General features: G+C 41.8%; 1 protein-coding gene, 1 non-coding gene and 1 pseudogene across 2 annotated transcripts; 1 reads left to right on the top strand and 2 right to left on the bottom strand.

Annotated features, from left to right (window-relative positions):
• Window positions 1-60,913: 60,913 nt before the first annotated feature.
• Window positions 60,914-168,048, bottom strand: LOC124805609 (dipeptidase 1-like; the record flags this gene model as incomplete). The annotated part of the gene is made up of 10 exons (XM_047266176.1): window positions 60,914-61,015; window positions 67,400-67,538; window positions 79,359-79,434; window positions 83,225-83,309; window positions 94,818-94,994; window positions 114,530-114,599; window positions 132,774-132,924; window positions 137,419-137,551; window positions 145,305-145,461; window positions 167,966-168,048. Coding segments are annotated over 10 exons (1,173 nt in total), but the record flags the coding sequence as incomplete, so codon positions are not given.
• Window positions 140,307-140,424, top strand: LOC124709439 (annotated as a pseudogene).
• A 27,474-nt stretch (window positions 168,049-195,522) lies between the features above and the next one.
• Trnat-ugu lies at window positions 195,523-195,597 on the bottom strand. Its single transcript has one exon. It is a non-coding gene; the product is annotated as a tRNA-Thr (tRNA).
• Window positions 195,598-288,358: the final 92,761 nt, after the last annotated feature.

The raw sequence follows: 288,358 nt of genomic DNA, 5'->3' as shown, positions 1-288,358 counted from the left end.
TTTGAAGTTCGTACATATTTTCAACTAGCTGCTAGTGAATAACGTAAATTTTTAATGTCTTTTTGTGTTAAATAACAAGTATGGCATTTTACTTCGAAGAGGAAATCTTGAATACGACGAACTTACTCCGTGCATTACCTGTCTGACGTAATAATGAGAGTGGTAACATTTCAGGTATGTCATATATTGTTATAAATGTGAGCTTACAAGCCTTAAGGACAGTCTTATCTGTGATAAGGTGTTCCCTGATATTTCTAGTATCGTGGTATTACTTGACATCTTGAGTTATTGCGATACAGAGTAGTGTTATCTAGTGGTGACTTGTTGGAACCTTTTTCAATAGTCAAACGACTGAAACTAGGAGCGATTAGAGGACCTGCTAGACAGCTGAGTTATGTGGGTTGCACGCGAATCAGAGGAAATGCAGTTCAGGTCGTTCGGATACTTTTGAGCACGACTGTACATTCACTCATGTAATATGTATGGATACACAGACAAGACTGGTGTGGTGCTTCATAATGTCGGATGTACTGTGTAATATACTTTTAATAAGCAAGTGTTTAAAAACACATGTCAATACATTAAATCTGACGTAAATACACATTCTGTATTACAACTATGAACCCAATAACACAAATGGAGAATAAAATAGACTAACATGCTTATGTTCCTTTTCAAAATAACTGATACCCTAGCTGAAACCAGCTCTAGGGCCCATAATTAATTTATTCTTATAGGGTTATACTATTTTTCCTTTTTAAATAAAACACATCAAAACAAGTTTTGCATTACCTCGATTCCGAGAGTTCTTGAACCTGTAGGAAAATTGGAATAGAGATCAATATAAACATCATTTTCGCCCTTTTTATTGCACACGGAAACAACACATTGCATGATGTACCACCATACAGCGTGACCATCAGAGGTGGTGGACGAGATTGCTGTATACACCGGTACCTCTAATTCCCAGTAGCACGTACTCTAGCATCGATGTATGCCTGTATTCGTCGTGCCATACTATCTACAAGTCCATTACCGCACTGTTGGTCCAGGTTGACCCCACTCCTCAATGGCGATTCGGCGTAGGTCCCTCAGAGTGGTTGGTGGGTCACGTCATCCATAAACAGTCCTTTTCAATCCACCCCAGGCATGTTCGACAGGGTCCATGTCTGGAGAACATGCTGGTCACTCTAATCGACTGGCGTCGTTATCCTGAAATAAGTCATTTACAAGATGTGCATGATGGGGGCGGGAATTTTCGTCCATGAAAACGAATGCCTCGCCAATATGCTGCCGATATGGTTCCACTATCAATCGGAGGACGGCATTCACGCATCGTACAGCCGTTCCGGCGCCTTCCATGACCACCAGCGGTGTACGACTGCCCCACATAATGCCACCCCAAAACACCAGGAAAATCCACCTTGCTTCACTCGCTGGACAGTGTGTCTAAGGCGTTCCGCCTAACCGAGTTGTCTCCAAACTTGACTGTCTGGTTGAAGGCATATATGACACTCATCGGTGAAGAGAACGAGATGCCAATGCTGAGCGGTCCGTTCGGCATGTTGCTAGCCCCTCCTGTACCGCGTTGCATGATGTCGTGGTTGCAAAGATGGACCCCGCCATGGAATCGGGAGTGAAGTTGCGCATCATGCAGCCTATTGAGCACAGTTTGAGTCGTAACAAGACGTCCTTTCGCTGCATGAAAAGCATTATTCAACATGGCGGCGTTGCTGTCAGGGTTCCTCCTAGCCATAATCTGTAGGTAGCGGTCATCTACTGCAGTAGTAGTCCTTAGGCGGCCTGAGCGAGGCATGTCATCGACAGTTCCTGTGTCTCTGTAACTCCTCCATGTCAGAATAACATCGCTTTGGTTCACTCCGAGACGCCTGGACACTTCCGTTGTTGGGAGGCCTTCCTGGCACAAAGCAACAATGCGGACGCGATCGAACCGCTGTATTGACCGTCTGGGCATGGTTGAACTGCAGACAACACGAACCGTGGACCTCGATCCTGGTGGAATGACTAGAATTGATAGACTGTTGGAGCCCCTCCGTCTAATGGGAAGCTGCTCTTGCATGGTTGTTTACATCTTTGGGCGGGTTCAGTGACATCTCTGAACAGATGAAGCGACTGTGTCTGTAGTACAATATCCACAGTCAACGTCTGTCTTCAGGAGTTCTGCGAATCGGAGTGATACAAACCTATTTTTGAAGTATGTATTATTAAATATTTATATTTAATATGGTTCTTGGAAAGCAGGCGACGTCTTACAATGCTTGTTTTCTTCAAACTCTGGACCAAGCGTCGATCCTCTGGAAGTCATCCAAAATTTCGCTACGATCTGACAGCTTTGCCACGACTATACCAACATCAACATCCGCAGTCCGACGTTATATACACTGGGACGTTCATGCATATTGTCAACACTAACAGTCTCGCAACACTCCTTTCAGATAGGCTAGAATTTACGTTTAGGTCCGAAAATTTCTCTCTCTGTTAAGAATGACTACCTTTATTCTATTTGTTAAGGACGTCATCTTATGGTCCGTATGCTCGAATTTTTCTCATTAGGCTGAACTGTACAGAACACCTTCTAGCAACGAAGGAACCCGATAAAAAACTGGTTGATGCTATTAATTGTCATCTGGATCCAGAGGACGAAGATTCTAGCTACGATCCACATGACCGTTGTTTTCGGAATCCATGCTGATTCCTCTTACAGAGGAGATTTTCTATCTTCAACGGAGCAAAAAACGTTTCGTAAAATTGTAAGACGAACTGGAGTGTGAAGTACTGGCCTCTATGTGCAGCTATTGGGCTACCCTTATTGGCAACAGATACGACAGGCTCGTTTTTCCAGTAACTTGCAGCGCTTTCTTCCTCCAGCGACATACGACAGACTCCCACGAGAGGAGTAGAAAGTTATTTCACATTGTGTGTGTAATCTCACAGACACTGCGTCAGGTCCAGTCGCCTTTCCTTGTTGAGCAATTATAAAACTGACTACTTTTTAGGTACCGTTAAGTATAAAACGCAAGTAGTTTCAATGTCAAAGCTGCGTTACTTATGAATATTCTCATGATATCTTAGTTTTCTCCAAAAGAGCCAAACAGTAAACACTCAGCCAGAAAATTGTCTTCTTCTTGAACAGTTTTTCAAATTCCTTATTCATCCTGGAGCGTACTGGAGTTTTGAATGAGTACCTAGTTTCCGAACGACTTACGTGCTAGAAATAGCTACATATTTAATTATAAACAATGTCATGGACGTATAGCTTTACAGCTAACTGATGCCTGAGGTGTACGGTCTATTTAACAATATGGTCAACGAACGAAGTAACGAACATGTATTATAAAGTATGTAAAGGATTTTCCAACTTCAGCACATTAACCACTATAAATATGAAAACGTTCACCGAATTCGGTAAAGGTTGTGTTAATTCTATGCCTTGGCCAACCTTATTTCCCTCATTATCTCTCAAATATTTAAAATTTTGTTTCTGTGAGGATCCGCAGCCTCCAAATACTTTATAAAAGGAAATCTGGTCTTTCGCAGCCTGTTAAGTAAACATTCTTTATTTGAATCGGGCGATTTGCTGATTTCGACCATAACTTATTTGCAAGCACATGCATGATGTCACGTATTACGTAGTGTAATTATCACATTGTTATAGCTTAGACGTGCAAAACCATGCGTCATATTACACTTTTAGATTAGGACCGATCCATTTCTAATGTAATTATGGACTGATTCAGTCCTAATTCAGTTACAGGTTGTGAAGTCTGACTCTGTACGTGTAAGGTAAAAGAACCTAATAATTACACTATGTAGTTCGTGACATCACGCATATGCTTGGAAATGGCTTATTGTCGAAATTCGCCCTTGCATGATTTAAATAAGGAACGTTTATATTACAGACCACTAAGGACTATAACATTTGCTTCATTTCCTCTTAAATGCATATATATAATCTTAGAAAATATCTCGCAAAATGAAATGGAAGTAAATATGCAGACGGTATTATTTTCACATGTCGCATGACGTGAGGACAGGAGACCTCTGGCACACTATCGGTACTATTGACAACGTTTGATAGATAACGGGAAAACAAAAATATGACATTCAGAACTGGAAAGAACTTAGATTTATCGACCACATGTGTACTTGATTACACCTACAGGAACAACAACCAAACTTATTCCGTATATTTACAGCGACAGGTTTGTTACATAACATATCCTGAAAAAATTAGACTTGCTGATGTAGCACGCACAGAATTCAGAAACGTAGCAGAAAGAGTATGTTGTTTGATCTTATAACATCTTACAGCAATCAGGATGATGTTTTACACCTTATTCCGTAATATAAAGACTAGTCAAACGAACATAGATGTAGAAAAGTAAGTACATTATTTGTTGATTGGCAACTCCATGGAGTTTTCCGTGCACCACGACCAGGTAATGGATATAGTTGGAAGGAGAAACAGCGTTGGTCGTATTTTTTTCTTTTATTATCCGCAAAATCGATTTTCGGTCACAACCAACGCTGTTTCTCCTTCCAATTATATCCATTATCTGGTCGTGGTGCACAGAACACTCCATGGAGTTGCCAATCAATTAATTTTTGCGTAGCTGGGTATATGCAGCGTATTTTAAATAAGAAGAAAAAAATCACGCTGGCGATCACAATACTCTCTGATCGTTATGTAAAATTTTTAGCTTCTAGCACTGAGGACGGTCACTAAGTGACCGAAAATCGATTTTTCGGTAAATAAAACAAAAAAATACGACCAACGCTGTTTCTCCTTCCAATTATAAATTATTTGTTATTTCAAAAATAGTTGCCATAATGATTAATACATCTATCCCACTGTGAGGGACGTCTTCGGTCCCGCGTTTGATCCCCGGCCCTGCCCAAATTTTGATAAATAATCAGCATTGGCAGCCAAAGACTTTCGGTATAAGTAGTCAGCCTCATTCTGCCAACGGCCTTGTCAAAGAGGGCGGAGGAGTGGATAGAGGTTCAGGGCACTCTCTTGACCTAGGGGTGGGAAATTGCCCCTAAAGGCGGAAGAATCAGCAATGATCAACGACATGAGGATGTAGAAGGCAATGGAAACCACTGCATTAAAGATACGTAACGTGTATCCACATGACATGTGGTCTGTAATTGAAGAAGTGTCATGATGATCTCTCCATTGGCAAAAGATTCCGGAATAGTCCCCCATTCGGATCTCCGGGAGGGGACTGCCAAGGGGGAGGTTACCATGAGAAAAAGATTGAATAATCAACGAAAGGATAACGTTCTACGAGTCAGGGCGTGGAATGTCAGAAGCTTGAACATGGCAGGGAAACCAGAAAATCTGAAAAGGGAAATGCAAAGGCTCAATCTAGATATAGTAGGGGTCAGTGAAGTGAAGTGGAAGGAAGACAAGGATTTCTGGTCAGATGACTACCTGGTAATATCAGCAGCAGCAGATAATGGTATAACAGGTGTAGGATTCGTTATGAATAGGAAGGTAGGGCAGAGGGTGTGTTACTGGGAACAGTTCAGTGACCGGGTTGTTCTAATCAGAATCGACAGCTGACCAACACCGACAACGATAGTTCGGGTATACATGCCGACGTCGCAAGCTGAAGATGAACAGATAGAGAAAGTGTATGACGATATTGAAAGGGTAATGCAGTAGGTAAAGGGGGACGAAAATCTAATGGTCATGGGCGACTGGAATGCGGTTGTAGGGGAAAGAGTAGAAGAAAAGGTTACAGGAGAATATGGGCTTGGGACAAAGAATGAAAGAGGAGAAAGACTAATTGAGTTCTGTAACAAGTTTCAGCTAGTAACAGCGAATACCCTGTTCAAGAATCACAAGAGGAGGAGGTATACTTGGAAAAGGCCGGGAGACACGGGAAGATTTCAATTAGATTACATCATGGTCAGACAGAGATTCCGAAATCAGATACTGGATTGTATGGCGTACCCAGGAGCAGATATAGACTATGATCACAATATAGTAGTGATGAAGAGTAGGCTGAAGTTCAAGGCATTAGTCAGGAAGAATCAATACGCAAAGAAGTGGGATACGGAAGTACTAAGGAATGAAAAGATACGTTTGAAGTTCTCTAACGCTATAGATACAGCAATAAGGAATAGAGCAGTAGGCAGTACAGTTGAAGAGGAATGGACATCTCTAAAAAGGGCCATCACAGAAGTTGGGAAGGAAAACATAGGTACAAAGAAGGTAGCTGCGAAGAAACCAAGGGTAACAGAAGAAATACTTCAGTTGATTGATGAAAGGAGGAAGTACAAACATGTTCCGCGAAAATCAGGAATACAGAAATACAAGTCGCTGAGGAATGAAATAAATAGGAAGTGCAGGGAAGCTAAGACGAAATGGCTACAGGAAAAATGTGAAGACATCGAAAAAGATATGATTGTCGGAAGGACAGACGCAGCACTTTTAAGTGCAGAGGAGAGAGCAGATAGGTGGAAAGAATACATTGAAAGCCTCTATGAGGGTGAAGATTTGTCTGATGTGATAGAAGAAGAAACAGGAGTCGATTTAGAAGAGATAGGGGATCAAGTATTACAATCGGAATTTAAAAGAGCTTTGGAGGACTTACCGTCAAATAAGGCAGAAGGGATAGATAACATTCCATCAGAATTTCTAAAATCATTGGGGGAAGTGGCAAGAAAACGACTATTCACGTTGGTGTGTAGAATATATGAATCTGGCGATATACCATCTGACTTTCGGAAAAGCATCATCCACACAATTCCGAAGACGGCAAGAGCTGACAAGTGCGAGAATTATCGCACAATCAGCTTAACAGCTCATGCATCGAAGCTGCTTACAAGAATAATATACAGAAGATTGGAAAAGAAAATTCAGAATGCGCTAGGTGACGATCAGTTTGGCTTTAGGAAAAGTAAAGGGACGAGAGAGGCAATTCTGACGTTACGGCTAATAATGGAAGCAAGGCTAAAGAAAAATCAAGACACTTTCATAGGATTTGTCGACCTGGAAAAAGCGCTCGACAATATAAAATTGTGCAAGCTGTTCGAGATTCTGAAAACAGTAGGGGTAAGCTATAGGGAGAGGCGGGTCATATACAACATGTACAACAACCAAGAGGGAATAATAGGAGTGGACGATTGAGAACGAAGTGCTCGTATTAAGAAGGATGTAAGACAAGGCTGTAGCCTTTCGCCCTTACTGTTCAATTTGTACATCAAGGAAGCAATGATGGAAATAAAAGAAAGGTTCAGGGGTGGAATTAAAATACAAGGTGAAAGGATATCAATGATACGATTCGCTGATGAGATTGCTATCCTGAGTGAAAGTGAAGAAGAATTAAATGATCTGCTGAACGGAATGAACAGTCTAATGAGTAAACTGTATGGTTTGAGAGTAAATCGGAGAAAGACGAAGGTAATGAGAAGTTGTAGAAATAAGAACAGCCAGAAACTTAACATCAGGATTGATGGTCACGAAGTCAATGAAGTTAAGGAATTCTGCTACCTAGGCAGTAAAATAACCAATGACGGACGGAGCAAGAAGGACATCAAAAGCAGACTCCCTATGGCAAAAAAGGCATTTCTGGTCAAGAGAACTCTACTAATATCAAAACCGGCCTTAATTTGAGAAAGAAATCTCTGAGGATGTACGTCTGGAGTACAGCATTGTATGGTAGTGAAACATAGACTGTGGGGAAACCGGAACAGAAGAGAATCGAAGCATTTGAGACGCGGTGCTATAGACGAATGTTGAAAATTAGGTGGACCGATAAGGTAAGGAATGAGGAGGTTCTACGCAGAACCGGAGAGGAAAGGAATATGTGGAAAACACTAATAAGGAGAAGGGATAGGATGATAGGAAATCTGCTAAGACATGAGGGAATGACTTCCATGGTACTAGAAGGAGCTGTAGAGGGAAAAAACTGTAGAGGAAGACAGAGATTGGAATACGTCAAGCAAATAATTGAGGACGTAGGTTGCAAGTGCTACTCTGAGATGAAGAGGTTAGCACAGGAAAGGAATTCGCGGCGGGCCGCATCAAACCAATCAGTAGACTGATAACCAAAAAAAAAAAAACAGGGATTACGGGCAATGTCTGCATGGAAAAATTTCTGCGGTTGCCTACGAAACCACGATTGCATCCAGACGTGCACCTCTTCGTTTGAATCAAACATCAAACATCTTTCTTCAGGGCTCAAAAAATATGAAGATAGCATGTGGCGAGATCGGGATTGCGTGGAGGATGCGTAAGGGATTTCCAGTGAAATTTGTGCAGCACCAGTTACGTCATGATTCCCTTCCTCCTTGACTGTAATGACCAGTTGCTCATTGACTTTCAGGAACATAGATCACAATTAACGTACAGCTTGACGTGGACACTTTGCTAAAAGGGGAGCGAGCAGCAAATTCAAACGCCCAGGAATGTTGATGAAAGGCACCAATCTGTTGTAGGATAATGTACGCCAACATGTTGCCAAGGTTGTTTCAAATATGTTGCAGAAGTTTCACTGATATGTCGTTATACATCCCCCATATAGTCCCATATTGCGTACTCCCTAATAACCTTCATAGTAACAAATACCACAAAAAAAGGAAAAAAAAACACTAACAAATCCGCTACTGACGGTCCCAAGCCCGAAAGGAGGAGGGGGAAGAATAACACCTCTCAAAGAAACCTGGGGCCATCTGGCACCGGATGGTGAGGGCCTTGCTTAAGGTCACAGGTGAAACCAGGTCAAAGGTCTCAAAGGCGGAAGAGGAATCCTAACTTCTAACCGCAGAGAGAGCGAAAAAACCTAATGGAGAACACCACGAAAAATAATCATTTCTGATTAATAATCCGATCTTACGATTAAATTTATTTCCTACCATGTACAATGTACAATTTCAATCGCTGAATGGGAAGTCCGCTAGAAGAAAGCACTATCTCAGGTGGTAACTCGAAAGATGAATCCACCACAGCTTTATGCAATGCATCGGGACCTAGGGTTCTAAGTAGTTCCAACATCTGCATTTAGGAAGCATCGGAGCATCCTTGGTATCCTTCCAAACTCAAGTTCAAACGGAAATTCTTTGCAGATACCTTGAACGTAAACTCATTACAAAAATTACTTTAAATTCTCCTAGATAAGCATGAAATGCAAAGTGTAGCAGTTCAACAAACAACAATTTTGGATGAAAATGTTACAGGAACCAAAAACCATAGAATTTTTATGGGTAAACCAGCAATAAAAATCAGGAAAGGCATGCCAATACTTGGTACTGCTTTTTATGTTCATAAAAATTTAGTAGATAACATTACAGAATTTAAATCCATTTCAGAAAGACTATCTCTTCTCATAGCTAAATGCATGAATAAACACTATACTTCGGTTAATTGTCATGCTCCAATCAATGATGACAATAAGAAAAATTCGAGTAAAGTAGAAGCATTCTGGGAACTTCTAGAAGAAGAAATATCAAAAATTCCAAAATCAAATGTTGTTATACTAATGGGCGATTTTAATGCAAAAATAGGGAGGGAAAAATCGTTTCTAAAAACGGTATGATACTATCCAGCCCACAAAATAACAAACAAAAATGGCACAAGACTGATCAGTCTTTGTAGAACATTTCAGTTGGGGGCAATGCCTTCAAAAAAATTATCAAGAAAGGCAAAAACAAGTATCTCTCCTAATCCAATGCTAGGGGAGTTCCATGGCTATTTCTAAATGCAAATTTTAAAGAAATCATGAAGGTAGAAGAAGCAAGAAAGAGGAAATTTGATTCTGATCATTACTGACTAAAATTAAACTGAAACTTCTTCCCAATAAAAACCAAAAGAGAAAGCATAAATCAATTAAATATAGTACAGGCAGGCTTAACAACACCAAAGAGGTAATAAAAAATTTTGAGGAAGATATTGAAGTAACTAAATCAGGGAAATAGGAAGAAATATCGAAATAAACCTACAGGGCAGCGAAAAATTTATTTGCGACATCAAAAATGATGAAGAAAGTCTGGTGGAATGAAATGTGTGAAGAAGCAGTTACAGAAATAACAAAACAGTGGAAGAAATGGAAATGTTCTAGGAAGCCTGAACACCTTGATGAATTTAGAATGCACAGCAAAGAAACAGCAAGAGTAATAAAGAGCGCTAAAAGATCTTTTGAGAAGTCAGAACTTCTTGACATACTAAACAACTTTGTGAAAACTAACTACCGGAATTTCTATCAGATGTTTGAAAGTCATCTAAAGGGGTACCAAGCTCTAAGTATTTTCTTCACAGATGGAAATTGTAAGGTCGGCCAAAGCAACAGCCAGAATAGTGAAATGCTGGGAAAGTAATTTTAAAAATTTTTGAACTTTGAAGAATCAGACTTTAAGCTGGAATTTCCATATCTCCATAAAAATACAGAAGCAGATCCACCACCTTCAGCTGAATTAATTAAAAAAGCAATAAGTACCCTAAAAAACAACAAAGCCAGTGGAGAAGACTCTATTACATCTAAACTTAATACATGGTCTCAACCAAAAATTATAACTAACCTCCAGCTCATGTGTGAAGAAATATGGGAAACTCAAAAGATACCAGAGGATTGGAAAGTGACTCTCATCCATCCCTTGCACAAGAAAGGTGATAAGCAAGATGTAAATAACTACAGAGGTATATCTTTGTTGCCAGTGTGTTATAAAATATTTTCAACAATACTAGTAAACAACGGAGAAGCAACACTTGATTGCCATTTGGGAGCATATCAGAGTGGATTTAGAAAGGGCAGATCTTGCTCAGAACAGTTTTTCAACCTAAAGGCCATAATTCGTCACAGAGTTTCAAACTCCAAAGACATAGTTGTAACATTTATAGATTTTAAAAATGCATTTGACTCGGTTGATAGGGAAACATTAGATAAGGTGATCAGAGAATTTGGCATAAAATCTAAATTAGGAAATCTTATTCGTGAAACGTTCAAAGGCACCAAATCAAAAGTAAAGTTTCGGGGTGAAATATCGAAGGCATTCAACAAAAATCAGGTGTAATGCAAGGTAAGGGCTTGTCTCCAAACCCCCCCCCCCCCTCAGCGGCGTACTAGGAAAAAATAGTAAGAGAATGGAAACAGGAAACATCAGAACTTTATACAAAAGTCTGTAAAAGAGCTAAAGATAAAAATGTAATTAAATATAATAAAAACTCGTGATGACTTCCCAAGTAACCTTGTCTTCCAATTTCCAATATTGTAAATCCACATCATTCGCCCAGTTGGTAAAAAAACCCAATAATGAACAGCATAATTTCGAAAAACCTGCCGTAGCCATGCACAATCGTGAAACTTTGTCGGGAATTGAAGTACCGCAGTTTTGCTTATACGGGATGAGGGTATAAATTTGTATCTGCTGGAGCAGTATGAGGTTACGATACATAGTGCAAAAAATGGAAGTACTTCAAATAAACAGGTTATAGGAGACACAAATAACTTTTCTTGAAAAATTTGTGACTATCTTTGGTTAGCTACTTTAATTACAGTAATAACGTGGACGTTCTGTATGACACGAGATTAGAACCCCCGAACATCTTATTGTGGCTGTGGATTATCTTTGATCATGATGTCTCATTAATTTCTGACCTACCCACCTGAAGTCTGTGTGTCTCTATTCCACGTGTAAATTTTCTAGAGGTATAAGGGCCGTGAACGCGAGTATCTATTGCAGTGTAACAGTCGACAGTCAAGACTGCACGTGCCGATGTGCTTTAGGTTGCTTTATCGATGGGAGGAATGGCATATAAGTACGCTGTAGGAAGCCACACTTACCATGTAAGTGCCCACGATATTTTAATATCTTTGTTAGTGTGTGTATCTTTATTGCTTTTATAGGTTTTGAAACCACGAAGGAATTATTCTAACGGGACGGAAACCGGTAGATGTGATGTACATGTACCCACAAACAAATCAATACAATTTCCGAAAAGTTGCAAAGTTGGATGATTTATTCGAGAGGACGAGAGCCCCAAATTGAGGTAGCCAATAACGTGTTGTTCTACCTCTGGTCATTATGCAAGCAGTTACTCCGCTTTGAGTTGACTGATGAAGTTGTTGGATATCATCCTGAGGGATATTGCGCCAAAATTTGTCCACTTGGCTCCTTGAATTGTCAACATCCCCAGCTGGTTGGAGTGTCCTACCCATAATGCTCCGAACGTCCTAAATGGGGAAGATATCCGGCGACTTTACATTCCAAGGTCGGGTTTGATAAGCACGAAGACAAGCAAGAAACTCCCGCAATGTGTCGTAGGGCATTATCTTACTTAAATCTAAGCCCAGGATTGCTTACAATGGAGGCAACAAAACGAGGTGCAGAATATCGTCGACGTACATCCGTGCTGCAAGGATGCCGTTTGTGACAACAAAAGGAGGTCCTACTATGAAATAAAGTGGCACTCGAGACCACCACCCCTGGCTGTCGGGCCGTATGGCAGGCAACTGTCAAGTAGGTATCTCCCGCTGTCTGGGGCTTCTCTAGATAGGTCTTCGCTGATCGTCGGGGATCAGTTCAAAGCAGGACTCATCACTGAAGAGAATTCTGCTTCAGTCATTGTGGCTCTAGAGCGAATGTGTCCGACACCTCTGTAAACGGGCTTGTTGCTGTATGGAGGTTAACCATAGTCAGCGCAAGGGGCGCCGTAATTTCACCTCCCTTATTGTGAGTCACCTACAAATGATCCAGTTGCATTCCAGATCGGTAATAATGACGAATATAGGGGCTCTGAGAGCCTCTCTAACGATTCTTGTGTCCGCAGGCACTGTCGTCTCACTCTCTCTCTCTAGATCGACCGCTTCCTTCTTAACGCTGTGTTCTGCCGTGGTTCACTCATTCTTGCTAGCATCATCGAGGAGTGACAACGTTCCTGATGAAATGTCGAACGAATGGCCAGTTATTCTAACTGGCTTCCCTGAGTCCTGTCTCAAATGCTCACATCTGCGTATTCACGCGCCTGTTTGCGAGACATAGTCACCGTTCAAGTAAGTACACTGAATGAAATTCGCAAAGACTGTATCTCCTGGCTCTGACATGTCCCCTACATACTATTCTTGCCAGCTGCACGTCGAAATTGTACTGCAAAAAAATGGTTCAAATGGCTCAGAGCACTATGGGACTTAACATCTAAGGTCATCAGTCCCATAGAACTTAGAACTACTTAAACCTAACTAATCTAAGGACATCACACACGTCCATGCCCGAGGCAGGATTCGAAACTGCGACCATAGCAGCCTCGCGGTTCCAGACTGAAGCACCTAACCGCTCGGCCACTCCTGCCGGCCTATTGTGCTGCAGACTCACACATTTATCCGCTACCCGCCAGAGTTCTGCAGGTTTACATCTTCCATCAATACCCATTGTGAAGAATTTGCATAACTGCTTCCTGGTTCGTAGTTTTTTGTCTCTTCATTTTCTTTTCTTTCCATTTTCTGAAGACACCCCTGTGATGGATTTACAATAGTCATTCAAAGTAAAGTAATAGATACAAGCTGCTGTGTCACCCATCCACTGGTGCAGTCAGTTAAGGTACGTGCTACCGCACTGCCGCAAGTTTTTTTTGCTGCAGCTATCGACTAGGAGCAAAAAAAAAAACAGTCCTCTGTTCGGGCGCCAATGCCGACAGGCCGTCGTCAGGTAACGCAGTTAGAAGTGTGGGGTCAACCGCAGAGGCTGAGGCGCTATAACTCGGTTAGGGGGGAGGGGGGCGGCAGCCCGTAATCTCCGCTGTCAGCTTGTTAGCGGGCCGAGAAAAGAGCAGCGAATGTTTGGCCGCCCCACCCGTCTCCTCGCTCACTCCCTCCTCTGCCATTCCTTCCCCTTTGCGATATCGGCTCTAAGGGCTGCCAACACGCAGACGCCGTCTACATGATACGTGTTCCGCCACTCCCTACCCGGAAGCGACGGAAGAGATTGGCAGCACTGAGAACATAGAAAAGGGGGTGCACTAATAACCAGCGGCTGAGTGTGAGGCTGACGTTGGATCCTAAAACTGGGGGTTACTTTGCGTGGGAGAAATAACCACAAGTTCTATGGTGGAAATCAGCTCCTCTGCCCAACCAAATCCGCGCAAAAATTAAACTAAGTACTGTAAACACGAGCCAATTTAAGCTGAAGTGCTGTCAAGAATTCTGTGTAAAGAAGGCTTCAGATATTATGTTTTTATTGTTTTGATCGCGTGTAGGTACGCTGCTTAGCTATCATCAGCAGAGCTAAACTGCCATCTTCATACCTGCAAGATTACAAAAATTATAAAAATTTTACACTGTTTCAGATGTATTCCTGAGTTAACTATTTTATAATTTCACTCTTACATACCTTCAGCGCACAAGTTACGAAATCATGCCGTGTGATAAAACGTACGTTTGTTTTTCTACAAGGGTGAGTCAAATGAAAACCTTAAATCTATAATAACAAATCGGAATTTTTCGCCGTTATCCAGTAAGTTGGTAAGCTTGCCACAAACAGTGTGCAGAATGGTCTGTAGGTGGCAGCATAATGCAGATGCACACATACCGTCGCAGTATCAGTATAAATACGGCCGCCCCACTTGCGACTTGCATCAGGGAAGAAGAGCGTTCTGTTATTCGGTTTTTGCGTAGTGAAGGTGTGAAACCTATTGAAATTCATTGACGAATGAAGGTGAAGTACGGTGATCCATGTTTGTCACAGCAGCAAGTCTACGAATGGAGTAGGAAGTTCGCAAATGGTGTGACTTCAGTGGAAGATGCTCCTCGTCCAGGTCAGGCACAACGAGTTGTGACTCCACAGGACATTGCAAGGAAAACCGCGGGGTAACACTTAATGACATTGCAGCATGTTTACAGATTATTCATGGGTCAGCACACCACATTGTGCATGATGTGCTCCTGTTTCCCAAAGTGTCTGCAAAATGGGTGCCACGGCAGATGACTCCTGAAATGAGAGAACGGCGTGTTGATGCTTGTGAAGAACTTCTTCGGCGTTTTGAACGAGAAGGTGATGGCCTCCTTGCAAGAATAGCTACTGGGGACGAAACCTGGTTTCAATTCCACCAACCGGAAACGAAGAGAGCGAGCATGGAATGGCGCCATTCCTCATCACCAAAACCTAAAGAAATTTCGAACAGGACCATCAGCAGGGAAGGTTATACTGACTCTCCTTAGGGACGAAAAAGGTGTCATTTTGGAGCATTACTTATAGGGACCACTGTTACCAGTGCACCATACACAGGTCTCCTAAACAATCATCTGCAGCAATCAAATCAAAGCGACATGGATTTCTGTCAGCAGCTGTCCTTTTGCAACATGACAATGCAAGGCCCCACACTGCCCGTACAACAGTTTCAACAATCATAGACCTGCATTTTTAGTGTTTTCCTCATCCACCATAATCACCAGAGCTTACCCCATGTGATCTTCATGTGTTTGGACCACTCAAAGACATAATGGGAGGAAAGAAGTTCTGTTCAGATGAGGAGGTACGCCACGTGGTTACGCTTACTACCAAAAGAATTTTTTTTAAAGGAACTTATGTAAGTGCTGGAGGACTTGCATTGAACGTGGGGGAGATTATGTTGAAAAGTGATATAGCTTTGTGCCACTTCTGCACAATAAACAATATTTAAAAAGATATTTAAGATTTTCACTTGACTCACCCTCGTACCATCGTAAAAGACTGTGAATTTCAAATAAAATCGTTACCTTTACATAAGTATTACAGTGCGTAAATGAATTGTAGTATATGCTTAAGATAACATATCCTCATGCTGAAAAGAAAGTAAAGCGATAAAGTCTATGACAGTATCCTCGTAGCAAGACATAGTCGTACTGCAGGAAATCAGTTGGCCTTGTAGAGTTTGTAGGTGGCAGTCAACTCAGACACATAGAGCACTTGCTGAATGTACCACACCTGTAAGATTCTATGTTGCCACGAGGACACAACAATATTTTTTTAATGTTTTCCTCTCTTTTCATCATGAGGTAATGTTATATAGGCAAATATTGGAATTTTGTATATCACACAGCATACTTTCATAACGTGTACTTTGAGGGTATGTCAAAAACAGCTTATGTAAAACCATTAATTCACGATTACAGCTAAAACAGTGTAATACTTTGGTAATTTTTGTAATCTTGAAGATCTGAATGTGGCAGCGTAGCCCTGCCGAAACTACTAATCCACTGCACTTACGTGCGAGTAAAGCAATAACATCTTAGTATCTGAAGTCATCTTTACGTAGAACTAAATGCATTTTAGAGGGGATACTATTTTTAGCAGTTACATGTAAAATTCCGTCAATAGTAAACAAAGTGGAAACACTAACGCATCTTTCATTCTGCAGCAGATACCTTTTCATTTGAATCTTCCTCTCAAGAGACAAACCGTAGAAGACAACGACAACTGATGCCAGAAGAATAAACAATTTCCACTCAGTATTAATTATGGGTTATTTGTGCACAGTGTTATTAGTTACGTACCTCCAGTGACGCACGCCATAGAGCTTGCAACGTGAAGTAATACTGTAAATTTGTAATATCCTCAGTAAATGAATGACATACATAAAACGAGTGAGAAAATTAAATAAAAACAGTAAAAATGTTCAAATGTGTGTGAGATCTTTTGGGACTTAACTGCTAAGGTCATCAGTCCCTAACCTTACACACTACTTAACCTAAATTATCCTAAGGACAAACACACAACTCATGCCTGAGGGAGGACTCGAACCTCCGCCAGGACCATAAAAATAATAAATATTGTATATTTTTGTTATTTGAAATGACAAAGTGAGATGTATAGAAACGTCACTGTGATGTAACAGATTAATACATAATTTGTAAAAATATTAAATAACGCTGTAGCTGGCTACATAGTTGGGAGTCTAGAAGTAAAATAAATACACTTAAGAAGTGGTTCTTTGAAATCTGGGAACTAAAAGGGGGACGGTATTCTTCGAGCTGGTTCCGTGAGGGCATGTTATGGGCTATCTCCAAATGCTCAGTTGGTAAGAATGTGGCCCACATATGACCAGGATCCCTAGAACGAATCGTCTTATGGCACATGATTTAGATCAGTCGGTTTCAAAGATGAGACTGTTTTTGAATGTGAGGGTGACTTCCAAACGACAGAATCCTGGTTAGGATAAATTTTTACAATGCAATAAATAATTCGACAAAGAATTTTAAATAGCATAATATTCTACTCCCTGACTCTAACAAAGTTTTCGATTCTGTAGATAGAAAAAAAATACAAAAAATCTTACAGGAAGTATGGAATTACAGCCTAATTAGCAATATTATCCATGAAACACATCGGCGTATAAGCTGTGAGAAACATCTCGACTTTTTAATATAGACACTTTTTAATTGTGCTTTGGAGGATATCACAGGAAACTACCTGAATCAGCCAGGTAAATGATATGATAGAAATGAATTAAGATAAAATTTCTGGTTTATTCAGATGATGTAGTTACTCCTTCAGAGGATCAAACGGTTACATTGTCTTAAAAAATTTAAGGAACAGAGTAGGATTCTCAGTCTCAGTTGAAAAAAGTTAGTGGTAGATATGAATTATGCATTGTAATTTGTAAAGGTAGACACAGATACGATAGTAAGTTCAGAAAGTTGAGCAGAAGTTTGAATTATACGCAGTAGATGAAATCAGAATTATGTAAATCAGATTGTCTAGCAATCAACTGAAGGGCAAATAGACTGGACAGGCAAGACAGCGAATAATAGGAAAATTTACGGATGCAGTTAAATCACAGTTACATGTTTTGCAATCAAGGCGTGTTTTAGTCCTCATGTACAGGGCTATTCAAAAAGAAAGAAGAGATTTCCAAGATTTATTGCTTCCAAACTACAAAAGATAGAAACACAATTACAGCGGTTCTGGAAAGAGAAAAGTTCAAATCTGTATGCATTCAATGTGAGCACAACGTGTTACACAACAAATATCAAATCGGTGGCTCGTTTCCTGCCACAAACAAATTAGCTGGTCTCTCGTTATCGAATTCACAGCTTTAACGATGCGATGTCACAGACATAGGGAGGATAAGAACGCTGTGTTTTACGTAACCCTACAGATAAGTCACAAGGTATGAAGTCCGAAAACCTGTGAGGCCACCGATGATGAAGGTCAAATTTGGCTCCTTCTCTTCCGGGCCAACGTACTGCAATGGTGTCATTCAGGTAACGTCGGGCGTGCGTTTTCATCTCCCCTATCACTCCCCCTCCCCCCCCCCCCCCATGAACCATGGACCTTGTTGTTGGTGGGGAGGCTTGCGTGCCTCAGCGATACAGATGGCCGTATGCAGGTGCAACCACAATGGAGGGGTATCTGTTGAGAGGCCAGACAAATGTGTGGTTCCTGAAGAGGGGCAGCAGCCTTATCAGTAGTTGCAGGGGCAACAGTCTGGATGATTGACTGATCTGGCCTTGTGACACTAACCAAAACGGCCTTGCTGTTCTGGTACTGCGAACAGTGAAGTTCGGTGGCAGGAGGGACAAGACTTTTGGTCAGGCGAATACAGGGTTATAAATACAAAATCAAATAGGGGTAATGCAGGAGTAGATTTAATAATGAATAAAAAATAGGAGTACAGGTAAGCTACTACAAACAGCATAGTGAACACATTATTGTGGCCAAGATATGCCCGAAGCCCACGCCTACTACAGTAGTACAAGTTTATATGCCAACTAACTCTGCAGATGACGAAGAAATTGAAGAAATGTATGATGAAATGAAAGAAATTATTCAGATAGAGAAGGGAGATGAAAATTTAATAGTCATGGGTCATTGGAATTTGGTAGTAGGAAAAGGGAGAGAATGAAACGTAGTAGGTGAATATGGAATGGGGGTAAGAAATGAAAGAGGAAGCCGCCTTGTAGAATTTTGCACAGAGCACAACTTAATCATAGCTAACACTTGGTTCAAGAATCATGAAAGGAGGTTGTATACATGGAAGAAGCCTGGTTTCTGATAGATTATATAATGGTAAGACAGAGATTTAGGAACCAGGTTTTAAATTGTAAGGCATTTCCAGGGGCAGATGTGGACTCTGACCACAATCTATTGGTTATGAACTGTAGATTAAAACAGAAGAAACTGCAAAAAGGTGGGAATTTAAGGAGATGGGACCTGGATAAACTGACTAAACCAGAGGTTGTACAGAGTTTCAGGGAGAGCATAAGGGAACAATTGACAGGAATGGGGGAAAGAAATACAGTAGAAGAAGAACGGGTAGCTTTGAGGGATGAAGCAGTGAAGGCTCAAAAATGGCTCTGAGCACTATGGGACTTAACATCTGTGGTCATCAGTCCTCTAGAACTTAGAACTACTTAAACCTAACTAACCTAAGGACATCACACACATCCATGCCCGAGGCAGGATTCGAACCTGCGACCGTAGCAGGCGCGCGGTTCCGGACTGCGCGCCTAGAACCGCTAGAGCAGTGAAGGCAGCAGAGGATCAAGTAGGTAAAAAGATGAGGGCTAGTAGAAATCCTTGGGTAACAGAAGAAATATTGAATGTAACTGATGAAAGGAGAAAATATAAAAATGCAGTAAATGAAGCAGGCAAAAAGGAATACAAACGTCTCAAAAATGAGATCGACAGGAAGTGCAAAATGGCTAATCAGGGATGGCTAGAGGACAAATGTAAGGTTGTAGAGGCTTATCTCACTAAGGGTAAGATAGATACTGCCTACAGGAAAATTAATGAGACCTTTGAAGAAAAGAGAACCACTTGTTTGAATATCAAGAGCTCAGATGGAAATCCAGTTCTAAGCAAAGAAGGGAAAGCGGAAAGTTGGAAGGATTATATAGAGGATCTGTACAAGGGCGATGTACTTGAGGACCATATTATGGAAATGGAAGAGGATGTAGATGAGGATGAAATGGGAGATAAGATACTGCGTGAAGAGTTTGACAGAGCACTGAAAGATCTAAGTCGAAACAAGGCCCCACGAGTATATAACATTCCATTAGAACTACTGACAGCTTTGGGAGAGCCAGTCCTGACAAAACTCTACCATTTGGTGAGCAAGATGTACGAGACAGGCGAAATACCCTCACACTTCAAAAAGAATATAATAATTCCTATGCCAAAGAAAGCAGGTGTTGACAGTTGTGAAAATTACTACAGTAGGACAGGTTTATATGTCAACTAGCTCTGCAGATGATAAAGAAATTGATGAAATGTATGATGAGAGAAAAGAAATTATTCAGGTAGTAAAGGCAGATGAAAATTTAATACCTATGGGTATTTAATAGTCATGGGTGACTGGAATTCGAGAGTACGAAAAGGGAGAGAAAGAAACATAGTAGATGAATATGGATTGGGGGTAAGAAATGAAAGAGGTAGCCGTCTGGTAGAATTTTGCACAATCATAAAAGAAGGTTGTATACGTGGAAGAATTCTGGAGATAATAGAAGGTATCAGATAGTTTATATAATGGTAAGACAGAGAATTAGGAACCAGGTTTTAAACTGTAAGATATTTCCAGGGGCAGATGTGGACTCTGACCACAATCTATTGGTTATGAACTGTTGATTAAAACTGAAGAAGCTGCACAAAGGTGGGAATTTAAGGGGATGGGACCTGGATAAACTGAGTAAACCAGAGGTTGTACAGAGTTTCAGGGAGAGCATAAGGGAAATAGTGACATGAATGGGGGAAAGAAATACAGTAGAAGAAGAATGGGTAGCTCTGAGGGATAAATTAATGAAGGCAGCAGAGAATCAAGTAGGTAAATAGACGAGGGCTAGTACAAATCCTTGGGTAAGAGAAGAAATATTGAATTTAATTGATGAAAGGAGAAACTATAAAAATGCAGTAAATGAAGCAAGCAAAAAGGAATACAAACGTCTCAAAAATGGGATCGACAGGAAGTGCAAAATGGCTAAGCAGGGATGGTTAGAGGACAAATGTAATGATGTAGAGGCTTATATCACTAGGAGTAAGATAGACACTGTCTACAAGAAAATTAAAGAAACCTGTGGAGAAAAGAGAGCCACTTGTATGATTATCAAGAGCTCAGATGGAAACCCAATTCTAAGCAAAGAAAGGAAAGCAGAAAGGTTGAAGGATTATATAGAGGGTCTATACAAGGGCGATGTACTTGAGGACAATATTATGGGAATGGAAGAGGATGTAGATGAAGATGAAACGGGAGATACGATACTGCGTGAAGAGTTTGACAGAGCACTGAAAGACCTGAGTCGAAACAAGGCCCCAGGATTGACAATATTCCATTAGAACTACTGACAGCCTTGGGAGAGCCAGTCATGGCAAAACTCTACCATCTGGTGAGCAAGATGTACGAGACAGGCGAAATACTCTCAGACTTCAAGGAAAATCTAATAATTCCAATCCGAAAGAAAGCAGGTGTTGACAGGTGTGAACATTACCGAACTGTCAGTTTAATAAGTCACATCTGCAAAGTACTAACTCGAATTCGTTACAGATGAATGGAAAAACTGGTAGAAGCCGACCTCGGGGAAGATCAGTTTGGATTCCGTAGAAATGTTGGAACACGTCAGGCAGTACTGACCTTACGACTTATCTTAGAAGAAAGATTAAGGAATGGCAAACCTACGTTTCTAGTATTTGTAGACTTAGAGAAAGCTTTTGACAATGCTGACTGGAATACTCTCTTTCAAATTCTAAAGGTGGCAGGGTTAAAATGCATGGAGCGAAAGGCTATTTACAATTTGTACAGAAACCAGATGGCAGTTATAAGAGTCGAGGGCCATGAAAGGGAAGCAGTGGTTGGGAAGGGAGTGATACAGGGTTGTAGCCTCCCCCCGATGTTAGACAATCTGTGTATTGAGCAAGCAGTAAAGGAAACCAAAGAAAAATTCGGAGTAGGTATTAAAATCCATGGAGAAGAAATAAAAACTTTGAGGTTCGCCGATGACATTGTAATTCTGTCACAGACAGTAAAGGACTTTTATGAGCAGTTGAACGGAATGGACAGTGTCTTGAAAGGAGGATATAAGATGAACATCAACAAAAGCAAAACGAGGATAATGGAATGTAGTCGAATTAAGTCGGGTGACGCTGAGGGAATTAGGTTAGGGAATGAGACACATAAAGTAGTAAAGGAGTTTCCTATTTGGGGAGCAAAATAACTGACGATGGTCGAAGTAGAGTTTATATAAAATGTAGACTGGCAATGGCTAGTAAAGCGTTTCTGAAGAAGAGAAATTTGTTAACGTCGATTATAGATTTAAGTATCAGGAAGTCGTTTCTGAAAGTATTTGTATGGAGTGTAGCCATGTATGGAAGTGAAACATGGACGATAAATAGTTTGGACAAGAAGGGAATAGAAGCTTTCGAAATGTGGAGCTACAAAATAATGCTGAAAATTAGATGGGTTGATCACATAACTAATGAGGAGGTGTCGAATAGAATTGGGGAGAAGAGGAGTTTGTGCCACAACTTGACAAGAAGATGTGACCCTTTGGTAGGAGATGTTCTGAGGCATCAAGGGATCAGAAATTTAGCATTGGAGGGCAGCGTGGAGGGTAAAAATCGTAGAGGGTGACCAAGAGATGAATACACTAAGCAGATTCAGAAGGATTTAGGTTGCAGTAAGTACTGGGAGATGAAGCAGCTTGCACAGGATAGAGTAGCATGGAGAGCTGCATCAAACCAGTCTCAGGACTGAAGACCACAACAACAACAACATGCCTGATAGTTTTGTGAAAATCTGGGACATCGCTTTGTTAAAGCTGTGAATTCGATAACGTGTGGCAGGATAGGAGCCACCATTATAATATTTGTCGTGCAACACATGGTGCCCAAATTGAATGAATAAAAATTAATACTTTTTTGGTCCATTAAATTTCGGGCGTGTAGCCGCGCAAATAAAATTTCGTCGACTAATATTTCGGCCGCGTATCGTCCGGCCATCCTCAAAGTGAGTCACAAGACTGACAAGATGCCAAGCCCTGCCTTATTTACCCCACCGTGGCGGTACTGCTCATGCGAGTCACAGATGCTGCTCGGCGTCAAATACGCTTACACACGCGCCGCCTGTGGCGAAGGCGTACAGTCATTCGATTCGCTTATCGATGTATGACGACTTCTCTGCAGTTTAATTACCTCAAGAGCAGGAGTCCATGCTTTGTCCAAATTAAAACCACTATCCCTATTTATTAAATTATTAGATAATCTAATCTCTATAGCTTCCTTGAAGACAGATTCCCAAAAGGAAGTTCAAAAATGGTTCAAATGGCTCTGAGCACTATGGGACTCAACTGCTGAGGGCATTAGTCCCCCAGAACTTAGAACTAGTTAAACCTAACTAACCTAAGGACATCACAAACATCCATGCCCGAGGCAGGATTCGAACCTGCGACCGTAGCGGTCTTGCGGTTCCAGACTGCAGCGCCTTTAACCGCACGGCCACTTCGGCCGGCCCAAAAGGAAGTGGTGGATGTTAAAATCTTCACATCACTGTAATTCATGGAATACCCTGGATCAATGCAATGTTCAGACACAGCTCACTTGTCTGGCTGTAATAAGCGAGTGTATCTTTATTACTCAACACAACTCTCATGAACGGTGCGTGGTGTTTGACCTATGTACGACTTCTCAAACTTTCCGTGAGGTATCTGATACACACCCGCTTTACGAAGTTGTAAATCGTTCTTCACAGAGCCAAGTAAAGCTGCACTCTTTGTGAGGGGCCGAAAGATCGGCTTAACACAATCTTCCTCAAGAATAGGTCTATCTTCGAGGAAAGAGCACCCACAAAAACGCGCTACATCTGAAGGAATTACTGTCATCTTCCCCATCACATACCTGCATTCTAGGTTTCGCATTGAATGTTCTACGAAGTTGTTGCGGAGAAAATCCATATGACTTAAAAATGCTCTTGAAATATGCGAGCTCTACATGAACATTGTCTTTATCGGATATACAGTGCGCCCTATGCACAAAGGTCTTAAGATCACCTATGGTCTGTGAAGGGTGATGGGAGCTACTGGTATGAAGATATAGATTTTTGTGTGTTGGCTTCCGATATACGGCATGTCCTAATCTGTCATCAACTTTACTGCGAACGACAACATCCAAAAAGGGTAAGCAGCGGTCTTTTTCTATTTCCATAGTAAATTTGATGCTATCATGGATGGAATTGAAATGGTCAAGATATCGATGTAATTCATCCATCCCATGCGGCCACACCACAAATGTGTCGTCTACGTACCTCCAGAAGACCGTTGGTTTTAAACTTTCTGAAGGTAAATGTTTGGCAGAAAAATACGTTGGTTATTAAAACCATTGGTAGGAAAATGTAGTCACAACATTAGTAATTCTATGAATGTCATTCAGAGACTTAGCGCTGTCAGGCTAAATAGTACGGATGTGCTTGTTAGCTTCGAAGTTGTATCATTATACACCAAGGTACGTTTAAAGGACTATTTATCTCTTATCGGTCAACATTTTGATAAGAATATTGCGTCCTTATTTGAACATGTGCTTTTATCGCCTTATTTTCAGTTTAATGGTGAATTTGATGAGCAGATTGATGGTGTTGGTATGGGTAGCCCCCTCTCCCCTCTGGTAGCTAATTTATCCATGGAAGACTTCGAGGACGAGGAGCTGGACTCAGTAATTTTCAACTTTCTATGTGATGTTGTCGATGTGTGATAGTCTGCTTCATTTCGTTGACTTTACTGCAATATAAAAAAACACGCGGTTTTCAGTCGGTTGTCTATCTTTTTGTGAAGTTAATGGCGAAATTCAGAAGAATTTGTACTTAGAGTTTCCTTACGGCCCAGTTGTGGAGAGTCTCTCGCGCACACAACTTCTTGTACACTTTTAAACATCAAAAATTTTTTACATAAACAGAACAGTCACACAGATGTTCCTAGAAGTAGTCAACGGAGATGACATTATTGTGTGTGATGTTTAGTGTGTGTGAGACTCTGTACTAATGGACCATAAGGAAACTATAAGTACAAATTGTTCTAAATTTCGCCACTAACTTCACAAAAAGATCGACAACCAACTAAAAATCGCGCGTTTTTCTGTATATTGCAGCAAAGTCAACGAAATGAAGCCGACTCTCACACATCGACAACATCACATAGAAATGGCGTAACAAACACCAAAAAACGCACTTGAAGATGGGAATCATTTCCCGTAACGCGTCGTGCGAAAAATAAAATAAAGAAAATCGTTACTTGTAGCTGGTGACAAATTTATTTACAAACAAATCTATTGTTTTCACTGTCGCAGGCTTTCAGAACCGTTTCTAACGGATCAAATCAGATTAAAAGTTACGATTTGTTTCACAGGAACGCAGGTAGCAGGTGTAGCGTCCGGTTTCGCGCGTAGCTTCTGTGATGCAGAACAGCAACTGCTGAATCTCAGTGTAAGAGTTTTCACCACACTTGGCACATCTAAACGATGTTAATAAAAGAAAAAAAACAGTAATACGACTAACTGTTCGCAAAGTATCAGTCCTGTAATAACTGGTAAGCAAGAAAGTTGATGCGATGCAAACATTTTGTCACCATATAAATGTACGAATTGAATTTACGTAAAATTGTGAGGGATTGGTTGCAAGCTGCACTTGGTGTTGTGCACCAAAATGCGTTTTATAACCCTTGGACTCTCCATTCCGGTTTATAACTGAAACGGTACTACTTTAATAGATATTCGAAAGCTGATTTCTTGTAATGTTCGGATACGGCATTACTGTGTCCTGCATGACACAATCAAGTCGTTTAAATGCGTGAGTGTAACGTAGCAAAGCGATATGAGTTTGAATGATCGTGAGAGAACTGTGTTAGGAAATGCGAATGGTCGACTTCGGTTTACTGGGACAATTTTAGGAAAGAGTGGTTGACCTGTAAAGGAGACCTCATATAGGACCAATTCTTGAGTACTGCCCAAGTCTTCGGGATCCGTAGCAGGTCGGACTGAAGGGAGACATCGAAGCAGTTCAGATACGGGCCGATAGATTTGTTATCGACAGGTTCGAACGGCACATAAGTGTTACGGATATGCTTCAGGAACTCAAATGGTAAACTTTTGATGGAAGGCGACGTTCTTTTCGAGAAACTCTATTCAAAAAATTTAGAGAACCGCCATTTGAAGCTGACTGCCGAACGATCGTACTGCCGCTGACAAACTTTACGCCTGAGGACCACGAAGATAAGATACGAATAATTAGGGCTCATACGGAGGCATATTGATAGTAGTTTTTCCCTCGTTCTATTTGCGAGTGAAACAGGAAAGGAAATAACGAGTAGTGGTACAAGGTGCCCCCGCCACACAGCGTACGGTGATTTGTGGAGTATCTATGAAGATGTAGATGAAGTGCTGTTCAACTACCAGCAGTTGATACCTAGTTAGTTCCGTTAGCTTAAGATGTTAGGTTTCTATTAATTTTTGAAGGTAATAGGTACCTTCATATATACCATAAATATCTGCAGTGGTATTATATCTACCACTTGTATCTTTCAGAATTTGTATCTTGCCTCATTTCTCTCTTTCAAGTGGTGCCATTGTCTCCTCTGTGTCTTAATACAGATTTCATTTAAGCGGAGACCATGAATTAATTCGCTACCTTTGAGTTTCTGCCATGGCGGCACCCTCATATCGGCGCATCTGGCATCTCATTATCTCAGACCTGTTAAATGTTGTACTGAGGACGCTGTCTTCTAAAGATCACGGTTAGCACACTCCATATTATTTTTGGAGATTATGAAACTTCCTTCGTATCACTACATAAGTAAACTTCTTCCCGTATTCACTACACACTAAAGAGCCAAAGAGACTGGTACACATGCCTAATGTCGTGTTGGAATCCTGCAGGCACGCAGATGTGCCGCAACACGTCATGGCATAGAATCGATTAATGTCTGAAGTAGTTCTGGAGGAAAGTGAAACGATGAATCTTGCAGGACCACCCATAATTCCGTAAGAGTACGAAGGGGTTGAGATCTCTTCTGAACAGAACGTCGCATTGCATCCCAGATATGCTCAATAATGTTCACGTCTGGGGAGTTTCATGGACAGCGGAAGTGTTTAAACACAGAAGAGCCACTTTGTGGCAATTCTGGACGTGTGGGGTGTCGCATTGTGCTGCTGGAATTGCCCAAGTCGCAATGCACAATGGACATCAATGAGTGCAGGTGTTCAATTAGGATACTTAAAACGCGAGGCCGCCAATTGTGAAATTCAGATTCGATTCATACTGCGCATAATAAAAGCTCATGGCCAGAGGTGTAATGTGGCAAAGCACCAAGATGCACTTCTCAGCCGTTGTCGAGAAAATCGACAGTTAAAAGAAACTGTTGCGGTGAAATACTCTCTGCGATTAGTAATTTTCTACAGCGTGGTGGTGCAGCGATAAGCGCTCGGGTTCGTAATCCGAAGGTCGCCGGATCGAATCTCGCTCCATGTAACTTTTTTTTAGTATTTGTTTTTTGTAATTCATATATATATATATATATATATATATATATATATATATATATATATATATATATAATTCCCGGCACATCGCTCGTGCGCCGACTATAACATCATGTTCAAACTCACTTAAGTCTTGATAACCTGCCATTGTATCAGCAGTAACAGATCTAACAACCGCATCAGACACTTGTGGTCTATATAGGCGTTGCCGACAGCAGCACCGTGTTTTGCCTGTTTACATATCTCTGTATTTGAATACGTACGCCTATACCAGTTCTTTTGGCGCTTCAATATATAAGAACACTAGCCATCAACTGACGCACATCAATGGGACTTTAGAAAGCTGTCATTTACTGTCCATACAAGTCCTCCAGAGAATTAAAAAGATGGGAGCGGTCAACATCGAGCATTATTTCATTCATGCAACCTTAATTCACCTGGAGTAATGCTATGTCGCCTCATTAGTCAGTCAGTCCACTGGCCCTCAAGACAACGTGATTTGTACCATTTTCGTGATAGGATATTTAAGCCCTTCTTAGTAACCGCTCCATTGTTACGCCGTACTAGGAAACTGTGGGCGCTCTCCCCCACCTCAGCGTGAGCGATGCGCGTACCCAGTCGGCCGCGACGGTTCAGCCTCCGATGCTTACCAACTTGAATTACTCATCAGGAGACTTTGGCTCTAAAACGGCGTTATACCTTTCATTACTCGGGAAACACAGGTTGGTCTATATGAGCAGAAGCTCCCTTCAAAAGAAAACAGGCAGATACAGAGAAATTTAAAGTGGAATGGGATGTGAGGCTAAGTTACGACCATGACAATCCGTTCGGAAGCACCCTCTTGCCTGAAAACAGGAGTTGTAAAATAAAAAGAAAAATGGTTCAAATGGCTCTGAGCACTATGGGACTTAACATTTGTGGTCATCAGTCCCCTAGAAATTAGAACTACTTAAACCTAGCTAACCTAAGGACATCACACACATCCATACCCGAGGCAGGATTCGAACCTGCGACCGTAGTGGTCACGCGGTTCCGGACTGAAGCGCCTAGAACTGCACGGCCACATCGGACGGATTTAAAATACAGATGGAGTCATTATCGTATCAGATAAGAAAAATGTCTTGCGTTTGAGAAAGTGTGCAGTCAACTTCTAGTTATGTCGAATTTGCTTCTGAACATGCCAGATACTGAAGATACCACATAAATGCAGTGGAATGTACTCAACGTCCCGTTCAGCACGTTGAAAGGTTGCTGTTATCTGTTTTATAATTTGTTGTGTACTTCATGTTCCGAATAGTGAGCACAGGCATAAACTGTCAGCTCCTCGTGTGTTTCAGTCTTCACAAATCGTTAGGTCTGAGATCAAGAATAAATGGTGACCAGTCCATCGGACGTCTATGACCTGTCCAACTTGATACCTTGTTGTGTCGGAACCGCCAGTGTGTAATGAGCCTGCGTACCAGTATGTAGGAAGGATGCTGGAAATGTCCCGTCTTCGGCAACTACAACAGCGTGTCTTTGTCTTAAAACTACAGATAACGGCCTGCTGTTACTGTACCTTCCATGAAAAAGGGTTCAACAACATGAGAATCTCGCTGTCGCACAATCCCACATTAAACCATTATTTTTCATGTGGCATATACCTTTGCCGGATCCATTGCGTGAGATTTGATATCAGACCAGTGTCTATGATACAGCTATTTATCTCTCCGTTTAAATGGAAGTCGTCCCTCAGTAAAACATGTATGTTCCCAAGCCTCTTGCTCTTCATAGCGCAAAAATGCAACAATAAATTTCAGGACAGTGGATTACATGCGAGATGGAATGCAGAAGGAACAGGGATAATAAGAAGCCAATTAAAGTGTTAAAGAATCGCGGTGATTATACCTATGGGAAACTGTAAACCCCAATAATAAATAGTGCTTCCGTGTTTAAATAACCAGTGGTCAGACGACGTGCATGGGGTGGGCCGGCCCGAGGCATAGCATGAACTGACAACTCGAGACAAATACTTGGAAATACCACCCTGTCGCAAAAAGATGGGCGCGCCTAAATCAAGCTGTAGCCTCAATAGTCATGAGACGCTGTACAGTGGCCATTTATCTAAATTAAAATTAAAATACCTCTCAGCAAGGAAGGTATGAGGACATCTGTTCAATGAAACACTGATACAGAGGACGTATTAATATAACACGTATCAATTCCCCTAACAGTAAAATTATATTATGAAGACAATTTAATGTTTAGAGTGATGTAACTCTAGACGAAAAGGTAAATTTTAGGGTAATTATTATTAATGAAGACAGGTTGTCTCCTAATAAATGAACATGGATGATCGGTATCCCAATTTGTTCTAAGTTACATCTCGCATGTAGTCCGCTGTCAAATTCTTCGATGGTTCCGGTTTTACACTGTTTTCGGTATGAGGATAGTGAATCTAAGTTTTATTGACGGACGGCTTCCATTTCTAAAGGGATCAGTGGTCTTCCTTTTGTTATTTGCAATTTAATTAACTTTTTTGTCATATGTTTTACCCTTTGAAGGTTAATTTTTTTTGCATCTTCTTCAGGTCAATTGTTTTGCACCTAAGGATGTGGCTTTGTAGTCATGCAACTAGCCGTGAAACAATAAGAGAGCAGTAAATGCTCCCATGCAACCGTTGTGGTTATTTATTTATTCAAACTGCCAGCGGTATTTGGTGGACATTGTTTGCCCCCATTCTTTATGAGTTTGTCCAGTATGTGCCATAATGACTAAGAAATCGACAGTGGTTGCTTGATTTCAGAGCTTTCTTGTAGTGTTAATTCGTTAGTCATGAGTTCCAGAGGGGAATAATGGTGAATGCTGTTCGAGACAGTTTAGAGCATCAATTTGGTATATATTACAATATTCTTACGAAATACTGTAATTTTGAGATCATATTGCGGCACTTCATTTCTCTTTCCTGTTTACTACGTTTTCTGTATACACTAAGCAGGAAGATTAAACATTATCTTTTTAATTTCTTGTAATGTATGTTAAGCAGAAAAGTAAAGAATGTTTTCAATATAAAATAGATAACAAAGTAAAACGTGGTTCTGTCTTCTGTATGTAGCACTTTTTCTTTGTGTGTCCTATCGGAAAAATTACCTGAATCAGACACTTTGCCTTCTGTTTTGTTTGACAATGACTCGCCATCAGATATTTCTCATATGTCGGAATACTAACCACATTTGACTACGAATCTGACCTAGCGCCACAAAGAAGACCGAGAGTTAATTTGAAGTATCTGAAGCCAGTTGACGCAAAAGAGATTATGCTAATGAGCCGTGGAAAAGACGACTGAAGATGACATTGCTGATTTCAAGCCCCTTGAACGACATAATTTAGAAGGGATGGAAGAACCACTTTCAAGAACAAGCAAAGCTAGAACAGAATGAAAACATTCACAACAGTAGGCAATAAATGTTTCCAAAACTAAACGGCTCGCCAGAGAATGCTACAGTTCATCCAGGAAAGTGCAAATTCCTTGTGTATGCACGGAAGATCCATGACAAGACCACTGCAGAAGAAAGTCTTATAAGAAGTTCACAGAAGCAAGACAGCTGAAAATTTTTCAAATTTATTGTAAATTAGAGACGTATGAGCGGAAAAGAGACTATATTCACAGTAACAGAAAAAAGAACTTTAAAATGACTACAACGAGAGAATTCAGATAGAAACATCACTTTTATCTTCTACTTGCCACGAAGAACAGATCAAATCCAAGTTTATAAGAACATGTTTTCGAATCCACCTGAAATCGGTAAAGGTGTTGTGGATATAGTGCTGAAGAAAGTAACATACGAAAACACGTGCGAAGAAAATAAAAGGACCGTAACGTAATAAAAGGCACTTCGCCAGAACTTCAGAGTAGTGTAAGCAACCACAGTGAAAGATTTAAAGTTGCTGACTCCCACTGATGTAGTTCTGGGGCAAAAAGAAAATTCCTAAGCCCACATTCTCGTACTCCATTTACTAGACTGTGTCATTCAGAAAAGTGTTCTTGACGCAACTAAAGCCCATTTTTAGAGGAATATATTTTAGAGGAATATAATTATGGTTTTCATCTTCCCAAAGAAAGACCATTATCGTCTGTACACGGCCTACAATACCGCAGCTAAACCCCATTGTTACGGGAAAACATTTTTAGAGGATTATAATCCCGGTTACCATTACACCAGAAAAAAAGACCTATTACCGTCGATTCATGGCCTAAAATACAGCTGAATCAGTTATAACTCCTACACATTAGCAATAGACAGGTTTCTAGAGGAGATAAAACCAAACAAGAAGTGAGCACAAAACTCAGATGGGACTTTTGTAAGGTGTAACTACACTCTCCGGTAAGTTTTATTAGTACCAACTGATTCCACCAAAAGTTCATTGTTTTACCAGCAACTATTGAAATCTTTTTATTGTACAATGTATGACATAAGATCAAAACAAGTAATTGTTCCATTTGTTCGGAAATTAAGGGAAAGGCGGAAGATGTGAGCGAGCAGGCTCTTTGTGAATACATCAGATTTCTCTCTGCGATGATAAATCATATTCCCTGCTTTAGCCATCCTTGTCAAGAATAGAATCGAAAAAATTGTTTGAGCAACGTGCTTTGCCGCCTTTCTACCGTAAAACCATTTATTTAAATTCTATGCATGTTTGTTGATCATAATGAAATGAAATGCGACTCAACGTATTCGGCAAAGAAAGGGTAGACTGGCAGACTAATTATGAGACTATTGTCAGCGGTGTAAGAAGAAAGCGTGACAAATCTTGTTTGTTCATGAAACAACCCGTGAGAAGATTATCAATAGGACTGCCACGTAACTATTAGGAAAGAAGATTTGAATGGGAAAATAGTCGAATAGTAGAGGATATGTTGGCTACACTTCAAAGAACACTTTCTATTTGTTACACAATTTAAAGAATACTTTCACGAGGAATTCAAAAATCTGGAGTGCAATAACTAAACTTGGAACAAGAAAGAACCTCATTATCAGACATCAAATTCTTGTACACATTAATCCTGCCTAAGACAAAGGAACAGTACAATGACTTGATGTCTGTGTTTCTCACATTAGGTTCGGAATGTCGGCTATCGCACGGAAATCTGTCAGATCAAGGAGTGCCAGTACCATCATATGAGATGAATGGCATCTGAAAATTTGTAGTATATTAGAAGATGAGAGAGTGACTGATTAACAGCATATTTCTGTTCATTCGACAGCATAGTGTTTGATTAAAACAATTTTTTGCATATTTCAAAATTATTTTGTGTTTATTTGCAAACAAATAGGTTTGTGATAGCAATTGCTTGATTTTGCAAATCACAGGTAACTAATTTCCCGTCTAGACAATTTCAATAGATAAACATCTCCTTTTTTACTAAAAAGAATTCGATTTTGCAAAGAAAATCCGAACACATCTAAAGGTACTAAAGTTTTCACACTAAATGATAACATCAGAATTAGTTCAAAAAATTTGTGTGCAGTGAAGCTTTAAAATCCCGGGAAATTTTGAAGTCCGTTTCTTTCAATAACAGCTATTTTAAGTTACCCAGTTACTGTACTGAGGTGACGAAACGATTGACCAAAAAACTGATTAAAAGTAGAAAAGTCGTTTGATTTCGGCTTGTAGCTCCCAACAGTGAAGATGTCTCCTAAGATATGTAATCGCTGATTCTAAGCATAAAGGAATAATTTAATTCTTCCGTTCAGCTCACAAACTACGACTACCACTTTCACCTAATGTCTCAATAAAGCACCTATTACTTCATGGTACACTGAGATAGGAGAGCTCGTCCGTAACAGAAAGCACCAAGGAACCTAATTTCATTGTTTTGCAATTGGAGGCAACTCTGCGTATTTGCTCCGAAGCATCAGAGTCAATACACTGGCTAAGTCTCCAATTGCGTTGGAATATTCACGTAATACAGTTGGCATCAATAAGTAATAGCAGTACAGCGGTGTGGAAGCGTGCCGCCGCATCACGAACAATTAACAGAGAAATGAAATGGCCTGGACAGAAACAATGATTCCAGATAGAGTATTATTACTAAAAAATGCAGTTATTTTACAAGCAAGTTTCAACACATCAGAGAATCTCATTTAAAACCTTGCTGGCTAGGTATGTGTACACGTCTTAGCAAAGTCTCTCGTACATAGTATGCATGTGACTCCCAGTTATAATAATTTAGACCAACTCTCAACTCGTCTGAAAGCTTTCTGACTCAGCATATATGCACATCTAAGCTCAGTCCCACACTTGTTACCCAGATGAAGTGAGGAGGCGAGGGTGGGGAGGGGGGCCAGAGATGGGGGTGGGACTCTGGCATCGTAGATACAATATTCAAATGTCGGAGCCGTCCTCAAAACTTTCTGTTTGTATCACCAGTGGAACATAGTCACAAGCAAGCCTAGACTCAAACTAATGAAAAAGCTAAATTAGCTAGTCAGTAGTACAAATTATACTTTTTGTATATAGAACATGTTGCATCATCCATTGTACGTGTATGTTTGCGTGCTCGCGCGCGCGCGCGTGTGTGTGTGTGTGTGTGTGTGTGTGTGTGTGTGTGTGTGTGTGTGTGTGTGTGTGTGAGCGTGTGTTTGTGTGTGTGTGTGTGTGTGTGTGTGTGTGTGTGTGTGTGTGTGTGTGTGTGTGTGTGAGTTTGGCTTACAAAGCTGTGTTAGGTTTTTGTGACGTCAGCAGAGTCCAAGACAAGATGAGACTTGACAAAGCTGTGTGTGTATTTGGCTAAAAAGCTGTGTCAGGTTTCTGCGATGCCAGCAAGGCCTCACATAAGCCGAGGTTTACCACATGTGTCTATTAATGAGCTTGTGTTCTGTCAATAAACCACAGTCGGTTTTTGGCTCTAAGTGCGGTACGTAGATAGTGGCCCCATAGTACGTACATACTTATCAGCCTTTTTGTTTTAGTGTCGATTAAATACTGTGTTGTAATTGGGCCAGCAAAGTGTGTTTTGGCTTAGAAGCTCTCTGCTTGGCATATTTCTAAGAAACAGGTTTGGCTTAAGAAAAATTTGACGATTGTGGCAGGACTGGGCTGTGACCGGAGCAGAGGCGTAGGAAATGGATGGGAGGGTGAAGGCTATAGGTTATCAGAATGTGGCGAGAAGGGGTGGGGAGGGAGGAGGGAGAGCGTTGGAGTATGATGAAATCATACATTCAAGATCAAGTTGACAGTTCAGGGTCGAACTGTATCCAGAAAGTCCATTACCTTCCTCCTGGTTTGCTTGTTTCTTTAACCTCTACCTGGTCCCGTTTGTTTGGACGTGTAACAGTGAAATACCCTGGTCATACTCGTATATGTACATCATTCGTCTAGGCATATTTCGCTTCTTTGCGCATTACCCATATTTTATTAATTTTATGTGATACCAGTTGTTACTTAGGTCTTACAGAATAGCAGATATTTCTCTTTCTACATGAAACTATGCATCACATTTTTACAATGGGTGTAATAATAGTACCACAGTTGACAGCGATAATAATACTGTTTCCTCATCTTCGTGGAATTATATATCTTATATTAATGATGTTATGTCTGTAAATTCCTAAGAGCCTTAAAGGCGTTATTATCATTATAAATAACGCTCTGTGGACATTCTGTGAAACTTTATTTCTCTAGTTCCGTTACCAAAATGAGAAGTGATGTTCATAAACGTTAATGGTGACACTGGGCTAACATCTATAAAATTAATTGCCACATTTTCATACGAACTGTCATCCTTCTTTCTTGTTGCTTGACACAGTTCGCCGCCATCACGCAAGCTCGCAATCCATCTCTGCCAAGTGATGTTATTTCTAGTTGCTTGTTAACGTCAAGCGGTTCGAAATGTTTTCCGATCTTATCAGGCACTCTACCGCGAATGTGGCTTAATGGCCATCATTTTATCAGATTACACGTCCATCACAGCTCCGGAAATGGTGATGTGCTATGTCTATAGCCAGAAACTTGCTTGTTTCTGTCGCTCGCATCATCTGCTGTCTTATGTATGCTCTTGCATAATGATTTCTAAATGGTCTGAGACATCTACTTGCTCAACAATATAAAAAACTCAACGTTATTTGTGCCTAATTTTGTGTATTTCACTGCACGTTATTTATCAGTGCCTGACTCGTTTTCAAAACGAATCAATAGCCGTTACAGAAGGAATTTTCATATTATCGTTAAACTGAACAGTGGAGCTTGCAAGCTTACGTTAGTAGACTTAAAGTTGAAATCCAGGCCAGTGTTCGGAATTAGTTATTATGTTTCGCGTTTTAATAATGCTGTCTTCACAGCCGTATATTTCACGAACTGTGTTATTACAGTAACTATCGTAAACGTTAGATGATTGTTAGAAGGCTTAGCAAGAGCAAATAAACTCCAAATATTTGCATAGCACTTCCACACGTTAACACTGGCCTTGAAATATCACATATGATGGAACTTCACTTTGCCCGTTACCACAATCCTGCTTCAATATGATGAAATCAGTTGTTCAGTAATTGTACTTAAAATACAAAACATAGTGGCTAGGATAATGTCTTCCTATAAACTACCAAATATATATTTTTTAGTGTTTTGATCCCTAGATCAACCCTTTTGCTTTCAACAACTCGTTCGGTTTTATTACTCTTCTTATTGCCTACAAAATCACAATGGGAAAAATGAATTGTTATATAATTTACAGAAGATTATTGTTATTGGATTTTTTCATATCCTTATACGGTACACTTATGTAATACAATCTTGGAAGTAAAGGGCATAAAGGAGAGGAATTTGCAACGAGAAGTTCCAGCTTATGAATTATTCTCAGTATGTCTGTTAAAATAATTATTTATGTTGAAATGGTTCTTTTTTTACAGCATTAAGTGAGGGATCTCTAAACGACGGTCCTAATTTCTGTTGTATCTCTGCTTTGTTGATGACAGGATGTTATGTAGCTTCCAAGATATAGAAGTTCTTTGGAAATATAGTTCGTTGTTGGTTGACATAAAATATTTTCTAATTGTTCGTGAACATTTTATGGTGCCGCAGCCCGGTAAAAAGTGATACAGACGGGAACTTTTGAAACTTCTGGGTCGTTTAAGATACTTCTACAGGACTTACACATCGAATTCCGAACTATTACATGGCGCAATTTCTTCTCGCGTTACATACAACACGCACTCCCAGCTAAAGCATGTACACATTGTGACCTTCAGCTTATTTTCTTTAATTCCTAAATGTATCAGTTTACTGCCCGTACGTTATCTGTCGGAATAATACTTCAGTAGAGCGCAAAAGAATAATTTCATTACATAACAACTTTATACCGGATTTCTAGCGATAAGGTTTGACATTAACGCCTGTCGAGTGCTGCCACTTGTCATAGCTAGAATTACGATTAAATATGAGTATAGATGTTGAAACAACTGATTGTACTTCTAATGAAGTGTAAATTTGGAACGCAGCGTACCAAAGCTACACGCCTCGTTAATCATTTTCGTTTGACCACTCCACGCTCAAAAATGAGATTGTATACGTAAGCAGTAGACTCCACGATAATTTGGCTAAATTAGTGACGTTTGACGATGCTATCCCAGCTGTCGACGCACAATATGACTCCGCAGAAGCTCTTAACATTTGTTGAACTAAGTGCATTCAAGCTTTGCAGGTATTAGAGGAGAACATAGAAGCTTATGGTCGTATGTCATTCCAAAGATACTTCACGTTTTCCCGGAAAACGTATGTGGGCGCTTCATAATTTGGAAAGGGGTGAACTGTTACAAGGAAACATCCTGAATCTGATGGAATTCATGTCAGAAGAGGTACACGAGGCACTGACGGGACAAACGATTAGTGGAGAATAACTAACATTGTACTGTCTACAGCAGACTTCAACGTTCGATTAAGGCAGGACGTGCAGCACGCAAGTCCGTTCGGAAGGTAAAAGTTTACTACGTGCTCACTGGGCATAGAACGGCGAGAAACTAAAGGATCTTCATGACCGCATCACCATTTTGAGATCTAGCACTTTGTGATTTCAGTGCCTCAACGATGGTCACATAAAATACACAGTATAAATAAAGGAAGCAGAAAAAAGCCATCACATGTCACTCTGCAGCAGTTCGGCATATTTTACTTCATCGGTTACTAATGCCTTTCACAGCTCAGAAGGCCCTCAGGTACAAGCAGACTTACACGTTGTTTTTTTCTTCTTTACTTGCAGCCAGTACAGCTTTGATGATTTATTAATAGCAAAATCGATTTTCGATCACATAATGGCTTGCTGTTCATAAATCATTAAAATTACAGCCTATGCTGACCTTCCTTCTAATTTTATTTACAGTATGGTCGTTGTGCACACAGCACTCTATGGAGTCTCAGATCAATATAGATTTATCAGCAGATTACTAACAGACTATTTAAATCTGGCACATGGGAGGTCGAAGTGGCGAATCGTATTCGACACATCTTCACACGAAAAGGAATCTCTCACCCTTAATGTGGAAACACAGCCTAATCATTTTCACGGAAGAACTGCGGTACGCGTGCCTTTGTGAATGTAACATTTTGTCGTCATCGTGGGTATTACTCAGACATTTTTTGCAGTTCTCCATCGAGACGATAGAGACCGAACGAGACTTCTCTGTTATAGTACGCTTAATTAAGGAGCAAATAAAGCAGGTAACATACGAAGAAGACTTATTTATCTATTCAAACGATTTACCTTTGGGCTTAAATGTAGTCCGCTCATAATTTCATCGGCACCGAGGGAACTGACACCCTTGTACCAATATCAATTTGCTGCTGCAAGGGCCTTAGTAGACCGTAAAATTTGCGTGGATTACTTTGTTACAGGCGCTGAAGTCGAACATATAGCGATTACCCTTCACTGTGGAATGACGTGACTCACGAAACAAGCGAAATTGTGTGGAAATGGCAACGAATTCTCAGCGACTGGTTGGAATATGGAAATCGGAAGGACAGTTCGAACGTGTGGGGGGTTCAGTGGGTTACAGCAGATAATATATTTTGTATGAATCAGCGTGAAGTCATCCAGATAATATAACAGGCAGTAGTGACCAAAAGAAGCTTACTAAAAGCAGTTATTAGTTCTTAAGACCCTTTGGGCTTAGTAATCACAGTACCCATAATAGTAAAAACTTTGTTTCAAGACACTTGTGTACTTAGACTAGGGTGGATCGAACTTCTGCCTCTGCATCTGGCCACTAGGTGGCATTCTTGAATGTCGGTGATTCCACGCCTTTCACTCATTTATGTACCAAGATAGATCAAAAACGCCAAAGATGGAAGCACTTAAACCCATATTTTTTATGATTCAGAGCGAAAGTGTGGTGTAGTCTTGTATATCAGGTGCACTATAAACAGTGGTCACACAGGAAACTGATGTGTAGCAAAAGGAGACTGGCACCCAATGGAGACGAGGCTTCAGCCTACTCTCCATCACTACTGCATTGTGAACTGAATCTGTATTGTCCCCTGGGTACAACTTACAATTCATAACAGATTTCTGAATCATTGCCCACTATGATGTAATCTGTAGTTTTCCCGTATCCCCTGGATTTTTTCATGTATACTTCCTCCTATTGTGAATCTTGAACAGAGTATTCACAATTACTAACTGAAATTAATTCCAGAACTCAATTAGTCTTTCTCCTCTCTCACCGTTGATACGAAGCCCATGTACTCGTATGACCCTTACCTCTATTCCTTCCCCTATTACCACATTCCAATTCCCCATAACAATTAGATTTTCATCCCCCTTTACTTACTGCATTATCCGTTCAATATCCTCATATACTTTCTCTGTCTCTGTATCTTCTGCTTTCGACTTTGACAAGTATGCCTGAAGTTCTGTTGTCGCCTTTGGTTTGCTGCCGATTCTTATGGTAACATCCCGGTCACTGACAGTAGCTCACTCTCTGCACCACCTTCCTGTTCATAATGAATACAATTTCTCTTAATTCAATTTCTGCAGCTGTTGATATTACCTTGTACTCTGCCGACCAGTATTCCTTGTCTTCTTTCCACTTCGTTTCACTGACCCCCCAATATACCTATATTGTACCTTAGCATTTCCCTTTTCAGATTTCCTAGTTTCCATAAAACATTGAAATCTCCCATATTCCACGCTCCGATTCGTAGAACGTTATCGTTTCGTTGGTTCTTCAATCGTTTTCTCATGGTAGTCTACAAATTGGCAGTCACCTCCCAGAGATCCGAATGGAGGACTAGTCCAGAATCTTTAGACAATGGAGATATCAAGAAGATCGTCATTCTCAGGTTGTATATATAAGATATTTTTCAGTCATGTACATGTGGTACATAACATGTTAAGCTTTACGGCCTGCGAATGATGACGGCAGTGGAGATTCCCGCTACTGTTTCATCTCGTGCAGAAATCTCAGAAGTCTTTAGGGGACATAAAATATCACGATGAAGCCGGTATTACAGTGGTGACCAACTTATTACATTGGTATTGACTGGTAATATTTCTGAAATGTGTGCCATTACCATGAAGAAACAAGCTTTGAAGGCGATAATGTGTCCCATGCTTAGTACAGCTAGTTCGTACGAAATCCATATGGACATACTTGGCAAATAACGTTGGTACACTTTACTAGCTCTGCTGTGTATATGTGAAGAGCTACAAGGGAAATGAGACAAAAGTAAACTGGAATTTTTCAAGCATCGATCCAGTAAATAATGAATGATAGAAACCCGATAAAAAACGATTGGGAAAATCTCCTGTAATGCCATATCCTGACATTTTATCTGCTGGTAATAAATAAAAAATTATTTCTTTATGTATTCTTTAAGTTGCATTACAGTGTACAAACAAAAAGAAGCGTCAACATCCGTCTGGGTGAGCATTAAAGGAACTGCCGCCTCGGGCATATTGATAAATCGGCTGTAGCGGACCATGTGTTTCAGGGAGGTGATCATGAAATAAACTTTAGTGAGATTACCGTCATAGCAAAGACGTCGCATTATTATGCACGAATGTACAGTGAGGCCATTGAGATTGCCAAACACTGCAATAATTTTAATAGAAAAGATGAAGGCATTAAACTGGACAAGATATGGGTGTCAACATTGCAGCAAGAGCTTGACAATCGATTAGTTTCAATTGAGTAAGTTGGCAATATCAGAGACCATAGCACAGCCGACGTCACGTGATTGACAGCAGCGCCCTCTGGATGGCTTATATATACGGCCCTCACTAGTGTTCTCGTTGCAGTTCGCTGATTGTCCTCGGAGGCGAAACGTGAGGGGAGAGTCTTATGTAAGGACCACAGCATCTCAGCCCGGAAATGTTAAGTGATGAGTGTACAAGCAACTTATAACTTCGTTTCTGCTTGTGTAGGACATCTGATATTAACTTTGGTTATTAATTCGTTTCAATATAACAAATAGGACATGGCAAAGTACATGCCGAACGATACCATATGAGTCCCAAAAGGTATAACGTAAACGTAACTACCCTCATGGTAGCCTTTAACCTACGACCACCCTAGTACTTACCTTGGGCTGCATAATGACAAGAAAACCAAGCACATTCGCGAAGTTTGGTGTCAGATAGTAAATTACATGAGGAAAGAATTAGAAAGTATTTTAACGTCAAGTAACACAGAACTTTCGTTGTACAGAACGTGTACGTCATGGGATTCTAAGAACATCTGTCATTAGCAAAGCTATACAATTCAGAAACGTCGGTTAGCGATTCGTCACATCCTCCCCACCCTAGTCTACATCCAGAGGTTGGACCAAATGGCAGGTCTGGTGAGGTGTCTTCCACCGACAGTTACAAGGATACCTGTCCATGGAACTCCACCTCTGGTTTCATTCCGCTCTTGCCTTCCTGCCTTCCTCCATACGTGCCGCGGGAGAACTTCTTCTTGGAGGAGGATGACTTCACCACTCTGGTCCTCAAGGATCCCGCATTTGGGCATTTGACTTGTTGGAAGCTGCACAAGGGCGTGGACTACTCTATATCCTATATTACGGAAATCTTCTGCTGCTTATCGACCGACCCTGAGCTCTCTCGCCAAGTTTCTCACGACCTGTGGCTCAGATCCCTCTGCCAATGTCGCTACCAGTGTTCCTTTTCTGGAAGAACGTTGGAGGACACGTACTCCTACATTTTCTGAACGCAAAGTAACTTCTTTGGGATGTCGGAGAATTTAAAAATTTACAAACAATTTATTCCACGGACGTAAATCAGACTTATTTCATTTTTTCATGTTCATAATCGCAATATTAACGATTCCAGTGCGGTCTGTTGTGGGAAAAGCGACACATTTTGATTTTTGGAACGTTTCGCAGCAGTAGGCAACCATTCTCGATAACTAAATCGCTGTCAATCAGTCCATTGAGTCCACATTCCTGTGAGTGAGTCGACAAATGCCACACTTGGATATTCACTTCCTGTTCCCTTCTTGTTGGTCGTACGCTTCTCGTTGCAAGTTATCTTATAGGTTAAGGCAAGATGAGCCGCAAGATAACAAACTATTTTATTGCTGCATCTAAAAAGCTCAAGAGTAAAAACGTAGGAACTTCGACGTTGTCGGTGGTCAATTAATGTGAAACGTAAACCTAAACTCCCATCCTACGTGTGAAACGACAACGAACGAACGTGTGTACAGTACGAAGCCAAATCATCGTCCAGAATTGTGGAGTTAGGATGAAGAGTTCTCATTTTGTGAGCAAAATGACTGGGTAATCGTTTCAAACAAAAGATCTGGTTGCAAAATTTGCAATGAAGTAGGAAATTTGGGCTTCGAAAAATAAAAATAAAAAAAACATTCAAGGCATGAATTTTGCAAAACCTTGGACTAGCGCATCTCTTTCATCTTCAGTTGATTCAAGAAAAGAAAGATGGGTTCTTATTGGGAAAAATTGTTTAAACATAAAGGAAGTTCCGCTTATCAAACTGCTGCCAAAATACTTTGGTGTGCTTAGGAGAATATGTTGGAAAATTCTTACCTTAGGACGTGTGAAACCGAACAGGAAATGGCAGGAAATACGTACATCGTGCAGCTTTTAAAGACTATACTGTACTGATTAACATTCAATCTCTCACTGATCCTGAGACCAAAACTGACCTGCAAGAACTTAACGGAGTTAACATGGGCCGCATGCCGCATTTTACATTCTGGACATGTGTGTACTAACATCATAATGACATTGGCAAGATATGACAGACACAGTGATTAAAGCAATCATTGAGACCAGCCGAAAAATCACGAATTATTTATGAGAGCCAAAAAATGAGGCAATCATTATCTTTCATCATTTATTTTTGAACCAAACTTCCTGATACGAGAGGGCCCATAGATATTTTCATTGCTACAGTTCACCTAACTAACGTTATTGTTGACGCTATTTGTAACATATTGCTGAACTGTTTTGTCTCTATGGAATTTCCTAACAACGTCCTGAAAGGAAATCTGATTTCAGTCGCTACAGATGGAGAAGCAGCGATGATCAGAAGAGAAGAGCGAGAAACTATATTCATGAAACCGCACATCCTACAGATTTGGTTTGCGTTATCAGTTGATGATGTGATAAAAAAAATTGAAGCACTTCAGGTCTTCCTCAGATAGGCTGTATTCACTGTTCCACCAATCACTGAAAAACACTCGAGAGTTAAAGCAACAGGCAAAGCTACTTGAAACTAAAACTGTGAGAATAGGCAGAATATAGGGTACCAAGTACGTAGCAACGTGCTTCAAAAGTGAGTCATGTCTGTGGAAAATTGTAAAGCTGAGGTTGCTTGCTTGATGGTAGCAAACAAAGATGACAACAGGTAGTTAACTGACGAAGGTACGTACGAATGCTTATCAAAGTGCGTCATTAAAGCTGGTTTAATATCTTACTTAGCTCTGACGTGTGGTAGCCTTCAAAAATTATCAATACTATGTTTTCCTCTACAATCACGAGACACCACACACTCTTATGCTCTAAGGAAAATAACAGATCACCTCTTGGTGTTCGAAGAAAGGAAAATATGCAGTGAGGTTCGTTAGTGTGAAGCTCGTAAAACCATAGAAGAGATGAATTTCACATGAATCACACGGAAAGGGGAACAAAAGACAGATATCTTAAGCGCAGTAAATGTTTTTTTTCGTTCCTTAAACAGACGGTAGAGTATCGTCTTGCGCAGACAGAGGATATTGCTATCCCTGAATGTGCAGATGTGTTGACCTGAAAATCCTGGAATAACGTGGTGAACTTCTGTCGTCACAATGGTCTTCAATAGACGGGGAAATGTAGGGGATTTTCGGATAATTTGATAGAGAAGAAAATGCCTGAACCCCTCCTTCCTCTTCTCAATACGGTGTAATGTATGTATCTGACGTCTGTTCACTCGGACATGTTCAGAAGAAGACACCATTATGAACGTCGAGCCAATATGAATCGAGATACAATAGAATTAAATACATTAGCTGCCAGTCGGGTATTGAATTATGTCAACGGGAACTTTGAAAATTTGTGCCCGATCTGAATTCAAACCGGGGCCTCCCGCTTAATGGCACGTGCGTTGATCACTGTGCCATCCAGACGTAGTAGTCATAGTAGGTCTGGGACCGCGTGACTGCTACGGTCGCAGCTTCGAATCCTGCCTCGGGCATGGATGTGTGTGATGTCCTTAGGTTAGTTAGGTTTAAGTAGTTCTAAGTTCTAGGGGACTGATGACCTCAGATGTTAAGTCCCATAGTGCTCAGGTTCCATTTGAACCATCCAGTCATAGTAGTCACCACAACCGAGTGGACTGCCCTAGTGCGCCTCACGTCAGACGCAAATTGCCAACTTATATCACACACTACTGGCGTACTACCCCTGCTCATTAGCCTCATCCCTCATGGCATCTCGTCTGTTTCCGTAAAAGTTCGAGCTTGGTGTGCGTGTGTACTGAAGGGATAATTGGCTGTCTTTGCATTAGTTATATATATATATATATATATATATATATATATATATATATATATATATATGTATGTATGTATGTATTGTTCGAAATAAACGAGAGGTGGGCATCGATTTACATCAATGGAGCATGTTGAAAATTTTTGCCAGACCAGAATCCAGACACTGGTCTCCTGCTTACTGACACATATGCTGACCGCAACGCTCTGGAAACTATGGTCATCATAATCACACATACCACCATAGCAAGCGTCACGTAAGACCCAAATAGTTTGTACCACACTAATGACGTAGTATCCCTGCTCATTACCCTCATTATACGTGGCAACTCACCGATTGTTGTAAGAGTTCGAGCTTCGTGTGCATCTTCACTGGAGGAGGATCATTGGTCTATTGGTCTTAATTAAATGGATCTGGTGTGTGTGTTTTCGGATATGTCTCACACCCACCCACACCCACACACACACACACACCCACACACACACACCCACACACATGTATGTATATGGTGAGTCGCGTAAGACGTAACACCCCCATTATTCCGGTGGCTATTTACGTATCAACAAGCGGTGTTCGGCGAATCATAACCGACTATGAGACACATACTTTGTTACATGCACCATAATCACAACGTTTATATTGATCGAGATAATGAGGCAAGTATATGTTTTTTAAATGGGACGTTATACATTTAATACATTTTTACCATCACCCGAACGCTCTGGAAAATACGCTTATAGTGATGTAACCCATGTTGCTATTGCGATTCAAACTTTGCTTAAAAGACTCCGCGAAATTTTATGCGATTGAAGTTCGAGGCGTTAGGAAGCGCCTGCTGACCCGGAAAGAAGACCTTCGATCATACAATATTTCCCATTGTCTTTTAAGCAAAGTTTGAGTCACAATAAGAACATGCGTTACATCACTATACGTGTCTTTTCCAGATCGTTCGAATGATGGTAAAAAAAGTATAGCGTCCCATTTAAAAAATATGTACTTGCCTCATTATCTCGGTCAATATAAAAGTTGTGATTATTGTACATGTACCAACGTATGTGCCCCGTAGTCCGCTATGATTCGCCGAAAACCGTTTGCCGATACGTGCAGTCGGTGCAATCTCCCGCGGAGTAAAGGGGGTATTTCGTCTTGATCTCCTATTGGAGTCAGGGAAGATAACACGAGTAATAAGGCTAACGAGAAGGGGCGCCACGTTAGTAGTAGCGTAAGTTGAGACTTTATCTCTGACAAGTGTAGTTGAGGTGACTACTGTGTCTGGATGGTATAGTGGTCAACGCATCTGCCTAATAAGCAGGGGACCCAGATTTGAACCCCAGTCCAGCACAGACTTTCAACTTGCCTGGTTAATAAATTTCAATGCCCACTGGCAGCTAATGTCCTTAATTCGTTTGCATGCAATGGAATGCGTTCCCATATCCATTTGTGAATGTGAACCTTGGTTTTCGTAAATATTGCACCTACAATAACATCATTCCATGTTATTAATGTCAGCAATCTGATGTTAGTTAATTCAGGGTACTTGAGCCCAGTTTGTGGGTGTTCTTCGTCCCTACTGGAGAGTGAGTACTTTCCGCAGACATATTCTGTTTGAGGCGACAGTTTTCTCCGAGACCCCTTCACACCTAGCATCACGTGGAGTTATATACTTTCATGTTATGTCTTGTTCAGGGAAGTAATTGTGAGTCTTATCAGCAGAGATACCTACCCGCGGTTCCGTTGTATCGATGTTGGCTGAGTGGAATTTTTGGGCATTGTCATCGTAGATGGTGTATGGAATGCTGCTTTTGCTAATATATCTTTTTCTGTACCGACAAGAATTGGTCTGATCATGCATTGTTTATTAGCTCTGGGAGAACGACTCTAGTCACAGCACAGGCAAACAGTGCAATGTACAGCTGAGTTGCGATATTTTCTACTTTGGCGTACCGCACCAGTCGCTTGGAAGGTCCTATGAGTTATTGCTTGGCCTGCTGATAGTGGAAATTCTATTTCCTGACTGGCGACATTGCGCTCATTTTACGGGAAGGTCAGCGATGAGTGACCATCCTTCTTTACCCCGCGACTTGCGGGTAGTATTCAGGGCGAGGAACGAAGTTCTAAATGCACAGTTCTAACTCCAGCGTTACGTAAGCGGATGTGAGTATGAAGGATTGACCGATTCTTGAAGAGGTGCTCTCCATACAGGGTAAGTGGATGTTCTTCTATCATTAATTCGGAGTAATGTAGACGAACATTTGAGGGAAGGGGTCTAGGGGTTGCGTCTTGCATTTGTAATCAGAACGTTCTGCGTCCCGTGATCTAATCTCGCCACTGCTTGAAGTTTGTATAAAAATCATCAGCAAAAGCAGCTAAACATTTCCGCCATAAGTAGTCACCCTCGTTCTGCTAACAGCCATGTCAATGTAGGCGGAGAAGCGGACACAGGTTCAGGGCACACTCTCGCCCTTGGGGTGCATCTTTTAAATCTGGGGATAGAACGCTTACCAGTACTCAGTTAATAATTTGTCCTAACATTTCATTTGTTTTATCTCTAATGCAATTGATTGTGATATATTTCCAGCAAAGAACACTATTTCTTCTTTATCGCTATAGCAAGGAAGGCAATAAACGTAAAGCAAGAACGAGATTGGGCCCAATAATAAACCTATGAAACTGCAGTAGTATTTTGTTCCCACTTAAAACAATACTCATCATTAATCTATGAAATATCCTCAGTATTACTGACCCGATTTCATGGATAGATTTCATGCCAGCAAACTTCGCTCTCAAAACACAGATTAGAGGTGAACCACTCACTTATTGTGTCTTGAAAGTTTCTCTGCAGAAACGTTGGGAAATATCTTTGTTTACAAAATATAAGCAGAGGTGAAATTTTCTCGGTTAGGTATTTGAAAGAACGCTCTTTATCGTGGCATATGACATTTATAATGATGGTGAGCTTTGGGAGTAAAATCTGAGACTTATTTAGGAACTATTTGCAAATATATTCTACCATTCTTTAGTAGATTATCTTGTTAAGATCTTTTGAGAAGCAAGTTAATAGTGAAGAAAGTCGACTTTAACAATTGCTCTTCTAACGTCTTTCTTAGAGGTGTGTCTAACAGTTTCTCTACCAGGATACGCAATGCAATTAATACGTTACGTGCAAGGAAGAGCGACAGGTACATGAGAGGAATATGCTTTCAAACATTTACTTGCAAATTTAGCAGTGCCTTGAAAAATCTGGCTTTTAAGAAAGCAATTTTGCTTATAAGCCAGTGAGAAATAATAGAAACATGAAGTTCACTGAAGGTTGTGACGTTGATTAGTATCCGATGTATTATAATAGTTTTCCCTTGAGATGATCCTGCTGTGTCCTCTTTTATGTTAAGTGCTTATTTAAAACTCTTGCTATATGTTCGTTGTCTCTGACTGCTTTATCGTTACCTTTAATTAACAGACCTTGTTCCTTCACAGATATCGGAGTTTGACTTATAACTGTTTACTTTTTTTCAGAACTATAAAATTCTGATAAAACACGAAAATTAAGCTTCTGGGCACTGTCCAACAAAAAACAAAACCTTCTACAATAGGAATATAGCTTTACCTTTGTGTTTATTGTGTTCATTCTGTGCAGTATTCTATCCCTCGTACATGCCTTCAATAATAACCAACCCGCTCCATAGGAGGCAAGTAATTGCTGTAGAAGCTAGCAGCTTGTGTGCGCGTGCATAGAAAAATCAGGTGGTAGCTGAGTGAACCGAGCAACCTGCTGGATGCACACCTATGCAGACCCGTGAGCCAGGTCAACCTTACTTATACATGTGAGCCGAAAGCAACGTTAGACTCGATCGAAGGCAGTGTTTCGTGTCACGCCAGTCCCGTGTTATTGACCGACCGTGGCAATGGGCTTCTTATAGGTCATGTCGTGACGAGTCTGCCAATCACGGACGCCTGGAAGAGCTGCAACCGTCAGAATTATAAAACTGGCGCAATTGTAAAACAACAAATTGCCGTCAAGTCCCACGCTCATTTTTATCTGTGTGTTTACAAAACTGCGGATGTAACGCAATCTGCCTCTTCAGCTGTGTTGTAATTGACATCAAAGAAGAATTGATTGAGATAATATCATTGTCACGAACTGCTAAGGGCACAGATATTTGTACGGCTGGTAAAAATCAGGTTACTGAAATAGAATTAGATTTACTCAAAGCGACTGACGGTGCTCCCAACATACTGGCCAAAATGAAATGGTTTTATTAGGTTATTCCAACCGCATAGTTGACATTCTGTTCTTGAATTCTACTGCATCATACATCAACAAGGGGTTGTTCCGCTACCCTTGCTAATATAATTGCCGCAATCACAAAAAAATAAACCATTTCTCACTGCAAGCTTGTAATAAAAGAATGTTCGAGTGCTGTTAGATGACGGCAACTCTGACTACAAAGGCTTACTGATGTACAACAACGTTCTCTGGTTAAGCCGCGGCAACATACTTCAAATATTTGTGTATTGTTCGGAAGAGGTAAGGCTGTCCTTTTTGCCATATTCACAGTTAAGGGATGTCACGAGGCTTACAGAATTTCAGTACTTTTACAGACATATGCCAACATTTTAGTGATATGAACGTAAGTCTTTGAGGCAGAAGCAAAACAGTTATTATTATGACAGATCGTGTTCGCGCCTTTGAGGCTAAACTGCAAGTACCAATAACTATACTGTTTCCAAACACTACAAGTATTTTCCAAATCTGAAAACATTAAACACCGATTTGGATTTAAACGAAATGGCAGACCAAGAGGAAGTCAAACAATATTCGTCGGTATTCCCTCAGTTCAACGCGTTGTCGGGAACTCTAAAATTTATTACGTATCCAGATGTGACTCCACTGGATAAATTAAACTTGTCTACATTGGACTGTTGGAAATTGAAGAAATTGAAGTGCAGATGACTGTTTCCAGTTTTGTTAAACCAGTATTCAGTAATTTATCGAAATAAGAAAAGTACTGGAAGTAAACGAATTCAAAAGACCTTCAGGCCATCAGACAATGTGAGCAAAAATTCAGACAATAAAATTAAGGAAACGTGAAACTGAATTGCTAACACGTATAGTTGTGGAAAGAAGCAGGTGTTTGCCATCTTGACAATACTGTCATCTACCTGTGTCTATGGGTCATTATTTCCTGAAAGGAATAACATTAAAAATTCGCAAAGAAAACCTCGACTCCAGTACAACTTGCATTCTACGTCAAAGTTAAAAAAGTACCGAACATAGATTATTTGGCATCGAAATTGCAACAGCAGAAATAACATTAATTTCTCTTTTGTGTAGATAAACTACAAATATGTATTCAATGATTGGTGTATAAAACCTTTTTTATCCATCAGTAGAGCACCACGCTTTATCGAATCTCAATATATGCATGTATTCATGTACTATCATTCGTTTAAACATGCACAAAATACTAAGAAAAAAGAATAATTTACTGTATCAAAATGTTGTTCAGTGATTAGTTTTATGGCACGTCTGGCCGTATTGAACATTTCTTTGGATAAAATTGCACTTGCATGTACAATAGTTCGCCATTCCTGGCTTAGAGAAATTTATTATTTGGAAATGCACTGAAATAATACTTGCTTCAGGAACGGTTTCATCGGAATAACTCTACAGTATCGGAAAAATACTGTTTGCCGTTAACCACTAATTTTTATGTGTAACGCTATCAAGAAATGGACTCTGCTGCAAATCGTACGCTTTCAGATACTATGAGCAGGAGCTTACTATTCAAAAAGGCGACAGCATTCTGTATGGCAGTACGCACAGCCAACGTCGCAGTTCCTGCCATATCCTGACGTAGTGAAGTTTGTGCCTAGCATCAACTTTGCAACGTCGTGAGGTGCGTTGCGGCGGGATAGATATGTTATTGATTAATAATTGTTTTGTGTTCCTCAAGAGAAGTGAATAATACCCACTACAAACAGAAGTCAGTTAGTGGCCCAGATGAGACACACGGTTCCGTTGGCTTCTCTCCCAGTGAGGGAGTAGTACATGGCATTCCTGACAGCCCATCAGAGACTTCAGTTTGGTATCATTCAACAACATGATTATTGCTGAAAACATGTGAGCTGGAATGAGATTTTCAGTCTGCAGCGGAGTGTGCGCTGATATGAAACTTCCTGGCAGATTAAAACTGTGTGCGGGACCGAGACTCGAAATTGTGACCTTTGTCTTTCGCGGGCAAGTGCTCTACCAACTGAGCTACCCAACCACGACTCACGCCTCGTCCTCACAGCTTCAGTTCTGCCAGTACCTCGTCTCCTACCTTCCAAACTTTACAGAAGCTCTCGTTCGCAGTTTAAATTTGCCAGGAAGTTTAACATGTTGGCTAATTGGACAAAAACTTCATCATCCCGTTGCGCACGCACAGATGAAGCGTTAAGTCCTTAGAGATGGAATTTTATTTAACGGACAGCCACAGCTGAAAACCTCATGTTGTATCAATGCAAGGCTGCATCTCAATGGATGCTTTACTACAAAAGCGCAGAGCACCGACTTTTGGCCGTTTCTACATTAAGTCTCTGTATGTCCATCTTTTTGAAATGGTTGCGGGACTCGGCTGTCCGACAGAGGATGTCAAATACCTTTCAGTCGTCAATTTTCATCTTTATTTTGTTTGGCAACCAGTTTCAGATTTTTACTACGCCATCGTCAGGCCCCTGACCGACGTGTAGGAAGAATCTTCCTTGGTTGTGTTCAAAACAGGGGCCAGATACACTGGTGGCTGGCTCTGAGCACTATGGGACTTAACATCTGTGGTGATCAGTCCCCTAGAACTTAAACCTAACTAACCTAAGGACATCATACAACACCCAGTAATCGCAAGGCAGAGAAAATGATATACTGGTATAAGTAGGTATTTGCTACAGTGACTACTTCAACCATCACCTTCCGACTATTACGTAGACAGGCAGGTCATGGTTGAAGTGGTCACTGTAGCAAATAACTAGTAATGCCAGTATTGCTGGCCCCTGTTCTCAACACAACCGGGGTAGCTTCTTCCTAAACGTCGGTCAGGGGCATGAATATGGCGTAGTAGTAGAACACAACTTGTTTCCAAATAAAATAAGGTTGAAAATTAACGGCTGAAAGGTATTTAATTTGACAGCTTCTACATCATTTTGTAGTGGGACGACATGATTTCTAGAGTAGGTTAAAATTCTAGAAATCGCGGGAAAAAATTAATATCAAATGTACTCCTGCATCATGTTGTGACTGAGATCACATGATGATGTAACTAATGCTACGAAACCGGTCGTGCTTTTGTAATAAAGTACCTACAAATGCAGCGGTGTTTTTGTTCAACGTAAACTTTACAGACGGTGCAGCGGCCGAGTCACGTGCTCAAACGCTATCGTGCTTCCTCCACGTGAGCGTAAGGCCGTAGCGATCAGCGAGACATTTATGTTTCAAGCGGACTTTGTATGCGAGAATGAGTAAATGTAAGGACATGACAGAGTGGCGAAAAGGAGCAATCGTGACTGACATTGCCCAATGCCATACGGTGTGTGAAGTTGGACGATTTTTTGTTGTTTCGCGGCGAACTGTTTGACTTGTCGACATGCAGTGGTTTAACACACTTGGTCGACGTCAGATTTGTGGTCAGGGGAAGATCCTGACTGAGACGGAGCCAACACTAGTTTCATGGATTAGGAATCCTTTTTTTCCTTTTGGAGTCATCAATCTTCTGAATGGTTTGATGCGGCCCGCCACGAATTACTCTCCTCTGCTAACCACTTCACGTCAGGCTAGCACTTGCAACCTACATCCTCAATGATTTGCTGGATGTGTTCCAATCTGTCTTCCTCTGCAGTTTGTTTCCCTCTACATGTCCCTCAAGTACAATGGAGGTCATTCCGTAATGTGTTAACAGATGTCCTATCATCCTGTCCCTTTTTCTTGTCAGTGTGTTCCACATATTCCTACACTCTCAGACTCTGCGCAGAACCTCCTGATTCCCTATCACATCAGAAAACAAAATCTTCAACGTTCGTCCAGTGCCACGTCCCAAATACTCAGATCTCTTTTGTTCTGGTTTTCCCACAGTCCATGTTTCATTGCTATACACTGCTGTGCTCCAAACGTACATTCTCAGAAATTTCTTCCTCAAATGAAGGCCTACGTTTAGTGGTAGCTGACTTCTTTTGGCCAGGAGTGCCCTTTTTGCCAGTACTAGTCTGCTTTTGATGTCCTTCCTGCTCCTTTCGTCATTGATTATTTTAGTGTCTAGGTAGTAGAATTCCTTAAGTTCATCAACTTCGTGGTCATCAATCCTCATGTTGAGTTTCTCGCTGCTCTTATTTCTGCTACCTCTCATTACTTTCGTCTTTCTTCGATTTGTTTTCAATCCATATTCTGTACTCATTACACTGTTCATTCCATTCAGCAGATCACGTAATACTTTTTCACTTTCATTCAGGAAAGCAATGTCATCATTGATACCTTTTCACCTTGAATTTTAACTCCACTTCTCAAAATTTCCTTTATTTCCATCATTGCTTCTGCGATGTACAGAATGAACAGTGGGGGAGAAAGACTACATCCCTGTCTTACACCCTTTATAATCCGAGCACTTCGCTCTTGGTCGTTCACTCTTATTATTCCCTTTGGCTCTTGTATATGTTGTGTATTACCCGTCTTTCCCTACAGCATACCGCTATTGTTCTCAGAATTTCGAACATCTTGCACCATTTTACATTGTCGAACTCTTTTTCCAGGTCGACAGATCCTATTAACGTGTCTGTATTTGTCTTTATGCTTGCTTCCATTATCTACCGCAGTCTCAGAATGCCTCTCTCGTGCCTTTACCTTTCCTGAAGCCAAACTGATCGTGATCTAACACCACCTCAATTTTCCTTACCATTCTTCTGTATAATATTCTTGTAACTCGGACACATGAGCTGTTAAGCTGATTTGGCGATAATTCTCGCACTTGGAAGCTCTTGCAGTCTTCGGAATTGTGTGGCTGCTATTTTTCCGACAGTCAGATGGTATGTTGTTTTGTTGCCATTTCCCCACATGATTTTAGAACTTCTGGTGGAATGTTATCAATGCCTTGTATCTTATTTGATCTTAAGTCCTCCAAAGCTCTCTTAAATTCTGATTCTCATACTGGATCCCCTATCTCTTCTATATCGACTCCAGTTTCTTCTCCTATATCATCAGGCAAATCTTCTCTTCGTAGAGGTCTTCAGTGTATTCATCCCAGCCATCTGCTCTCTTCTTAGTGTTTAACAGTGGAATTTCCGTTGCACTCTCAATGTTACAACCATTTCTTTAAATTTCCGTGAAGACTTTTTTCACTTTCCTGTGTGCTGTGTCAGTCCTTCAGACAAACATTTCTTTTAAGATTTCTTCACATTTTTCTTGCAGCCATTTCGTCTTAGATTCCCTGCACTTTCTGTTTATTTCGTACCTCAGCGATTTGTATTTCCGTATCCCTGGATCTCCCTGAAAACGTTTGTACTTTCTTCTTTCATCGATCAGTGTCCAGGGCCCAGAAATTGCTACAGGTAGTGAGCGAAGGTCAATTTAAACCTTTTAGCGAGAGACCATTGTGATGGGAAATGCAGGCAATGAACATTTCTAATCGGTCACCTCGCAAGAGGCCATTGATCAACACAGACACATAAAGCTGCGCGTTTCAGTGTGCTATAAATCATCGTACGCACATTAGCTGACTGCCGAAACGTAACGTGGCATGACGAATCAGACTTTTTGCTATTTTCAACTGTTTCATGTCGTCCAGTTCTCCAAAGACCAAGTGAAGCATTTGTTCCTGAATATGGGCAAGATTACGTGCAAACCGGAGGTGGGTCTGTGATGTTGTATGGTTATTTTTCTCACAATGAAGTGGGACCACTCACTGAGGTGACCACTAATAGAATCCAGCATGTTTACTTAAACATTCTGAGTGAGCAGGTATTAAGTTTCAGTTAACATCTGCTTGATGAGTATAATACTGAATCTTCTATTTTTCAAGACGACAACAGCAAGGTTCATCGCGCTGGAAGACTATGTGAACAGTTTTCTGAGCAACCCCCCACCCTGTTACATCTCGATTTGCCTGAAAAATCACCTGACGGGAATCCTATAGAAAATATGTGGAACATATTGGAACAGTGGGTAAAACGCCGACATCAGCGTCAGCGCAATTTGGTGGAACAGCGCGATCAGATCCTCAGGGAGTAACTTAACCTGGATGCCACGTACCTGCACAACCTTGTGGACTCACCTCATAAGCGAATCCGGGTAGTTATTAATGCAGAGGTGGAATTACACGGTATTAAATGATGCTTGTAATTTTTTGTCCGTTGTGCTTACCGTAGACGTGTTTTTCTTCTAATAAGCATTAAAGGAGATTAAGAAAGAAGCATAGGGACGTCACAGCAACTGTATTAAATCATTTACAGCAAATGAAATGACAGCATCTTGTTGGGGGCCTTTGGCGTCACCATCTATCTGCCCTTTTGGTGTTTTATTCGCAAATCATCGGTTGCTAGGGAAGAGCCGCTGCCGGTAAGCCGCCGTATGAACTGCCTCTAAATTGTCCGTCATGCTGATTTCGTGCATCATGTTGTCTACCTAACCTCGTGGAACTTAGAGTCCCATCGTTTTAATAGTAATCCTCTCCGTCAAGCATAACGCCTCTCTTTCAACATCTGCCGCTGAAGTTTGGAGTAAACCTCGGCAACGTTCTCCGGCCTCCTAAAAGAACGTTCCGCAAAACACGTCCACTATCTTTGAATATTCTCTGTCACCTCTACAGACAAAACATGTCGATGAAGGACCCCAGACTGGCCAAGTATATATTCAACAATCGGTCGAATGACTGTTTTGCAAATTTGTTCTGTCGTTCGCATTCTTCGAATGGATCTCAACCTCGCATGTACTTTCCCCAAAGATCGCTTTTGTACGGATGCTTCCAGTTGTTAAAGGCTGAAGTGTTTATAGTGATTTTTCGGCAGTACCTTAAATTGTGGGTATTTGCCAGATACCTTCATCAGTCACATCCCCATTGGAATTGGGAAAAGCTCGCCGGCTCTACCACCAGAAGGCCTGGAGGGTAGTGTCAAAATAAAACTCTCGCCCTGGAAAAAATTTTGGACTGGTTCTCACCGCTGGGGTTTGGGCAATGGGCTAACAACCCGTCTCATAAAAGGGAAACTGTTACGAAACGTCATGAACATGCCGCAGATTAAAATGGAAACAAGGAACATCGAAAACGGCATATCAACAAGGACTTACAATTTGAAATCTAGAACATCAGAAATTCTGCAGTAACTACGGCTCTTGACATTCTGGCTGAAGAAATCGACAAATACAAAATATATCTAGTCTCACTACAAGAAAGAAGCTATCCATGAACAGGAAAGTTGAAAATGAACCAACACATACTACACTACAGCGGATCGGAAGGTGGAAAATTCCCAAATGAAGCAGGTTTCATGGTCACTAAAAGAATAGCAGCTGCACTAACTGATTTCCAACAAAATGGGGACACAATATATATTATTAGATGAAGACATTGAGTCTCAAACTTAACAATAATTATTATGATACAAGCCCCTATAGATGCAGTGGAGGATGATGAGGAAGCCAGTTTCTGTGGAATATTTGAAGAGGTAATTAGCAAGACAAGAGTACATGATATGAGGTTCATTCCTGGATACGCTAGCGCTGACGTCGTTAGGGAGATCATCTGGAAGGGAACAGCAACGATAGATATCTTGTACGCTGAGAGCAAAGATAATGGAACGGGAACTCTCACTTTTGCCAACCGAAGAATTACGAGCACGTACTTCCATTCAAAAAGTGACTTGGTTACCACCAGATGGTAGAATAAAAACCGAATCAGACCATGTCCTGGTAGACCAGCAGCACAAATGCAGTGTAATGAACTGAAAACCTTAACTGGAGCTGAGGCAGAAACAGATCAGTATCTGGTGATGACAAAGATATGTCAAAGAGTAGGTGCAGAAAAGGCAAGCAGAGGAAATAGTGTAAACGAATGCAATACTGTCACTAATTGAAAGACAATGAACAGGCATGGGAAGTTATCACTAAATTTCAAATCAGATTTGAGTTTCTAACAATGAAAGACGACTTCGATATTGAAGCCCAGTAGGAATTGATAAAATCAAACATGGTAGCAGCAGCAAAGGTGCACTTAAACGTAAAAGAAACAAGAAAATGCTTGGTTCTCTGAAGAATGTGAGAAAATACGAAACAAGGAAAGGAAAAACACTTACAGGAAATTTCCGATGGAACCAAAGCAGAACATGAAAATATTAATAGGGTAACTTAAAATATTCTTGGAAGGAAAAGAGAGAGAATTCCATAAAGTCTAGCAGAAACAACTGAATGTTAAAGTCCAGGGAATGATGAGATTTTTACAGGCCAGTTAGGTTCTTCAGAAACGGATACGTATTACGGATGCATGACTAAAAATTAAAGTGCCAATGCAGTTTCTTAAAGAATAAAAGATACGGAAATTCATTAAGAATATTTTTAAGGGCTTTTAAATGTTAAAGATGGAAGTACAGAAATGGAATACCAACATAAGTATCCTTAGTTGCACCTTTCTAACAGACAGTAGGCGCAATCAGAATGTTAAGAAACCAACAAAGCTCCAGCTAGAGATGGAATAAAAGATGAACAACTTCATAAGGAAAGAGATGCAATTGTGAAACAAGTACACAAACTCGTGACAAACATTGGAAATGAAGAATGAATGCTGTCTGAGTGAAAGATGAGGCCATATTCCCAAGAAATATATTTAAAAAAGTGTAATAGATTATAAGCGGGATAGGTGAAGAATGACCACTGATCAGCTATTTGTACCGGAAGAAGCCATACAGAGATAATGGGAATACAACAAATCTATGGCAGTACCATTTGTTGATTTTAAGAAAACCTACGATAGCATAAACAGAAAAAGTTGTGGGGTAAAATCCGGAAGTCTGAAAGACCTAAAATGATTATGAATATTGCAGACTTATACTGAAAGGCTCAAAATCGGTAATGAAAATGGATGGCGAATATTCCATGGCTTTTAACATAAAGAAACGAGTAAGACAAGAAGATGAGATATCAGCACATTGTTTCATTGTAATAAGATAGGAAGCGCTGGATGCAACAAGTGAAGCAGTGGAGGGAGATAAGCATGAGAGTAAAATTACATGTGCTGGCCGTTGCGGATGATTTAGCATTAACCGCTGAGAATCTATATGACCTGACAATACTCACAAGAAATCTTCCAAACTGCAAAGGTACTTCGAGTAAAGGTAAATGGCTATGAAACAAAAGCAATTATGGTGGAAAGAAAAAACAAGATAAAAAGTCAGGACACGATACAGTTATATGACCACGTGGCTGAAGAAGTAGTGGAGTGTAAATATCTGGTGGTTGAAGTAAATAACAGAAATGATGGAAAACAAGAAACAGAAGGGAGAATAAAGGTGGAATCCAGAGAATTAAATTTAACTAACAGCTTCAATGTTCAAGGACGATGACTTTTGGCGAATTTCGGCTACTTTCGTGCGAACGTGTATGCTTCTACAACTTTTGTCAGCAGTATCTTATACGGTAGTCTTATCCATGTACACACAAGCATCACATGTGACAACCGACATACGATACCGTAAACAGACACTTGTCAGGCTATAGTGAAAATAATCTTCTCATGATACTTTCCACAGTTCATCGGATCTATAACAACATGTGACAAGCAATTACAATTTTAGCTCCAATGCGTCCTGTGGCGATATTGTTACAAAGTAGGAAACAAATTTGTTTGTATATAGAATCAGTGGAAATAGAAGCATTGTATGTTCACATACTGTGTTACAAAATAATTTATTACAGTCCCTCTTTACAATCAATATATACATTTTCTGATAAAGATAATTTTAAAAAATGGTTCAAATGGCTCTGAGCACTATGGGACTTAACATTTATGGTCATCAGTCCCCTAGAACTTAGAACTACTTAAACCTAACCAACCTAAGGACATCACACAACACCCAGTCATCACGAGGCAGAGAAAATCCCTGACCCCGCCGGGAATCGAACCCGGGAACCCGAACGTGGGAAGCGAGAACGCTCCCGCACGACCACGAGCTGCGGACAAAGATAATTTTACATATATCTCTGTGTCAACTTAAAGACCTTGAGAACAATGACGTTCTCAAAAGCTCAACTGTCTTTATTTTTAACTGAGCACGATAAATGTCTCTATTCACTTCTTCACTTACAACACCGGCAAGTAAACTTGAATTTAATGAAGAAACAGCACTTTATTTTCGAATGCTGGCGGTTATAAATCATTATTGTACAAGAGGAATGATTTAAATTTAGCCAGGAACATTTGTAACGACGTTACAAATTTTAAAAAGGGTGTCCCAATAACTACGTAACTTTTGAGTTTCGGCTAGGTCCGATGAACTTTTTACGATACCACTTACTGCCTCACTTTAAAACCTCACGTTAGGGGCACGATGGTATGGAGAAATGGAGCTGCTTTAGATTAATCAAAATTGGGAGACAATAGCACGGTACGAGCAAAGTCTGTTCAACTTCATGATCCTGACTAAATGCGTTTGGAAATACAGGTTCGAACTGAAACCCAAGATCGTACGGTCATCCACTTGATCTTCGGTTTACTGAGTGTAAAACCGTCGTCAGAATAATTCCTGCTTATATCGGCACAGTTACGTAAATAATCTGTCACAATCAAACGTCCCTAAAAGACGACAGTAACTTATTCTGAAAGAGGATCTGAAACTGCTCCGGTTTAAGACTCAAGTAACTCATTTACTAAAGCGTGTCATACACTTAAACTGACGACAATATCTTATTTGTTTACTGGACATATACAGAGAGGATGAGAAGTGTGCCACGATACACGTTACTTTTAAACTATTTTGCAAAGAGCTTTATAGACGGGTTTGAAATATTAATGAACTTCGTGTGCCTCTCAAATTCGATTGCGCCCGATTTGTGTGATTGGAATGAGAGATAATGGAAGTATAGAATGAACAACGTTTACAAAATAATATCGCAGTATATAAATAGAGATTTGTGAACCCTCTTTCAATGTTAACGGAAAATTTAGCAAATGCTGGGATGATTAAAATCAGAAACAACAGGATGTCGAACTACTCGTATCTTCGACAAGTGATGGCAAACACTGTACTTTAAGATGAGATACATCTAAATCATCATTTCCACGTAAGTTTTTGTAACCAAATTAAGAAGTTGGGCTACTTTTGGGACACCATTGACGACGCAGACAAGGAACAAGTCTCAACAGTCTCTCTAATGATCCCTTAGAAATTTCTATAATTACAATCCAAATTACAACTGCACATTAAGCCTGACGAACGTACGTATGCTATGAATCACTACCAGATTTCCTTGAATGCTGTCTTCGATACTAATCTCAACCACATAATATAAAACGTCAGGGACGTGACAGCGGCAGTGATGTGGCTCAAACAACTCTCTATGTTTGAGAATGGCAGAGCTAGAACGCATTGTATTGTGAGAAACATAGTTTGCTTCATCTGAAGTGTAGTTCATAAGATTTCACCCTCTTTTGCAGTAAATGGTCCCATAGAACAAAAGATTGTTCTTTGTAAAAGTCTCGTTACGTTCACGTATTATGGGACGTAACGAAGTTCGCCGCTGCTAACAAATTTGCGTAAAACAAATTGTATGTATTTCTATGATGCCGGCAGAGTGACGATCCATTCATAAAAATATGAATTGAAAGATTTATTTTTAAATGTGAAAATCAGGGGTAGCCAAATCAACTTTTACTCTTAATGAAAACCTGGAACAGTGCCACAATTTATTACGTAACCGCTTTACCTCACGTTGAAGCGAGAAACAAAACTAAAGAAAGGAAAATCTTGAAATATTACCCCATTGTTTATCAATGGTTAGTACCACAGATTATAGCCAATCAGTCCTTAACTTCGCCAAGAAATGTTTTCTTCCATTTCTTCGTTTTCTTACATTTTACGGATATATATTTTTTGTAACAGCTTAAGCCGTACTAGAATTTTGTTACTTGTGAATATTTCCTAGAATGATTCAATATTGTTTTGTACCGACTGTTCAGTTGCCCAGTTTAACAGATTCACGACAAAATGAAAAACTTTTCGTTCATATAGGTGATTCATCGTGTATATCGTCGTGATGGTTGAATGAGCGTTCTGATAACGCTTCAGTGACGCAAACTCTTTTGAAGTTAACCTGTATGTAATTCTGTATAACATCGAAACAGTTCAACAATATGATCGATCACACGTTTCAGTTGCACACACAACGTCAGACTGACGGCCAGTGGCGCCCCTGCAACATGCTGTCCCGCGCAGCACCGCTCCGCTATACGCCGGGCTCCATGACGTACGTGGACGCCTTGGCCTCGCACCCGCTGTGTCAGGTCGCCGGCATGCGGCAGTAGGTCCGGCCCACTATGTCCTCCTCAGGAATCCGGTCGTCGATTGGCTGCTCGCCTGCTGCTGCCAGCTCGTCCCGCACCTGAAACAGCGGACAGGTGGCACGGTTTCTTACCAACTACAACGTGCAGTATCTGTAATGTGAGTAACAGAAAACAACCTTCTTTAACTACTAATTGTTCATCAGATTTGCTTTAGAAAAGCTATATGCAACAGAGAGGCGGTTCTGAAGGTTAAGAAACGTTTCGAGGAATGTGGACCCATTACGAGAGTAAGTTTACGAATTGCCAATGACATTCGTAAACAAGGCAAGCCATTCACTGGCGGTAATTACGTAAAGAGGTGCATTTTAACTACAGCTGAAGAACTGCTTCCTGAAAAATCCAAACAATGCTAAGCAGTTGCTCCTCCAGCAAATGCAGTGGTTCATTGAATTGAAGATATTGCTGCTTCATAATTTGGTAGGTACTCAATAGTCCTTGGCGAACGTACAGACGTCTCTGATGCTACTAATTACCGGTTGCTTTTAGAGGTTTGGACAAAGTCTTCGAAGTTATTAAGCATCGAAAAGATCTGTTTCCTTACATATTAAAACGACAGATAGGGATACCTTTCAATGGTTAACCTGTGTTGCGGGGGGAGGGGGGGGGGGGAGAGGGGAGGGAGAAGAAATAAGTTCACTTTTAGGTGGTGTACTGGTTTTTCATCAGTTGACAATCTGTGAAAGAATGTAGCCCATACTGCCTGTTTCATTTTCAGCAAATCCTCAGTATTATTTCTAATGGCCGTCCCATAATACTGCTGTAGTTCATCAATCATTTTGTCTGTCAGCCTGCCTCTTATGGTTTTACCATCTCAAACTTTGTTTCAACTTCCTCAACCTGGTGCCCATCCTCTTCTGGACATGAAAACACATTTCAATTTTGTGATAACCTTCTCACTGGCTGAGCGGCTAGTACACTGTTATATGCTTTTGAGTCTCCATCACCTAAGAACTTAGTGTAACATACTCGACTAAAAATTTCAGTAGCTGCAGAGGCCTCCATACCACCACTCGTTCCTTCATAATTTCTATCACAGATATGCCCTTCTTCATTCCCTGGTTTACACTTATAACAATGTTTGCTTAAAATCTGGAAATCTATTACCTTTCCAGTATCCACACTGGTCAGCTCAGCAACAGAATTCTTAGAACTGTAGCCACGCTTCTGCCAAATGCCATCAAAAGCTACTGGTATGTCAGTCATATCATCATTTGTTTCAACAGTTTCGTTTTCAGCGCCCTTAATTGATTCACATGCAACAGATTATGTAGGAGATCCAATAAATCCTGCTTATTTGTCGATTTTACAAGGTGTCCATGGCATATTCAATACGGCACACATCGTTTGTGCTGCAGTGTGTCCTTTGCCAATAGCTCTCAATCCATCAAACCACCTAACATTTACTTCAAAATAATTATCCTTACACTTATCAGAATATCAAAATGAGTGAGTATATTTACTACTGGCAACTTAATGATAAGTTGCCTGGCTAGTCTATTCGAAACTTCACTGTCTTCATGTCAACTAACTGGCCCTCCACATATTTTACAACACATACATTCCCCTAACACCATTACTTGGGTGTGTAAATCTATCAGAATATAACCTAAACTACTGATTACATCACATTCGTATCGAGAAAACTGTGTATCACAACGTTTTATTTTAATCTTCAACGCACTAACGAGTGTTTCTCTACATACTGACGAGTTTGCCTGTATTTCTTTGTCTGTATCTTCACACGCCACATACTTTACTTTTTGAGAGATGTGCCCATCTATTCGTTACATTTCCTCCGAAAAACGTAAGCACTTCAACATTCGACGCGTGTTTATACTATGAAACGATACGATACTGTTTTTGACAGTACTACCAATACAAACACATAATTTAACCTTTATAACACAGCAATCCCCAGCCGTCTACCTAAAAAAATTACCGATTTTATACCTATATATAATCATTTTATTAGAAAATTGCAAATTTTATAATGAGATAAAAATTCGAAAACGTGAAAAAAATTCTGTTCTAACTCCCCTTAACAAAAAAATTCGCCGCACGCTGAGAAAGCAGAGGCTGTTGCACTCTACGTTCAAAACGGGATGCGAAAATAATGAAAGAGAAGGTTTGTAGAGATTGGTGCGTCTGTGAAAAGATATATGCGCGAAGCATACAACAACTACCACCGTCACACCTTAGTACAACATGTGACAGAGATCCCGATAAAATTCTTGTCGTATGTATTATCTCAAATGGTGTCTAAGGCTTCCATTGAGAACCTTATTGCCCTGTCTGATGCTGCAATTGAAGATAGCAAAATGAAAGCCAAAATTTTAAATTTAACGTTCATGAAATCGTTCACACAGGAGAACCGTACAAACATACCATCATTTGACCATCGGACAGCCTCCCGTGGGTACGAGATAGAAATAAGCATGTCTGGCGTAAATAAACAACTGAAATATATGAAAACAAATAAATCAACAGGGCCGAATAGAGCTCCAGTTCGAGAGACCTCTTGTGGCAGAGGACTGCAAATATATATACATGAAGAAGTGCAGAATGTTAATAACCCTCGTTTTATTTCAAAAGCCTTAAAATTTTATATAGAAAAATTCGGAGACATTACTTTACAGTACCTACATTAGATGTGAGGATTCCATACATCTCGCCCGACTTCACATTGTCAGTCGTTTTTTGTACGCTGGCAAATCGTTTGTAAGTGTTCGGACTCTTATTTTTTAAGTCTTGCTGTGCACCATGATTTCTTTCGTAGTGGTGACGAAAGTATTTCTTAAGAAAAAGAATAAATTAGAGATACGACTCATTGGTTTATTGTCTTTCCCCATAACGAAGTAGTTCACGACCCATGCTGTACTGAAGACACGACATTCATTATCCTATTTTCTCTTTTTAGTTTCAGAGGACTTATTACACACATATTTGAAAGAAATAAAACGTGAGTTAAAAACACAGCAAACACAGTCAGGAATCCACGTTGAACTGCTTGTACAGCTCTCCTGGTGGAATCTCTGTTACTTCTGAACTGATTAAGGCACTGTTTCTATCTGCCTTTCAAGAGTTAAGAGAGCAGGGATAATTGCGAGCTAAATTAGAAATATTTCGCTCAAGCGTGGGTCGGATTAAATCCCTCCGCGTGGCCGGCCACGATAACCGAGTGGCTCTAGGCGCTTCAATCCGGAACACGTGACTGCTACGGTCGCAGGTTCGAATCCTGCCTCGTGCATGGATGTGTGTGATGTCCTTAGGTTAGTTAGGTTTAAGTAGTTCTACGTTCGAGGGGACTGATGACCTCAGATGTTAAGTCCCATAGTGTTCAGAGTGATTTGAACCATTTGAACCCTCCGCGGGCCAGACGCGGCCCACGAACTGTATTTTTGACACCTTCCGACTAGAGATATTCTATTATAGCATCCATCAAAACAAAAGTAAATTAGGGAAAATAGCAAGGCAGCTCTCTAAACATTTATAAATTGGTTCATAGGCAAATTAATTGAATATCGAAGCACATAAAACAGTATTTGATAGTGAAATAAACATAATAAACGACGAGAAACCCGAAAACTGGGAATAAGAGAACACCCTGTTAAGAGAAAATAAAAACGCACTAATCCTGTATAAACTTTGACATAAATTAAACTTTAATGGACACGTGGAAAGTGTTTACCATAGAGGCATTAAAATCGCGAACAAAAGATATACTCAATCGACTAAAGAAGCTCTCAACTACTTTAAGTGGGTTAAGAACAATCACAATGCAATCTGAATCCCTGTTATGGTGTATGGGTGGAGCATATGAGCTCATAGAATCATAAAATTAAAGGCTCACAGGCTGTTCGGTGAGCACAGGGGCATATAGAAGAACACCGAATGAGGCGGAACTGGTATCTTAGTCTTTTTCCCAGCCGAAATGTGGGGATGGGATCAGGTAAGGGAGATACTGGGCACAACTGAGACATCACAAAAGGAAACGAAAGCGTGTATTAATAAGAATCGCAATGAATCTGGTACAGGGAAGAAAGAGGAAGGGGAACCTACCAGTTCCTTCCTAGCATAAGTCAAAGATTAGGAATGCCGTGCTTCATTCCGACCATGGGCGCAACACACTACTTATCGGGGCATGGTCCATATTCTAGTTACTTACTGAATGTGAGCCAATGCACGACAGAGTTTCTGAATGAGCGTATACCTACGCGTCAGATGGCAGATGCGTCAAACACGTTAATACCGACTTGTTCAAATTATTTGAAATTTTATGTTAAAATAATATGAGATAGTCATATACACTAATTCATGTATAACATTTCGTCTGTTTTTGAGTCAGATGACTGAATAAAGGAAAATACAACGTAAATAATAACTCATTTTTTTTCTGAAAAAAATATAAAGTCTAGTTCACTTAAGGCAATACTTTCTGCTACCTAAACATTGCTGGCATCGAAATACGTGCATGTGCGTTTTATATCATCCGGTCGAGATGTTAATGGTGAATTGTTTTCCGTTTCTGGTACCGTAGTAGGAGAAAAAATAAATAGATTGTATGTCATCGCTCTTCCGACGGGTTTGATGTGGCCCACCACGAACTCCACTATGTGCCAAACTCTTCCTCCCAGAATAGCACTTGCATCATGCATCCTCAAATATCTGCCGCATGTACACCAATCTCTTTATTCTCCTACAGTTTTTTTCCCTCTACAGCTCCCTCTAGTACCATGGAGGCTACTCCCTGATGTTTAAAGATACAGCCTATCATTTTTGTCAATATTTTCCACATACTCTTTTTTCATCAGTTATGTGGAGAACCTCCTCATTTCTTCTGTTTTCAACATTATTCTGTAACACCTTCTCATTCCTTCTGTTTTAAAGGTTCTTCTGTAGCAAATGCTTCGATTCTCTTCCGTTCCTCTTTGCTCACTATCCTTGTTTCACTACCATACAATTCTATGCTCAAAACGTACATTCTCAGAAATTCCTTCATCAATTTACCGCCCTTGTGTAGCACGTGTAAATTTCTCTTGCCCAGGAATATCCTCTTTGCCTATGCTAGTTTGCTTTTCATGTTCTCCGTCAGGGGTTGTTTTGCTGCGTAGGTAGCAGAATCCCTTAACTACGTCTTGCTCACTATTTCTGATGTTAGGTTTCTCGCTATCCTCATTTCTGTGCTTCTCATTACTTCATCATTTTTTCCATTTACTCGCAATTCATAATAAGTACTCATTCGGCTCTTCATTCCATCTAACAGATACTGTAATTCTTCTTCACTTTCACTGAGGATAGATATGTCGTCAGCGAATTATCATTGATATCTTTTCACCCTGACTTTTAGTCTCCATCTTGAACCCTTTTTTTATAGCCGTCATTGCTTCTTAGATGTAGAGATGTAAGAGCTATCTTAATACTTTTTAAACTGAGCACATCGTTCTTGTCCATCGGTCTTATTGTTTCCTCTTGGTTGTTGCACGTGATGTCTTAGTAATTACTTGTCTTGCCCCATAGCTTCCTCTGATTTTTCTCAGAGTTTCAAACACCTCGCCCCAATTTACATTGGCGAACGATTTTACTAGGTCTACAAATCCTCTGAGCAGATCTTTATTTTTCTTTAGTCTTCTTTCCATTATCAAGAGCAAAGCCAGGAATGCCTGGCTGGTGAATTTACCTTTCCTAAAGCCAAAGTGATCTTCATCTAACACTTCCTCAGTTTCCCTTTGCGTTATTCTGTGTATTATATATAGAAAAGCTGGGTGTTTAGGCGAAATTTGTCACATATTCCTACATGGTTTTCAATGTATCCCCACAAAATGACGGTTGAGGTACTGTCGCGCGATCTTTACGAAATGAAGCAAGGCCCTGTCTAGCTTGAAGTACAGTCTTTGCTTTTCTGCAAGGGTAACACTCTCCCCTGTGTAATTTAACGTGTAGAAATCGCTGATACACAGCATTGTTCCTCTGGTATAGAGAGTGTGTTACCGATGATTCCTGCCCATGAATTGACACTGAAGCGATCCTGATGCCCTACCTTTATGACAACTCAAGGGTTAGTATGTAGCTACACTTGCACTTTGTGGTAACTTACTACTACATTTGTTGTGGTTGCCTATACCATCTATTACGAGGCTTCCACATTACTCATCATAACATATTGGTTTCCGCACGTACAGCTATGGGAAGTTTCCTTCTAGTTTCCACCAATACTACCTCCTGTGGCAATATGCGACACTTTTTGTGAACACCGGGTACACGACACAAATACTTTAGCAGTCTGATTGTAGGTGTCACTCTGGCATACAGAGTTTGGCAGTGGGGAGGGAACGTCGGCTGGCTTCATCAATCCGACCAGAGAACTGATGACAAAAAATAAAGTCCTTGTGTGAGCAGCGTGCAGCCGGCTACTCGCTACTCACGCGCTCCACCTCCCGGAAGACCCTGATGAGGTTCTTGCCGGCCAGCTTCTGGAGGTCGGCCTCGGTCCAGCCGCCCCTCGCCATCAGCTCCGCCAGCAGGTGCGGGTACCGCGACACGTCCTCCAGGCCCTGTGGCGTGCTGCAAAATTGGTGAAGGACTATGAGCTGAAGTGCTGCATTCACGTATGTTAAACGTCGCCAACAAGTCTCCAAACAAAAAAGATTCATTCGAAATGAACACACACACAGCTAAAATCTCGGCATCAGTTCTGTTAGGTATAAATATACTACCTATTTATTCGTGGCTTGTGGAGATTTGTCGCGAGCCGGGACTCGAAAGCGGATTTTCCTCTTATCGCGAGTGGTAGCGTTAACCATTTTGGCTATCTGTTCTCGTCTCCCGACCTGAACAAGACTTCAGTGTCACATCTTTCTATATCCCTGTGCCGCAGAACTGTGCACTCACCTCTTAATGCTCGCAGCTTTAGTCTCTATACGACGACCGGTGAGAAAGAGGCAGTGAAGAATCGAAGCCCATGACGCAAGAAGATAGCATCGTGGCTCTGGTTTCCTCATAACATCGCACTCACTCGTGCTTGAATAAAATGTAAAGTTGCGAGTATTAAGTGATGAATATAGGGGACTATGACAGTGGGATGTCAGGAAATTGAGGCCAATCCTCGAGGTGTGAACAGGTAGCTGAAATGATTTAGGCGACTGCTCGCGATAAGTGGGAAATACTGGTTAGAGTCCCGGTCCAGCAAACATTTTCATGTGACACTAACAGGTGGTGTATCCATACTTAACACAGCTGGTACCAACATATTCACAATCAGCGAATTTATTTGGGTCTAATTTCGGACGGGAGTCAATCGTCATTAATGTCTGTTCTTTCGGTAATCCAAGTAAATACTGATACACATGGTATAACAGTTGAATATGAGAAATTTTCCTTTTTTATTGAGTGTATCACAATTAATAGCGAAGGGTGCCAAGTGTGAAAATGTCTACCACAACAGTAAAAACTTTCCAGTGAACATTGGCCCGAAAAGAAGGCTTTGGCGAGGTACCTACAAGAGTGGTCTTACAAGCCACCACGGATTTTTATATGAAATAGTGCCCTGACGGGTACACATGTATTACAGCTGGTACACAAACATTAGCAATGTAAACCTTTCGATTAATTCGCCATATAAATGGTCTCAAATTTAGACATCAAGTTACCGTGGCTTAACTAAGGTTTCGGGGATCCCCTACAAATAAATTTTGGGGGTGTTACTTATTATCAAACTTACTAAGAACAAGTATGAAAACATTATTCATTCAAACAGCACACTTCTCGTTAAAAGTGAAATTAACTTACTATTCATGTACTTATTAATTTGTCCATCAAGCCACGCATTTTCGCCATCTGCGATTGTCCAGACCGTTAAACAACACACTGCATGTACAGTATGGAAACAGCATTTCAAGTGAGTTAACTCACCTGTAATAGTATGATTATAATAAAAATAGCAGCTATATGGTCATTTGGCCTTAGTGTATGTAGGAAATTGCACGATCTCCTATTTACAATTTTTCATTTAGTCTCTTCACCCAGCTTACCTGCATAATCCTCCATTAGTTCTAAAAGCTGTTTTTTGCCTCGATATTGAGAACGATCTGTTGGTGGTGGTCTGCTTTCAAATCATGAATCACCAGAATTTATACCCGATTCATTTTCACAGTTCCGTGTGCTCTGTGATCTTCAAACCGTCATAAACTCCCCCGTTTACTTCCAGTCCCATCTTTTAAACTGTCAGACTTTTCTCCAGTTTCACTTTTATTACTAATTTTCCATTCCTCATCATAGCCAGGAAATAAAGATTCAGAAACTCTCTTCCAGCTAGGGGGAAAGTACGTTGTAGTCCTACAAATTTGCATTTAGCTTTTTCAGCAGCGCTTCCAAGTACCATCAACGTTGTAACGAAAATCATCCTTGACTACAGTCATTCCGGCTGCGGGTGATGTCCGTGCAGTCGATGGGTTCTCTGTTGCGCCTCTGTCTTTCTTTCCTCACTTTCAACTATTTCATTTCCAAGAGTAGGTGGCAAAATCTCCTGCAGAATAGCAGTGTCATTGTAGAAGTTTCTATAGTTTGAGGTTGACCATCGACTGTGATCCGGCCAGTAGCCGTAGAAGAGTTTTGCTGGTGTAAATTTTTGATTTGCAATTCAGGTAGTACTACTAGATAGTGGCCTGGCTTGAAACTGCTGTCTTCATGTGGGAATAATTTCCACAGCATTACCACTGTCTATAACACTCTTCAAAAAATCAAATTCTGAGAGGACTGGTAGGAAGAAATACCTTACTGTAAATACACTGGTGAACACCCAGAATGCAGCACCCTGAAGCAAGTATCGAAATCAGGTGAAATTCGCAGCATGTACTTTTGGTGATGAGAGGTGCACATGACTAGCATTTCAGCGCAGGCGCACGTCACGGGCACCAGTAGTGCCACCTGCAAGCGCTATATGAAGGTGGAACAGGCAGACGTGTGGACGTACTAGAATTATTCTTTCGTGTTTCTGTTTTGTGTCAGCAGCTTGAGTATGATTCTCAGAAGACAGCGACCGTCTACAGACCAGAACAATAAACTTTTTTATTATATCGCCATGTAAGTGCGATTAAATATTGCCCAAAGCCTTCGTTAACAAGAAATTACATGTAACAATTTGTGTGCCTTTTGTTGTACTCAAACGCCTTTATTATTAGAATACTTCACTCTTGTATCCCACAAGAAATTTTGTTTTCCTTTTCATTTGCATAAATAAAATTTTTGACTGTGTTTATCAAGTTTCAATAAGATTCATGATAATTTTTTCTGAAATTTAACTATTTACTAGTGAATTTTCGTCCTATGTAACATACCACCGTCAATGGTAAACAATGTGTTATATTTAACAAGTCAATACAAAACTAAATTACTCTTCTTCAAATTTCTGTCCAGTTTTTCACATATAAAGTGAAATAATTTGTAAATTACAGATGTAAAAATTTCCAATATTAAACAAACAAACTTCATGTTTTTCCTTTCCACTCACATTAATAAATAATACATGTTTTATTGACGCTAGAGCAACAAAGTACGTTATGCATTCACTATAGCTGTCAGGAATTACCTTACGTGGAAACGTTTTCTTCTTTTTTTATTTATAAATAGTCTTGATCACGCTGAGTACCACATCTGGTAGTAAAATTAATCATTAATTGAAACCACTTCAGCTTTATTATTCAGATTTATTGTGTTACCACCGATTTCGTGCCGACCGCGAAAGTATGGCCAGCAGACGCGACTTGCTGCAGTATACACGGCAGTGAACTATATGCAGCATGCCGTGTCTTCTCGCTATACTTTTGCCAAACGGTCGGCAGAATGCTTACGACAAGTGCTTTTTGGATTCGGTCTTTAACATAACACAAGCACGCCATTTACGTTGTTACCATAGCACAACTCCACAATTTTAAGACGTTCAGCGAACGATACCTACCGTAACACAATAAATATCTAATAGTAAGAGCTGACATGGTTTCCATTAATCATTAACTTTATTATTTAGCCCTGGAATATGATTAAGAAATTTATTTCTATTTCAGGTCAACGTCTACGTAGTACTTACTTTGAAAGAAAGATCAACCCACTTCTACGATCCCTACAGTCACTAACAACAAAAGTTCGAAAAGTAATGGAAAACATTTATTTTGTTGGTCAATTTCGATTGCAAAATCACGGAATTTGATGTGGGACGTCGTGGAATATTCCTGCTGTAGCGCCTGTAGTTTTATGAAGTTCCGATGGGTGGCGGCGCTTTGTGTAGCCTTCAAACTGGAGTCTGTAATGGAGATGCGTTCCAACCAGACAGCTGTCATCGAGTTTCTTTTTGCGGAAATCCAGGGCATTGCAGATATTCATAGGGACTTGCAGAAGGCCCACAGAGACTTGGCAGTTAACAAAAGCACGGTCAGGTGTCTCTCACCACCGCAAAAATGTCGCAAAAGCCTGTCCAGTCGCCCGTCTGCTCGCCGGCCGCACACAGCTGCGACTCCCGCAGTGTTGGAACGTGCCGACGCTTTTACTCGAGGCGATCGATGGATCAAAATCAGACACCTCGATGCCCATCTGGACCTCTCTGTTGTCACTGCTGACTCTTTTTCCCACCAGTTGGGATATGAAAGGTGTGTGCCCGCTGCCTTCGTCGTCGCCTACGCACCTTCCGACTTCCTTCTGTTTGGCCTAATAAAGGATGCACCCCCAGGGGAGTAGCATGTGGATGATGGGGAGGTTACCTTTCAGGAAGACATGGCTCCGACGGCGACCAATAGTACACTACTGGCCATTAAAATTGCTACACCATGGAGAAATGCAGATGATAAACGGGTATTCATTGGACAGATATATTACACTAGAACTGACATGTGATTACATTTTCACACAATTTCGGTGCATAGATCCTGAGAAATCAGTACCCAGAACAATCACCTCTGGCCGTAATAACGGCCTTGATACGCCTGGGCATTGAGTCAGACAGAGCTTGGATGGCGTGCACAGGAATAGCTGCCTATGCAGCTTCAACACGATACCACAGTTCATCAAGAGAAGTGACTGGCGTATTGTGACGAGCCTGTTGGTCGGCCACCATTGACCAGGCGTTTACATTTGGTGAGAGATCTGGAGAATGTGCCGGCCCGGACAGCAGTCGAACATTTTCTATGCCCAGAAAGGCCCGTACAGGACCTGCATGCAACATGCGGTCGTGCATTATCCTGCTGAAAGGTAGGGTTTCGCAGGGATCGAATGAAGGCTAGAGCCACGGGTCGTAACACATCTGAAATGTAACGTACACTGTTCAAAGTGCCGTCAGTGCGAACAAGAGGTGTCCGAGACGTGTAACCAATGGCACCCCATAGCATCACGCCGGGTGATACGCCAGTATGGCGATTACGAATACACGCTTCCAATGTGAGTTCACCACGATATCGCCAAACACGGATGCAACCATCATGTTGCTGTAAACAGAACCTGGATTGATCCAAAAAATGACGTTTTGCCATTCGTGCACACAGGTTCGTCGTTGAGTACACCATCGCAGGCGCTCCTGTCTGCGATGCAGCGTCAAGGGTAACCGCAGCCATGGTCTCCGAGCTGATAGTCCATGCTGCTGCAAACGTCGTCGAACTGTTCGTGCGGATGGTTGTTGTCTTGCAAACGTCCCCATCTGTTGACTCAGGGATCGAGACGTGGCTGCACGATCCGTTACAGCCGTGCGGATAAGATGCCTGTCATCTCGACTGCTAGTGATACGAGGCCGATGGGGTCCAGCACGGCGTTCCGTATTACCCTCCTGAACCCACCGATTCCATATTCTGTTAACAGTCATTGGATCTCGACCAACGCGAGCAGCAATGTCGTGATACGATGAACCGCAATCGCGATAGGTTACAATCCGACCGCCGGCCGGAGTGGCCGTGCGGTTCTATGTGCTACAGTCTGGAGCCGAGCGACCGCTACGGTCGCAGATTCGAATCCTGCTTCGGGCATGGACGTATGTAAAGTCCTTAGGTTAGTTAGGTTTAATTAGTTCTAAGTTCTAGGCGACTAATGACCTCAGAAGTTAAGTCGCATAGTGCTCAGAGCCATTTGAACCATTTTTTTCTTTTTTTAACAATCCGACCTTTATCAAAGTCGGAAACGTGATGGTACGCATTTCTCCTCCTTATACGAGGCATCACAACAACGTTTCACCAGGCAACGCCGGTCAACTGCTGTTTGAATATGAGAAATCGGTTGGAAACTTTCCTCATGTCACCACGTTGTAGGTGTCGCCACCAGCGCCAACCTTCTTTGAATGCTCTGAAAGGCTAATCATTTGCATATCACAGCATCTTCTTCCTGTCGTTTAAATTTCGCGTCTGTAGCACGTCATCTTCGTGGTGTATCAATTTTAATGGCCAGTAGTGTAGTATTAAGTGAGTCTTCCAGTCATGTAGTGTAAGGCCGTGCATTCAAGGAGATTACGTCGAGAAATGGGGTTTCATTGCCAAAAGAGTGGGAAATATTATGGTGTATTGCAATCCTGTATAACACAAACCTGCTGTCAGAAAAAAATGTGTTGCATTACTTATTGAACGCTCCTCGTATCATTTTAAATGTCTTACATACAGCTCAAGGAAAAACTAGTAGTGTCGTCGCAACGGGTGTGGGGGAGGGATGGGGAAAGAGGGGACGCCCAAATGATTCGACTCTTGTGTCTGGAAAACATTATCAACTGCCCCTGGGTAGGACGGTAGTCGTCGGTCTTGTGGGGTGGAACCGGGGTTTTAAAAGTGTTGAGAGTTTGGAGTCGATATTCGGTGATGAGTAGAGATGGTTTTCCGATTTTTGTGAGGTTGGGAGTGACTTCTGCTAAGTCGATAGATGTTCCATGTTAGAACATGGAGAGATATGGTAGTTGGACGTACTGTTCGATAACAACGAGGCTGACGTAGTGAGGTCTAAAGGAGACAATAAATCCGATTTGTTCCAGTACTTGTGTGTGTTGTCTCTCTTTTAACTTTAGACTGCTATCCAGTTCTTCATGAATCATATGTTATAAACCTGTTGCAGACGATGTAGCAACTGTTCGCCGGCGCTAATTTTCCCGTTCAGTGGTCGGATATGAAAATCTTTTGACACTAATTGTTTTGCGACGGGGCATCAATTCAGCCTAATTGTATATGTACAGAGATGAATGCAAATAATTCCGGTCCACCAAGAAACATCAGGGAGCAGTGCGTCGCTTGATATGTCTCACCCAGAACACGGCGCTAGGAGTGCAGTGACGCGAGTGAGACTTCGTCAGGCGCCGCAGAAACTCGGAGACGTTTGAAATAATGTACTCGTCTAAGCAGTGAAATACGAATTATTTCAAATATCCTCTGTACAATTCACGGTCCACGTTCTTCAACCATATTTCTGAGATGACGCCAGGAGGAAGAATCTAGAAGACTGAGATGAGGATCTTGGAGGGCCAGTTGTGAATCCTCGACTAAGTGTTTCTGGATGATATTAGAGTGTTAGGTGTCAGCTTAACACTAGCAGAAAGACGTGTCTGTGTCCCATCACGCCTCTATGTCGTTCTATGGCCATCAGACATGGGTCAAACTTCAGCCCAATTCGGTTAAGACTTCATCTTATACATTTGTAGCATCGAGGATAATAGAGTATTTCGTACCGAAGTCAATGGTGGCTTGATATTATTTCGCAAGTGGCTAGACTGTGGATCTTCCTTTACCGTAACAATTTTGCTTCTACAAACGTATACATTCATCCGTGACAGTTTTCACTAATACAAACGATGCCTTATGTACAAAAAAAAAATGATTTGAAATTTCTGTTTCTCTACAGAACCGAAAACTCTCTTTTCTTGTTAAAAGACCCTTTTATGCGGATGACGTTCTAGATATATAGATAAATGTAAAAATGTGAAAAGAATCGACGGTTTCGAGTATTGGGATGCAAGTATTACAGAAATCACAGAACGAACAAGTTACTCGTCCTCCACGCCCTATGTCTCACCTATGAGGTGTTTGCTCAACGTTATTAAATTTCTGTAGAAGTGGACCTACGCATGTTAGTATCCTTAGACTTTTTCCTGCTTGTTCGTGCTCTTGACCGTTAATTCCGATATCTATCTGTTTGAAACATAAGGGGCGGTAAAATGGCCGTACATCCACAATCAGTAACCTAGTCAGACAAAATCGCTGTGAGCATTGAGGCTATCATCCCGCCGACGCACTAAGTTGAAGATACACGTTCAGTATAGTACCATGTCCTGCTGCCTGAGGAAGTCAGTGACAGCCTGCTAGGCATCCTCGTCCGACAGGAATCGCCGAACATTCAGGACGTTTTTTAAGAGACCGAACACGCCATAATCACACGAGGAGAAATCAGGGCTTAAGGGGGGGGGGGGGGGGGATGCTCGAAAGTCTCGCCGTTAAATTGGCACAACTACTGCGTTATGACATTTGCAAATGGGGACGTGTGTCTCGCGTCGAATCGCGACCAGCACGGAACTTTGAGCACCACTGCACAGCGGTGGTTTTCGACAGACATGCTACCCAACGCATACTATTCAGTCTCTGGTCTATCCGTGTTTGTCCTTTTGCCGCCTAGAATGGAATAACAGCACGTTTGTACTGTTTGGATGCATTCGGTAATAGCGTCGTCGTAGTTCACGTCCGTGCATTCACCGCATGCACGTGCGAAAGACACTAATGTCATCAATCCCTTGCCTACATGTCGGTGCATATACATCGCATCAGAGTCGCGCTAAATTCCACACACACGTTGCAGCAGTGACTCTAAAGGGGAAATTTTGAGTGCCCCACACACTTTTTTATTTATTGTCAAGACGTAATCTTTTGTACCTTGTTGTTGTTGTGGTCTTCAGCCCTAAGGCTGGTTTGATACAGCTCTCCAAGCTACTCTATCGTGTGAGAGCCTCTTCACCTCCGAATGACTACTGCAACCAATATTCTTCTGAATCTGCTCACTGTTTTCATATCTTGGTCCCCCTCTACGATCTTTACGCACCATACTTCCCTCCAATACATCGGCCATCATCAGTTATTTTGCTACCTAAATAGGAAAATTCACCTACCACTTCTAGTGTCTCGTTTCCAAATCGACAACATTCCACTACTCTTGTTTGGCTCCGATTGATGTTCATATTTTATCCTCCTTTCAAGTCACTGTCCATTCCGTTCAACTGCTCTTCCAAGCCCTTTGCTGTTTCTGACAGAATTACTTTGTCATCGGAGAAGCTTAAAGTTTTTGTTTCTTTTCTCTGAACTTTAATAATTCCTGTCCCATATTTTTCTTTGGTTTCTTTTACCGTCTGTTAAATGTCCGGATTGAATAACATCGGGGATAGGCTACAATCTTGTTTCACTCCCTTCTCAACCACTGCTTCCCTTCCATGCCCATTCACTCTTATATCTGCCGTCTGGTTTCTGTACAAATTGTAAATCGTGTTTCATTCCCTGTGTTTTACCCCTGCTACCTTCAGAATCTGAAAAGAGAGTATTCCAGTCAACATTGTCAAAAGTGTTCTCTTGATTCACAAATGCTATAAACGTATTTTTGTCTTTCATTAACCTATCCTCTAAGCCTAGCGTGTTCCTACATTTCTCCGGAATCGAAACTGATCTATCCATTGTTGTGCAAAGAGTTCCTATTAGTATTTGGCAACCATGACTCACTAAACTGGTAGTGCGGTAATAGTAACACCTGTCAGCACCTCTTCTCTTTGGAACTGAACTTATTAATTGTTCTTGAAGACTGAGGCTATTTCACATACATCTTTCACACAAGATGGAAAGGATTATCATGGGTGGCTCTCCCAAGGCTAGTAGTAGTTCTGACAGAATATCGTCTACTCCAGGGATCTTGTTTCTACTTATATCTTACAGAGCTCTCCCATCTCATCTTTATCTATGCCCACTTTCGTTTCTATAATATTGCCTTCATCAGCCTTGTTCTGATCCTCTGTATACTCCTTCCGCCTTTCAGCTTTCCCTTCTTTGCCTAGGACTGGTTTTCCATCCGAGCACTTGATATTCTTACAGCTCCTTCTTTCTCCAAAGACGTCTTTTATCTTCCTATAGGCAGTATCTGTTTTTCACCTACTGAAATATGTTCCGGAATTCTTACATTTGTCCACTGGCCATTCCTGCTTAGTCATTTTGCACTTCCTGTCAGTCTCATTTTATAAACGTTTGTATTCCCTTTCGCCTACTTCGTTTGCTGCATTTTTATATATTTCCAATCATCAGTTAAATTCAATGTCACTTTTGCTATCCAAGGTTTCTGCTAGGCCTCACCTTTTTACATATTTTATACTCTGCCGCCTCCACTATGCAGGCCGGAGTGGCCGAGCGGTTCTAGGCGCTGCAGTCTGGAACCGCGCGACCGCTACGGTCGCAGGTTCGAATCCTGCCTCGGGCATGGATGTGTGTGATGTCATTAGGTTAGTTAGGTTTAAGTAGTTCTAAGTTCTGGGGGACTGATGACCATAGCAGTTAAGTCCCATAGTGCTCAGAGTCATTTGAACCATTTGAACGCTATTCCAGTCACCTGTTACCTAATCCTGTTTCTGAAACACTCAACAACCTTTGGTTCCTTTAACTTATACAAGCCCCGTCTTCTTAATTTCCTACCTTTTTCCAGGTTCATGAGTTTTAATCTACAGCGCATAATCAATAAATTGTGGTCAGATTCCACATTTGCCCTTAGAAATGTCTTACAGTTTAATCTCGTTCCTAAATCTCTGTCTGACCATTACATAATCAATCTGAAACCTTCCGGAGTCTCCAGGTCTCTTCTACGTATACAGTATTGTTTTATAATTCTGAAACCAAGTGTTAATAATGGTTAAAATATGCTCTATGCAAAATTCGACCAGATGTCTTCCTCTTTCATTCTTTTCCGGAAGTCCATATTCACCTACTATTTTTCCTTGTCTTCCTTTTCGAATTCCAGTCCCTCAACACAATTAAATTTTCGTCTTCTTTATCTGAATAATTTTTTATCTCATCACACATTTCTTGAATCTCTTCATCATCTGCGGAGGTATTTGGCATATAAATCTGTACTACTGTGGTAGACCTGGACTTCGTGTCTATCTTTATTATGATGTCCGCCCCAATAGCTGAGTGGTCAGCGTGACGGAGTGCCGTCCTATTGGCCCAGGGTCGATTCTCGGCTGGGTCGGGGATTCTCTCCGCTCAGGGACTGGGTGTTGTGTTGTCTTCATCATCATTTGATCCCCATCCGCAGCACAGGTCGCCCAGTGTGGCGTCGAATGTAATAAGACCTGCACCAAGGCGGCCGGACCTGCCCCGTAAGGGGCCTCCCGACCGACGCCAAACGCTCATTTCCATTTATTCCATTACGATAATGCGTTCACTACACTGTTCAAAGTAGCTTACCCGCATACATATTTTCTTATTCATTATTGAACCCACCTCTGCACTACCCCTACTTGACTTTGTGTTTGTAACCCTGTATTCTCCTGAGCAGAAGTCCTGCTCCTCCTGCCACCGAAATTTACTAATTCCCACTATATCTAACTTCAACCTGCCTATTTTTTTTTAAAATTTTCTAACCCTCCCGTCAGATTAAGGGCTCTAATATTTCACTCTCCGATCCGTAGAATGCCCCTTTTGTTTCTCCCGATGACGACATCATCCTGTTAATTCCCCGTCCTGAGATCTGAATGGGGTACTACTTTACCTCCGGAATATTTAATCCCAAGACGACGTCTATATTATTTAACCATAAGAAAGCTGTATGCCCTCGGGAAAAATTGCAGCTGTAGTTTCCCCTTGCCCCCAGCCGTTCGCAGTACCAGCACAGCAAGGCCTTGTTGGTTCATGTTACAAAATCAGGTCAGTCAATCATCCGGACTGCTGTCCCTGCAACTATTGGAAAGGCTGCTGTCCGTCTTCAGGAACCATATGTTTGTCTGGCCCCTCAACAGGTATCCCCAGTTGCGGCTCCACGTAAGGTAACGCAGTCCAGTAACGCTGAGGCAAGCAAGCCACCCAACCGCTGGCCAGGGGAGGAGGGGAGAGCGAGGGGAGGGGGAGAGGGGAGCGATGTACCTTACAGATAATTAATTCCAAGCCTTATTTTCCACCCAAGGCACTTAACTACCCTCCGCAAGTTATTTGCACTTGGCTGCCATCTATACTAGTCATACAGTAATCACGTACAGGAGTGAAGAGTGGCAGGAAATACGTACGCTCTTTTGTTTTGTGAGATATCTGACAATGTGTTTCATTTGTAATTGTACAGCAGCGCTTAGACATTGTACAAATGATGTAACTAGATATGTGCAAGTGTGTAATGCGAAGGATTTTCCTACATTAGGGTACTCACATGTTAATTCCGTCGAAACCAGCTCCGAGGCCGACGTGGTCCACTCCAGCTACCTCTCGTATATGCACGATGTGAGCTGCACACAGAGGCGGGAAGTGACATTCACACTGGAGCTACTGCGAGTATTATAACAGTTAAGACGATCATTCTTATTAGCTTTCTTTGCAAGGAGTAAAAGAAACAGCAATAAGGCAAAACAAAAGGTATTGAAATCATTGTGACAGGTACTTAATTCCGTCAAGATACAATGCAAGGGCTGCTACCACGACTTTAGGGAAATTTAGCAGAATTTTTGTCATGCTTCATAATGAGTCTTTCCATTGTAGGGAAATGTGGGAAGCAGGCCATATTGTGTATACGAAGAAAGTAAAAAATTCACATGATAGTGTCTGTTTGCTGTTTTGACCAATAGACTAATATGTAAATTCTAACCTGCAAATGATGTGTTACATTTCTTTTACTTCATTTCATTACATATTTACATTCGGTTTTCTACGTAACAGGAGGACATCGATGTAATAACTAAAACTATTCTCCTATTTATCACCTTAAAATGAGTTGAACAAAATTACAAAGCAGATAAAAGTGAAAATTTACGTTTTATGACTTATTCGCAGTGTTCCACAAGAAACTGATATCATTCACACTTCCTATACACAATCTGAAAGTCAGTTTTTAGACCTGTCCTGGCAGTCGCGAGTGCTACCGCGACCGCGTCTGGGACATGGAAGTATACCGGCTTCGGATCAAATCCATCCGGAGGATTAAAGACGTGGTTCGGTATGCCAGCCACCCTGGACCTGCTGTTAAGGTGGCTTTCCGCATCTCAATAGGTGTATACCAGGCTGGTTCCCATGTTCCGCCTCAGACACACGCTACGCAAAGACTTGGAACGCTCCCTCACCCTTTCATACTGAATTTACTCTGCACACAGTCGAGCTGGGTTCTCTGTTTTTTTTCTCCTGGAGGGATGGAGGATTCGGGATGTAGCAGACTGATGACCTTCGCTGTTTGGTTTCCTTGAACACTTAGAATCAGCATGATTTTATAAGAAACATGAATACTTCTAGAATGATATTCATCGTACAAGCTCCATTAACGAAGAAAAGTATAAAGATACGTACAAAAATTACAGAATAAAAGTTTAGACATAATTCTTGAATTTCCTTCTCTCTTTTGTCGTTTCTCTACGTGGTCTGCTTTGTTATTCGTTTCGGCACCGTTGGTAGCATTTGGAGGCCAGATGTTCTTCATTATCTCACCACTCCTCTCTGGAAGGAATTTGTGTGTCTCATCTGTCAGCGTCTAGTGTCAACTCGTATTCACGTAATATAACATTTTATAAATGTTTGCATATTGTGTATCTGACATGGAACGTGGGTAGTAGCCCGGTATTTAGCTATTTAGATACAGAATACCGCTTAAAAACTTTATCCAGGTTGGCCGGCTCACCAGAGCCCACGTCGTTGATCCGCGAGGTGGAGTCCACCCCTGGCTGACTCGCCTCCCCCTGTCCCGGATGCAGAAGTTTCAGCGCTCAGATATTGGAGCAAGTTTATAGTTAAGACACAGTAGCGTAATATTCAATAAAATATGTCTGTTTCTTTCTCGCTCAAGCGTACCATCTGACACCAAACAGGAACTGTTAATGGCATATCATACAAACGTCATGAAGTGATATACTCGCTGTGTTTGCTGGAAAAGAGACCAAATTGAACGATTTACAACGGAACTACTTCCCAACTATAACATTAGACTACAACCCAGAATGAGATTTTCACTCTGCAGCGGAGTGTGCGCTGATATGAAACTTCCTGGCAGATTAAAACTGTGTGCCCGACCGAGACTCGAACTCGGGACCTTTGCCTTTCGCGGGCAAGTGCTCTACCATCTGAGCTACCGAAGCACGACTCACGCCCGGTACTCACAGCTTTACTTCTGCCAGTACCTCGTCTCCTACCTTCCAAACTTTACAGAAGCTCTCCTGCGAACCTTGCAGAACTAGCACTCCTGAAAGAAAGGATATTGCGGAGACATGGCTTAGCCACAGCCTGGGGGATGTTTCCAGAAGAAGTTAGGAGACGAGGTACTGGCAGAAGTAAGGCTGTGAGTACCGGGCGTGAGTCGTGCTTCGGTAGCTCAGATGGTAGAGCACTTGCCCGCGAAAGGCAAAGGTCCCGAGTTCGAGTCTCGGTCGGGCACACAGTTTTAATCTGCCAGGAAGTTTCATATCAGCGCACACTCCGCTGCAGAGTGAAAATCTCATTCTGGAAACATCCCCCAGGCTGTGGCTAAGCCATGTCTCCGCAATATCCTTTCTTTCAGGAGTGCTAGTTCTGCAAGGTTCGCAGGAGAGCTTCTGTAAAGTTTGGAATGTAGGAGACGAGGTACTGGCAGAAGTAAAGCTGTGAGTACCGGGCGTGAGTCGTGCTTCGGTAGCTCAGATGGTAGAGCACTTGCCCGCGAAAGGCAAAGGTCCCGAGTTCGAGTCTCGGTCGGGCACACAGTTTTAATCTGCCAGGAAGTTTCATATCAGCGCACACTCCGCTGCAGAGTGAAAATCTCATTCTGGAAACATCCCCCAGGCTGTGGCTAAGCCATGTCTCCGCAATATCCTTTCTTTCAGGAGTGCTAGTTCTGCAAGGTTCGCAGGAGAGCTTCTGTAAAGTTTGGAAGGTAGGAGACGAGGTACTGGCAGAAGTAAAGCTGTGAGTACCGGGCGTGAGTCGTGCTTCGGTAGCTCAGATGGTAGAGCACTTGCCCGCGAAAGGCAAAGGTCCCGAGTTCGAGTCTCGGTCGGGCACACAGTTTTAATCTGCCAGGAAGTTTCATTAGACTACAATTTTTATGATAGTGTGACTTATTTATCTGAACTGAAGACCAAGGTCAAAAAATGCGTTATCTTGCGTCGAGTGTCATGATCTTCCCGCTATTGCAGGTGTGATACAAACATTTATTACGTACAGGACCTGCATGGAACCTAACCAGTTAAGCTGTATAAGAGTTATTTCACATAAATATTCGTCTTTAATCATAATTTGTACAGTTACTGTAAGCCCATGGCACTCGAGAAATGGACAATAAAGTACAGTGGAGTACAATGGACACATTGTCGTTGCACCGAGCAATGGGCAGTAAAGTGCAATGAAGTAAATGAACGTATTGTTGTTTCCATATTTTAGCACCTGAACTTATAACATGTTTTAGAATCAGTCTCGTTTTCATTTTTCCTTCCACATGCAAATGTGCCAACGGCCTTGTCGCAGTGGTAACAACAGTTCCCATAAAATTACCGAAGTTAAGTGCTGTGGGGCTTGGCTACCACTTACATGGCTGACCGTCAGGGTCTGCCGAACGCTGTAGGCAAGTGGGGTGCACTCAGCCCTTGTGAGGCCAACTGAGGAGCTGCTTGACTGAGAAATACCGCGTACGGTGACGAAAACTGACAACAGCCGACAGAGCGGTGTGCTGACCATATGTCCCTCCACATTCGCATCCACAACTCTTAGGATGACACAGCGGTCAGTCGGTACCGTTGGGCCTTCCGGGGCCTGTTCGGATGGAGTTTAATTTCTTTCAGCACATAAACAATAATTGCAAGAGGCAAACCTTCTGCCTTATTGCCTGCCCAACCTACTGTGTCTCTGGCACCGCTCGATGGCTCTCACTACTGCGGAAAGTTAAGGAACTTAGCTGGCTCTTCACATCAGCGTTTCATTACCGCTGATATCACCCTTCGCTAAGTGCAGTACGTAAGGATCGTCCACAACTTGCATCACTAGTCACACTAGAAAGTGTTTCATGATCGACATGAACATAAGTTTCTTATGTTTGTCGAAAATGAAGTGTCTCTGGGAGAAGCTTACCTGCTACGTCATGCAGCGATGCCGTCTCGCTGCAGCTCACGAAGTGAGGGTAGAAGGCCACCATCACGATACCACCGTTCGCTTTCTGTACAAACATAAGATTAGAGCTTTTGTTGGTAAATAATATTCACGGCAAAATCACAGGAGTCTCAATAAATAAATTTCCTTAGGTTACCATCTAAAGGGAAGTAAACTGGTTAAGAGACGTTAAATAAAAACCGACAATTTCTTGCATGGATACGAAACACCCAGATCTAATGTGTTTCTGTACTTGAGAATGGTTACCAGGAACATTCACATATCTGGGTGTTTGCCTTAGATTCTTTTTGAGCATGAGTTAAGACGACATGACAGTTTATCAGTTTAACTTAATACATGATCAATTATGATACCAAAACTTACAAACTTGGTTCATTTCCACAATAGTTGCATTATTAATTAAATACCGTAGATCATTTGTAGAACATATCGTAAATTGGTCTGTTTGCGGTTGTCAGCATAATACTTTCACATATACGTATGTAATGTGTATTTCTAGATGAGTGTATAGATGTAATGCAAAGGATGGTTACAACACAGAGACAAAACTATCTCTACAGTTATAAAATTAATTCCGCGTGGGTCAAGAGCCGAGTGCAGATCTGTCAATTGGACACCACTTCAATGACTTGCTGGTCTTTAATCTACCCCAGTTATGCAACCGAGAAAAAGGGACTTAGACGTCAACCTAGAGTTGAAGCATGTGTCATTCTTCCCTGTGACTCCTCACATCTTTGAGAGATGAAGAATGTATTAAATACAGACTCAAAATTCCCGTAGTTTCTTTCTGGATTCGATCCCACGACCTCAGTGTTTCCAGGCGCGGGCTTCACCGCCAGATCAACAGACCCGACATTTCTACAATGACAGCAGAGACGCAACATGCGTACAGAATGGGAAGAGACATGTAGGTGTACATGTAAAACCCAGGTCTCAAGGCAGTACTCATTCTGACTATTTAAATCCATCGGAATGATTTCACAGATAACTAATAATTTCTAATAAAATAGAATCATCATACCTTGCACAGCTGCTACCTGGACAACGAAGATGATTTCAGCTTAAGATAGACTCCCAGTAATCTACATGATACGATATTAGATTGGTTGGTTGGTTGTTTCGGGGAAGGAGACCAGACAGCGAGGTCATCGGTCTCATCGGATTAGGGAAGGACGGGGAAGGAAGTCGGCCGTGCCCTTTGAAAGGAACCATCCCGGCATTTGCCTGGAGCGTTTTAGGGATATCACGGAAAACCTAAATCAGGATGGCCGGACGCGGGATGGAACCGTCGTCCTCCCGATTGCGAGTCCAGTGTCTAACCACTGCGCCACCTCGCTCGGTCGATATTAGATACTAAGAGACTTAAATCCATATTACACGAGTCATTGCATCCCTTTTTCAAAACTAAAATTACGTATTTATTTTAAAATTTACCCAAGACATCAAGCAGAAGTGCAGAATGTTCGTCGTAATACTTAGACAAGAGGTCGAGAAATTTTAAAATAATTTAAATGACGCTGTGTAACCATCAATACCCAGTGTGTAACGGAGCAGTGTTAACTTACTTTTCTGAAATGTGTTGTTGCTAAAACAGGTAACTTGCTAACAAAAACACTGCTGCTTCTTTTATTCACGGGTATTGCTTCGGATAATGTTGTAGAAGCTGCACAATATTTCTGCGAGACTGCTGCTCGTCATCGTCAGGTGCTTACTGACGTGCTGCTGCAATGGCTCGCCAATATATACGCTGACTCGCTAGAAATGCGCAGGCGCTAAGGGTTGTGGCTATAATGTCATCGTGGACGAATCATAAAGCTCGGCGAAATCCAGTGCCCCCTGCCGTACAAGGGTGGCGACCGTAAATTGCGACCCAGCGCGCACGCGGGGCAGAGTGTTGGCGACTAGTTCAAGTGTGCGTCAGTTGGATTATTAAGATGTTCAGGAAAGTGGCTGGATTTGAGGAGCGCGGATGTCTTTCATTTTACTGCGTCGCCGTCTCCGGAAGGATCCAACTGAAGCACACTTAAACTAAGCGCCAGCACACTGCCCTGAGTCGGACTGCAATTTGCGTCCGCACTTTTCTCGCGTCGCAAATGAGAAGCCCATGGCCGTGCTCTATGATTCGTCACGATAACGTTAGTGCCGCAGCTCTTGTGGCCGTGCTTTTCTAGCGAGTCAGCATATACACTCCTGGAAATGGAAAAAAGAACACATTGACACCAGTGTGTCAGACCCACCATACTTGCTCCGGACACTGCGAGAGGGCTGTACAAGCAATGATCACACGCACGGCACAGCGGACACACCAGGAACCGCGGTGTTGGCCGTCGAATGGCGCTAGCTGCGCAGCATTTGTGCACCGCCACCGTCAGTGTCAGCCAGTTTGCCGTGGTATACGGAACTCCATCGCAGTCTTTAACACTGGTAGCATGCCGCGACAGCGTGGACGTGAACCGTATGTGCAGTTGGCGGACTTTGAGCGAGGGCGTATAGTGGGCATGCGGGAGGCCGGGTGGACGTACCGCCGAATTGCTCAACACGTGGGGCGTGAGGTCTCCACAGTACATCGATGTTGTCGCCAGTGGTCGGCGGAAGGTGCACGTGCCCGTCGACCTGGGACCGGACCGCAGCGACGCACGGATGCACGCCAAGACCGTAGGATCCTACGCAGTGCCGTAGGGGACCGCACCGCCACTTCCCAGCAAATTAGGGACACTGTTGCTCCTGGGGTATCGACGAGGACCATTCGCAACCGTCTCCATGAAGCTGGGCTACGGTCCCGCACACCGTTAGGCCGTCTTCCGCTCACGCCCCAACATCGTGCAGCCCGCCTCCAGTGGTGTCGCGACAGGCGTGAATGGAGGGACGAATGGAGACGTGTCGTCTTCAGCGATGAGAGTCGCTTCTGCCTTGGTGCCAATGATGGTCGTATGCGTGTTTGGCGCCGTGCAGGTGAGCGCCACAATTAGGACTGCATACGACCGAGGCACACAGGGCCAACACCCGGCATCATGGCGTGGGGAGCGATCTCCTACACTGGCCGTACACCACTGGTGATCGTCTAGGGGACACTGAATAGTGCACGGTACATCCAAACCGTCATCGAACCCATCGTTCTACCATTCCTAGACCGGCAAGGGAACTTGCTGTTCCAACAGGACAATGCACGTCCGCATGTATCCCGTGCCACCCAACGTGCTCTAGAAGGTGTAAGTCAACTACCCTGGCCAGCAAGATCTCCGGATCTGTCCCCCATTGAGCATGTTTGGGACTGGATGAAGCGTCGTCTCACGCGGACTGCACGTCCAGCACGAACGCTGGTCCAACTGAGGCGCCAGGTGGAAATGGCATGGCAAGCCGTTCCACAGGACTACATCCAGCATCTCTACGATCGTCTCCATGGGAGAATAGCAGCCTGCATTGCTGCGAAAGGTGGATATACGCTGTACTAATGCCGACATTGTGCATGTTCTGTTGCCTGTGTCTATGTGCCTGTGGTTCTGTCAGTGTGATCATGTGATGTATCTGACCCCAGGAACGTGTCAATAAGGTTTCCCCTTCCTGGGACAATGAATTCACGGTGTTCTTATTTCAATTTCCAGGAGTGTATATTGGCGAGCTATTGCAGCAACGCGTCAGTAAGCACCTGAAGATGACGAGCAGCTGTCTCGTCGAAATAATGTGCAACTTCCACAACATTATCCGACGCGACGCCCGTGAACAAATGAAGTAGTTACTACGTCGGGAAAGTCTTAAACAGCACAATAACATTGTTTCTTTTGTGTTGTGAGGGAGAGGTCACAAGGTTGATGAATAGGTATTTCACAACTAGCAAGTTACTGTATTATCACATTGTTATACATTTAATTATTATAATGGTTTCTTCCTGAGAAAATAACAATTTACTGTAAAGCAAAGATTGTTATTTAGAACCGACGTAGAGAAGCCTTATGCCTTCAACTGATTAGTTTTTCCCTTGTCATTTCCGTGCCAGTAACATCTTTTCTTTGGGAGAAATGCGCAGTAAGCTAACCACAGCCTGTTCTGTATGCCTTCGGCCTTGCCTTTTCCGTTTTTTGAAACACTTTCCCATGGTCGAGGAGTGCGACTTGATGATAGCGGCGGACGGTAGCTAACAGGCAGTGGACGAGTGAAGCACACATAATAGTGCGCTTTACGAGAATGAGGTCTTTGTGTTTCAAAATTGCGCATGTTGTGACTGATGGCGACGATTAGACCCTTCCGCAGCGCAAGACACTTCATATAAATTAAAGCTTTGAATGCAAGATATTTCCAATAAAAATTGGATGTTGCAAGAATTGTGTCTGAGTTGTATCAAGCATAGATCCCCGACTTATATAGTATGGCATGCTTTGTCTATCTGTATAATACGTGACCTAAGAATACTATGAAAGGACATTCGTACAATACTCTCAACTCTTAGGCACCAAAAATGCTTTATACTTTGTAACTAGTGTTTTTGCATTGATAATGTCATTTTAGAAAGGAGGTGTGTTGATCCTTTTTTGTGGGGAAACTATATAGTGGGAATTTATTGCAAATGGTGTCACACTCTTTCACAAGAACTTGAATCCTATCAAGATACTGTTTGTTACTTAAGAAAGAGGTTTCTGTCAACGTAAACTTTTGTTTGGTACAATTTCATAAGAAAGTGGTGAAGTACAAATTCTATGGGTCCTATTACAGTAGAACTTGAGTAGTTTGACGTACGTAGTTTCTTAAAGCCAGAGTAAATTCAACTAGACAATAATAAGTAACATCATTCGTATTTTGAAAGTTTTGCGGTCGCAGGTTCGAATCCTGCCTCGGGCATGTACGTGTGTGATGTCCTTAGGTTAGATAGGTTTAATTGGTTCTAAGTTCTAGGCGACTGATGACCTCAGATGTTAAGTCGCATAATGCTCAGAGCCATTTTTTTTTAAGTTTCGTGAATCTGATTACTGAAAAGATAAATGCTAAGTGACTTGTGAGATTTCATTCTAGTACTGGAAATGAAAGCTGCAATCATTCATAGATAATTTCAACAACTCTTCAAGTTCAGTTCCTTGCGGACTGGCGAGCGATTTCTGTATGCGGGATTTGTGCCCCCGTCGCCAATGCTGCTACTGTATTTTAGTGGTAAATTATTAGTTATAAAAACGATACCTAAGTTAAGAATGAAGTTAAGTGATAAATGTTGTTTTTACAGAAAACGAATAACCTAAAGTTCCTCTAAATGCTCTAGAATAATTACAATAGCGTTAACAACAGTCAAACCGGCTTATACGCGGATAGCGTTTGCTGAAAAGTGATAAAAGTTCTGTAAGTACAATTTGAATCATCTTTGAGAGTGCGTAGTTTGACGTGTCGACGACCACTCAAGGTTATTCGTAGCACAGTCGCGTAGCTTAGCAAACATGAACAACAACTCGTGAGAGAGACTACAAAATTTCACGATATTTAGAGGAAGCGAAGAGTCTTACAACTGCAAAAAAAGCGTTGTTAAGGTAAACAAGCCAGAAAATTTCCTCATTATTCTCTCTGGCTATGCGACTGCCACACCGGCAGCAGGCTCCACCCACAAGTTTCAACACCGTGCTTTGCCTTTCGTTCCATGAATCTCCTGAGGCGTTTCCTTCACACTTAAAGACTATTTTTCGTGGTATTATTTTCTGCATTTTGCTTTGACTAATTGTATTCTCGATGCTGCAAACTTCATTCGTTGTGTATTTTCGGCAAGATAGGCAGTATCTAACTGAACTGGTACCCTGTTTCATTACTTTCAGACAACATTCAGAAAATAAATTTCACTAAAAGTAAACAAAGAAGATCGAAGATATTAAAACTGAGTAGCAAACCAGTGCTCAAACCCAGAGGCTAGCCTTCCACGATCAGTATTCTTACCAGCTGAGTTGTTCAGATACGACGTAAGGTCCTACCTGAAGAGTTTTACTTATCCACTACAGCTATCCTCCGTTCCGAACTACACTAAAGTTTTCAAAAAATGTTCGAATGTGTGTGAAATCTTTGGGACTTAACTGCTAAGGTCATCAGTCCCTAAGCTTACACACTACTTAACCTAAATTATCCTAAGGACAAACACACCCACCCATGCCCGAGGGAGGACTCGAACCCCCGCCGGGACCAGTTGCGCAGTCCATGACTGCAGCGCCTAAGACCGCTCGGCTAATCCCGCGCAGCTAAAGTTTTCCTCCACACACACTTGGAGTGGTCCTGCTGGAAGAACGTGTAACTGTGGAGGTACGTCTTGGCCAGGGCTTAGAGGGTTGTTTCCAGGATGAATTTTCTGTTTGCTGAGGAGGAGATTAAAACTGTGTGCCAGTCTGGGACTCAAATTTGGAACGTGGCCTTTCACTGCCAGTTCTCTTAACGTGCTTCTGGAACACATTTTCCAGATGTCTTATCCCGTCATACAGATGGCTCTAGGCTGAAAGTCAGAATTCTATATACCACCAAATATAAATTCATATTGTCGTTATTTATTGTGATAGTTGGCGCTGACATGCTACAGCTTCATGTAAAACGTTTCCGCTAGAATGGGATGAGTGGCACTTTCGTAAAAGTCTTTTAAAGCATAAAAATGATCGTTTAACCGATATAGCGAAAATTTTTGGTAATTATCATTCGCTGCTAAATTCATTGAAAAATGTCCAATTGTCAATAATTGTAGTTCCTCACGAAGCTTTGATTGTTTCAAAAACGTCAAATTTTATCTTACTATTTCAGTCGTGTACTCACTATAGCTACTCCATGTTATCGGTAAACAAAGTATAAAACTGAGCTGGAACGAACTTACCATCGACAGCGGTTCAAATTGCAGTAACTGGTGATTTGTTGAAAGTGTTGTGGACGGACAATGTACATCGCTCGAATGTGTTGGTTACCACAAGGTAAAAATAATAACTATATTTCGGACATATTAATTTCGACACGTAATAACTTGGGCGAGACTGGTTCTACACACGAAAACTGGAAGTCTAAAATAAACATTTCAGACACCCTGTTCGTTATACTAGTGTCTGTGAACAAACAGCGAACGCGGAACCAAAACAGTGACTGCTCTAAAAGTTTATTTGTTAAGAGGAACTGTGGACTGCAGTCATATGTTGACTAAATAAATATTGCACGGGCAACTGTTAGCGAAAAAAGAGCAACTTCTTAACAAACAAAAATACAGAGTAGCGATTGGCATAAATGGCCATTGCTACTAGAGTGGTACTGAAATTTCACGAACATGAGAATGATTGACTAGTTTTAACATACTTGTCCATTGAGGAATGCTATTACGTTGCATATGTTATCTGTGATATAATGAATGAATTAAACTTCCTGTCGTAGGATGTTATGATTAGGTTATGGACTGACACCACTTCAGCTTGCGACTTGGAGCTCAGGAGTCACTTCTTCACGCAGTTTCATCGTATTAGAAATGGCAATAGTTTCTTTTATTGTCTGATTGGTTCCTGTAGATTCGTTGTGTATAACGTATAATTATCTTACTCTTGATTTTAATAGGCGACAGAAATCACTACATTTGTATAAAAAGTAGTGAAATGAAAGTTGTATATCAATAAACTGATCTGTATTTTATATTTAGGTGATACGTGTTCCTCCAATAGAAACTTACACATTTCAATAGAATCAATTACAAGGGCATTCTCGTGAATAATCAAGTTCCTCAGAGAACAGACAGCAACAGTGCTACTGCTGCTGTACAGCTTGAAGTAATTAAAATTTTCTATAGGACCGGAACCATTGTCTTTCGCTGCGAGCTCTGCTCGCCAGCTGAACTAACAGCGGATAACTCACCAACTGCGTTGAACATTCGGCTTCTCCATGCTCGTTTAATCCACGTCACTGCGTCCAACGGTACACTACTATTGCTGTATTCGAACGTTACAAGATTGTTTTTACTAGTCATCGACATCAGCTTAAAAGTTTCTACATTTAAAGCTAGCTGCCATTCATCACACGGATAGAAATTCGGTCTAAGTCACCCTGTATACTCCTATAGTCTGCCACTTTTCCGTACACCACAGCGTTATCAGCAAACAGCCGCAAATTTATGCTCATCCCGTCTGTCAGGTCATTGATGTATGCAGAGAACAACTGCGGTCCTGTCACACTTCCCTGGGGCACTCCTCACGATACCCTTGTCTCTGATGAACAGTCGCCGTCAATGACAACGTGGTGTGGGCTCCTATTTTTTAAGAAGTATTCCAGCCATTCATGTATCTGGCATCCAGAGAGATGGCGCAGCGATTAGTACACTGGACTCGCATTCCGGAGGACAACGGTTCAAGTCATCCAGATTTAGGTTCTCTGCGATTTTCCTAAGTAGCTCGAGGAAAATGGTGGGCTGGTTCCTTTGAAAGGGCATGGCCGATTTCCTTCCCCACACTTTCCTAATGCAAGCTTGCAGGCCATTCCTAATTATCTCGTTGTCGATGTGACGTTAAACACTAATTCCTCCTCTTTCTCCTCCTCCTCCTCCTTACCTGGGAACTTATTTCGTACGCTTGCACCTTCGTTAACAGCTGGCTGTGCGGCACCATCTCAAGCGCTCTTCGAAAATGTAGAAAAATGGAATCTGTCTTTTCCATTGTTCGAAGTATATCTTGTGAGAAAAGGGCAAGTTGAGTTTCGCAAGAGCAGCGCTTTCTGAATAAGTGCAGGTTTTCCGACGGAAGCTTTTTTGTCTCAAGCACACTTATTATACCTAAGCTACACACGGAGTACGTGATGCTTTACAAGAAAGTTACATACACATGTAAGATATTAGTATAGTATTGATGTTGTTGACGTGTACAATGTTATGAGAATGCTGTGGTTGACCAAGAAATATTCTTATAACTTCTTGGTTTAAATTTTCTTTAAATAAAGGTTCAAGAGCTGTTAATCTTTACAACTCGTTCTAGTCTTTCAAATTAAATTCGTGCATTTTTAGAATTAAAATTGTTAAATTTCGATATTTTTTGGTTACTTTATGATCAGAAAGGTTTAATAAATGCGTTGCAAGAGAAAGTGTTCATGCTGTTGTAGTTTAGTTAAAGCTGTGAATTATTTTTAAGAAGGGGCTGGTCGCGGGAATACACTAATGTAAATTGTAAATGGAATCCAGCAGCTTCTACCGTGTGTTGCAACGGTTAGAAAATGGTAACAGTTTTTTTCAAATATTGTTATGGCTGAAAATGTACACTCTTATATCATGTGCCTCCTGTTCTCAGAGATCGTCTGCTCTTTAAATCTCGACACCATGCTTTTACATTACACATATCTGACAAATCTGTAGTACATTTCGGCTTATGCTTGAGCCCTTGTTTAGCGTGTTTTACGATCGTAGTTTCTACGAAACGCATACTGGATGAACAATCATAAAACCGATAAACTGCAGGGACGGATTCATGATTGGTAATGGAGGAAAAAAGGCCCTATGAATGTGTGTCCCTAAACGAACGATGGCCGGCATCGCTAACAAATCGTCCCGGAACGCAATACAGAGCTACATCGTACACACGTAACAACAGATGTTAAAAGTGGCCTCCATGGGACGCATTGCACGCGTTCACTCGTCGGATCATGGAACATGGAATGCTGCACTCTTCCGCACGTTCCGGTACAAAAATCATCAATAAAATCTGTAAGTGTGCTGCTTCTGTGTTGGCAGCCCTATTTAGCGCTTAACATTGGATCTCTGACTGTGTTTTCTTTGTAAGAGATTCTGGGGCTAGTCGGACTCGTTGTTGGAAGTTAATGGCCAGTACTGTTGGGCCGTCGGAAGTCAGTCGCCAGGAGTGATGGAACTACTGTTGGGCGGGTGGAGCTGAACAGACAGGAGATGGCTGTTAGAGTTGAGAAGTTAGCATTGATGGAGGGTAGAGGTCTCAAGTGTTAGCGTAGGCTAATGATCTGTACGTGTTAGACTTGGAGATAGAATATTATTCATGATTATAAACTTTTGTACTAGATGTCAATGACAAGTTATATTCGTGTCTGAACTGGATGTCACATGCCTGTTAGTAGTTAGTCGCTTTAGTAGTTAGAATCTTTTATTTAGCTCGCAATATTGACGCTCGCTGTATTGAAGTAGTTCGCATAAAGAAGATTTTTGTGAGGTAAGTGCTTAATGAAGTGTATAGGTTATTGTTAGGATTTCTTTTTAGTCTAGGCCATTCTTATGAATTATTAGAAGTCAGTTTTTTTTTTTTGGGGGGGGGGGGGTAGTCAGATAGCAGTTGCGCTACGATTTTGTGGGTCTCAGTCCTTCAGCAATTTAAATACAGCCACATGCGTTTAAATAAAGAAGTTTCAAATCCTTCCCGTAGAGAGAAATCCACTGCTGATAATCCTTAGTATCGCTGCAGGTGAGAGGTATAATAGTGATTGTAATGCAAGGTACACATACTAGTACTCTGGCCTACACCGTGTTGGCCGGACACTTGCCTAGAGACTCTACCAAGGTTCGTTCCAATACCCTGTTGAATCTGGTCCTCCGAAACTGTTGTAGGCACATTACGGTAGCTCCCTGCACGTTCGTCTGTCTGAAAGGACTCACACAAACGGCCAAAAAGTGCTTAATATTTTGCGCGATGTGCTTACTGTCTGTAAGGGTACTTGTTTTGGTAAGGCCGTGCTGCCTATCGAAAGTTTGCATCTGCTTGGCTGTACACAAACACCACCATAGCTCTTTTCCGACATAAATACCAGATCATACTGCTACTGACAGTAAGCTGCGTCAATCACACAGACTGAAACGCACACAGAACACACGACACTTGGCGAGAGGAACTTTCATCCATCAGCGCCATCTCCCGTGTCAGCGATGTCTTCCCGGACCATGTGCATTGGATTTTTCTGTACTCCATTGCCGGTAAAGAGTCCGTACCTGCAGTTTGTTGCTTTTGTTAATATTCGCCCTAGCTGCAAAAAAAAAAAATGTTCAAATGGCTCTGAGCACTATGGGACTTAACATCTGCGGTCATCAGTCCCCTAGAACTTAGAACTACTTAAATCTAACTAACCTAAGGACAGCACACACATCCACGCCCGAGGCAGGATTCGAACCTGCTACCGGAGCGGTCACGCGATTACGGACTGAAGCGCCTTTAACCACACGGCCACACTGGCCGGCTAACTAGCTGCAGCTGTAGCAAAATCTTTGCTTAGTAGTGGAAAGAATAGTGCACATGCTGGTTAAATCCAGTTGCATAAACGCGAGGGAACAGCAGAGACTCTCTGCAGCAACTGTATGCGACTGTAATCGACAGGGTGCCATTTAACTATACATGGGGACTGCAATGACGGAACAGCAAAGGCGGAGAATACATGGCGCAATGTTCACTCTCGTGTAAAACTTGCGATGAAAATAGTTCAAACAGATGTTGCTACATCGCATGACGATCGAAAGTTACAGCCGTAATCAAGATTTCCCTGGCTATGACGTAGACAGCTCGAACCGCTCGACACTTGTTCACACGCGTCAGTACATGGCTGTACGGTTAATTAAATATTAACAGTAGCGTCGTGTACTCACCAGGAGGCGCAGCGCGTGGTCGGGCACGTTTCTGGAGCTGTTGCACAGCGCATGCGCGGCGGAGTGTGAAAAGATGACCGGCGCCCGGCTCGTCCTGAGGGCGTCGAGCATGGTGGGCACCGACACGTGGGACAGATCCACCATCATGCCCAGCCGGTTCATCTCCCGCACCACCAGCTGACAGCAAGAACAGAGTCATGCCATAAGTCAAGAGGGACTTCTTATACATGTGCTGCATGAAAAACTTGCATTACTTTACCCCGGCAGTTTTTCGTACTGCAGGCAGCACGGGAAAACAGGTGTATGTGCTCAGCGTGTAAGTTGTGAGCAGCAACACGAATTCCGGATTAAAATTCGAGCAACATGTGAAATACATGTCGAGAGGATGAGTCTAACTTAAGCTTGCCAAATGCATCGTTTGCATTTAACTTAGTTTCTCCAAACATTGTAACCGTAACCATGGTTACAATATTTGGAGGAGCGAAGTTAAATACAAAGTTCAACCATTCTACAATATCTGTTATTATTGTTTCACGAGATCATTAGAGGTGATTCCGTGGATGGTATTCGAAACACCTACACCTAGAAATATATTCATATACACCTACAAATATATTCCGTTAGTCACTGTACAGTCTCTGTCAGAGTACATCGGACCAATATTTACTCGTCTGTCTGAGGGAACAGGCATTACCGACGATCGACAGCGTATGAAATTAGTTCAATATACATTCGCTTAATACCAATACCTCCGCATCGGCTGTATTAGGTAAACATATACTACGTATTACTGACATGAATATTTTTGTAGGAAAAATTGTGGGGGATGTACGGGTTCCGGTCCGACACAAATTTAAGTATCTTATTAACAGGTAGTGCCATGTGGTCATAGCTGAAGTGGGTAAGAGGAAAGTAAAGTGAGTTAAATCATAATGCCTATTTTAGTATTTATGACGATTTACTGAAATTATCACTGTTGCGTATAGAAGTCCAAGGCGAAGGATGAGAGATGGTGCTCGGTGAAACAGCTGAAGACGCGTGCAGAGCCTGGCGTCGTTGACGGGGTCCTCCAGCGTGGCCCTCTTGCCCGCGGCGATGGACATCAGACGACTGAACAGCTCGCGACACAACACCGAAATAGCGGGAAATACGGAAGCAGACCATGGAGGAAAACAAGTCTACACCAGCGCCATGAACATAGAAATCGCTCTTTGTTTTCGATCGTACAAAAACGATAATTTTACTGTGTATTACAATTTTGACAAGTACAGATTTTAACCTTGACAACTACAGATCTTAACTAAGTACTTTTAGAGACAAAAGCAAATTAGAAAAATCAAATTAATACAGTTTGTGCATATGTAATGTAACAAATGTATCAGACGCCACGTGTCGGTAAAAGTTTTATAATTATTGTTAAATGACGTGAATTCTGTCAACCAATTTAATGTGACGAAGCATGTGAAGGTTGCTGTGTGTGGACGGGTTATTCCTGTAACCGAAATTGCAGGTAAGTTCTGGTACATTTGATGTTTATCGGAGAGGACGAAATAGGTTTGCATTTTTGAAACAGTAATTTATTATCTTTGTCATTTCAGGTCTGAAGATGGTTCTAGAGGAACCGAAATCAGTCATATTAAAAAACATTTTTGCAGTCAAGACGGATTATAAGTAACATTGTTTAACCAGTGATTGCGGTACCCCTACAGACATTATGTCTGTTTTTGAGAAGTGCACCTACTCAAGGAGATCCAGCATGGCCAGTAATCATCGTATGGCAGCGAAACGCGATACATGTGCTAGTGCGTCAATATGGGACCGATTTAAACTGGAAAAAACTTAGTTCCACTTATGGTCACAAGGTGCAGATCTGGCGCACTGAGTGCAAGAAAACCGTTTAGAATGTTTCTATATATAATGGATTGGGAATGGGACGTGAACAGAAAAGATTAAAAAAGTGAGTAAATCATAATGTGGATTTCATTACTAACCTTCTTGCATGAAAACAATGGCTTGCACACACTTGCGCTCTTCCAAATCAACAATCACATGCTGTTCAAGAAGCGTCTCGATAACGTGCAGACGTCGCAGTACACCTGACGGGCCACCTGGGTGCATTCTCTTTAAACAAGAACGGAACGAGAATAAAGGTGCTTGAGAACTCACACCTTACAGTTACATACGGCGAGCGCAATGGCTCTTCGTGTACAACACATGGTTTGACAGTACCATAAATACGGCTGTTCCGTGTATCCACTGCGCCATGTAATGTAAAATGTACCTTATCATTCCACAGAATATTGCTCGCCCACATGTCATCAACTTCTACTGGTGCCAGAAACTGGAGAGCAAATTCAGAACGTTGGTGTGGATCATGTGGTTTTAGTTGCTCTAACGACTGGATCATGTACGGGTTTCAGAGTAAAACAGAGAGTTGATCATGGGATGCACCATTTCGTGATACTGTACAAGGACTATCCAGGGTAAGTGCTTTACCGTCAGTTACAGCAACAGCAATCTCGTCGAAAACTTCTATTTGGATAAGACGCCTTCCTCTTCCATGTACCACACTAAACCAACCCCTTTTTTGAATTTATCATTTTCTTTAAGCCATTTGATGACACTGGTGCTCTCCTCAGACCCTTTAGTCAGTGATACTCCCTGAATGCATCTCTGTAATTGCTGGCGTTCACATAAAACAGTTTCACGAACAGCGCACAGTGTCTCTTCTGGACAGTCATACTGTTCACTCAGGTTATGGCCTGTCAAATAGCAGCTTGGATCTCATATCGTCGTACGAACAATGAACAGCGCCATATTTGCACTTGGTGGCTAAAACTGAAACTAATTTTTTCCAGCCTAAATCGGTTCCACATTAAGTCATTATCATATCTACCCTGTTTCGCTGCCATACGATAATTACAGCCGACACTGAACAAACGTGAGTAGCTGTTCTTTAATTGTAACCATATGGTATATCTATAGCTAATAGAGACTGTGCCAAGATATTCAAATTCAGGGACTTTATTTAGAACTAATTTCGTACGTTCGTCGATTGTCAGTAACATCTTTTATTAAAACAAGTAAGTATTACAAACGAGGGCAAAAGACGATATCATCATTGGTCAACAACCCTCAAAGTCTCATTCTTGCTAGTGCGGGAGTCCAGAGTAATGCTGCTAGTATCAAGTCGTGAATATAGGGTAGTATGGTACAAGGCCGTAGATAGTGTGGAGTATGGAAGTGCGCTTCGGTCCGGGAAAGGTTGACGGTTAATGTGAGTGGTTAAGGTGACTGCCCACGGTAAGCAGGAAGTCCGGACTTTTTCATCTGTCACTAACAGGCAGTATATCTCCAGTAAATACAGCCAACATATTCGCACTCAACCACTTTATTTCGATCGTATCAATATTGGTTATATCCTGTGTTATTTCGTTCACAGACTGCTTCGGGGATGAATAATTTGCTGTCTCTGAACGCACCGTAATCACTCGAATTTTATCGTTGTGACTGCTACGTGAAGTACGAGATGACTTAAAAAGTAAATTACACATTAGCAGGAAAGTGACGTAAGATTCGTTGAATGCTGGACTACACTTTCGAGTGGCACAGACATAAGACACAATTTTTCAAAATAGTCACCAAATCTCTGTAAATAACAGTCGCAACGTTCCAGTAATCGTTCAATTCCTCCACGACAGACCTCCATTCTTTGGCCACAGGGCTGTTCAACAACCGCTGTGTGAACTTCCTCATAGGAGGAAAAGAGCTTCGCCCCCTTCGTCTCTCCCCCGCCCACCCCCCACACATAGATGTCCTTACTCGAAGGCCTGCTGGGCATTGCCTTCCTTGACGATCAGAATCACCCACTTCTGTATTGCCATCATCAAATCGGCACCATATCAGTACAGTTATACGCAACATTGCATGTAGTCCATGTGCCGCAAAAATTTCACTGCAGATCTGTGTGCAGCTTAGAAATTTTTCCCACGACAATCGTATTGTCACGCGTAATCCGGAGTACGTTTTCAGTTGGTCTGCTATTCCACTCCCACACAGATGTATACACTGAGGTGACAAACATCATGGGACAGCGTTATGCACATATACAGATGGCGGTAGTGTCGGACAGTCAAGGCATAAAAGGCCGAGGAGCTCTCATTTGTACTCAGCTGATTAATGAGAAAAAGCTTCCGAGGTGATTATGGCCGCACGATGGGAAGTAACGGTCTTTGAATACGGAATGGTAGTTGCGGCTAGAGCCACGTGGTCTACCATATTGGAGATCGTTAGGGAACTCAATACTCCGCGATCCACAGTGTCAAGAGTGCAACCAACCAAATTTCAGGCATTACATCTCAGCTGGACAACGCAGTGGCCGATAGCCTTCACTTGATGACCGAGAGCAGCGGCGTTTTCACAGAGGGGCGGGGGGAGGGGGGGGGGGGGGAAGACGAAATTGCGGGGTCATCGGTCTCGTCGCTTTAGGGAAGGAAGTCGGAAGTGCATTTGCCTGGAGCGATTTAGGGAAATCACAGAAAACCTAAATCAGGATGCCCGGACGCAGAACCATTTTTTCACAGAGTCGTGAGTGCAAAAAATAGCTCTGACCACTATGCGACTTAACTTCTGAGGTCATCAGTCGCCTAGATCTTAGAACTAATTAAACCTAACTAACCTAAGGACATCACACACATCCACGCCCGAGGCAGGATTCGAACCTGCGACCGTAACGGTCGCTCGATCCCAGACTGTAGCGCCTAGAACCGCACGGCCACTCCGGCTGGATCGTGAGTGCAAACAAGCAACATTGCGTGAAATGACCGCAAAAATCCATGTGGGACGAAAGACGAATGTATCCGTTAGGACAGTGATGTGAAATTCGGCGTTAACGTGCTATGGCAGCAGACGACCGACGCGAGCGCCTTTGCTAACGGCCCTACTTCGCCATACTGGAAAACAGTAGCCTGGTCACATGGGTCCCGACATCTGTTGGTAAGAGCTGACGGTAGGGGTCGAGTGTAGTGCAGGCCCCACGAAGGCATGGACCTAAGTTGTCATCAAGGCACTGTGCAAGCTGGTGGTGGCTCGATAATGGTGTGGACTGTGTTAAATGGAATGTACTGGGTCCCCTGGTCCTAATGGATCGACTTCTGACGAGAGATTGTTTTGTCCGGCTGTTTGAAGATTATCTGTAGCCATTCATGGAACAGATGCAATGAGCCATGTCACCAGGCCACAAATGGTGGCGATTAGTTGGAAGAACATTCTAGACAGTTGGAGCAAATGATTTGGCCATCCAGATGGCCCGAAATCATCCCATAAACCTTTGTAGGACATAATCGAGTTGTCGGTTCGTGCACAAAATCCTGCACTGGCAACATTTTCGGAATTATGGACCACTGTAAAAGCAGCATGGCTCAACATTTCTGCAGGGGACTTTCAAGGACTTGTTGAGACCATGCAACGTCGAGTTGCTGCACTACGCTGTGACAAATGAGGTCTGGCAAGTTATTAGGGGTTACCCCATGACTTTTGTCACGTACGTGTATGTTATCCTCTGTTATCAACAGTGTCACTTGCCCTCACTTCATGAGAAACTGTTTAGTGGTTTGAAATTTAATCCCCGACAGTACCACAAAGACTTGTTTTCAGGAACTTCAGATCACCACCAATTAACTCCTTTCAGCCAAATACTGGCAGGGAAAATTTCATGCACCACCAGGATTCTAACCAGCTTAACTGAGAGTTGAGCGCGGCTGCACAAGTGTGGTATAGCGACATCGTTTACGAAGGCGACATTTCCCCAGTAATCTAACCAGTATCTTGGCTCTTCAGTGTAGCTGATAACGGTATTGTTGTTACATTATTTACTAATTATTGTGATTAGAAACATAAATTAAAGCTCATAACAATATTTTGCATGCCATTTACAACGTCTTCAAAAACTTCGACTTAAAATAAAACGGGTATTCAAAAACTGATAAACTAGCGATTTATGACATTTCTCGTAACCTATATCAGATGCCTTGAGGAGATGTAATATGTCGTTAAACGCATTGCAAAGTAAGCCGACATTTGCTTCCCATCATTTTGTGACGGATATAAATCTGGAAGAATCCCTTAAGATTTGAAAACTATTTTCTGTCGGTTCCATAACCCGCCGGAGGTGACATTTTTACAGCTTCTACAGTGTAATCCACGTGTGCCTAAATAGAATTTTGTCTAGAAGCGCGCAGTGCTCATCTCTCACGATACTTCATTTTATGACCAACTCTCATAATCGTAATCACCTACTTAGCAATCACTGCTGGATAAGAACCTCTTACAAGTCTTCAGCTATGTTTCTCCAGCAAGCATCTGTATATCTGCAAACTGTCCGTTCATATCTGTATATGTCTTTCCTTTCCTCTTGACATCCAACAAAGAACTTCCTTAGTACACTTACCACCCATTCATCTGCCTGTATGTCCTGCCCATATTCATTTCGATTGAAGGCCTAACTACTCCTTTTACTTCAGTTACTTTCTATATCAATTTGTGTGTTTCTATCGTAGTAACTCCCAACAGCTCCCTTTCCCCTGAAGAGCAAAATTATTGACTTGATTTCACACTAACTGTCTGAGTCTGACAAGCACAGGTGATAGCTCAAATTGACCGTGAATTATCCGTTTCTGGCTCAGATTATTCCTTATTTTTTTCTTTCTGAAACAGCCGCAAGCAGGTTTTACGTGTAAGTTTCTTCGTTTTACTTTCAATTTAGTCCTGTCTTTAGGTACGACTGACACCGAAATCTCGCCAAAGTAACTGGCAGATTTTACTGATTGCTTTACGATGTGGTGTTTGTTGAAACTTTTTTTAAGGGACTGCTTTCGTACCGTGATTAGTCAAAATATTATGACCCATGCCCATAACGAGATTAGATGCCTACTCGTGACGTTCAGGTATATGATACGGTAACGATGTTATATAAAGGAAGCATTCTAGCGATGACACGGACCGAATACGGGGAGGTTCACTGGCATGATGGATGTTGACAAAAGATACTTACGGTTGTCCGTCTTGGGACAGTCACCCCGTTAATGGCGAACTGTCGGCAGTCCGTGTGCATTTTTCGTCAGCATTTGTGGAAATCGGTCGAAGAATGCTTAAACCACGTCTAGGGACAAACTGTTATCGATTTTATGCATATACTGATGTTTTCCCCGGCAACGATGGTACCTTCTACAGGATAACCGTCCCTGTCACAAAGCCGAAATGTTACTACAGCGGTATGGAGAGCACGACAGTGGACTGACGTTGGTGTATTAAGCATTAAGTTCGCCTAACTTGAATCTGATTTAATACATCTGTGACGCAGTCGGGCAGCAGCTCGTACACAAAAGCCACGGAAATTTAAGGGAATTGCATGGTCTATGCGAGGACATTTAGTGCCTCACACCTCTGTGAGATATTTCAAGGACTTAGCGAATAACAAACCCGCTGAATCGGTGGTGCGTTGCATGCCTACAGACTATTAATAATCAGGTGGCCATAATGTCCTGACACATCAGTGGTTGGTTGGTTGGTTCGGGGAAGGAGACCAGACAGCGAGGTCATCGGTCTCATCGGATTAGGGAAGGACGGGGAAGGAAGTCGCCGTGCCCTTTCAAAGGAACCATCCCGGCATTTGCCTGGAGCGATATAGGGAAATCACGGAAAACCTAAATCAGGATGGCCGGACGCGGGATTGAACCGTCGTCCTCCCGAATGTGACACATCAGTGTATTTGGTCTGTAGTCTTTCCATTGGTTGCAGCTGCTTCTCCGTACCCGTAGTGTTTGTCATTGTAGAGACTTCAACACATTACACTGCACTGCGTTATGTATTTCGCTTCACTGCAGCTGGTACTTGGTGACAACTCCATTTAACGACGCACATACCACGATAATTACGATCATCTTAATTTTTCTTAAACATCAGAAAATACAGTATGGGATTAGTGTACAGTCGACGGACCACAAACACATATCGAACGAAGATGGAAGGCGTACAGGGCATTATCTTGTACCGAATCGAAGGACCATCCGTGTATCTCACAATAACTTGTATCGTCAGATCCTACCGAAAGACGTACTAGAAAATCCAAGGAAGTTCTGGTCATATGTATCACATAAACTGACGATCGCTCTAAGCTTGTGGTTATACCTTGATACCAGTGCCTGCCAACTTTAATTGTATATTACAGCACTGAGGATGGTCACTAATCAATTTTGCTGACAATAAAACAACAAAATACGGCCAATGCTGATTTTCCTTCCAATTCTATCCACTATTTGATCGTGGTGCACACACACGCAATGGAGTCGCCAATCAATATGGTTATTGTTACAACAAATTAGTTTTATCAATTCCTTAGTCCTGTGGATATATTTTTGTTTCATTATTCTCCAATCTTCTCTTTAGAACTTGAGGCATTTACCTCGGTCCTCTTTTTCATTCCCCCACTTTCCTTTTCACTATGGTTCCTTTTAAGGACGTTTTAATGCAACGTAGTAGAGAGTGATGATGGCGTGAAATAATCTGTACATTTTACTGTAAATGATTTGAATGTGAGTATTCTGCTTATTCTGTAGCAGCGTCATTGGAGGGTTAACGTTATTTTCGTATATTTAGTATGTATAAGCGTCCTGGAGGCTGTATATTGATTTCAATAGACCACTTGTCAAGGTTTTTAAATTTCTACGCAAATCTCCATTTTTCTATTCAGTTGTGAAAGCGTATTTACTAGTGTAACAAAATCTTAGCACGCAAGAGTGTCTGGAACGAGAGTACTGAGATTAGTTCCGCGGAAGGGGAAAACAATTAAAACTGCTTAGACTAAACAAGGCGCGGGCTCCTAGTGGAACTCAAGCTAGATTTTGCACGCTATTCCAGCGGAATTATCTCCTTACCCCATATTAATCGAGAATACTGTTATGCGGTAAACAGGCCCAAGTGCCTTGTAAAGGCTTAGGTCATTTCAGTTCACAAAGAGGAAATACAACGAGGTAACAAAAGTCATGGGACAGTTATATGTACATACACAGATGACGGTAGTATCGAGTACAGAAAGTACAAAAGGGCGTTGCATCGGTGGAGCTAATATTTGTACTATGATGATTCATGTAAAAAGTTTTCCGACGTGATTAAGGTCGCATCACCGAATTAACAGGCTTTGAATAAGGAATAGTAGTTTTCGGTAGACGCCTGGGGCATTCCATTTCGGAAATCGTTTGGGAATTCAATATTCCGAGATTCAAAGTGTAAAAGTGTGCCGAAAATAGCAATTATCGGGCATTAAGTCACACCACGGACAACGCAGTGGCGGACGATCTTCGTTTAACGACCTACAGCAGCGGCATTGTCAGTGCTAATAGAAAAGCAACTCTGCGTGAGATAATAACAGAAATCAATGTTGGACGTACGACTAACATAGCCGTTTGGACAGTGCAGCGAAATTTGTCGTTAGTGGGTTATTACAGTAGACGACAAACGCGAGTGTCCTTGCTAACAGCACGATATCACATGTAGCACTTCTCCTGGGCTTGTGATCACATCGGTTGGGCCCTAAACGACTGGAAAACCGTGAGCAGGTCAGACAGTCCCGATTTCAGTTCGTAAGACTTGATGGTAGAGTTCGAGTGTGGCGCAGACACCACGCAGTCGTGGAACCCAGCTGTCAACAAGGCACCGTGTAAGCTGATGGTGGCTCCATAATGGTGTAAGGTGTGTTTGTATGAAATGGAATGGGTCCTCTGGTCCACCTACAGCGATCACTGCCTGGAGATGTTTATGTTCGGCTACCTGGAGACCATTTGCAGGAGAACAACGATGAAATTCTTACAGATGTCAGATTTTTACAGATGCGCGAAGTCACTGGGCACAACTGTTACCGATTGGTTTGAAGAACATTGTGGACAATTCAAATGAATGTTTCGGTCATCCAGATCGCCCGACGACCTACAGCAGCACAAAAGGACAGCTGAAAGTTCACCATGAATTCTAACAAGTATACAATTTACTTTATTCACGTACGAAATACAGTAAACCGTGAATGCAGGTGAAAATGTTATTCGACTTCCCATATTCCCTAAAATCGTTCGACACTGAACGGTACCGTCGACTACTTACGCACATACGATCATAATATCTTCGTAGATACGTGAATGGGTCGAGGATCATGTGCCTAATAGACCCCAGTATGTTCCACTGTACCTCGAATGTTTCACAAAAAGCCGGCCGTTGTGGCCGTGCGGTTCTAGGCGCTACAGTCTGGAACCACGTGACCGCTACGGTCGCATGGATGTGCGTAATGTCCTCAGGTTAGTTAGGTTAAAGTAGTTCTAAGTTCTACGGGACTGATTGTATGGGGTCCGTAGGCCCTTACTCTAAGTTTGCACTCGGCACAGGTCGACAGGGCAAACAATCGATAGTGTGTCGTGTTGCGAGAGCGAGTGTGAGTTGAAGTCAGTTCCCAGGCTGCGGGCCGAGCCGGGTGGAGGTCTGTTGCGGTAATACAAGGATGCCCGACAAAGGGAGTGGCCATCGCCGCGGTTTAACCCCTTTGTGTTAGAATAATACGGGAAAGTGAAGAAGTATAATTACTAGAGTGATCAGTGGTATTTCTGTGCCGATATTTTTGGTTTCGCGTCTACCGCGCCGGCATCAATTGGATTGCAGTGTTGGATTGCAGTGAATGAATTTGCGTGTGACAATAATGAATAGCGAGGAAGCCTGTGCTGAGATTAGCCGTTATTAAATATGTATGACGAAGGCAGTGGCTGTCTCCTTTTTCTTGTGTTTTAGAGACGAATATAGGTTCTTGATTAATGAAGCTGTGTTGGCGTTCTTCTTGTCACCAGACGTTTCATTATTACAGCATTTGAGAAGGAAAAATGGAATGTAACAACTCCGTAGCAGTCCATTCCGATTGCCAGCCCCATTAGGTACATGGTCACATTAATTAATATTTATTTGGGCTGCTATTCAGATACCGATCGGGCGGGATACATAATATCGGAGGTGTTACACCCTTGGCTTACCGTGAAAGGACTAGTGCATTTTTCGGACGAATCGTAAAGAACAATAGGTAATTTTACCTTGCTTAAAGCGAGAAAATATTTTTCAATTTTGGATCGAGACAGAGCATAAACTTTGAAATCGCGACAAGAAACAGTGCATTTTGAACAATACGAAGTTATAGCATCTTACGATTGTGATTAAACTTTTTCCTTGCCATATTAGATAAGAATAATAGTGTCAATAAACTGTGTTATAATGTGCAAATGCGTAAATCCCCGCGAAAAACTGTGAAAAGTGAACACTAAAGAAAGACACGTGTGAACATTACAACAGCAAAACGAACTAAGAATTCGTCACGGAAGCCTTAAAGAAGTGTTTAGTGGTAATATTGTGACTGGAATTGCATTTTAAATAGTTAAAATCGGACAGCTTCATGTGGACCCATAAACTGTTATGCAGGCGACAATGTATTGTGGCGACGCAATTATTGAGTGACATACGCAGACCCGTGTAGCAGCTGTGCCAAAGAGCTTCGATCTGTGAGGTGATTTCACACGTCATACCGACTACCTGTGCAAGGAGTAGTTCAAGCACAGACGCACTACACCGATGATCTTTAGCGCGACTTCGAGACACCGAGCGCCGACCCGGCATCTAGCGGCCGAACTACAAACTACGTCCGCCGGCAGCGCCACAGAGCGGCCGACGGAGAACTACGATGACTCGCCACAGATCTTCAGCGCGACTTCACGTGGTTCTGGCAGCAGTACAGCGCCACGCCCACTTCAAACATCAAAACATCGCGACTCGTGGTAACGTCAGTTGGTGAGTGAAGACGACTGGTTGGCCTAACATTAAATTGTAGTGCGCAGTCTTCGTGGTAAATAAACAATTGTAAACGGAAGTTCACATTAGGAAAAGTGCCCAATTACAGTCATTTCCGAAAAGTTTGCGAAACATACTCTGAAATAAAGCATACTTATTTATGCATACTGCACAGTCTAAATGGTGATTATACAGATATGCTTATTGTTTTTGGGGATTTTATATTTATAGATTTTATGAGTGGTGTGATTTATCTTGTTTAGAACATTTTACATAAGCTGTGTATGTGAGAATTGATATTTGAAGTTATTAGGTTTTGATAGTTGTTATGTTCAGTTTTCATACGTAGTGTATCAATTTTGGGATTAACTGAAAATACTGCAGGTACTGTTTGATTAGTTTCGTGGTAATTAGGAGCGTTTTGGGTTACTAGAAGTTATTTTATATTACTTGCCTGTGCATTAAAAATAAACCAAACATGTCTACTGAAGATAAGCAGGTTTGTGAGGCAGTAGTTGAAAGGAAAGCGATAGGACAGGAAGACAGAGATGATTCAGGAATCAGTGGTTATGGATTGTCATTAGATAGCCCATTAGCACATTCAACTAGTTATCCTGAGACACCGGGACAAACGACGAGAAATAAGCCAGTTTCAGAGGATCCAGATATACGATCAATGTTGGCAGCCTTGCTAAAAGAAACTAGAGAGAGGGAAGAAAAGTTCCACAAATCAGTAGAGAAAAGTTTACAAGAAAATAACGCATCACTAAAGGAAGATTTACGAGAATCGTTAGAGAAAGGTTTACAAGAAGCTATAGAAAGGGAAGAAATATTCCACAAATCATTAAAGGAAGATTTACAAGAAACTATAGCACAAGAGTTCAAAACATCGCAAATGAAGATGGAATGTAATCTGTAGAAGGAAATGCAGGAGTTACCAGAACGACTGAAGATGAACGTCGACGAGAGAGAGAGTAAGCTACAGAAGAATATAGACCAAGTCGAGGGAGACGTGGAGAAGATGGAAGGAAAGTTAACAAAAAAGATAGAAGACGATGTTGAAGAAACTAAAGCCGAATTGGGAGAAAGGATCGACGAAGTGGAAACAAATTGCAGTCATCGAATTGCCGAGATGACGCAGATGCAGAAACAATGCAGCGATGCGTTTAAGGGGATAGGAGATAGGCAAAACCAATTGGCTGTCAATCTGAGAAATGCTATAGCAGTGCAACGAGAAGAGGATAACCAGAGGATGGCAATGGAAGGTGAGGCCTTCACTTGGGGAGTCAAGAAGAAGGAAGGGACTACTAATTATGATCAGTTTAAAGGAGATTTCTTGAAGAAATACTGGTCCAAAAGTCATCAGTGTGCAGCACTTGAGGACCTACTACACCGCAAGTCCCTTACCACATGGAGAGGAACGTTGAAAGAGTTTACCGAACATTTGTGGGAATTGAACGAGACCGTGGAACAACCCCTGAGTGATCACATAATGATATCAGCGGTAAAAAGAAGAATGAGCCAGAGAATGCAAGAGACTGTATCCGGGAGCCTAATTAAAGATAGGGAGGCCTTGATGGAGATACTGGAACAGTTGGAATCTGTTCGATCACAGGAACACAGTCAAGCTAATGATCAAAACCGAGAGGAAAGTAATGACCCAAGGAATCATTTTAATCATTCGTCTGATTATAGAGGAAGAGGGGGAGGGACCGGAAAACTGAATGACACTCCAGGTGAGGTCTGGTCAAGAGTGAGAGCTACAAGGACCCGAACAAACCTAGTAAGATATATTTAGGACATTTAGTTGTTGAACGGACATTTGAAAAAGGGGAATGTTTATTTGCATTGTATTTTCTGATGTATTATAACTAGAACTTCATATTTCATATCGACTATTATCTGAGAATGGGTATAAAACCTGTAACAACTAATTTGTAGTATAATAATTCATATGTCATGTGTTCAAGTAATGATTTTTGATTGTATGTTGTGTGATTCATTCAATATTGGACTATAGAGGACTATTGCTATTTGATATAAAAAAATTGTAATTTGGACAATGCCATGTTTATGAGGTGTAAAACCTTTTGTAGAATATTATTGTGGAGGCAGCCCACTACCAGAGTCGAGGGATTATTTGGTGAATTGTAATTTCATTTATTATTTACACTCTGTGTTTTGTTCAGATGTAGCAGTGTCTAATTCCCTTGCCGATTCTTTTACGCCGGAGGCTCCAAAGAAGTTTTCGAGGGCGGGGATGTAAGGGGTCCGTAGGCCCTTACTGTAAGTTTGCACTCGGCACAGGTCGACAGGGCAAACAATCGATAGTGTGTCGTGTTGCGAGAGCGAGTGTGAGTTGAAGTCAGTTCCCAGGTTGCGGGCCGAACCGTGTGGAGGCCTGTTGCTATATCCCAAGGCTATACCGACAAAGGGAGTGGCCATCGCCGCGGTTTAACCCCTTTGTGTTAGAATAATACGGGAAAGTGAAGAAGTATAATTACTAGAGTGATCAGTGATATTTCTGTGCCGATATTTTTGGTTTCGCGTCTACCGCGCCGGCATCATTTGGATTGCAGTGTTGGATTGCAGTGAATGAATTTGCGTGTGACAATAATGAATAGCGAGGAAGCCTGTGCTGAGATTAGCCGTTATTAAATATGTATGACGAAGGCAGTGGCTGTCTCCTTTTTCTTGTGTTTTAGAGACGAATATAGGTTCTTGATTAATGAAGCTGTGTTGGCGTTCTTCTTGTCACCAGACGTTTCATTATTACAGCATTTGAGAAGGAAAAATGGAATGTAACAACTCCGTAGCAGTCCATTCCGATTGCCAGCCCCATTAGGTACACGGTCACATTAATTAATTAATATTTGGGCTGCTATTCAGATCCCGATCGAGCGGGATACATAGTATCGGAGGTGTTACATGATGACCACAGATGTTAAGTCCCATAGTGCTCAGAGCCATTTGAACCTTTTTTTTTTTTTTGTTTCAGAGGAAGGGAAATACCTTGTTCGGTTCTCCACCGAATCGGAATGCGACCCGTGACGTTCTCAAAATAGGAAAAGTATGATAACCATGACAAAATTTCCGTTTTAAAAGCGGCTATACAGGGTACATTGTAAAAGGTGTCACATATCCCTGCAAGAGGGAGTATTGGTCAAAAGTGGAAGAAACATTTCCGAAAATTATATTTCCAGAAACCAGTACCGCTTCAAACATGGACCGTTTTACGTAGGAATGTAACGTGTATCTACCGATGGCGTAAGCCGCACAAGTGGCCGCGTAGTAAATTACCACAATATGCGCGTGTGGGCAGATGCAAATCCTCCAGCATTCATTGAGGTGAGGCATCAATGTCTGAACATGAAATATCGCTGAAAGACTGTTGGGTTCATAGAGCTCAAAAAGATTAACATGTGACGTGTAGAACGTTGCTCTTCCATAAAGACAACGGCTACGGCTACTGCACAGTGAGGCACCTTCCAGTTTTGTACAGATCGCCCTAAAGCAACTCAGCAAAACGTTACACGGGCGATGGATTGGTCTTTGAGGTGCAACTGCAAGGATTTCCATTTACTGTACTTGTATAGTTGGGATTTCTAGTTATGAGGGCTTTTGAAGGCTTTATTGCACGCTCACTCCAACAGTAAAGTGCAGACGTCAAAGGAGTGTGTGATCAATGAATGTGAAGCAGTGGGATTGGAGGCAGGTGTTCACTGCGAAAAAGGGATGAAGGATAGGAAATCATGCGTGGTAACCCCAAGCGGCACAATATGCAGTATCTACTACGCTACAGATGGGAACAAGAGGACGAGTTGGTCCATAACTTAACAGCTGTTGGTTTGGTGACATATACGAACCGGTCTTCTATTTTCCTGTAGTAGTGTTAAACATTTTTTAAGTACCCTGCATGGAAGGTAATGGTCATAACAAAGAAATATCTCACTGGTGTCCGATTACAGAGTTAACGGCGAACGTCTTGAGGACGTAGCATAGCATTCTCTGCTGCAGGAAACACAGAGACAATCAGTACTAGTCGGCGTGACCGTAAGTTGCCTGTCAATGATGGATCTACACGTCATGTTCAAGAGAGACGGGGACCAGGTAGAACGCTGGATGTTGCACCCACCCAGCACATTAAGAAGTTACAGGTATTCACTGTGACCTAAACCTAGCCAGCGAGACTCACTTTGCCTGTTGCCAAACCAAATGTGTCTTCCGTTCAGACATTGTTAGCGGAAACGTGTAGGCTTCAGTTAATCGTCGGCATTTCAAACTTACGGTAAATAGCGGTACCCCTTAGGAAAATAACCACAAGGGATGGGAATGAACACCAGATGCACTCTGTGTATATCCCCGTGCCCCCATTCTCATGTTTAAGAGACTATTCCGTTAGTCACGAAACTCACAGTCTGATACATTGTCCACAGAACAGATCGTGGCCACTTTTCTCTGGGTCTAGTGGAAGTTTTGAAGCAGAGACTGCGAAAGTTCGGTAAGAAGCTATGCTGTAACTTACTGGACTTGCGCCATACTGTTGACATCATCAAAATCCCTCTAGTTAAATATGATGTGCACTACATATCAGAGACAGTTACCGAGGTAGTTGGCTGTCTGTGGATGCACACAAGGGCTTTTATAGCTTAGACGACTCTCAATGTAATCCAGATAACGATACGTGTAGCAAACCAGGAAACACCTGTGAAAGATCTAAAGAAACACATATTACAGATGAGAGTGTTAAAATCCTAGATTAACTGCAAAAGGATTCGCAACAAAGTGCCAAAGCTTGAACCGCCCCTAGTAGTCAGTGAGGCTGACGTAATACGATGAACATGTAGTTCTGGACCCCACTCATTACTGGGATATGCAGCACTTAGAGGATACCCACGCGGAGACTGGTATCAGGGACCATGAAGCAGTTATGGCAACAATGAATGCCAAAATACAAAGGGCAACTAGAAATATTTGTGTGTTCAGCATACCAGACAAACAAGCAGTAGTGTCACTAGTCACTCACAGGCAATCCTGGAGGTGAAACTGAAAGCAGAATTGCTGAACTATATTTACAAATATTTTTGTTCAAAAAAATACTACGAGTATTGCCCCAGGTTAATTCTTATGTCAGCGAAATGATGAATGGATAGATATTAGTGACAATGGCATTGATAAACAGCCGGAATTGTCAAAATTAAAGAAAGCTCCAGCTACCGACTGAATCCGTATCATATTCTATACCCACATTGCGGCTGAATTAGTCCCTCTGTTAACTACAATCCGTCGTTGGTCACTTGTACAAAAAACCGTGCCCAGTAGTTGGAATAAAACACAAGTCACACCCATCTACAAATCTACAACAAGGGTAACAGAAGTTATCCAAAAATTACCGTCTAGTATTCTTGGCCACTATTTGTTGTAGAGTGTTATAAAACATTCTAAGCTCAAACGTAATGAGGTATCACGAACAGAATAAATTACCCCATGTCGATCAACATAGACTTCGAAAACATCGTTCGTATGAAGCCGAACTCGGATTTTTGCAAAACGACTTACTAAAAGCCCAGGATCAGGCCAGTCATGTAAGTAAAACATTTCCTGATTTGCGGAAAAGTATTTGTCTGAGTACCACATCTACGATTATCAAAATTACCGTCGTATAGGGTACCAAGCGAAATTTGGGTTGAGGAATTTTTGCAGGCAGGACGCAGCTAGTTATTTTGCCTGGGGTGTCAGTGAGAGAAGCAGAAGTGACTTCGGATGTACTCGAGGGTAGTGTGCTGGGTTCACTGCCGGTTCTTGATGTATATTAATCATATTGTGGGCAATATCAGTAGTAACCGCATACTTTTCACAGATGATGGACTTATCTGTAATAAAGTACTGACTGAAAGCAGCCACACAAATCTTCAGTGAGATTTTGATAAGATATCAAAATGATCCAGAGATGACTTCCTTAAAATAATGATGTGCACTTCACAAAACGAAAAAAAACATTATATCCTATGACAGTGGTTAGGATTGGAATTGGTACAATCAAATACGTGAGCGTAATACTTTGTAGGAATGTATAGTGCAACGATGTATATCCAAGATAAGGAACAAATTTAACAAAACGAAAGAAGAGGCATGCTCTAAAAGCCAAGCAAGTTATGAATCAGAAGCAACAGCACATTTACCTTGGTATGAAATTGCCCAAACAGTATTATTTTTAGACTGTCAATATATTTCTCTTATGATATGGATGCGGAAGGATTCTGAAGAGACACGACAACTATGACATATAATAATGCAGCTGCTTTGCTACCGATGTGATTAGTCCACCAAAACACCTAAAATCATTCAAATTATCCTTTTGTACTAACAAAAATGCCATTAGCCGATTCGCATTTTGCCTACAGATTTTCTTCTAGTACTTACTTACAACAGGAGTATTCAGAATTTTAATCAACATCTAAAAAGTGAAAGACATGTAGTTCTATGGCAACTTTCGGTATTCATATAACTGATAACCACTACCCTCTTATTACAGTTCAGTAAAATGAGGACATCATTAGAAATAAAAAAATCAAGTCTACTCTAAAAGGCGGGTAGCAGTCAGGGCGAACAGGCTTAGATTGTGGGGTCATGTTACACGCATGGGAGAAGCAAGGCTACCCAAGAGACTCATGAGTTCAGCAGTAGAGGGTAGGAGGAGTCGGGGCAGACCAAGGAGAAGGTACCTGGATTCGGTTAAGAATGATTTTGAAGTAATAGGTTTAACATCAGAAGAGGCACCAATGTTAGCACTGAATAGAGGATCATGGAGGAATTTTATAAGGGGGCTATGCTTCAGACTGAACGCTGAAAGGCATAATCAGTCTTAAATGATGATGATGATGATGATGACTCTAAAAGGCTGGAGCCAATACAGCATTCTACACGGTGACCTGAAATATAAATCTGCGATTGAAATTGGTTGAATATACTTGTGAGTATCATTTCTATACAAAAGTTACAGCCACTGAAATTTCATACTTAACGAATATCTGAGAATTTACTATAGTTAAATTTTCGTAGCGTATTCCATTGGCTGTACCTGTATTAAATGATAACATGAAAACTGTGTGAGTAATTACAGTTTCCTTCTAGTTTATGTTGATGAACATCCGCCTTTAATGCTATGCAGAGACAGTTAGTTTCACAGTCACTTCATTTACTAAATTATTCGTTATTCTAATATGTATATTCCACATCTCAAAGTTATATAAAAGATAGCAGGATATAGATTTGAAGATATCATGAATCATATTTACGTTTTGTGGACCTTCTGTTTCAAGTACGAGGTTGTACTCCCTGTGAAACTCAAAATTAAACATGATATTTGCGGAATGCGGAAGATAGCACTGCAAACCAAATTAGATGTGAAATTGAAGGGACCAGAAACGGGCCGATTTAATATCGTCTTCATTCATTTGCGTTTCGCGGCTGAATCACTCTGTCAGCCACAGGCCCTTTTCCCGCTTCTGTCTTAATCTGGATATCCCAGCTGCCTTGTCTCACAAAAAGACAAATGAAATCTGCCAATTGCCCGAGCAGATAGTACTAATTAACAGTGACCCCGTAATTATCTTCGAATTAAATACACGTCAATAACAGTGAAATGTGAGTGGCAAGTGGATCAGGAGTTTATTTCCCGGCATTTACTTGGATGTTGTCTAAATTGTGTACTCATACTCTCTAAAACGTTATTTTTACATATTAAACTATATTATAATGAGATCATTTAATCATCAGTAAGCGTTACAGGATATGCGCTGTAGTCATCTGTTAACGGTAAATTACGCTGGAGTACTACTTACCCTCCCAAAGTTGGAGAGGCCTCCTAGAATTGGTATCCTTCCCGGCTCGTCCACTGTTGAGCAGTCTGCCCTAACAAACAGGTGGAGTCAGTTCATTGATTCCAGACAGAAATAAGCGAATGCATTATGAATTACACCAAAAGATCAATGCACTGAAACTATTCCGGGGGAATCCGCCGCCGTTCTGTTGGAGCAGCTGAAAGCAATGTTTATTGTAGCAATTTTCACACTTATTCTAGAAACTACAGGCAATTACTTGAAATAAGCAAATAATTGCTCCTGAAATTGATTGTTAGTAAATCTTATATAATTTTTTTTCGCAGGGTGCATTGTTTTGGTCACTGTATTCCGTTACTCTAAAATACAAGCTATTATATATATACAGGTTTATCACTTCCGCTACATCACTGTACACAAACTTGATAAATGATACAGATGTATGTGGTAAAGGGTAATAATGGTTAAAACTTTTTATTGTATTCTACTTCCACCATTTTAACTTAGCTTCAGGCAGTGATGTCAGCAGTTACGTAAATCGCTCCGCAGTACTTGTTGCAGGCTCTGATGCTATTACGCTGAGCTAGGGGTGACACCATGGTATTGCTGACTGCGAGACGTCAACTTTCGCCCACAAACCCGGCAATGGGAGAACCGGGAAACGTCTCGTGAGATAGGGAAGAGGTTCGGCGAGCTGGCCGCAACAGCGGTTCGTTCTCTTACCTTCCAGCTTCCTCACCCTCCGGACATGTCCAGCAGTCCGTGTTGAGGGCGAAATACTCTTTCCGTACCATGTGCGGTTGACTCCGCGGGCGTAGCCAGTTTTCAATAACGTTGTACCCTGTAGTGGTATTTCTTGGGAATAAAACTCATTTTCCCCGGATCTGGATACTACTCAGTTTACATGTAGGGAAAACACCCCTGATACCATCCTGACATGAACACAGCAGAACTTACTTGCATTTCGGTGAGCCTATGAAGAAACAAAACCAGCTGAGAGCGAATACCAGTAAAGACCGCCTGATAATGGTTGTCCATTTGTGCATTGTGCATTGCCATAAATATTATAGACGTCGATCAAGTTTCGTAGCAGGTTTAGAAAATTTTTCCCTGGCGCAAAACAAGAAGCAATTGCCCAGCTTGTCGATAATTTGCCATTTTTCCCGATAATCTCAATGGCATTGATGTACAGGAACCTCTGCACTGTTTGTTATTCCTGCTTTGGTGTCTCACATCCAAACCAAGAACCAGGAATGAACCAGGTATGACCAGTTTAACAGCTTAGGTCTCAGTATAAAATTTGTGAAAGAAATAGAAAAAAGTATAAATTTCCTAGATCTTAAAATTTGAAATGTGAACAGCCAAGACAAATTCTGAATTTTTCGTAAGCCATACACCATAGATTGCACAAAAAATAATGTTTCTTGGCATCCAGTTTGCCATAAGCCACCCGTTTTCAATTTATGGTGCATAGACTAAGCAACTTGCCACTAGATTATGACGAAATAAAACATTAACGCGGTATCTTGCAAGGAATAGCTATTAATAATGTTTTGAGACCTGAAATAATCACCGAACTATTTGAGCGAAAACTTAGACACTGCAGATACGGCTGATCCAATTACACTAGAAAAAGGAAGTGCCATGTGCAAAAGGACTAAGTTTACCAAATTACCATACTTAGAAGGATTCTTGGATAAAATCGCAATGATATTCAAGAAAACCAACGTAGGGATCAGTTTCCACAAAGACAATACATTATAGAAGGAAATTAGACAGAGCTGTTGCAGAACCAGCCAGTATTAAGATGAAGGAAGTATAGAATAGAATGTGGCTCATACACAAAATGCTGTACTATAAAACTGGAAGGGCGTGCACTGACGGGTTTAGAGAACACTTACATGTTAACATTGTACCTTTATAAATCATTGTTCACTTTGTTAAGCATTGTATTGTTGAGACCAAAGTGAAGATCATGCAGAATGTTCTCTGTCTCTTTGAACAACTTCTTCATCCTAAAATCATTGGCTTGGAATATCATTTCATAGGAATAGTTGCTATCCCCATACCACTGTTTAAAGAAGGTTCATCGTTACGTATTATCACGTTGCACCATATGGTAAGCAACAGTTTCAATGTGGTTTGGAAATTTTATTTTAAAAATACACATCAAGAATGAGATTTTCACTCTGCAGCGGAGTGTATGCTGACATGAAACTTCCTGGCGGATTAAAACTGTGTGCCGGACCGAGACTCGAACTCGGGACCTTTTAATACAAATCAAGTTTGCCGTTGCTTACCTGCTGTTTGCTGTTGTGCTTTCGAGAAATATGCAACAATGTTGTCAGGACTCAAGGTAAGTGGAAATTTTTATTTTGGCCAGATAATTATTTCACTTCAGCTGCGCATTTAATATAAAGACAAATTGTATTCAGACCAGTTACAGTTCAGTTCAAATTAGGTTCTGTTTAGTCAGAGGCTGGCATACGAGTTTAAGTTGGATAACAGTTTGTGGATTCATACTTCTGATTATACATGGACGTTTTATAGTTGGGAGGTAAATTAGATCTAAATATCATACAGAAACACGTAGTGGGAAACTTATATCTACCTAAGTTCCCCAAGAGCTGCTTAACAAAGTGAACAATGGTTTAGAGACGGTACAACGGTAACAGAATTTTTATCAAAAAGCTTACTCAGTTGATATGTTAATGCATGAGTCATGGTAGTGGAGTGGTCTTTCTGTCAACTCTGAGCACGTGAACAAAATTAAATAGCTGACAATAGTCATTCCGACAAAGTAGCTACGTAGTGCTCCAGTATTACCTGAAACTTTTTCTCTCAAAAAAAATTGCGTTATTAAGAATTTATATTCTTTTCATCTTTCAATATGTACATCACATTCATCCTTGCTATCCTTTACAGTAAATCACTCTTTATCTGACTGATCGAATCACAAGTCCACACAGCACCACTGGATACGTACATCACCTACCACACTTCAGTTAAGAATGTATCACACTGCACAGAGGCCAAGACTACGCCACAAGGAGACCGAAAGTCGTTTAACAGTAACACAACTTGCTCTCTCTCTCTGGCGTTCACATCAGTAACTTACAAAAATCAAAATGATATGCCCACCTTACAGTTTATTTGATAATACGAATGGTGCTTATGACGTTTTTGTTAGGTAACATGGAAGAATGATATGAGCTACCACCTTTTATTTTCATACTTATTTTATTTATTTTTAGAATCTCTTACATAATATGATGTGTTTTACCAGTTCTTCGTAAGTGCTATGTAACAAGTTCTCTAAGTGGTCACTGTTTTTCTGTTGTATTGCAGTTTTTATATGTGATAACAAAGGAGGAGCAAGTGCACGTCCATACATTTTATCCTCTTCATTTCATTTAATCTTTATACTGTATCTTGCCTAATTTTATCTATTTTAGTTGTGCATTATTATATTGCGTAGTTACTTTTTCCGCTTTTGTCGATAACACTTTAAGCACTTTGGAATTTATTAGAATATTTACATACTTTTTATGTAACTACATTCCCCATTTGGGGGTCAATAAAAACAAATATATGTATTTATGATGTAGCATCTTTTGCTGTATTGCCCAAATTTTTTGTGCTGTATTGTTGGCAGGATCGTTCGTGAGCATTTTGTGGCTTCTACGCTTTTTTCCTCAGTTGTTATATAAACAAACAAAATAAGATATAAGGAAAGTCCAAACCGCCCACGTTAAAATTAAACTCAAAGTTATAGTAACTGGGTAGGGGAAATTTTCTTGCTCTGTAAATCACAGGAGATAGAGGGGATACATGGTAAGATTACAATGAAGGTCTCTACAAGGAAGATACGTTATCAGGTGGCTGGTCAAATAAGAGGGAAAATTGTTGCAAATGTATTTTACAAACTATAAATTTGGAGATATATGATCAGACTTTCGGAAAAATTTCATCCACAAAATTCCTAAGATAGCAGTGGAAGAAAAGTGTCAAAATTACTGCACAATCACCTTAACAGTTCAGCATCCAAGTTGCTGACAAGTATAATACAAAGAAAAACGGAAAAAGAAATTTAATTATCAGTTGGATGATCAATTTGCTTTATGAAAAGGCGCCAGAGAGGCAGTTCTGACGCTACGCTAGATAATTTGAGCAATACCTATTAAAAATCTGAGGATTACTACATCTGTCGAGCTATAAAAAGCGATTTTAAAATACTTGTAAAATTGTGCAAACATTGGATACTTTCAGAAAAATAGATGTAACGGATAGAGAACAATTGATAGTACAAAATATGTACAAAAGATAAAAATGTAAACGGATATCAAAAACGAAGTGTTCCGACTAGATCCCGTTGGCCAATCAGTGCATCAGAGAAACAAGGAAGGTGGTTTAGAAGTGGGAGAAACTAATCAGGGTTAAGGGGTACGATTATAAGATTAGCTGAAGACGTGAAACTGAGAAAGAATAGCAGGACGTGTTGAGTGGAATAAAAAAATGGTTAAAATGGCTCTAAGCACTATGGGACTTAACTTCTGAGTTCATCAGTCGCCTAGAACTTAGAACAAATTAAACCTAACCAACCTAAGGACATCACACACATTCATGCCCGAGGCAGGATTCGAACCTGCGACCTTAGTGGTCGCTCGGTTCCAGACTGTAGCGCCTAGAACCGCACGGCCACTCCGGCCGGCTGAGTGGAATAAAAATTGTATTGATCACTCATATGGATTGCCAGGAAACAGAAGGATTATGAAAGTAATGAGTGGTAGCACAATAAATATCACACCTAAATTCAACATAGAAAATGAATACGAAGTAGATAAAGCGAAGCAATTGAACTGCCGCAAAACAACACATTATAAACCTGGCCAAAAGTAATCTACTAGTATGAAACACCAGCGTTATTATGAGGAATAAATCTCTCAGGATGTAAGTTTGGAACACAGCCTTATATGTAAGTGAATTAGGGACTGCGGTAAAATCTAAAAAGAAAAAAAAATCGAACCGTGGAGAGGCGGTACTGTAAGGGAAGCTGAAATTTAGATGGACCGATAATAAATCAGGAGGTTCGTCGCAGACTTAATGAGGAGAGTTATATAGGGAGAACATTGTTAAGAAGCTGGAACTGGATAATAGGATATGTGTCTAGACAGCAAAGAGCAACTTAACACGCTACTAGAGAGAGCATTAGAAAGCAAAACAAGGACAAAGGGTTTGCAATATATCCAAATCCTAAATGAAGACATTCGGTGCATGTACTACTGTTCGTTGGCACAGGAGAGAAACTCGTAGTGGACGGTATCCAACGAAAAACGTCTCGGACGAAATTTGTTATTGCGTTCCAGGTGGAGCAACGAAGAACGTCCCTGGTGTGAGGAGTGGCACTTAGGGACCTTAGCCTCCTGATGCCAATTGGGGACCTACTTGAGTGAGAAGTAGCAGCTCCAAGGTCTCACAGAGCTATAGTTCATCCAATAGAAAGATCAACGTCATATCTATCTATTGTACAGCCTTTTCTTCCTATGAAGATAGTCACTACGATCGAAACCGTTAGAAAATTAATATTAAATCTGTACAGCTCATGGCAAACACGCAATTCTTCGAAATCTGTGAAACTGACAACAGTTGGGCGAGTGGTATTCTGGGGCCACGCCCCTCCATACTGCATCCAAATAACACAATCGGTAGAGGATGTCACGCCGTCCGGTGAGTCGAAACTTACATCTGGAGGCATTTATGCGAGGTTGTGCAACGAATGTCAGTGCAGTCGATCTTTCACTTTGTGCAATAGTCTTGAGTATGATATCTGGACATATCGCCAAAGAAGTTATTTCACTAGCGATTTGCAAGTTTTTACGCTTTTGGAGATTATGAATCAACATCAGGGATACAGTCGCAGAGTGTGTGGTGGGGAGTGGAAGTTGCTAAGGATTTCTACTGGACGTGGTTCTAGCTATAATTTATTGGTAAACGCAATAACCATGTTACATTTGGTGGTTAGAGAGATTTTGCAAGCATGAATAATGGCCTCCTCCAATCCATATTTGAATTTGGTCACCTTAGCTAATAGATTAAATAACTTTCTAACTTTGGCGATTACCAATAATATCTACAGCTCAGTGCTTCACGCTTTTCACATAGACATAGTGTAAGAAACATTGTAAAATCTTAAAATAGTTGGATGTTTAAGAAACAATCGCTTAGCACCTATCGTATTAAACTTCGAATTATCTTAGGATTCTCGTATACACAGCCGGCCGGTGTGACCGAGCGGTTTTAGGTGCTACAATCTGGAACCGCACGACCGCTACGGTTGCAGGTTGTAATCCTGCCTCGGGCAGGATGTGTGTGGTATCCTTCGGTTGGTTAGGTTTAAGTAGTTCTAAGTTCTGGTGGACTGATGACCTCAGATATTAAGTCCCATAGTGCTCAGAGCCATTTGAACCATCTCGTATACACAATTCCGTCTGGATCCGCTGCTCCACGTCCCACTCGGCCCCAGATAACACTTGCGACATAGCAGTCGCAGAAGCCCATTCTATTGCGACTGCCGAGACCTTTCTTGAAAGGCTCATCCACGCAAGGAACACTTCAGTATATCATAAGAAGTCAACATTCAGTGACGCTCCATGTTTTCCATATGGAGTAATAGCCTTCACTTACACCCAAACGTCTAGATATCAGACACTTAGATCGGTACCAAACGTTGTATGTCAATAGAGTATCAACCAAATCACCGATTCAGTTATGCTGAGTGCTGTCGTTCAGTAGAACATGCATAAACATTAATTAAAAGTGCCATCAGCACAGCTACAGAGCAAAGCAAAAGTTATCTGTGTGCAAATTTATTGTAGTTCGCAGGTGGGTGAGAAGATAGCGCTTTCAGGCGTCTTACGAAAGGTTCCGAGTTCAAATCCCAATAACGACAACTTTTTTTAAACTTCTTACAAGTGAAACTGTTGTATGGGAGGACATTTTCCTGACATGTAAAATGACTATTCGGAGTTTGTAGCAATATTGTTTTGGCACTCTGCTTTCGCTGCGTTAGTTGAACGTTACGTACTTATTACTTATCTTATCCTTTTGTTTATTATTAATTATTATTTATACTATATCTTCCGCATGTGTGATACAACTGTTTTCTTTGGTTTTCTGTTCTGATTGTATATTCTGTAAAACTACAACTGTACCCTACAGGTTTATTACTTTCAAAGAAACTAAGCGAAGGCAGACAGCCAAGAGAACATTACAGTAAACTCCTAACAGCCTTTTACAGGTCATAAACACGATGTCCAATAAAACACTATCACGCATAATACAGTCAAAGGAATTTGTCCTTATTGGAATTCGAAACCATGACCTTTGAAACGTGAATCTAACGCTCTACAAACTTCCCCACACACACATTTTATGTAGTTGCTCATAGCTGTGTTTTTGATGTGCTCCGTAGTTATGGTGTTACTTTTAATTAATGTTTACGCCGATTATGCTGCACGACAACATATAATGCGAATTACATCCAAATTTTGGTTGATACTTTATCGACAAATGGCATTTGGTGCCGACCAGAGTGTCTGACATCTCGAGGATTTGGTGTTCGAGACGTCAAACTATTTATCTAGAATGAGGAAGTGCAACACAAATGCAGGTATCGTCACCATGCCAACTGACAAGAAATATCTGTACAGTAGAGAGTACTTCGGTTTTGACAGGTCGAGGCCGTGAAATCGTGTAACCAAAATTTTTATTACGAATCGTTTAACAGCGGAACGTGAAGATAGGAGCATTCGGTGAACCATACGAGCCAAAGGCATTTGCGATTTACTGGATACTGGCGTGAGTTTGATTCACATTCCAATACATGGTGTTCCAGAGGACAATATTCCTCAGTCTGAATGACGGAGGGGAAGACGTTCCAGTCTCCCATTCCACAGTCTGTTTTTGACTCTACGACTGAATTTGACTTGTACTGCATCACAAGGCATTCAAGTATTCACCGTGTGACTGCATAAATGTACTGTATTCAGATGACGTTTCACTCCGTGTGCTGTCAACGCCGCCATGCAATAGTGATGCCAATGACACGTTCTTACTAGGTACTATGACTGATCACCAGTATATTATAGAGTTCAGACGGCGGCAGTATCTGTCTCTTGCCCAAGAAGACACCTGCAGCAGATTAATGCTAATTAAAATTCTGTCGTAATCACACAGGATGTAGTGGGAACTGAAAACATTTTAGAGCAGCTGGAACGTCATCTCCAATGCACCCGGTAACCAGCCTGCTGGTCGGACTCCTGGTTCAATCGATGCTGGAATTGTGGAGTCAAAGCAAAACACATCAGAGTCCATGCCCATGTCACGTAGAGAGGGCATGCAAATCATACAAAGGGAAAAAATACAATTATCTGTGAGCATAAAGTTCTGGCATTACTGTCACAAATCTCTGAGCGTTATTGTTTCATCTTCTGCCGCTATTTTGTAGTTGTTTTATTGAGCGTACTGGACATATGGGCCATTTTTGGAGGGGGAGGGCTATGGGTTTCTTGCACTAGGATGCTGCACTGCCGGTACGGTCTCAGATTCTGTCAGCAGAAGGCAGTCAGTGAATTTCATTAAGAGAGGCGAACTTCCCGAGAGAGACAGGCAGATTTTGTGGCAGTTAAGCTGCGACCTGCCCCAGAATATAGCTGAGTATGACATTTTTGCCCTTTCTGGATTAAAATCAATGGTAAAGGCACCGCGCACCTCCTGACCAGCCTGATAAAGAGGTTTTTTTTTCACTTCAAAATGTTGCTCATCGAATCAAATAGTGTCACGCCATGACAGTGCTTGGCGCGAAGAAGCCGACCAATTGAGGAAATACTGCTCTCGGTCAGTACTAATCTCGTGTCTCTTAATGGGCGTACTGTACTCCAAGACTGGCAAGTTTGTGCTGCGTTTCCCTTTTTTGATGAAGTACGCCTTATTTCGTCCATCATGTTGGCAACAGTATTGAGTCATCCCCTCCAAGTAGAGCTTTTTTGAAAGTAGATAGTTAGAGCGCAGAACGAGTTCTCGTTGCATTCGTGTTTCGTCCGCCATATGTTTCGCCTCCTGACTGTCGTCTGGTGCTCACTGCTTTGCTGATCTTGGGGATATTTGCAGTAGTACTCTGAGCAGCACACTAGTAGGTAAACTGGATTATAGCCTGTAATTTCGTCTCATGTGCTGTGCTTGTGCGAGCTGTCCAGATACGAGTAGCTTGTTGCGTTTTCTCCATGCAGTCTTCCATTTAATTTGGTAACGCCCCACAGTGTTGGCATTATTCTTTGTGAATACGATACAGGTTTTTAGAAGACTCACCTCTATGTAAGTTATTTGTGTATTTTTGCAATAATGAGAGCAAATAACGTTTGTTTACTCTCACACTTAATTAAAATTTCGAGATTCTTTAAACTATCCTACAACATTTCCATGATTCAGCGACTCACTAATAGTAAGCATAACCTGTAGTCCACCTAATCTGAATATTCCCACTGTGACTGCGCTATCGTTGTGCGCAATGGCCGACCCATTGACCTTCTTCTTGTTAATCAGTTAAGGTAACGGGCATTGCACTGTTCGTTCTGTTTCATTATGTCCGTTTATCCACTACGGGGAGATATGTCGATTTCCCTAGGATTGTAGGTATGCTGTCCTTTGTTTCACGACTACGTGGTAACGATCCTTCAGTTTTCAGACGTAGTAAGCCACAATATTTTTTAGATATATCATTTCAAAATGCAAGCCCACGCAGAAAACATAAACTTTCACTGTATTTACGTTTGAATATGAGGAGGAATGTGGGCAATATGAGGATAATATCCCAGTATCTGCATGGTGTAGAAGATGGATGACTTGGAGCTACAGCTATAGGTGACAGTTCTCAGTAAGTCATAATGACCAAAGTTCGATCGTCCCCCGACTATCAGCGTGTCAACATAACCTCCACAAAAATATATAGTGCCGCTTGTTAAGCCAGTTTTCATATCAGAAACTAAGTACCGTGATCTTCTGTATACCCTGTGATCATGTATCTCAAAATAGTAATCAAGATGTTAGCTACGCGACACATTGTTACTAGTTTATTACCATTTAATATACACTCTTGGCCATTAAAATCGAAACGCCAGGGAGGACGCAAAATATAGAAATTTCAGGTATTGTGCATGTTCACTATATTGGGAAGACTACACCATTAAATTTGCAAATGTTTTAGGAGTAAATTTAGTACACAGGGTGGCGCTTCTGCCAGCAACAATGGTTAACCCAGGTGGATATCGACTCGAACAGGGCTAGGACATAAATGCAGATATGTCAATCGATGCTGCATCATCTAACTGTTATTCACTCGTAACGTGGCGTGCCACTTTCTTGGCAACTCACTATCTGATGTTTTAAATGCGTGAGTGATAGGGTGTACTGCTACACAGGGGAACAGCCGAACACCCTCTGTATCCAAGCAGATCATGAAAATGCACGCAGCATGTAGTCGTGCTGTGTCTTGTTGAAAGCTAAAATGATGAAGTCTTGGTAGAGTACATGTCATGTTAGAAACCTAATGGAATCCATAGAAATTGAAGGTTTTGGCGAACCAGAGCTAATAGTAATGTGTACGCAATGGCACTCTACTCTGGCACACTGGGCCCGCATGGCGTTCAAGACTGCAATGCGGCAATGTTTGTTCTCCACGGAACTTTCACATCGGATACAGCTGTCATAATGCTGTATGCCGAACCGAATCTTGTCGGGAAAACAATGTGCTGCCACTCCTGTTTCCAGTTTTGCTGTTGTTGGGCACATACCGTCCGAGCACCCCTGTTTGCTGCTGCGTGGAGGGTAGCACGTGTCAGTGCTCACTCTATCTGTTGTGCACGCTCACCGTAGTCCTCCTAAAAAAATTAAAACAATGAAAGAAAAAACTAAGCCAATATAAGCGTATATAATTGTGTAGACAATTTTATGACAATAATTGCGTTAAAATAAAATCGTGATCCGAGTAGCCGATCACTAGATACTGAAGTTTTCATTCAGGTGATTCAGCTGAATTCACGAGTGCTACAAACAGGCGGTGTCTGCAACTGTTGCACAGTAGGGTGTTAGTGGTCAAAGAAACGCAAGTTACCGTGACGTGGACGCAGCCAAGGCGTCGGGAAAGTTCCGAAAGCTGGCGGATTGATACGAACTGTCTCTTACGCAGAAACGCGACTTACTTTGCATTAGCGGACACCACTTCATTACGACCGAGTTGATGTGTCCATAATATCATAAAACGATAGAGGAAAAGTAGCGCGAAATTAAGTGATGAACTGCAATGGGAGATAGGCCGAATTCCGCCAGATATCGTTGCAAAAGTGTATCCCACGGAGCAATTAATAGAAGATATCGTACTATGTAAATCAATGTCGCACACGACGGTCCGCACTGGAGAGGACACTCCACTATTCTGAAGAACGCTGATAGAAATGAGATGGGCAGACATGGTACGAAAGGTCACTCCACAGTTATGACACAAGATTTTTGTTTTACCTATTGATTAAGTATCGTCTCTGCAGGACAGGTCGTGGAGGAAGCGATTTGTGTCAAATTTTCAGTTTTATAGGATGTCAGACAAAGTGCAAAACTTATGCCAGGTATGATGCCATCACTGTAGTCACTGTAGGTAAGTTGGGTGTCTTGACTATTTTAGAGTTCACCGTCTCAGTTTCACGCTTACCAAGTGCTTCTCTTAACTGCCTGCCGTGCAGAGATGTCAAAATATGATGTTATCTTTCAGTTGGTTCAAGATGAGATGCAAATTGTTATATTTAATTCTAAATTATTGCATTGATGCACAACGAGCTCATTTTGGCGGAATTGTCAGTTTCAAGTGGACTTATTGAGATGTTATAACTGTTACAGTATACTTACTTACGACTACATACAGGGTGAGTTAGGAGGGTTGGGTTGGGTTCCTTGGGGGAAGAGACCAAACAGCGAGGTCATCGGTCTCATCGGATTAGGGAAGGACGGGGAAGGAAGTTGTCCGTGCCCTGTCAGAGGAACCATCCCGGCCGGACGCAGTGGTCTAGCGTTTCTAGGAGCGCAGTCCGGAACCGCGCGACTGCTACGGTCGCAGGTTCGAATCCTGCCTCGGGGATGGATGTGTGTGATGTCCTTAGGTTAGTTAGGTTTAAGTAGTTCTAAGTTCTAGGGGACTGATGACCACAGATGTTAAGTCCCATAGTGCTCAGAGCCATTTGAACAATTTTTTTTTTTTTTGAACCATCCCGGCATTTGCCTGGAGCGATTTAGGGAAATCACGGGAAACCTGAATCAGGATGGTCGGACGCGGGACTGAACCGTCGACCTCCCGAATGCGTGTCCAGTGTGCTAACCACTGCGCCACCTCGCTCAGTCAGGAGGAAAAGTACATACATTGAGGGGTGATACTCCTAATAAACATATGCCCTTTTCTTAACCGTTTCCAGTAAACCCATGAAAACAATTAGGAACGGGAAACGTGTAGCGTTGTCCTTACTAACCGTGTCAGTATGCAGTTCACTTGCGCAAGTCTCAGTCCGACAGTGCTTGTCGTAGTGCACGGTACTACAGTGTTGTTACGTGAACAACGAAAACCATTTTGTGTAGTGGAAGTGCAACGGATCTTCACACATAGAGTGTGTGCTGACATGGTTTTTGTCTATAGTTTGTCCCATGGGAATTCCAGAGTTGCTATGCGAGAATACCAACAACGATTTCCGAATCGCAGAGTCCCAGATAGCAGGGTGTTTAAGAGGGTGTTTCCGAACTGCGTGAGCGTGGTACGCTTCCCAGCGTAAATTTTGTCTCTCAGCGTCCCGTCAACAATCTCTTAATGAAGTTGAGAACATTCTTCAAGTAGTGGAACGCAACCCTACTATTAGCTTTACAATAATTATTGCCCAACATGGTATTCCTCAAACACAATTGACACGTACAGCACACGAGTACGGTCTGTATCTCTTTCGTCGGCAGAGTATACAACATCTGCGTGATGGAGATGCTGCCGCCCGACAAGAATTCTGTCAATAGATCATGGCCAATGAGCGAGCAATTTCACGTGTTCTGTTCACTGACGAGTCAACATTTACCCGTAGCGGAATCAACAACACGCGCAACTCTAATGTATGGGCAAACGAAAATGTGCACGCTTCTGTGGAAACGAATTTTCAACGACGGTTCTCAGTCAATGTATGGTGTGGTATTATTGATAACCAACTCATCGGTCCAGTTGATTTAGATAGCCATCGTACTGGGACACGGTATCTTGAGTTTATTCCAAATTTGTTACCAGGATACGTGGAGGATATCCCTTTGGCAACCCGACCTCGTATGTACTTTCAGCATGACGGGGCTCCTACACATTCCGTACGGCCAGTGACTCAGTATCTCAACACAACGTGCCCTGATCGTTGGGTCGGTCGCCGTGGAGTCATTGGTCGGCCACCGAGTTCGCCCGTTCGATCTTACCCTACTGGATTACTGTTTGTGGGGGTGGCTAAAGAGCGACGTCTACAAGCGCAGAGAGGACACAAGAGAGGAATTTCTCGCTCGTATTTTACATTCTTGTGCCCAGGTAAAGGAATGCAATACGGAGCTCCAATCGGCGACACAACGTCTGTCTACAAGAGCAGCAATAGGCATTGAAGTTGACGGTGGACTTTTTGAACATCATCTGTGAGGAAACGTACACAATTGAACAAACCATAACGCAACAGTATCTTAATTAACCTTCACCTGCACCTTTCCCGTTACTAGCAATTTTCATTGTCTTACCTAGAGATGGTTAAGAAAAGGGCATATGCTTACCAGAAGTTTTTTGTTCAGAATCACCAGTAGTATCACTCGTCAAAGCATGTAAATTTCCTCCTGATTCACCACCCTGTATTTCATATCTAATGTTACAATATTTTGTACTTTCGTCCAGGTAGAGTGATGTAAATAATGCATCTTGGACCGGTTTTCTGTCTGGTAATCTGTCTCTATTATGAATCATGTAGTCTCTTTTGTATTAGACTTTTAGTGATTTTATATACTATTTTTCGAAAGTTACTTGACAGTTGTCGCTCCAGGGATGCTTCATGTTTACAAAGTAAATTACATTGCGAAGTTCACGGACACTGTTTGAGTTTCAGAGATCGTAACTTTGTAAAATGAGAAGCTTAGGTTTATCTATGGCTATGTCGTGTCATCATCATACTTTTCGATATCAGTCATTTGAAAAAAATTTTCTCAATAGTTTTACGTTTCAGATATTTTTGTTCGTTGAGGATGTCGTTTGGATATTTTTTCGTAGGTGTACAAATTTGCAATTCTTTTAAAGTGTTCATAGCATGACCTTTAGTTATTTTACGTAGAATAATTTCCAAAGCTTATTCGATTTGATCTGCCTTATGATTTTGCCTTTTCAGGATTATGTAAAAACTTGATTGGTCATTATCAAAGTTTCTTTTATGTTCGTTAAATATTATTCCACAATTCTTTCCTATTTTTTGATACATAATTTAATGCAGTTGTCACAGGAAATTTTGTAAATGCTCGGATTTACTGTCAGTACATCTAGGTAAAAAGCAGTGTCAGATTTAAATTCAAAGGACCATTGTGTTTACTGAAATTGTAATTTCTCTCTGTACTTGTATTTCATATGTTGTTGTTGTTAATTACTAAGATACTGGGTCAGTATTTATTTTTCAAATTGATGAAGTAAATTATGGCTGCAATACGTGCACTGTAGTTCTGAGTTCCTGGCGGAGTTGTAGGCTAATTATGGTCTCTGCTTTCAAATGCCTGTCGATGTTCAACTTAGATACTTAAATTTTGACTTCTCGCTAGGAACACCAACTCATTTTCCACAAGACGCGTTAGCAAGGGCGCGGAGTTCTTAATACCCACAATAAAAAAAAACGAAAAAATTATGTTCGTTGTTGAATTATGTAAACAACATTCTTCCTAAAGACACAGTGAAGTGTATGTAGAGTTCAGGACACACAATTATGTTTCAGCACACTCTTAGAAATGTTAACGAACCTTCTGGAACGTGAACTAGCAACGACGTGGAGTGGGGAGGGGGAGGGGAGGCGGCGTGTGGGATACTTCATGCCCTCCCTAAAAAATTACTTATAACATGCAAATTTAGTTAATTGTTGTCGACTATTACTCACAACATATAATTTAAAGACGCACTGGTGTGCAAGTAAACTTCCGAATCTGAAAATATTGAATATCACTGGATAAAGCGATATCTACTTCAATGACTTAAATTTTTGGATTAGGTTCAACTGAAAAATTTAAAACATATGTAGAATCTGGTAGAATAATTCGTGAAAATATAAGATAATTGTCTATAAGACAACAATATCAAGAGGTGGGCATCAAGCAAAGCACCGCCTCCCCCCCTCCTTGGTATTGCAAGAGCTAATGCACTAAACAATTTTCTTATTCCAAGCCTTGAACAGATGTGTAGAGCTTTAATAGAAACAAAATTTTTAGTGACTGTTTAAAGTCGTTAGTGTTTCAAGAGCCAAAGACCGTTCCCCCTTCTAAAAATTCATTTGGCAATATTTGTAACTGTTTAAACTATTAATTGTTTGAGATCCAAAGCCACTTGCCTGGTCGCAGGATTTGTTATAAACTATTAATAATCCAGTGGAATTGTTAGTTCACATATCAATTTGTTGAAGTATTAATGTATACAAAATTTTAACGTTACTTATTTGAAAAATAAAATGTTCAATAAAAGACTGAATAGCTTATTGCTCAAGGATCCCTGCTTCCAAGCTAACCTGATCCATGGCTTTATTTTTTTGTATGGTGTCCCTGACGTGTTTCATGCAGCCCGCCACGAATTACTCTCGTCACCTAACCTCTTCATCTCAACCTATATCCTCAATTATTTGCTGGATGTATTCCAGTCTCTGTCTTCCTCCTGCAGTTTATAATTATTTCATCCCGCTACAACTTGTGTTTCTGTATTCCTGAATTTCCCTGAACATTTTTGTACGTGCTTCTTTCATGTATAAACTGAAATATTTCTTTTGTTGTTCATGGTTTTTTGCAGTTACTTTCTGCGTGTTCATGGTTTTTTGCAGTTACTTTCTGCGTACCTAAGTTTTCCTTTCCAACTCTGTGATTGCCCTTTCTAGAGATATCCATTCCTCTTCAACTATACTGTCTACAGAGCTATTCCTTATTGTAGTATGTATGCCCTTAGAGGACTTCAGGCGTTTCTCTCCGTTCCTTAATACTACTGTATCCCACTTCTTTGCGTACTGATTCTTCCTGAATAATCTCTTAAACTTCAGACTATTCTTTATCACTACTACTTTGTGATCTGAGTCCATATCTGCACATGGGTATGGCTTACAATGCAGTATCTGATTTCGAGATATCTATCTGACCATGATGTCATCAAACTGAAATTAATCTACCGCCCTTTCCCAACTATATCGCCTCCTCTTGTGATGCTTACAGTGTATGGCATCACTAGCGGAAATCCTATTTCACTTATACCATTTCCCACTGTTGTCGATATTACCCTATACTCATCTGAACAGAAAGCCTTATCTTCTTTCTATTTGACTTCACTGCCACCCACTATACTTAAATTGAGCCTTTTCGTTTCCATTGTCACATATTCTAACTTCCCTTCCAATTTCAGACTTCTGATATACATCCCAGACTCGTATAACGTCACTCTTTAGTTGGTTGATCATTCTGCTGGCTACCTTGGCAGTCCCTCCTCTCCCCCCCGCATAGCTCCACCCGCAGATCATCGGTGACTACTTCGGAATATTTTGCCAACGTGGATTCGTCATGATACTTTTCAATTAAAAGCCACTTGTCCGGTTGATACACAATTTTTTCTCTTTAAGACAGTGCTTTTCATTGTCTTCTGAATCATTATGACGTTGATCATTGTTGATTCTTCCAACTTTACGGACAGTTTACCATCACACAGGCAAGAAAGTGCCGTCAACCTCTGTTCGCTCCTCCGTCTTCTTTGACAAGGTCGTTGGCGGAATGAGGATGACTTGTTATGCCGTAAGTCTTCCGCTGGCAAAGCTGATTTTTACTCAAATTCTAAGCACACGAGTGGTTCTAACTTGGGAGCGAGGACGTATAGATTACTAATGAAATACGCCACCCCTGGACCAGGGTTATAGTTAACTACTTCCATTCAAAATACGCTAGGCAGGACAAAGTCTAAGCAATATAGATATGAGTGGTGTCTGTCCTGTCTGATATGTCCTACAGAAGAGACACCACTCGCGATCAACCATCTGGGACATAAACCTAAATATTTGGGGTCAAACGAAACGGGATGGGAAATAGATAGGAAAAAAGTAATGACTTCTAACCGCACAGTGCATTGCATTAATGCCACAGTGATAGAAACTTGTGCTGGATCGAGACTCTATCCCGGATGCTATGCTTCTCTAGAACAGTAGCCTTAATCTCCTTTTCTTTCAATCTTATTAGTCACTATCTTACAGGGGTTAGTTAGCCCTTTGAACACGCTGAGATACCGTGCTGGAGTCTCGACTTGCCGGACACTCTTTCTGTCATACCCAAATTCCCAACTTCCAATGCGCCACAGCGCAATGATCCCCACCCATTAACCCCCTACTTGCAGTCTTCTGATTCTCGTAGGAGATCGGTCATCGGTTGTGCATCGGCACAACGCCTACGGAATTACAGATATGCGCGGCGCCTGTCCTGTCGGACTCGTCCGACCATTCCAGAGAAGTGGAGCATCTGGTTTCGAGACGCAGTCAGTATAAATTTTCAATTCTCGCCTTAGCATTGCTACAGTGCCCTGTGCGGCTGTAAGTCATCATTTCCTCATTATTTTCTCATTATTTCCTTCCTGTCTCTTCCTCTTGCCATTTACTTTCCATTCCTTTCGCCTCAAATACTCACAAGAAATCCAAACATTGCTGGTGGCAGCTGACCTACACTCCTCCCTGTATATTTACAATTTATATTGCGCTATTTCTTTTACTTTGCACTGCAGCATGGAAGGTTAATCATTTACACTTGCAGATATGAAGAAAATTTGACGTTTTTCATCTTGCCTTGATGGTGTCGTCACCTCAATCGGAGAGGTCGTAGGAGCAACTGCCTTGAATGACTTGCGGTGCGTTGATGGTAGTGGAACAGCAGGGGCCTTCCCGCGGCTACTCACCAAGGCGTGTTGCAGGCGTGCGTCAGCGTGAGATAGCGCGCCCCGAGCAGGTAGAGGGCCCGCAGCACGCCCAGGCTCGCCCCCAGCGCGTGGCCACCCTCGACGCCCACGAGGCTCGCCAGCACGCCGGCGGCGTGCGCGTCTTCGATACCTACAAGTAACTTTGCAAAGTTACGCACGTATTTGGTTAGCACTGTGTAACAAAAATTCAAAATCAACAACTGTACCATTGTGAAGTCCGAATTCGTTAAGCGGAGGTTCTGGTCGAGGCCGATATAAAAATTGATTTCATTCGCATAATTTGCATCCCTGGAGTATATACAATACTGGCCATTAAAATTGCTACACCAAGAAGAAATGCATATGATAAACGGGTATTCATTGGACAAATATATTATACTAGAACTGAAACGTGATTACATTTTCACGCAATTTGGGTGCATGGATCCTGAGAAATCAGTATCCAGAACAACCACCTCTGGCCGTAATAACGGCCTTGATACGCCTGGGCATTGAGTCAAACAGAGCTTGGATGGCGTGTGCAGGTACTGCTGCCCATGCAGCATCAACACGATACCACAGTTCATCAAGAGTAGTGACTGGCGTATTGTGCCAAGCCAGTCGCTTGGCCACCACTGACCAGACGTTTTCAATTGGTGACAGATCTGGAGAATGTGCTGGCCAGAGCAGCAATCGAACATTTTCTGTATGCAGAAAGGCCCGTACAGAACTTGCAACATGCGGTCGTGCATTATCCTGCTGAAATGTAGGGTTTTGAAGAGATCGAATGAAGGGTAGAGCCACGGATCGTAACACATCTGAAATATAACGTCCACTGTTCAAAGTGGCGTCAATGAGAACAAGAGGTGACCTATATGGGTAACCAACGGCACCCCATACCATCACGCAGGGTGATACGCCAGTATGGCGATGACGAATACACGCTTCCAAAATGCGCTCAACGCGATGTCGCCAAACGCGGATGCGACCATGCGACCATGATGATGCTGTGTACAGAACCTGGATTCATCCGAAAAAATGACGTTTTGCCATTCGTGCACCCAGGTTCGTCGTTGAGTACACCATCGCAGGCACTCCTGTCTGTGATGCAGCACCGGCCGCGGAGGTCGTGCGGTTCTAGGCGCTCCAGTCCGGAGCCGCGCTGCTGCTACGGTCGCAGGTTCGAATCCTGCCTCGGGCATGGATGTGCGTGATGTCCTTAGGTTAGTTAGGTTTAATTAGTTCTAAGTTCTAGGGGACTCATGACCACAGCAGTTGAGTCCCATAGTGCTCAGAGCCATTTGAACCATCTTTTTTTGTGATGCTGCGTCAAGGGTAACCGCAGCCATGGTCTCCGAGCTGATAGTTTATGCTGCTGCACACGTCGTCGAACTGTTCGTGCAGATGGTGGTTGTCTTGCAAACGTCCTGATCTGTTGACTTAGGGATCGAGATGTGGCTGCACGATCCACTACAGCCATGCGGATAAGATGCCTGTCATCTCGACTGCTAGTGATACGAGGCCGTTGTAATCCAGCACGGCGCTCCGTCTTACCCTCCTGAACTCACCGATTCCATATTCTGTTAAGAGTCATTGGGTCTCGACCAACGCAAGCAGCAATGTCGTGATACGATAAACCGCAATTGCGATAGGCTACAATCCGACCTTTATCAAAGTCGGAAGCGTGATGGTACGCATTTCTCCACGTTGGACGAGGCATCACAACAACGTCTCACCAGGCAACACTTGTCAGCTGCTGTTTGTGTATGAGAAATCGGTTGGAAACTTTCCTCATCTCAGCACGTTGTAGGTGTCGCCACCGGCGCCATCCTTGTGTGAATGCTCTGAAAAGCTAATCATTTGCATATCACAGCATCTTCTTCCTGTCGGTTAAATTTCGCGTCTGGGGCACGTCATCTTGGTGGTGTAGCAATTTTAATGGCCAGTAGTGTAGATTACGTCTGCAAAATGCTTTCTTGATTTTCGAAGTATTTTAAAAGTTGCCGCGTTTTGGAAGGAACCGTGCACAGGCGATGTGGGTGCTCGATGCATTCCCATCAACTGGGATTACTTAACATATTTTTTTGGGTTTTCCTGATTTTATGAAGTGTCAATAGTTACATAACTGATAAAAATGTGTTTGTGTATACCATTACGATTCTTAAGGACAATTATAACCAAACACGAATGAAAATCGTGTTATATCACGTTCCTTAAAGAGAGAGAGAGAGAGAGAGAGAGAGAGAGAGAGAGAGAGAGAGAGAGAGAGAGAAACCTTTTGTGCAAAGTCACACTTAGCGAGATATTCGGCAGTAATACCTGGTAATGAGTAGTTTTACCCACGTCTGGATATTCTAAATGGAAAGAAAACAGAAATCTGAAGTACTGAGACAGTTTTCATAGCTTTATTGACTTGTCGGAAAACATTACACTAATAAATGTTGTATGGTAAGTCATTCCACGTCAATTTTTATGGAGTAAACTGAAATAAATGTTTCTGTTGTGTCGTAAGCACGACCTTCTCAGCTTCTATGGCCCCTCTAGAGCACTGTGAGGCACCACCACACCGTAATTTCACTTTAATAAATATTCGTTATTTACGGATGTGATTGCAATTGTTCTTTGAACTTCGGAAATCACTTTCTTAATACCTTAGGTACATCAAGTAATCCCACAATATTATGGTAATTGATTTCGGAGATTTTTAACATCAACCAATACAAATGTGTTTATTGCACCACCTGTCATCTTCACGAAATTAACTCGCCTCTCATCACTACATGCACTTTTTCTATTTGTCCATTAATGTTCATGGTTTTCTTCTTCACGTCCAATGTGCAGCAGTGGCAGCTGGCTTTAGTTTGCATCTAACAGTTTGGGTAAAGTTGCCCATAGCCAAGCGGGAGTCGTACACCGTAGGTTGTTTTCGGCTTGCTAGTAGCATGCTTAAAAAAAAAAATGTCGCCTGCACTCACAAACTCCTGCTGATAAAGTTACAGCCTCTTGAGGCCTTATTAAAGTGCACGCCACACAAAAGTAACTAGAACATAATTATGAAATAGCAATGAAAGTTTCTAGGCAACGTGAAATACATACAGGTATTCACGTCCACTAAACTGCACTTGTCATCTAGCAGAACGATGTTGGAACAACAGTCATGATTTCCCTACCAGTAAAGTGTACTATGTGTTATCTAAGCAACAATTTTACTCAGAATTTCACAAACCGGTCACATGCCGCTCATGATAGAATTTAGCAGGAAGCGTTTGTAGTAATCCAGGTTGTGTTAAGTGGCTGTGGTCGTCGGTAGTTCAAGAAAAGATTCCATCAGTATACGAAGCTCTATGTGATGAAGTTTTGCTTACAAGTTGCTCTGGTGCCAATAGGCTAAATGACAAGAGCTTTAGCGTGAGCGTTTGGAAACTGGTGTCGGAGCATCTTCACTGTCAGGCAAAAACAGTTAAAATAGCAGCTTATACAGCTGTAGGTATATTCAGAGAAGATTATTCATCTATTCGGAAGACCATGAGCATGCTAGGAATCGTTGTAGGGACGAACAGCAAAAACTTCGTAGAGTTACTTGACTGGAAACGCGTGGCCATCGCGGAGCAAAAAATGTTCGTTTGTTAAAAGATCCCGAAAATTCAAATTAGACCATGTTTCAGGAAAAAGGATGGTCATGGGATCGCAGATTTACCATAAGTTTTGAAACACCATTTTCTTTGTTACTCCAAACTTTAAACTCGTTTTTCTCGGAATAACATTTTTCAGCACCAAAGCGCTCTGGAGCCTCGACAGATTAACGGATTCATTAGAATTTTGTTAAAATTGAAGATAACTTAATTTAGGAGGGTTGGCGAGATTGCTTTATTATTCGAAAGAAACTGACATGTTTTTCAAGCAGCTGCCATTTTTTAGGTATTTTTCGAAACCTCATCATGGTGGCTACTCATATTCATTCTAATTCAAAAATTTTATATCTCCATGAAGAGTCGTTGTGTCATCAGAGTTCCTCAGGCACTACCAGCCGTCACCTGAGGTCATGGACTGCTACCAACAACCTGACGGAAGAAGTAATACCACCGTGCCTTTCCAAAACATTCGATGAATAGGACCGCTCCCGATGGTAGCTATACGGGGTAGCGCATAGCCACGATTTATCGCTGAACGGTTCATGATTTCTGGTCACAACATCAATCCAGTCACGGCCGTATGTGTTGTGGTGTTAACGTCAGCTGACGCGTAGGACGGTAGTTCCCTACTCTAACAGCTCTTACTCGTACTCTCTGACCATTGGTGCGGAATGACCCAGAAAGTTGCAGGGAGTCACTTACTTTCTGTCGGATAAAAGAAGCAGACGTGAAAGGGTTACTATGTGCTTGTACCCAATACATCGCTTCTCTTCGTATGATAATACTACACAACCCCATACCTGCACTTTATAAGGATATTGGTATATATAGCTTAGTTGCAAGTCTTTATCGCTCTAATACGTGAAAGTTCACTAATATCTAATCCACATCTGAAAGTATCCTGATGATCTGGCTCAAGTTTTGAGGTACTGTTTCATGTCACGGCGAAAAGCATTTGCTATATTATTTATGGTTATGCGAAAGAGCCTCGTGTGACTTCAGAAGGCACCTACCTTGAGCGGTAGTGACGAGCGCCAACTCCCGGGGGTACCTCTCGACGAGGCGGCGGATGACGTCGACCTGTTCCAGCGCGAGCGTCACCGCGTCCAAGTGCTGCGCCGAGCACGGCACGTACGCCGACCAGAACTGTAACAGCCCCAGCCGGCGCCAACAGCCTGTCACTGCAAACTATAGTTCGTCTTCGACTGAATTAGCTTCTCTTATGCAATCAAATGAACACATTACTACTGCGGCATAGCAAACGTGACATGCCATCTAGCTCTCTAACTCCTTTGATTTCTTAATAAGATTATTTTATCAGTTTTGTCGCATGAGATCTGTCTGGTCCGTCGAAGTAATGGGCGATACAAAATCACTATTGCGACGTGGTTGACATCTGGCAATGAATTTGTAGTAGAACTAGCTTGTGAGCAAGGCAACTGCTGGTTCACATATGGTTTTGAACTTTATGCTGAAAGTTAAATATATCAGGGGTAAGATTTGCTGGTGACTTTACTACCTCTTTTGAAAATAGGCAACATGTGTTGTACCAGCGTGCACTCGATATGTACTGGGAATACCCGGAATAATGACGAAAAGATGGAAGAGTGGTTGCACCAAATAAGCTACAAACGTAGCATCAAAACTATGGGCCACGTAGGTTACGAAGTAAAGGAATTGTGCTACCTTGGAAGCAAAATAACCTATGATGGACAAACCAAGAGGACAAAATAGACTAGAACAGGCAAAGAGGGCATTTCTTGGCAAAAGAAGTCTACTTACATCAAACGTAGTCCTTCATTTGAGGAAAAAGTTTTCAGAGTACGTTCGTGTAGGTGTTATTGTAACTTAAGTGTTATCGTAACATCTACTATAAATAACCCAGAGTGACGACAGTCAAATGAACACGTGTCCCTCACATATCACATAGTAAATACTAGGTCATGCTCAAAATTAATTCCTCCGAATTTTTCATGTGAAATTTGTTAAAGCTTTTTAAATGAAACAAACTTCAATAGCATTCTACAACTTTTTTCTTGATCTGAACATTCTTCTTCGTCAGTATAGACAGCTCGGCGACGAATTCATTTCTCCCAAAGAAATACCGTCACTGTAGAATGTTTGGCAGTGTTGACGGAGCCACAACTGCACCTGCACCTGCACCGCTTCATCAATATCAAGGTGGTGTCCTCGAAGGTGTTCTTTCAGTTTTGGAATCAGATGAATATCGGCTGGGATCAAGTCGTGACTGTACGGAAGATTCGAAACTCGACTGCAGCGAGCTGCCTCTCATCGCTACGTTACACACTGCATTCCGGAGTGATCTCTGGGTCGCCTATTGGCAGAGCGCTACAGATATGTAAACATAAAGAATAAAGATGTAGAATGTTAAAACATTTGTTTTATGTAAAAAGCTTTAAGGGTTTTGACATAATAAACTCTGAAGAATTATTTTTCAGCACGCCATCGTAAAATATCGTTGTCATGTGGTTCACATCATGATGGATAGTTAGGATGGGACAAACATTTAAGTGAAATGGAGTAAATAGAACTATTCAGTTCAAACATATCCTGAATACAAAATATGTGGCTCATGAAACTGGTCAACCAGTAAATTAACAGCAACTCAGATGTAAAACTTTTAAAAATGTCTTATCCTCATTATTCGACGGCTGCAAAACTCGATCTACTGAAAGCGTTTATATTTACATAGTCAAATGATTAGATTTGAATGAGTCACATAATACTGGGTTACATGTAGTGATTCTCCTTGTGATCGTGCAAGAGGACATACAACAGTACTTGACAGGAGGATGAATAAGTTATCGTTTGCATATGAAGCATATAAGCCGACTACCTTTTACAGGTATTATATGGCTACGAATTTCGACCGCTACGGTCGCAGGTTCTAATCCTGCCTCGGGCATGGATGTGTGTGATGTCCTTAGGTTAGTTAGGTTTAAGTAGTTCTAAGTTCTAGGGGAGTGGTGACCTTAGAAGCTAAGTCCCATAGTGCTCAGAGCCATTTGAACCATTTTTTGCTACGAATTTACACGATAACGAGATAAAAGTGAAACTTTAGGATATAGAAAATAACATCCAACCAGAGTATGTGAGCACACTGAGTTCCGTTATAGCAGTACATTCACCCTCTCATCTCCAGTAGTGTTGTTAGTTAATTCACGAAACTAACCGCCCATAAAGTTTAATAAACAGTATATAAATTAACGGGGAACATTTTTGATAATTATGAAAAGCTAAGCCCAGCTGCTCACATGTAGGTAACTATAAATTCCACCCACTTCTGAATGTCCACAAAATTAATATTTATTATGCACTTACCCTTATTATCTTATGTCATTACTTAACAAGGTACTAGTAAAACGCATTTCATCACAAATATCAGGAGACACGTTCATCTTCTTGTTAAAGATGCCTGTTCAGACTTGATATTTTTAAGACCATCTTTCCCTCGGGTTTCCTACATCATTTTTTCCTGAGAGCCTGTCTACAATGACTGTAAGTCGGTCTTCTCTGGGTATTCCAGATGGTGCATCAATTCTTCCCTACATTCTTCCACTTTGACATTTAAGTTAAAGATTCCTATTTCTTCTCCTATATTCTCGTTTCACATAAGATCGCTGCTGGAGTAACCTCTGATCAAAAAAATATCATTTCAGTCGGTAATATGATGTTTTTGTCTTTATTTTTTTCAGTTCAAGTTTCAGTGCCATATACTAAGACAGCCAGATTGACTGTTTTAACACTTTAAATTTGTGTCTTCCCTTGTTCTGTTCTTTAAAATGTTATTTATAATTGCAAGTAAGTGCTGAAATTTATTGGTTTTAGTTTGTACATCAGTATCGTTATTAAATTTTATTTCGCACATTAAATAAATCTGGGCAACGGCCTTGCCACAGTGGATACACCGGTTCCCGCGAGATCACCGAAGTTAAGCGCTGTCGGGCGTGGTCGGCACTTGGATGGTTGACCCTCCAGGCCGCCATGCGCTGTTGCCATTTTTCTTGGTGCATTCAGCCTCGTGATGCCAATTGAGGAGCTACTCGACCGAATAGTAGCTGGCTTCCGTCAAGAATACCATCATAACGAGCGGGAGAGCGGTGTTCTGAACCCACGCCCCTCCTATCCGCATCCTCCTCTGAGGATGACACGGCGGTCGGATGGCGCCGGAGTGTACATGAAATAAATCTGGAGACTTGTTCCAGTGCCTTGTCTTCCATAACAATTTTTGATCGGACTAGGTGTTTCCATAGTGAACCAGAACTTAAATTATGGTGGAGGAAATTTTCAGTTTATAGCACTGAATTCCTATCTGGTATCGAGCGCCGCGGATTTGGAATCCGCACCTGACGGCATGGACCTTGATTGCTACTAGAGGTCTCTGCAGCCGTCGCGCCGTACGCCGTGGCTGCGCGCGCTGCTGGCCCGCGTATAATGTGAGGGCGCCACGGTGGAGCACGTGTTCCCAACTGCCAATAGCGACGTACCCTATCATGTATTTAAGCGCCTGCCCCTCGCTCAGTGAGGCCGTCTGATATTTGCGTGAGTCTATCGACATCTCGCATACAGATAGCGTCTTTACTTTGCTTGTTTCCGTGTACGAGTGGACGTTGTTGATTCGTGAGGTTCTCGATTGAAACCCGTTGCTTCTTGCATGTTGTTGTTCGTAGGGTCTTGATCGGTCGTCAGTCGTTGTTGGTGTGCGCCCTTTCCCGTTTGTCTGTTTTGTTTGTTTACGGGCCACTCCCGTTCGGTCCCGCCGCGCTTTCGTTCTCGGCAACCCTGGGACCGTTCCGGTAGCATCCTAGTTCATATTATCTACACACAGAAGATTCTAAGTTTGAATTCTCATTTTCCGTACGAGGTCTGCATCATCTGCATATAACATATCATTGACAATTACGGCCTTTACCAGTTGTATGTCTTCATATCCTTCATTCTTCCATTTTCTTATGAGATCGTCAAAATGGACGTTAAAGGGTATTGGTGACAAGCTATATCCTTATGTGACCCCTTAATTTATTCTTATACCTTCTATTTTGCAACTGAGTTTGTTTATGATTATGTTGGACATTTCATATAAGTCTTTGTCGGTATAAGATGCATTGGGTATCCTCTGTTTCCCATTAGCAGTAAGCCCACAAGTTTTTCAAGAATCGATCTCCTGTTTAAGAAACACCTTTAAATTTCTGATTACTTTACAAAAGAATGTGTTACTCTGTAAAATATTGCAGATATAGTACATAAAAGGTTTGAAATTGTACGTAACGTTTGTTGAAAATAGTTAAGTGCTCTCATTATCAAGCATCGGATGAGTATAGTCTGGGTAGTTGTGTTTTAAACAAAAGCTAGTTTTTCACCCATCCGAATGTTTATCTCCTGAACTATAATTTATGCAAATATGTGGTTTTGCAGGTAGATTTAGTGGTGTACGAGGGTGAGTCAATTGAAAACCTTGAACTTGTAATAACAAATCGAAATTTCGCGCCGTCATCCTGTAAGTTGGTAAGCGTGCTACAAACGCGCGCAGAATGGCCTGTAGGTGGCAGCACAGTGCAGATGCACACATACAGTCGCAGTATCAGTATAAAGATGGCCAGCCCACTTGCGACTTGCACCACGGAAAAACAGCGTTCTGTTATTTGGTTTTTGCGTAGTGAAGGTGTGGAACCTACTGAAATTCATCGATGAGTGAAGTTTCAGTACGGTGATGCATGTTTGTCACAGCAGCAAGTCTAGAAATGGAGCAGGAAGTTCGCAAATGGTGTGACTTCAGTGGAAGATGCTCCTCGTCCAGGTCAGGCACACCGAGTTGTGACTCCACAGAACACTGCAGCAGTTGAAGCCATAATGAAGGAATACCGCCAAGTGACACTGAATGACATTGCAGCATGTTTACAGATTAGTAATGGTCAGCACACCACATTGTGCATGATGTGCTCCAGTTCCACAAAGTGTCTGCAAGATGGGTGCCATGGCAGCTGACTCCTGAAATGCGACAACGACGTGTTGATGTTTGTGAAGAACTTCTTCAGCGCTTTGAACGAGATGGTGATGGCTTCCTTGCAAGAATCATTACTGAGGACGAAACCTGGGATCACTTCCACCAACCGGAACCGAAGAGTCTTCCTCATCCACAATACTCAATAAACCTTCCCCCAAGTGATTTCTATGTGCTTGGACCACTCAGAGACGCAGTGGGAGGAAAGAAGTTCCCTTCTGAAGAGATACGCCACGCGGTGCGTGAGTGGTTCCGCGGACTAGTTGCGCGGACTACCAAAAGATTTTTTTTCTGAAGGAATTTATGCACTTTGTAAGCGCTGGAGGTCTTGCATTGAGCGATGTGGAGATTATGTTGAAAAATGATACGGCTTTGTACCACTTCTGCACAACAAATAATATTTTAAAAAAATATTAAAGGTTTTCATTTGACTTATCCTCGTATGTGGATACCACCTGCAAAATGTGTTGCGAATATAGTAGCAAAAAATTACCACATTAATCGGTATGACTGATGCAGCAATTTTACTGTACGAACAGCGAATGTTTAGTATGCGATAACAATTTTTGCTGTTATCATTTTGTGCGGGGGGTAGGGGAGGGGTATTGGTGGGTCCGCAAAAAATTTCGTAAAGGCTTACAATTATATATAAAGTTTGTAGCAAGTCGTTGAGTGTTCTTATTCTCAAGTACTGACAACACAGAATCTAACGGTTTTATTGTATTAAACTTTTAACATTCGAAGAATGGATTGGTCTTCCCGTTACCCTCAACTTAAATCTCATTGTGCACATATGGGAAATGTTGGAGAAACGTACTGCAGCACGTCAAATGCACGAGCGATAATCCAGCAGTTTTCATCCGAACTGATGGAGGAATGGAGCCCCCTACCACAATAACTCCTTACCAGTCTTGTATCCAGCGTGAGAGGATGTTGCAGGGCATGCATTGCTGTCCGTGGTGATCATATACTTTACTAAGAACCATGTCCTGCCGTTTACAATGTCACAAACTATTTTATATTCCGAGTAAGCGCAGCTGTTGTAAGAAATGATGTTACGAAGAACTCCATCTGTTAAAACTGCCGTTTATTAAAACACAACCGGTTTAGCGGCTTGAGGTGGCGTCATTAGATGCATCAACATTAAAAGATCATAGGCGTACCCTTCGCTCCTAATCGAAATTTACTATTCAGAGAAGAGTGCCTTTCCTTGCAGCGAACTGCTACCCTGCTCTCACACTGAAGCAGGAAAATTTTAAAGAATGTATCACGCCTTCATTATCCTTCTCTCGATATAGTATTGACGATGTTATCTGAATGGTAAATTTCGGCTAGGAGCGAAACGTATCTACATCTACATCTACATCCACGCCATTACTCTGCTATTCAGAATAAATTGCCTGGCAGAGGGTTACATGAACCATCCTCAAGCTGTCTCTCTACCCTTCTAGTCCGTAACTGCACGCGGAAGAAACGAGCACTGAAATTTTTCAGTGCGAGCACTGATTTCAATTAAGTGTCTGGCAGAGGTTCATCGCACCATCTTTGCAAATTACAATGAAGTGTATGGCAGAAGGTTCATCGCGCCGTCTATTTCTCTGACGTTCCACACTGCAACATCACACAGGAAAAACTCTCAGTGCAAGCTCTGTTATATTTTATTATGGTGGTCATATTTCACTATGTACGTGAGCGCCAACAAAATATTTTCGCTTTTGGAGGAGAATAACGATGATTAAAATTCCATGAGGTGATACTACCGCAACGAATATGATACGATTCTAACACCAATTCGCGCATCATACCCATGGCATTCTCCCTCCTGTACTTCGCGATGATACAAAACGATCTGCTCTTCGTTGAACTTTTTCGATGTCTACCGTCCATCCATTTTGATGTCGCTCCCAGATCGCGTATCAATCCTCTAGAAGAGGACGGACGAATACAGGGTAGACAATGTCTGTAAAACATCTGTTGCACTTTGCAGTGGGCTTATAACAATTCCTTGGGGAAAACTACATATTACTTATGTTTTACCCGATGACTTTCCGGCAATTACTATGAACTGTGACCTTTCTGCAAGGAAATCACGAACCTAGTCGCATAACTGAGATGACACTCCGTAGGAATGCCATTTGATAAGAAGTCGCTTGTGAGGAACGGCGTCAAATCGTTCCGCAAATTTAAGAATGTGGAATGACAGTGAAATCCCTTGTCGATAGCAGTTATTACTTCTTGTTAATAAAGAGCTAACGATATTTTTCGATTCAGTGTTGGCTGTTTGTCAATAAATTGTTTTATTCATGGTAATTCATAATGTTCGAAGAGAATATAGATTCCTAAATTCTGAAACAAATTTTGCTAATGGAGGAGAGTACGCTATTTTCCTTCATAAGAATTCATCGTCTCCCCATTGTAGACATTCTCTTCATCATTATGGTCATCATTAGCAATAACAGCACATAGAAGATTCCTTAGACCTTATAACTTTCACCACCAACAAAAAAACTGGTTCAAATGGCTCTGAGCACTATGGGACTTAACATCTATTGTCATCAGACCACCACCAACAGCTCACAAAGAAGACGCCAATATATTCACCTCGCACCAGACCATACGTCACACGAGTACACAATCTTTGCAGAGACAGGTAGTCACTGTGCTTGTCAAAATAAATGAGTACGTGGTGAGTGTGCGTCTTACCTGGGCGGCCACCATGCCCTGCCTGATCACTTTCACCACAACAGCTCACAAAGAAGACGCCAATATATTCACCTCGCACCAGACCATACGTCACACGAGTACACAATCCTTGCAGAGACAGGTAGACACTGTGCTTATCAAAATAAATGATTACGTGGTGAGTGTGCGTCTTACCTGGGCTGCCACCATGCCCTGCCTGAGTCTCGGCAGGTCGGTGTGGGACCAGGAGCTGCGCGACCAGGGCGACACGTTGCGGAGGTCCTCTGAGAAGGGGAAATCCCGCAGCTGGTTCTTCAGGAACTTGCGGATGTTCCAGGGCAAGTCGTTGTGGCTGCACAGAAAATTATCCGTAACGAAGATACGTAGTCTATTCTGTTACAAGTGGTAGTCACAAAGTTGAAGAGTTGGCTGAATATTCAGTATGTACACATTTAGCACACTTTCATGGTGCTACTAGCACGTCTGCCTTCAGCGCTGCAAGCTGTGGGCAATGAAATCTTGGTTATTCTCCTAATTGTTTAGGAAAGGTCTTCAGCTTAACTCTCTTAAAAATGGGTGGGCATCGAGATTAGTGACGATACTAACTTATCGCTACAGACAAGTAACTTTACGTCTATGACAAGCGCGTGGGTCTATGTTGTAGGGTTCAGTATCTTTTCTGATCATCCTAATAACTTGTTCTACTCTCTGGACGTATTATGGTGGCGGTATTCCATTTAATTGGATTTCTCGGGTTGCCCAGGTGATTCGACACGTGATATCAATTGCTTGTTTCCGTATTGTTTCACTGTGGCCACTTATGCTCTTTCTCAACGAGCTGTTCATTGCTATTTATAACTGTAATTAATGTATAAATTCGCGAGGCGTGCACTTTCAGTAACACATGTGTACCTTTAGGTTTTTGCCACGTGTACGCCTACATTGTCGGCGATTGGATGCATGATTGTTTTAGCTGTGTATATCTCAATATGCATTTATTCGAAATCGTCGTTACTGATTCCCACACCGTACGTATAATCCTCCGCAGTACAAAACCAAAATCCTCCGCAATTCTCAGACTACCTTTTCTTTTTTCACAATCTCGTCTTTTTTGTAACAGATCGAGCTACGTTAAGTCCACACCCAGATAAATAAAAGCATTTTATTTCACTATGTGAGGTCTTGAAGATGAAAATGGAAATCAGCGGCTGCACGGGCCGTGGCTGCTACACGCGCCACACATACCATCTGATCTGCTTAGACGAGGCATAGGGGTTGCTTACCTGACTGACGCTGAGCGTGTGAAGTCACAACCCGGCACGTGCACAAGCTACATTGTATCCATTGCAAGTGTAGATAGGAGGAGTGGAGGGGCCCTGCCTTCCAAATTTATGAGTTTGCGACAGCAAACAATCTTTTTTTCTCATCACTTATGTGTCTCCATGTGGTCCTGTGCCAACCTCTTCACCTCAGAGTAGCACATACATCCGACGTCTTCAGGTATCTTCCGTATTACTATTACCAAAACGTTTAAAATATTTGTCAGAATTACTTCAGATTTTTACATGATACTCTAATAAACGTTCGGACAGACATAAGCTTCACATTTTTTTAATACCGGGTGATCAAAAAGTCAGTATAAATTTGAAAACTGAATAAATCACCGAATATTACAGATAGAGAGGTACAAATTGACTCACATGCTTGGAATGACATGGGGTTTTATTACAACCAAAGAAATACAAATGTTCAAAAAATGTCCGACAGATGGCGCTTCATCTGATCAGAATAGCAATAATTAGCATAACAAAGTCGGACGATGCAAAGATGATGTTCTTTACAGGAAATGCTCAATATATCCACCATCATTCCTCAACAATAGCTGTAGTCGAGGAACAATGTTTTGAACAGCACTGTAAAGCATCTCCGGAGTTATAGTGAGGCATTGGCGTCGGATGTTGTCTTTCAGCATCCCTAGAGATGTTGGTCGATCACGATACACTTGCGACTTCAGGTAACCCCAAAGCCAATAATCGCACAGACTGAGGTCTGGGGACCTGGGAGGCCAAGCATGACGAACGTGGTGGCTGAGCACACGAGCATGACCAAACGACGCGCGCAAGAGATCTTTCACGCGTCTAGCAATTTGGGGTGGAGCGCCATCCTGCATAAACATCGTACGTTCCAGCAGGTGTTTATCAGCCATGCTGGGGATGATGCGATTCTGCAACATATCGGCGTACCTCTCACCCGTCACGGTAGCAGTTACTTACGTTTTGATGTCCAGCCCCATCTGTCGGACATTTTGTGAGCTTTTTTTTCTAATAAAACCCCATGTCATTCCAAGCATGTATGTCAATTTTTACCTCTCTATCTACGTTATTCCATGGTGTATTAAGTTTTCAAATTTATACTGACTTTTTGATCACCTGGTATATTCATGAAAGATAGTGAATGAATGTGGTCACATTATAGGTGAATATTTATTTTAATTGCTGCTTATAAGATATATTCATCATTAAAACAAAACTCCACACAGCATCAGAAACATTTTTGGAGAGGGTTCCGTAAAGGCAGACCCGTGTAGGTGCAACATTTCTTTTAAAGGACAGATCCAAAATAGTTCAGCAAGTCACTCTTTCTAGCCAACGAGAAGGCCTATGGTAGCCAGCAAAAATGAACTTGCGGGAAATACTTAAAGACTCTTATATACTTCTAAATTTGTTGGATTCAATTCAATTACTGTACCATAACACTAAAAGTAGTGGATACACAAGGTGTTACAAAACTATGTCGACAAACTTCGAGGGGTTGTAGAGAAAGTGGTGATAAACCAACTGTGGATAGGATCCTGTGTTCAGAAAAGCCACCCAACGACGCTATAGAGCGTTTAAATCATAGGCGCCAATGCGTGCCTCCAGGTCACACCTTTGGCAACAAACGTGACCTTGTAGGCTGACGGACCGTAGGCACAACGCCTCACAATGTCGTTTATGGTACAGTGATCGTAAGTGACTGCCACGATTGCCAGTGGGGAAGTGGAGAGAATGGTGCATAGATAAACATTGTCTCCTACGAATGCGATGCTGTGTTACCTTGGGGGATGAAGGTTTTGGACACGCTGTACCCTTCTACCGTTTATTTTTCTCCTGTACACGAAAACCACTTGCGATTTTAGACAACTGATTGATGGACTTGTTATGCTGGAACTGTGAACTGTTGAAAGCAAATGACAACTACAACTGTGTTTGTGTGTTACAGCAAGGGTGAGCTGATGATGGTAACATCTTGGGTAAAATATTTCAGAGGCAAAATTGTCCCCATTCAGATATCCGGAAAAGCCTAATCACATGGATTTTTTCACCTGGAAAAACAAAAATGGAGTTCTACGGATCGGAAAGTGAAGGGGTAAATCCCTCAGGCGGTTAGGTAGGATAGTGAATTTAAAAAGGGCAATGGATAGTTTGAAGTTATAATGGGACATTGTGAAGTGTGGTGGTACTAAGAAGAGGACTTCTTGTCAGGTGAGTACATGGTTATAAATTAATGATAATGCATGATTTTCACTTATAATATAGAAGAAAATATGAATGCAGGTAAACATCTACAAACAGAATAGTGAACGCATTACCGTAGCCGAGATAAGCACGAAGCAAATACCCACCAAAGTCGTACAAGTTTATGTGTCAACTAACTACCTCCGCAGATGATGAAGAGATTGAAAGAATATTTGATGAGACAGAATTGCGTCGTTAGTCATATGATACGAACATTTGTGATGGGAGAGAGGAATTCAACAGCAGCGAAAGGAAGAGAAAGAAAAACAGTGGGAGAACATTTACTGGGGGAAACGAATGATGCAGGAAGCCACACGGTATAATTCTGCTTAGAGCGTTATTTAATCATCGCTAATACTTAGTTTAATAATAATGAAATTGTTTTGTGAACGTGGAAGAGACGTGGAGACATAGGAAGGTTTCAAATAGACTACACAGAGATTCCGAAAACAAATTTTATGCGACAAAACATTTCGAAGTGGAGATGTAGACCCTGACAATAATTTAATTATTGTTAATGAACTGTAGATTCAAATTGTAGAAATAGCAGAAAGATGAGATCTGGACAAGTTGAAAGAACCAGAGATTGTTGGAGTCTAGGAGGGATCATTAGGCAACGACAGGCCGAAATAGGGGCAAGGATTACAGTAGAAGACAAACAGCGAGAAAAACAAAGCTGAGTAGAAAATCTTCAACAACACACGCGATGTTGAATCTAATTGACGAAAGGAGACATAATAAGAATGTAGCAAGTGAAGCACGCAAAAGGAAATACGGACGTCTAAATATGGGACTGAGAATACATCCGAAATCGAAAAGCAGAAATTGCTATAAGATAAATTCAAGGACGTAGAATCATGCATAGCTTGGAGAAATGTAGATTCAGCCTACATAAGAGGGTTTTGGGGAAAGGAGAAGCAGTCATATGAGTATGAAGAGCTCAGATGGATACCAGTACTGTGAAAGGTAGGGAAATATGAAACGTGGAAGGAATATACAGAAGCCATATGTAAGGGAAGTGAACTAGAAGACAATATTATACAAAGAGAAGAGGAAGTGGAAGTGGGCGTAGACGTGTCGAGAGATACGATATTAAGAGAAGAATGTGACAGAGCTCATAAAGACCTAAGTCGAAAGAAAGCCCCTGGTTACATGACATTCCCTCAGAATTCCAGAAATCATTGGGAGAGGGAGGTGCAACAAAACACTTCCAGCTAGTGTGCAAGGTATATGAGACAGCTGAAGCGTTCTTGTAATTCAAGAAGTAAAGTAGTAATTCCGTTTACAATGAAGGAAGATGCTTACAGACGTGAATACTGAACTACGAGTTTAATAAGCCATCCTTGAAAAATACTAACACGAATTATTTACGGAAGAATGGAAAACCTGATAGAAGCCGACCTCAGGAAAGATAAGTTTGGTATCTTGAGAAATGTAGGGAAGACGAGAGGCAATGCTTACCCTATGACTTAGATGGAAGATGAATTAAGGAAACGATAACCTATGTTCATATAATTTGTAGATTCATTGAAGGCTTTTGACAATGTTGACTGAAATGGACTCTTTCAAGTTCTGAATGTCGTTGACATAAAATACTGGTAGCGAAAAAATTATTAGAAACTTGTACAATAACCATTCGGCAGTTGAGTAGATGGACATGAAAGGGAAACAGCAGCTGAGAAGGGAATGAACAGATCTGGTGTTATTCATTCTGTACAATGAGCAAGTAGTGACATAAATGAAAGAAAAATGTGGAGAAGGAATTAAAACTCATATAGAAGGAATTAAAACCTTTATGTTTACTGCTGAACCTATAATTCTATCAGATGCAGCAAAAGACTTGGAAGCGTAGGTGAACCGAATGGATTTCGCCTTGGAACGTGACTATAAGATAAACGTAAATAAAAGTCATACAAGAAAAAAAGAATGAAAGAGTATACAATGGTTAAAAGGGTAGTTTTAAATTAAATTTCTTCTTAGTTGTGAATCAAATGATAAGGACTTACTTTTCATTTCGTGGAACTGAAGAACAAAAATAATAATACAGTCTGTCGCAGACACCGAATTGACACATTGCTTTTAGCAGAAAGTGTGAGAGATACAGTCCAAAGTTTCCGAAAACTCAATAGATATTACAGAGCCCCTTGTTTGACAAACATCTGCAATGGCTAATACGTCATGGTAGTCACACAGGGTATCGGTTATACAGCGTCCATGGACCGCAAACATATGGTAATCTCCTATCTTGTTTTTAATTACGTCACTTAAACTTGTGCTTATTGCTTGAGATGGTATTTTGTAGAAGACTAAGGGATTACAAGTTTGTTGGAGGGTATTCTTGCGTACCAATACGACGAGCCCTTCAATGAAGCTTGTAGTGACTCTTCGACTTACCATGTAGTGGTGAATATATTAATTAGCTATTCTTACAGTGTATCCCAATAGCGAGGTAATATTTAGTTGGTATGTCATCTATTCTTGGTGACTTCCATCTTGGGCTTCTCAGTAGCACTTCGTACATTTCCTCTCCTGTAAATTCTTCGCTGAGTGAATCGTTGTCCGAGTCTGTCAGCACAGCATCGATATCATTCATAAAAACTGATAACAGTTTCGTGTCTACGTCTAATGCAGCACGCAACCCACGGAAATGTTGCAACACTTGGATTTTGATGTGAGCCTGCTGTTGCATTGTTTCGTTTCCTATCTTGAGTTTCTCGATTATTCTGTGGTTTATCCTTTCCGATGTTCGTATTACGTGGTAGAGCGACGTATTCTTGGTTATACTGTGAACTTCCCCCCCCCCCCCCCCATGAACCATGGACCTTGCCGCTGGCCTCAGCGATACAGATGGCCGTACCGTAGGTGCAACCACAACGGAGGGGTATCTGTTGAGAGGCCAGACAAACATGTGGTTCCTGAAGAGGGGCAGCAGCCTTTTCAGTAGTTGCAGGGGCAACAGTCTGGATGATTGACTGATCTGGCCTTGTAACATTAACCAAAACGGCCTTGCTGTGCTGGTACTGCGAACGGCTGAAAGCAAGGGGAAACTACAGCCGTAATTTTTACCGAGGACATGCAGCTTTACTGTATGATTAAATGATGATGGCGCCCTCTTGGGTAAAATATTCCGGAGGTAAAATAGTCCCCCATTCGGATCTCCGGGCGGGGACTACTCAAGAGAATGTCATTATCTGGAGAAAGAAAACTGGCATTCTACGGATCGGAGCGTGGAATGTCAGATCCCTTAATCGGGCAGGTAGGTTAGAAAATTTAAAAAGGGGAATGGATAGGTTAAAGTTAGATATAGTGGGAATTAGTGAAGTTCGGTGCCAGGAGGAACAAGACTTTTGGTCAGGTGATTACAGGGTTATAAATACAAAATCAAATAGGGGTAATGCAGGAGTAGGTTTAATAATGAATAAAAAATAGGAGTGCGGGTTAGCTACTACAAACAGCATAGTGTACGCATTATTGTGGCCAAGATAGACACAAAGCCCATGCCTACTACAGTAGTACAAGTTTATATACCAACTAGCTCTGCAGATGATGAAGAAATTGATGAAATGTATGACGAGATAAATGAAATTATTCGGGTAGTGAAGCGAGACGAAAATTTAATAGTCATGAGTGACTGGAATTCGTCAGTAGGAAAAGGGAGAGAAGGAAACATAGTAGGTGAATATGGATTGGGGGGAAGGAATGAGAGAGGAAGCTGCCTTGTAGAATTTTGCACAGAGCATAACTTAATCATAGCTAACACTTGGTTCAAGAATCATAAAAGGAGGTTGTATACCTGGAAGAATCCTAGAGATACTAAAAGATATCAGATAGATTATATAATGGTAAGACAGAGATTTAGGAACCAGGTTTTAAATTGTAAGACATTTCCAGGGGCAGATGTGGATTCTGACCACAATATATTGGTTATTAACTGCAGATTGAAACTGAAGAAACTGCAAAAAGGTGGGAATTTAAGGAGTTGGGACCTGTATAAACTGAAAGAACCAGAGGTTTACACAGTTTCAGGGAGAGCATAAGGGAACAATTGACAGGAATGGGGGAAAGAAATACAGTAGAAGAAGATTGGGTAGCTCAGAGGGATGAAGTAGTGAAGGCAGCAGACGATTTAGTAGGTAAAAAGACGAGGGCTAATAGAAATCCTTGGGTTACCGAAGAAATATTGAATTTAATTGATGAAAGGAGAAAATATAAGAATGCAGTAAATGAAGCAGGCAAAAAGGAATACAAACGTCTCAAAAATGATATCGACAGGAAGTGCAAAATGCCTAAGCAGGGATGGCTAGAGGACAAATGTAAGGATGTAGAGGCTTGTCTCACTAGGGGTAAGATAGATACTGCCTACAGGAAAATTAAAGAGACCTTTGGAGAGAAGAGAACCACTTGTATGAATATCAAGAGCTCAGATGGCAACCCAGTTCTAAGCAAAGAAGGGAAGGCAGAAAGGTGGAAGGAGTATATAGAGGATTTATACAAGGGTGATGTACTTGAGGACAATATTATGGAAATGGAAGAGGATGTAGATGAGGACGAAATGGGAGATAAGATACTGCGTGAAGAGTTTGACAGAGCACTGAAAGAACTGAGTCGATACAAGGCCCTGGGAGGAGACAACATTCCATTAGAACTACTGATGGCCTCGGGAGAGCCAGTCATGACAAAACTCTACCATCTGGTGGGCACGATTTATGAGACAGGCGAAATACCCTCAGACTTCAAGAAATATAATAATTCCAATCCCAAAGATAGCAGGTGTTGACAGATGTGAAAATTACCGAACTATCAGTTTAATAAGTCACAGCTGCAAAATACTAACACGAATTCTTTACAGACGAATGGAAAAACTGGTAGAAGCCGACCTCGGGGAAGATCAGTTTGGATTCCGTAGAAATGTTGGAACACGTGAGGCAATACTGACCTTACGACTTACCTTAGAAGAAAGATTAAGAAAAGGCAAACTTACGTTTCTAGCATTTGTAGACTTAGAGAAAACTTTTGACAATGTTAACTGGAATACTCTCTTTCAAATTCTAAAGGTGGCAGGGGTAAAATACAGGGAGCGAAAGTCTATTTACAACTTGTACAGAAACCAGATGGCAGTTATAAGAGTCGAGGGGCATGAAGGGAAGCAGTGGTTGGAAAAGGAGTGAGACGGGGTTGTAGCCTTTCCCCGATGTTATTCAATCTGTATATTGAGCAAGCAGTAAAGGAAACAAAAGAAAAATTCGGAGTAGATATTAAAATTCATGGAGAAGAAGAAAAAACTTTGAGGTTCGCCAATGACATTGTAATTCTGTCAGAGACAGCAAAGGACTTCGAAGAGCAGTTGAACGGAATGGACAGTGTCTTGAAAGGAGGATATAAGATGAACATCAACAAAAGCAAAACGAGGATAATGGAATGTAGTCAAATTAAGTCGGGTGATGCTGAGGGAATTAGAATAGGAAATGACACACTTAGAGTAGTAAAGGAGTTTTGCTATTTAGGGAGTAAAATAACCGATGATGGTCGAAGCAGAGAGGATATCAAATGTAGACTGGCAATGGCAAGGAAAGCGTTTCTGAAGAAGAGAAACTTGTTAACATCGAGTATAGATTTAAGTGTCAGGAAGTCGTTTCTGAAAGTATTTGTACGGAGTGTAGCCATATATGGAAGTGAAACATGGACGATAACTAGTTTGGACAAGAAGAGAATAGAAGCTTTCGAAATGTGGTACTACAGAAGAATGCTGAAGATAAGGTGGGTAGAGCACGTAACTAATGAGGAGGTATTGAGTAAGATTGGGGAGAAGAGGAGTTTGTGGCACAACTTGACTAGAAGAAGGGATCGGTTGGTAGGACATGTTTTGAGGCATCGAGGGACCACAAATTTAGCATTGGAGGGCACCGTGGAGGGTAAAAATCGTAGAGGGAGACCAAGAGATGAATACACTAAGCAGATTCAGAAGGATGTAGGTTGCAGTAGGTACTGGGAGATGAAGAAGCCTGCACAGGATAGAGTAGCATGGAGAGCTGCATCAAACCATACTCAGGACTGAAGACCACAACAACAACAACAACTGTGAACACTTGACCTCACTTTCAGACCATTTCTTCCCCTGCGTTGACATTATCTGTGGTTAAATACAGGGTGTGTCACCTAACATTACCGCTGGATATATTTCGTAAACCACATCAAATACTGACGAATCGATTCCACAGACCGAACGTGAGGAGAGAGGCTAGTGTAATTGGTTAATACAAACCATTAAAAAATGCACGGAAGTATGATTTTTAACACAAACCTACGTTTATTAAATGGAACCCCGTTAGTTTTGTTAGCACATCTGAACATATAAGCAAATACGTAATCAGTGCCGTTTGTTGCATTGTAAAATTTTAATTACATCCGGACATATTGTAACCTAAAGTTGACGCTTGAGTACCACTCCTCCGCTCTTCCATCGTGTGTATCGGAGAGCACCGAATTACGTAGGGATCCTAAGGGAACGGTGGTGGACCTTAGGTACAGAAGAGACTGGAACACCACATTACGTCCACATGCTAATACCTTTTTATTGGTCTTTTTCACTGACGCACATGTACATTACCATGAGGGGTGAGGTACACGTACGCACGTGGTTTCCGTTTTCAATCACGGAGTGGAACATACTGTGTCCCGACATGTCAGGCCAATAGATGTTCAATGTGGTGGCCATCATTTTCTGCACACAACTGCAATCTCTGGCGTAATGAATGTCGTAGACGCCGCAGTACATGTGGTGTAATGTCGCCGCAGGCTGCCACAATACGTTGTTTCATGTCCTCTGGGGTTGTAGGTACATCACGGTACACATTCTCCTTTAACGTACCCCACAGAAAGAAGTCCAGAGGTGTAAGATCAGGAGAACGGGCTGGCCAATTTATGCGTCCTCCACATCCTATGAGACGACCGTAGAACATCCTGTCAAAGGTCAGCCTAGTGTTAATTGCGGAATGTGCAGGTGCACCATCATGCTGATACCACATACGTCGACGCGTTTCCAGTGGGACATTTTCGAGCATCGTTGGCAGATCATTCTGTACAAACGTGATGTATGTTGCAGCTGTTTGGGCCCCTGCAACGAAGTGAGGACCGATGAGGTGGTCGCCAATGATTCCGCACCATACATTTACAGTCCACAGTCGCTGTCGCTCTACCTGTCTGAGCCAGCGAGGATTGTCCACGGACCAGTAATGCATGTTCCGTAGATTCACTGCCCCGTGGTTTGTGAAACCCGCTTCATCGGTAAACAGGTAGAACTGCAACGCATTCTCTGTTAATGCCCATTGATGTAGCGACACATGAAACGGGTGAAAGCGGTGACGATGCAGTATGCACATGACACTACTTTGACTCAGTCCACCGGCTCTCGCAATGTCCCGTGTACTCATGCGTGGATTCATGGCAACAGAAGCTAACACACCAACTGCACCCGCTTCTCCTGTGAAGGGCCTGTTACGGACAGGTTTGCGTGCTACGACCATACCTGTCGCATACAGTTGGCGGTAGATGTTTTGCTATGTGTGGCACGTTGGATGCTCTCTGTCCGGGTACCGTTCTGCATACACCCTGCAGGCTTTAGCTGCATTTGGTCGACACTCGCCATAGATGAGTATCATCTTCGCCTTTTCAGAGTTCGAACACACCATGGTCCCAGTTCCTACAACACTACACTATCACAGACGTCTGGTAACATGGTGTACTACAGTTGGTCTGCGTGCGGAGACGAATGCAGAATAACAATAGCAGCAAGCGCTACATGCGGACACTGTGACAGCTAGACCAAACCACAACAGTGCACTACAGCCACACTCGTAAACACGGTCGTCATCGTAAACATGTCCCTGCAGATAATGCTCGCCGACCGTAGCCCGTGTTTGTTACAACATGCAACTGAACGTCGGAGGTTTCAAGTGTCAACTTTAGGTTACAATATCTCCGGATGTAATTAACATTTTACAATGCAACAAACGGCACTGATTACGTATTTGTTTATATGTTCAGATGTGCTAACAAAACTAACGTGGTTCCATTAAAAAAACGTAGGTTTGTGTTAAAAAACATACTTCCGTGCATTTTTGTATGGTTTGCATTAAACAATTACACTAGCCCCTCTCCTCACGTGCGGTCTGTGGAATCGGTTCGTCAGTATTTGATGTGGTTTACGAATAATATCCAGCAGTAACGTTAGGTGACCCACCCTGTATGCTTTATCTATGAACAATTAGTGTTTCTTTTATAAGTCTCGCAGACAGACGAAATAAAGTCCCTCTGCATTTTTCTCCTACTCACAACTGTAGTAACCATATGGCTGAAGCAATCTCCATAGATTGGGTTTCACATGCCCTATCCACCAATTTAATCTGTTGCGCTATTTCCTTGTGTTAGTAGCGCTGGTCTACCATGTTTCCAGTTCCATAGTCCATAATTCGTCGTCTCTGAGAAAAGTAGTATTTAATTTGCAGTATCGTTTTCTACTGAAAGACGTTTGCTTTTGTAAATAGATTCTGATATATCAAAGACAAATATTTGCAAGCTAGGTTTTACGTACTGATGTTATGTACTTAAGTCTTGGGACGTAAGTGCGGTCTATTCCGCTCGCTGAATAACTAGTGATGTAGAAATATTTTAATAAGTCTGCAATTGTTGCCTTCCATGTGTTAATTATGTACAAATACTAATCATGTATTTGAGTTCCACGTAGCTGTTGCAATTTGACTTTTGGTCTTGCATGCTAATACCTCCCCTAAATAGGACTCGGCTCCATCTCGGTTAAACAGACATAATTTTGGATACTATATTGCAGAAGTACGATGCGAAGTTCCTTCGGACACGCATATATCTTCGAAGGAACAGGCACTGCGCTGGCTACAGCCTTTGGTAAATAAATGAAATGTATTCGCAGTTGAGAATATGGACAACTATCATCTGTATAATGGAATGACGACAGTGAAAATTTGTGCCGCGCAGGTATTCGAACTCGTATTTCCCGATTATCGCGTGTGGTAGCCTTGCTATTTCTTTACATTTAATTTTTCGTCATTTATACAGGAACAAAAATAAAATAAGTTCTTATGTTGCAATTCACAGAATGAGATAAACAATTATTTTCTTTGAAAACTTAACAGCATAACAAATAACCACATTGACTTAAAGTAGTTTTCTTTGAACTGTTATGCATCAGAAATTGGAAAACGAACAAAAGTTTTTAAAACAAAGTATCACTCATTCAACTGTACTTCAGATTTTAATGAGTATCTTGCGCACGTTACACTAAAATATCAGATCTAACCCTGTTACTCGTATAACAGTTCACTTCAATGACAGGCCCTTCATTGCCATACCACAAATGATATTTCTGTATTACTTGAGGGATATATAAACGCAACACTATTCTCACATAACATAAAGAAGTAAAAAAGCAGCATGATGATGAATTTGATTCCCATGGCCCCCGTTGCTCTTTCATCCGGGTACGTCTTCTCGTATGTACATGCTATTCACCGATTCTTGTCTTCCATTCATTGTTTCATTGCAATGGTAATGTAACTTCCGCCAACCTTAACTTTCCAGCTACGCGAGGGTTCTTGAAACCCACTTCATAGGAAGTTAGAAAATACTATCGGTATCTCGGATTGCACATGATCTTCCGACGTCGTTCCTGTAAAAACGTCCGGAAGTCCAGCAAGTTCCTCGGGCCATCTCCGAACAAATACAGCTACTGTCTGGCCTAGAAGGCATGTTACGTCATTCGTTTTAGTTCGCAGATAGTACTCCCTGTTCGCGAAGAATACAATCCCTGGTCAAATGTGTTGTCCCATTCGTCAAACGAAAGCGATAATTTGTATCACCAAACGCCACGCTTCTGTCGAAGGGCTACACATGAGGCAGTATTCACCGTTGTCCAGAGTTTGGCACTGAGAGCATAATGGTAAATGCGTCGTACAAATCTGATGTAGTCTGCATCAAGTCACATATTGACCTTTAAAGTACCGTATTCGACATGTCTCTGTGTCAAAGGAAACGCGGCGTAGTGATCGCCACACCACATGCCAGTTTTCATGTGGATGCCTGCTCTCAACAGTACTGATAGGCTGTCTGGTCGTTAACATCCGACTGATGTCGCGCGGCTTAGCTGGTCTGCTTTGCAGTAGAGCCAAGTCAACGTAGCTATATTTGGCAAAATAAAGTATGTATACTGTGAAGTGACTGGGAAAAGCGCCAGACTGCCACTGACACCATTGGAGCAATTGGTACTAGTTCTTCTACTAAGATTCGTGTCAGACATATCTGATGTCGTCTGCACAGTTTTAACACCGTGGTGACATGTAAGGCCGCCGCTCGATCGTGATGTGCAAGATCCAGTCGACCCGTACCAAGAGGGGGGTTAAGGGTTTCGTATCTTACTGTAAATAGTACACCTGCACCCTCGAACAAACTCAACGTCGCCAGTATGTGTCGTGCTATCATCACCGGCATTGCGAGTGTGTGGGCGTGGTGGAATTCATGACGGCAGGTTGGTGTTAACACATGTGACCCGCTGGACTATATCTCAGGCCCGTGTGATGTTCCCTTTGACGCCCGTCCGGACCGACTGTGTTCGTGGTTTATAGTTTTACGTTGCTGTGTGACTGACGTCGTTGGTAAATACAACTACTATGCATTTCAAGGTCTCCATGAGACGTACATATGCTAAACATTATTCCGTTAGTCCAGAACCAATGTTCATCGCCACCGAATTGTTCACATGTATGCGGTTGCCAGTGGGTGCTCCATATTTGTGGATTCAGCCTAAAGCCGCATGCATATTATTTCCAATTCACACCACTAGCACCAGGTAATCCGCATAACCTTACACTTAACTATATATACTCCAAAAGTCAGTCCTGTCAAGCGATGAGGAAGGCCGAAGAATAACGGGCAGAGGGCCAGTGCATATATTACGTAAATAGGGGCCATCCTTGTCCCTTGGCGCTTGCCTTGGCACTTTTTTCCCTCTGACCTTAAAACCGCTACCCTTCGTTCGACTTTCGACCCAATCTATCTCCAGATAAACGCATATAAATGGCTAACCTTAGCAAGACGCACGCAAAAATTGCAGTACCCACATCCTGCGACACCTCACTTTAAAGAACACTAACCCTTTATGCAGAGATGGCAGTTGATCTTTTGTGTTGGTCATCATGCCGGTGTCGGCGTGGAGGGTCTCCGCCTCTAATAATGGAAAACCCTTGTCTGACCGATCTTGCTAAGACGAGAGATATGACGTGCGTACACTGACTGACACTTTGGAGGAGGCATCGCAGAACAGCCGCCTCAAGACGGTGATAAATGGTCTTCGAAAACGCATTTGCGTCAGGACTTCTGCAGCGTAGGTATGGCTCAAACTATCGAAAACCTAATTAAAATCCATCGACGATACTATTCCATGGTGCTCGTACGTCTTTAATAGAGAGATCAAATCGTGATATTCACCAAGCACCGTCTGGACGTGGTTATCTGCGCCGATCGACGTTTGATTAAGTAAGATCACTTGGCCCAAAACTCTTCGGAGGAGTGCTGATAATAGTCTGGTGAATAATTTGAAGTTGCAGTTAAGGACCGTCAGTGGTCGGTAGTCCCGTATCCCTGTGCCACCCTATGACTTATACACTCCTGGAAATTGAAATAAGAACACCGTGAATTCATTGTCCCAGGAAGGGGAAACTTTATTGACACATTCCTGGGGTCAGATACATCACATGATCACACTGACAGAACCACAGGCACATAGACACAGGCAACAGAGCATGCACAATGTCGGCACTAGTACAGTGTATATCCACCTTTCGCAGCAATGCAGGGTGCTATTCTCCCATGGAGACGATCGTAGAGATGCTGGATGTAGTCCTGTGGAACGGATTGCCATGCCATTTCCACCTGGCGCCTCAGTTGGACCAGCGTTCGTGCTGGACGTGCAGACCGCGTCAGACGACGCTTCATCCAGTCCCAAACATGCTCAATGGGGGACAGATCCGGAGATCTTGCTGGCCAGGGTAGTTGACTTACACCTTCTAGAGCACGTTGGGTGGCACGGGATACATGCGGACGTGCATTGTCCTGTTGGAACAGCAAGTTCCCTTGCCGGTCTAGGAATGGTAGAACGATGGGTTCGATGATGGTTTGGATGTACCGTGCACTATTCAGTGTCCCCTCGACGATCACCAGTGGTGAACGGCCAGTGTAGGAGATCGCTCCCCACACCATGATGCCGGGTGTTGGCCCTGTGTGCCTCGGTCGTATGCAGTCCTGATTGTGGCGCTCACCTGCACGGCGCCAAACACGCATACGACCATCATTGGCACCAAGGCAGAAGCGACTCTCATCGCTGAAGACGACACGTCTCCATTCGTCCCTCCATTCACGCCTGTCGCGACACCACTGGAGGCGGGCTGCACGATGTTGGGGCGTGAGCGGAAGACGGCCTAACGGTGTGCGGGACCGTAGCCCAGCTTCATGGAGACGGTTGCGAATGGTCCTCGCCGATACCCCAGGAGCAACAGTGTCCCTAATTTGCTGGGAAGTGGCGGTGCGGTCCCCTACGGCACTGCGTAGGATCCTACGGTCTTGGCGTGCATCCGAGCGTCGCTGCGGTCCGGTCCCAGGTCGACGGGCACGTGCACCTTCCGCCGACCACTGGCGACAACATCGATGTACTGTGGAGACCTCACGCCCCACATGTTGAGCAATTCGGCGGTACGTCCACCCGGCCTCCCGCATGGCCACTATACGCCCTCGCTCAAAGTCCGTCAACTGCACATACGGTTCACGTCCACGCTGTCGCGGCATGCTACCAGTGTTAAAGACTGCGATGGAGCTCCGTATGCCACGGCAAACTGGCTGACACTGACGGCGGCGGTGCACAAATGCTGCGCAGCCAGCGCCATTCGACGGCCAACACCGCGGTTCCTGGTGTGTCCGCTGTGCTGTGCGTGTGATCATTGCTTGTACAGCCCTCTCGCAGTGTCCGGAGCAAGTATGGTGGGTCTGACAAACCGGTGTCAATGTGTTCTTTTTTCCATTTCCAGGAGTGTATATTTGGAAAATCAGCCCCTCCACAAAAGCGGACGGTAAGGGGACGTCAGAATAGATTAATTCGCGGCAGGTAACAGTCCGTTTGTGTGCTATCATATAGCTAAAGATCGTGTATAATTCCAAAGGGACGCCATCTGGTCCGGTGACTATTTCACTATTCACCTATCAACGGCCTCCAGCACTTCCTTCTCTGTAATCTTCTCCATCAGTTGTGCTTCCTGTTTCAGTGGTGCCGAGAACCGTCACTATGTGTAACTTCGGTAATGGCCGCTATATCAGTAGCCACTGCCGTTTAAATCTGAATGTGAAGTTTGTTCTACAAAGGCAATTGACTATTTTTTTTACAATGTTAGGTGTCTGCCGTCAGATACGTTTACGGTACGTACCAGGGCTCTTCGTCGTCTTTTTCTTTCGTTATTGATGTGATACATCGATTGGGTTCTCATGTAACCCGATATAGTGTCCGTCCCCGGATCACTACACCTTCGAGGTGGCGTCACATGTTGGATGAAATTTTGTCGTTAGCACCGGAGAAGGCGCTTGGTCGGCTCATTCCCATAGCACCGTGACGTAGAAGTCCTTCGTCTCACGTCGCGACACTGCCTGATTACGACCATACGTCATCATTGCATGACGTAGCGACGGTTTGTCACAATCCATGCACCAACTTAGGGTCATGGAGTACGCCCGAATGCGTCGTTCACGATATCTCCAACATCTTCAAAGACATGTCGACAGCCAGAGTCTCTGAGATGGATGACGTTCATTATCTAAGGACCGCGATTACGACACACCTGCTGCTGCCGCCGGAGGGACAGTGTACATATTAATGATGTATGCTCAGTGTAGGCTGCAGGCGACAGTTTTGCTTCGGAAACGTGAGCGTTAAGATTGTGTGTAGTATTTATTCGGTAGAGACACTTGAATCCTGCCTAGCTGTCGAATATGGTATGCCTAGGAAACCTGATTTCTCGGATCGTTAGGCAACAATTCAAGCAAATCGTATTCATGAATTTTATTACAAAAGGAAATGATTACAATACTTAACCGTATATTTACACATATTTGTCGCAAGCAAAGAGCGACAGACGAAATAAGCAAGTTTCTTCAGTATAGACAATGCTACTTAATGAAAGCGAAATGAGTAGTCTTGAGGCTGCTGTTCAACTGTGCCGCGGCCAGTCGGGCGCGGCGTTTATTCCTCTTCGCATAGAGGCCGCTGCTGTCACGTTGTTGCCCTGGAGAGGGGTCGGTCAGCCTGCAATTGGCTGACGTCTTCCTCACAGCAGTCTCTGTTCTCTCGCTCCAGACTGTCGTGCCGGCGCTTGACTTTACACCGAAATAAAAAAGACTAATGAAATGACTCATAATATCGAGGACAGAGGCCACAGAAATGCTACGAAGTGTCAACTAAATCTATATTATGCACCAACGTTCTTTGTGTTGGGTATGGGGTGTATCTTTCGGTGCAAGTACACGATTAAAACCACTGCCTGGGATAAAACGAACTTGTCGATCTAGGAGGAATGAGGCAGTTTCCTCTGCAAAGAACCGGGAACGTTCTCGTCTCCAGTCAGTACCAGATGGTGTTTAGATATTTATGAGCTGTACATCAAGCACAGCCACTGCTAATCCCCGCGCTGACGGTAGGTACACTTTATCCTGTACGTGAAGAGTTGTCTGAAAAGTACCGCTCTTTTTGCGAGGCGTGTGATACGCAGGATTCACATCCGTACATGAAAGGAAATCCGTCGACGTATACTTGCAGAAAGATGTCGACGTCCGCCGCTTGTAGCATATCTTCGAGCAAAGACATCTTAACTTGTGACCGTATGGTATTGATACCGATAGAGGCAAGCAGATATGCTCGTGTCGTCATTCGTTCGCCGTCATCGGCTCTCCGACAAAACTCTCCAGCTGTTGGGTATGGTCATTGTTGAGTGAGCGTCCTTCCTGAACGCTTTCCCATATGGAAGGGGGAGGGAACTTGCCATAGATTTTGTTATATCTTCACCTTTCGCTACTTGTACAATTGTCCGTTGGAGACAGGCTGAGCGGACGGCGGACGTACCCTTCCTGACCACAACCTGCGGACGTTCTCGGGTGACCATCATAAATGACTATCGCTCTGCAGCCGCCAACTGTGAGATAAGGCGGCACAAGTTTTCTTAGCTCAGTCCGTATTTGTCACATCCCGTTAAGTATTGGATACGCCGGAAATATTGTCCGTTTTTCTGCGATGTGACTGATCACCCTACCATAGTGCTGTAGCGCTGCAGTTGCGTCAGCCAGAACTTCCAGTACTCTGACACTTCTTGATCCATGTCCCGCACGATCAACAGCTACCGCTCCAACACTGGCGTCAGAATGTTTAAGTCTGTCTCTGTTGCCGAGTACGATCTTGTCATACACCTTTTCACTGATCAGTTTGGTGTAGACCACAGTGCTGGTGATAGAAGATTCCAATCATATCCTGTGGTTCAGTTTAATCTCTTCTCGTATAAATCGTTCTATTTCAAATGTCCTGGGTCGTGCAAATTCGTTATTAAAGTTGATCTTCTTGGTAGGCTATCGGTACAAGAGAAGCATTCTAGATCGAAAGTGCGAGCACTACCGAAGACTACCAGGAAGTAAAAAACCGCAAGCGCCGAAGCTCCGCGGCAGGGACGTAAACAGATGACCGTGCTCCACCACTGCGATAGTACACTGAAACATTAGGCAGTCCGAGCACGACTGACGGGAAGACCCAAAATTCCGAGGGACAATTTTATTGAAAGTTCCTTTCCCGGTGTCGGCGGCCGTGCAAGCATCGTACCTCTTAACAACACATGCACATGTCACCTTTATCCGCTGAAACCGGGCCAGTGCCTTCCCCTTTACGTTTGTACACTCGTACACAATGGATGTACGAGTGCAAGTTGTGCACAAATGGTTGTTTGACATATGAAAGCTTAGGTGTGACTGTGGGTCGTTCTTGGGTAGCATAATTATAAGGCGACGTCTCACAGTAAGTGATAAACTCAAGTCCCGGTCCAGCACAAATTTTCATGGTCGTCATTCCATTATACAGCTCATGGTCGTCCATATTAGCATCTGCGAGTACGTTTCATTATATAATTTTCTGTTTGGAAAATTCATCCCTCACCTTTCTGCGTCTGCTGGCGGACGGAGTATACACATTTACAAATTGTGCTGATATTCCTCTACAGATATTTGCCACTTGAATGTCGAGTATTATTCGTACCGTACACGGACTTTCAGCCGTGCTGAAATTTACAGGGTCGTTAGAATTGAATTTTCGGTAGTTGAGTGTGTTTACGGTATGGCTACACGACTTTGGAGGAATTATGTTCAGACTGTCTGCTGCAGGATTCGGTCGTCAATAGTGTTAGTGTCATGACTCGCCCTTAGGAGCTGGTGGTGGACGAAGTGTGGAAATACAAACACCAGTCCGTATTACAGTTGCAGATAGTCAATACGGCTCTGTATTCCTGAAGCTGTTTTATCGAAACAACGGCTATAGTTTTGCTACTCGTCCCGAGTATCGAGCAAGTACAGAAATGCGGAGAGCTCCACATTCCGCACCGTGTTTCAAGAATATGATTCCGAAGTTGGAATTAACTAGTCATTGATTGGGAATTGCTCCTGGGAATGCCGACTTCGAAGTGCGCTGCAAATTGTTGAAGAAGATACTGTTCCCACGCCTGAGAATGCTGGACGCAATGTGCGATCTGCAAGTACTGCACGAAATGTGTCATGACAGCTGAACATTCCATGATCCACCGTTCGAAAAATGCTGTCAACGACATGAAATGGCGCATCTAGTGAGCTTGCAGGCTGTCGTGGACGCAGATCTTCTTCACGATGAGCAATGTTTACAACTGGAACTTAAAAATGGTACGGAGTTACAAAATTTTACCCTTTGATGTGGAAATTGAAAAGTGTTTCTTTCAATGGTTTATTCGTTATTTCCGCGAAGCTTCATTGTCCTACGGTCACTTCTTTTTTATAGGGGGAGAGGGGGCCTCTTAAGTGGCGAAAGCTTAACTATAACCATCCTGTACGTTATATCCTTATTTTTCATCTAGTTTGTTAGCTTGGACTTATTGGAGAAATGATTATCGGTAAGACTGCTAATAACTGATAATTGATTCAGTGGCTGGAAAGAATTATTAAGAATATTAGACTGTATACAAAAAAATGGCTTTGTGGCTCAAACTGGTGACATCAATGATAATTCAGTAGCAATAGATATAAAAACATGGAAATAATGTTTAATACTCCAATATGAACGAGAATGAGAACTTTTGAAATGTTGTTCCACGAGTAAGACTGCAGTAATTAACTGCAGCAAAACGGCATGATATGTACAGAGATGCTATCATCCTCATGACAAAGTGCTATGTAGTTACAAAACACAATTACTGTGAAAGAGCATCCATACAGTGCGCTGATTCAATATTATATAGCAGCTACTGCTTCTGAAAGCCCAGTGTGGGTCATTTTAAAACAGAGGCAAGTCATCCAGGAAAGATGAGCAGACGAGAAAACCAAGCCATAAGAATTCATAATTGACTCACAGAGGTGGCGAAGCACACCACGGATACATGAGGTTGTCTCCATAGCCGTACACGTCTATCCACTCCATACAATTTGGAACGAGACTCGTCCGAGTAGGCAACATGTTTCCAGTCATCAACCATTCAATGTCCCTGTTGATGAGCCGAGGCGTACATCTTTGTGTCTTGCAGTCATCAAGCGCACACGAGCGGACCTTGGGCTCCGAAAGCCCATATCTATGATGTTTCGTTGAATGGTTCACACTTGCTAACGCCCAGCATTGAGATCTTCGGCAATTGGCGGAAGGGTTGCACTTCTGTCACGTTCAATCGTCGTTGGTCCCGTCTTTGCAAGATCTTTTTCCGGCCGCAGCGATGTCGGAGATTTGATGTTTTAAAAGATTATTACTGATATTCACGCTACTCTCGTCAAATTGTCGTACGGGAAAATCCTCACTTCATCGCTACCTAATATATGCTGTTTCCCATCGCTCGTGCGCTGGCTATAACACCACGTTCAAACTCACTGAAATATTGGTAACCTGCCATTGTAGCAGCAGCAGCCAGACACTTATATAATATAGGAGAAGCCAACAGCAGTGCCGTATTCTGTCTGTTTACATATCTCTGTATTTGAAAACATCTGATTAGGTGCCTATACCAATTTCTTTGGCGCTTCAGTGTATTTCGACGTGAAAAATAGTCATCTTCAGGCCGCTGTGTGAGGAAACACACAAATCACTTAAATATAATGAGAATACTGACAACAAAAATCACAGTTTGTGAGTAAAACGAGGGCAAATCTTACTTACTTACTTACTGGTCATACCGGACTCGAGAGTCCATTACCGCAGCGACACATTTTCGCCATCTGTCCCTGTCTTGGGCTATTTCCTTCCATTCACCTTCAATACCTAGGCTCCTCAAATCAGCCTTCACATTGTCCTCCCATCTACGCCTCGGTCTCCCCACAGGACGTTTTCCTTCTAGGTGCCCTACGAGTACTCTGCGCGCTGCCCTGCCCTCATCCATTCGAGCTACGTGACCCGCCCATCGCAGCCCACGTGATTTAATAATACTGATTATGTCAAGGCTTGAATAGAGTTGGTGAATCTCTTCGTTATGCAGTTTTCTCCACTCTCCGCTCATGTCATCCCTTTTTGCTCCGAAAATTTTGCTCAATATTTTGTTTTCAAATACTCGAAACGGCTTTTCATTTGGCACAGTGAGAGACCAAGTCTCACACCCATACAGCATAACTGGTAGAGTAATAGTTTTGTGTATTCTAATCTTTAAATTGCTAGACAATATCCGTGATGAAAGTAATCTATTCAGTGAGAAGTAGTTACACAACAAAAATATAGCATCGGTACCCATGCAAAGCAAAGTTCAGTATTATTACCTAACATTTCCGGGCAGTTCTCCGATTGTCCTTGGAGGATACCTTCCGCAGTCGAAGGCGAAACGTCAGGTGAGATTCTTATGTATGGACCACGGCATCTCAGCCCGGAAATGTTAAAGTGATGACAATACCTGCCGTTAAAGCCTTCATTCTATGATCAATGTTCAGTACGTAATTTGTACCCCTTAAATATTTTATTTGTCTGTAGGGGCGTACAGAACTCACCCGTCGACGAGGGGGGCGTCGGTGAGCAGGCGTCGCACCGCGTCGAGTCGGGCGTCGAGGCGCAGCGCCAGCAGGCACAGCGGCGCCGCCGCCAGCGACAGCCACAGCGGCACGCACGCCGGAGCCGCGCGCATCCCGCGCCGTCGCCCTGCGGGAAGCGACCAACACTTCGGGCTCACATTCCTCCACACTGCATACGAGCGCGCTTCAGTGAGTAGGGTAACGGGTGCTGCCACGTGTGGATAAACACCCAACGTGCATTTAATTCCATGGATAGGCACAAAAGGCATTGAAATGCTGCTGGTACATGTAGGTACATATCTAAACACAGCTTGAAATTTGAGACGTTGACAGTTACATAATCGACGATTCAGGAGAAAAGTGTCATAAGGTTTTCTGGATTTAGACAAAACACCTTCATCTGCAGTTTACAGAAACCTACTGATAGTGCGAGATGGTGGCTGTAGAAAATGCCAAGACGATACTCTTGATTTTTTTTTTTTTTTTTTTAAATTCTTTATTCAAATTATTTCATACATTGTAACCCACCACCTAATACATTAGTGGGTCTTAGATCTACATTACATTTAATTGATATTAGCAGCATTGTTAACTTCTATTACTAGTGTTAGTGAACTTACTTGCTACAGGAAATGAGGAGTTAGTTTCTTGTTGGGTAGGATCTAGTTTTACTCTTAGCTAACTAATCTAAGGGCTACTTCCTGCAGCGTTACAGGCGTGCCAGTTGTTTTAATATAAACCTACTGTGTGGCCGTGCCCACTGAGCTAACCCCAGTGAGCATGCCCCTGGCACTGGGCTGGCCTTAAGAAAGTCGCTGCAGGTTCTTTTAGGGGTCTTCTATCTCCTATCTGCTAAGTGGTTAATTAGTTCTAAGTCACAATCGGTGCGCAGTTGTCAATTTCGGGTATTGGCGCTCCCTCCCCCTTGTTCCAGGGCATGGCGGATTCCTACCGTCACGGCGATTGGCCAGTCCACGCCCTGGCGGAATGGGATGTGTCGCCTTCAATTATGTTATGTCTGGTGGCTTATATATTTTCCCTGAGGTATTCTTGCAGGACTTTTGTTGACACCTCGCTGGCAAGGCGGTTTAATATGGTGAATGTAGTAGGGTCTCTAATTAACTGGTACGTGTTATTGTGAGGCAGCTGGTTTCTTAATTCCCCGGCTACGTCATCAAAGACCGGACACTCATAGATCACGTGATCCGGAGTGCCCCACTCAGCTCCACAATCACACGAGGGGGTAGCCCTTTTCCCGAATCGGCAAAGATATGCCGGATACGGTCCATGCCCTGTGAGGAAGTGCACCAGTCCCTTGCTTGGTTGAAAATGCGAGAGTTGGAGGCGTTCTTTGATGTTGGGGAGCAGCTGGTAAGTCCTTCGGCCTGTTGTTTCTGTGTCCCAAAGTTCTTGCCATAGCTCTTCTCCTCTCCTCTTAATTGCAAACTTGTCCCCCACCCGCACTCCCATGATGCTCTCGGTCTTTTCTATATCTCCCCTCTTCACCCAGTACCAAGCTGCCTGTTCCTGGATTTTGATGTCCAGGGGACATACCCCCATGAGTGTTAGTAGTGCCCCTCCTGGAGATGTTCTGTACGCTCCGATGGAGCGCAGAAGCATGTTACGTTGCACCCTCCTCACAGACATAGCGGGCACGACCCTCGTGAGCCTGTGTGCCCACACTCCGGATCCGTAACCCACGATGGAAACGAGAATGGTGTTGTGGTACAATTTTATGAGTTCTGGTGGAAGGTGAAACCTACTGTGTCCTATCATGATGAGATTATTTAGAGCTTCAAGTGATCTTTGTGTAACTGTTTCGATGTGTTTGGCAAAGTTCCACCTTTCATCAATTGTTACTCCAAGGTATCGGGCCTCTCGACGCCGAATCACTGGTGAGCCCTCAATTCTTACCGTTGGATTCCTCGCCAATTGGCCTTTTAATAACAAGTATGTTGACTTGCTAGGCGCAATAGTCATTTTTGTGTTTTGGCACCACTGTGTAAGAATTGCTAGTGTCCTATTAATTTTGGGTTCGAGGTCCTCGCGACTTCGGCCGCCAACCAGCAGAAGGAGGTCGTCAGCGTAAGCTATCGCCTCTAGCACATCCACACTATTTTCCAAGCTCTCCAGGAGAGGCTCCATATTGATATCCCAAAAGAGTGGCCCCAGGACAGAGCCCTGTGGACACCCCTTCGTGATTTTCTTACCAATTCGCTCGCTAGGGGACGATAGCCAGACCTCTCTTTCCATACAATAGCTCCTAAGACAGCCGTATAGCGGCCCTGGACACTCCTTCTCCCGCAAGCAGGAGAAGAGCGAAGGCCACCACAGGTTATCAAAGGCGCCACTGATGTCCACCATGATGCCAACTATGTACTTGTGCGGAGACGACCCACAGACCTCGGATGCGAGGGCAATTGCGTCACACGCAGATCGCCCCTGCCGAAAACCGAATTGTCTGCCGCTCATCCTGCACAACATCCGGTGTGCTGTCAGTCTATCAGCTAGTAACCTCTCCAGCAATTTGCCTAACAGGTCCAACAGACAGATAGGTCTGTAAGATTTTGCTTCTCTAGGGTCTTTGTCCCGCCCTTTTTTGATAATTACAACATTGGCCTGTTTCCAGATTTTGGGGAATGTTCTGAGGCGCAGGGCCTCGTTGTAAATTCTTGCTAAAGGTGTCACCAGTTGAGGAGCGAGGTATTGCACCACCTCCGCGATGATGCCGTCTGGTCCTGGGGCCTTTCCTTTCTTTAGTAATTTTATGTGGGCTGCCACTTCCTCTTCTGAAAAAGGGTACACCATGGTGTTATTCTCGTAGTCAGCCTGCATAGCCTGCCTAATTAGGCATTGTTCTTCTGTGTCCTCTTCCTCTTTATCATCAGGGAGGAGGGAGTGGAGAAGGACCTCAGCAGTTTCCTGCCAAGATCCAGTCATCCGGTTCCCGTCCCTGATAGTGGAGAGCACCATTGGCGACCTGATTTTCTCTCTTACTATTTTGTAAGGAGTGCCCCAGGGATCCATAGCCAATTGGCTGTGCACATATTTCTTCCAGCTTTCCAGTCTGACAGTTCGCAGTTCCTTCTGGAACTGCTCTTTAGCTTCCCTGTATGTTCGTAGCCATGTTTGTTTTTCTTCCCAGACGACACTTCGCTGGTAATACCTCCTCGCCCTCCTGACAGACTGACGCATCTGACCCAGTTCCGCTGACCATGGTGATGGAGAAGCCGCAACGGCTCTCCTCCTGGTTGGTACGGCAGCCTTGACTGCCCTGGTAAGAGCGCCCACCAGATCTTCGGCGTGTTTGTCGATATCTTCGTCATCATCTGGCCATGTCGGAGTGTCAAACTCTCTTGCGAGGCGCTCCCAGTTGGTCTTGTTATAGTTTAGTTGTACTTCCCACCCTATGTCCCAGTGGCACTCCCGATCTGAAATTGTAAATGTGATCAAGTTGTGATCGCTGGTTGTTTCTCCATCAGTGACAATCCAGTTTTGTATATTGGCAGCGATGTTGGTGGTCATCAACGTGATGTCGATATTAGTTCCATCTCCTCCCCCTCCTGTATAGGTGGGGGGGTTTCCTGGTCTATTGGCAATGAGGAGTTGTAGGGACATGATAGTCTCTTCCAGCTTGCCTCCTCTTTCATCTCGGGTGCCACTGTGCCACAGGGGGGATTTGGCGTTCGCATCCGCCACCACAACTGCCTTTCTGCCCCTCAGCACCGTTGCCACCTGCGTGAGTTGGTCAAGGTAAACGTCAATGTCTGTACCGTATTGAAAATACATGTTTATTAAGTATATCACGCCAATTGGTGACTGAAGTTCGATGACATTGCAGTGATCGTCCGAAAGATGTGAGAGCACCGTTACTCGCAGTGCCTTGTTGGTTATTATGATGGTGGCTTTCGGGTCACTCTTGATTTACTTTATGTTGCGGTTTAACAACTCCCTGATGTGGAGCATCAGCACTCGGGCCAGTTCATGCTGTTGCTCGCAAACAAAGAAGTTGCGGCGTGACGAGGAGTGAGGGAAATGCGAACACACAGTGCGGTCTGGTCAACACGCGAGAAATGCCAACTGCGGAATGTGGAAGGGTCAGTTTTGACAGTCGGTGTCATCATCAAGGGGGCAGTCATATGAAAACCGAACACCTGCCAGAATGGGATCATTGAATGGTTCTATTCAAAAGTAATCACAACACGCGTTAAGAGAGGTACTGTATGTCCGGGCTGTACGGGAGGTGTGGCACTGTTTCCCAACCAAATCGGTGAAGTGTTGGCTTCGTACGACTGACAATATGGGCACCGACAAGATCGTGCAACAGGATGAATCTGTCAGATAGCATTCCTTGGCTTTTTGATTTCAGGGTGACATCACAATTCCATCAAAGTTAGTTCCAAGGACTATGCACTGAACTCCTGTGAACAGCTTTAAAGGGGCGTCACACATTCAATAATATTGTCAAACTGTGATTATATTGACAGTCTGAGGGCGCACGTTGACGTTTTGTCAACACTAGAAATATTAACGAGCGGGACTGATCGACTACAAAATATTCTCGGTGAGGTCAAATATTGACGGATTCACAATATTCTCCAATCAGATGTTGACAGGGCTTCACGCACCAGCTACGTGGCATTAGTGTGCAGTGCTTATTTTTTTCAATTTGCCACTTTGTATATCATAACTTAAATTGTTTTTTAAAGGAGTATCTTAACAAAAAAGAATTTTAATAGGCCTATGCAAGGGTAATCGTATTGTATGCAGCTTTAGGATGATTAACGGATGTTTCTCTACGATATGGCTTACTTTATTAATTTGAAAATATAGAATCGATTGTTGTTTCGTAGCAGTTTTGAAACACATACCTATTGCGAAAAATACGTCGTATATCAACAATGCCTACCGAAAGGTCTGCGAAATGCATGTCAGGTTCACCAAATTATCAGAAAGCTCAAAGAAAGTTTTATATTGATTACCTGAAAGGTCCTACCCACGCACATACAATTACTTAACAGGTTTTCACAGAATTTTATTAACTGTGTTTGCTGATATTACAGAAATAAAATTAGAGCATCAGAATGAGCTGACTGTCGCCAGACATCTCGAAGTTACTCCTAAACTCTTGTCATGCGCGACTGCCCCTCTCATATAATACATACATCAAAACAAGTTTTCCATCACCCCATTTCCCAGAACTCCTGAACACAGACGTTGTTAGTGGGTATTGTATTACAGACACGGTCCCTTTGACAGTACAGAGAGGTCACTAAGCCCAACCAAAGATGTAAACAACCATGCATGAGCAGCACCTATCAGACGGAGGGGGTCGGATAGCTGATAACTTCCAGTCATTCCACCAGGAAGGAGGTACACGGTTCGTGTTGTCTGTAGTTCAAACATGTCTAGACGGTCAATACCGCGGTTCGATCGCGTCCTCATTCTTACTTCTGCCAGGAAAGGCTCTCAACAGGGGAAGTGTCCAGCGGTCTCGGAGTGAACCAAAGCGATGTTGTTTGGACATACAGAGAGACAGGAAAAGTCGGTGACATGCCTCGCTCAGGCAGCTCAAGGGCTAATACTGCTGTGGATGACCACTACCTACGGATTACCATGTTGAATAATGCTCTTCGTGCAGACACAGGACGTAGTGTTACAACCCAAACTGTGTGCAATCGGCTGCATGATGCTCAACTTCTCTCCCAACATCCATGGCGAGCATCATCTTTGCAACAACGACACCATTCAGCGCGGTACAGATGGGCCCAAAATCATGCAGAATGGACCGCTCAGGATCGGCATCACGTTCTCTTCACCGATGAGTGTCGTATATGCCTTCAACCAGATGATCTTCGGAGACGTGTTGGGAGCCAACCCGGTCGAGCTGAACGCCTTAGACACACTGTCCAGCGAGTGCAGCAAAGTGGAGATTCAAATGGTTCAAATGGCTCTGAACACTAAGGGACTTAACTTCTGAGGCCATCAGTCCCATAGAAAGAATTACTTAAGCCTAACTAACCTAAGGACATCACACACACACATACCAGAGGCAGGAGTCGAACCTGAGACCGTAGCGGTCGCGTGGTTCCAGACTGTAGCGCCCAAAACCGCTCGGCTAACCCGGCCGGAACAAGGTGGAGATTACCCGCTGTTCAGGGGTGGCATTATGAGGGGCTGGCGTACGTCACTGGTGGACATGGAAGGCGCCGTAAGGGTTGTACAATACGTGAATGCTATCCCCCGACCGATAGTGCAACCATATGGGCAGCATATTGGCAAGGCAGTTGTCTTCATGAACGACAATTCGCGCCGCCATCGTGTACATCTTGTGAATGACTTCCTTCAGGATCCTGTCATCGTTCGACTTGAGTAGCCAGCATGTTTTCCAGACATGAACCCTATCGAACATGCCTGGTATACACTCCTGGAAATTGAAATAAGAACACCGTGAATTCATTGTCCCAGGAAGGGGAAACTTTATTGACACATTCCTGGGGTCAGATACATCACATGATCACACTGACAGAACCACAGGCACATAGACACAGGCAACAGAGCATGCACAATGTCGGCACTAGTACAGTGTATATCCACCTTTCGCAGCAATGCAGGCTGCTATTCTCCCATGGAGACGATCGTAGAGATGCTGGATGTAGTCCTGTGGAACGGATTGCCATGCCATTTCCACCTGGCGCCTCAGTTGGACCAGCGTTCGTGCTGGACGTGCAGACCGCGTGAGACGACGCTTCATCCAGTCCCAAACATGCTCAATGGGGGACAGATCCGGAGATCTTGCTGGCCAGGGTAGTTGACTTACACCTTCTAGAGCACGTTGGGTGGCACGGGATACATGCGGACGTGCATTGTCCTGTTGGAACAGCAAGCTCCCTTGCCGGTCTAGGAATGGTAGAACGATGGGTTCGATGACGGTTTGGATGTACCGTGCACTATTCAGTGTCCCCTCGACGATCACCAGTGGTGTACGGCCAGTGTAGGAGATCGCTCCCCACACCATGATGCCGGGTGTTGGCCCTGTGTGCCTCGGTCGTATGCAGTCCTGATTGTGGCGCTCACCTGCACGGCGCCAAACACGCATACGACCATCATTGGCACCAAGGCAGAAGCGACTCTCATCGCTGAAGACGACACGTCTCCATTCGTCCCTCCATTCACGCATGTCGCGACACTACTGGAGGCGGGCTGCACGATGTTGGGGCGTGAGCGGAAGACGGCCTAACGGTGTGCGGGACCGTAGCCCAGCAACATTGAGACGGTTGCGAATGGTCCTCGCCGATACCCCAGGAGCAACAGTGTCCCTAATTTGCTGGGAAGTGGCGGTGCGGTCCCCTACGGCACTGCGTAGGATCCTACGGTCTTGGCGTGCATCCGTGCGTCGCTGCGGTCCGGTCCCAGGTCGACGGGCACGTGCACCTTCCGCCGACCACTGGCGACAACATCGATGTACTGTGGAGACCTCACGCCCCACGTGTTGAGCAATTCGGCGGTACGTCCACCCGGCCTCCCGCATGCCCACTATACGCCCTCGCTCAAAGTCCGTCAATTGCACATACGGTTCACGTCCACGCTGTCGCGGCATGCTACCAGTGTTAAAGACTGCGATGGAGCTCCGTATGCCACGGCAAACTGGCTGACACTGACGGCGGCGGTGCACAAATGCTGCGCAGCTAGCGCCATTCGACGGCCAACACCGCGGTTCCTGGTGTGTCCGCTGTGCCGTGCGTGTGATCATTGCTTGTACAGCCCTCTCGCAGTGTCCGGAGCAAGTATGATGGGTCTGACACACCGGTGTCAATGTGTTCTTTTTTCCATTTCCAGGAGTGTAATTTGAAAAGGGCTAATTATGGACAACGTGACCCACCAACGACTGTGAGGGAGTATGCCACGACGGAAACAGGCATGCATCAATGTAAGAGGACGTGCTATTGGGTATTAGAGGTACAGATGTGTACAGTAGTCTGGACCACCAGCACTGAAGGTCTCGATGTATGGTGGTACAACACGCAATGCGTTTGTTTTTCATTAGCAATATAAAAGGCTGAAATGATATTTATGTTGATCTCTATTCCAATTTTTTATACCGTTTCCGGAGCTCTCGGATCCGACGTAATGCAGAACATTTATTGGAAATAATTTACGAAATCTTCCTGGGACGTGATTATGATTTTCGTCAGTAAATTATCATGTGACCAGTATCTCTTTTTTTCAACCAATCTCGGACCCATTTCATTTTTTTTCGCTTTTTTCATTTGCTTGCAAGCCATACCTAATATAAATTGCAGCACACACCTTCATTTGGGTGTTGAACATCTTAACATTATGAAATCACGTTTTCAGCTGTCTGATGTCGCTTCTATGTATTGAAGGCTTCACAATCTAGTATTGTCAATAAATACTGAACATGTGTGGGCCTCTTTATATTTGTTTGGCGAACGAGATATGGAATGTTTTGATTGTTGGCTTTGTTGTTTTCCTCTAGCCGTCGAAATGCTGTCGGATGGAACCATCCTGTTGCACGATAATGTCCGTCCCTGCACTGCTAGTCGGACGAAGGCAGCACTCTATTGAATTTATTTGGAATTCCCGCAACATCCTCCGTACAAAGTGTCTTTCACCTTGTGGTTCTCACATCTTTGATGACCTGGAGAAACATAGGCGTGGACGTCGCTTTCAGTCAGTAAGTGCAAGAGCGGTTGCGGCTGTGCATCCGCCAACGGCCGTCGAATTTTTATGAAAGAAGCACTGATCGTCTCGTCTCCCATAGCGTTAAACGTCTTAATGTGTGTGGCAATTAATTTTGAATGCAACCATCCCATGGTGCGATTGTGGCTGGTGTTCAGTTTTCATTTGACTGCCCCTCTAATAGCAGCGATGATGAATCGGCATTGTGTTGCACAGACAATGCCTTTGCACTTCTTACCTTTTCACACAAAAAGGTTACAAAAGTGCTTATTGTATCGTAATATGCTGAACATTTTCTGGATGTTCTATTAACAAAGGTACTACATACGTTATCACATTAAACAATACAAAAACGGAAAATGTTGAGGACCTCAGCGAGTACACCGGGTTTTAAAACTTAAAGGGGAAGCTCTCCAAAGAGGAAGACGCAGAATACAAATCAAATGAATGTGATATTCGAACGAGTTATAAAACTCTTTTACTTTTATTACAGTCCTTGCCGCTTTTCAAGGATGGTGATGTAGCAAAAGAATAGTTGGTAGTTTTGGCTGAACATCTATGTGCAGTTCTGGTACAACAGGTTCGAGTGTTGCCTATATATAAAACAAGACAGTCATGATACAGGTTATTACACAAAGTTCAGAGACAGCTCTCAAAATATTTGTAAAAAGCTTGCTGCACGTTCATTAGTGCTCTATGAAAGTTTAGATGTCGCAGGCACACAGCTGGATGCGAGATTCCCAGCAGCATTGAAAAAAGTGTAGACAGTGTACATTTGTAGTGGAATTGATTATTTTATGTATCCACAGATGGGGCTGCATTCACGTTCGGGAAAGAAATCGGGACTTTTAGCGAGACTGGATGGAAAATGGGAAATAACCTAATACCCAATTCGTGATGACCTGTAGCTTACAGTAACTGATATGCAGTGCGACAGGGAATGCAAAGATAGTCTAGATTTCTTGAATAATTTCCTACGGGATCGATTTCCTCGTTTACACAAGTCTCCAAATGGCTCCACAGCCTACTCCCTGCGACAGTAGAGCGTTGCACATTACTCGCTGCTCACAAGTTTGCGCTCACCACCTGTGCGCGGAGCACGTTTGCTGTGACGCCCTGCTCTAGGGTTCGAACTTGAAGATTTAAAATAAACGACTACATAACGCAAAAAAAATTTTCTCGATGTGATTTTCACAGACGCCTGGATAACACTAGTCAAATCGATGTCTCCAAGCAACTCACATTCTATTTTCATTGAGGTGAGGTCGTTTAGCCGTGTTTTCTATTGGTATTTGTTAATTGATTTTTAATGCTGTTTAATGTTAAGAAAGAACGTTGTCCACTCCAGTTCGCGACCGTCAAAGACAATTAAACGTGTAAGACTATTTTTACATTTGGGAAATAAGGTTTGAGCCCTGCGCGGCTCGTGTTCGTGCCGTTATTGCTTGACATTTTGTCTTGGTGGTAATGCCGTCCCGTTTCTTATTCGATTCACCGGCGTCACTAAGTTGCTGGCTTGCCTGCTCGTGAGTGGCATCAGCAGCGCTTATCGATAATTGCGCTGCCATACTATCTTTGAAGTGACCGCTAGTATTTCCGGGTCAACGTGTGTCGGGAGTTGAGTCGGGACGGAGCTGCAGTGACATCCGGACAGCCATGACTCGCTCGACCGTTTCCGACACACATGACTTGAGTGGGCACGACCTTGGTCGGTCGTTCGATCAGTCGTCTTATCGGATGACGGGTATTTGGTCGCCGACCGCTTCTGGGTTCTCCATTGTGTCGACTTGTGATTCGTCCATGTTGTTCCTCAGTGACTGGTTTTAGTATAGTTCGAGTTGTTGGTGGAAATGTTTCCGAGGAACCGTGTGTAGTTCTGGATTTTACTGACCAGTTACTGTAACGCTCTCTCTGTGTTGGAGGCAGTCGGTTGGTTGGGGCAGAGCAGTGAGGAAGTCTCCTTGGTGTGAGGTCAGGCGGGGGCTGGTGGCGGCGTGCATGCGCGGTCGGATTTGTGAGGCGCTAGCTGCGAGAGCTACAAAGTTCGTCGCCCACCGAACCTGGACACTGAAGTTGCGTGATCAATTAACTTGATATGAATCGTCAACTGCTGTGCCATCTCTTCGTTCATTGCCGATTATTGCTTCCTGGGCCCTTCCCACAAGCAGCAACATATGGTGTGTTGCAGTCGGCAAAATTATGCAGCCGTCTTCCTGTATGGTGCTTAACTATTAAATTGGTTGTTACTTATTAGCGAAGTGCACTGGCGGTATTTTCTGCCTTGTGGTCGTTAAAGTCCCAGTTGCTTGCCCTGGTGGGTAATATACTTTTCTGGTAGTGTGTTATTCCTCGCTGTGTTGATGCTGTCCGGCACGGTATGTAGTTCGACAGCCTTGGTGTTGTCCATATTTGAGTGGTTATTGTGCATTGACTATATTTAGAGCCAATTTTCAGAGCATAGTGCTGCTGGTATCCTTGTGCTCGCTGATATTTTCCGTTGTCGTGCTGTTACTCTGGCGGAAGGGAATTGCTTACGTTGTCGGTCGGTCCTCCAGCCGTCCCTGGGTCAGGTTGCCATCCGATTATTTAGTCTTACTCTTAGCTCCTGCCTTACTTACACTTACATTAGAATTACCTCCTCAGGTCGATCTTTGGAACACTTCTGAGCACCATTGTTCTGTTGTTTTTAGATTGTGATATTCCTTTAGTCTCAAGTACTGTGGGAGGCTATTAGCCGTCTATTAATTTAGCTTCTTTCAATTTTAAAATAAGGCCCTCAGCCAACTTAATTTAAGGTTTCAAGATTGTTTTGTTTAAAACTTAGTTTTAAAAAAAGGAGATTTTGTTCTATTTGAAATCCTTATTATCCAAAACGGTCGGAATTTAAGGAGATGGCACCTGGAAAAACTGACTAATCCAGAGGTTTACAGAGTTTCAGGGAGAGCATAAGGTAACAGTTGACCGGAATGGGGGAAAGAAATACAATAGAAGAAGAATGGGTAGCTCAGAGGGATGAAGTAGTGAAGGCAGCAGAGGATCAAGTAGGTAAAAAGACGAAGGCTAGTAGAAATCCTTGTGTAACAGAAAAAATATTGAATTTAATTGATGAAAGGAGAAAATATAAAAATGCAGTAAATGAAGCAGGCAAAAAGGAATACAAACGTCTCAAAAATGAGATCGACAGTAAGTGCAAAATGGCTAAGCAGGGATGGCTAGAGGACAAATGTAAGGATGTAGAGGCTTATCTCACTAGGGGTAAGATAGATACTGCCTACAGGAAAATTAAAGAGACCTTTGGAGAAAAGAGAGCCACTGCTATGAATATCAAGAGCTCAGATGGAAACCCAGTTCTGAGCAAAGAAGGGAAAGCAGAAAGTTGGATCATATAAGAGGTCTATACAAGTGCGATGTACTTGAGGACAATATTATGGAAATGGAAGAGGATGTAGATGAAGATGAGATGGGACATATGTTACTGCGTGAAGAGTTTGACAGAGCACTGAAAGACCTGAGTCGAAACAAGGTCCTGGGAGTAGACAACATTCGATTGGAACTACTGACGGCCTTGTGAGAGCCAGTCCTGACAAAACTCTACTATCTAGTGAGCAAGATGTATGAGACAGCGAAAAACCCTCAGACTTCAAGAAGAATATAATAATTCCAATCCCAAAGAAAGCAGGTGTTGGCAGATGTGCAAATTACCGAACTATCAGTTAAGAAGCCATGGCTGCAAAATACTAACGCTAATTCTTTACAGACAAATGGAAAAACTGGTAGAAGCCGACCCGATCAGTTTGGATTCCGTAGAAATGTTGGAAAACGTGAAGCAATACTGACCTTACGACTATTCTTAGAAGAAAGATTAAGGAAAGACAAACCTACGCTTCTCGCATTTATAGACTTAGAGAAAGCTTTTGACAATGTTGACTGGAATACTCTCTTTCAAATTCTGAAGGAGGCAGGGGTAAAATACAGGGAGCGAAGGGCTATTTACGATTTGTACAGAAACCAGATGGCAGTTATAAGAGTCGAGGGACATGAAAGGGAAGCAGTGGTTGGGAAGGGAGTGAGAAAGGGCTGTAGCCTCTCCCTGATGTTATTCAATCTGTATATTGAGCAAGCAGTAAAGGAAACAAAAGAAAAATTCGGAGTAGGTATTAAAAGTCATGGAGAAGAAATAAGAACCTTGAGGTTCAATTTTGGTAAACATTTTTGGAAAGCAGTGATCAATTAATTGTTATATTTTGACGAATCACATCATGTACGTTTTAATGATCAGTTGACTGCGTAGCAGCGAGGAGAGCTCCACCTACCATCCTAAGGGAGCCATGGGTCTGATGATGATTTTGTAGGAAGAACCGAAACCGGTTATGTGATCAAGAGTGAACTTTCGTCAAAATATAACCTTGAGGTTCGCCGATGACATTGTAATTCTGTCAGAGCAGCAAAGGACTTGGAAGAGCAGCTGAACGCGATGGACAGTATATTGAAAGGAGGATATTAGATGAACATCAACAAAAGCAAAACGAGGATTATGGAATGTAGTCGAATTATGTCGGGTGGTGGTGAGGGAATTAGAATGGGAAATGATACACTTAAAGTAGTAAAGGAATTTTGCTATTTGGGGAGCAAAATAACTCATGGTGATCAAAATAGAGAGGATATAAAATGTAGACTGTAAATGGAGAGGTAAGTGTTTCTGAAGAAGATAAATTTGTTAACATCGAGTATAGATTTAAGTGTCAGGAAGTTGTTTTTGAAAGTATTTGTATGGAGTGTAGCCATGTATGGATGTGTAACATGGACGATAAATAGTTTGGAGAAGAAGAGAATAGAAACTTTCGAAATGTGGTACTACAGAAGAATGCTGAAGATTAGATGGGTATATCACATAACTAATGAAGAGGTATTGAATAGAATTGGGGGGAAGAGGAGTTTGTGGCACAGCGTGTCAAGAAGAAGGGACTGGTTGGTAGGACATTTTCTGAGGCATCAAGGGACCACAAATTTAGCATTGGAGTGCAGCGTGGAGGGTAAAAATCGTAGAGGAAGACCAAGGGATGAATACACTAAGCAGATTCAGAAGGATGTAGGTTACAGTAAGTGCTGGGAGATGAAGAAACTGGCACAGGGTAGAGTAGCATGGAGAACTGCATCAAACCAGTCTCAGGACTAAAGACCTCAACAACAACATCATTATCCAGCCCTTAAGCCTTGACTTGTTCTATGTTCAGTATGTGGCCTTCAGATGAACAGTTACATGAAATATTTTAAGATAAGGCCTTCAGCCTTCCCAAATTAAAATTTGGAATTTAGCTTGTTGAAACCTTTTTAAAGTTTTCTTCTTTTCCGAAATTCTTCTTATCCAGGCCTTAAGCCCTTAGTTCTTCTGTGACCAGTGTGTGGCCTCCAGCCGAGTATTTACGTAATTTTTTTAAAGTACTCCTTAAAGCAATTGTAATAACTTGTGTTTGGACTTTCAGCTGTACTGTTTTGGATCCTTTTAGGGGCATGTATGAATAAGTGTCTTTAGGAAAATAAGGTTTGTGTGATTGACCAACTGGCAGTAATCATTTTGGCCTCTTTCCACATCCGTAACCTGATCCGTTCTGTCCTGTGAAATTCCTGATTTCAAGGTTCTACAAAATATTCTATTAAAAATTTGTAAAACTGCAGTTCCAGGATCTCGTGCTTTTTGCTGTGTGAAGCTCCTTTTCTAGTTGTGATGTCTTTTCTCAGTTAATTTTACGTTAATTTTGCGCCTATTGGATTCAAGTGAGATAACTTTACATAGAGAACACTCTTTGGTATGAAATAAGCTTGACCATGTGCCTAATACGAATACTCGTGTCTTATGTGTTTCAAGTTTTGAAATTATTCAATTAAAGAATGAAGAGGTGTCAGTCTGTATTAATATCAGTGCGAGTCAATTAATTTATTTTAGTGTTCCTTTTGCACGTAAAACACTTGCCTAACTACACTCATCTAGACTCGTTTAAAAGTTAGGTTTCTTTCACATTCACAATGAAATAACCATGGCTACATTGCGTTTCGACGTTAATTAAATAGGTGATCACTGTCGCAGAAGCCTTTTCTTTCTCGTTCTACTATCAACATACTTTTCCACGATTGCTACTGATTCACTAATACGATACTGTTTCAACCATAAGTTTCTTAATTAATCCCCACTCCTTTGCGCTTAGTAACTGAATTACTCAAATACTTTTCTTCTGTTATCCGACGTAACGCTTTCAACTGTTAACTCCACTTTCTATTTAATTCTTGACACTAATTTTCATCGACGCGGCTGCGCGCGGCCGCTCCACACTCAACACCGACCCCACACCAAGATGCCGCGTGACTACTGCGCTGGGCCATAGTCGCTATAGCTCAGCAAGATAGTGCTCTCTTAGGAAAACAGGGGCACTTGGCTCCTAAAGTTCCAGAAGATACGGATAAGTAGTGAGTACAATATGGATACGTTACAACATCAATCAGCAACAAATAATACAACAGTGTGCAGAAACCTGTACACATCCATAATTTAGACTGAGATAAGGGTATGGACAAAATTTGAGTTGCAAACGACGATAAAGAACTGTCTTATCCCACTTTGGTATTTTATATACCGACTGAATTCCACTTACGCTACGGTCGCTGTGAGAGTAATTGATTTCATGTAAAAACTCTCAGATCTACAAGTAGTAAAATGTGAACAGGATTCATTGCACCAGTCTTACGTGACATATTAAATCTGGGTGTAAATAAGTTCAGTTCTGAAATGCACTGTCAGATTTTAGGATTATTTTGATGTATAAGATCGACGACGTTAAATTTCAATCTCCATTATGTTAAAGTTAACCGTCCTGTAGGTTTACCATAATTTTTGACGAACGAATTAGTGCATGTTTATGGAACTGTGCGGGTTCCAAATATACTGCAGTGGTCGTAAAGATAATGTCGATAACTAAAGTGCATTCAGTGATAAATAGAACTGAAACTACATTTTCAGTATATACACGCCAAGACGTTTCTATATCCATGGGAATATTCGGATGGTAGGTATATAGCCAACACCACAGCAGGAGAACACTTAGAGAATTTAACACAAGTACTTGTATTTAGAAAAATGAACAAAATGCAGCCATCAGAAGGAAATTATGGGCATCTCTCTCGAACAATATAGGACATCCTTTCACCCTAATGATGGAACCAGATCTTCATGACAAGTTCTACGACTGAGTGGAGTCCATCCTATTCTACAAACGTTAAAAGCACCGTTAATATCTCTGGGAGATGGGTGAGAGTGCGATTTTAGAAATACACATCGTTCACTACAGTATCGGTGTTGTGATCAATTACTTCAGGTCCGTCTTAATACTGTTTAATTTCCTTAACAACGATAAAGAGATCTAAGCAGTCCAACGTTTCAAACCGGTTACTATATGTTAGGATGAATCACGCGTGCAAAGATTCTGGAGGTACATGGAGTATTTTATACCACTATAGATACCCTTAGGAAAACCTTACCATGGAAGTGGATACACCGCTGTGAACGAATATGAGCTCATAGTGTGAGTGGACTGTCGACACTTTAGGTGGTATATTTCTATAGGACTTTCTGAATTAGGTAGCCCAGTGGTTCAGGACGACGTCGGTCCAGATCCCCGTTGGGCCATTCTGATTTAGGTTTACCGTGATTTCCCTAAAACGCTATGGCAAGTGCCGGAGTGGTTCATTTGAAAGGCCACAGCTTATTTCCTTCCAGATCCATCCTTAGCTCGTGCTCTAATGGCCTCGATGTTGACGGGACGTTAAGGACTCGTCTTCCTCCCTCACCCAGAGCGGAGGTTTAGCAGAGGGCGGAGCTTTGTACTAGAGACGTGATTTTTAGTTTTATTTTCCGACAGAGTGGTGTGACGACGAGTTGAGTATGGATGAACGGTAACGGCCAGTGGATACGGAGGGTCCTAGAAATGTTGCGAGATACTTTTGGGGTTGCATAGGCTGTCTTGAGGAACACATCGTCGTCAGACTGTCAAAGTTAGAAGCTCCACTAAGCCACCCCTTCGGCAGCAAACTTTGTTTGCTATTCAGTGATAGCGACTGATAGCCACGATAGCCAATGGAGAAGATGGAGTCAGTGGCTGCATAGAAAGGTCTGGTCCTCAATAAATGAGATGTTCTATTGACTCGGTGGATAACGGTTTCCGACACAGGTTTCAACCACAATGTATTTTCCTTCTGAAATCCTCTAAAACCTTAAATGATTTTTTTGTATACAGCAGAAAAATAAAATGCAGATGGAAACCATTGTTCGAAATGATCATCCGCGAAGGCAACAGTGCATTGCCTTAACAGAAGACAGGGCCTTTGTGCGCCGCAGCTAGCTCCAGCTTCTTCACTGGTGACCGTGGAAATTAGTTGCGACCACCGAATAACAAACAACATTACGAGACTTCACGCCTACGGTCCGTCAAGTTCGCAGCGTACGAAGTCACGTCTGCCGCCTAGTAGCACACGCTCTCTAGCGTCGTTGCATGATGTTTCCGGACAAGGATATGTATCCTCGATTTGTTTCTCAGAACACACTGTACAATCTCTCAAAGGTTTTCGTTTCTGGGGAACCCAGAATAAAAATTGTACTGCGCAACTGATATTTCGTTAATTTGGAGAAAAATAAATTTCAACGGCTAACCCATGACTGTGCTGCGTTGAGCTAGTACTTCAACAATGTACGTATGAAAATCACGGCAATTTCATTTCTGTTGCAAGCAAAAGTCTTTACGATCTGACCGTACAAATGGAAGATGAACTGTGGATTAGCGTGTCGTTCATACACGTAGCCATAGTACGCTAAGTACAAGCAAGTGCTGCAACTGATTCTATGTAGTAGTGGCTGTATGGGTACCAGACCAACAGGCTAAAGCAATGTAGAAGGGCAAAATTGAAAAAAAAACCTTTGGCAGAATTGAGCAGCACGAGTTATGTCGATAATTTTTATCTAACGCAGCCAGCGGACGACAGACTGCTTACAGTACGCTCAGACTGAGGCGAACCAATTTATACTGCGGCATCGCAACCGAATAGACTAGAACGCTAATCTGTGCGTTCCGTGACATGCGGCCGGCGCCGTTTGGTGGCGCTGTAGGAATCGCTACACCATTTGTAAGTTTAAGCCCATTGCCAATGTCTATGGTTGTTTCTCATAGAGACGCACAGTAAGCTCAGTCTGAGGCATTAGCATACAAATCGTTATTTAATCCTATCGTGTTCTCTTGCCTGAGAAGCTATTATCGATCTACATCGTACGGGATTATAGCTGCAGAATGTACTTCGCCTTACGTTAGCTATTCGTGTAGTCTAGTACGTAAACAGTTAGCTGAAGAGATAGAAAGATTAGAAATCCCGTCGCACCGGAATAAGAAACTTATTCTCGTATATCTTCCAGGTATGGCGTGTTTTTAACAGTTTTTCTTAATAACGCAAAAAAACCGATGGAATGGCTTTTCATAAATCAGTCACAAAGACACATAAAATATTACTAAAGAAAAACACTCAGAAAAAATTTACGTGGTTCGTATCTGATGACAGTAGTAATGTTTTCTTCCAAGATAGTTATCTTAGAATCAGGTGTGAAAAGAGTGCAGCGTTTTTGTTACACTAAAATATAAAGAATATCCCGTAATGTTTGTTATATTCTTTGCTATTCATCCTTTCATTGTTTTTCTCGTGTACCTGCAGTGATGATGTGCCTTCGCAAGTAATTTTCAAACTGATTTGACCTGGCATTATTCTAAAATTACGAGCTGCAGCAAACATCCTGACTTCTGCTGAAAGTTTTGCGCACATTGTCTTTTTCTTTAATGGACATTAGTTCTAATTATTCCTACTCGTAGAGACGGAAGAACTCAAACAACATAGAGACTAGAGTCATCACAGCAACAACATCTTGTACTTACACGCTAGAAGATGCAAAATGCGAAAGAGGCAACTAATACGCTTAAAATAACGACTCAAAGAACTAGCCTGTAAATTCGGGAGGACCAGATGTATTTTAATCTATTTACCCGCTACATACAGTAGCTCAGTGAATATCGAAAACAGACTACGACGGAATATAAAGATAAAGAAGTCTAGCCAACAGTCATCAGTTATATGGGAGCTAAGAAAGAAAATCTCGGAAAATAACAACCCTAACGACCACTGCATGGCATACTTTACAGGTGTCACCTTCATATGTATGGTGAATGCAAGACTATACTACACCCATAGAATGAAAAATCGAAATTGGAATGAAAATTCAAAATCTGAACACAAAAGAAAATAAATAAGAAGTTCTCCTCGGCGTTCATTTACAAAGAGGCGGAGACCAAATAGAACAACTAAATCTATGGCGTAAAATAGAGTAAGATCTCCCATCAGCCCTATCTCAATCTTATGGAACGAGAATGAAAAATTTATGTACACTCTTTGAACTCGGTTGGCTTAGTGTGTGTTTATTAAGAACTGTTATTGACGGGGTGGCCGAGCGGTTCTAGGTGCTACAGTCTGGAACCGCGCGACCTCTCCGGTCGCAGGTTCGAATCCTGCCCCGGGCACGGATAGTGTGATGTCCTTAGGTTAGTTAGGTTTAACTAGTTCTAAGTTCTGCGGGACTGATGACCTCAGAAGTTAAGTCCCATAGTGCTCAGAGCCATTTGAACCGTTAAGAACCGTTAATTCCGTTTTGACGTTTGATAACAGAGGCAACAGTAGACTCTCCATTAACTGGTATACCTCATTTTTCTTCATGTTCAAGGATTTTCAATTGCCTGACTGCTGAGGATAGTACAGATCACACGGAACTTCTTTGATTGTTACCTGATTCAGTTTTGATTTTTACGATAACCTGATGAAGTCTCGTAGAAGTTGTATACTTGAACTATACCATTTTCGATATAGTAACACCAGTGCCTTGCTTCTCACTTATTATTCGAGATTTGAGTCAAAAGTTTTCTTCGTATCTATCAGTCATCTGTCTTTGCTTGAATAATATAATTATCCTTCCTATATGGCCGATGAAAATCTTAGAGTATATCTTGTGAGTTACTGGCAGAAGGTTGCTATATCTATGTGCCTCTCGTCCCACATTCAAAATAATTACAGCCTTGATCCAGTTTTGTGAAATGCTCTTCGTATGTCGGCAGTCAGTAAACGCTTCTTGTACGATTGATTCCTCTTAGCGACCGTGAAATTTTTACATGAGAGCATCTTCAATGCATTCGCTTCAGTTCATGCTTTAGTTTCATATAATCGAGATGTTTCAAACTTTACTCTTACATTCATCATGAAGGATCGTCGTTACGGAAGTATGAATGACGTTATTTCTTAAATATTTCTGGATGTAAATCCTGCAGTCATAATTAGGTCGGTATACATCATGGATAAGTACAGAAACTGAGCCGCACAAAAATAAAACATAACCGTAAGATGACACCATTAGGTCACATTACAGTGCGTACATTCCACCACAGAATTTTGAAAGCAAGAAGATCAAATATGCAGCTGCAGCGAAGGCGTTGAAGATAGTATCGTATTCTGTGTGTAATATTGGAAGTATTCTTCGTATTACTTTACTTCCAGGTTTAGCAGTTCCTCTTGCAGTGGCATCACATCCAGGCGTATCAGCTTTTTTCATACTACACATGAATTTATTCATATGTCATTGCACCTCGAATGTAACTAATTACATTATTAATTACTTTTATTGTAGAATCTCCTTTATAACCTTTCCGTACCTGTGTAGTTTTAAGACAATTTTAAATCTGTCATCTTAATTCTTGAAATGTGACGTCCATCCAACTTATGTTCCTGTTTTGTATATTTCAAACTCTTATTAATTTCAGTTCTTCCTCTTTCGGAACTATCACTGTATCCTCTTATAACTTTTTGAAGGCTTTTTTAAAAGTTTATTTATACACAGTTGCTCACGTTTTCTATTTTGTTTACTAATAAGTATCTCATTCTATTTAATGAAAGTAATCTTGCATTTATCGTTTTCTACTGCTGCACTCGTAGCTGCAACATTTTTTTCCCGTTTACGTAAATGTTTTGGTTATTTAATTGCACTTTCCTTCTACGTCTGCGTGATCATCATTATCCAAAAAACAGATCTTGTTGCTTAATTTAATCTGGCATATCCACAATTAAATTGTCATAATTTAAATTTGTATTCTAGTGCCTAATGAGCTTTCTTCATTTTATGAATATATTTCTATTGTATCTCAGTAATTGTAGCCAACTTGAAGATCAGAGTGGATACGTACCTGCAAATTTACGGAGATATTAATACCGAAGTGCTTACATTGCCAGGCTTGTTTTAAGATTAAACTTATTTAGATCGAGGCAGATTAAACGGCCAGCTTGTTAGTCCCAGTTAACGGTAAAGCCTGTGTTGCTGGTATTACTGAGTGCTTGAATTGCACTGGCATTGGAGTGGAGTTAAATGGTTAAAGTATAATTGGGTGCAAGCCTTAATTGCACAGTAAGCAGAGGAAGCTTTAATAGCTTCACGAATTACAGAACATAGTAATGAAAAAAATGCGTACCCGCGTCTAAGTTTAATACAGTGGGAGAACCTGAGAGAGCGAACATACGCTTCAATTAGGAGAACGATGGACATGCTACAGTCTACTAGGAAAGAAAGAATTATAGATGGGAGTGAAATTTGTTTGCAGGCATACTTTCAGCTGTTCCTTTAATAAATGTGTAGTAAGAATTTCGAGAATAATCTGCGTTCGTGCAATTACAGAACAAAAACCTTTGGTAAAACGCCTGAACATCAATGTTGCAGAGGATACAGGAGAAGTTTACTGTTTCGGAACAGATGAATACTATACCTCAGCCGGAGGATACACGTTTTCACACCCGATGCAGCACTCCACAAGCAGTAGCAGCTGGTATTGGGTGAGCACAGCCTCCAAACCTATAACAAAGCCACTTCCTGAAGGTTGGAGTCTTTACATTTCCCAAACAAACAATTTTAATTCTTTTTCTCACTTCCAAGTATGCTTTTATTAATGTCTCCGCGCTTCACAATCACACAATAAGTATCTTCAGTACAGCGTATTAGCTTACTTGATAGCGGGTACAGTTGCTCACTGTGAAGTCGACGGAGACACTCACTTCCTATCAAATGTTGATTAGGAACCCTGCAGATCATGGATTTAAATATGAGATTTCTTTGGGAATGAGGCCGCTCATATCTGGATAAAGTTCACACTGTGGGCGGGTTATTGGTTAAGATTTTTTATCTAGTTGCTTAAGAGTTTCTATGCCTGTTATATACTACTTCTGTGTCTTGGAGCTACACATCACTTTCGTTCTGTCCTGATGCCTTTATAATAGAGAATATTCCAACTTATTAGAAGGCAAATTTTGTGAGTTTTCTTGGTTCTTCCACATAAAGGTTATCACAATTAAAGAGTATTTTTCACCACGAGCAAATCGCATTTATTTTCTAAACATCTTCTTACGTTTTAATAAAAATATGGTTGATTGGTGACTGCAAGGAGTGCTGTGCGCACAACTACCATATATGTTAAATTAAAAGGAAGGTCAGCATTGAAGATGATCACTATGTGATTGAAAATCGATTTTGCTATCAATAAACCGTCAATATTATAGCCACTGCTGACGTTCCTTTTCATAAAAATATGGATACGTAATACGTCTTTATATTTTGTTATTTATCGTTTAAAACAGTATGTATTTATAAAACAGCGGTAAAATTTACTTATGGTATTTTTGCCTGTTGTTTACCTATTCAGGAAAACACGGTTTCTTCCTTCGTTGTTTGTGGGGATTGAGGGCGAAAGGAAATTGGTTCACAGACAGTTTCGGAAGATTTCCTCCTTTTTGAACCTGCTTCTTCTTACACTACAAAATTGATCCGTTAGACAGAAGACACACGTACCCGAGTCACTGCCACATTTTCATTTGACGTAAAGATGAGCTGTCGTGATATAATAATAACGGTAATAATAAATTTTATAGAAGAAAATCATAAATGGTACAGGATACATCCGCATACATCAAGGAACAGGCACGCTTTTGGAGTTAGTTACAGAAGAGAACTATTTCCAATTCAAAAATTAATTATATTTACAAAATTGAGGATCTGAAACAATATTAATCATATGTGTAACCATATAGGTCATATTTAACAAAACAGAGTCAAATAGGTACAATATCTTCTACTGGATTCAAAATTTTCAATATTTTGATGATATCTTGTGCCTAATAGATGAACAAACCAGTAAAATTCATCTAAATCTACATGGATACTCCGCAAAACACATTTAAGAGCCTGGCAGAGGGTTCATCGAACCACCTTCACAATTCTCTATTATTCCAATCTCGTATAGCGCGCGTAAAAGGCGAACACCTATATCTATACAGCACTTACATGCAGACAAATACTATTCACGAATAAAATAAAAAATACAACAGAAAAAGGCAAAACAGACAGTAAAATTTATTATACCTTGGCATAAACATTCAAAATAACTAAAGAATTTTCGACATCTCCGAAAACCGACAACAACACATGGAATAATAAACCAGACATCAAACCATGCAGATTTCCACAAACAAGAAGCAAACAGATAATTTCCCCACAAACTAAATGCATACCATAAGACACACACACCCGCACACACACACACACACACACACACACACACACACACACACACACACACACACACAGCTTCCAAAACCAAATGAGTGTCTCAGTACAAATAGCCACAAACGATGTGCACAGAGGAAACTTAGTTACAAAGTTGAACAATAAAATGAAGGAACAGCGAAGGCCAAGCACTCAGGTATCCCCAACAGACAGACTCAGACAAACAAACAAGTACAAAACACAAGCACAACACCGTCAGAAGGGGAGAAAAGAAAAGATGGTATCCAGTGACATACAACCACGAATACACATAAATTAGAATATCTAGTATCTTGATAAAACAAGGAAGAAAACTATTTCACAAACCAATAGTTCAAATGGAAAATTCTTTTCAAAACGCTGTAAAATGTAGGGAATATACCAAGTAAAATGGGAAACATATGACGGAAGACATATAAAGAACAAAGAGCAGGAGAACATCTGACACCGAAGAGCATGTGACAGCATGGAAGTACGGGACAAATCATGCAACTTTCTCCAAACACTTACACCAACACAAACTTTTCGGCGATCTAACGTGCCAGCTGGACTGACTTTCGCACGCTATCACTGAGGAAGACTTCCGACAAGTCTGTCAGCCATTGCCAAGCCGAGTAGCCGGCCAGGGTGGCCGAACGGTTCTAAGCGCTACAGTCTGGAACCGCGCGACTGCTACGGTCGCAGGTTCGAATCCTGCCTCGGGAATGGTTGTGTTTGAAGTCCTTAGGTTCGTTAGGTTTAAGTAGTTCTAAGTTCTAGGGGGCTGATGACCTCAGAAGTTAAATGTCAGGGATGACCAACGCGTTACTGACTTGCTCAGTTTTTGATGTTCTTTCTGTTGAGTTAACCATCCAGTATTTCTGAATTGTGATGATTTTTCGGTAGATTTACATCACGTCTACCGATTTCCGTCCCATTCGCGTAATTTCTTTGAGGTGCTTTGTCTTCTTACACTGTATATACTGCCCGACCACTTGTAGTAAAAACGAACTTATAGAGCATATTTAACAGATTTGTCTATGTCATTGCAGGTTTCATTGTTATTCACCAGGCGGCAGAGTGATAAGTTTACGAAATGGTGATAAACACACTGAAAGAATTTTGTGTATTGTAACATAAGAAGACTGGATCCATGAAATACCGTGAAGCGTCTGTTCCAATGACAATACAACATACATCCACCAACCTAACAAAGCATTCGCGATGGTGTGTGTGTGTGTGTGTGTGTGTGTGTGTGTGTGCGCGCGCGTGCGTGCGTGTGTGCGCGCACGCTCACAAAAAACGGTGATTGTACGTGCCGTACATACATACAATCGTCCACACGCTGAAGAGATTGAACATGTAACAACTTAATGTCAAATTGTAATGTTTTGAGTATATTGATGAGCCACAAGAAATGCGCTGTCGAGCACCGCATGTAAGTGACATGCCTTTACTTACAGCAACTGATATAGAACGGCTGTGTAAAACATCGCCACTGTGCTAATGGACAAGACACGTCGAGGCTACTTGTTGCAGTAACAGAAACGAACGAAACTGGCACATTCTCATGTAATTATTTTGTAAGTAACATCTGCCACCTTAGAACAGTTATATTAGCCAGGAAATCAGTTTAAACGCCGTATATCCACCACAGGCAACCACGTTTATATTTATCTGCTGAAATAAATGTAACGAAGATAATGTCATTATTATTTTAACTCCTTCTTTCATGTAAACTTATTTCAAGGTAATTACGAAGTCCTAAGGGAATTTATTGAGTGAACCTTCTTGTAGCTGGCTGCTGTGGCCGATCGGTTCTAGGCGCTTCAGTTCGGAACCGCGCTGCTACTACGGTTGCAGGTTCGAATGCTGCCGCGCCATGGATGTGTGTGATGTCCTTAGGTTGGTTAGGTTTAAGTAGTTCTAACTTCTAGGGGACTGATGACCACAGATGTTAAGTCCCATAGTGCTCAGAGCCATTTGAACCTTGTTGTAACGCACTAGTACATCCAGCATCCTTAATACTGTCTCGTGTGGTATTGTACCATATGGACACATATATGTCTACCAATTTTCGTTGGTTTCTCGACGAAAATTACTCTGCATTGCAACACTGCAACGCACTGCAAACGCCTTAGGTGCTCTGGACAGTACGTTCCCAATGAATTTGCTCATGACGAGTTATTAAGCACGCGCGCATACACACACACACACACACAAACACACACACACACACACACACACACACACAAACAAACGAAGTGCTGAAATATGACTTAGACAATAGGTACTAAATTCAAAATGGATGATGTCGTTCTCAGTAACCGAGAAATGTCTGGCAAGTGAGCAGCTGTACTTAAGGAACTGTGATCTCCACAGTGGAGACAGGTGTTAGCATTCGTCAGTTGATAAGATTTTATTGCAGAATATTATACAATTCATTTGCACATAATCTATATACCCTAACAATTGTAGTTATTGTTTTCACATTTAAATAGTTGCACCTGTCACAGGATGTATGAATTGACCACGTTCTGATGATATACTTTCAGATCTAACGTGCATCGATTACCTCATTTGTCTGCAATAGTGTGGAACTTAATTCATTCGTAATCGATAAAAATTTGGAACCAATAAATACTAGGATATACAAATATAAACAGAATAAATAGTATTCAGTTCTCACCCTGAAATGTACTGTAGGCTGTATTTTTGGCAAACTTGAGAATTGATTATGATCTAATGTATCTAATTCGAAAAATTTAAGTGTAGACCATCTAAAAATAACATTGCGATTTATATGAATTAATAAATAAGCAATAAATATAGATAGCAGTTTGAGGGAAAACTTCGTATATATTTCACACTGGAAACGATCAAGAACCCTTGAGGCGGTTTGGAGGAGCGATAAATTCTAGCAGTACGAAATATTTATGAGCAGAGAGAGTTCTCTCTAGTGTCGGATCACTTTGCCCCTTTCTTGATGTGTCTTTCATAATCTTCAAGTAGGAGGGGAGGAGGGACGTGACCCAGAAACGTGGTCTGCCAGACTTTTCCTTCTCTTAATGGAACTTTCCTTAATTGATTTCCTTCGCAGCCTGAAGATGCTGACGCTGCTTGGTGAAAGTTTCTCGTCAATTTTCCTTAAGACTTCTCCATCAGATTTCATTCAGCACGATAGAAGCGCCATTCTGTCTGCTGTATGAACTGCTAATGAGTGTGGTGCTTTCCCTCTGAGACTTGTGGTGATTATATTCCCCACAAAACGGCCTCGCTAACCAGCGACGGTGTGATCTTCTCTCTGCACAGATTCTTTCTTTATCTCGAAGTACTTCGCTGATTCATCCAACAAACTTTTAAGAAAGTAATCAATATCTTTTTATTGCTACATCTGCTACAATGTTTGAGTTTGAAACTACGTATGTTCTAGAAACAATAGGACACAGCGCAAAATTTTAGGGGAATATTCTCTTGAGTGGTCCTTCTCATACATCGTTAGGTTCTTTCTCACTTTATCAAATCCACGCAGTAACAACACGACATAAACACCTTTTCTTATTAAAATGCTGTGCTTGGCATTATGTACAAAGTACAATTGGTGCAGAAGAAGCGTGTTGACATACTTTACATTATAGCGATTTTATTTGTTTCCTTTTTAAGTCAACTTACGTCTGTTGTGATATTTCCTGGGATTCCAAACACGTATCTCTCCACCTGTTTCTTCAAGTAAGACGTTTGAAATGTTCGAAGATTTATTTTCTCTCTTATTTTTCTGTGGGCCAAGTTTCTCTCTACCTCGATAAACAGGCTTAGGAATTTCCACCTACAGTCTGTGTCAATGTTTAAGACAAGCAGGGCTGGTTATTCGTAGAACTGTACGTATCTACAGGTTTACAAGAAAATCCTATGTAAGGTAGCTCTTTTGTGCGTATTTCACGTTTATTGGTAGCATCTCAATAGTTCCATGTTCACTATCTCCTATGTTGTCCGTCTCGACCTACTTCTTCACCATATAGTCCATTCTACGACTTGTATTATATAGTTTCGAGATTAATCAATAATAAGAAATGATAATTAATCGAAATCCTCAGCTGTCAATAGGTGTTTTTGATATACCTCAATGGGGACAGCTGAAAATGTGTGCCCCGACCGGGACTGGAACCCGGGGTCTCCTGCTTACATGGCAGATGCTCTATCCATCTGAGCCACCGAGGGCACAGAAGATAGCGCAACTGCAGGGACTTATCCCTTGCACGCTTCCTGTGAGATTCACATTCCCAACTGTCCACAACTTACATTCCTAAACGATATTTGGCCATTCACTAATTACTCGTGCCAACTAAGGTGACGATTCCCGTAAGAGTTCGGGCAAAGTGTGCGCATTCGCACAGAAGAAGGTCAATGGCTGGGTAGCCTTGAACAATATGAAGATAGTAACTGTTCCGAAAGAACAGATAGCACTGATGGTCATGGAACTTCTCTAGAAAGAAATGATGATAAATCGAAATCCTCAGCTGCCAATAGGTGTTGTTGATATACCTCAATGGGGACAGCTGAAAACGTGTGCCCCGCCCGGGACTGGAACCTGGTATCTCCTGCTTACATGGCAGACGCTCAGATGGATAGAGCGTCATCATTGGTATCTGTTCTTTCGGAACAGTTACTATCTACATAATCAATGATCCTTCCTTAGGGTATTAAATTTTGTGTTTCCTAGCACTTTTGGAAACATAACGTTTACTTATTCCTTTTTCTCACTGCTTCATGCACTTTACAAAATATGAATAAAGCGATAAACACTGTTTTGCTTTTATAACATTTTCTGAAGTAATATCTCTTTATGTGACATTTTTAATTCTTGCTTTCTATCGTTACATATGGTTTCTTCAATTACCTGCAAATATATAAAAATACGAATTTGGCCGTGCTGCAAACACAACATTGGCATTCTTGATGGTTTTATTGAATGGCGGAAAAAGGACGGCCGATTAGGGTTTGCGGTGAATTTGCAATACAAGTACTACTCGAGTGTTTGGGTTCCCCTCCATTTTGGGTTAAAAGATATCGGTTTAAAGGAAGAAATCGAAGTAACTGAGAGGCCAGCCTCTAGATTCGTTATCGGTAGTTTCCATCAACACAGAAGTATTACGGATATGCTTAGAGACCTCAAATGGCAATCTCTGGGAGGAAGGCGACTCTGTTATAGAGGAACGTTATGGACAAAGTTAGGAGATTCGACATGGCGCATAAGGATTACGAACATAATAGAAGGATATAGGTAGTGGTTTTTCCTCGCTCTGTTTGCGAGTGAACAGGAAGGGAGTGATCAGTGCTGGTACAACTTACTGTACGTCACGCGTCGTACGGTGGCTTGCCGAGCTTGTATGCCGAGGTAGATGGTAGATGTATGAGATTAGTGGCTGCTGACAAAATCTGATAGCAGCCCTGTATGTATGGAGGGCAGAGTAGGGCAGGGTAGCCGCTGTTTCCCAGTGTCCGGTGAGTGATGTGGAGCGGACACGTGTGTGTGTTTGTATGTATGTGTGTGTGTGTGTGTGTGTGTGTGTGTGTGTGTGTGTGTGTGTGTGCGTGTGTGTGTGTGTGTGTGTGTGTATGTCAGTGCTTTCCTAAGGCCACGGTGAGGTGTGAAGTCTTCCCGTTATATGGTCGGCCTTGTTCTTACAGTAAACAGCAGGCACTAGTGTTTTGTAACATACATATATATGGCCACACCTTCTACGGAAGGCTAACAATGTTCTCACAGTGCTGTTAACTAAGTTTGTTCGTGATTATTACGCCTGGTTGTGGGTCGGGGACAATCAAGCTGTAGCACATAGGGAACCAAATTTTGTATTTGTGATACGATTGCATCTGAGAGATAAATAGTGCTCCACATGAATTAATCTATTGTGAAGCTGATTTACTAAATTATGTATTTTTGTGTGGGTTATGGGCACGACAAACTAAGCCCAACTATTTTGTGCATTTTGTGACTTTGATTTAGCGTTAATAAATTGTGTTCTCTCGTACCATTTGCACTGAACTTTACATATGTATTTCGTTTCGCCCTCTGAAGAGAATGTGGAACCATAGCACTAACATTTTAGTTCTTATCATCATCCCAAAACTTTCTATCCTTCCACTTCTGGATCTGTCTTCTTTCTTGCGTCCACGTGTTTTCATACTTCAGATTCCTCCCTGTTTGGGTCTTGGCTTTGAAGTTATGTGTCTTAGTTTTTTTGCTTGTATGTACTCCGTTTAGTGGGGGCGAGTAGAATACTATTTCTGTTGGGTCACTTTGGATTTCAACCAAACAAAATTGGTTTGGACTGTCAGATTACGTTACTTATGGGGAAGATTTTCTTTGGCGAGCGACAGTCATATCGTTCGTGCTGTATGACCGTATAATTTCATTCGTATTATCCATGCTAGTGAGGCGAACCGCTCAGTCAGCGAATGCACTTCCTATGAGATTTCGGGCATCGAGATAACATCACGAATTTTTAATCCACATACTTTTCTCACGATTTCACTTTCAATTTCCCCGATGTCCTTGACGCTGGTAGTTAACGATGTCGTCTCCGTAGTGCACAGTGATTTTTTACAAAATTTAGGTTATTGTTGTGGATTTCAAGTATAAAGTAATTCTCCTGTTTTGGGTACGGTTTGTATTGTCCTTTCATTTTTTAGATTTTGCCTTCATTCTTCGAATTCTAGTTATTCTGAGATTGGGTTTTGTTATTCTTCATGGCTATGTCAGTCTTCTGTGTTGTTATGGAGAATTACTTATAATTACTAGTCTTATGTATTACAAGGTATTGTATGAAGGATCTACATTCACTGTAAGTGGTATAATTTCTTGTGGATTGTTTACAGTGATTTTATTGTAAACAGCATTTTTCGACAGAAACCTCGGTTGCTTCCATTCCTCACCATAATCTGCTGTTAAAACCACGTGCACCAAGGAGAGATCTCCCGTCGACTCAGAAAACGTTGCATACAGAAAACACTTTCTTAAAAGAACGGAAAACAGATGTGGCTTTTTCAATGAACCATGACAATATCAGCTTTAAAAAACGGATAGCCCACCGTAAGATTTAAATTTCTTTGACAATTTAATCGTTATTTCGAATCTATGGAGTGTTTTCTCATACATCTCAATACGATTTGGTAGCATTCGTATTACAAGTACGTCTTGGTATTCTTTCAAGTATGGACTGCGCGATTAGCTGTAGCGCACTGACAGTTGACAAAGTGGTCAGTATTGTACCTATGTATCGTAATTTGCATCAGCTGCAAGATGCTTTGGTAGCAAGACACTAAATGAACGGTTGGACAGTGTCATTTAGTCCAAGGGTCCTAAAAATAAATAAAAGTATAAAATGAAAAAGACTTATTTCCTTGTGAAAGCTGTTTCTCAGTTCAGTATGGGACGTTTGAAAACTGAAGAAAGCAGGAGTTCGACTACTCCTTTATCACCCACGCAGAGGACGATTTGGCTATTCTAGAGGTCAATGACGGATGAAGAAGTTCACAAGGTGACATACCAGAAGGGAATATGGAAAAAAGGGGGTTACTTAGGTATTGAATTTACAAGAAGAAGAATCCTTATTGGAGCGGGAAGGGAAATTGTATAGTACTGGTAAGTTTTAATGGAAATATGTCTTATACTAACAGTCATTTTTAATATAACTTTAAAATCAGTTTCTTTGTGAGTAAATACGTTCAATGCCAAATTTTTTACCCTAAACATTACACTATCTGAAAAATTTCTGCAGGAGGTAGAATTTATCCATTTTCTTACTAGGTGCATAAATATTATCGCAAATATAGTTCTTATATTTCTTTTTATCACATTTATATATCGAATTTTAAAGAAATTTTAGCTTCGAAATGTAAAAAAAATACTGAAAGTAAATTTGTAAAGTTTCTCATCAAACGAATGCATAGAATTGTGGGACAATATGAATGTACATAAAAAATCTGGAATGTGAGAACTGACATCCCAGTATCAAAAGTTGGTTTTCAAAAATACCATTGAAATCATATTAAAAATTGAAAACTTAAAAACCAATCAGATTCTGGACTTCAAAGCTTGAGTACCACTTTATCTGTAAGTGACAGAAACGACTTTGAAATTCGGTTGAAATCTGCGGAGTACAAGAAAAGTTAAATTTGTTGATTGAAGTCTCCCTTTAAAAGGTTTAGGAAAAACCTGAATCTGCATTACTGAAGAGTGTGCTAACCACCGTACTTCTGAATTCTTATGCAACAGAGGATGTGAAATTTAGTACACAGATCTGCCACCTACGAAACCTACAATGGCTCTTAAATAGTTAGCCATGAAGTCGAACTGAGCTAAGGAAAAAGACACGCGTAAATCATTCCATGCTACTGTACCTGTTGCCAGAGTTCATCAACAGTAGTGGCTGGTAAACGGTGACAAGCCAGCCTATCGACAACCTAAATATGTTTAATGGGTTGGAGTCCGGAGACCACAGTGGACCGGACAAGAGTATAGCACACACTGTATAAGCAGGGCAAGAGAGCACAATCAACGTGCGATTTTAGTTGTCTGTTTGAAATAACTTGCAAAAAGGAAGAAAACTGAGGAGATGGGACCTGGATAAGTTGAATGAATGAGAGGTTGCTCAGAGTTTCAGAGTGAGCACTAGGCAGCTATTGACTAGAACAGAAGAAAGCGATACAGTAGAAGACGAATTGGTAGTCTTGAAGTATGTGATAGTGAAGACGGCAGAGGATCAAATAGGTAAAAAGTGAAAGCTTAATGGAAAGCCTTGAATATCGCAGGAGATATTACATTTCCTTTATGAAAGAAGAAAATATATGTGTGCAACAAATAAAGCAGACCAAAGAGAACACGAAAGTCCAAAAATCAGACTGACAGGAAGCTCAAAATAGTTAAGCAGGGTAACTCGAGGACAAAGTAACGAATTATAGTCTTATTTCACCAGGGGGATAACAGATACAGCTCACACGAAAATTAAAGTGGCTTCTGGTGAAAAGGGTAGCAGCTGTATGAATATTAACAGTAAAGAAGGGAAAGCTGAAGAGTACATACAAAGTCAATACAAGGAAGATGAAGGCAGTATAAAACAAATAAAGCCGACCTGGACGCAGAATGGATGGGAGATAGCGCAGAATTTGACAGATCAGTGAAAGACCTAAGTCAAAACATATATTACTAGTAAATCGAATAGCCGGTGTGCAGTCGTATTGGCAATTTGCGAATATATTTCATAAAATCGAGAGACGTTTTCCGACAAACTGTTGGCCTGTATACCATTAAGGTAGTCCGCCTGTGATTACCAATAACTTCATGAAAATGCACTTACGCAACATCAGAATGACGTTTGGAAAATTTTTGTTACATGCCAGTTATCAAGTAATTACCAGTTACGTTTTCCACTTCTTAATTAGTTTCACTGGTTTTAATTTGTAATACGTAGACTACCGGTACATCCCGAAATTGAATAATGTTATGTTACTTTCTCGTGCTGACACTTCATTACATTTCTTTTATAAACAGACGTAAAAAATCCTTTTATCCTCGGACAATTAAATGTTACGCTCAGAAAATGAAGTAGCCACATGAAACGTCAGCTAAAAGACTTCGTTAACGAGGAAGACCCGTACGTTTGTGCGTTGTAAAAACCGCGCAAAACGTTATTATACCCACGAGAATAGTCCATTAGCATGGCGCATGATGGAGGGCGTCGTCCAGTATCACACGTCTCTGTTCTCCATTCCGTTCCACAGTGCCACCTATGTGGAACGAGTGCTAATGTGTTTCTAACCATTTTTTGACATGTGTCAGGTTTTCGCAGTTAAATGTGTTTCTGAAGCCTGATTGTTATTCTGAAATTATTGCAAAAGAGAGAGTTTGTAGCCTTTCATTAAGGATTTTCCCATAAATTTAAATCCTACAATTAGTAAATTCATTCCTCGATAATATAAGGACATTTGTGTGATCATAATATATTTATAATAAGATAAATTATGGAAATCGTCGGAAATTTGTCCTAGAAACGTATTTAGCTTTATATTCGGTTTGAGAATGCCAGTGATAAGTTAAAATACATCTTTTGTGGAAAATATCGGAAATAGAAAGCTTTCCTTAACGTTTTATTAATGCCTTAAAGAGCCTAAATATAAGTACAAAACCAGTTATAAATTCAGGATAGAAAATGGCAGATAAATTTTTAATAAATCAAGGTGTTTGACTAGGATACAGTAGATCACACACTCTATTTAATTTCTATACTGACGCTCCAGGTATGAAGCGGAAAGATGAAATACGCATAGGAACTAAAATAGGATCTATCGTACCATTAATACCCCGGTATATGGTGATAACCAGAAAATTATACAGGCAACAGAAGCTAGTTTATAAAGAGCGGTATACAGATTCAGCCAAAACGCAATATATTACAACTTAACCTTATCTGCAGATAACAAAATGATAATGGCATTCAAAGGAAAGAATCTAGTCAGATCGAAAATAATAATAAATGAAAAAATTTTGGAACAAGTATTCCACTTCAGTTATCTAGGATGTGACTTTAGTTTAATCTCTGACAAAGGTCTTGAGAAACAGATAATAAATATCAAGCTATCTGTGGAACAACTGGAGAAATTTTGAGAAGGAAAACAAGAAAAGGAACACAAATAAAATTCTACAAAGTTACTGCTATACCTGCACCTGTATGTGGTTTCGAAACATGCTAAACCAAAAAACGTAAATAAATAAATGAAAATGAAGTTCAGTTATATAAGTATCACAGATGAAGTTCATGAGATCTGTAAGAAATTGTAAGATAAGTAATGAAACAATCAGATTAAAAAACCTTTTGAGTCAATTACAAGATAGAGGAGAATAGAATGAAAAGGGGGAATCATGAGGATAGAATGACAGAGAACAGATTGCCAAAAAAGACAATGAATTATCGGCCAATTGGAAACAGAGAATTAGGTAGACCTCGTAAGAGTTGGACGGACTGATAATACTCACCCGAAGAAGTGATTACAACACATAAACCCTCAAACTTCAAATGGCTCTGAGCACTATATGACTTAACATCTGAGGTCATCAGTCCCCTAGAACTTAGAACTACTTAAACCTAACTAACCTAAGGACATCACACAATCCATGACCGATGCAGGATTCGAACCTGCGACCGTAGCGGTCGCGCGGTTCCAGACTGAAGCGCCTAGAACCGCTCGGCCACTGTGGCCGGCTAATCCCTGGAAGTAAATGATGATGATGATGATGATGATGATGATGATGAAATGACAGGTCGTTAGTTCTCGTACTGATCTCTAACTCTCGAAACATTTTTCATTCAGCTGTACTACCGTACTTCCAAGTCCACTCTTAACTATACGCAAATTAAATACGAAAGGCAACCAATGTGGATTACTCAAGGAGTTAGTGTAAATGAGAGCGAGGGAGGGGTACGAGTGGGGCGCGGGAGATTGCAAGAACTGGTAATTTATTTATAGCTGATTTTCTATCCACATAATGAATTAGAGCATTTAACTGCGTGTAGCAGGCATTTGTTTTCACATCTGAATACGAAAATCCGGCACCGGCATCCTATTTCAGACATTCCACAAAATCAGTATTAGTCGAAAAAGTAACCTTCGAAATGTTTGCTACGAATACACTTTGTTCTGAAAGCACTGTCGCATATCGCTTTAGTGCATGCAAGATATGATTTTACGCGATGCTACGTTGTTTGTATTTCCCTTGCAGATGTGTATCAGCCTACCATCCCAAATGATACGTGCGTGCGTGTGTATGGGTGGGTGGTTGTGGGTGGGAGATTTATTAAATGACAAATAAACGTGCGAATTTGGCTATAAGCGAAACAAACAGAAGGCTATCAAGTCCGCAAAAATGAGGAAATTTTATGGAAATATTGTTTATGCATACTGTTTCGTGTATGATAAAACGTTCAAGTAGCGGCAGATGTGGAACATCTACCAAAACATGTGAACGGCCAAAAGCGATAGCTGAGTTCACAGAGAGAGTCCCTGATGTTAATGTGAAAATGAAAAAAAGTATTAAAATCAAATGGAATTTAAGATCGACTGGTTTTGGCTTTGTACAACGAAACGGAAAAATCCCTTTGCAGTAATGTTTAGCGCGATATTTTTCAATAGGACTAGCTTCTAACGCCCCCTCTACGACGTGGTCATTAGAGACAGGGCATAAATTCGGATTTGGGACGGATCTGATTGTACATTGACAATACCCTCGTCAAACCTGCCATTGGCCATAGGTTATTTAGGGAAACCGCAGTTATACTAAATCAAGAGGGTTTCAGCCTTCATCCTCACGAATGAGACTTAACAGTGTTACTATTGCATCAACTCATTCGTTAATTATCAATCGAGTGCCATTTGTTGCTGAACTGTGTCAGTAAACTATTAATGAGTTACTCCGTGAGATAAATTAAAAATTTAGTTAACAGGTGGAATAGGTATGTATCTGCTGTTTCACGAGAGCCCAAGAAAAATTGTATGCCTACTAAGACACATCGATAGCTGATGTACAACGCGTGAAGAATAGGAAGAAATGTAGTTCCCACGATTTATTTAATGTCTGATACCAGTAAACGAGTAGAAAGAATATCAGTGATGGAAAGGTGGACTTCTCCCACACGGCTCATATCGGTTTTCATTTTACAGAGGTAATGTAGTTACAACACAGACTGTAATACTTGCTTATAGATCCTAGGCGTGTGGATTTCGATCCCTTAGGTAACATTCACCTCTTTGAGGGGGAAGCAAAATGCCTCTGCGCAATGTTGCCGTCATCAGTTGCCCATCATGGGGTCTCGAAGTCAGACTACGTAATTTCTCGCACATTACTGTCCAAAACTGCCGGAGCACCGAGGTAACTCAACATCAACTATTTATAGGACTCATATCTTCCTAAGATTTAATTGGCAGCTTGTGTCTATTCAACGAGAAGTATTGCTGCAAACTCTACACAAAATCTCTGAAAGGAGCTACAGGGTGTTACAAAAAGATGCGGCCAAATTTTCAGTAAACATTCCTCACACACAAAGAAAGAAAATATGTTATTTGGACATGTGTCCGGAAACGCTTACTTTTCATGTTAGAGCTCATTTTATTACTTCTCTTCAAATCACATTAATCATGGAATGGAAACACACAGCAACAGAACGTACCAGCGTGACTTCAAACACGTTGTTACAGGAAATGTTCAAAATGTCCTCCGTTAGCGAGGATACATGCATCCACCCTCCATCGCATGCAATCCCTGACGTGATGATGCAGCCCTGGAGAATGGTGTATTGTATCACAACCGTCCACAATACGAGCACGAAGAGTCTCTACATTTGGTACCGGGGCTGCGTAGACAAGAGCTTTCAAATGCCCCCATAAATGAAAGTCAAGAGGGTTGAGGTCAGGAGAGCGTGGAGGTCATGGAATTGGTCCGCCTCTACCAATCCATCGGTCACCGAATCTGTTGTTGAGAAGCGTACGAACACTTCAACTGAAATGTGCAGGAGCTCCATCGTGCATGAACCACATGTTGTGTCGTACTTGTAAAGGCACATGTTCTAGCAGCACAGGTGGAGTATCCCGTATGAAATCATGATAACGTGCTCCATTGAGTGTAGGTGGAAGAACATGGGGCCCAATCAAGACATCACCAACAATGCCTGCCTAAACGTTCACAGAAAGTCTGTGTTGATGACGTGATTGCACAATTGCGTGCGGATTCTCGTCAGCCCACACATGTTGATTGTGAAAATTTACAATTTGATCACATACTGACGAAACTAAAATGAGCTCTAACATGGAAATTAAGCGTTTCCGGGCACATGTCCACATAACATCTTTTCTTTATTTGCGTGAGGAATGTTTCCTGAAAGTTTGGCCGTACCTTTTTGTAACACCCTGTTAACACACTCTGTCTGACATGAAATCAAATTCGTTGGCAAATAACGTGACATCAAGGAGATAATAAATATTTTCAGGCAAATTCAGCTATTGTTACTTACTGAGCAGTGGCTTCTCCTAAAAATGTACTACAGCGAATAATGACATTGTCAGATGCCATTTAAACGTACCCTTCAACAATTATTTTTAATTTCCGGTCAAATTAAATGACTACTGCAGGAGTAGAGTCTGATTTGAAAATTGGGAGATTCAAATCTCCGTTGGCTGTGATAGTTCAGTATTTTTATGGTCCCCCGCCCCCTCACATGAACCACGGACCATGCCGTAGGTGGAGAGGCTGGCGTGCATCAGCGATGCAGATAGCTGTACCCTAGGTTCAACCACAATGGAGGGGTGCCTGTAGAGAGGCCAGACAAACGTGGTTCCTGCAGAGGGGCAGCGGCCTTTTCAGTAATTGCAGGAGCAATAGTCCGGATGATTGATCTGGCATTGTAACAGCAACCAAACCAGCCTTGATGTGCTGGTACTGTGAATGGCTGAAAGCAAGGGGAAACTACAGCTATACTTTTTTCTCAGTTCACACAGCTTTCCTGTATGGTTAAATGGTAATAGCATACTCTTGAGTAAAATATTCCAGAAGAAAATGGTTCCCCATTCGGATCTCCAGTCGGGGATTACTCAGGATATCGTTATCAGGAGAAACAAAACTGGCGTTTTACAAATCGGAGTGTGGAATGTCAGATCTCTTAATTGGGATAGTCAGTTAGAAAATTTAAAAAAGAAATTGGGAAGGTTAAAGTTAGATATAGTGGGAATTACTGAAGTTCTGCGGGAGGAGGAACAAGACTTCTGGTCAGGTGAATACAGGGTTATAATTACGAAGCAAAATATGCGTAATGCAGGAGTAGGTTTAATAATGAAGAAATAAATAAGAATGCAGAAAGCTACAAGAAACAGCAAAGTGAACGCATTATTGTAGCTAAGATAGACACGAATCCCACGCCTATCACAGTAGTACAAGTTTATACGCCAACTAATTCCGCAGATGATGAAGAGACTGAAGAAATGTGTGACGGGATAAAAGAAATTATTCACATACACTACTAGCCATTAAAATTGCTACACCAGGAAGAAATGCAGATGATAAACAGATATTCATTGGAGAAATATATTATACTAGAACAGACACGCGATTACACTTTCACGCAATTTGAGTGCACAGATCCTGAGAAATGAGAACCCAGAACAACCACCTCTGGCCGTAATAACGGCCTTGATAGGACTGGGCATTGATTCAAACAGAGCTTGGATGGCGTGTACAGGTACAGCTGCCCATGCAGCTTCAACACGATACCACAGTTCATCAAGAGTAGTGACTGGCGTATTGTGACGAGCCAGTTGCTCGGCCACCATTGACCAGACGTTTTCAGTTGGTGAGAGATTTGTAGAATGTGTTGGCCAGGGCATCAGTCGAACATTTTCTGTATTCAGAAAGGCCCGTACAGGACCTGCAACATGTGGTAGTGCATTATCCTGCTGAAATGTAGGGTTTCGCAGGGTTATAATGAAGGGTTGAACCACAGGTCATAACACATCTCAAATGTAACGACCACTGTTCAAAGTGCCGTCAATGCGAACGAGAGGTGACTGAGAAGTGTAACCAATGGCACCCCATACCATCACGCCAGGACATACGCCAATATTGTGATGACGAATACACGCTTCCAACGTGCGTTCACCGCGATGTCGCCAAGCACGGATGCGACCATCATGATGCTCTAAACAGAACCTGCATTCATTAGAAAACATGCGTTTTTCCATTCGAGAAGCCAGGTTCGTCGTTGAGTGCACCATCGCAGGCGCTCCAAAATGGTTCAAATGGCTCTGAGCACTATGGGACTCAACATCTTAGGTCATAAGTCCCCTAGAACTAAGAACTACTTAAACCTAACTAACCTGAGGACATCACACACACCCATGCCCGAGGCAGGTTTCGAAACTGCGACCGTAGCAGTCCCGCGGTTCCGTACTGCAGCGCCAGAACCGCACGGCGCAGGCGCTCCCGTCTGTGATGCAGCGTCAAGGGTAACCGCAGCCATGGTCTCCGAGCTGATAGTCCATGCTGCTGCAAACGACGTCGAACTGTTCGTGCATATGGTTGTTGTCTTGCAAACGTCCCCATCTGTTGACTAAGGGATCGAGACGTGGCTGCACGATCCGTTACAGCCATGTGGATGCTTGTCATCTCGATTGCTAGTGATACGAGGCCGTTGGGATCCCGCACGACGTTCCGTATTACCCTCCTGAACACACCGATTCCATATTCTGCTGACAGTCATTGGATCTCGACCAACGCGAGCAGCAATGTCGCGATACGATAAACCGCAATCGCGATTGGCTACAATCCGACCTTTATCAACGTCGGAAACGTGATGGTACGCATTTCTCATCCTTATACGAGGCATCACAGCAACGTTTCACCAGGCAACTCCGATCAACTGCTGTTTGTGTATGAGAAATCGGTTGGAAACTTTCCTCATGTCAGCACGTTGTAGGTGTCGCCACCTGGGCCAACCTTGAGTGAATGCTCTGAAATGCTATGATTTGTATATCACAGCATTTTCTTCCTGTCGGTTAAATTTCGCGTCTGTAGCCCGTCATCTTCATGGTGTAGCAATTTTAATGGCCAGTAGTGTACTTAAGGGACGAAAATTTAGTAGTCGTTTTGGAAGGAAGTGAAGTCCTGCACTAGTGTCAGTCCTAGTCGAGGGAAAGAGAAATTTTATCATAAGTCATTGAAGGTGCAGTTGGACGATAGAATCTGGGGCCACTGGCAGGGTGTGGTAACAGTCGACAGCCAGCAGGCCAGACAAGGTAAACATGGCACTCGCGGGCAGGTAGCTGCGACGGCGGTATTGCATGTTGTGTGGTGCAGCAACGAGGCAGGAAACCGCAGCGTTGCTTGAAGTTATTGCGATGTACGGTGGGGGGCGCCAAGCCAGAGCCAGGAGGGCGATTTGTAAGTGGCTGACATGTGGGTATTTATCCCTGCCATAGTTTCTGTCCCTGTAGTCATAGTTTCTGACAATACGTCAGAAGCAAAGGGAAAACCAATATAACTAAACGGGCAATTTTAGCATGGGACAGAGTGTGCCAGGTCAGTCGAAAATTGGGACGGACTTGTGCTGGTCTATGCTTATAGGGGACAGTCAGGCATCAATGTTATGAGTATTCTACATAAACTAGTATTTTTTTTCTATGTACTTGTGCGAGCTGTATTCCACCTCCGGGGACACAACATGGGGGCGGGACGGCACGGAAGCCTGGAACTTGGAGATTACATGGTCTGCCTGAAAGAGGTTACTGACATTGGTCTGCAGCATCCAGGAGGGGCTCAGCTCCACTCCCATCTACGGGCTATGTTCACTTCCCACCTGGAGTACCAGAGTATAGGCGAGGCGTACGCTGCGGAATGCGCAGCAGCGCTGCAACAGCGGCAGAGGTGGTAGTGGGTGTTGCCATCTAACAAGCACCACTAGCGGCAAGTTGCGGCATAGCATCCAGGAGGGTTCGAGCTCGAGTCCTGTCCTGGGACCAGCAACGGCACGAGGGTCACGGGTGACCAGTACATCCACCTTCGTCCCATGATCAGACAGAGCAGGCCAAACGGGGTGGAGGGCGGCGAGGACCAGGGACTGTAGCGGTCTCTGGGGAATTGCGGGCAGCGCAAGATACGACGCATTGGCCGACAGCGACCGGACAGAGAGCAGCCGATTTCCAGCTGAGTGGCCCTGATGACAACAGCAACAGCGTGGGCATACCAGGAGTTGCTGAACTGGCTGTACTCACGGAACAGCCCTGTGTGCAGCATGCCGACACTAAGCTGCACCCATCGAATACTGTAAATTAGCTGAATAAAGCAATGGTACCTAATACTGCTGTATTACTCTGCACTGTCCCTCAAAACTCTTGAACGTGCTCAGCCTCCTGATGAAAAACGGTACAGTGGATCCCAGCATCAGCTCGACCATCTGGAGTCCCAGTTTCGACCACCAAACCCACAACAGAAGGTAAAGTAGTAGGTGAATGTGGACCGGGGGTAAGTAGTGAAAGAGGAAGCCGCCTGGTAGAATCTATCACAGAGCACAACTTAATCATAGCTAATGCTTGGTTTAAGAATCATAAAAGATGGCTGTATTTGTGGAAGAGACCTGGAGACACTGAAAGGTTTCAGGTATATTACATAATGGCAAGGCAGAGAATTAGGAACCAGGTTTTAAATTATAAGTCATTTGCAGGGGCAGATGTGAACTCTGATCACAATTTATTTGTTACGAACTATAGATTAAAACTGAAGAAGCTGCAAAAATTTGGATTTTTAAGAGGATTGGATCTGGTTAAAATCTAAGAGCCAGAGGTTGTAGAGAGTTTCAGAGAAAGCATTAGGACAAGATTGACAAGAAAAATCGAAATTTTGTTAAAAAATTGTTCAAATGGCTCTGAGCACTATGGGACTTAACATCTATGGTAATCAGTCCCCTAGAACTTAGAACTACTTAAACCTAACTAACCTAAGGACATCACACAACACCCAGTGATCACGAGGCAGAGAAAATCCCTGACCCCGCCAGGAATCGAGCCCGGGAACCCGGGCGTGGGAAGCGAGAACGCTACCGCACGACCACGAGCTGCGGACAAAATTTTGTATGACTTTATTAAATTCTATAATCTTTACATTGATGTGTACGTTATAGGGTTTCAAATAAAAACGACCTATACATACCAAATTTAAATCTGTCATGTATGCCTCGACGCCCCCTTTATTTCTGTTACAGAAACCAACATTATTTCGAAAAGAACTGCGAATTTGCTGTTTCCCGAGATTATATGTATGATAAATTGTATATGTTGGTAACAGTGCAGGTTTTTAATATCTGTAAATGATTATCTTTGCTACTATTTACTTTTGTTTCGCTGAAGCAGTTTGTTCACGTGTTAGCGAATGTTTGTTGCCCAAGTGACACATATATTTGTGGAAGTACTTATCCTTTATTGTGCAATAAATACGGACTATGCCACGAATCAAGAAATTCAATAAAAGGAAATCCCAGTGGTAACCAGTTCACAAACAAAGCAAGCCACACTGTTGAAAGTAACCTATCAGTTCTTCAGGGATGAAATCCTACATGGCACACCTAATGATGATTCAAATTTTTGTGTTAACAATGACGCTGTTTGTAGTGGATTTGTTGTTGTTGATGTGGGCATATTATCTTCATTGATAAATGAATTGGCGAAATGTAAACAATATGATAGTGCAGGCTCTCTGGACATAACTGAACAACAAAGTAGCAAGAAGAGTTTAGCGTCAACATTATTTGCTCTGTGTAGATCCTGCAATAAATCTTCGAACACTGTGTATAATTCATATGATGTTAATTTGAAGTTGATGTGCAATAGGAAAAGGGAAAAAGACTGCTCAAACGTTTTGTGGTTTGGTGGACCTTCCTCCTCCTCCCCGTAGGTTCCACAAGTACATAAATACTTTTAGGTGCCTTGACGGTTGTGTCTAATGTATCTATGAAACGTGGTGTAGCAGAAACTGTTAACATTAGTAGAACAAGGGACACTGCTGTTGCATTTGATGGGACATGGCAACGTCGAGGACATCGTTCCTTGAATGATATTGAAAGTGCTACTCCTCTGGATAATAGAAAAGTTGAGGACTCACCTAAGTACTACCACACCTGCCGTAGTAACACTGAAGGACATATTGAACATCAGTGTTCCTAGAATTATGATGGTTACAGTAGAGGTATGGAGTGTGACGGATTTCTAAAATTATTTCAGAAGTTGCTACCCGTTTATAACGTTAGATATACGAAGTACCCAGGCGATGGGGACTCTATAGCTTTCAATAAAATAATGAGTTCAATGTTTACGGAGATGCCTTGGTAACAAAACTGGACTGTTGTGGACATGTGCAAAAGAGGATGGGTGCTAGATTGAGGAAGCTACGAAGAGAAATGAAAAGAAAGCTGCCCTCTGATGGAAAATCTCTGTCTGGCCGAGGCAGATTGAAGTAAACTGAAACGGACGTTCTTCAGAGTTATTATGGTCTGGCCATTATACGAACTGCACCTCTGAATGAAGTTACAGCAACGAGAAAGTTGTCCACAGAAGACCATCCTGTTCACAGACTTTTCCCTGTAGGAGCAGATTCTTGGTGTAGTTACCAAAAAGCAAAAGAAAGTGGTCAAATATACGATCATATGCATTCTCTTCTTGATGTCAGGAATGAAATAAAACCGATGTTTAGAGACCTGAGTGATCCTGTTTTACTTAGTTAATGTCTTCATGGGGGCACTCAGAATACAAATGAAAGTTTCAACCATTGCATATGGGAAAGATTACCCAAGAATGTTTTTGTGGGACTAAATACATTAAAAGTTGGCGTACTAGATGCAGTTATATGTTTCAGTGATAGAGTGACAGGAAAGTTGGAAGTCCTGAAATTTGGGCATAGAATGGGACTCTACTACGGAAGATCAATTGCTGTGTGTGACAGACAACGGGTGCATGAAGCTGAAAGATTCGCTCTTCAAGTTACCAAAGGAGCAAGAAGTGCTAAAAGGAATGCCAAGAGGAAACTTGAAGATGAAGGAATGCCGCAGGATGAAGACTATGTTTCAGGAATGTTCTGAGGCACAGTTTAATTCGACTAATAACTCCATTCGCAATTTCCTGCAAGTTCTACTTCTCAGAATTCAAGTACAAATATTTCCTAAAGTTTATAAAGCATTGCTCTAGTCTTTTTTTCTGTAACTAGCAATAGTCCGTATTTAAGTAGTAGGCTTAAGCTTTATTGCAGAATCAATTAAATTATAGAAAAAATAACATTTGTCTAGGAAAAAAATTATAAAAATGAAAATGTAAGATGTGATATTTTTTATGCTTTTAATATACGTAATAGGAGGAATTGTATAGCTATAGTACCGCAGCCATCACGTCATGCATATCTGGTAAAAATTTGGTCTCCTTCAGGTGTATAACTTTTTATTAAATGGTACCTCCATTTGATTAACCATTTTGAAAAAAGGACTGCATCAATTCCTTTGTAATTTTTTAATAACCATAAGCAGGTTCAAAAATATTCAAAATACTTGTAATTTGCTTAGAAAGTGTGCTGCATTACCTCATATCAACAAACAATCTTTAAAACACATACGTTATAAACAGTGCCTGAAAGAATAGGTGTTGATTTTTAAATCATATTGAGCTGAAAAAGTACCCTGTATACTTAAATGATGAACAAATGCTGTTTCTTCCTGTTTATCTGTGCTCTTTAAATTTTGTTTCGAACGTAAGCCCCGTCTTCCCAATATAAAAGCGTTGCGCTCGCCTTATGTGATTTTAAGTGTACCTAAATGATCAAGTAGAATGTGTCGAAAGCACTTTAACGTCGTTCGCAGTCCATCCGGTTATCTATAAGAAAATAATAATGTGAGGAGACAATGATAGTTTGTAGAAGGACCTGCAGAAGATTGATGAATGGTGCAGTGACTGGGTGCTGACCCTGAAAGTCAATAAATGTAACATTTTGCGTACATATGGGAAAAGAAATCCGCCACTTTATAACTACGCTAAACTGCGGGAAGCGGTAACCACCGTAAAATATCTCTGAGTGTCTGTCCGCACGACCTGATGTGGAAAGACCACGTAAAACAAGCACTAGGAAACGCCGATGCCACATGAGATACTTAGGAAGAATCTTAAGGAAATGTAACTCATCAACTAAAGAAGCAGGCTACATACCGCTTGTCGACCGATCGTTGAGTTCTGTGCATTAATCTGGGACCAATACCAAATAGAACTGACAGAGAAGAGAGGAGATCCAACGAAGAGCGGCCCGTTTCGTCACGGGATCGTTGAGTAAGCGCGTGAGTGTTGTAGACTCAACCTCCAGTGGCAGAAGCTACAAGGGAGGCATTGTGCATCACGGGGAGGTTTGTTGTCGAAATTTCGAGGGATTACTTTCCGGGAAAAGCCGGACAACGCATTACTTCCTCGCACATACGTCTAGCGAAATGATCGCAATTCGATTTCTAAGAGCTAATACAGAAGATTACTGGCAATCATTCATCGCACATGCCATTCGCGAATGGAAGCGGGCATCAGTTACCATTGTCAACAAGAAACACCTTACACAAATTGAGGGTATTCCAAATGATTCGAGTGCAAATTATACAGATAACGAAGAGAAGTGAATAACGTACAGTTATTCATTACTAACCACGACTTAGAAATAAGAATGGACAAGAAATTAGCGACCACTAATGACATCACGTCGATGCCATACGCTTCTAGCCTATACAACGGTCTGAATTCGGCAAGCAAGAGAGTTCACAAGACTCTTCAGCTAGGTCATATCCACATACTGATTATTGAAACCCGTAGACCTGACTCATCAAAACAGGTTTGTGTATTTGGAATTCTGCGCTCACAGCTGTTGTCTTCTTTGAAGAAAGGAATGTCCAGTGAATACTGGTCATGGAAGTTCGGAATAAATGGTGACACATGGTCGTAGAGCACCCGAAATAAACATCCTAGTTCATGTTCACTGTATCCCTATAGTTGACGGAAGTCATGTTCCGAAAAAAGCCCTCCAAACATCGTAACACCTCCTCCGGCCAGAACCATACTCTCAAATTGTTACAGATTAAACGTATCTTTGGATAATAAATAGTTTTGACATCTTGCAACATCTGAATGAAGCTAAAGTCACTAGTAATTTTACATTACTGAACAATATTAGTAAGTGTAACCTACTGCGTATAGCAAGGCGAAAATCCCCATTAATGTACGAGTACAAAATAAATTCCCAGTCTTTGGAAGCAGTAACATCCGTCAAGTATCTGGGCGTGACTATTCGAAGTAATCTCAAATGCAATGATCAGATTACACAAGTAACGGACAAGGCAAACCCTAGATTGTGGTTTAGTGGTAAAATCCTGAAGCGATGTAGTCCTTCAACAAAGGAAATAGCTTACAATATGTAAGTTAGTCCAGTCTTAGCGTATTGTTCGTCTGTATGGGACCCTTACTGCTGGATCTGATTGAAGAGACTGAAAAGGTCGAAAGAAGAGTGGCAAGATTCGTGACTGGCACATTTAGCCATCGCGAGAGCGTTACAAATTTCGTAGAAAGTTTCAAGTGGGACACACTTGCAGATAGACGGCGCGCTAGGCGGAAGTGGCTGCTCACTAAATTCCGAAATCCGATTTTCGCCAGGGATGTAGAGCATATATTATAACCGCCAACTTTCAAATCGCTCAATGATCACCATTCAAAGATAAGTGAAATTAGAGCTCGTACTCAGGCTTTCAGACAGTCGTTTTTCCCTCGCTCGATCCGCGAGTGGAACAGACGGGGGTAAATACTACTTTTGCGCTAATTGTGCCCTCCGCCACACACCGCTTGGTGGCGAGCGGAGAATATATGTAGATGTAGTAACAACAAACCAACATACCTGGCGTGTATACAGGTGTGGCTGTTCTTTTTGACATGTCCGAAAGAGCAGACACCGTTTTCAACCAGCAGCCATTATGAATTAAGCCAAAAAGCAATTACAGACATTGGCTGCAAGTAGGTATTGATTGACATCAAGAGGGAAGAAGAAAATTAATGCTGGACTCGGATTCGAACTAGATATCCTGCTTATTGGTTATTGTAACTGAACTGACACCCCAGCACGCCTCTCGTCAGACCGAAATTCTCAGCTTATGCACGCACTACTAATATGTTCCGCTTCCCCAACATCCTCATCACGAGGGGTATTTACTCTATTCCCGTAAAAGATAGAGCCTGGTGTGCATCTGCACTGAAGCTGTCAGTGACCGTCTGGCCAGTTGTAGACTGCTTTTTTATGATCTCTTTGCTTTGTCCACTGTGGGCTATTTTACTACGTGGATAGGAGAATTCCTTAACTTCATCTACTTCTTGATCACCAGTCCTAACGTTAAGTTTCTTGCTATTCTCATCTGTACTACTTCTCATTAATTCCGTCTTTCTTAGATTTACTTTCATCCATATTCCGTATTCATTAGTATTCATTCCATTCAGCAGATCCTGTTATTCAGCAGATTCTGTGATTTTTGTGAGCAAAGGGCAAGGTGTCAAACTATATCTTTGTCAAAAGTTGTTTCCCATCTTCAGCTGAAGTGCTGTCTCGCCAAACTGGTTGTCTGTGGGTACAGATGATCACCGTATAGTGTACAATGTGCCAGGTTAGAATATCGTCAGCCGGTCACTTAAACCAAGAATTTTATCTCAACGGTAGGCTGAACCCTATAAAACCTTGTTAAAAAGGTTGATACATCGCTGTTTTCGTCTGCAAATGTTAGTATAATTCTTAATTCGTTCCAATCGGACGTAAAATGGAATGACACTGCGAATGTCATGGGTTATAAATACTTGCCTTCCACTTGTTCTCGTTTTTACCAATGTACAGCGACTATTTCAGTTACTACTCAGCTTTACCTAACGAACAATTCTAGATTCCGGATAATTCTCGTTATGAAATGGAATCAGACTCGGATGACAGAGAATCTGTATTTTGGAGCAGTTGGTTTCGATTAGTGGTGCGGTTAATCTTGGTGCGATTAATCTCGAGAAAGAGGATATTCGAGCTCCCCTTTCGTGCATAAGAAATTAGAGATTATTATATAATATAGCTATAGTGAAAGATTGCTTTGATACGAGTCAGTTAAGTTCACATCGTGCTGACTATAATAAAGTGCTGTTCTGTCCATTCCGCCAATAACAGAAAGACAAGTGAAGAGAAACGCCCTACTGAAACTGCCACGCATGGTAACCTGACTTCATGAGTTTCGCCTTTAAGAGGTGATTATGTTGAGTAATACTTTCAAACCGGTGTTATTAAGTGCTTAAATTCAACATACTTTGAGAACTAACTCACCGATAATGCTATAATTGCATTAAGAATAAAAATAGGAGCACATTCTACGGGCAATTTACTTCATCCAGCATTTCGAAAAACCTTGTATTTCACAAATCCACGTAATGCAACATAAATGTGAAAAAACGACTATAAACCGTGAACGCTATCCAGTTTCTTCGAATGCGAGTAAATAACGGCTTTAACTAGAAATTCACGATGAAGAACTAGCTTATTTCAAGAATTTTAAAGTATAATACGTTGCTGTTAGTATGTATTGAATTTCGGAGTTAGTTGATGTTGCAGATTTCAAGAGAGAACATATTTATGTGGCAAACTGACGTATGAATTTGACAACGTCAAACTGAACGGTGAACCTACAAACTTTCAAACGGCGTAGTATGTACGAAAACAAGAAAGGAACGTCTAGTAAACATGGAGTCTGAAAAGCATATCTTAAGAGCTAGGAGCGCTAATGTAAACAAATCCCTTCTACTGAATAAGTGCCCTTAGCCCTTAAGGTAGGCGCTTTAGAGGTAATGGTTCAAATGGCTCTGAGTACTACGGGACTTAACTTCTGAGGTCGTCAGTCCCCTAGAACGTAGAACTACTTAAACCTAGCTAACCTAAGGACATCACACACATCCATGCCCGAGGCAGGATTCGAACCAGCGACCGTAGCGGTCGCGCGTTTCCAGACGTTAGTGCCTAAAACCCCTCGGCCACTTCGGTCGGCCATTAGAGGTAATGCTTACTAGAATTTTTTATTGTTTCGGTCCATAATACCACCTCTGAAAATCTGTCTCTGGAGTTCTGGTTCAACCCATGTAGCGCCTTCAGAAATTGTCTCTCGTTTGGTACATAAACGTATTGTGAGGAGTAATTCATTTTTCAGGTACTCCCAATAACTTGCTGCCGCATCTAAATACAGACAACACAGTATACATTCGTACTTTCAAAAAACAAACAAACAAATAAATAAATATTTGTGACAAACAGTAATATAGAGTTGACGTCATGTAATGTTTAATAACTTATGACTTATCGAAAATCAGTTATCGCCACTTTAAAGCTACTGTCCTCACGAATATAGCGTTTACCTAACGTAATGATACACGGAAGCTGTACAGCACTGTTTACACAAAATATTTTATAATTTTCGTAGTTTGAAACACCATCACGCAAAATATTTGGTCATTTGGTTTCCTCTAAATGTCTTTTGATTTGTTAGTTAGACAGCAGAGTAGCCTTGTTTTCAGTATTCTCTCCTCTCTGCTTGCAAACGTTTTGGTTCCTGTTAATTTTATTTCATTTTTCTTGTCGATTTTGACAAGCCGGTTCCCGGACTTGTTCTGAGGTAACATACAAGGCAGTGAAATTTTTTTCTACGATCGTTGTTTTTGTACCGAAGTTTACCGAGTTTTTTTGTGAGGTTGTCGTGTCGAATGCAGTGGGCGTCCAATGTGAGTGCCCAGACCACAGAATTCCTGCGTTCTGTGCTTTACATCGGTGTCGAGAAGTCCCCCTCAGTTCGCTCGTGTTCTATTACGCTGAAATGAGTAATTTTTTTGTTGTTGTTATTTTTCTGTGTTGTATCGAGTCTGTCAACTCTGTATGACAATTAAAACGCTGACTATTCCTGTGCGTGTATGAGAGAACTGTAATCAGAAAACTAAAGGCAACAGTATTACATACAATAATTTTTACAGAGATCCAGAAATATTTGATCGATGTTTCACATTAAAAGCTATGCTGTCTGTACGGTACATTTTAAGGAAGTAGATTATTGATGAGATTGCCAGGACGAAACATTTAAACTTCCGCTAAAGAAAATCCTCAAGCCGACTGTGGTGCAAGGGTTTCAACAAGACTCAACCCTTGTTCACTAAAGTACGAGCAGCCCTTAGCGACTCGCCACCTTACTTACAACTATTTATGAAGTCGCCTTTCCGGATTAGATCTTTTTTAATATGTGACTTGTAAGTACTGCATCTTTTTCCAGTCAGTACAAACTTTAATTTTATTAATGTATTATATACTTAATATGTTTTGGAACAGTTAGTCTAATTCTGAAGACGACGCTCATAGTAGCGTTGGAACCTGATCAATTTTGACTTAATATTTGTGACCGAGGGCTTATTTGTTCTAATATAATTAAGAGGGTTGGAACTTAAGTAGTGGCAACGATTTATTCACAACCGATACAAAAGGGTTACATGTTATCACCTGTCACTGTCCTTCAAAGTAGTTGCCAACGTTGTGTAGAAACCGTTGCCAGCGATGTGGAAGGCGTAGTATACCATTATCAGAGCCTGTTCAGTTGATTGTGCGAATGGAGCGATATAAAGTTATGGTGATTCTCGTGTACGATTGTGATGGTGTTATCCTCACGCATTTTTTGCTTTGTTGCTATGTTTCTTTGAAAGTAGTAAAACTATGGAGTACATTTGCAATATCACAAAATATACCACCAGAAGAATAAAAATAAGGAAACAATTCTTTCACATTCGGAAGTAATAATAATAATATAATAATAATGATAAAACTATTAGTAGTAATAATAAACGAAATAGTAAGATCAATAATAATGCAAAAGCAGACTGCCTAAATAGAAGTGCTACAAACTCCGAAAAGTCTCTTCACACGTGAAGAATCTGTCCTCCCAGGGTGTACCTGTAAATAGGTGAAAAAAATTTTCACCAGCGGGGATTGAACGTGGGATCTTGGAGACGATGACCGCGTGCTCTACCCATGAGAGATTTACAAAACAATTATTGACATATACGGTTTTTCCATGCTCCGTAGTTCTGGCGTTACTTATAACTACAGTTTTCGCATGTTCTACTGGGCGATAGCACATAGCACGAACTGAATCGGTGTTTTGGTTGATACTCTATCGACATAGAGCGTTTGGTATCTATCTGAGTGATATCTGGAGGTTTGGGTGTCAGCGACGGTGATGGAAATGAGATCATTCATAAGTGTTCCAAACATCAATATGTTGCCATTACCAGTTTTTGCATCTATTGTATCTAAATACAAATCCAATATTGGGCAGTACAACTGCTGTGTGGGTAGAGATAGGAAAGGAAATAAGGCATGGTTATATGGCCTTCCAGTATTAACCTTGTATAATTTGGGAACCTTGTTGTTGTTGTTGTTGTTGTTGTTGTCTTCAGCCCAGAGACTGGTTTGATGCAGCTCTCCCTTCTACTCTCTCCTGTGCAAGCCTCTTTATCTTCAGGTATCTACTGCAACCTACTTCCTTCTGAATCTCCCTAGTGTATTCATCTCTTGGTCTCCATCTACGATTTTCCCTCCACACTTCCATTCCATTTCCATAATATTGCCCCAAAGTACGTCTCCATTGTATAGACCGTCTATGTACTCCTTCCACCTTTCTGATTTCCCTTCTTTGCTTAGAACCGGTTTTCTATCTGAGCTCTTGATATTCATACAAGTGGTTCTTTTTTCTCCAAAGGTTCTTTTATTTTCCTGTAAGCACTGTCTATCATACTACTAGTGATATATGCTTCTACATCCTTACGTATGTCCTGCAGCCAATTAAGTTCAGCCATTTTGCGCTTCCTGTCGATCTTATTTTTGAGACGTTTGTATTCCTTTTCGCCTGCTTCTTTTACTGCATTCTTATGTCTTCGACCTTCATCAATTACATTCAATATCTCTTCTGCTTCCCAAGGATTCCTAGTAGCCCTCGTCTTCTTCCCTGCTTGATTCTCTGCTGCCTTCAATATTTCATCTCTCGAAGCTACACATTCTTCTTCTTTTCCCTGTTCTTGTCAAACTTTTCCTATTGCTCTCTCTGAAACTCTCAACAACCTCTGGCTCTTAGAGTTTAACCAGGTCCAGTCTTCTTAAATTCCCTAATTTTTGCAGTTTCTTCAGTTTTAATCTACTGTTCATAACAAATAAATTGTGGTCAGGGTTCACATCTGCCCCTGAAAATGTCTTACAATTTAAAACCTGATCCCTGTTCTTTGTTTTACCATTATATAATATACCTGAAACCTTCCAGTGTCTCCAGGTCTCTTCCACATATACATCCTTGTTTTATGATTCTTAAACCAAGCATTAGCTATGATTAAGTTGTGCCCTGCGATAAATTCTACAAGGTGGCTTCCTCTTTCATTCCTTACCCCCAGTCCACATTCACCTACTACTTTACCTTCTGTCGTGGGTTCGGTGGTCGAACATGGGACTCCAGATGGCCGAGCCGAACCTGGGACCCACCGCGCAGTGTTTCATCAGGAGGCTGAGCAAGTTCAAGAGTGTCAATGTACTGTGCAGTGATACAGCGGTATTAGGTAGCATTGCTTTATTCAGGTAATTTACAACATCTTGTCAGATGTTGAGTCCCATAGTGCACAAAGCCATTTGAACAATTTTCCCCCACTGCTCTCAGAATCTCCACCATCCGGAAACTTGACTCCAGTAACACTATAGTTCCCCCATGGCTTTCGAATCTTAACACGCTGCCGCTCTTCTGCCAATAAATCGCACCAACTCTACACATACGCACCTTACACGAACTCTCCCAAAGGTGCCTGAAGCATCTTCAACTCCTAGATCGTGAACTCCGTTCCGACGTATAACCCTCCTACCAACTTGAAACCCACCCCACCCTTTCGGCTTCGTCAGGGCCCCCTCTCTCCCCCTCCCCGTATTTTCCCTAAACCCACCCTCTTTTCTCTTTTCACCCTTCTGTCCTTAGCCCCTTTTCCCGAGTCAGATTTTAGCCCTTCTTGTATATCAACAGCCTCTCCTACCCCACTAATAAATCCGAACCAGTCTTCCATCTAGATATCAACTCTCTTCCAATCTCCTCAACGACCAATCTTTCCCCTTCCACAACAGATTACCAACCACAGGACAGTTCGTTCCTGCTTTAGTGCCAGTGAAGGGCTTCTTTTAAGCATCAGTGACCTGAGTCAATGTTTTTAAAAATGTTTTTAAATATTTTTAAATCTAATATTATTGTGTCTTCCTTCTTTTTATTGGGATTTTTTTTAATTTTTATTACGCCTGCTTTTAACTGAAGGTGAAAGGGATCATATCTTTAAGAAGTGGTAAACTGACTGTAAATCTCTCAACTTTACGTTTCTTATTATTTAATCTCATTTACATTTTCTTATCAGTTGGCTGAAGACCCGATTGTCTGTACCGCTTTCAGCCCACCCACAGTGCGTAAGAGAATAGTGAGGATGAAGTAACAAAAAAGGAAGAAATGTCATCAAATTATGTTCGAATTTATGATGATTGAAGTAAAGAAATTTTATGTTTTGAACTAATTGAAAATTTCTGCTCAGTTACAAACGGTTAGAAAAGTAGGGGATTTCTTTATATGCATAAATATAAATGTTCCTTTTTTGCTTATTTACATACAATTGAGAATATTTTCAAGAACGCTACCTGAAAATGGCGACGGCCTTGCCGCAGTGAATACAATGGTTCACGTAAGATCACCGAAGTTAAGCGCTGTCGGGCCTGGCCGGCACGTGGATGGGCGACCATCCGGGCCGCCATGCGCTTTTGCCATTTTTCGGGGTGCACTCAGCCTTGTGATGCCAATTGAGGAGCTACACGACCGAATAGTAACGACTGCATTCAAAGAAAACCATCATAACGGCCGGGAGAGTGATGTGCTGACCACACGCCCCTCCTATCCGCATCCTCTGCTGAGGATGGCACGGCGGTCGGATGGTCCCGATGGGCCACTTGTGGCCTGATGATGGAGTGCTTCTTTTACCTCAGAGTAAACCTTCTTTTAATTACTTGGTACAATTATTCTCTGTATGTTATGCATGCACCAACGACCTTAAGGATAGCATTTAGATTGTATCCTGGCTGAAAACTGCGTGGCGGCTTCGATTGGTGCTATTTCTAAACGTTTGTCACTCGTTGCAGTGCTGCAGAATGAGATGCGTATCGTGTTTATGTCATAATTTCTGTTCTGTATTCAACCTGTTAATGTATCGCTTTCATCTTTCACTTCTATTGTGGATTCTGGATAGCCGAAACCGCTATTCTTGTCCGAACAATTTTGCATTAAGACAATTAAATGGAAGATAGCGTAATAGCAAACTTGGCTGTGAGCGTAGGTCCAGTCCTATTGCTGACCGCAGCGTCTTCCCGGTCAGAGAAGCTGCTTTCGCGAAGTCTCGCCTGGAAGCTGTGCGCTGACCGCCAATTAGGCTGCGGTGGGTCTGCAGTCGCGGTGTCTGGACTGGCCGCGGCGCCGGCTGCACACCGCCGCCGCCAACTTGGCCCTCCTATTGGTGCGGCCCGGGAGCACCTGCGATTCTCCCAAAGTTCACGGTAGCCTCCGACTTCGACGCAATAGCCGTTCTGCTGGTACTGGCTGAGTTGGCAGTTTATGTTCGAGAAACTTCTTTAGCTGCTCTTTCTCGACAGCAATCCCTCATACAACGGTGTCCAAAACTTGCGGACCAAAGTAACTTCAGCGACATACGTCACTTGTAACCTCCCACCTTACAGCAGCCTATTCTGCTGCTGCACTCTTTAGGTATCTGGATTTGGTTCGATGCTTAAAGAGTACCGTCACTCACGTGAAAAACTAAACGAAAATGGGTACCACATGACTCAAAGAGTCCCAAAAAAATTAGCTGATATAATACAGGAACTAATTAATTCGGTCGCCAGCCCAACTGGGCACTCTCTGTCCAATATGTGATAGATAATGTGGGCAGCAATGAATACGTAACCGTTTGGCCGCGTGTGTTCGCACACACACTTCTGACAACACAATGCGTTACGAAATAATAATGAATAAAGAAATCAATTGTCTTATATCGTAATTACTTAGAAAAGATTATTGCTGAAAAGTACGTGATGTACTGGAGGTAGCTCTATTGCTATGAACGGCCGGCCGTTGTGGCTGAGCAGTTCTAGGCGCTTCCGTCTGGAACCGTGCGACCGCAATGGTCGCAGGTTCGAATCCTGCCTCAGGCATAGAAGTGTGTGATGTCTTTAGGTTAATTAGACTTAAGTAGTTCTAAGTTCGACGGGACTGATGACCTCAGATTTGTTGTGAACGTGGTTATCGTAACCTAAGTTTAATGCACTAGATTTCCCAAAATGGCAAGCTACGTGCTTTGGATAGATTGTAATTGCTATGAAATTTTTCTGGATCAAATACGCCACTGTTGACTTTCAGTAGATACATGACGCCGAAATACGAACCTATCCGTACACAATAGCAGTATAGACACAGATATGAAATGTTTGAACTTAATTTATTTTTTCCTTCGATTGAAACTTGCCATAATTCGGTTACTTCATTTTGTCTTCACTTAATTAGGAGCAATGACAATGTCTCTGGACATTATTGAACAAAGCTGCTAACTTTCTAAAATTTAATTATTAGTTATTTTCGGTTAGGTTTTTGCTAAACAAAGAAAACTAGCAACCTTAATCTATTTTCACTTTCTTATAGCTATTTAAACAACACCACTCGCGTATTCAGTAACTGGAAGGGTGTGGTTCCCCATGTAGATGACAATGAGTGACAATAATGACTACATCAGGTGTCTGTAGCTTGTACGAACAACAATTATTACTGAAATAAAATTCATTGAGAATATCACTGGGTAATGGCTCACAAGGTTTCTAACGTGAGCGCAAAAAAAAAAAACAGCTTTATATTTCGTTGCAAATATTATGCCGTCGTCTTTCCTGTCATCTATAGTGCTCCCATCGCCCCATTTAAACCCGTGAGGGAAGCTTCAGTGCCTGGGTAATAGCAAATGCGGCTCAGATTGGCCCGAAAGTGCTCGCCACTTCCGTTTGTTCACTCTAACGTCTCACAACCAAGTGACTCTTCTGCGCGCTTTCCTCTCTATTGTAGGAATCATTATATTTATTGTAATCACATGAGAAAGAATAGTTACAAACCGAGCAATCATACTTAGAACTAATATAAGTAGATCAACAGAATGACTACAAAATAATCCGCCTGCAGAACATAGTTACTCAGAATTACCATTAATTTCTGGACACTCGCGTCCAAAGAAAGCGCTCCTATGCAATTTTTTATTCTCTTCCAACAAAGCTGCCTCTTCAAACTTGCCCTAAGGCATGAACACAGAATAAATATAATGCAACATGATGTATGCAGATTACAGCACATTTATAATTGGCACATAGCATCTAAAGATTTAAAGAATAAAACATGTACATCATATTTACAACTAAGATCAGGGGCAAAAATTTTGGATGTATTGTATGGACACACGTTTCCCAGTAACGTAGTTCAATGTCACTTAGAATTTACACAAAAAGAACTGCTACAGTATAGGGATGACCCGAACTGAAATAATCAGTGAGAGAAGCAGAAATCACACTTCTGATCAAGCACAATAATTACCCTGCTCACATCTATCGAAGATGATCCCCCGAACATTACAAAAGGCGGGATATGGTTTTTAGTATGGTGTGTCATTAAAATGGACGCCAGTGCATCCACAGCAAAGCAAAGGACTTCCACGCTGACCACAAAGTTGCTAAGGAATTCTTGTGATAACATGTTCCAGTCCACCATCACGTTTGACAACTACTTCATGAAACTTCCTGGCAGGTTAAAACTGTGTGCCGGACCGAGACTCGAACTCGGGAACTTTGCCTTTAGCGGGCAAGTGGTCTACCATCTCAGCTACCCAAGCACGACTCACGACAGTACATCGTCTCCTACCTTCCAAACTTCGCAGAAGCTCTTCTGCCAACCTTCGCGAAGGTGTGAGGATCGGGCGTGAGTCGTGCTTGGGTAGATGGTAGAGCAGTTGCCCGCGAAAGACAAAGGTCCCGAGTTCGAGTCTCGGTCCGGCATACAGTTTTAATCTGCCAGGAAGTTTCATATCAGCGCACACTCCGCTGCAGAGTGAAAATCTCATTCTGCTGGAAACTACTGGATGGTCGTTGGTCCTTGTGGACGTACTGTACCACGTGTCTCCAATGAATTCCGCACGTTCTAACAACATCCAAGATTTACGGAGATGCTTCGGGAACTGAAATGGGAAGCACTTGAGCATGCTTTTCGATGAACACTATTAATTGAAGATACGGAACTGGCGTTTGAGGTTGACTGCAGAACTGTTCTACAGCCGCCAACGTGCATTTCGCGTAAGGACCGTGATGTTAAGATTAGAGAGGTTAGGGCTTGCAGGGAGGCATATAGACAATCTTTTTCTCTCGCTCTATTTGTGAGTGGAACAGGAACGATAACGAGTAGTAGTGGTAAAGCCACGCACCATATGGTGTCTCGCTCAGTGTCTATGTAGATGTAAATGTTCTCGTTGGGATTTAAGTCAGGGGAACGGCCAGGCCAGTCTGTGCGACGAATATCCTTTCTATCCAAAAGCCCCTCCACCTACGCTGTTCGGTGCAGTGCCGCATTCTTATATGTAAAAAGGAAGCCAGCGTCTAATGTGCCCTGAAAAGACGAACATGCGGAAGAAGCACACCATAGCACTTGGACCACCAAATTGATCATGTTCGTCAGTGCTGGACGTATCCTAATATGCCACGAGTTGTGAACAGGTAATGCGCTCAGAAACCTTATCGAACATGATCGTTTTACTGGTCTAGGTATCATGGTGTAGGGAAGCATCTACATCGATACTCCCCAAATCACATTCAGTGGCCTGGCTGAGGGATCATCGAACCACCTTCACAATTCTCTATTATTCCAATCTCGGATAGCGCGCGGGAAGAATGAACACCTATATCTTGCCGTAAGAGCTCTGATTTCCCTTATTTTATCTTTGTGACCGTTCCTTCCTATGTAAGACGGTGTCAACAAAATATTTTTGCATTCGGAGGAGAAAGTTGGTGGTTGGAATTTCGTGAGAAGATTCCGTCGCAATGAAAAACGTTCTTTTAATGGCGTCCAGACCAAATCCTGTATCATTTCTGTGACGCTCTCTCCTATATTTCGCGATAATACAAAACGTGCTGCCTTTCTTTGAACTTTTTCAATGTACTCCCACCGTTCAATCTGGTAAGGATCCCACACCGCGCAGCAGTATTCTAAAACACGATGGACAAGCTTAGTGTAGGCAGTCTCCTTAGTAGGTCTGTTACATTTTCTAAGTGACCTGCCAATATAACGCAGTCTTTGGTAAGCCTTCCCCACAACATTTTGTGTGTGTTCCTTCCAATTTAAGTTGTTCGTAATTGTAATACCTAGGCACTTAGTTGAATTTACGGCTTTCAGATTAGACTGATTTATCGTGTAATCAAAGTTGAACCGGTTCCTTTTAGCCCTCTTGTGGATGACGTCACACTTTTCGTAATTTAGGGTACACTGCCACTTTTCGCACTATTCTGATATTTCTTCTAAATTGTTTTGCAGTTTGTTTTGATCTAATGATGACTTTATTAGCCGATAAACGACGGTGGCATGTGCAAACAACCGAAGACGGCTGCTCAGATTGTCTCCCAAATCGTTTGGGAGACAAGGAACAGCAAAGGGCCTATAACACTACCTTGGGGAACGCCAGAAATCACTTCTGTTTTACTCGATAACTTTCCGTCAATTATTACGAACTGTGACCTCTGTGACAGGAAATCATAAATCCAGTCCCATAACTGAGATGATACTCCATAATCACGCAATTTCACTACGAGCCGCTTCTGTGGTACAGTGTCAAAAGCCTTCCAGAAATCAATAGCACTCAACAACTTCATGTGAATAAAGAGTATGTTGTGTTTCACAGGAACGATGTTTTCTGAACCTACGTTGACAGTGTGTCAATAGGCACAGCATAATGCTGCAAGGGCGTACTGGCTTTCTAATATTTGAATATGGCACACTGACCAGTTAACGTTATTGTGACTCTACGTTCCATCCCCATGTGCCTCTTTTCAGGGCTGAGTTAGGCCCGGGGTTCGTGTTGTAGATAATAATACATGACCGCAACTAACAGCGCAGTAGGTGGATCTTTTGAACCGAGAGGATATTCGGCGAACGGACTGGCCTGTTCCCCATACTTAAATCTCATCGAGCACGAGGGATGGATTGCAGGGACATATCGCAACATGTCCACATACAACAATGACCATACAGCAGTTGCCATGCAAAGAATATTTACTTCCTATGTCCGACGCGCACTAGCTTCGAAGATATTTCATAATTATTAGTTGGTCTGTTTACTTTCCTTCTGAACTGAATTTACCATCTTGGTAAAGTTTCCTATCTGATGATGACAAATCACAGGTAACTTGTTTTTAGGTAGTAAAAGAACCATCTCACACGCAGCAGGACTGATTGTGTCATAATTTATTTCGATGACGACACTAAGAGAAAGAAGAGAATGCATCTTAGCCTGCCCACTCCACTAGTTGGTCAATTACCTGGTCTTAACCACACTTGCAGTCGGAGAAACACATAATACTGGCAATAACTTTATTGGATTTTATTAACTAACTCAATAGAGAACAACGCTGTAATTGTACTCCCTATTCAGTAATTTATATGCTTAGTCTCACCTTTCATACAACCGAAGTCCACCACCAGGAAGTGTTGCCATCTAATACAAACATTATAAATGGTATGAGTCACTTGAAACCGACGTACCTGGAAATGGAAAGCCCTGGCGTGCTTTAGTAACGGGTCACTACGCTACTTCTGCGCGTTCAGTGTTCCAGCTGTGAAACATGGGGCTATGAGCTGATGATTCACTATCTTATACAACACGTTAATTCTCTGAGGATGCTGACATTCCACCTGGCGAAGCCAACGTGGATTGTCAACAGACCAATAGTGCATGTTTCGACGATTCAACTGGCTATGATTGGTAAGTGTGGCTTCATCACTAGACAAGATACATGATACATCTGGAGTATCCTGTCTTAACGCCCACGTACAGAAGTTAACACGATTCTCGTAATCGTTTCCATGTAGCTCATGATGGAGAGAGACGTGATCGGGATGGAACCTATGATGGAGAATTCGTAGCACACTTACTTGACTTACCCCATTACCTCCGGCGACTGCGTGGGAGCTAACATGAAGATCAGCAGCAAGAACATTATTTTCGGATTTTTCTACATGAGTAAATCTTATCGTCCACCCTTGACCTACTGCTTAGACTGTCACACTAACTGACCAGTAAGTCGCACTCAAAGAACACACAATCACACTGTAAGCAAATATAACAACAACGCACCCAGCAACTACGCAGGTTGAGTGGCACAAACAAGTATTCATTGTAAACTTAACAAACAAATGCTGGTGTGAAACTTTTCACAATGCGATATCTCGTAGACGACTCGCACTCGACTCCTGCAACATACGCCACACACATCATGATTTATCCTAGTTTTAGTTTGTTAGTGTCAATAGGCATTGTTCCATTTAGAAAAGTTATTGTTTGCACAAAAATATACTTTCCAACCATAACTACAATTTGTTTATTGGCTTACAATGCGAGCCCCTGACTACCAGTCCACTCTGTGAAAAACCGACAAAAACAGCACTTTGCGTTTCCGCAATGTTTGCGTAGCAAGTTTTGGGTGATTAGTCATATATATATGTATATATATATATATATATATATATATATATATATATATATATATATACGATTTATTTTTCTTAAAGAAACCTGTGTATTAATTGAGTTCAAATAATTTTACCGTTTGTATCGAAATGATGACTCCGATAATTTGTTCATCACATGAAATTTATTTGCCCAAGCCTAGGGAGGACGTCAACTGCAGGCCACTCGGATAGTGAAAACGCTCTGTTGTACGCACTTACAAACTCCATCCCCCATCCTTAGCACACTGGACTCGCATTCGGGAGGACGACGGTTCAATCACGCGTCCGGCCATCCTGATTTAGGTTTTCCGTGATTTCCCTAAATCGCTCTAGGCAAATTCCGGGGTGGTTCCTTTGAAAGGGCACGGCTGACGTCCTTCCCTAATCCGATGAGATCGATGACCTCGCTGTTTGGTCTCTTCCCCTAAACAACCCAACCCATCCCCCTCCCCACCCCCCCAACTCCCTAGTTTGCCTCTGCTGGGGCTTGAGTTACATTGTAATAAAAAGTCACGGAATAGGTGCTCGCGTCTTTGCTGCTTTAGCGTGTTTATGGAGTTCCGCTAGCCGAAGTTGGCAACGCCTGCTAATAACGGGTATCTATAAACTACGGCGTCCACAGGCAGCTAACATGGATTGCACGCAAAGCGAGCAAAATGTTGCTAAACTTGTTGTGAAATGTTGCCAGCCGGCTGAAACAGCGAGTTACCTACCAAACTACGGCAAAAGTTGTTACCACGAGAAGTGTGTTTCAGAACCTAATATGAATGCAAGACGCAACTAAGCAATGAGTGTACTGTTCCTTCGTGATAACAGCGCTACTGTACAAAACTGTCACGTTTCAAGTTTTAAAGATCTATTTTATTAATACAATAACAAGACAGCAATGAAAGAACGCCCACTTTTTTCCCTCATAAACTATTTTTATCTTTGTGTAACAAACATGTCGTATAAAAACAAAATACAAAATTTTTTCCTTGTTCGTAATGAAGAAAAACGTTATTCAGAAATGTGGTTTACATCAAGTGTGATAGAAGAACTTAAAGAAACTATCTGGGAAACAAATATGTTCGTCACCAAGAAAGGTGCGTGTTGCGCTATGGAAAACTGAAGAGATACATAGGACGGGTGAACAGAATACAAAGGATAAATTTACAGCAGCAGTGTATAAAAGAGGCGGTTGTTTCATTTCATGACAAAGGAAAATAACAACGTAAATGACGTAAGTTCTGTAAAGTGTCAATACCAGAAAATGAAGAAGCTCTGCTATAGATACACCGAAGAGCCAAAGAAACTGGTACTCTTGCCCAATATCGTGTAGGGCCCCCGCGAGCATGCAGAAGTCCGGCAACTTGACGTGGCCTGGACTCGACTAATGTCTGAAGTAGTGCTGGAGAGAATTGACACTCTGAATCCAGCAGGGCTGTCTATAAATCTGTAAGAGTACGAGGGGTGGAGATACCTTCTGAGCAGCACGTTGCAAGGCATCCAAGATATACTCAATAATGTTCATGTCTGGGGAGTCTGGTGGCCAGAAGAAGTGTTTAAACTCTGAAGAGTGTCCCTGGAGCAGCTCTGTAGCAATTCTGGACGTTTGGGGTGTCCCATTGTCCTACTGGAAATTCCCAAGGCTGACGGAATGCACAATGGACATGAATGGATGCAGGTGATCAGACAGAATGCTTACGTCCTTGTTATCTGTCAGAGTCGTATCTAGACGTATCAAGGGTCCCATATCACTCCAGATGCAGATGCCCCACACCATTACAGAGCCTCCACCAGCTTGAACAGTCCCCTGCTGACAGGTTTGGTCCATGGATTCATGAAGTTGTCTCCATACCCTTCTGTTCCGAAAGCCCATATCGATGATGTTTTGCTGAATGGCTCGCACGCTGACAATTGATGCCACAACACTGACAACTACAGCAATCTGCAGAAAGGTTGCACTTCTGTCATGCTGAACGATTCTCTTCAGTCGTCACTGATCCCGTTTCTGCTGGACGTTTTTCCGGCCGGAGGGACAGCGGAGATTTGATATTTCGCCGGATTCCTGATACTCACGGTACACTCTCGAAATGATCGTTCGGGAAAATCCCCACTTCATCGTTACATCGGAGATTCTGCGTCCCATAGCTCGTACGCCGACTATAACAACACGTTCAAACACACTTACATCTTGATAACCTGCCATTGTAACAGCAGTAACCGATCTAACAACTGCGCCAGACACTTGTCGTCTTATATTGGCATTGCCGACCGCAGCACCGTAATCTACTTGTTTTTATCTGTATTTGAATATGCATGCCTATACCAGTTTCTTTGACAACTCAATGTGTAAGAGTGAAACGTTATGGATTTAGAAAGCTAAATCTGACGTTACCTACCGTATTTCATTTTCACTGAAAGACAAATATTTCACCTGTGTTGCAATAGTACCAGGTTGCAGAACCGAGGGATGAGAAAGCAAGTAGCAAATACTAGCAGAAAATCGGAGATTAGAGCCTTAGCGAACACTACAGGAGTGGAGCGGGAAAGTCGAGTCGTACAGTGGAACAACATCAGCTTTTTACCTAGAATAAGCAGCTTTCACTCAGTTAATACTCGGCAGAAATCAAACCTGCATTTGGATCGGATTCCTTAACTCTTTTACAGAAAGGTGTGCAGTTTGTATTCTGCTGCATCCATTTTGAAAACACTACCACTCGAGTTAAAAAATTTTAGCAGTAATCCACGTGCTTCCATATCTAACTTGAAGAGTTTCTTCATGCGTCACTCCTTATATTCTGTCGAGGAATTCCTTGAAAAATTAAGCTGTTTCTTGTTGCATTGTTGTTTGAGATTACTTAAACGTATGGACTGACTTTTTTCGGGTTCATAAACATTTTATTTTTATCTGTTATTACTTTTATGCTGTAATTTCATGTACTGACACGTTCCATGACCTTGGAGATTTTGTTCTACGGAACTTGACGTGTAAATAAAATAAATGACAGTGTACCCTCCGCCTCATACCACAAGGTGTTTTGCGAATTATAGCTGCATCTGTTGATTTATATTAATGTTGCTTGGTGAACTGAGGAAAACTATAATTCTAAACAACTATTAATCTGCTTTTCATAGTAACTGTTCATGAACAATGAAATATGTGTTCTGCTCTAGACTTGAAACAGAATATAGAAGGTGAACAGCATCTGCGAAATTCTAGTGTCAGGGTTTTAGTTTCAATCTAGGGCACACTTTCCGCTTGGCACAAATTATCAACATATCATGTACTACGGCAAAGGTAAAAATTTTTTTGATTATGTATTACTCGCAGTTCTACAAGGATGAAAGAAGCAGTACTTACATAGTAAACTAATGCTGTTTAACGGAAAGAGAAAGGCAGAAGAATAATAACTGGTCGAGTTGTGGATCGTCACCAGGTTGTGAAGGGCGGAAATGACAATCACAATCGCTGATCTTAGATTTGGGAGGAATGAGATTCAAATGAACTGGTGCCAACTGCATTCACGTCTCTGGAAATTTTTTCCGAAACACTTATAGTAAAAAGAAATACACCACTACAAATAGCATTTCATATTTTAATAATTCCTTTCTCGGTGAATCTGTGGACCGGATGTAAAGCTGTTCTTTGCACCTTGCTTTTTAATCGTGCTACTTGATGGCCACCAATTTAAAATCTGTAAACTATTAAATTCTGACGAGTCATTATGTCATGTACTCGACAAAAAGATTCTAAATCAGAAGAATGTAATTTGATGATTGTCTCATACGCCAAAGAAATACATTTCCCAAGAATATGGTTATAACGTCGTACCAAAAACCAATAACTATAACATGCGTAACTAAGGAGGAACTAAAAGGAACGCTGCGATTACTACTGTGTTAGTAATCTGTACCTGAATAGCTCATATGAAGTATTATTCACTAAAGGTAAAGATTTCAGTTCAAGGGCCAGTGATGAATAAAGTTTTACTTCATACAGACGTCAAATACGTAGTTAAAAATCTAAATTAAATTTTCTTCCTATAAAGTACTAAGAAAGGCTAGAAAAATTCATTAGGACACATCTTAAGACACCAGAACATACTCCAGCAAGAAACTGAAGTGATACTGAAGGGAAAGATGGGGGTTGGGAGAAGAAGATAGCAAGTAAGGGTTATTGTCAAGAAAGTAAGCGTTAACAACTTGAAACTAAGAAGGAAATCATAAGTCCGGGAGTGGTGGCCAAGAACCATGCCCGGACCTGTCACATGCCCAAAACATGACTGTATCTACATGCACATTCTGTAAGTTACCTTATGGTTTGCGGGGATACTTCCGGTATCATAATCCCGTCCCTCCATCCCTGTTTCATATGAGAGTGGAATGCGGGAAGAATGACTTTCGGTAAGCCTCCCTATCAGCTCCTATTTCTTGGATTTTCTCTTTGTGATCACTTTGCAAGACGTGCGTTACGGGATGTAATTTCCCCGACTCTTCCCGTAATATATTGTCTCAAAATATTTTGTTAACTTATCTACGATGTACAGCGCCACTTCTGTAGCGTCTGCAATTGGAGTTTGTGGACCATCACCGTAAAGCTTTCGTCCAGGCTACAGGATCCCATGAAGAAACGCACCCTTTTACGTTGGATATTATGTCTCGCCTCTATTAATCAAACCTGTTAATGGTACCAGACAAATGACAAATATAAATCTGACGAACAAGTTTTTTTAGGCACTTATTTCGTGAATTAATTACATTTTCTTAAGATTCATGTGGTCACTCGACTTAAGGTCACTTTAGAAGTTACTCCAGGAACTTTACGGTAGCTACTGTTTCAGTAGTGTAATCGAACTGTTGTGTACGAAGCGAGAGGTAAATAACATTTCCCCGAGAAGTCACGTCCACCAGCACATCGTGTATGCTTGCCAATAGAGTGGACATCCGCGATAGGGAGCGCTGTCAATTGCAGACTACGTCGTTCCCGCCTTGCACTATCATACTTCCAAATTCTTCCACCAACATGCACCACAACACGACAAGCCGCAGTCCTGAACTAGCAGTTAGCCAGTTCAGTTCAACGCCTAGAGTCCTCTCACTATTGTGCTCTCAAGACCATCTTCTGACTTAGACATTGCTGTTTAGAGAATAACTGGACTATACATAGTGTCAACAAACACTACTTCCATGACAACTACAATATCACAGGCTGCTACGAGCCACCAAAGTTATTTAGATATCTTTTAATATATCCATTATGGATGTAACGTATTGGTTGTCATGTTTTCACGAAAATAACTGGTAGCATCCAATGGTAATTTATGTCTACTCACAACTCAACAGCGCGTTTCGAGAGAGAAAACACTTGGCGTCGGGTTGCAAGACTTAACTCATAATTTGAGATGATTAGACCACCGCCTCTCGAAATGCGTTGTATTGTGAGTAGGACAAAAACTACCATTTAATGCTACCAATTATTACTGTATTTAGATATCATCGTATCATGTTGGGATATCAATTGCTGGTGCATCAAACTGTAGCAAAATTAAATAACACTTGCAACACACTTTTAATGACTGTTGTTTGTTATTTGTTATTGTGTTGCCACGTTTCTGTTATAAGGCATTTGGTGAAACACGTCTGTAAACAGGAAGCGCGCCATAGTCACATTTAAGCAACAATTACAGGCAAAATTTTTTCTGCTACCACTGATGTTTTGGCTGAATTAATATTAGCATTCCGGTACTACAGTCACAGCACCAACAGCAGTGAATTCTTTTACATATTCACGAATAATACATTAGATTTATGTACGTTCGTGTTCAATAGCCTTTCTATCCACCAAAAACTGATCCTCTGGAGGTCTTCCTACATTTCGCTACAAAATTTTTGCCGATGCTACCTTCTTATAGATCACCACGTCGTCTACGAAGAGACATATTGAGCTTGTGATATTTTCCGCTAAATCATTGTACAAACTGCATTATTAACTGACGGATGACATCGAGAAAGTGCAAAGAAGGGCAGCTCGTTTTGTATTATCGTGAAATAGTGGAGATAGTACCACAGACGTGACACGTGAATTAGAGTAGCAATCATTAAAACAAAGACGTTTTCCGTTGCGACGGGATCTCCACATGAAATTTCAGTCACCTGTTTTCTCCTCCGATTGCGAAAACAATGTGTTGGCACCCACATACACAGGCAGAAATGACCATCACGATAAAATAAGAGAAACCAGGACTCACGCAGTAATATTTAAGTGATCGTTTTCCACGAGCACCGTTCGAGAGTGGACCGGTAGAGAGACAGCTTGAAGGTGGTTCATTGAACCCTCTCCCAGGCACTTCATTGTGAATAGCAGAGGAATCACGTATATGTAGATGCAGATTAGATCATACGTCCGTGGGCTAGTCCTGAAATTACCTTTATATTTGGCATTTTTTCCGTTAAGAGTGACATGCTGAGTTGTATCAGCAAGCATGTCTTTAATCCAATCATAAATCTGGTCTGATAATCATTATCCTCTTATTTTGTTCACTAAACAACGGTAAACAAGAGTAAGAACCTTCTGGAAGTAAAGGAACACTTCATCACCCGGGGTTTTTTTCCATTGCGTCGTGGACTTCATGGACGAAAAGAGTGAACAGTGCTTCGCAACATCTGTTTACAGAAGCCATGTTGGTTTTGATAAAGGCTTGTTTGTTCTCCAGAAACGTCATAATACGTGCCATAAAACATGTTGTGAGCAATATACCACTCTAATTATGTGCATCTGTTCTACGACCGTTCTTGGCAATGTGAATGACCAGTCGCTAGGTACCCTTTGTTGCTCCTGCGATCTGCGATAAACTATTGCTCGAAGGCTAAAACGTTTCCTTCGCATAAACAGCTATTGTATACTGAAGAGAGCGAAACAGACAAGAAGCTTCATGCAAATAAAGCTCCAGAAGGAATGGTATAACAAGAAGTAGATGCAATATTAAGATTTGCAAAAAATAGGAAGAGACCTAGATTAGATGGAATAAATATTAAAGTTATTACATATAGTTGTATAATAGGCAAATTGAGAATTTAACATTTACTTAATTAATGTTCGGAAAGTTGAAAAATACCTCTCTCTCTCTCTCTCTCTCTCAACAGCTCTACTTAAAAATCTGTTCAACTGATGGGATCCCCATAAGTATGAAAATTATAGTGTATGGGATATAAAATCTGTACTAAAATAATAAATATCAGATTAAAAACCATTACAGACTCTTCAGAGAAGACCAAAGTGGATTTAGGAAAGCGGGAACGCGCATAGATAATGACTTCCCCGTTAAAAAAATAATACAGCAAAGAAGAGAAAAAGAATCTCACTTTTATCTATTTAGAAGAGTAAATCTAATAAAATTATGGCAAATAAAAAAATGAGGGATATCTACCACACCTAGTTTCCATAATAAAGAGTCAGCACAGAAATACTAATTTCATAATAGACAAAGGAATTAATAGAAATGAACAGATTTTATCAAATGTAGGACTTAGACAAGGATGTACATATTAACGACAGTTTGAAGAAAAGGAAATTGCTTGTAGATCTGGAAAGTTGTCAGACAGTGTCTATTCAAAAGCACATTTATTTGCAGACGATCAATATAATAACGAGTCAACTACAATGAGAGACAGTTACAGAAGTCCATGAATCATTTAAATACACTATGTAAGTCATATAATTTCAAAAATATAATTAATAAAACAAGAATATAGCTTTTAGGGGAAAGGATCCAGTCAGAACAAACATTGTCTTAGAAATTTAATTTTAAATATCTTGTTTGGGGCATAAGTTTTTATAATGACAAGGATATTGAGCAAACAGTTAACAAATTTCGAGCTGTATGTGGGGCAAATGGAAGAACTTCTAAAAGTATGAAGAGAAATGAAAATTAAATTTAATAAAGCAATAGCTTTACCGACATTGCATTATAAGAGAGAAGCCTGTGTGCTGACTCAAAAGCAAGTGAGTAAATACAGTCGGCAGAAATGAGACTTCTACGAAGTGTTAAACGATGTAGGAGGATGGACAGGATACGAGAAGAAAACATTAGGAAAGAATTAAATATAGAATCAGTACATCCTTATATATGGCAAACGACGAGTACTGGGCAGGATCGCATTGTAGAACATCAGCGGCATACTCGCCTTCATCAGCCTTGTAACTCTGCCATCGGCGAACATTGTAGTTCCACTCGTCATGCCATGAATTACAATGAGACAAAAATTGTGGCCCATACGTCTAACTTTTGGAGCTCTGTTATTAACGAATCCGTGGAAATACGGCTGTCTGACGATAAGTCTCTTATTAATCGTGACGGCGGCTACCAATTGAATTCGGCATGGAATCAATCGTCAAAAGACTTCGAGTCCTCCGTAGCCGGCGTAGTTCTGTGATGGAACCGCGGAAAGGCAATCGAATTGATATCGATGTGGCGAGTTTTCACCATGGAGGGCGCGCGGCGCAGCGGAATCAAGTAGAGCGCGCGCTCGCATCTTCTGTATCCGGCGATGGGGGTAATGCAGCATTTACCCTGTAGGGATTGACTGCTTCTTCTCGACTTCTTGTCGGAGGGTTAGTCGTCTCGTTGCTGTGTGTCGTCTTGGTGCGTATGAATGTGCTGGTTATCTGCAGCTGGATCTACTGTCTGTGCAGTAAGGCCACGGGCCGCTTATAGTGGTCTGTCTCTTTATTTCGTCGGCAGAGATGGTGAATGAGTGGTGAGGGTGCTTCTCTGAGGTTCCCGCATGTTCTCGTGGCTCGCTGCTTGATGAGCTGCATCACTGCCGGCACCTGGGCTGCTTCATGTAGGTACAGCGGAATCAAGTAGAGCACGCGCAACGCCAGCCTTAAATACCAGAGCTCGGGGAGTTTTCGCCAGTGTCACCTGAAGATGGCCAAAGACTCTGCGCCAAAATATTGTAGCAGGAAGTTGCAAACAACCGTCAGTTCGCCCGAAAATTTGTGAAACAGTACATAATTAAATTTTAAATAATAGACAACTGGGCTGACCACTTAGAAAGACTGTAAAATACCATACATCTCGAGGCAGATATTTTAAGCGGTGACACAGTTTCAGAATTCGTTTTCAGTATCTCGGGCTTCTATCATCTACTCTTTCGGTGCTAGTACGTGAAACTGAAGAATAAAACGTAGGACGTGAATGACTTAGAAGGACGTTGCAGAAGAAGAAGACTTAAGAAATAGATGGGGAGGGGCTAGTAAAGACGTAGGAGGATTGCAAATAGTCCCTACTCTTCTTTCATGTGATATGGTGGATTGTATATAGTTTTTACAACTGTTTCAGAAACTGAATCTTAGCTACTGGACACTTGAATTAATACTCGCTTTTCTCTAGACAAACTCAATTATTTTAGTAGAATGCTATTAGGCTGCAAGTAATGTTCTTCGGCAACTACAACCTATCCCAATTTTAGGGTACCAAATTAATTCTACGAAAAAAATTCAAGTTAGTCTGAGTAGATGCACGCAAGGAGTCAGTGTGTGAGATCGTTAAAAGATGAAACGCATTGTTCAGAAAGTTCATGCTACATGGACCGAAGAAACGGTAACTGGAAGTAGCGATGACTGCTGAATAAGGCGGGCGGGATAAAAATCCCACTGACGTTACTTCAAGATTTTCTCCACCTGGTTGGCGTAATGTGACATGGCATTGTCTTGACTTTTTCTATTGTCCAGCATACTTTGGCGTTTGTGTTTAAGTGTGCTGTTCACATTTGTGAGGCGGTGTCTTGTTTCACGTTTTACTCCTCACTGAATTTGCGTACAAGACTGTCTTGCTTTCTGATTCAGTTTCAACTTGTCAAATTTAAGCAGGTGTTGTGTGCTGATTACGTGAGTGATTCAGGGTAGCTTGTAGCAATGTGGATTGCCCACCTCTCTGAACCTAACCAAACATGCCATTCTTTCAGTCGATTTTTTCCATTAGGTATATCTGGTATTCAGCAGGGGACCTCCTTGCGGATCGGTTGAAAGCGGGAGGAAATTTCACACACGCTTTGGAAGAGCTGCCGGTCACTCAGAACACAGCTCCTACGCTTGCAGACTGCACCGACATTCAGGAGAGCCTTTCAGAGATTATTCTTCTCACTTATCCTCCGCAGAGAATGAGCAGCAGAATGGAAGACTGGTGTCAATTACAATAGAACAGAAAGCCACAGGTGGAAGGGGTGAGAACCGTGCTTGTTGGTAACCTTTGGGTGGAATCCTCAGCTATCCATTTATGCTGCTATTTGTGGTCTACACACGTGTTTCCTCAGACAAAACAGACAGATTCCAGGGGTATGGTGTGTGAAGCCCAAGAAAATTTCTATACTGTCTGACAAATAAACCTGGAAGTTGGAACGGAGCGAAACTCGTTTCCTGCTTCCATACGCATTTATCTCATTGACGGATACACTTTAACTTTATGCTTAGAGCTAGGCAATGGACTTTTAATTATTGGAAGAGCATCTAGGGCCTTCATGGGATTGGCTAGAAAAGATGGTATGTGGTGCATTTTACAGATCTGAATGCAGGTCAGCAAAAACTGAGAGAGGCATTTTCGTAATATGAGTATTCTGTTTCGAACTTCTATTTGGTGATGCAGTTCTGGGCTCCGCGTTCGTGCGTGATTTCTTGACTTCAGCCCTCTGCCAAGTCTTTGAAGTTTCACTTTGAACTCAAGCGCAACCGCGGCGAGTAAGCAAGGGGATAATGAGGCCCGCGATTCGCAAACGCATCATGTTGGCTCAGCTTAGCAACAGTTAGCAGAGGACGCAGTTCGGCGCACCGAGACATGTCGGCAATCAACTCAATAGCAGGCACGACAAGATCGCATTTGCAATGCACAGCCGGCTTCTAGCATTTCGAGTAACTGTGCTTTGTAGCGGTCTGACCCGATTGCTGCAGCGGGACGAATTTTATAACTCAGTTCATGATGGTTCTTCTTCAATCGTCGAAACAAATATCTACACGTTGTTTCCGGCAGAGAATGCTCTCCATGCTGTACCATTAGCAAAAGATGACGTTTTGCAGGAAATTTCTTCAGATGGGAGAGGAGAAACACCTTTCGTAAACATTGTTTCTTTCACTCTACGCGGAAGTCACACACATATCTGAAACCCTAGTGCTTCTAATGTTAAATATATTGCACTAGTACAACTACTTGCTACTTACTATCAACGAAGAGAAGTAATTCAAGCTCGAACTGATGTACTACATTGTGACTGTCATACATCTTAAAAAAGTTATATGTCAGGCCATTTACACACAAGTCGAAGTTTCGGAAATATGATATTATAAATCGTTTCTGTTTACGTATCCGGCTCTCCATCACAGTATTCTATGAAGATAAGAAACAGCAGAAATAAATTCACGAATTTTGTACACGCCTTCTGCTTGATGGCGTAGTGGCACGAAACGACCAGTTTCGTAGTGCCAACACGAAGATAAATATCAACACGTTAAGAGGAAAAAGTGCATTTCATTTATTTCTAAATCTGTGGTAGATTGATGAGTTGATGAATCAATATACTGGTTACATTTCGACAGGCTTATGTTAGTGGATACACACTATGTCAAGTTTTTAATATACTGTGAATGTTTACATCGACTCTTAATTAATCTTTGAACGTAATTACTGACCTTTTTTAGCGGTGGCTTACTTTTTATTGATTCTTACTTCAGCATGTGATACGTAGCTTTTGTGTTGACAATTACGCTTTATTGCCACTGAAGGCGGTGAAGTGAGTATTAGTCGAAACTTGTCGTTCTTAGTTTAAGGCGATGCTAGTAGGACTGGAGTAAAATAGCTTTATCTTCCGTCAAGAGAGTTACAAGCTCTTACATATCTTCCTTTATCTCCGCGTAAGTAAGTCTCTCATTCTACAGAGAGATATATTCTAGATCCGTAAATCCTACCAGTTATACCCCTTAGCTGATTGTTTGAATGGAAAACTTACGTAAGTGAAAACACTAGTTTTTCAACATACTATCCACACCATCGATGTAATTTTTTTACATAATTTTTCTTTCTGTGGCTGTCGACGCGGCATGACATACCTCTATATAGAAAAAGCAAATGAAAAATGGAAATGCTCAATGCATTTCACACACACGCCATTGCAGAGGGGAATGAGATAGTAAATCTATATCTGACCGATATTTATCGGAGATTCCCGCACTTGAAAGATGTTCCCAAGATTTGCAAGAAAACACAGGTCACAATCATCTACAAGATAAGAAGTAGATTTCGTACGCAATACTTCCGTCTCGTATCACAGATGCCAGCTTGCAGCAGAATTCTAGGATAAATTCAGACCACAAACGTGTTATATTTATTTATGTAGTTAGTTAACCTGATCTGATTAATGCCACTAGGCCCTTTATTACATCGGACCAGGGTATAACACATACGCACCTATTATACATCATAGTTACCAAAGAAATAACAATAATTATAATATGACAAATAGTATTAAAATCATTTGAGTGTCCATAGAGGCAATATATGAAAATAAAACTGACTGAGAAATAATAAGGGTAACATCGATAATGCTTCTACTACCGCTGCTGCTGCCACTAATAATAATAACAGTAATAATAATAATAAAAATAATAGTGGCAATGCCAGCCATAAAAAGAATTTATAGATGTACAAAATAATAATGACAACAATAATAATGAATTTATAGGTGTACAAAATACTTATTTTCTGATATGGCGAGATCTGGAGAAGAGAAACTTAAGGAAACTACACAAGGTGAGACTGCTAGGATATGAGAAACATGGACATAAAAGGACTAACTAGTGCCCACGGGGACAATGGTAGTCACCGTCGATGGTTCAGTATGTCATTATCTGCCGTTTGTAACTGCAGAAGTTAGTCAATTCTGTAAAATAGTGAAGGAGTTCATTTCAGAGTCGGCTTCTTGCTGCCGATAAGGATTTAGAAAGAGTTGCAGAGTTATGGTGTATAGAAATTTCTCTCTAATGTAAACGGATGTTTCTTACATGTTGTTCAGACAAGAGCACTAAGGTCGAGGAGAGATATGAGGGACAGTGCACATTGATAACTTTGATTAAATAACAGATGAGACGGAGTTTCTGGAAAACCGTGCTTGGCTGCACGCAGAAAGGATAACTGTGCGTATGAGGTTGCAATAAGGTGAGTCGAACGTCACAGATATATCGACACAGGCATTCAAAGCACAAAGCTAGTTTAAGGCGCCGTGAGCTTTTCTGAGACAGACCTTACAGGAAACATCGCTGTAATCAATAGTTGTTGGAAGTGTAAACGTTTGAACAAGTTTCGTGTACACGTCAAAACAGAAGAGCTTTTTATGTTTTTAGGGCATGGATAGGTGCCTTATTGCACATTACAGTTACGTGCTGAGTCCAATTATAGATTTTCATCAATTAAACTCTTTGATGAGGTTAAGAAGTTGATATTTGGTACAATTAAGGATTAGAAGTGCTAGAGATGTTTTGTGGAAAAGACTTCAACTTATTATATTATTTTGAGCTTTTCCTCATTACAGAGTCTTATCTCCAACATAATAATTTACTTGGAAATTACAATACAAACAATAAACGTTCTTAAACTATATTTTCAAAATATTCCTCCAGGTGTTTCGATCTTGTGTGTCCTCTTCCTCTGCGCCCATTCTCCTCATAGTGTGCTGTACATTTTGGAGCTAGGTGGTCATAGGTCGTCCTCTTCTTCTTCTCCCCTCCGGTTCCCACTCCAGTATCAATTTTGGTATTCTGCCTCCCTCCATTCGTCGTACAAGCCCGTACCACTGTAATTTCTTCCTATCCATTACGTGATATATTCTTTCTTTTATTTCCATTCTCCTTATTATTTTGGTGTTCCTTATCTTTTCTTTCCCGGAGATCCTTGCCGATCTTCTCCAGAAGTCCATCTCTAGAGCTTGTAATTTTTAATGTGCTTCATGTTAATTGTCCAGGTCTCCGTTCCATACAGAACCACACTCTCTAATATGGATTTGTATATTAATTGAGTTAAGCATCCCAATTACCCTCCTGCCGGCCAAAGTGGCTGTGCGGTTAAAGGCGCTGCAGTCTGGAACCGCAAGACCGCTACGGTCGCAGGTTCGAATCCTGCCTCGGGCATGGATGTTTGTGATGTCCTTAGGTTAGTTAGGTTTAACTAGTTCCAAGTTCTAGGGGACTAATGACCTCAGCAGTTGAGTCCCATAGTGCTCAGAGCCATTTGAACCATTTGAACCAATTACCCTCCGTCCGCTACTAATTCTTTTATTGATTTCTGACTGATTTTCCCTCGATTTCTAAAATGGATCCCAATTAACAGAAAGTGTTTATCTTCTTGATTTTCTTTCCTGCAATGTATAGCTCATCTGAATCATTAGTCAAGTATTCTGTTTTTTGGTAATTAATCTTCAAACCCCAAGTTTTGTGTGCTACTGCTAGTTGATTGCACATATAGTTAGCATCTTCCCCATCTTGTGCTACGACTGCTTGATTATCAGCAAACAATAAATGATGTAGGTAAACACCATCTCTTATTTCTAATCCCATACTATTACATTTACGAGACAATATTCTAAGGCTAATATCTATATAGATTTTAAATAATGATGGTGACATGGGGCAGCCCTGTAAAAGGCATTTGCTTGTTCTAAATTTCTGTGAAAGTTTATTACCAACTTTCACTTGGCAAATGTTATCTTTATACATCTGTTGTATTATTTTAATCAAGGAAGGATTTATGTTTGCCATATGTAGTGCTCTCCAAAGTAAATTTCTTGGAACAGTATCACACGCTTTTTCTAGATCTATGAAAATTAATCCTATATTTTTTTTTATTTTTCCCTATGTTTCTCCAAAATCTGTCGTAATGTGAAAATATGGTCTACACAAGTTCTCCCAGCCGTGAATCCACACTGTTCTTCTTGGGCTCTAAAATTTTTTCCAGTTTGTTTTTAATTACTTTCGCAAAATTCTCATTAATGTGTTTGTAACACAAATTCCTCGATAGTTTGAACAAATTTTCCGATCCCCTTTCTTAAATATTGTATTAATGTAACCTAGCTTCATCTCATTGGGTAGTAAACTTACCTGCAGAAATTAAACTGGGTTCTAAAACACCAGTCGTTTGACACCAAACTCATGCTCTTCACACACGGTAGGCTGAGTGCTATGTGTAGAGGAATCCTGATTGATTTGGTAGTTATAATCATTAGAAAGTGTCTGACTCATCATCAAAACGATTGATGTAAATGCGTTCCTGTGAGAGGATGGCGACTGTTGTTGTTGTTATGGTCTTCAGTCCTGAGACTGGTTTGATGCAGCTCTCCTTGCTACTCTATCCTGTGCAAGCTTCTTCATCTCCCAGTACCTACTGCAACCTACATCCTTCTGAATCTGCTTAGTGTGTTCATCTCTTGGCCTCCCTCTAGGATTTTTACCCTCCAAGCTGCCCTCCAACACTAAATTGCTGATTCCCTGATGCCTCAAAACATGTTCTACCAACCAATCCCTTCTTCTCGAAAGCTTCTATTCTCTTCTTGTAAAACTATTTATCATCCATATTTCGATTCCATAGAATCACTTTCAGAAACGACTTCCTGAGACTTAAATCTATACGCGATATTAACAAATTTCTCTTCTTCATAAACGCTTTCCATGCCATTGCCAGTCTACATTTTATATCTTCTCTACTTCGACCATCATCAGTTATTTTGCTCTCCTAATAGCAAAACTCCTTTACTACTTTAAGTGTCTAATTTCCTAATCTAATTCCCTCAGCACCACACGACGTAATTCGACTGCATTCCATTATCCTCGTTTTGCTTTTGTTCATATTCATCTTATATCCACCTGTCCATTCCGTTCAGCTGCTCTTCCAGGTCCTTTGCTGTCTCTGGCAGAATTACAACGTCGTCGGAAAACCTCAAAGATTTTATTTCTTCTCCGTGGATTTTAATACCTACTCCGAATTTTTCTTTTGTTTCCTTTACTGCTTGCTCAATATACAGATTGAATAACATCGGAGAGGGGCTTCAACCCTGTCTCACTCCCTTCCCAACCACTCCTTCCCTTTCAAGTCCCTCGACTCTTATAACTGCCACCTGGTTTCTGTAAAAATTGTAAATAGCCTTTCGCTCCCTGTATTTTACCCCTGCCACCTTCAGAATTTGAAAAAGAGTATTCCAGTCAACATTGTCAAAAGATTTCAAATGGTCCAAATGGCTCTGAGCACTATGGGACTCAACATCTTAGGTCATAAGTCCCCTAGAACTTAGAACTACTTAAACCTAACTAACCTAAGGACATCACACACACCCATGCCCGAGGCAGGATTCGAACCTGCGACCGTAGCAGTCCCGCGGTTCCGGACTGCAGCGCCAGAACCGCTAGACCACCGCGGCCGGCGTCAAAAGATTTCTCTAAGTCTACAAAAGCTACAAACGTATGTTTGCCTTTCCTTAATATAGCTTCTAAGATAAGTCGTAGGGTCCGTATTGCCTCACGTGTTCCAATATTTCTACGGAATCCAAACTGATCTTCCCCGAGGTCGGCTTTTACCAGTTTTTCCATTCGTCTGTAAAGAATTCGTGTTAGTATTTTGCAGCCGTGCCTTATTAAACTGATAGTTCGGTAATTTTCACATCTGTCAACGCCTGCTTTCCTTGGGATTGGTCATCTGCAGAGCTAGTTGGCATATAAACTTGTACTACTGCAGTAGGCATGGGCTTCGTGTCTATTTTGGCCACAATAATGCTTTCACTATGCTGTATGTAGTAGCTTCTATTTTTTTATTCATTATTAAACCTACTCCGGTATTGCCCCTATTTGATTTTGTATTTATTACCCTGTAATCACCTGACCAAAAGTCTTGTTCCTCGTGCCACCGAAAGTTACTAATTCCCACTATATTTCACTTTAATCTATCCATTTCTCTTTTTAAATGTTCTAACCTACCTGCCCGAATAAGGGAGCTGAAGTTCCACGCTCCGATCCGCAGGACGGCAATTTTCTTTCTCCTGATAACGAAGTACTCTTGAGTAGTCCCCGCCCGGAGATCCGAATGGGGGATATTTAGCCTCCGGAATATTTTACCCAATAGGACGCCATCATCATTTAACCATACAGTAAAGCTGCATGCCCTCGGGAAAAATTACGGCTGTAGTACCCCTTGCTTTCAGCCGTTCACAGTACCAGCACAGAAAGGCCGTTTTGGTTAGTGTTACAAGGTCAGATCAGTCAATCATCCAGACTGTAGCTCCTGCAACTACTGAAAAGGCCCCTGTCCCTCTTCAGGATCCACACGTTTGTCTGGCCTCTCAACAGATACCCTCTGTTGTGGTTGTACCTACGGTACGGCTATCTGTATGGCTGAGGCACGCAAGCCTCCCCACTAACGGCAAGGCCCATGGTCTATGTGGGGGAATGGTTATTGTATCGGTAACTTATTGGCAAACCGGACGCTATAGTTTATACTAGATAGAGAATTATGCACTAAAACTAAAGATGCCTCTGGGAATAGTAATGGGATCAATTCACATTAAACATTAATTATTAAGAGGGTGGTATTAGTTGTAATCCGAAACTTTTCTCAGGTGATACAGTTATATGAGAAAACCATGTTAGGTAAAAACGAAATACCAAGCTGTTGAAAAGAGAGCATCTACCAATTCCAGAGTAAAGTGTACTTTTGCGTCTTTCACTAAAAATGAAAGCGTTGTATCTGTTGACTATGGAATTAATGAATCACAATATGAGTTGGCCAAAGTATTTGAGAGCAACAGTTTGTCGAAATATGAAGTGGAACGACCGCATAGGCTCACTCGTAGGTAAAGCAAATGAAAGAATGTGCTTCACTGGTCGGATGCTGGAGAACTGCGTGTTTTCTACAGTCGAGATTGCGCATAAATCTCTAGTACATCCCATATATGAAACTGTTTGTCAGACCCTAGTCAGGTCTTCTAAGAGACAATGAACGACGAGTAACACAACTGATAATAACAACTCCTTGTCGCTCAACTGTCTAGCACAAATCTTTCAACTTGAGGCCACATGGGCGGCTTTCTCATCCATAACCTACCGCCGTTATCCAACCGGTGGAAGGTGACCTGAAGTTTAACGAGGAACACGAAGTGCGTGCGTTCCTGGAGAATCTTCACTTCGTGAAGAGGTCAACGCTAGGTTAAAAACAGACTGAAGTAGTCGATGCCGCGACCTTTTGGTTCCCAGTCATGTGCTTTACCCCTTCACCACCACATTCGAACGAGAGTCTCTGTTTCCAGCCACTGAATAGAGACGCAGTATATCTCGCGCAAATCTTAGTACCCCTATAATCAGGAAAGAAACTACGAATATCCTTCAAGCACCAAAGTTTTGAATTCGCACATATCGTGCAAATGATTTTAGGTCAGTAACCGTTGGCATAGGAGGCGCAAATGTGATTTTCTCTTCCAGTATCTGTGGTGCAATTGGAATAAATCTCAGCATATGGTGAAATAGCAAGCACCCTCTGGTATATACTTTATATTCTGAGTGATTAGACGCTTCAAGAATCTAACAGAATCAGTTGATGCAATAGTTAATCATGTAGTGCACTCTTAAATGTGTCTTCATACATTTTCTATATTTGCCGGTCTATCACCATAATAATAAGTTACTTACCAAAGAAAGATACATAAGTCGTACAGATTAACAGAAAGTAATGACAAACATTGAATTTATGAAGTTACAGGTTACCGAAATAATATCAAAATCTTCGACAATAATTTATGTGCGAGGTCCAGACAGCAAGCAACAATGTATCTACAGCGATATAAAGAGAAAGATTTTGAAGAGAACTGTAACAATTTAACAGTACCTTGCATCATAACGATGACTAGAGACTTCAATCGGTAGTTCAGAAATATTATTTGCAAAATAGATGTACCTCATAGTTGCAGTGCTTTTCTTACGTTTTGAAGCCACGGCTCCCTTCATCTGAACATGAATGTAAGTTATCGGACAGTGTTGAGAGATATGAGGGAGTACTTTAATTGAATCTTTAATTTAATATATTAATATAACCTTTACATTAGCCAAACATCACGCATCAAAACAATGGTAAAATAATTCATCTGGCTATGAAATTAAACAAGGGTCCCACTTGACTTACTTTATTATATATAAAATGAAAATAAATTATACATATAGGTAATAAGCTAAAATAAAGGTAATAAGCTAATGCCATGCAAAATCTGGACAAGGGACCTGGAATTTGTTTCAAATGAACGCGTATCTGCATAAAGCAATTACATTCATGAAAGTCGTACAGTCATTGCCAAAAGTTAGTGCATAGAAATATGAAATACTACAGAAGGATATGTGTGTGAACTTACAGCCAGAGCTGAAAGCATTTGAACTTCTAACTGCAAACATGTCTTCAGGATTAAGTCTAAATTACTGAACATCTATGCAACTGATTCGACTCTCCCTACAGTTCAACTAGCTATTGTGGCTCAGTCTCAGCACACTGCCATTTGTAAAGGATGCAAAATAAGTCACTGGCACTGTAGCTGCAAAAGGCGTTTAAGTTCAGCTCAGCTAGACACAGCCTCTCTTCACAGAAAAATTTGGAGAACTCATCATTAAGTGAAGTCCACCTATGGAGAATCTTGCCAGAGAAGTCTGCCTGAGGAAGGGCGCATATCAAGTAACTTTCTGCAATTCGTTTCCAACAAGGAAGAATTTGTTCTCTACCTTTTTTTCGATGTCGCGTGATTTTGATTGGCATGAGTGACAAATTTTGTCAGTGATGACCAGTAAGAATTGATGTTGAAAGGTACAGGTCTCCCCCCTTATACTCATTTTAGGTTGTTAAACAGTTACTAAATTTGTTATGCTTGGTGCTATAAAAAGCGTCTTACTCATCCCCTCTTTCTGTCTGGTCAGTAATATTGGATCTCTGTAAGCATAGCCACACTCCTTACTTCCACTCTCAAATTATGTACTTTAATCAATAGTGGCCGGTGTCATACTCGCTTAAATATTCGGCCTTGGTAGGACTTGAGTGCGGATTTGGTGTCTCTCAATCCGCAAAGAGGACATATATCTTCTGTTCGCATTACAAGAAGGAAGTACAAAAACGTTCAGGGAAATTCGGGAATACAGGAATAGAAGTCATTGAGGAATGAAATAAACAGGAAGCGCAGGGAAAATAAGAGGAAAAGGCTGCGTGAAAAATATGAAATGATTGTCGGAAGGACTGACTCAGCATATAGGAAAGACGAAACAACTTTGGGTGACAATAAAAGCAAGGGTGACAACATTAAGAGTGCAACCAGAATCCAACCATTAAATGCGGAGGAGAGAGAGGATAGGTGGAAAAGGATTCCATGCAGGGGAAGATTTGTCTGATACGATACAAGAAGAAGAGTCGATTTCGGAGAGATACAGCATGCAGTATTAGAATCAGAATTTAAGATAGTTTTGGCGGACTTAAGATCAACTAATTCAAAAGGCATAGAGAAAATTCCATCAGAGTTTCTAAAATGATTGGGGGAAGTGGCAACAAAACGACTAATCACGTGGGTGTGTAGAACGTATAAGTCTGGCGACAGACCATCTGACTTTCGTAAAAATATCGTCCACTCAATTCAGAAGACTGCAAGAGCTGACAACTGTGAGAATTATCGCAAAAATCAGATTAACAAATGCATCCAAGTTGCTGACAAGAACAATATACTGAAGAATGGAAAAGAAACTTGAGGATTTGTTGGATGACTGTCAGTTTGGCTTTAGGAAAGGTTGGAATGCTAATGGAACTAAGACTGAAGAAAAATCAACACATATTCATAGGATATGTCGAACTGGAAAAGGCGTTCGACAATGTGAAATGATGTAAGATGTTCGAAATTCTGAGAAAAATTGGGGCAAGTAATAGAGAGAGACGGGTAATTTACAATATGCACAAGAGCCTAGAGGGAATAATAAGATTTGACAAAGTGATTGGATTAAGAACAAAGTGATCGGATTGAAAAGGCTGTAAGACAGGGATGTTCGATCCCTACATAGAAGAAGGAAATAAAAGAAAGGTTCAGGGGTGGGATTATAATTCAGGGTGAACTGATATCAATGACACGATTCGCTAATGACATTGCTATCCTGAGTGAAAGTGAAGAAGAATTACATGATCTGTCGAATCGAATGGATAGTATGCAGAGCACAGAATATCGATTGAAGGTAAATCGAAGAAAGACGAAAGTGGTGAGAAGTAGTAGACATGAGAACAGCGAGAAACGTAACATCACGATTTATGGTTAGGAAGTAGATAAGGTTAAGGAGTTCTGCTACCTAGGCAGCAAAATAACCAATGACGGACGGAGCAAGGAGAACATCAAAAACAGACTAACAATGGCGAAAATGGTTGTCTGGTCAAGAGAAATCCTCTAGTATCAAACATAGGCCTTAATCTGAGGAAGAAATTTGTGAGAATGTACGGCTGGAACACAGCACTATATGGTAGTGAAACATGGACTGTGGGGATACCGGAACAGAGAAGAATCGAAGCACTTGAGATGTGGTGCTACAGGCGAATGCTGGAAATTAGGTAGACCGAAAAGCTGAGGAATAAGGAGGTAATGCGCAGGATCGAAGAGGAATGGAATATGTGGAAAACACTGACAGGGAGAAGGGACAGGATGATAGGACATCTGTTAAGACGTCAGGGAATGACTTGCATGGTACTAGATGGAGCCGTAGAGTGCAAAAAAACTGTACAGAAAGACAGAGATTGGAATACATCTAGCAAATAATTGAGGACGTAGGTTGAAAGTGCTACTCTGACATGAAGAGTTTGGGCCAGGAGAGGAAGTCGTGGTGGGCGGCATGAAACCAGTCTGAAGACTCAGAGAAATTTACAATTTCTAAGATGTTATCGCAAGGGTCCAAGTTTTTTCGTGAACTTTATTTGATTGCAGTTCTTTTCATAACAGTAGTTTTTTTGGGAGTCTGCCAAAAGAGACACATGTACCGTGACACAAAATGCTTGCTAAAAACGTAAAAACAGTTTCTGTCTTCCTGCACAACCTGCAGAGTATTCCATACTGCGTAGATTTGTGCAAATGACGCCAAGGCAGTTCTGCTTAGAAGCACTGTGTGACCCAACTGCCGGATGGTCCTTCGAACGTGTGTAGGAGGCACTCCCAAGAATACCGCTGAGGCCTCGTTCCCGTCGATTTCATTGATCTGCAGTGTATCTCCCGTCCACAGCCAAGTGCAACCTGCTTTCACTGTGGCACCTTCCTCAGACACACATGTAATTCAACATAAGAAATTGTAATCTAAATAACTAATTACTGCAAGCACTGTTGCTGTGTCATACTTAATACATTGATTTATAACAATCTGATTTGAAATTTTCTATCGGGTTAGGGGTAGTTCGGGAAAGAAACGTTTGTACTTCTTTCATACGCAAGATAAATAAACTTAAGTTTCGGAAAAAGTGAACAAAATGTGTAAGAACAGTTACATCCTCAATAACTGTTCACATTACAAATTTTAATCAACTTTTAATGTTCTTACACTTAATACTTGCAAAGAAGTCATTGGGATAATTGTTGCAACTTCCACCTTCTTCCCCTTTTAATAAGCGATCTATATATAATGTTAAAGAGTGATACTGCTGAAAAACCCGCCTCACACCAGAAGGAAGTTGCAAAAGCACCAAAAATCATAAGGCCTTGTCATCTACTTGCTGATACTCTTGCTTCTCCAAGCTCCAAATCTCATGCAATGATGAGGAAATGAAGTTATATTTCAATGTTGAATTTAAAGAAATACCAATAAAATTCTCTTGATAAGCGTCAAAGGAACTTGTCTACTAAAAGATGTTTGATCAGCTGTGTTTATCAGCTTCCTCTGGAAAGTACTTCAGAATGAAATCACTGAGCTCCATTAATAGTTTATTTAACTGAACCACAAACACAGACTCAAATTCTTCACCCAAATGAAAGTTGTCTTCTAAATCGGTCTGAATAGGGAAAACGTAATGTGCAGTCTTACACGTAAAATCCGGCCGCCTGCTAAGTCGTTCACTTAAGGCGGCCAATACAAAGGGCTGCTCCTCAGAACTTTTCAAGTCCTGTATATGCACGATCTGACGACATTGTAGGATGCGGAAGTGTATGAAAGAAGTGCTGACTCTCTTTAAGAGCCATTGCAATACTGTATCTGCTCGTGGTTCGGTGGGAAACGTCTCGTTATTTAGATATAAAGTCTCGAGTTCGAGTCCACTGTATTCCCTATATTTTCAAATGGCACTCGGTTAACTGCTAATGTTATCATTCTGATGGAAAGTAAAGGATAATTTGCTTCACTGACTAACACACTATGAATGGAAAAACTACTAATAGTTTCGCCCAACAACTCGCGGCTGCTTCAAAAACAGGACAGTTCAAGCTTGACAGTTTTCTCACCCTTCAGCGGCCACTGGAAACTGGCCACCGGCTACCGGGCATAAGCCAAACACCGCCAAACGCCAGGGGCCGCCCGTCACGTTAAAGTAGCATGTGGCTACGAGATCATTTATCAACTATCATTTCCGTATTTGAAATCCTAGTACTTATCTCGTAGTTACGTATTGGATTTTGTATGCCTGACGCTTATAAACGTACTTCAAGAGTTATAAAACAGATCGTAGTGGAAAAAGATGTAATACTTGCTACAGGTTATTCGCTTTGGATTTAATACGGGGGTCAAGACAGCTGAGGCAACTTGTACCATTTGTATTGTGAGTGGGTCCTGTGGCCTTGGGAAAAACAAGAAAAATATTTTGTTGGTATGCTGAACTAGGAGTGCATCCATTGCCGCTGGTATTTGTTACTAACAACTGAGAGACATTTCAATCACAATGTAGGGATAACAACTGAAGAAACTTCATGTTGCTACTACACACACTGCTGATTTCAAAAGCAAAGCAACCCAGGAGATTGTTTGGAAAGTCATTCCGGGTGTATATCTTATTATGATCTCATACTACTTCCTTCTCGAACAATTGTCAAGAAGAGCAGATGTGGAATAAGTAAAATATTTCAGACTGTTTTAAACAATGTGAGAGAATATATTATTGATGACTCAAAAATAGTTACTGTTGTGTTCGGTAAATTAATTGAAAAAGATGTTAAATCGAATACAACCGTTCGCTCGACGAAAGATCCGTACCCAAAGACTGGGAAGTTGCACAGGTCACACTAATATTCAAGAAAGGTAGTAGGAGTAATCCACTACATTGCAGGCCCATATCGTTAACGTCGATATGCAGCAGGATTTTAGAACATATATTGTGTTCGAATATTATGAATTACACCGAAGAAAACGGTCTATTAACACACAGTCAACATGGGTCTAGAAAACATCGTTCCTGTGAAACACAACTAGCATTAAGTGTTGAGTGCTATTGACAAGGGATTTTAGATCGATTCCGTATTTGTGGATTTCCGGAAGGCTTTTGACACTGTACTACACAAGCGGCTCGTAGTGAAATTGCGTGCTTATGGAATATCGTCTCAGTTATGTGACTGGATTTGTGATTTCCGGTCAGAGAGGTCACAGTTCGTGGTAACTGACGGAAATTCATCGAGTAAAACAAAAGTGATTTCTGGAGTTCCCCACAGTAGTGTTATAGGCCCTTTGCTGTTTCTTATCTATATAAACGATTTTGGAGACCATCTGAGAAGCCGTCTTCGGTTGTTTGCAGATGACGCTGTCGTTTATCGACTAATAAAGTCATCACAAGATCAAAACAAACTGCAAAACGATTTACAAAACATATCTGAATAGCGCGAAAAGTGGCGTTTTTCGTTGCGGCGGAATCTTCTCTCACACGGTAAGATATAGGTCTTCATTCTTTCCACGCGGTATACGGGATTGGAATAATGGAGAATTGTGAAGATGGTTCGATGAACCCCCTACCAGGCAGATAAATGTGATTTGCAGAGTATCCATGTAGAAGTAGAAATAGAAAAGATTCACTGTTCTAATACAAATGAACTACAACTTATCATGATAACCTTACAACGAAAGTCTATTTCAATACAACGTGAAGAATCTACACATGAGCGTGCATATATCAGCGTAAATAAGTATGATATTCACTTTGGGCTTTGGAATGGTCTGTGTTTATTTTCATTCCTGTCACACCACTGGCCATGAAAATTGCTACACCAAGAAGAAATGCAGATGATAAACGGGTATTCATTGGACAAATATATGATACTAGACTGACATTTGATTACATTTTCACCCAATTTGGGTGTATAGATCGTGAGAAATCAGTACCCAGAACATCCACCTCTGGCCGTAATAACGGCCTCGATACGACTGTTGATCAAGAGTGGTGACTGGCGTATTGTGAGGAGCCAGTTGATCGGCCACCATTGACCAGACTTTTCAGTTGGTGAGAGACCTGGAGAATGTGCTGGCCAGGGCAGCAGTCGAACATTTTCTGTATCCAGAAAGGCCAGTACAGGACCTACAACATGCGGTCGTGCATTATCCTGCTGAAATCTTGGGTTTCGCAGGGATCGAACGAAGGGTAGAGACACGGGTCGTAACACATCTGAAATGTAACGTCCACAGTTCAAAGTGCGGTTAATGCGACCAAGAGATGACCGAGTCGTGTAACCAATGGCACCCCATACCATCACGCTGGGTGATACGCCAGGATGGCGATGACGAATACACGCTCCCAATGTGCCTTCACCGCGATGTCGCCAAACACGGATGCAACCATCATAATGCTGTAAACAGAAGTTGGATTCATCCTAAAAAATGACATTTTGCTATTCGTGCACCCAGATTCGTCAACCGCAGCCATGGTCTCCGAGCTGATAGTCCATTATGCTGGAAACGTCGTCGAACTGTTCGTGCAGATGGTTGTTGTCTTTCAAACGTCCCCATACGTTGACTCAGCAATCGAGACGTGGCTGCACGATCCGTTACAGCCAAGCAGATAAGATGCCTGCCATCTCGAGTGCTAGTGATACGAGGCCGTTGGGATCCAGCACGGCGTTCCGTATTACCCTCCTGAACCCACCGGTTCCATATTCTGCTAACAGTCATTGGATCTCGACCTACGGGAGCAGCAATGTCGCGATACGATAAACAGCAATCGCTATGGGCTACAATGCGACCTATATCACAGTCGGAAACGTGATGGTACGCATTTCTCCTCCTTACACGAGGCATCACAACAACGTTTCACCAGGCAACGCCTGTCAACTGCTGTTTGCGTATGAGAAATCGGTTGGAAACTTTCCTCTTGTCAGCACGTTGTAGGTGTCGCAACCGGCGCCAGTCTTGTGTGAATGCCCTGAATAGCTAATCATTTGCATATCACAGCATCTTGTTCCTGTCGGTTAAATTTCGCGCCTGTATCACGTTATATTCGTGGTGTAGCAGTTTTAATGGCCAGTAGTGTAGCATGGTAATGTGGCATTTCACAAGTAAAATTTGTGTATTCACAAAAAACAAAAATTGTATTATCAGAAATGGATGGAGGCATTATCTACTCTGCAATATCATACGTTTCTCGACCTTACATTATGAAGTACTGACAGTACTGAGACAATACTTGATGGTGTAGTTTTCTTAAGAGTCATCTAGTGATTTTCCCTGTGGCTGCTTGTAGTTCCATAACAGAATGACTAAAAATATTGCCTTCAGCGAGAGTGGAACCGCAAGCCGACACAGCCTTCGTTCAATAGACGTCCACATTACCCCAGTGTTGAGAAGAGCTGCTGGAATTTATCAGTTTTTCCCGGATAAATTGCAACGTGAAAGGCGAGATTAGCTGCAGCATGAATGCGGAATGACTGTCCTGGGTACAAAAAGATAAATCGATAGCCTGTGTCTCATCTTAAGTGAAATCTACAAAGATTGTTCAGCGGTAGTGACATGTAAAACGACGTGAATTTAGTCGGGTAATTCTGTGATATCCAGGAAGTTGCCAAACTTATTCTTCTTTGTTGCCAAGACTCTGCTATGCTACCAACAGGAAGAATACCAGCTGGTGTAAGTTTTCGTTGGCATTTCTGTAACTAGCTTTAGGGAACGCAGTTACCATTAATACTGAGGTTCACCAACTGCAATTTTAAAACAATAACTCAATAACTCTAACAATGATTTCCTTCTTCTGTCTTAAGACACTGACCACTGAGAAAGCTCATTCCCCAAACTGTATTCATGTTCTTGGAGCGTTCCGGTAGTTACGCTGTAAACATTATTAGCAGGCAACAAGTCTTTAAATCGTTATACACATTGAAAACATTCCGTTAAGAACGCTGTCATTGGCACTATCCCCTAAGCAGAGGAGCACAAATGAAGGGATAACAACACAGCATTGACTGCAAAACGTGAGCATCCACAGATGGACTTCATAAGCTATAAAAGGCATAACGTTCCAGTCAAGTATTCCACTGCACGCAGATAACATACGTCATGTCCGACAAAGCAGTCTCCAAAACTAATGGAGAAAAATTAAACCAAATAATATGAAAGAAGAAGCAGTGGTCCCCAGACCACAGAACAAGGAACACGCAACGCTGATAGTGTTGTTTAGAATAAATCATCCTTAAGAAATACCGTCATTCAGCATATGGATCCTAAAAGACCGACAAAAGTTATCTACTAGTAATGATTACAATTTTACCACTTCTGATGCTTTGTCAATAAAAGCGAAAAGCGTCAATGTTGAAGGGCTTTTCAACTTGCAGTAACTTTGTGACTGAGAGAACCCGAGATAACAACTGGTTCGTCAAGACGAATGTGGCACTGAGATTCTATACAGCGCCTAAAGAGAGTTTTATTGATTTAGCCCATGACGTTTTACATATGACAAAGTGCTACCATTTCTTGTAAATCTCCACTATGAGCATACTGTAGAAGCTCTCGTCTACCCACACGACAACAACCATATGCAGGGCGGTGGGCATACTTCATTACTTGGGACAAAATCGCCACGAGCCCGTAAATTACACGATATTAATTCAACAGAACTGGCTACGTCCAACAGAAGATGGAACTTAGAAATCACCATTCCCGCAATTTGGTAGCTCTGTGGGATTCAATTAGGTTCTAGCTCTATAGCACATACCTGAAGAATCATGTGGACCCTCTTCCTCGCTTTTATCAAGCCTAGAGGCTGCTTTACACGATATCACTGCGAAGTCTCCTGGGCTGCAAATAAATCGCAAGTTGTGCCGATAGATCTATCTCTCATTGCTGTCTACATGCATGATTTTTATAAAATAGTAACACTGAAGGCGTTTAAAAAGTTAATGTAGCGCTGATGAGCTCGCAGAATCGAGAAACGAGACAAACAAACTTTTGTAAAATACTGGTTAATGTAATGGTAAGAGTCCAGGGAAGAAAACTACTAAGTCCGTTCTTCTCAACTTTTGAGCTTTTCTCAGCTTATGTAAGGGAACAGACCCAATATTTTCTATTGTCGTATGTGTAAAGATAAAAGCTGAGTTACGCTGTAAATGAGGGAAAGAAAGAGCTCAGTCCATATGAAAGAAGGGGAAATAAGGCTTGGTTCATTAAGTGCTGGTCCTTAAGCTAAATAATGGCATAGGCTGTAGCCTATATACAGTGTTGGGCACTCTGCGGTTTTGTGTGCAGGTCTTTATACAGTGGCCAACGACTTTGCCGCAGTAGTAATACGGTTCCCATCAGATCACCGAAGTCAAGGACTTTCGGGCTTCAGCAGTTGAGTGAGTGACTGCCTGGGTCTACTAAGCGTTGTAGGTAAGCAGAGTGAACTCTGTTCTTGTGAAGCCAGTTGAGGAGTTACTTGATTGGGAAGTAGTGGTTCAGGTCACGATTATTGACAATGCCGGGAGAGTGGCAAAGAAAAATATTAATTTAATGTCTCGTGAGATGGGAGAAAACAGCTATTGCAATGTTTTGACAACGTGCCTGAAGATTCAAGACAAAGTATTTTAGAGGAATCCAATTTAATAGATTCTGTAGATTTTCAGAATGCTTATTTATGGGGTCTCATTTGTATACTATCTTTACAGCGTAGAAGGCTTAGGAAAGATGGATGTGAAGACACATTTAACTTGGCAACCTATAGGCACGGAGTTCGAGGAGAAATAGACGTCGAAGTGAAAGAAATTTCAGTTTGTCGCGAGACATTTACGGCAGTGCTCGATATATCAGGAAGTTACATTCAATATTGTCCCGGGTTTAAACTACGGGGAATGCCCCTATTGATACTAGAGTGATACGTGGGAACAGGCACTGAAAATAAAGTGATGAAACAGGTAAACTCATTACGCTGATCACTGTTCTCTTTCCGACTACTCAAGAAGTTGTTATTTTGGGATAAAACATACAACTAAGGTATACACTTCTCAGAAACTAGGTATAAGTAAAACGTTCAGTTTATTCAAAGAGGCTCACCCAACAATTCAGGCATCTTATGAAGTATGTAGGCACATACGTAAAACTAATTTCAGTATTTCGTCTGGGTATCGATACGTGTAGTACCTGTGACGAATATACACCCAAAGTGAAATGCCTGTATATGGAAAAACTAAAGTGCACTGAACTAGCAAAAAGGTGAGGTACGGAGGCTCAGTTTAAATGGTTCTTACAAACTGTAAGCCAACATGTTTTTGGAAAGCAAGGAAGAAAACTAATAAGGGAAGTTTAAAGAGCGTGGAAAAGGAAGTCTTACGAGTATGTATGCATTTTAGCAAGAATCTGCTTCTGTCTAACAGTAGAACTAACGCCATATACTAGGAACGGGAATTACCTATGTATGCTTCCATCATCTACTGTTTATCAAATGCGGAGAATATTATGCCGAATGTATTACCAACAAACATAGTGTTGATGACTGTTCGATCACAAATACATTTTGTTACGATTATCTCGACATGGCAGTGAAATATCTTGACGTGTTTTGTGATTAGTGTTCTGGCAAAATAAGAACTACTCAATTTTTCGATTCTTGAACAATTTGGTTACAGCAGAGAATATTTCACAGTTCAGAAGTAACATTTCCTGTAAGAGAACATTGTTATTGGGATAAAACATGGGGATTATAAACCAGAAAGCCTACACAGAAGTCCACATAGCTATGACGGTCAAAGTCTTCACCATTTAATGTTGGACAGCATTCCTGAGGTCTCTCTACAAGCGGAAGTGTCCCTTTCTTATACCTCCAGTCTGAGAAGTCACACACAGAACTCATCAAAGGCTTGAGAGATTCAAGACCACATATAATGCAACGTGGGAGACTGCTGTTTCAAATCGGCTCATCCAACTGAAGAATCCAATGGACTGGAATTGGATTTGCCTGAATCTTGTTATACCAGTAATAATGTAAGACAGTATCGAAACTTTATCCAATTTATACTACGATACGATTTCAAATTCTACATTTTCCCACATTGTATTATCATATATACTACACATCTATTGTGAGTTATACGAGAACCTGCTGGTTTTGAAAAAAGTCTTGTGGGTCCGAAACACAAGAAGATCGTGACATTCTCCCTCTTGCCTGACATTTTCAGAACAGACAATTCCGCGCTCCTTAAATATACATTAATCCTTATTTCAAATAATGAAGAAAAACGCAATGCTTATGCAAGTTCAAGTTGAGTGACTCAGCCCCTTCTTTCAATAAATAAGGTAGTCTTACTCCGTTTTTTAACATGAAGCAACCGAAGTTTGAATATACGTGTAAGTGTGTATATTTACAGAACACTACTAAAGATTTATAAATTTCTAAAATAAGTGTAAAAGTTACACAATTACAAGATAAGGAAGTAATTTTAATAGAATTACCCATTTATGTACCGTAAAATTTGTAAAACTGGACTTGGATCATTCATATCCTAGACCTTATTGCTACGTTGGTCTAAGACGTGGCAGAGAAGGTGAAAGAAATCTTATTCATAGTCACGAACAGTAAAGAAGTATTTTGGCCGTGAAGTCAGTCGTAGACCGTCGTATCCTAGAGAGTAGAATCGAGTTAAAATGGCAGAGGTTAAGTTGCCTCTCCAATTTCTGCGACGCCCCTGAAGCGAGGCACTCGTTGAAGAACGGCGGCAGCAAGAAGAGAGCGAGAAGGAAACTGTTGGCGACGTCGCGAAATGGTAGCCTTCCACTCTGTTCTTCCGAAGCGCGGCACAGGTTGGCAAAAACTTGTGGGAGCGCCAGCTGCGACCTCCATTCCTCACCTCACTGCCCCCGCAGCTGTCACGCCCTGCAGTTTCACGCCGTCTCCGTCTCCACGCCTCCTCTAGCGTTCGTAGTGACGTGCTGAACAGTCTGCTGCTACGAGGCAACCTTATGGAGCAGGTCTCCTTCGATTTTCCTCATACTTGTAGGAGATGATGCATAGTACACACTTTTATTTCTTACAGCAGTACGACACAGTTCTCAAAAAACTTTGCTTCAGTAGCTGATAAATATATTTTAGGAAATAAGGATCTTTATTAAGCATGATAATATACAGTTCTCAAAAAACTTTGAAGAAAATTCCCTTTGAAGAGTAAATTCCCGAGCATTATGCAGTTCTCAAAAAACTTTGAAGAAAATTTCCTTTGAAGAGTAGATTCCCAAGCATTGTTAAACCTAAAACATCCGTAAATTAATAACGCTGTTTTCGACAGAAAATACATTACATAAATGTAAATGTTCATTGCCTAACTTGGTGTGAAACATACTTTAACTTCGGACAATTGGTGCTTGGGTTTGGCCACTGTAAACAACGAAAACACCGTCATTGGGTGAACCACAATTTATCTTACTGCGTGGTATGGGATCATACGATAGACAAAGCATGGAGCCACTGATTGAATTCCGTGACATTTGTAAAATTCACTTTTAATATATAACAACACGTTTGGATGAAGTATCATACAGCCTGAAAACCATGAGAAAACAACCATTTTCAGAAAACAGTGATACACAGTTACAAATCAGCACAACGGCAAAATTAATTTAAATTTCAGTAACACACCACTGTTACCCCATGAAGTAGACTGATGTAAGTAATGGGTGCGAGACTTGGAACTACCTTAAACAATAAATACAACAATGACCACTGACATTAAATTAAAAAAAAGAGAACTCACTTAATCAAAAACCAATACAAGCTACATCAGTACCAAAGTTTTACCTTCAAGTTAACCTTGACAATTCTCAAATCTGCTTTAGTTAAAAGACATCACATTAGACGGCTGGAAATTTGACTAAATTAAAAAAAAATAACTAATCTTAAGCATTATCTCTTTCTCTGCGCAATCACACAGATAGAAAGACATGACATTTAGAAAACTTTCAACCTTTTCTTAAAAGCTAATGTGTCAATTGTTTCTTTTAACCATAGCAAGACCACGTGTAAGACAACGGTTCGTGACCGGCAATTTTAAACTAGATTAAATTACGTTAGATTGACTTTGGGGGGTAAGGTGTGGGATGCGTCACCAATAGCCTCTCCCACACAAATGTCAACCTCTCCGGCACGTGGTATCCCCTGCTACGCTAACGAGGCTCTGGCGACCGAGTTTCTCCCGGGATAAGGAGAACCCTCTACTAAGCCAACGACCTTCTAGAGGGCGGATGAGCTGGTAGAGCAAGGGCACCCTCTTGTCCTTGGAGTGAGAAATCACTCCTAAAGACGGAAGAATCACCAAGGGTGGTCAACGGCATAGGATGCTGAAGGCAACGGGAAACCGCAGCATTAAAGATCCAATGGATATCCCCAGGAAAACTCATCATGGCAGGGTTCAATGTCAAATTATCCGGAGTTTCAACTCCCCCACTCGGATCTCCGGGGGGGAGAGCCTTGAACAATGCCACAAGTAAATACAAAAATAATGCAACAATAGCAACTTGGAATGTAAGATCATTATACCAACCAGGCAAAGTAAATAATGTTATACAAGAAATGAAACGCCTAAAAATTAACATTTTGGGTGTAAGTGAAACAAGATGACCTGACTCAGGAGAAATGACCATTGACAACATGAAAGTATATTACTCGGGAAATTCTGATAGCCAGCACAGGAATGGGGTAGGAATAATTTTAGATGAGTATGCTAGTAAATCTGTCAAAAGCATTTTACCAATATCAGATAGAGTAATCAGTCTACATTTACAAACGAAACAAACAAATATTAATTTAATCCAAATCTATGCTCCAACAGCCGACAAAGACCAAGAAGAAATAGGAAAATTTTATGAAGAATTAACACAAGCAATAGGAACCTCAAAAAGCAGAGACATTATTATCATCATGGGAGATTTTAATGCCAAAATAGGTGAAGGAAGTGAAGGTGATCTTATTGGACCTTTTGGTTTAGGAACAAGAAATGAAAGAGGAGATTTGCTGTCACAATTTTGCCAGGAAAACAATCTGTCTATTACAAACACATTTTTTAAACTCCCTAAACGAAGACTTTATACTTGGAAATCACCAAGAGACTGTAATGAAGAAGTTTGCAGAAATCAAATTGATTTCATACTTATAAACAAGAGGTACAAAAATTCTATTCATGGTGTGAAAACATATCCAGGAGCTGATATATTTTCTGATCATAACCTTTTAGCAGCAAAGTTCCATGTGAAACTGAAAGCCATACAAAAGAAACAAAAGAAGGACTATATAAATACAACTATTCTAAGAGACCCCTTGACTAAACAAAAGACTTCTGAAGAGATTAATAAGGAATTAGCTAGGATAAAGAATAATCAAACAGAAGACATTGATGGCAAATGGGAACTTATAAAAGACACATTAAATAATGCATGTAAAAACACAATGGCGACCAAACACGACAACATGAAAAAGAAGTGGATGACAGAGAAGATATTACAATTGATGGAACAAAGAAGAATACTTAAAAATAGAGATGAAAGTGAGTATAAAAGATTACATGCAGAAATACGAAAAGAAACACGGCGAGCAAAAGAAGAATGGTACAAGGAACAATGCTCTGAAATTGAGAGTTATGAAACAAGACATGATAGTTTCAACTTACACAGAAAAGTTAAAGATTTAGCTGGACTTAATAAAAAGAAAAGTACAAGTTTATTGTTAGATAAAAATGACAAAATAATTCCTGATGTTAAAGGTAAACTGGACAGGTGGACAGAATATGTCAAAGAACTATTTGAAGATACAAGAAAAGATCAAAAATTTTATGATAACATGATCGGAGAACGAGGACCAAGCATATTGAAAGAAGAAATATTACATGTTATCAACAAATCAAAGACAGGAAAAGCCCCTGGACCGGATAAGATACCAAATGACATCCTGAAACTCATAGGAATAGACCATATAGATATATTTGTACAATTGTTTAATGATATTTATAATTCGGGAATTATTCCTAGGGATTGGTTGACATCTACCTTTGTTACATTACCCAAAAAGGCTAATGCCAAAACTTGTAATGATCACCATAGAATAAGCTTAATGAGTCACACCTTAAAGATATTTCTTAAAGTTATACACCAACGAATATACAAAAAAGTAGAAGAAGGTATAAGTGAAACACAATTCGGTTTTAGAAGTTCCCTCGGTACAAGAGAAGCATTGTTTGCTTTTAACATATTAGCGCAACGATGTATGGAGGTTAACCAGCCACTATATGTGTGCTTCCTGGATTATAATAAAGCATTTGACAGAGTTCGTCATGATCATCTCATAGAATTGTTAGAAAAGAAAACACTTGATAAGAAAGACATCCGCATTATATATAACCTCTACTACAATCAAACCGCAACCGTGAAGGTAGAAAATGAGCTATCGAATGATATAGAAATAAAGAGGGGTGTGAGACAAGGTTGCGTTCTCTCACCCTTATTGTTTAATATGTATTCAGAAGACATAATCCAGGCAGCTCTATCAGATGAAACAGCTGGCATTAAAGTGAATGGGCTAAACATTAACAATGTTAGGTTTGCTGATGACACTGCACTACTAGCTGGAAACCTCAAAGATCTACAATTACTTCTTGACAAAGTCGCAGAAAAAAGTGAAGAATTTGGCTTGACTCTTAACGTAAGCAAGACTAAGTTCATGGTGATATCTAAAACACACCAACAAGAAAATCTTACAATCAATAGGGAAAGAGTCGATCAAGTACGTAAATTTAAATATCTCAGAACAATTGTAAATGAGGAGATTGAAAGCTCAGAAGAAATTAAATCGAGAATAGGACAGGCCAGAAGTATCTTTAATAAGATGAAAAATGCATTCTGTTCGAGAGACATTTGTTTAAACACAAAAATGAGGTTGCTAAGATGCTATGTATTCTCAAAATTATTATACGGAATGGAAGCGTGGACACTGAAAAAGAAGGACATGAACAGTTTAGAAGCTTTTGAAATGTGGGCATATAGAAGAATACTTAGAATTAGTTGGGTGTCGAGGATTACTAATCAAGATGTCCTAAGAAGAATGGGAAAGGAAAAAGAATTAATTAAAATTATTAAAGTAAGGAAGCTACAATATTTAGGCCATGTTATTAGGGGAGTAAATTACAAAATATTGCAAATAATACTAGAAGGGAAAATTTGTGGGAAGAGAACGAGGGGTAGAAGACGGACATCCTGGATTACAATTTAAAAAATTGGTACAACTGTTCAACGTCAGAACTCCTTAGATCAGCCAAATCAAGATCAGAAATTGCCATGATGACAGCCAACCTTCTTAGAGGAGACGGCACATGAAGAAGAAGAAGATTTACTTTCAGTCCAATTAATCCCTATTGAAGAGGCCCAACAGGATGTAGAACATGTCAGAAGAACAGTACTACATGACAAATGTTTACAACTAAAACAAATCATCTAATGTACCTTCCACAGGTCCCAAGTGGAATGATCGTCATTTTTTCAGTGAGCACTATAAGAAAGGATTATTTTACAACACTCATTTACTAAGATCGGATTAATGCACTGAATTTAAAAATTAAAAAAACTATTTTTGTTTATAAGGTAATAAATATATAACAGAACTACTGCAATACATACTTACAATGAACACTTCACTGCACTGAAATGGAACAGGAGTTAGATTGTACTTTTTATACATACTCACACACGAACAGACACACACACACACACACACAAATCAGCTGGTTCTACTGAGAAATTCATCAATGGAGTACAAGAAATTGATCACCAATAAATCCTTTAGGTTTCTCTTAAACTGAAGTTCATTGGTTGTTAAACTTTTTAAGGCTGATGACAAGTTATTGAAAATGTGTCTTCCTGAATAATGTACACCTTTTTGTACAAGAGTGACTTTAAATCCTTGTAAAGGTTGTTCTCATTTGTAGTACTGATTCCAGGAACTAAGCTGTTGATATGAAAACGTGATTAGTTTTAATGACAAATTTCACTGATGAATAAATATATTGGGAAGCAGTAGTGAGTATCCCTAGTTTCCTAAACAGGCCTCTGCAGGATGTTCTTGATTTCACACCACATATAACTCTTATTTCACTTTTTTTCGGAAAACTTTAGCTTGTATTCATGAATTACCCCAAAAAATAATCCCATATGACGTTATGGAGTGAAAAACGTAAGCATAGTATGCCAGCTTTCTCGTTTTTGTACCCACTATATCTGACAGAATTCGCGTTGCAAATAGAGATTTGCTCAGATGCTTCAACAGTTCTGTGGTGTCATCCTCCCTGGTACTCAGGCAATGCTCAACAGGCAGTATTTAACAGGGGGTGAAAACCAGTGCCTCAGTACATATCATCGAATATGAATGTTATAAGATGCGGTTCCTTCCCTATTTGACAGTCGCTTTGAATGCCTTGCGATGCGCATTTACGTCCAGTTCTTTGACATCAGCCGCAGAGCTCAGTTCAAAATACAGAAAATAACAACAATTCAGATCGCACCTGAAACAGGCCAGTGTTAGGCACAAGTAACACACAAAATACTGGCACAGGAAACTTCCAAGGACAATTAGCGAGCCTCGAAACCGAGGTAGGCTGCACAGCGCACCTCATCGTCAGAATGCAACAATATCATAATAGAGAGGGTAGCAAATCAAGATCATACTAATCAAACAAGCACATTCTACCGTCGAACTGAGGACACAGAACCGGTGTACATTGTATGACACCAAAAAACAGTTCAATTATCAGTTAGCGCCGCGATGCAGGTGAACAAAAGATAGATATCGTGAGGACGTAGCCAACCGCACACACACCTGAATAACACTGCACTATGTACACTACTGGCCATTAAAATTGCTACACCAAGAAGAAATGCAGATGATAAACGGGATTTCATTGGGCAAATATATTGTACTAGAACTGACATGTGATTACATTTTCACGCAATGTGGGTGCATCGATCCTGAGAAATCAGTACCCAGAACAACCACCTCTGGCCGTAATAACGGCCTTGATACGCCTGGGCACTTAGTCAAACACAGCTTGGATGGCGTGTACAAGTACAGCTGCCTATGCATCTTTAACACGATACCACAGTTCAGCGAGAGTAGTGACGGGCGTATTGTGACGAGCCAGTTGCTCGGTCACGATTGACCAAACGTTTTCAATTGGTGAGATATCTGGAGAATGGGCTGGCCAGGGCAGCAATCGAACATTTTCTGTATCCAGAAAGGCCCGTACAGGACCTGCAACATGCGGTCGTGCATTATCCTGCTGAAATGTCGGGTTCTGCAGGGATCGAATGAAGGGTAGAGCCATGGGTCGTAACACATGTGAAAGGTAACGTCCACTGTTCAAAGCGCGGTCAATGTGAACAAGCGGTGACCGAGATGTGTAACCAATGGCATCCCATACCATCACGCCGGGTGATACGTCAGTATGGCGATGACGAATACACGCTCCCAATGTGCGTTCACCGCGATGCCGCCAAACACGGACATCATGATGCTGTAAACAGAACCCGGATTCATCCGAAAAAATGTTCTGCCATTCGTGTGCACCCAGGTTTGTCGTTGAGTACACCGACGCAGGCGCTCCTGTCTGTGATGCAGCGTCAAGGGTAACCGCAGCCATGGTCACAGAGCTGATAGTCCATGCTGCTGCAAACGTCGTCGAACTGTTCGTGGAGATGATTGTTGTCTTGCAAACGTCCCCAGGGATCGATACGTGGCCGCCCTATCCGTTACAGCTATGCGAATAAGATGCCTGTCATCTCGACCGCTAGTGATACGAGGCTGTTGGGATCCAGCACGGCGTTCCGTGCACCCTCCTCAACCTACCGATTCCGTATTCTGCTAACAGTCATTGGATCTCGAGCAACGCGAGCAGAAATGTCGCGATACGATAAACCTCAATCGCGATAGGCTACAATCCGACCTTTATCAAATCGGATACGCATTTCTCCTCCTTACACGAGGCATCACAACAACTTTTAACCAGGCAACGCCGGTCGACTGCTGTTTGTGTATGAGAAATCGGTTGGAAACGTTCCTCATGTCAGCAAGTTCTTGGTGTTACCGCCGGCGCCAACCTTGTGTGAATGCTCTGGAAAGCTAATCATTTGTATATCACAGGATCTTCTTCCTGTCGCTTAAATTTCACGTTTGCTGCACGTCATCTTCGTGGTGTAGCACTTGTAATGGCCAGTCGTGTAGATAAAATAACGACGCCGGATTTCCTATCTGGCGGGATATTTCACACGAAATATGTTTTCGCCCACAGTCTGCTCGTGCTCCAACGATGTACCACCATGTGGCGCACGGCAGTTAGCCTCCTCTTCGTACGGACGGTTCAGGAAAACAGACTGCCAATTCGCAACGCCGCACAATGCCCCGACGGCCAGCAGCAACTTCATCTTGCTAGCACACACGGCCGCCGCCATCCCCGTGCTCGTTTCATTTTCAAAGCTCAGCGCACGGCAAGCTAAATCACTCCTAGCCAGAGACGTCGCCAACACAGTCGGAAATAATAAGTGCAACAAACTTACACGGATAGTGCCAACCTATGCTCACAGTGCCGCTCGCGGCACTAGCTCACGTTTTCTTTGCGGGTCGCCTAACCATGAACAAGTTGTAGAACAATTAAGCTATCCTGAAATCTAACTAATGTCCAAATATAAAAAATGTTGAAATATGTGTGAAATCCTATGGGACTGAACTGCTAAGGTCATCCATCAGTCCGTAAGCTTACACACTACTTAACCTAAATTACCCTAAGGGCAAACACACACCCATGCTCAAGGGCGGACTCGAACCTCCGCCGGCACCAGCCGCACAGTCTACGACTGCATCGCCTTGGACCGCTCGTGTCCAAATATAACAGATGTATGTTTGCTCTTCATGTAGAACACATTTCATATAAAACTGATAGATGGCAAAGTTACATAATTTGCTCTTCTCGTTGATTCCGCGGAAAACATTTCTCATCTTATATGAAAATGAAACCCCGACAGCCGTCCGTATGATGTCATTTATTGTACGGATACCAGTTTCGGCGCTTCAATGCACTGTCAGCTGACAGTTGACAGTTGACAGTTGATGGTCGGAGTGACATAACAGTTACAAGTTGCTATGTCGTCCGAACAAGACACAGCCAGAGAAAAAGCACCATAGGCCCAAAGATGCGAGCTGGTGCCAGTGCCGTAAGGACTCACCACTTGCGCGAGTTCCACCAGCGCCACAGGCGGCGCTGAGGATGAAGATATCGACTTCGCCTCGGCCAACTGCCAGACGAGCACAATCCGCCAATGGCCGGACCACGGACAGAAGCCTACTCGAAAGTTAGAAGAGCAGCTCTCAGCCACTTGGTTATAGAGCATCGTTCAGGACTGACTTAGTGAGGGAAAGTCGTTTAGTGAACTCATAGAAGTAAACAGACAGTTGTTTGAAATTGCATTTCCTATATACTGAGAAGCTGGCCTACGATTATTTGCACTTAGCCACTGACGGCCTTTTCTGCGTTATATTACGTGAAGGTTTGCAGACTTAATCATTCACCAAGTCAAAAAGATAAGTAAATCTTTTTAACCCACTTGTGGACTTTGTTACTAATTTGCTGGAATGTTGTAGAACCTTCGTTCTCCTACCCTGTTACCTGGCCCTGGGGCATAGTTGTGTAATAGTGGCAGGGGAGAAACTGTCTTAGCGGTGTACTGCACCAGAAGTCGTTTCACGGACTGACAAACTCGGCTTACCGTGGCAACAGTGGCAACTCTCCCTCCACCGGAGTAGCGATGAGGCCTTTACAAAGCTGTCGACGAGGCTTTACATAGCAGGTAGTGTGCGTAAACCAGTTATGTTGACCATTTCTGCATCCTGTATGTGAAGGGTATTAACCCCTTCAGCATCAGCTAAGGCCTGAAGATGGTGCACTTACGGGTCGCAACTGGTAGCCTTACAATAAATGACATCGTACGGAAGGCTGTACGTGTTTCATTTCCTTACGATATGGAACGGCCGTAGTCCGTCAGACCTCCAACGGTGGACGTACAAAAAATTTCTCGTCTTGTTTGATACTCTTCCGTTGATGATAGCCTTATTTACCTGAGCTAATCTGCTTTTTCTGTCTTCCTTGTTTCGTCCGAAATGTGTTATTTTGCTTCCCAGATAACAGAATTCATTCGCATCGTCTATTTTGTGGTAGCAGGTTTTGATGTTACGTTTATCGGTAATCTCATATCTGTTACCTCTCATTACACTCTTCTTTCTGCTGTGTACTCACAAACCATAGTTTGTACGCATTAAGTTGTTCATTCCATTTAACAGGTCTGGCAATGGCTCCTCACTTTGACTGAGGATGGGTATGTCTTCAGCGAATCTTCTCATGACATCCTTTCATAATGAATTTTAATCACACTCATGAACTCCACCCTTACTTATTCGATGTATAGATTCAACGATAGTGGCGAAAGATTATATCTATTTGTAATCTGAGCACTTCATTATTTGTGTTATACGTTTTTAGTTTTTCCTCTTACATCTTGTGCATATCGTATCTCGCCCATCTTTCTGTATAGCTTACACTGACGTGTCAAGTGTCATAACCCGATTTTCCAGGATCTTCGGTCAGCAGAAGACAGGTCAAAATAAGCAAACACGTGTGTCTGTATACCCGTAGATACTCGACCTTTTCTGAGAAAACAACAGTCAGTATTTCGAAGCAGTTTAGATACATTTTATCTTAAGTTCAGCTGGGGGTCGGCACAGTTGGTAGCGTCGTGGCTGCGCACTTTTATGCCCCATTTCGAAATCCGATTATTGTGTTCATTTAATAATATTTCTTCCTCATTTATCTACCAATGTCCGTAACAGCTAACTATACAAATGGTTCTTATTAAATTAGGAGATACAAGTGCGTTGTATTAGTTGTCAAATTACATCTTGTTTTCGATATAAATGTTATACATTTATTACATAATTTGTGTGCGTATGTATGGTCCATTGCTGTGTCTTGGCATTGAGAAGTAACTCAAGGAATGATGTGTTTCTCGTACTGATTCAGTCAAGAGATGGGAAGGTAAGGATCGATTCAGTATAAGATCCTCCTTGCATACCGGAGGAATGATCTGGTATACTTGCTGGCCGACCGAAACTCTCTTCGCGTTCATTCTCATCAGCCACCGCGCCGAATGTCAATTTTCTTCGTACGAACTACATTACCAATATTAATGACTAGTCACACAACAGGAGTTTGACTGAAAACAGTTTTAAATTTTTATTGTTTTACACTTTGCATAGAAATCTTCTACGTACACTGGTAAATAGATGAAAAAATAAAAGAAATAGTCGAGTATCTAAGAGGAGGCGCAAACGTGTGAAGCCCCGACGATACCCACTGAGGCAACGCATCGGTTGAAGAAGTTACATGCTGAACAACAGATACAGTGCCTCGACAACTTTACCTGTCGTTTTCTCAGAAACGGTCGAATATCTACAGATAAAGTGTTAGTTTATTTTGATTCCTCTTCCACAGACAATGAGCGATCTTTCTGGAAAACCGGGTTATGGCAGTTGCCGTGTTCTCATTAGTTTATTGAGAATTTCGAACATCTTCTACCATTTTACATTGTTGTGCGCATTTTCAATGTCAACAAATGCTATGAGCGTATATTGCTGTTTCTTAAGTCTTACTGCCTCTCAGGAGTTTCACCTCTTCAGAAGACAACCAATTTTAATTTTCCCGCTTTTCAGTTTTTGTTCCCATTCTGCTACGTGCTATTCTTGTCAGTAACTCGGATGCACGAATAAAAAAAAATTGAATTGCAGATTAGCAACTTGGATGTATGAATTAAAAAGAAGTATTCCATAAATTTCCAGAGAAGAAGTGTGTCAACTCAAGCTAGTAATAACGTTAAGAACGGCAACAGCGGTCAACTATCTCAGTTTCTGTTGCGTGTTCATCTACGAGTACTGGAGTGACGGCCGCGGGGGCCCGGCCGGCCCTTCACTGTTAGTGGCCGAGAGGCAGCTGGGTCCCAGAGGAGGGGCGAGGTACTCGACAACTCGACAAGAGACTAGCTGAGGGGTGAAGGAGCGGCCAGGCGACAAGGCCGGGGACAAGTCCGCGTCTTCCGCTCGCTCCAGCAACTGAACATTAACACTTAACTTTCACGGCGAGGTACCTTTCTTCTGTTCTTTCCACAGTCTTGATTCCGACAAGTAGGGCAGACAGGATCAACTAAACGAGCGGGTCAAGGTGGCTAGTAATTTGGTATGAGTTCATACTTTTAGGTAACATCAACAAAGTGATACTGCTAACACTTAACAAGGTGACACACGAAAAACTCACACGGTGAAGCCGCTTTCGCCAGTTCAGTGTGCGCTAGATAATTACAGCGTAAGGTACCTGATCTGTTATAGCTTTCAACGCATCCAACATAAGTCCTTGTCGAACAACGGGGCAGATACTTTGTTATACGTCATCCAGTATGAATTTCCCTGCTATTGTTCGTGTCCTCCTCCAAAAGCCAGAAACGTAACGCATCCGACAAGGTAACGATGGACAAGTTCACGAACTCGTCTTCTATTGAGCACTGGGTACCGAAAAAACGACAAAATCGGTAATGCTGTTAATGGGTTCAAAATATATGCGATCGAGGCCAGTTAGTTTGCTTCCGTGAAAAATATAGATGGAGTTGTTGTTAACATCATGTGAAAATTTATATAGCTATTAATCTGGCTGCAGCAACTACAGGTCAACCCACAGTTACTATTGATAAATTACCTCAGGAACAATAGGTTGAGTAAAATGAATAGCAAGTACCTGAAATAAATGACTCCCCTATCGTACCGAAAAAGAACCGAAGTATTTTTCATTTCAGACCTTGCCCTGAATAAATGTCACATTTGAAAAAAACGGGAATGAAAAGTTCAATTATGAAAGAGATAACCACTGTTAACGGACCACAAATGATGGGAAAGGACGTTAAAGCTACAGATCTTAAAACCCAAACAAAGGAAATTCGGTGTCCTGCATGTGATGAGATCTACGTTGAACATCCACCAGAAGACTGGACACTGATGGAAGTATCGAACATGGTGGCATGAGAAATTGACGAACTCTGAAGGAGTTTTGCGGATGTAAAAAACTGATCTTCTGTTGCATTAACTTCAACAAAGCAATCCTTTCATTACGTACTATTTAATAAGGAATATACTGCTAAAAATTTGTACATTGTTTTAGAGATTTCCTATTAATTCAGGAGTTATTGTTGCAACAGTGCATATGGAGTACACGAAATGATTACATTTACAGATCAACAGCACAAGTGGTTGAGATGGACCAGGTATCGTCCTGTGCTGAAACACCCATATTAGTACGTGCTGTAGTTTCCAAGAGCAGCCGGCCGCGGTGGTCTAATGGTTCTAGGCGCGCAGTCCGGAACCGCGGGACTGCTACGGTCGCAGGTTCGAATCCTGCCTCGGGCATGGATGTGTGTGATGTCCTTAGGTTAGTTAGGTTTAATTAGTTCTAAGTTCTAGGCGACTGATGACCTCAGCAGTTAAGTCGCATAGTGCTCAGAGCCATTCCAAGAGCAGAAATGTAGGCACTGACTCTGGAATCCAGTCGATCGTACAGATGACGAACACTGTCCTTGGTTAGATATTCCACGCCTGCTCGACCTGCTCGGGTACTATAACAGCTGGTGGTTAGGAGTCTCAGGATCACTTCTCGTCGCATTATCTCCCACACGTGCTCGATTGGAGACAACTCCGGAAATCGTTTTGACCCGGGAGGTTGCTGCACGTCTTGCAGTGTGCATTGAGTTCCATAACACATCACATACCTGTTGCAGGAACGGCAAAGGAACGGGTATAACAGCATTCTGCACGTACCGAGTTCTGGCTAGCGTCCCCTACAAAAACATCGAAAGTGAACGAGAGATGTAGCTTATCGTTCCCTAGGTCATAAGGCCTAGGAAGGGGTCAGTGATTCTTACACGAATGCGTTCCACGTGACGTTGCGCACCAGGTCTATGTCGTACGCGCAAGCGACCAACGCTTGCTTGTACGCAGAACCTGCTTTCGTCGCTGAAGACCACGGCACGCCTTTCCATCTGCCAAGTAAACCCTTGATGGCAGCAGTCGCGCCATGCTCGTCGATCCTGTGGCGTGAGTGGAAGACGGGATAGAGGTGTGCGTGACTGTTGCCGCACTGCTAATAACCGGTTCGCCACAGTTCGTGCTGCCGCGTCTGGGCTCACAAGCCCCCTTACCTGTGCTTTGGTAGCTGTATGATGTCCCACTGCTGCACTCACAGTACGACTATATTGGCGGTGTACGTGCTGCATAGACATCCAGAACCTCGTCTGCACGTGTGAGAATGTTCATATGACCACTGATTTCAGCATCGTTGCACAAATTGACGCAGCACGTCCAACTTACTTGGCAATTCTCCGAAAGGACTATACCGCCACCCGGAAAGCAAAAATTTGACCTTTTCTCCTTCGTTGGCCGTAGGAAGCATGAGTGCGTCTCCGCAACATGGTTGCCTCCTTGCTTCATGTTTTTGCACCACAGCGCGCCCTTCTGGCTGTGAGCATTCCTTATTAATGGGTAGACACAGATGGCTCTCTGGTAGCTATGACACTACGCTATCTGTTAGCGGACGACCTTGAATCCAGTATCAGTAATCTACTATTCCCCACGTGGCCTATGCCGTCATCTTTCCAAGTGTATTAATTTTTTCGGGCAGTGTATATTGCAATATTCCATTACTAAATGTCCTGACTGAAAATAACATTGTATCAAACTTTTATCATTATTGTCAGCTAGCCCGGGTACTAGGAAAAGACGACACATATGTATTAGGAAGACGTACCACAATACAGAATACAATAAAAGCACAATCTATTACTATGAACAAACAAATATAACTATCTCACGAGATAACCATAATTAAAACAGGTTAACCATTAACGTCATCAACGTCTCTCATTTTCCGCTACAATTTGGATCTTGGGTGGCAACAGCAAGCGAAACGTTGTCAAACCTATAAGAGCGTGTACCAGAAAGGTCAGAGTTTTAATTACCAACTTGAAAGAATAAATCTACGTAATTAACTCTTTTGTTTGTTTGCAGGTACATGTCTTTAAACCTGGTGCACACGGAAGTTCCTGGGCAAAAGCAAAATGGCATAGCCGGCTCATAAACGTCAGCATCCTGCGTAGCTAATTTTCGGTAGCAGAGGAAATATTACATCTATCTTCAAAGAAATAAAAAATTAATTACGTAACTTAATTTTTACCGATCTGATATTCCTCCAGAATGATTGAGATCTTTGGAAAAACAAACCGCGAGAAAACTATATATAATTTGCGGATTACTTACACGTCCCTTATTGTTTATTGGCGTGACCTATGAATCTTCCTAATCTTTAGATACGGATCTTTCGTCGAGCGAACGGTTATATATGGTTCCTAAGTATAGAGCTGTTCCATCAGCTTACTCCGAAAGGAGTCTAACTGGAATACAATCTAGACCGGAAGACTTCCCTTTATTCAGTGACTTAAATTTTTTCAACAAAGCGAGGCTATTTACTTCTAAATTACTCATGTTGGCATGTTGTTCTTGATTCGAATTCTGGAATACTTACTGCACTTTCTTTGGCGAACGAATTTCGTAAAGTCGTGGAGAGTAACTTGGCTTTAGTCGCCCTGTCATGGATAACATTATCGTTCCTATCGTGCAGTGAAGATATTTATTGTCTTGTCTCTGCTACACTTCATGTACTAACACAACCTCTTTGGAATTTCAACCAGGTTTTAGAGAGTAGAAAACATAAAAAGTATATCGCATTAAAATCTGCGCTAAATTTTGAGCTTCTATAAAACATTGCCAATCTTGGCAATTCTGAATTCTTTTAAAATCTGGCAAGCTTTTTTTGTTGCTTCTGCAACAGTGTCCTGGTCTTCTTTTGTGAAATGAGGAATCTGTTCCGTCTCATATTAATTTATTTGCTATGAAAGTCTCAACTGCCGTCAGTAGCATTTTTTGACTTTAAGCCACCTCTGATCCTCGCTAATCTAGTTTGGAAGGGATGAAGATTGTGTCTCAGAAAGACATCACGGAAAGGTTCGCCTGCTTCATTTTCTAGATAGATATACTTGCGATATTTTTTGTGGATTTGTATGTTACGCAACTCAGATTTTCTACCACGGCCTGGTGGCTGGTAGTCCGTGATCATAGCGAAAGGTATACTAGAAAATGCTACGAAGATCTTGTCACATTTTAAATCGCTAAGCGGGTCCAAATTCAATCTCGCATGTCGTAACTCAAGAAGAGAACAGAGAGAAAAAAATAGTTTACTTGTTGTCACGTAGACACGAAAAAGTTTCCAGAGAGCGAGGAAAATATTTGCTTTATAATTTCAGTGTAGGCTCATAAGGTATGACGAGGCTCTTGTATCTAATGGAATTTTCGCAAGTTCCTGTTTTGTTGAATGGATGATGAGATTACAGTATGTACTTTCGAAGTATTTTGTTGGTATTATTTTTCAAGCTCGAGAGTTTCTATCTTTTTCCCTCCTTTTTATTCTTTTCTTTCTTTGTATGTATTTTAGTAGTGATCGCCTTGTACATAGATAGTGTGCATAGCACACAAAATTGTTTAACTTATTTGCTGAAACTATTCATTCTCACAAGAATAGATGATAATGTTCCGCAATTCTGCTTTTTTTTGTCACCCCTTTGCTTTTACGTCAGCCACTTTATCCATTTTTAATTGGCAAGTGCAAAGCACGAGCGTAGTCTGACCGTTAAAAAATTTGTTTTATTCACGAGTCAAACATTTGAAATGTCATGAACAGTTCGATTGTACAGTGGCATGGGATTCCTGATGCGGTATATATGTTCCAGTATTCCTTTAGATTATCGTTGTACAACGCCAGTCGTAACATTCTTATACATTATAACAATTGTTTTTGTATGGATGACGCGTGACAGTGATGCTGTGGCTTTACTGTTGTTCCTGATGTTTCTTGCGAACTCTCGTCCGGCGGGGATGTTGCGCTACCGCATTGTCCGCAGTTGATAATGTTATCACCAGCGAGCCGTAATTCGTTCTGTGATTAAGTTTTTTCTATATCGTTAAGAGACTATGTAATCTTCTAACATACATATTTGTTTTAATAGTGCCTCCTTTTTTATTAAATTTATTATAAGACATCCAAACCCAATTATTTCCGTTTTATCTTATACTATCATAAAATTTTAACAAAGGTTTTATAAATTTGAGTATAAGGAATGTATTTCTTTGAAATCATGCAAACTGAAGTGCAGCACCAACATGTAGCGGGCTTGGATGGAAGCACGTTTCATACCGCTGCATGGAAGTACTGTATAACTATGTTTCTCTTCGTGTGTAGTAGGCGTGCTTCAATGGAGTGATCACTTGTAATAGTATAATATGTGTAATGCAACACGTTTCTGCTCAGGTATGGAAATGTTGTACAGTTGTTTTATAGACGGTTTGTGTTTTACATTCGTATGGTTAGGAGTGTGTTATAAATTAGGCTGCTTCTATGTACTCATATTTTCTAGCTCTGAAGGTGGTCATTACCGCCCGAAATTAATAACTTGGTTACAAGTAAACGGTGGATACAAGAACGAAATTATAATCAAGGAAATATAGAGTTTATGGTTTTATCATTTATCACACAAGGTCAACAATACCATCAGATCATTTGCTGACTATTCTGTTGCCTACAGGAATAGCCATTTACGATCGCACTGTAACGCAGAGAGACTTGGACAATATTTTCACCTGGTGTAATCAATGGTAGCCTTTTTTAAATGTGAAAAAAGCACGATAATTCTCATAGCAAAGAGAAAGAACTCGATAGCTTTCTATTTCACATCGTGCATGACGCATCGGGTGAATTCCTAAGAGCAATATTAAGAAACGATCACGAACAGGACGAATACGCAAACTCAGTACTGGGGAAACTGAATAAAAGGCCTAAGCTTATTAGATGCATCTTCAAAGAAAATTACTGACAAGAAGCTAGATCCATCAATTTTATGATTTTGTTTCACTTATAGGAATCCTTACTAAGTACGCATCAAAGCAAAAATCGAATTCTGAGCTGCGACGCTGAGATCGAAACACGTATAGCACAGTGATTTAGTTTCACACTGATGATCGAGGAAGTAAAACGCAATTCTCTGGAAGTCTGTTAGGCAATAACACGGGTAGGCACCACGAGAGTAAGAGGGATTAGTGTGAGTAGACTGGCATAAATATATCAATTTTAGTCTTGTTCAATATTCGGCTGCATTAAGACAGAAGTTCACTAATATTGGTATGAATTATACTCCGCCACGCGTTACTGAGCAGACCGGTGAATAAGGACTTCACCTTAGAGAAAAATGATGTGTGCTGTGCCAAAAGAAGGCAAACACATAAGAACAGAGGACTGTAAAATTTCGGCAGTTAATACGCGCTGTGAATTGCTATACCTCTTGGCAAGATGGCAGCAAGTGGAGGTAATGAAACACCTTGTGCAAACTGTGTGTATGCCTCAAGGCCTCCTTCGCAATCTGTCACCAACTACAGATTTCCTAGCACGTTGGACACGTTTGTCGTATGGAGTCTCAGGTAATACATAAATACATCCAGCGACTGGCAGGTAGCCTTGCTCACAGAGTTTCAAGCGTCCGTGGAATGTGTACATTCACTCTATAAATGATCGGGGCTTTCTGATTCTGAGCCAAGGGATGAATCAGAGACCGAGAAGGCATAAGCTAGGCTGCGGCCCCCTGCACTTTCTCCAACGGATTGAGAACTTCAGGCACTCATTAATGGAGCAGTTGTGCACAACACATCGGAGGGTGCTAGCCAGTTGGCTGGCTGTGTGGAGTACACACAAGTTTTTCAGTTTGAGCGACTCGCTACCTTTTTAGGATAATTATAGATGTAGGAGACCATCTATTTGTTGGGGTATTATAGAAAGTAATTGCCCCCAGAAGAGACTATTGAAATTATAGTGACAACAGCTGAAACATTCCCTAATGGTTCAGAGTTTTTAGCGGTCATAAAAAGAAGTGTTGCTCATATGCTGTTAGATACAGAAAGCTTGTTACAGACCATAAGAATAGTGAGAGTTTTGTACTAAATGTAAGTAAACTGATGAGAAAAAATCTCAACATCAAAAGCAATTACTGTAGAGTAATGAAATTTCAGGCATACATTTTTCTTCATAACGTATTTAAGTGATTAACATAGCAACGTCACATGTTAATCTAAGCGTGTGATAAGCCATTGCAAATACAAAATTCTGGTACATTAGTAACCGATGTAAGCTCCATAATGGTGAATGCATTGTTTTGTACAGGTGCCGGATGTCACCCTGTGGGATGGAGTTGCTCGCCAGCTGCACTTGGTCGGTCAGGGACAGCTGTTGCTATTCATGAATGACGCTCGAGTTGTCGTCCGATGATGTCGCATATGTTCTCGACTGGAAACAGACCTGGTGATCGATCAGCCTATGGCAACATGTTCACACACTGTAGAACATGTTGGGTTACAACAGCGGTACTTGGGCAAACATTAATCTGTTGGAAAACAGCCACTGGAGTGCTGTTCCTGAACGGCAGACTGATGTACAAATTTGTAGTCAGGGTGCTAGAGATAATGAAGGGGGTATTCCTGCTGTCATACGGAAAGGTGTAGGTCCGGTGTGTCTAGTACAAGGACAGAATGGTTGCAGCCACCCAACTGGTCTCTTCCTTTCCAACTCAAGGCAATCACTGGCAACGACCCAGGACCAGGTTTCATCACAAAACACAACAGACCTCCATCCTGCTCCCCAGTGAGCTCTGGCATGGAGGCACTGGTGTCAAAAATGGCGGTGATTTAGGGTCAGTGGAACGTACGTACCAGGTGTCTGGCGCGGAAATATCCTTGAAATAACTGATTTGTAACGGATTCTCTGTCACTGTGGTGAGGAATGCTGCTCAGATTGCTGCTGCACTTGCTGTACGATGCACCACAACCATACACCGAGCAGAATCATCTTTCTTCTCGGTAGTGCCACGTGGTCGTCTGGAGCCCAGGCTTTTTGCAACTGTACATCCTCGTGACCATAGCTACCAGCATTCGTGTTCAGTGGCTACATTCGTGGCAAGCCTTTCTGCAACATTATGCGAGGACACATCCAACTTCTAGCAGCCCTGTTACGTGATCTCTTCAAAACTCAATGACATGTTGATAATGACGTTCTTGTCGCCTTCAAGGCATCCTTGACTAGCATCAACTCACGACTTCCAATCTCTAAGCCAAAAATCGATCACGACTGTTACAGCAGCTATTGAAAACAAACCTGTTTTGCATCCTCATAGAGGCGCTACTAGCGACACTCTTATGTGACTGGCACGAAATGTAAACAGACATCATGTTTCAGATGTACTAACAAGCCTACTAACTTTCGTTAATGTCGAACGACTCCTTCTTGGGGCAACCATTTTTTTCGCCATCACTGTATAAACTTAGCGATGGGCTAGTGGAAAACGAAGGCGTTGAATTAGTTGCAGGAGAGAAGAAACTCAAATACCCGAAGACATATACTGAAACTGGATTCTAGGCTGTTTGCCCGATATTTAGTATGAAGGTTGGACATAAGTTTGGAATTAGATCTTTCTATCGATCATCAGATTCGTCCCGAAAGGTAACAGAAAACGTCAGAAAAAAACTTCTCTTCTTCACACGGAATTCTGAAAACTGGCTTCTTAGAAAAGCCCATGTTCTGTTTCACATGAGGGATGTTTTCAGCATCCAGGATGATTGCCATGGAAGAGGTCATTCTGTTCGAGATACCGCACTATATTTTGACTTAGAATATATTCTGTAATTCCTCAACAAACAGACCGTGATACTGGATGGTAGTTTTCTCTATCACTTCTCATAGAGGGATGTGCTTTCTTCTCCGATCAGTTGACTTATTTTATTGTTGAAGAGGTTTACACCATATGAGACTTAAAATGGGACCTAGCTCAGACACTTTGTAAAGTAGGAATTCTTAGTTGGCAGGACGCTGTATATTGTTTTGGACGGAGAGTCATCGACAACAGAAGAAGTAACTTCAGGAGTACTCCAGGGAAGTGTGTTGGAACTCCCGATAAAATAGATGAGCATAACTGAGACCTTATTCGACAATAGTGTAATGTATTCTCCTTCGCTATTTACAACTGTCCGCCAACGCTAGGGTAATTTTTCGACTAGCGATTGTATAAATCACGTAATTTTGATGCGAAAAACACATAGATCCATGTTCGGAGCACAGTTTCATCCAGAAACTAAGTTCCTTGAAGGCTGTTTGATAGATAGCGGAAAAGATGAAATACTGAGAGCGCAAGGTCAGGTGAATAAAGTAGGTTTGGAATACATTCCCAACCCAACTCCTCTGCAGTGTTTTTTGTCAGTCTACGAGGATGCGCGCGGGCGTTATAGTGGAGTAGTATCAGCTCATGCAGTCTTCCTGGTCGTTGTTCTTCGATTGCGTCTGCAGACGTCTCAGTTGTTGATAATAAATGTCAGCAGTGACGGTTACACCTCGTGAAAACATTTCGTAGTACACCGTACGGTAGGTGTTCCACCAGATGCTTAACATCATCTTTTGTGGAAGAGCGCAGCTTTTTGTAACGGGAGATGCTGCTTTGTTTTAGCAACCATTGCTTTCTTACATTACCATAAAGATACCATTTGTCGTCACCAGTAACTGTACAGGATAGAAGTGGTCGGTGTTGTTCACGAGCTAATTGAGCAAGCAGTGAAGCATATATGACGACCAGCTTATATTTATGAGTGTGGTTTAGAGCTTGAGGTATCCATATATCTGATTTTTGAACCTTCCCCATTGCATTTAAATGTGGCACGATGGTAGAATGATCACAGTCCTCAGATACACTGACTTATATCATTCTGGATTAATGCGTTTAAGCGACCTTCATCAAACCCTGAAGGTCTTCTTGAACGTGGAGAAAAACTAATGTTAAAACGATCCTCCTTAAAACTGGAAGTCATTTTGTTGCCGTGCCTCTCCAGTGGCATTATCCACAGGCACAGCTCAAATGTTTCCGGCTGACTCCACTGCTGTCACCGCTCTACTAAAGGCAAACTGAAGAACGTGTCAGAAATGTTTCGATATCTTCGCTTGGCACTCCCATTTCTAGCGTACACAGCTAGATCCACTATCTTCAAAGAACACAATATACAGACTCAAATAGCAACACAGAACCACAAATGAAAAGAAAAGATAATCGATAAATAAACCCATGACAACCGGAATACCACCGTGGAAAACAAGCACACTACGAACTTATGCACCAAGTTAATACAAGGTCATTGGTCAGGCGATAAAACCGTGAAACATTATCGTATCGTAATATAAATTTTATCGTCAGTCTATAAAAATTATGACAGGTAGTGCACTCATTCAGGTTATCGCCAGTTACATTTTTACCGTGAATGAGTACACTGCCTGTCACAGCTTTTATAGACTGACGATGTAATACAGCGTACAATTCGTGGTATTATGACCTCACGACTGGGGCTTGCTGTTTAGACAATGGTAATATGACGTTTCTCAAAACTTTTCTTTCATTGGAGGTAGCTGTAACATTTATACTGCTGTTGAAAATTAATTACCGAGTGATCCTCCAGCGTCCAGCCTATGAATGATATTTTGTTGTAGCTGTTCTTGCGACGTGATACGGTTCTGTGGCGTAGAGATTTCAATGGTTACCAGACCGACAAACAAACAAACAGAAATTTGTAAGCGTAGGCTTCCGCGGCCGTTGTTTTCTTCAATAAAATTCTTCAGGGTATCAGACCGCATCGTCATAATTTAAAATGCGTCAACGTTTCGGCCAGCGTTGCAGCTAGCCTTCATCACGGCCTTACGTTAACTGCTAAATGAACACACTTGGTTCCTTAAATAGCTGCACGAGAAAACCGTGTCGTTACTTGATTGGCCCGCGTCCTGGCGAAACAGCCTCTCACTTTCAAAAGAAAGATTAGAGAGGCGATAGAAATAGCCAAAAGACCCGCCAACATGAATAGAGAGGACGGGTACAAGCTTCCGAGGTCTTGGCTGCCTGCAATAGCAGGGCTACGGAGCGGCGGCAGAGCCGTGGCGGCCCATGCAGACACGCGGAGAGCCGCAGTAGTGGTCGCGAGCACAAAAAGCAATGGCACGCCGCAGCCGGCTTCTGGACAGCATGGAAACAGTGTGACGTCACAGCCATCACCAGTTCGCTATTCGTCCGTCTCCTCCAATGGGGTGGATTAATATAAAGACCAATAGAAAACAGCTATTTCAGCCAATGACAGATAATAAAGGAAACACCAATAAAGCATACCTTTCACCCCTCCTCCTTCTACAGCCAATCAAGTAACGACACGGTATTCTCGTGCAGCTATTTAAGGAACCAAGTGTGTTCATTTAGCAGTTAACGTAAGGCCCTGATCAAGGCTAGCTGCAACGCTGGCCGAAACGTTGGCGCATTTTAAATTATGACGATGCGGTCTGATACCCTGAAGAATTTTATTGAAGAAAACAGAAATTTAACTACGTAGCTTTATTGCTTGAAGTTGGTATAACTTACGTCTTACGGCCTCGTACAGAGTTAACAAGAGTTCGCTTGCTGTTGCCATCCAGTAGCCGCATTGAAGCGAAAGACAGAGGACACTGACGATGGTACCAGCTAACCTTTTTTAATTCTTGTATTACATAATTTCCGCCAGTATTACTAAGAACCTCAGATTTCGCGCAGATGATGCAGTTATAAGTAATGGAGTACCGTCTGGGTAAAGCAAAAAAAAATATTCATTTGTATCTTGATAAGGTTTAGAAGTGCTGTAAGGATTGGAAACTTGCTTTACATGAATCTAAATGTAAAATTACGTGACGGAGAAAAGAATCACAACACTGAAAAGAAATTAACTTAGAGCAATGAAATTTCGAAAAGACATTTGTCTAGGTAACGTATTCAAGTGAATAATATAGCATGATCACAGGATAAAGCAAGAGCGAGGTAAGCCATTGCAGATTTGAAATTCTGGTACATTAATAACCGGTGTAAATGACAGAATGTTGAATCCAAGCCTGCTACCGTGCATGCATTATGTTGTACGGGTGCTGGATGTTAAGTTTGTGCGATGAAGTTCCATGCCTATTACACTTAGTTGCTCAGTACTGGTCGTGAACGACGCTCGAGTTTTCGTGCGATGATGTCTCGTATGTGCCCGATTGCCGACAGGTCTGGTGATCGAGAGCATGTTGGGTTACAATAGATATAATAACTATCGGGCAGATATTATTCTGTTGTAAAACAGCACAACATGTCCAATCACCATACTGACGTAAGATTTTTCAGTCATGATGCGTGGAGTGATCACAATAATACTGCTGCCATTATATAAAATCGGAACCTTGACGGTAACTCCAAGTGTGCGTCCAGTGAGTTTAACACTCAGAGAAGTTCGTTGCAGGCCCTTAGCTGTCCTCCTTCCAACCAACACACGACCATTCCTGGCAACGGGCAGAACCAGCTTTCTTCAGAAAACACAACAGACCATCACGCTACCTTTCAACGAGCTATCTCTTGGCACCACTGCAATCGCCGACGGAAGTGGTTTGGGGTACAGTAGGATACACGCTACGTGTCATCTGGCTCAGAGTTGAAGTAGTCGATTTCTAACAGTTAGCTGTGTCACCATGGTGCCAGCTGTTGCTGCAAATGCAATACGATATCCAGAGCCGAAAGCCAAACAGGATGGTCTTCGCTCTCGGTAATGTCACGTGGTCTTCCGGAGCCTGGCTTCTTGCGACCATCATGCTCGTGACCACGGCTCCCGGGACGTAGGTGCAGTAGCTACATTCATGCCAAGTCTTTCTGCCATATAGAAGAACCAACGTCCAGCTTGTCGTAGCCCTGTCACACGACCTCGTTCAAAGTCAGTGAAGTGTTGATAATGCGGGCTTTCAGATAAAAAAAAGTGACCCCCAACTATGTACCCTCAGACTCAGTGTTGAATTATTAATAGTTTTGGCTGGCTTCGTTGTCTCGGGGCTGGGATACGTAGTTGCCGCATTACAAGCCAAATACTGCTGAGTCTACAGTATACAATATGAATATACACATAATCGAATGGTCGAAGGTTCCTATCAGTCGGCAATTGCGAATTTTGAATGTAACATATAAATTTATAATTGAAAGACTGCAATTAAATAAAATCTGCAGGTGCCATTTTAACAACTTTAAATGATGAGTACAATAGCAGAAGTACTTTTAAGAATGCCATTTATTACTGCAAATCACTTATTGGTGTCGATGGTCCAGGAATTAAATAATCTATAAGTTGAATAACAAGGAAACAATAGATTCCTACATCACGTAATTAGTTATGAGCAACAACATAGCTCACGAGGTATTCACTTCTAAACGTTTACTACATCTTCACTGCAGAAGCCAAAGAAATCTCATAAGTGCACCAGTCGGCACTACGAACTATTTCTATCTCCCGCGACCACGGAAAAACTGCACAACACTCTCCAATTATTTCCTGCGACAGTCCATCGCACATTCGCGTCCAGCACTCCTGTCCTGTTCGACCTGATACTCCTCCCCCCACTTTCATACAGTGACTTCGGTAGTCGCCTACCGTAATAACGAGGGCTGTGATTGCCTAGAGCTCTCCCATCATGTCTCCAAACCAACATACGCTCACGAACATATTAAAACACACGCGAAATACTGGATTTACATTTAAATAACATGAAATTAAATAAATATCCCTATGTCTGGTCCATAAACACGCTCTAACACACATTATTAAGTAAATAAACAAATCAAATAAACATATATCAAAGCAATAGAAACAAAAGTGGACCAGTAGCCTAACGTCTCTGTGCTTTCTAAAACACAGTAAATATTTGACCAATTTCTTCATGAATAGTATATATCTGATATAAACAAAGACATAGATGAAGAAATATATTTATAAGTATGCTGATACCGTTTTTTCCTGTAACTGTGGACTACTAATGGCCTGATGCGATCAACAGTAATTGGCCACTTTGACCTGCAATAACTCATGTAATGTTCATGTTACATGCCTGTAATTAATACCAATTTAGGTTTACACTAATAGCTTTCTAATAACATGTCGATCTACAAAATCGGATGAACAGTTTAGATTTTGGAAATTCGTTGCAAGGGGTTACTTGTATAATTTACAGTCAGATAACCAACTTTAAACTAATAAAGATATTGAAAATCTGATTCCACCATCAGAACCGTCGTGCAAATACTGGTAATGTAGAAGTTCCTTATTAAGGTATCATGATTCCTCTAGCTATTATTAATTTCTACGTGAACTGTGAAATGTGTGCCATTATGGTTTCACAAAGTCCGCCATCTTTAGCACTCCCGGATACAAATTACCTTCATAGACACAAACCACAGTCCTCGACACAGTTTCAACATGGAATTCCCAGCCATGCGGTTGGCCTGGACCATGCGCTGGGGCTACCCCTCCTGATCGGGCTAATGTTCGGCACCACAAGATTGCTGACGAGCCCCGGCTTTCCAGCGGCCCGTGCGGCCACGCCTACTACGAACTTAGAATATTTTCAGGGCACCACAACTCGCCCATTACTTCACAATAATTACGTTTTTGCCGCCTTAAAGGCATTCTTTATTAACATCTACCCTCTAAGTCGAACGTCGAAGGTAAAGAACGCTCAGCGTGTATTTTACGCAAACATGGTTTTCAACCTCATAGTGGCGCTAACAGCGACACTGTCATGCAACTGGTGCCAAATATGAATGGACATCATCTTTTTGCTGCAGAAAAATGTCTAACAACTTTCATTTACGCCGCAAAACTCCTAGGTGTTGTGATTTTTCCCCGAAATTTTAGATACGGTGATGAATTAAAACATTATGACCACCTGCTTAATAGCTTGCTTGTCCGTCTCTGGAACGAAATACGTCTAATTCTGCGTATCAGGAATCTGACAGTTTATTGGTACGTTTGAGGACGTAAGTGGCATTAGATATCTACTCATAGGTCACGTAATTCGCCTAAATAACTGGTCGCTGAATTGCGTACGTGCTGATTTTTCTATAGGACTTATTTCAGGCGAATTTGGTCGCTGAGACATCAGTGTGAATTTACTGTAATGCTCCTCGAACCACTGTAACACGGTTCTGGCTCCGAGACTTGAGCCGGCTGGGGTGGCCGAGCGATTCTAGGCGCTACAGTCTGGAACCGCGCAACCGCTACGGTCGCTGGTTCGAATCCGTCCTCGGTCATGGATGTGTGTGATGTCCTTAGGTTAGTTGCTTTTAAGTAGTAGTTCTAAGTTCTAGGGGACTGATGACCTCAGAAGTTATGGCCCATAGTTCTCAGAGCCATTTGAACCATTTTCAGAGACATGGACAGTTATACTGGTGGTAGATGACATCGCCGTTGGGGAACATAAGAAGCATGAAGGAATGCAGGTGGTTCGCAGCTGTTAACATGTCTTCGGTTACGACCACATATCCCAGGAAAGCATATAAGAATGACTCTTATAGCCCAATACTGCTCCCACCAGCCATCCGTGGCGCGCTGCACGTTTCGAACCGCCCTTCACACCGATGAAGTCGTTTAAGGAGACAACATACGACCTAGTGTAGTAGTGTAGTTAAAATGTGATACACCCGAAGAGGTCTAAGGCTTCCATTGTTCGACGGTCGAATCCCGATGGTCCCCTCCCCACTCAACCGTAAATGACGATGTCGTAGGGGCAAAAAGTGAACACTAGGAATGGTCTGCTGCGGAGCTCCATTTCAACAACGTACGATGAACGGTGTGCTCCGAAACACTTGTGTGCGAGCCAGTATTGTGATCGTTCGACAGAGATGCCACAGATCACCATCTATCCTACTTTACATAGCAGACAAGCCTCCGAACATGACGTTCGGTGAAGATTCGTGGATGTCCAATCATTTATCGCCGAGTGGTAGTTTCACTGTTCTTGTACCTCTTTGCGTAATTGCTCACGACAGTAGCACATGAACAATCGACAGCTTCACCGTTTGCGAGACAGTCGTTCACAGGCTCTGTGTAATAATAGTGTGGCCAAAATATTCTGCCCAAAGTCACTTATCTCAGTGGATTTTTCCGTTTGCAGCCCATATCCTAGCTAGGGAGATCCTCCGTCCGTCTGTGCTCCGCTTACATATACTACTAGCCATTAAAATTGCTACACCAAGAAGAAATGAAGATGATAAACGGTTATTCTTTGGACAAATATATTATACTAGAACTGACATGTGATTACATTTTCACGCAATTTGGGCACATAGATCCTGAGAAATCAGTACACAGAACAACCACCACTGGCCGTAATAACAGCCTTGATACGCCTGGGCATTGAAGCAAACAGAGCTTGGATGGCGTGTACAGGTACAGCTGCCCATGAAGCTTCAACACGATACCACAGTTCATCAAGAGTAGTGACTGGCGTATTCTCACGAGCCAGTTGCTCGGCCACCATTGACCACACGTTTTCAATTGGTGAGAGATCTGGAGAATGTGCTGGCCAGGGCAGCAATCGAACATTTTCTGTATCCAGAAAGGTCCGTAGAGGCCCTGCAACATGCGGTCGTGGATTATCCTGCTGAAACGTAGGGCTTTGCAGGGATTAAATGAAGGGTACAGCCACGGGTCGTAACATATCTCAAATGTGCCATCAGTACGAACAAGAGGTGACCGATACGTGTAACCAGTGCCACCCCATACCATCACGCCGAGCGATACGCCAGTATGGCGATTACGAATACACGCTTCCAATGTGCGTTCTCCGCGATGTCGCCAAACACGGATGCGACCATCATGATGATGTAAACAGAACCTGGATTCATCCGAAAAAATGATGTTTTGCCATTCGTGCCTGTGATGCAGTGCCAAGGGTAACCGCAGC

The sequence above is a fragment of the Schistocerca piceifrons genome, chromosome 7, assembly GCF_021461385.2.
Source record: "Schistocerca piceifrons isolate TAMUIC-IGC-003096 chromosome 7, iqSchPice1.1, whole genome shotgun sequence".
Classification (NCBI taxonomy): Eukaryota; Metazoa; Arthropoda; class Insecta; order Orthoptera; family Acrididae; genus Schistocerca; species Schistocerca piceifrons.
This window is presented reverse-complemented; position numbering and strand designations above follow the sequence as displayed.